Source organism: Typopeltis vanoorti, chromosome 1, assembly GCF_054136105.1.
Source record: "Typopeltis vanoorti isolate ZY-2024b chromosome 1, IOZ_Tvanoo_1.0, whole genome shotgun sequence".
Taxonomy (NCBI): domain Eukaryota; kingdom Metazoa; phylum Arthropoda; class Arachnida; order Uropygi; family Thelyphonidae; genus Typopeltis; species Typopeltis vanoorti.
In genome coordinates this window covers 22,234,124-22,522,481 of record NC_143549.1, presented here as the reverse complement: position 1 = coordinate 22,522,481, position 288,358 = coordinate 22,234,124, and the positions used below count along the sequence as shown (strand labels likewise).

Below are 288,358 nucleotides of genomic sequence, written 5' to 3'. Positions count from 1 at the left end.
GACGAAGCCTTAGAACTATTTAAGATACTCCTTCAAAAGTTCGAAACCGAATGGCCAGTCTACCTTAAACTGTATACACAGGCAGAGGAACCCGAAGAGGAAGAGGACGATATCACAGAACAAAACATCACCCTCCCGACACCCGAGGACAACAGACAGACAGAACCAACAGCAGATGAACACACAAACAAAAGGCGAAGGACCGCGGACGAACCCACGGAAGAAAACGCGCCCACACAAGCAGTATCGGGAAATAAAGAAAAGGTACCCCCGGTAATCCTTCGAGACAAACATAAGTGGACCTCAGTCTCGATATCGCTCAGAGAACAGAACATCAACTATTCCTGGGCCAGAAACACAGATGAAGGGGTAAAGATACAACCTGAATCAGTCGCAGACTACCGCATGATTACAAAAATGCTGGACAACTCCATGCTGCCTTTTCACACATTTGCACTGGCTAGTGAAAAGAACCTAAAAGTGGTGCTCAGGGGGGTTGCCGAGGGAATCACGACCGACGAGGTCAATGCCGATCTCATCAACCAAGGCCTGACCCCAGTTAAAGTGAGCAGAATGCCAAGATCGGATAAAAAACCTATGCCACTAGTTCTGGTAGAGATATCAAACACCCAAAAAAGAATATACAAATTAAAAAATATATGTGGGCTCAAAATCACAACTCAGCTACTAAGAAAGAAGGCATCGGCAGGACAATGCCACAGATGCCAAACGTTTGGGCATGCCCAAAAGCTCTGCAAAGCACCCTACAGATGCCTAAAATGCGGCAAAGAACATCTGACTAGCACCTGCACCAAGCCAAAAACAACACCGGCATGCTGTGCTAACTGTGGAGGACCTCACCCTGCCAATTACAAGGGGTGCATGTCCCACCCAAGAAATCGTGGGATAGCAAAAACTAGCCTCAGACCCCCTACCGGTAACAACTCCACTACCAAACAGGCAACTCACCCCTCGTCTCAGTTCACACCAACAACACAGCCAACCAACATGACAAAAACGTATGCTGAGGCTGCACGACATAAGAACCTCACATCCTACGAACAGCGAGGCTCCAACTTAGAAAAAATCTTAACTGCCTCGCTTGCCACCATGCTGCAAGAATTTAGCATGACAAGCCCCTCACCTTCCTCCAGAAAGATATTCCTACAAGGAACACAAACCATCCTAACAGCCCTCTGTCATGAATAGAAAACACAAACCAAACTCACTAAAGATTGTAGCTTGGAATGCAAATGGAATAACAAATAAAATCCTGGAACTCCAAGAATTTGCATCCAGATACAAACCTGACATCACTCTAGTCAACGAAACACACCTCAGACCATCAATTAACCCAAGACTCCGAGGCTTTATCATGTACAGAAAGGATCGACTTGGTGCAAGAGGAGGAGGCACTGCTGTCTACATTAAAAGCTACTTAAACCATAACACAGTAACTGACCTCCCAACTATGAACCTAGAGTTGACTGGAGTGGAGGTACACACCAGCAACGCAGGCAGTCTGAAGATTTACGCAGCCTACAACCCACCTGGAATTCCACTACTGATATCTGACTTAGACTCTATCCTCGGATCCAAAGACTCAATCTTAGCAGGAGATCTCAACTCCAAGCATACAGCTTGGTTTAGCTCATCCATTAACACCAAAGGACACATTTTATACAACTATGCAATGCACAACTCTGCCATTGTGGTTGGACCTACTGAGCCCACTCACCACAGCCCAACAGGAAGATCAGATGTTTTGGACATCGTAATACTTAAAAACATCCCATACCAATACAAACTAGGAACAATAGAAGAACTTTCATCAGACCACAACCCCATTCAGCTCAGGCTAGGCAAACAAGAACAGTTCTCACCCCAGCACTCCTTTATAGCTTGGAACAAACTCGCAAAAACTCTACCAGAATACATTGGTCCACCACCCATCATACAGAAAAAAAGAAGAGATAGATATAGCCATAATCAATCTAACAAGCCAAATGCAGAAAGCAATAGCCTCAGTAAAGCAAACCACTCTCCACCACACCACCAGCAGGATCCCAGAAGAAATCATGGACCTGATTAGAACCAAGAACAAAGCAAGAAAGAGATATCACAACACTAGAGCACCACAGGACAAAACAATACTAAACAAACTCAACAGAAAAGTCAGAGAAGCTCTACAAAACCACCGAAATCAAGAATGGGAAACCAAATTAACCACACTCAACCCAGAAGATCACTCCATATGGAAATTCTTAAAAATCCTACGCACCAAAAAGCAGCCCTTACCTCCTATACAAACCAAACTAGGAATAGTACACACAGACAAAGAAAAGGCAGAAGCCCTCATAGACAACCTGGAGGAGCAGTGCAGCCCATCGTACAAAAGTCTTAACATTAATCTCATCTATAAAGTTCATCGCCATGTCAGGAAAGCATTAAATCTCACTGATACCTCAGAACCCATCTCCCCCACTACCCCAGGGGAAATAACCAAAATCATAGCACAACTGAGCAACAAAAAGGCTCCAGGCCCTGATGGCATCACCAACAGAACACTAAAGTTGCTTCCAAGAAAAGCAATAATACATATTGTTAATATAACAAACGCGATCATCAGATTTCAGCACTTCTCGACAACCTGGAAAACAGCAGATATCATACCTATAAAAAAAGGCAGGTAAGAATCCTCAACTTCCAGAAAACTACAGACCCATTAGCCTCTTATCAAGTCTTGGAAAAGTCACTGAAAAGGTTATACTCAAAAGGCTACAAGCAATCACTGACAGCTCGGAATCATCCCAAACGAGCAATTCGGATTCCGCAGAGAACACTCCACAGCACAACAAATACACCGTCTGGTAGAATACATAGCAGGAGGCTTTAACTGGAATCTCCAGACGGCTGCAGTCTTCATCGACATAGCGAAGGACTTTCATAAGGTATGGCATCAGGGACTTCTCTACAAACTTATACAATTTAACTTCCCAATAAAACTAGTCAAACTAATTAAAGCATACCTAAGTGACAGACACATGCAAATCCAACTAAATGGGACAGTGTCATCCAAACGCAAGATCCGTGCAGGGGTGCCACAGGGTTCCCTCTTAGCACCTCTACTGTACTCGATCTATACAGCTGATATCCCCCAAACCCGAGAAATATCATTACAGCATTATATGCGGATGACACCGCGATACTTTCAAGATCTCGCAGCCTTCAGCTAGCAATTAGAAGGCTGCAAGGCAGCATCAACACTAGTAACTTGGCTAACAGATTGGAGGATCCAGGTAAACCCCCCGAAAAGTTCTGTTGTACTGTTCTCCAGAAGAAAAGCCACCAGCTCCATGGACTCAAGATCCCATGGGTAACAGAAGCAACGTATCTTGGTGTGAAACTGGATAGCAAACTGCTATTTAGTAATCACATCAAACTAACAGGAGTGAAGACATCCAGAGCAATTGCACAACTCTACCCCCTGATCAACCGCAAAAGCAAACTAGATGTAAGAAACAAGCTAATGCTGTACAAAACTGTAATTCGCCCAGTTATCACCTACGCCTCTCCAGCATGGAGTCATACCTCAGAAACCAACATACAAAAACTACAAAGAATCCAGAACAAGTGCCTAAGAATGATCCTAGATGCCCCATGGTACATAAGAAACTCCCAGATCCACCGAGAAGTAAACATCCCTTACATCCGCTCGCATCTCCACGACTTAGCTGAGAAATTCTTTTCCAAGGCAACCCTGCACTCAAATCCACTGATCAAACAAGCCAACAACTACAGTGAAGCAATACACTGCAAATACAGAAGACCAAAATCTATTCTACTACACAGCGAACATCACTAACTTCAGGCCCCAATAAGGCGAGCAGGTAGCTCAATAATACCTCATTCACAGTATCACTTACAGAGATAAAGGGGAAAAAGAAAAGCATTTTTGCTTCACCCATCCAGCCAGTAACGTTATGCGTTATGTGTTCTCAAGGCTTTTTTTCGCTTGTTTTGCTGTATGATGATTTGACTTCTCTCGTGGACCGGTGGTTCCTGATGGTGTTTCTTGGCGATAGTTCGATATCGGAGGGTGCGCATTTCCCTTCGATGTCTGAATTTCTGCCGGTAGTGAAGCGGGAGATGTCGGCACATGCTGCCTTCGCTGAAAGTTCCGACGGAATACTATCCCGGATGTATATTATGAACCGGCAGCTAGAAACAAGGATGGCCCGAAACAGATCGAGAATAGACGAGGCAGCAATGGCACAGGAGTGTATTTCAGGGTCACTAATTGTGTGCATGGTTATATTCAGTTGGGTGTCACAATGTTTGTGTGAGTACTTCTTTCCAGACTGGTGCACAGTACTCTGCAATAGAGTAAACAAGGGCCAGGCCCGAGATCCAAAGTACCTCGGCTCCACAACTCCAGCTAGTTCCACCTAGTTTTGAGATGATGTTGTCTATCGTTTTTAGTATGTTTTCTAATTTACAAAAATAATTTTTATAGATCAGGCTTTTATCTGGATTCACTCTGAAGTATTTCAGATGACAGTCATGCTTGACTGGGCTGCCACAGAAAATTCGTGGAGTTGACGATTTGCTTCCGTGTTGTTAAGATGGAAAAGTGTGAATGCTCTTTGGGTGGGGATTGACTTTAGGTTCCCCCACTTAAAATATTTCTTGAGGGCCTCCTAATCTGGGTTCAAGGTAACCTCCAAGGAATCGAAAGAAGGCGATTGGTGGAGTGTCGCCGTATCACCTACTTGAACATATATGTTTGATCTCGTTGAGAGAATGTCCAAGGTGTAGATATTAAAAGAGTTAAAACCAAAAGAGAGCCCTAGGGCAGGCCATTCTGAAGGAATCTAGATTTGCTTTTTCCTTCCTCCAATATGGATCAGAATTTCTCTGTTTGTCCGCATGAATTCTAGGAAGTGTAAGGTTGTTTTACATTTTATGATGAAACTAAGCTTTGAGAATAAGCCTCTGATCCAGACTGTATCCTAGACCAATGTCAAGTCAATGAAAACAGCTCCCGATCTCATTTTATTTTAGACGCCAAGCACAATTTGAGTAGTTAAAGCCAAGACTTGATCACAGCAGTTTTTTCCAGGCCTAAAACCAACTTGCTGTATATATAGAGAGAGATGTCTCAATTAGTAGGAGATCTTTTTCAGTATGACTGTTTCCAGGAACCTGTAAGTTGAGAATAGAAGGGCAATTGGACGAAGGTTTCGAACGGAGGTTGTCTTTCACTGGCATTAGAACCACAATTATCTTAAATTCTCACAAGAAGGCCGGCAGTTCTACAATAGAGATGATGGTGGAGAACAGAACTCACAACCATGCAGAATCTATTTAGGACAGTGTCAAGCACATGGATCTCTTGAACTAAGTAGCAGAACATCGATGTTCTTCTTTTGAGATATATTTTCATATGACTTCGGCTTTTGATATTGAGAGGCCTTCAATGCTCAGGGAGCAAATGGCTCTGCAGGCAATGTGACCCTTATTGTTCCGGGAAGCAGTCGAGCCGGCATGAGGCTGAGTAGTCTAACAATACACAGCTGAGTAAAAAAGAAATCCTGAAGAGATGATATCCTGTGGATGCCAGGTTGGAGACATTAGTTAGCTTCATGTGCACCCCAAGATCAGAAGCACGCTACTGAGATAGGGAGAAGGGAATTGTTAATAATATTCATAAGTTAACACAAACATTTGAAAACAGGTCACCAGTTCTGTACTCTGCTAACAATATCAACATATCTAATAGCTTTTAGATGTGCATTTACAAAATTTACTTTATGTGCTGAGGGTATATGTTGCATTTTTTCCAAATGATCACAAATAAGTACAACAGGATATTGCTCTGATAAAGATAAAGTTTTTCTCTTCACATTACTTTTAGACATAATGAGATATTTCCAAAGAAATCAAAATTTTCTGCCAACTGCTTAACATCATTGAAGTAGGCCTCTTCTAGATTATCATTTGTGTCATTCGTTTCTTCCAAGTTAGCAACAGGTGTGCTGTCTTCATACAGCCTTGCCTTCTTGCGCCTAACTCCATTACATCTATGGAAGAGTTTAATTCTATATTTAGTTTTCATGCAACCAATTTGGCTTTATGCCATGTGCATTTCCAGTTGTTTCGAAATTTTTTCATCTTTGTGAGGAGAGTTCTGTTTCAACATCCGGCATCTTTAGCTTGCTGAAAATATCTATGCCAGCTAATAGTTTGTACCACATGGCTGACATTACCACATAGACAAAACATGTCACAACTCTATGGACTTCATTTGGTCTTCAAATTTAGTTCTTAGAGATCTTCCAGTGCTAATTTAATCCAGGCAAGTGAGATGCAAAAGGCTTTTCACATTGAGTATACGATCTGACCATCTTGTTTTAGACGTACTATGAAGAGAACAACCCATACGGATTTAAAGTAATTCCCACCACTTAGAACTGGAATTGAATAGGTGATGCACAACTTTGAATTATTGAAAAGTGTTTGGTTCAGGTATGCGTTCAGCAGCATCATTTTCACATAAATTGAGTGTGTGACAATTGCAAGGTGAAAAAATTGGTGTCCAGCATTGTTCTTTTATTTTTGCTTTTGTACCGTTGTATTTTCGGGATACATTTTCCCCGTTATCATAGGCTGAGCTCTACTATAACTGAGAAGAATAGCATGTTCGTTCTTTCTATGCATCCATTATCAAGTGAGTAATTTATTCCCCTCTTTTGTTGCTACAATCTGTAAAATTGAGAAATCTTTCTTGAATCTCATTTTGCGTTTCTTTTAAAATTATATATCTCAAAAGAAATGTTATTTGTTCAATATGGGAAGAATCTGGTGTGGAATCCATTTTTATTGCAAAGTACTTTGCAGATCGCCGCTCAAGCAAAATGTGTTGTTTCATAAGATTTGAGCATTCCACAGTAAATCCATTTTGTCAGTCAGGAGACAGATAATTAAGTTGAAACCGCTCACTCATTTTCTTTGACTCCTCGACACATAGCACATGTTCTTGACGTATTGGGTACCACTCGTCAACGAATCCCAAACTATTTCCATTGTTTGAATCACCAATTTGATGCGATGAACCAGTAAATGCCAGATCACGTTCTCCCAAGAAGAGTACGACATCGATGACGTGCTTTATATGGTTGTACTATTTCACAGCTTCAGTTTTGATCGACACTTCTAAGATGATGTAACCTCCTGTCTAGACAGCTGGCGCCCTTCTACACTATCTAATCAGAAGTTTCCAGATACCCCGCTCTGTAATTTGTAAACTGAACATCTAGATATCAACCTCATTTACTGGCACGGAGTTATATGTTGTTCAGTGATAAGAAGTACGAGCAGAATGTGTAGGTCAAGGGAGCTCAGTGACTTTGAACGTGGACTAGTTATTGGTTGTCATATCAGTAAGAAATCTGTCAGAGTCATTTCAACCCTCCTCAAGTTGTCCATGTCAACAGTTTGTGACGTGATTATAAAGCGGAAACGTCGAGGCATAACCACAACAAAACCACTGTTGGATAGGCCGCATTTAATGACAGACAGGGACCGTTGTGCTTTGAAGAAAGTGGTTCGAGGAAATCGCTTTGACATCGAGTGAAACAATCACCCGAAGTTCCGCAGTGCAACTAACTTTCCAGCCGGCACCATGACTGTGCGTCGAGAGTTAAGGGGAATAGAGATCCATGGTCGAACAGCTACCCATAAACAAAACATTTCTCCTGTGAACGCTAAGCGTCGTCTGCAGTGGTGTAAAGAACGATGCCACAGGATAGTGGACAACTGAAAACGTGTGATTTGGCGTGATAAATCACACTTTACAATATGGCAGTCCGATGGGAGGGTCTGGCTTTGGCGAATGCCTCGAGAACGATTCCTGCAAGCGTGTGTAGAGCTAAGAGTGAAATTTAGAGGTGGTGGCGTTAGAGTGTAGGGGGGTTTTTGATGGAATGAACTTGACAATCTCGTAACACTATACAGAAATCTAAATGCGGAAGGGTACAAGGACATTTTGACCCGCTGCATACTGTCTACAGTAGAAGATCAATTCCGTGATGATTATTGTCCGCAGCAACATGACAATTCTACCATATGCAGCCATAAAACAAGGTATGTGAGGGAATAGTTTGTGGGCAATAACGTTCCAGAAATGGACTGACCAGCTCAGAGCCATGACTTGAATCCCATTGAACAATTTTGGATGAATCAGAACGCTGACTTCGCTCCACACCCCCAACGACCGACATCACGAACTGCTCTGGCCACAGCTTTTCAGGAAAAATGGGCTGCCATTCCTCCAGAGACTTTCCAACACCTGGTAGAAAATCTCCCCGGCAGAGTTAGAGCTGTCATAGAAGCAAAGGATGGACCCACCGGTGGGCCCACCCAGTATTAATGTCCACTACTTGAAAGTGTGTCACAGGGAAATTCTGATTACAGTTTCGAGTATGTGTCTGGATACGTTTGATCAGATAGTGTAGTTCTCACCTTTGGTGAGAACTACACTGACTACTCTGAACTACTCTGACTGTTGCCTTTTTTTTTTCATGTTTTGAGATCCAGTTGAAAGGTTTCAGCCACTATGCATTAGGTACCAGTGCAGACTTAGATGCAGAAGTGCTAGTGTTGACTGTCTTTTGTCAAAATAATCGATATGGAAAGCAATATAACGCTTGTTTCTGTTAACTCCAGACAAGTCAGTGTCTTATATGTAGTTCTCCATTATCGCTTTGAAATTTCAGCATGCTTTCTGGGAACACCTCATTGATGCAGGTGTCGTGGTAATGTTTTAGGCATCATATTTTACATATTTTTCTATTTCCCTTTGAGATGGAAATTCTGTTTTGATACATCCAATCACAATGCCTACATTATGATAACTCCTTTCATCTGCTCCTTCATCAAAATACTGTGAATGATTACCTGCATCAACTTCTCCTTGTTTGGGGATGAGGTTTCCGTCAGTTTCTTCTTGCTTAAATTCTGAGAATACCGATTTCAGAGAATACATTTTGGAAAGGTGATTTATTTCTGAAAAAACAAAATAAAACAAAACAAAAAACAAAAAAAAAATATATATATATATATATATATATATATATATATATATTGAAGAAAATTTGAAGATTGAAGAAAATAGTTCCATCTGTTTCCTAGATGTTAAACTCACCAAGACGCCTGAATCAATTAAAGTCTCTATATTTAGAAAGCCAACTCATACAGACAGATATTTGCATGCATCATCCCATCACCATCTAGCGAAAAAGTTGGGTATTATATCAACTCTAGCGAATCGTGCAAGATCTGTACTGTCGGATGAAGAAGAACTGAAAAAGGAACTACAACATCTTAAATGGACCTTTAAAAACAATGGCTACTCTCTAAAAATATTAACAACCAATTATCCCACCGTCAACGTAGCAACGTAGAGACACAGGACAATTCCAAAGGTCATATCGTCTTGCCATATATCAGCACACTATCCAAAAAGCTGAGTAGAATTCTAAAGAAGTTTAACATAAAAACGTGCTTCTCGACTATGCCAAAAATAAGATCACGCTTCAGCAACTACAAACAATCTCACGACCTTTTACAATTCCCAGGTGTATACAAAGTCACATGTGAGTGCGGAAAGCCTTACTATGGGCAGACGGAGAAATTTATCCTCCTACATCTCGAGGAACACCAGAAATGAGAGAAATTTCCCTAGATTCAACAATCTTTCTTTCGAGTTCATCGTAGCACACATGGATGTTAGCAGTTTGAGTCCAGTTTACAATGTGCTGGCGGCCTTCGTCTGAGTTCGCTGAAAAGAGAACGTGGCTAGAGAGAGCGCTACCTCTAGTCCTGTTATAGGAGATATCTCTACGGTGTTCATCCAAACGTAGAAGGATGGATTTAGCAGTCTGTCCATAGTATGGCTTTCCGTAATCACACAAAATCTTGTATACTCCCGGAAACTGAGTAGGAAGATGTTTCTGTTTATGTTTGCAAAGTAATGAACGAAGTTTTGGAAGAATAGTGAAGCACGTTTTGAAGTTGAATTTCTTGAGAATCTTTGCCAGTTTTGGTGAAAGAGAGCTGATGTAAGGCATGGAGATGAAGGCTCTTGGGGAAGAAGGATCTTCAGAAGTAGTTAAGAGCCTGGGGGAAAGAAATTTGTTAATTTTCTTTGGAGAGAAACCATTGTTAATAAACGTTTTTTTAAGAAAACGGAGTTCATTTTCAATTTCTGTTTCTTCTGTAAGTAATGATTTGGCTCGGTGGGCTAAAGTGGAAATAATGCCACATTTTTGTGAGGGATAATGATGGGAGGAAGCATGAAGGTATCTGTCAGTATGAGTAGGCTTTCTAAAAATTGAGATTTTAATGCTCTCAGCACATCTGGTAAGTTTGAGGTCTAAAAAGGGAAGGCAGTCATCTGATTCCAGTTCGAGGGTGAAAGAGATTTTTTCATGGCACTTGTTTAGGTGGTCTAAAAATAAATATAGGTTATTGACGCCGTCTTCCCAGATGAGAAAAATATCATCAATATAGCGGTACCAGACTTTTGGTTTAAAGTGAAAGGAGTTAATAGCTTTTCCTTCAAATTCGTTGAGAAACGTGACAGAGTCGGAGTGGACTTATTGTTCTTACTCATTATCCCGTATGCGTGTTTGTTGTAAACGCATAATGTGGTTACTAGCTAGCTGTAGATTAGATGGATTTAGAGAGAGGATGAGGTTTTTCCATGAACTGTTAAGAAGAGTACCCTGGTTTCTGTTGAGGTTTCCGCCAGTTTTTAACACTACTGCGGCTTCCTTGAATAAACGATGTCTATAATCGTCATCTAAATATGTTATGGAGCTATTTTGCCACTCTATCGTGGGTTAGACGTACAGAAATGATGCGCTAAGCCGGAAGAAATACTTCTGTTGTGGTTTACATCACCAACGTGCTCTCTATCTGATCTCCAAACTCCGTGAAGTTTGTCCGATGTAGGCGAGACTACAGGAGCAAGGAATGTAATATACTCCCGGATATTTGTAGAATAACACCTTGTCTTTTGGTGATCCTAAAAAATGTTTGATGCTGGTGGTTGGTTTGAAGATTACGCTGATGTTGTGTGCTTTTAGTATTCTGGCTATTTGATGAGAAATTGGTTTGATGAAGGGAATCACTACAGTAGAAATGTGCTGGGAGTTTGGTTCTTCTTGTTTGGGGTTGTCATCATATAGATATTTTTTGATGATGTTCGGAGGGTATCCATTTTGTGATAATGTTTTGGCTATTAGTGAGATTTCAGTCTGTGTATCCTCCTCTTCTGATATAAACTTACTTGCTCTATTTTTCAACATATGGATAATGCTTAGATTGTGTGTCTTGTAATGGTTAGAAGTATAATGAAGGTATCTTCCAATGTCCGTCGGCTTTCTGTAATTAGACAAATTGACACTATTTGATTGTCTTTTTGTCAAGATGTCTATAAAATGCAGATCGTTGTTGTTTTCAACTTACAGAGTGAATTTTATCTGGTTATGAATGGAAATGATTTTATTCACAAACGATTTTAGGTTTTTCTAAGCTATCTTGCCATATAATGAAAATATCGTCAACATATCTCACCATATAGTCTAGGGGAGATTGTTGAGAGAATTTCTTTTTCAAGTTTTTCCATGAAAAGGTCTGCACAAGGTGGTAATAGCAGACTTCCCATTGCTAGGCCTTCTAATTGTTGGTATATGGTGTTATTAACCTTGAAGAAATTGGCAGTGTTTAAACATCTGTGTGATGTCTAGAGGAAAGAGGTCTTGAATGATATTTGTTACATCTTCTACTGCTACACTGGTGAAGAAGGACACAATATCCAGACTGGCTAATATGTCTGTTGGTTCAATCTTAATGGCTTGGAGTTTATTTGCAAAATGCTGACTATTCTTGATATAGGATTCTGTTGATCTTATTTTGTTATTTAATAAGTTTACAAGATGTTAGCCAAAAGGTAATTGGGGATAGTCTCCTATCAACGATTGGACGGAGAGGTATATCCCTTTTATGTATTTTAGGTATCGCATATAGTCTGGGAGTAATGAGATGTGAGGATTTTATTCTTCTCTTCACCTCTTCTGGACAAATGTTGCAATTACGGATTAGTTACACGACTACTCCAAAAGTTATATCTCTTTGTCATATATCAGCACACTGTCCAAAACCTGAGTAGAATCTTAAAGAAAATTAACATACAAACGTCCTTGGGGATAATCTCCAACCTTAGCTACTAGAGTGCTTACAACGTTTTTATGGTCCTTTCAATTTTGCATTTACTATTATTTTTGATATTTTCCCGTCTACGCCGTCCTTGAAAAAGCTAGACAGTTTGCTAGCGAAACTGGTAGGCAAAGAATGTTAACAATTTTGTATATGGTCAATATTAAACAATAAGTTTTTTATGCTTATCTTTCAAACGACCAAATGTGTTTAATTTTAACAGGTTTATATCTAAAAAATGAAAAACATTTAAGTAAAACTCACCTATATATGACAAATGTGCAATGCACATTGATGAGTAAACCGTTAGATCAGCATTGCCACGATGTTTTTTTTTTTTAATGTACCAACTAAAAGGGCGTATAATGAAAAATATTATTTTTCATTATACGTCTACATTTACCAATACCACATAATATTATGGATCAGAAATCTACTAATTACAATACATAAAGCTATGCAGGCTTACACAAAAGGTGAATGCTAGTCTTCACACAATATATGCAAACATTTTATGAGATCTCAAGAAATTTCTGACCCCTGCTTTGTTTCTGGGCCCCATTTTTGATCTTGGTCCTGGCAGTATGTACTCCCTGCGTTCCCATGAGATGGGGGTGCAGGGGGTTCACAGTGGGGGACTGTTCACAGTGCATGGGAGATAGTCAAGAAATATCTGGAGGAAGACTGTCACATTGCATACTGAGGATAAGCAGTATAAATCGAATACGAGTGAGATGGATGAGTGGTATCATTAAACATGAGCAGTAAAAATAGAAAATGTTGCGAAATAAGTCATGAACAATACAATGATCAGGATAAGAAAGTTGACCAGCATTGTTAGGAAGGTAAAAAACAGATTATGAGAAGAAATCATCCAAAAGACGAAAGGAAATCACAAAGATTTTTTTTTTTTTTTGTTATATGGCAGCTATGAGGAAGAATGACTCTGGCAGTATATCTTTAATGAGTAGAGATGGTAAAGTAGTAACGGAGGCGAACGAAATTGTTGAGCAATTTTCCATCGAAGTAAAGATATTGTCATGAGAGAGGTAATAGGGATTGATGTGAAAACAGAGAGGGCGAAGAATTAGAGGTATTTAATGAATGCAAACACAGCTGTGTGATTTTTGGAATATCGGCCTCGCATTTTACGAGAATGCAAGGGAACTAGCGATGCTCATGACTAGGCTGCTTCATTCAAGTCTTAACTGTGGTAAAATCCCAAAAGTGTGAAAGGAAAGAAGGCAGAATAATTCCTTTACATAAAAGAGTATCTAAACCCTAGTAGGAAATTATAGACTAATTAGTGGTGATTAAAATATTTGAAAAGTTTGTCAATAAGATAATTCAGAATGGGTGGAAAAGAATACGATACTCTGTGAGGGTCAGCCTGATTTTATGATGGGTCTATCATGCATCAGTATTATACTAAATTTTTTATAATAGAGTGACAACTGATTTGGATAAAGGGATTGGCTACATGATGATACTGCTGGATTTTGCAGACTCGTTTGCAGGATATCAAATCGAACTCTGTTTCATAAACTCCAAAAGATAGAGACGGATAGAAAAAGGGTAGCCAATGGACAAATAATTAAAAGTAGTATGTGGAGGAGCAGAATACAGGAGATGTAGGTGATTAGTGGCATGTCATGTGATTCTGTGATTGGACCACTGCTGTTTATTTTGTACATAAATGATATCGGAAATAATTTGAAGAAAGATATTCAGTTGTTTGCTGATAATGCAAAATTGGATAGAATGATAGTTAACCAGTGTGATCTAGAGAGGTTGTAGGATGACATAAATAGGCTGAAAGTATGGGCAAATCAAAACGAATGTCAATTTAATATGGAAAATGTAGAGTAAAGCATTTTGGGATAAAACAAGTTTTATGCTGTATATCACATTGAGGGAACTGTACTCCAGGAAATTGATGAAACTATCGAGTTAGAGGTTGTAGTAGGTAGAGAACTGGAAGGAATATGCTTAAGTAGCCATGGTACCTCACAAGATTAGATTACTGAATAACACAGCAACAAGGAGATATAAGGATGTTTCGATTTCTTTTTATAAAGCCATGATTTGATCTCATCTGAATAACTGTCAGGTCTGGTAACCTGAGTTTTTTGGAGATGAGGAAGTGGTGAAAGGGATCCAGAGGCGAGTGAATGAGATGATCAGTAGTCTGTAGAATGTTCGCTATGAGGAATAGATTGAGGATTTTGGGGTTGCAAAAGTTGGGTTAGGTGAAAAGGGGGGGTTATTTATGATGGAAAAATTTACCTTACTTAAAAGCTTTTATAGGATTGATGCAGTTAAATGTTTCAGCACTTGAATTGAAGGGATAATAACAAGAGGTCATTTTTAGAAATTGGTTAAGCAAGTGGTTAGAAAGTTCGTGAGGACGACTAGAATTTTTGCTTGCAGAGTGGTGAATAAATGAATTGGGTTGCCTGAGTTGTCTGTTAATGGTATGAACGAAAGTATGACAGATCTTGTGTTGATATTTTAGTCCTAGCATGATGAGTCTTTTTACTTTAGACTGCCCCAAATTTGCGATCTGGTAATCGCAAATTCGGAGAAGTTTCTTCTCACACATAAATAGTCTTCCTTTCAACCATTCCCAAACTTTTGTCTTTTGGCACTATAAAACTACTAAGTAAGGGTGATCAGTAGAATATTTCCTTTCCTTTCCATGATCTGACTATTGATTCTGCTCTTTTCACACAAACAGAGACTATCATAACTGAAATTATTCCCTATTTTACCCAAAATTATCATCTTAATTCCGGTCCTGGCACAGGAGATGATGTATCAAAGATGAAAGATAAACCCCAATTACTGCAGTGGCTTGCAACAAGATCTCTTGTATCCTACTCAACCTATGCTAGAGCTTACAATAAACGCAAAATACTATCAACAAATGCAAATATGACTTCATAGAGGTTAATAGCAGAATATACCTCTGTTCAAATGGAAACCATGCCTTTTGGTCCCTTGCAAAAATCATCTAATTTAGTAAAGGGTTACTATTGCTTTCATCTCTCTCTCTCTCATCCTGATGGCACCACTTTTATAGCACATAAAAATATAGCTAATAACCTGGCGTCATCCATTGTCCCTAACATTTTGCAATAGATGATGAAGGCAAATTCTTCCTACCATACCAGAAACTGAGCATCTTATGTCTGCTGTTTTTGCTTGTTTGTTTCTCCATTTGTTTCAGAGATGTATTATCTCTTCTCCAGCACTTCCATTCTTACTTCTCTTTTGAACTGTGAACAATCATTCATCTACTTTCTGTTGAGGCTCTTAAAACAAGAGCTGCTCAACATATCCCCCCCCCCCTCCCAAATGTTGGGCAAATACATCGAACTTGTTTCTTCTTCTTCTCTTTCTCTTCATTGTTTCTACCTCTCTTTGCCCTTTGGAACAGCCTTTTTCTTAAAGTGTTTTCCAACAATTACAACTTGGAACCTTCACGAAAAATGTCAATAAATATTTCTTTTTTCTCAGTATTTTTTTTTAACTAAAATATGTTACATAAAGTAATAACTGTAGATTATTTAGATATTTTTTTTAAGTCTGTAATTAAAACGATTTTTCAACTGCCTGTTCGAAAGGTTTAATTTAATTCAAAAATTTATTCAGAAGTTTTCGAATGGAATGCACGAAATGCGTTTTTTTTTTTTTTTTTTTCATTCTTATTTTCGAAACTTTTCAATTTTCAGAATAGTTGTAAGTGAGGTGATGTTTTATGCGGTTGGTAAGTTGGTGGTTTTTCAGTATAGAGTGTTTGGTCTATTTTAAATGGCTTATTAGTTAGTGCATCTTCCACAACCAGCGGTTCACGGCTGGTGTTTGTAAATGGTCTCTTAATAAGGTTATCAAAGAAAGAAAAAAAAAATTAAACAGTATATTTTGGAAATTATTATTGTTTTGATTCCGTATATTTCTGAAACCTTAATTATTCAACCTTCCATTATACCATAACTTTCTCTATATACTCGCTTGACAACGCTGGTTATGATACACAAATTCTTGCTGGAGCCATTTTCCTTAAAAACAGTTATTTCCGCTTTTTTTTTTTTTTTTAATTTAAATTGCGTGTAGTGCATGTTAAAATGAAAATGGACTACATTCCAGAGTTAGCAATTTTTTGCTCATTCAAATTAATTCATAATCCATGATATTTTTTGCACAACTTTAAACAATTTTATTGTAAATTCTGTACATACATTCAGCTGAATAATACAAAAACGTAAGGAAACAATGCGTTTAAATTATTATTATTATTATTATTATTATTCGTGATACCTCCAAGGAGTCCGAAGACTCATCGATTGAGATTTCATGTAATGTCTTAAAAATATGTTATAATATAATAATTAATATGCCGTATGAAATTTTTATAATATTAAGTATGTTATATTGGCATAATGTTTTAAAATCTCTTGCTGGTTGTTTTGATAATTGCAAAAGAAATTACATGCAAAACAATAAATGATTTAAGGGAATTTTGCAGTAGTTTGATATATCTGATTTTTGAATCTTAGAAATGAATTTGTAGCAAAAGAGCATGGTGGAATTAAGTAAATTATTCACAAAGTTTATTTATTAAAATTATAAAATGTATGGAATAAATATGGATGGAATACTACTATGATACTGCATAATAAAGTTTGTTATTGCTAACATCTAAAATTAATGTTTTTATTATTATTATGTGACATCTCCAACGAGTCTCCAAAGACTCATCGAGGGAGTGCACCTCCTCTACAACTCTCCTCACTCAATCCCCCAACTACAATGAATTGTAACTACCATCATCATAATCATCTATACCAATGCCACCTACCACCACTAGTATTTTCATAAACATCCATGCCCACGGCAGGATTCAAACCCACAGCCTTTTGTTGGCTGGAGAGCAGATATGCTAACCACTTGGCTAACCAGGCTGGTGACTTTTCTGTCGTGTCTCCAATATTACATAGACAGATGTTGGTTTCTTGAGCCACTGTCATGCAGTACACTTAAATTGCAACCCTTCTCTGAGGCCCTCCCCCTACCATTTCATCATCATCAAACGCCTGTTCTGCTTGCCAAAAGCCAAACAGCCGATTAGGTGGTACATCAGTGTGTGACCACATGTGACCATACAACTTTAAATTAACATTTTTGAGTATTAATGATGCCTTATTCCTGTCTTATATTTTCCTTTTCCAATGTGATTCTGCTGGTGTTCAGTCACTTTAATTTTTGTGAGAACTCTCATAACTAGTCAAATTTAATTTGTTGCCCTCACTAATAATTGTGCTTTAGCTGAAATATATTACCTGCTGTATAGATTCTCCATTTAGAATGCAGCTGATGTTTTACATTTTCATGTTTTTTTTGTTCCACATTTGTTGTAATAATTATTTACTTTAGTTGAAGAGTCCTGAAAACTTTTAAGCTTTATAAGGGAGCATCATCTGCATAAAGGTGAGATTAATTCCCACAACTCTGATATCATTTTTAATCCTGCTTTCCTTCATAATGCAATTTATTATTATTATTCAGGCCTCCATGAAGTCAAAAGACTCATCGTGAGAGGTCCTTTTTAATAAACACAAGTCTATCAAGACTCATCTAGGGAGGTCCCTCCTAGGAAACACAAAGTCTATCATACCACTCCTTAAATACATTGACTGTTCTTGCTCTCACCACTCCATCAGGCAATGCATTCCATGGTTCAACCACTCTCCATGCAAAGAAACCACTCCTCACCCTCTTTTCTTTCTCACAGTTTCCTTTCATAACTTCCAGGGATGTAGATGATGCATCACAATTGAGGTTGTTTACTCTTGTTTGCTGTTCACCTGTATGAATCCTATTTTACATCTGATTAAACAATCTCCCTGTACATAGAAAGTTTTTTAACCTTGGGTATAATATATGTTAAAGATACCAAGCTATTTTACACCTGGTTTTTACTCCATTTCCCAAGTAAGCAAACAGATTAGTCAAGTTTCGCCTGCACGTAATGCAAGTCTAAGTGACCCGTCAAGTAGTACAAGTCGAGGCAATGCGTGGTAAATTGGAATAAGCTCTGATCACTATTCTTAATATTTACCCTTAATGCAAAACCCATCCTTGAGGAGATGTATGATGCTATGCATTAAAGGCAAGGGGCCCCTACCCAGACCGGTTTCGACCTTTATTGAGGTCTCATCAGTGGGAGCCAGGCTTAGAAATACCAAGGTTAAGTAATACAGAGCATATGAGTATTTTACCAAAACAAGTTACCAAAAGGTGCTTTGACCTTATTAAATAAAAATCTCAGATAGATGTAGAATGTTTTTTACCTTGGGTATAATATATGTTAAAGATACCAAGCTATTTTAAACCTGGTTTTTACTCCATTTCCCAAGTAAGCAAACAGACAAATAAGTCTCCCTGTACGTCATTAAATCCTGAGAGTTGAATTGAAAACACGTAGGCTGTATATTGTATTACACTATATGTCTAGTGTTTTGAACAGCATTTCTCTTGGCACCTGATTTTTGTATTATCATTTCCTTGGAGTGCAAAGACTTATGATGTAAGACCCATAATATTTGTTCCTTTCACACTTGATGCATATCATACACTTCTGTAAACTTGTTCATTGAAAAGCACTACAGCTACCTGTGATAACATATTTTGCATTCTTCACTCTCCAGACAAAAAAATCTAGTCCTGTTGTTTTCTTACACATCTTCTAGGGCTATGTTTTGTTTTTTATTCTTTTATTACATTAAAAGATTTTTTTCACATATATAAAGCACCTTCCTTCCTTAGTAGCTTGTGTTTTTCCATTATTCTCACTTTTCTGCCTATCAGCACAGTTGGTAATGAGTCCATAAATTTTTTTTAGGTGGGTGATTCACTACGAGTAGATTTATATCGACTCTAATAATTAACCAGGTTTGACTTGTAGACTTTATTTATTTATTTATTTTTTATGAAAGATTAATAATTCTTCAACATGTTTTGCATCTATGTGACTGATAGCATTTTCAGGAAGATATTGAACACAAACAAAAAAACAAAACGCTCATTTTCCAACAGCCACTATTTCTTTAAAGGGAAACAATTTACTAGATTGATAGTTTTATCATGTGTATCATTAGGCACATTATGCATGGTCTATACATTATTATGTAAACTCTCTGTAAACATTGTGTAAACTCTGTGAAACTAATAACTGCTACTTCATGACGTCTGGAAGTCGTTAATCAGTATATGTAATGTTCACAAACTCTCCTATGTCAGCAATCACATACAGAGAGTTTACACAATAATGTATAGACTGCACATGGTGTGCTCAAGATATGCTTGATTAAACTATCAATCCAGTATTTTTTCAGTTTAAAGAAATTACAGCTGTTGGGAAACAGCTGTAATTTCTGTTTGAGTTACACATGTTCAGAGACGTTGTGATGAATTTTGGCGCCTATGGCCATGAAAGGAAATTGCGCCGTTCTAAAAAAAAAAAAAACTTTAAAAATCTCAATTTTTGTGCCTATGTAAAATTAGTGTCAATGGCTGGGGACACATTGGCCATAGCTTCACTATGCCTCTGCACATGTTACTCAGTTTTTTTTGTTCTGTTTTGTTTGTGTTAAATATCTTATTGAAGATGCTGTCAGTCACATAGAAGCAAAACATGTCAGAGAAACATTAATCTTTAATTTAAAAAAAAAAAATGCCTTACAGTCAAACCTGGTTATTTATTAAAATTGCTATCATGTAATATATTTTTATAGGAAGCATTCTACCTTTGTCATTGTGTCTGTCAGTCACCTAGATTTTCTCCATGACGATGGTACATGTCATCTGGTTATGCAATGCCCTACTGTTTATGAAAGAATTAGTGCTAATAGTGAGTAGTCTACTTATGGAACAAAAACAAACTTAGCATGTGCAGAATTCAAGATAGGCACCACAAGCATAAAAAGAAAAAAAAAAAACTCGCCAATAAAGAAGCAGAACTGACAGAAGAATTAGAGAAGTTCTGTTTGACATAATAGGTGTTGCCAGGAAAAAAACAAAACAAAAACAAACAAACAAACAGCGAAAAAAAACAAAAAAAACATGTTACACTCAAGTAACAGTGATCAGGAAAAGAGTGCCTATAGAATTCAGCACTAAATACTTGAATAAAGTTGGATGGTAGAATAATTTTTTTGTAGATCTAGATGTCAGAGTAGGAAATGGATACAGACATGCAAAAATATTTTTGTAAATAGAGAAAAGAGCATAGTTTGTTGATAATCATAACAGCACCATGATCCAACTTAAAGATGTGTACGAATTTACATGGCACAAAGACCCAAGAAAAAAAAATCATGTTGACCATAAATTATGGAGACAAACACTCATGCTGATTTTGATAAAATAACCCTCTAATTTTATCTTAGTTTTTAGTAATCTCCAGCACTTGTGTTTATCTTCATAATTTCTCCATTGAAGACTTATTGATCATTGCATTGTAGAAAGTTTTCCACTTGATTATACATTAAATTAAATTTGCCAAGAAATCATATTCTTGTTTAATCCTTTCTTGAAGAGTAAGCAAATAAAGTTTGTGCATTAAGTATCTTTATGACTAGATTACTTGTATAACAGGCTGATGACTTTACATCAATTACTTTAGTATACATCTTAATAGAGGATGAAGCAGATCTGGCTAGTGGCCTACCATAATGCATAGCATTATGCACATCCAAAAGGAAGTGTGTTTTGCATTATGGGATACTAAAGTTGTTGATGTGAAGTCATCAGCCTCTCTATGCATGTAGTCTAGTTGGGAAGATACTTAATGGACAAACTCTGTTTGCTTTTACTTGGATAAAGGATTAAACAACAATATGATTTCTTGGCAAGTTTAATTTAACTTGTCAATATTGATAATGATATTTTCACACTGATTCAGTATACAAGAATACATGGATGATGTGAAACAGAAAATAATCATGCTTAACTCTGAGCAGGTTAAAAATGAATATCATATTGAAAAGTGACCATAGAGTCTTGTTCTAGGAGGTTGCTAAACATGCGGAATTTTCTGTCAGGAAAGGTTTTATGTTGAACTGCAAAATTGGTAATTACGACAGACTTGCAGGCAGCATAGAGCAGTGCTATGGCTTAAGAAGCCACAAAGATAATATCAGTAGTGCATGGGAAGTGGTCAGGAATTGTTTGAAAGAAGTGGCATCAGATTGCATATCCAAGTTCTAAAGGATTAGCCATAGTAGAGACATAAAGCAAGAGACAACAAACATTGTGGTGGATAAGAAAAATTAAGTAAAAAGTAATCAGCATTTTCATTAAGAATACAGAGTGCAACAAAGATGGTGACTAGTATGGTAAGAAAGGCCAAATCAGTTTATGAGAGAAAAGTAGCTAAGCAAGTCAAAGGAAATTAAGATTTTTTTTTTTTTTTTTTGCTGTGGCAAGTAAGAAGAAGAGTGATTATAGAAATATGACTTGAATCAATGTTGACGGCTGGAAAGTGACAGAAGTAGAAGAAATGGTTAGTTACTAAAATGATCAATTTTCAAAGGTGTATCATCCAGGTAGAGAGTTTGCAGTTGCTGATTTGAAAATATCACTGAATATAACAGTGGGACTGGATAATATTATTATTGTTAATGGGTATCTCCACGAAGTCCAAAGACTCCTTATGGAATGCCCAGAAACATCGTTCACAATATACCTATAATATACACCTCCCCCAATGTAACCAAAGTCACCATGAGAATAAGAAACTAACCAAAAAGAAATGCCGAAATGAAGCCTATTGGCTCTTTATATTTAAGTAAGATACTAACCATTATTAACACAGTGCCTATCATACTGATTCACTGATGAATAACTCACAACCACATCAGGCAACCCATTCCACTCATTCACCACCCTTGCAGGAAAAAACTCTAGATCTCACATTCTTGTTAACTGAAACTTGACTTCTTCTTCTTCTTCTGTAGCTTTTCCCACTTAAGTAGGGTCGCTGTTTGTGGTGAGTCTCCTCCACAACCTCCTGTCTTGGACTGTAGCCACATCCAAGTTCTTCATCCTCAAGTCCTCCTCCACCATCTCCCTCCATCTCTTCTTTGGCCATCTGCACTTCTTCTTCCCTTGCACATCCATCTGCATGACCTTTCTTCCCACATACTCTTCCTCCCTACTCATCACATGACCAAACCATCTCAACCTTGCCTCCTATATCTTTGCTCCTAAGTTCGTAACTTTCACCATTCCCCTTACGTAATCATTTTTCAGACAATCCTTTCTGGTCACACTGCACATCCACCTAAGCATTTTCATCTCTGCTACCTCCATCCTGCTGATGTTATTTTTCCTCAGGGCCACAGTTTCCATAACATACGTCATAACTGGTCTCACTACTGGCCTGTAGATTTTGCCTTTAAGATTGATTGGTACCCTCTTATCACATAGTACTCCAGCATAATACTGCCATCCACTTTGCAACACATACTCTTGTCTTACCTCTGCTCAGTCTCATACCTCTCTCTTCTGGTACTTTCCTCCAACTTTCCAGTTTAGCTGCCACTTCTTCTCTTGATTCTGCATACAGCACGATGTCATCTGCATACAACATAGTCCAAGGCACGTCTTCTCTCACCTCCTCCATCACCACCTCCATCACAATATTAAACAGGAATGGACTTAATGCTGACCCTTGATGCAGAGCGAACTGCCACTGGAAAACTTTGTCTCTCCCAGGCAGGTTCGAACTCTTGTCTTCACATTTCTGTACATCTCCTGCACCAACCTGACATATTTCTCTGGTACCTTCTCCCTTAAACACCTCCAGATTTCTTGCCATGGTACTCTATCATAAGCTTTCTCCAGATCAATAAAAACCAGATGTAGCTCCCGTTGCTTCTCTCAAAACTTTTCCATCATCTGTCGTCGATTGGCCAGACATGAAGCTAAATTGCTCCTTTGCAATCTCCACCTGCTTCCTCAGTCTTCCACCAAGAACCCTCTCTAGGATCTTCATTGTGTGGGACATCAACTTTATTCCTCTGTAATTCTTACAATCTTGGGCATCCCCTTTACTCTTGTAGATGGGGACAAGAGTACTTTCCCTCCATTCTTCAGGTATATTTTCCTGTTGACAAACTTTTATTAACAGGTCCTGCAGCAGGTCAATTTCCTCTTCCCCTAGTTCTTTCCATGCCTCCACTGGGATCCTGTCAGGGCCTACCAATTTTCCATTCTTCATCCTCTTTATGGCTTCCTTCACTTCCACTCTACTAATGTTCTGCACCATCCCCTCATTAGGCTCCCCATCTTCTCTGTGAGTCCTTGCATTTTCTTCATTCAAAAGCCCTTCAAAGTATATTCTCAATCTATTTCTTATATCTGCATCCTTCCTTAATACCCTTCCTCCAGAGTCTTTGATCTGCCTCACATGTATGATGTCCTTTGATGCCTTATTTCTACATTTTGCCAATCGATAAATCTTTCTCGCTCCTTCCTTTGTTTCTAATTGATCATAAAGGTCTTGATATGCTATGTCCTTCGCCTGTGCTATAACTCTTTTGGCTTCTCGCTTTTTCTCTCTGTACTTCTCTCTGTCCTCTTCCACTCTTGACTTGTCCCACTTCTGCTTTGCCTTCCTCTTAGCCGTCACTGCATCTTGTACATTATTATTCCACTACCAACCCTCCTGCTCTCTAATCTTTCCAGATGTTTCACCAAGCACCTCAATTGCACAGCTTAGAATTACTTTGGAATTATGTCTCCACCAGTCTTGTACACTTTCTAGTCCATCCAAAATCCTCTCTAACACATTCTCCCTAAAACGATTCCTCACACCCTCTTCTTTTAAGCAAAACCACTTAATTTTCTTCCTCTCATGTCTTCCAAAGGTTCCTATCTTTGACTTTATTTTAAAGTCTGCGCACAGCAGCCGGTGTTGCTGCGCCACCTGATCTGTTGGGATTACTTTACAATTTGTTACTGCCTTAATATGTTTTCTTCTAGTCAAAATGTAGTCAATCTGTGAACTATTGTTGCCACTTCTGAATGTTATCAAATGCTCTTCCTTCTTACAGAAAAAGGAGTTCACAATTGCCAGATCAAACGCTACTGCAAAGTCGAAAATCCTCTCTTCTTCCTGGTTCATCATTTCCCCTCCATGGCCACCATGCACCCTTTCACAGTCTTTATTCCGTCTCCCTATGTATCCGTTCAAGTCTCCTCCAACAATCGCTATCTCGTTTTCTTCCAGTTCCCTCATTTCTTCATCTAGCACGTTCCAGAATTCATCCTTCTCTTCTGCTGTACAGCCAACTTGTGGGGCATATACACATAAGACGACCAGTTGCTCTTCTCCATGACCCAGTTTCATTCGCATGATCCTGTCGTTCCTCCTACCCACTTCCAGTACTTCGCCCTTCATTCTACTGCACACTACAATTCCGATACCATTTCTTCCCTCTTTATTCACTCCAGAGTAGAACAATTTATACCCGTCTCTAGTTCCTTCACCTTTTCCCCTCTTCCACCTTGTCTCCTGAACGCATAAAATGTCCAACTTCCTCATCATGTCTGCCCCCTCTCTTCCACTTCCAGTCATGCTTCCAACATTAAACGTTCCCACTCACAACATTCTCTCCACCAGCTGGGCTCGCTTCTTTAACCGCACTCACCCTTGATGCAGTAGCCCTCATTCACTTCTCGCAGCTGTAGGGTGATGTGGCTGCGCGTGACTTAAGGGTAGCCCTTGTATCACTTTCTTTTCAACTGATTTGATCATAGCTAGATCTGAAAGTGAAGTTTTATGACCAGATGCCCTTCCTGACGTCAACTCTTGCCATTTATCCGAGCTTGGGACCGGCACTTTTTGGGGCTAGCTTGCCACATTCAGTGGCTGCAATAGGCGAAATGACTAGCAAGATAGGAAAGATTCACCCCTAGCCCTCAAATACTCTAATAGCATTGGGGATAAGGAGCAAGAACAGAAGAAAGAAGCAAAGAAAGAAGAGGAGAGGACCAGTTTAGAGATAATATAACAGATGTATATTACATGAAATAAGGCATGGTCCAGCTTCAGGTATTTCGGGTTTGCCATGCCCATACTCACTAAAGTGAGCCCATGAGGATTTAACTGAAACTTACTCATCTTCCATAATGATGACCTCTTTTTCTGTCACCACCTGTCATATGCTGAAAAAGTTCCCCCACTTCCATTCTATAAAAATTCAAGCTGTTACCTATAGCAGCTTGAATGTTTCTATCATGCCACCTCTCTTGCTTCTGTCTGCCAATTTTTGTAATTCACAAATCATCAATCTGTCCTTGAATCCTATCATACCTCTCATTGAATCCATTCACCATTAGGGAACTCACAACCAATTCTGGCAATCCATTCCACTCACTCACCACTCTTCATGCAAAAAATCTAGTCTGCACCCCTCCCTACTAACCACACTCTTACATAGCCTCCATGGATGGCCCTAATTCTCTATTTGTCATATAATGAAATATTTCACTTGCATCAATTCTATAAAAACCTCTTTAGTATCTTAAAAGTTTCTATCAAGTTCTCTCTTTTCCACCTATCAACTAAACTTTGTAACTCATGAACCTTCAATCTATTCTCATAGGGAGTATTCCACAGACCTGCAGTTCCCAATTTTCAAAAGAAGTTAGGAGGGGAAGTAACCCAATCACTCATAAAGATCCTTTGGTGACTCCAGATCAAATTGCCTCTCGAATAACCTCGCTATCTAGAGCCCCTTGAGATCATCAGCACACATGGGAAGTTAAACGAATATTCAGAAACTTACAGCAAAGTGCAGATGGCAGTTCCCAATTTTCAGGAGAATTTATCACAGACGAAATAACTGAGGCTTTAAAGGAAGTGAAAACTGGCAAAGCATCAAGCTTTGATGGTGTTCACTCTGAATCTTGATAAACTGGAAAAAATGCTTGTGAATGGCTGACAAGATTCTTTTCTCACATTTTAAGGACGGGAAACCTTCCAGCAGTCTTCCAGTTGCTGTTATACGCTCCTAGAGAGCTCCTCCTTAAAGGAAGAGTTGGGCCAAAAAATCTGAAGTTATCCCTGTTGAGCAAGCAGACTTTAGGACTCAATGTAGTTGTATGGACCAAGAACTAAGCCTTACTATCCATATCAAAGCAGGCTTCCAGAGATGTTTGAAAACCTCTGCTGTGTTTGTTGACCTTACTGCTGCATATGACACAGTATGGAAAGAGGAGATGCTATACAAGCTGATACAGTGTAATAGCAGAAGAACCCCATGTAGAACCACACAGTTTTTGTATGATGTTATTATGGGTTCTGATCTTCATACCATGCCAATCCATCATAAGACTTATTGGTAACATGCTTTCTGACAGGTTCCATGTAGTACTGGGAAACAAAATGAGCAAACTGAGAAAGCTGAACAATGGGCTCCCACAGGGCTCAGCTAATACTGAGCCCTGTGGGATCCCATATGCTGATGACACAGCCCTCGCCATCCAGCACAAGAGCATTGAAGTAACAGAAGATATTCTCACAAATGACCTTAGAACCATTTGGGAATACTTTCATAAATGGAGATTAACACCAAACCTCAATAAGACCGAGGTTAGCTCTTTTCACCTAAACACCAAATTGGCAAATAGGAAACGTCAGGTCAGCTTTAACAACACAGTGCTGCAACACCAAGATTTCCCTAAATATCTGGGTGTTACCCTGGATAGAACGCTATCATTCAAAAGACACCTGGAATTCAAAAGACGCTTTAAAGATCAGAACCCATAATAATATCATACAAAAACTATGTGGTTCTACATGGAGTTCTTCTGCTATTACACTGCAATACTCCAGGTTGGCCTTAATCTACTCTGCGGCAGAATATTGTTCACCAGTATGGTTAAACGGTCCTCATATCAAGAAAATCGACACGCAAATAAATGCAGCGATGAGGACAGTAACAGGTTGTGTCAAATCCACTCCCCTCTACTGGCTTCCAACTTTGAGCAATATTGCACCACTGAACCTGTACAGACAAAATGTAAAAGAATACAAAAAAATAAACAGTAATCCTCTGTTGCCAATACACGAAGACCTCCCATATATAAATCGCCTTAAATCCTGATGGTCTCCACTAATACTAACTGAAGAACTAGTAAATAGCAATTTCAACGTTAATTCAAACTGGCTAGAAACTTGGAAAGAAAAATCGCCACCAGACTTAAATAAGTACAGGTAACCCTTGTATAACACAGATGTTAGGTTCCATAGAAATGCTGCATTATATAAATCACATTATATGAGACTTAGATCACATAGAAAAAGTTAGGTTCTGAAATGGTTTTTTTTTTTTTTTAAATTATATAAACAACAATGACATATCCAACAAAAACAATATTTTTATTTAATTCAGGTAATTCATGTTAGTTAAGAAAACATAAACTATGAGACAAATACATAGTATAAAATTATAAAAATTACAAATTGTACATAAATTTCATTGCACATAATGCATAAATGTTTTAGACACAATAAAATAAAGTGCATATTTTAATCGTCATCACTGTCTTCAGAAATAACATTTCGTAGATGTTCTTTAAGTGGCCAGAGGTCATCACCACTTGAAATCTGTGGCGCTAAACGAATATCCAATTGTCTCGTGAATTTTCCCGAGCGCTCCACATGAGGGATCATTATCCATAAAATAACTTCCTAACTTTCTTGCCAAGTCCAATCCTTCTGCTAATTTCTTTAAACTGAATTCTTTAACTGATTCATCACAGTCAGAATCTTCCGCAGAACTTTCCCTGCCATTTGGTTTGATGCCATCTATTAATTGTACCAGTTCCTCCTCATTTAAATCTGTTTCTCCATCAATTAATTCACTAATTTTGTTTTCAACCATATCGCAAAAGCCCTCTCCACGAAAAATGTGTGCGACATTTATTATACGACATAGCTTGGCATCCACTGGAGGTACGAAATTTTGTTCCAGAATGACTTCAGGCCATGTTTTTTTTAGCAAGCATTCAATGTAGAGGGATGTAATTCCTTAATGGACAGAGAAATAATTTTTACACAATTCAATATTGAAAACCCTTTCCACGCTCGAGGCAGTGTCATGTTTGGATTAGATTCCATTTTTTCCAAAATTAATTAAATGTTCACTGAATATAATATGACTTAAATGTTGATATTATTCCTTGGTCAAGTGAGTGAATAAGTGAAGTAGTATTAGGCGGCAAAAAAGTTATTTTAATATTCAGATGGCTTAAGTTTGTTGGGTGGCCTGGTGCGTTATTTAAAATTAGTAGAATTTTGAAGTCCATATTCTTTTTCTTTGTGTAACTTTCTACATTGGGTACAAAACACTTGAAAAACCAATTTTCTAACATGCTAGCTGTAACCCATGCCTTTTTGTTGGCCCGCCAATAAACAGTTAGGGTGGACTTGTCGAGCCCTTTCATTGCACGAGGATTTGCGGATCGGTTAATAAACATTGGTTTTGTCATGTAATCACCTGATGCATTACTACAAAATAGTAGAGTAATTCCATCTTTGGGAACTTTGAATCCAAGAGCTGATCTTTCATTTTTCAAAACATAGGTGCATTTTGGCATTTTTTTCGAATATAACCCAGATTCATCTGCATTGAACACCTGGTCTGCACTGTAACCACCTTCTTTAATGATTTTTAAAATTTCTGCTGGGTATTTCTGGGCAGCTTCAACGTCTGCTGATGCTGATTCTCCCTGGATTTTAAGATTATACAAAGAAAACTGCTTTTTAAAGTTTTCGAACCAACTCTTACTGGCACAAAATCCATGCTGAGAGATTTCTTCTGAAGAATCTTGATCGAGTTCTTTTAAATGTTTATAAACTTTGAGAGCTTTTTGCTTAATAAGGTGTCCATCCAAAGGAATTTTCTTTTGACTACAATCTTCTATCCAAATCATTAGAGATTTCTCAATTTTTTTTATTAGAATAACATGAGCAACCGCGCTTTGCACTTACCGTTGACCCAGTAATAACACTTTCTCGGATTTTATGTTCGTTTTGTTTGATTGTTTGAATTGTTGATTCATTTACATTCAGAGCCCTTGCAACAACTCCTGGTTTTTCTTCAATTTTCAACTGATCCAAGATTTTAATTTTTTCTTCGAGAGAAATGAATTTCCTCTTCAATTACAATTTGCCATTACAATAAAAATAAACTTTTACATAAAAAAAGCATTACATATGTATGTAACTCACCAGAAAATAAACTGCTCAGCTTGAGAATAACACACTTATGATTTTTAATGTGCTTTCCTGGCAGAAAACGAAGACAATTTTCAACAATAAACACTTTATATACAGTAAACCCTAGATGGTGAACTTATGGCACTCGTGCCAGAGGTGGCACATCTGAGAATTTTGCTAGCACATCAACGATATACAGGTGATATCCTTTTATACGCTTATAAATTATTCAAATTTGTGATCCTTAATTATTACAATACGTACAAGCTGAATTTTGTTTTACACAAGAGAGCAGCTATAAAGACTTGCATATGATTGGTGCAGTATTAACAAAGGATCGCGCGATCCAAGGACAAAAGCAACTGACAAGTGTTGACTTGAAATGCTAATTTTCTTCAATCAAATTCCATAACATCTGAAACTGTTAGAACAACATTCACTATTAGTTTTAACACATTCACAACAGGGTGCCATTTATCGTTTCAATGGAACCTCTAATTACTGATTGGTTTAACTCACATAAACGTTTCAACCTTTGGTTGATTTTTATGGCTTCTTGGCTGGTGAACTCACACATTCATTATATGGCATGTTTCAATTCTTCGTAGTCTAATTTAAGTTAGCCTTTGTGATCTGTCATAATGACATCGAGAATTTCAAATGCAATAAAACAAACACTTATTTCATAATTGAAAAATTGGACAATAGTTTTTAGTTAGATACTGTGTTTCGGTGCAACATATGGTTTTGCTTAAGTCTATACAGCATAGTTTCTGTGAGAGGGGACGTGATATATTAGTTAGCACCGTTTTTATTCCATCTGTCTCTAATTGCACTATTTGTTGAGAATGACATAGACTGCAAAAACCTCTGTACAGTACCTTATTCAGTGATACAATAAAACTAAATTCGATATGTAACTACTTGCATGATACGGGCAGACACAAATTTAACGAAGATAAAATTTGATTTTTAAGTCCCGCGGTGAAAAATATGAAAAAAAAAAAAAAAAAAAAAAGGTTACCAGAAATTGTAGATCGCATTATATCAAAACCACGTTGAACAAGGGTTCATTGTTATTAAGGGTTCGTTGATACTGCAATTTGTAGACCGCGTTGTATAAGTACCGTGTTATACGAGGGTTGCCTATATATCCTTCCCAACCAAAATCCGAAAGGGATTGAGTTTCCACATCATCTATGGAAAAGCCTAAATAGGATACACCCAGGACATGGTATCTGTGCAGACAGCTTACATAAGTGGGGAAGATCACTTACACTCCAATGCGACTGTGGGGCCATAAACCAATCCATCTAGCACATTGTGGAGGACTGCAGTCTACCCTGGTGACCTGAGAGACTTTTTGAGGCAGATCCTTCAGCTCTTGATTGGCTATCTGAACTAGACTTAAAATTTTAGACTTTTTTACCTGATATTTGTATATGTGCATTACTTGTCTCATTTTTATTGTCTGCACAAATACGGAGGGCAAAAGAATTGATAGTTGTGGCGGGTACGAATGAATTGAAAGGAGATAAATTTTTTATGAGACGACTTGAAAGTATTGTTAAAGGTAGAAAAGAGTGACAGAGTTAGGATGGTGAGTCTGTTGCCGCAGTACGACAGAGAGGAGTTTAGGAGGAGGGCCATAATTGCAAATGATTTTGTGCGTAAGGTTATGCAGACGGTGTGAGGTGGAATTCATGGACGTGTGGAATGAGTTTGATGGGCAAAAGGATTTATCCAAGATGGATGGCCTGCATTTGAATGGATTTGGTGTGCGGACACTGGAAAAAATGTTGCTGAATGAAGTGAAAATGGATGTGCAGAACCAGGGAAACTAGAACTACCAAGGAGGGAGGGGGAAGTGGATATGCAGACATCAGTGAGACAGTTGACTGTAAGAATGTATATAATGTACCCGAGCTAGTACTAAGGACAAGTAATCGGAATGGGATAGTTAGAATAATGCATCAAGATAGGGGTGGGACAAAGGGACCTCTGCATTTCATGTATACTAATGCCAGGAGTATTAGGAACAAGAAGGAAGAATTTTTGACCTTGGTTGGCTCTTCCTGGCCACAGGTTATTGGCATTAGTGAAACATGGCTGACGGAAGATGATATAGTTAGTGGGATAGAATGTGTAAGTTATATGTGTTTAGGAGGGACAGAGATAATAAAATGGGGGGGGGGGAGGAATGTTATTGATGATAGCTGATGAACTGCAACCAAGGAGAATGGAAGTTGTATTGCAGAATAGTGAAAAGAGCTCATTTGAGGCTATTTGGTGTAAGATTGAGACGGGCAGAACAAAATATACAGTTGGGTGCTGCTATAGATCAGGTGATGGAATAGATGGTGGTGATAGTATGCATAAACAAATTGATGAAATGAGTGGAAGGAGGGTAATTATTTTGGGGGATTTCAACTATGGTGACATTGATTGGAAGGAGGAGAGGATACATGTGAGGAAGGAAATGGATTTTATTCAATTATTAAGAGATAACTATCTGAGACAGCATGTAATTGAAAATACTAGGGGTGTGAGAGCGCTTGACCTGGTAATAGCATCTGAGAATTTGACTGTAATGAATATGACCATGTTGCCACCTATTGGTGAGAGAGTGATCATAAGGTCTTGACCTGGGAAGTGGCTAATGGTGTGGAATTTTCGATTAAGACAATGTATATGTGGAATTACCGTGCTGGCAAGTATGACAAGCTTAGGAGATTGCTTGGTTCAGTGCCATGGCATGTAACACTGCGAGGGCTGGATGTCGATAGAGCATGGGAAGTGGTCAAGGAGCATTTACAGGACCTCCTTGACCACTATATGGCTGATTGTATACCTAAGGTTCGAATAGTAAAACAAGCAGGGGTTAAATGGATGAATAACACCATTAAGCTTGAGCTGCAAAAAAAGAAACAACTGTGGAGGGAATTTAAAGAACGGGGTGACCTGCAGGCACATGAACGGTATAAAGTGCAGGCCAGAAGGGTAACGAGTGTGGTTAAAAAAAAGCAAAAGCCGATTATAAAAGGAAACTAGCTATGCAAGCAAAAGAGAATCCCAAACAGTTCTTTCAATATGCTGCAAGCAAAAAAAAAAACTGTACACAGCAGAATGATTTTAAGGAATACTGATGGTAAGGAGGTCACTGAATCAGTCGATATAGTGGAATTACTGAGCGAGCACTATGCAAGAGTATATCATCCAAGTAGTGACATTGAAAAAATGAAGGAACCATTAGTTTATTCGGGAATTGTGATGAATGAAGTGGAGGTGAATAGTCTATTACAGAACATTAATGTGAATACATCTGTGGGATTGGATGGTATACTGGCACAGGTCTTACGTGAAGCGGTTAAAGAATTATCAGTGCCCTTGACCATGTTGTTTAATCTGAGTCTCGGGTCTGGTTTAGTCCCGAAGGTGTGGAAAGAGGGGAAAATAGTTCCACTGCATAAAGAAGGATCTAAGACTACTGTTGCAAATTACCAACCAATCAGTATATCAGGAGGGCGTTGTCAAGGTCTTGGGGAAAGTAATCAAGGGAAAAATACAGGAATGGATTGAGGAAAATGAGATACTGTATGAGGGACAGAATGGCTTTGTGAGGGGTAGATCATGCCTCAGTAACTTGCTCAAGTTTTATAACACAGTGACGGCTGAACTGGATAAGATTAATTGGATTTACAGTGATACTGCTGGACCTGGCCAAGGCATTTGATAGGATAGCACATAGAATTCTAATCCGTAAACTGCAACACATGGGAATGGTTATAGGGTTGATATGGATAGGTGGGTGGTTGATGGAGAGATATCAAAGAGTAATTTATTCAGGAATAGAGTCCAAAAGACGGCCTGTGACTAGTGGTGTGCCGCAGGGTTCTGTTCTTGGGCCACTGCTGTTTAATTTGTTCATTAATGATATAGGGAAGGATCTAAGAGAAACAGTTCATTTGTTCGCTGATGATGCAAGGTTGGGTAGGGCAATAGTGAATGCAGAATATGTCAAAATCTTGCAGGCCGATTTGGATAGATTGGACTCCTTGACTAAGGAGAATGGAAAATTACATTTTGTTAATTTAATGTGACAAAATGTAAGGTTATGCATTTTGGGGTGAAAAGACTAGCAGCAGTATACCACATTGGTGGACCTGTACTCCAGGAGATTGATGAAGTCAGGGACTTGGGAGTGTTGGTGGATAGGGAGATGAAGTTTAGGGGGCACATTGCAAAAGTGGCTAAATCAGCTCATCAACTTACTTGGTTGTTGAAAAATACTTTGATGAGCAGAGACAAGCAAGTTATTGTTCTTCTGTACTGAGCTTTGATAAGACCTCATCTCGACTACTGTGCCCAGATTTGGTCACCCAGGTTTCTTCTTGATGGGGAGGAGGTGGAGAGGATCCAGAGGCAAGTGACCAAGATGATAGCAGGTCTGTGGAATGAATCTTATGAGAACAGGTTGAAGATTTGTGGGATGCAGAAATTGGTTGATAGGCAAAAAAGGGGAGATATGATTGAGACATTCAAATTGTTAAAGGGTTTCTATAGGATTAATTCAGAGGATATTTTTGAGATCAGGACTGGTGGTGGGAGAACTAGGGGACATCTATAGAAGCTGGGCAAGAGTGTGGTTAGCAAGGGTGTTAGAGCTGGGTTCTTTACTTTTAGAGTGGTAAATGAGTGGAATAAGCTGTCAAAGTCTGTTGTGGGTGCTATGACAGTGAGTGAGTTCAGGCAAGGTATGATAGAGACTGTGAGAATGTCGTATAGTTGTGTGGATATGATGTTTAGGGCCTCCCCTCGATGAGTCTAAGGACTCCCTTCAGTTGCCCATAATAATAATAATATTCTGATGTCATGTGTCTTTATTATGTCATACGCTAAATAAATAAATAACCATCTCCTTTCACACTTCTAGGGATGGCCTCTTGTCCTTCTTTCCTCTTGTTTTGCTCTAAAAAATGTCTGCAGTTTATCTCTCAACACTTTAATTGTCTCAATCATATTACCTTCAGTGTAACAGGCAAACTTAGTCTATTTGGTGTTGAACATTATGGCTTATTTTATCTTTATTAACACCAAGTGAACTATTTTATCTTTTTAAAAAATTATTAACTGGTTTATATTTTGCTAGATTTCAAACCAGCATTTCAGGGCAGCACAAAATATGTTATAGAGTACATGGGACAGTGAGTAAGGAAGCAATTCAAACTGTAATGGACAAAAGATCTAAAGTCTTTATTTGCTTTCTAATATTGTGAAAAAAGAAGTATTACAGCTATGTAGGAGTTGATCTTAAGATAACAGGTCTCCCAAATTCTTGTCATTAGTGCAACCATACTTGTTCAGCTTGGGAGAATTCTTCATAGCCATGGCTGACTCGAAAAATAACGTTTCTGATCTGCAGCACCTTCTAAATAGCACATTGGTTTTCTTCCATCTAATTCTGTGTGAAGGAGTGTTCAAAGTATGGTCTTCTAGTCCTGATTTGCCATAATAATGGTAGCGAATATATTTTTATGTTCATAACTTAATGGTATTAACAACACCAAACAAATTATTATTATTATTATTATTACGTGACACTCAGAGAGTCCAAGAACTCATCATGGGAGGGCACACACTACTCTACTTTGCTAAATACATCTCATCCTCTCCATTACTACTTAATTCTCCAACTATGATACTACTACCATCTACTGCCCATCATCAGCAACAACAGTATTTTTTGTATGTAAATTGTTTGTGTTCTGAAGGCTGATTTGTCTGTACACGGGATGAAACCCGAGTTTCGAGGAGAAAAAGCCCTGCTACCACCGTATGAGATCAGCTAACTCACCTTCAACTAAAAAAGCCCATATAAAGATTCCCTTTGTCACAACGAGAATTGAACCCAGGTCTTTTTCAATTGAAAGGTGCAGTGTTCTGCTGTTCTTCCAATTGTGCTATGATGGCTACAAACAAACTATTTTATGAAAAAAAGATGTTTATTCACTGGCTTATATTTTGCTGGATTTACTATAGCATGGTGCTTTTTATTCTGAAGATGCTGTTTTAAATCTTCACAACTAGACTTAAACAATTTGAAACAATTCAAATTGTAAGGGATAAATGATCATGAAAGTGTAATTTGCATGCTCTGACTCTTTCCTAATAACTAACATTGTAGAGTCCTGATATCATTCTAGTTATTCAGCTCTGTACCTTTTCCAAGGGTAATTTATTTTTAACTCTCGATGACTAGATCTAGGCACAGTAATCCAGATCTGGTCTGACCAGAGCCTTACCTATTGTAATCACCACTATTATCTCTGCTGGTCAAAGTTTAGCATTGCAGCACTTTTCTGTGTTACCTCTACCACCTTTGCAACATGTGCCCTAAACTTCAAATTTTGATCAACTATTAGCCCAGGATCCCTTGCCTTATCCACTTCCTTTAGTATAGATCTCCACCTATGCAGCCCTCTGTCGATGGATCCACTAATCCACTGATACTACATCTAATAAGTGGTGTCAGTGGAAGTTGTTATAGAAACAGAAATGAACTTTTGTTTGTATATAAATATTATAAAAAAAAATGGAAGCAAAATTGTTGCATTGATTGAGTTTTTTCATCCAAAATCTACTGGAATAAATAAAACATGATTGGATGAGGATCATCCTAAGTGGAATAGAGATGGAAGGAGGTGATGTTTTTCATGAAGCTAAAAGAGAGAGAGAGAGAGGTGGGTGTTGTTGATGATAGAAAAGGAGTTATGCCCATGCATGGTAGAGAAGCAAAAGAGAAATAGTGACAGTAATTTTCAGGCAGTATAGTAACGTGAGATGGATGTGAATAGAATGAAATACTTAGTTGGATATTGCTGCAGACATGGTAATGTATAAGCAAATTAGCTAAGCAAATAGGAAAAGGGTGTGATCATTATGGATTATTAATCTCCTGTGAATTTCTTGAGGGAACAATAACCCTTTAGGCAGTATGTAACAGAGAGCACACAAGGATCATGGTCTTGGATTTGATCATCTCGTCAGAGATGTCGTTATAAATGAGGTCAAATCTCTCTCAAGTTAGCAAGTGACCATGAAATAATTACCTGGGTACTTGCCAACTATCTGAGAACTTTGGGGAGGAAAGGACATGGAACTACAAGGTTGATGATTATAAAAAGTTTAGGAGACAACTTGGAGCTATAGCATGGAATTAAAAATTAAGTGGGATGGAGGTGAATGCTGATTGGGTGCTCTTCAAGAACTAACTAGCAGAAGCAATGTTTAAATACATTCCAATGGTTAGAAGGTTAAATAGGATACGTATGAAATGTATGAGGTCTTCATGGAGATATGGAATAATAATAACAAAAATAATTATAAATTCACATAGAGAGAGAGAAAAAAACTTAAGTGTTATATGATATAAAAGAAGTTGTTATGAATGTCATAAGCATGGCTACAAAAATAATATATAAAGGACAAAATGAAATTGGAAAGGGAGATCCTGTATTGGAGGTCAGATAATAATAATAATAAATTTGATATCTTCAATTTTGTAATAAGTTTATTCTCAAGACATGTGCAGGATACCATGACAGTACAATATGGTTAAATTTACATTATTACTAATCTCCTGTCAACAATTTTCCTCAAAATTAGGCTATCACTTCAGCACTTCAATATTGTCACATGTCATATCTGTCTTCTAGACTAAAGCACTTCTCACCAAATCAATTCGTTAAATCTAGTCTTCCTCTGAGTCTTTTATCTTTGCTAGCTTGGCATCAAACAGTTGTTTTCTTAACCTTTTCTCTTCCATTTTGTGACCATAACAACTTAGATGAGCTTCCCTCACACATTTCTGAATGCTAACACTGTCAAGTTCCTTCCTGATATCTTCATTTTTAATATGATTCTGTCACTGATTCCATCTGCTCATTCTCCAAATTTTACTCAAAACTTTCATATCTGTGGTCTACAATCTTTGACAGAATACTTTATTTCTGACCCAACTCTCAAATCCAGAAGTTAAAATTGATTTGAAAAAATTTAGTATTTTGGATACTTTTTCTCTTATTCCTGGAAATGTATTCATTTAGTTTCCCACCTTATCAACTCTGTTTGTTCTGCTGTCTATTTCCATAATTTGCCATCACTAAAAATGGTGACTAAGTAGGTGAACTATTTTACTTGTTCTATAGGTTCTCCACTGTGAATGCACTTGAAGTTTTCTAAGTTCATGTCCATTTTCACAGTTTTGGCCATTTTATTGCTAATTTTTATTGCAGATGACCAAGGCATCCAGCTGTTATTCAATTCAAGTAAAGAATCTTGGAGACTCACATTGGGTTTGTTTAGAAATGCACATCATCATCTGCATAAAGCAAAATGTTATTAAAATTGTTATTATTATTATCCCAAAAACTGCCCTCTTATTCTCCAAAAGTTAGATAGGGCTAAAACATCCTCGCCTACTCCTATATGGGAATAAAAGGCCTTAACGGGAATTGGACATGTGGCTTGTGAAAAAGAGCGGAGAGTGTATGCGCGCAAAATGCAGGCAGTTGGAGGAAATAAGTGCATTAGAAATATCGATATCCAACCTTGTTGCTCCAGGAACGGGGAATGAATGTAGGAAGACAAGTAGTGTGATAGGAAAGAATGAAAAAAATATATATATAAATGAGAAAATAATAGTTGATAGTGTGGAACGTGTGAGTGACTGTGAAAGTTTAGGAGATGGTTTTGTTTGGGAGAGTGAATTTAGATTAAGAGTGACTGACCTGCAGAGGGAGATAGATGAGCTGAAAGAGGATGTGGAATGTCTTGTGAATGAGAGCAGAAGTATGAAAGATAAGATTAGGAGAATGGAAGAGATAAATGCAAGGCGAATCAGAGTAGGGGCGAGAGAGAGTTTTGGGAGTGTTAGAAGAGGTGAGAAAGGAAACAGAAGAAGAGAGGGAAGGAGAGAGAGGTATGGGAATGCTAGCAGACGAGAGGATGGAAACAGTAGGAGAGACGGAATGAGAGAGGGATATGGAAGTGCTAGAAGTGGAGAAAATGGAAACAGTAGTAGGAGAGAGAGGTATGAGAATGCTAGAATAGAGGAGAGGGAATGAGAGAGACCTATGAGAATGAAAGAAGTGGAGAGAATGGAAACAATGGGAAGACGGAATGGTAAGAGGTATAATGTATGGCGACTCAATGATCCGTGGTGTTCAAGATAGGATGCGTGAGGAGTGTTTGCCAGGAGGAACAATAGAAAGGATGGCTATGGCAATTAAGAGAGGTGAAAGGGTGGATGAGATAATTGTGATGGTAGGAACAAATGACTTGAGTGGTAATGTAAGTCGGGCAGTGAGAGATATGAGATTTTTGCTTGAGGCTGTATGGAAGAAGACAGAGAGAGAGGAAAAATAGTGTGCATGTTGCCTAGGTATGATAATGACGAACTGAGCAGAAGAGCGAATGACAGCGAATAATATTGAATGACATAATAGCTAGAATGTGTGACAAGAGAAGACTGGTATATGTGGATGCTTGGAGTGTGTTTGAGGAAAGAGAGGAATTGTATGCGAGAGACCTCTTACATTTGAATGAGGAAGGACATAGACATCTGGAGAGATTACTGTTCTGAATGAGTCAGTGTGTCCCTGGGAGGATGATAGCAGGGGTGGCCTCTTGTGGGAATGGATACTTGGGAGAAGGGAGACGACATCAGGTAACACTGAGCCCAGTGGAGTCTAGAGGGGATAATGCTGGGTATAGAAACAATGGCATTTATATGCTTTATACTAATGCCAGGAGTATCCGGAATAAGGGAGAGGAATTGGTGGTGCAGATAGCATCAGCCTGGCCAAACATTATTGGGATCACTGAGACGTGGTTGACAGAAGAGGATATAATAACAGGAATAGAAGCCGCTGGGTACAGCATTTTTCGGCAGGATAGGAGGGGAAAGCATGCCGGTGGTGGGGTACTGCTTATGATAAATGATGACCTATGTCCTCTAAAAGTGGAGGCTTTAGAAGGCAGTGAGACAAATGATTTTGAAAGCATATGGTGCGAGGTAGAGGTGGGCTAGACAGGATTAGTGGGGTGTTGCTACAGGCCCAGGAGCACAGAGGATGGGGACCAGGAGATGTTTAGACAGTTAAGTTTGGCAAGTACAAGAAGAATGATTGTTATGGGAGATTTTAACTATAGTAGTATAAATTGGAGAGAGGAGGATGCATGTAGCAAAAAAAGGAATGCAATTTCTAGAATTTTTGAGGGACAAATGTCTTAGGCAACATGTAACAGAGGGAACAAGAGGTCCAAGAGTTTTGGATTTGGTTATAGCATCAGAAGAGTTGATAATAACTGAGATGACATCTCTTCCACCAGTTGGAGAGAGTGACCATATGGTTTTGACTTGGAAAATGAGTAGACATGCAGGAGTATCAAAGAGAAGGGAACTTAAGTGGAATTATAAAGCAGGTGATTATAATAGTCTGAGACGTCAACTTCGGGAAGTTTCATGGAGGAAAAATTGGACGGCCGGGATATCATTAGTGCGTGGGAAATTGTGAAAGAATATTTGTTAGCAGCAATGGTAAATTGTACACCACGAGTGAAAAAGAGGACACAATTTGGAGTAAAGTGGATGACAAACAATATTAAACAGGAATTGCATACGAAAAAGAGGCTTTGGAAGAGATATAAGGAGACAGGTGAAGAGAAGATGCATGAAGAATATAAGACACAGGCCAGAAGAATGACTAGTGTGGTAACGAAAGCGAAACTGGAATATGAGAGGAGATTGGCCCTAAGATCCAAAGAAAATCCTAGGGAATTTTTGTGGGATAAAAATGGGAATAGAGTGACTGATGCAGAGGACATAGTGGAATTGTTCAATGAACATTTTATTGGAGTATTTCATCCTAGAGGTGTCAGTTTTAATGCTAGTGGGATAGGGTAGGTTCGAGGTTTAGAGGTACAGGAGGAGAGTGTGTTTCAGATACTGAGTACTTAGATGTCAGTAAAGCTTTGGGACTGGATGGTATTTCACTACGAGTTTTGAGAGAATGTGCTAGGGAACTGACAGTGCCTTTAACCTGGCTTTTCAATGAAAGTCTGGCGGCGGGAAAGGTGCCCAGGAAATGGAAGGAAGGTAAGATAGTGCCACTGCATAAGGGTGGTAACAGACTGGAAGTGTCTAATTATAGGCCAGTTTGTGTGTCATCAGTAGTTGTTAAGATCTTGGAGAAAGTAGTGAGGGACCGTATACAGCATTGGGCAGATGAGGGTAATGTTATCTGTGAGAGTCAAAATGGATTTGTTAAAGGGCACTCTTGTTTTAGCAATATGCTAGCCTTTTATAATAAAGTTACAAGAACATTAGATGAGGGAAAGGCATAAGCTGCAATTTTCTTGGACTTGGCGAAGGCATTTGACAGGGTGCCACATGATAAGCTGATATTTAAGTTTCAGCACATGGGGTCTGGATGTCAGATTGGTCAACTGGATTCAGGATTGGCTGTCTGATAGGTATGTGTATGGTGGAGCAGTTTCAAGGAAGCAGAGGGTTACAAGTGGGGTACCACAGAGCTCAGTACTAGGACCTATATTATTTAACCTTTATATCAATGACATTGCCAGTGAATTGCAAGGGGATATTCAGTTGTTTGTGGATGATGCGAAGCTGGGAAGGATTATTAATAATAGTGCAGATGTGGTAGCCCTGCAAGAGGATTTGAATAAGTTAGATAGATGGGCAAATGAATGAGGGTGTCAGTTTAATGCAGCAAAATGTAAGGTCTTGAGGTTTGGGAAACATCGATGGGATGCTGCATACCCTATAGGAGGAGTTACACTCCTCCTATAGAGTAGGAGGAGTAGGGGAGACAAGAGATCTGGGGGTTGATGATTGATAGAAACCTGAAATTTAGGGGACATATTGCAAAGGTGGTGAAGGTAACACAGAGGATTGCTGCAATTATGAGAAGGACACTGACCTGCAGAGATAAAAGGGTTATCATTCCGTTGTATAAGTCTCTGATCAGACTGCACTTAGACCATTGTTCTCAGATTTTGTCCCCAGGATTTGAAGGGGATAAATTAACTGTGGAAAGGGTACAAAGATGGATGACAAAGATTGTTTCAGGACTGTACGATTTTGATTATGAGGATCGGCTGAGGGAATGTGGACTGCAGCGTTTGGTGGATAGAAGAAGGAGAGGTGATATGATCGAGACTTTTAAACCGTTGAGAGGTGGTTACAGGGTTGACTCTGGGGAGTTCTTTCGCTTGGTTGAACAGCTGGAAGGGGTGATGACAAGAGGCCATCCCTGGAAGTTATGAAAGGAAACTGTGAGCAAGAGGGTGAGGAGTGGTTTCTTTGCATGGAGGGCGGTTGATGGAGTGGTGAGAGCGAGAACGGTCGATGAGTTTAAGGATTGGTATGATAGACTTTGTGTTTCTTAGGGGGGACCTCCCTTCAATGAGTCTTGACAGACTTTATGTTCTTAGGAAGGACTTCTTGACTCATGGAGTCCTGAATAATAATAAAAATGATAACTGATTTTTTTAATTTTTTTTTATTTCTGATTACCATGGAGTCAGACTTTGTCATATACACACAGCTCATTACACCATGCCTTAAATACATTCATATTCTCTGGCAGTGCATTTCAATCATGCACAACTCTCCATGCAAAAAGCCTGTTTCTCACTCCCCTTGCTCACATCCTCCTTATATAGTGTCCAGGGATGACCTCTAGTTCTCCCCCCATCTTCTACCATTTTACGAAAAACCTTTTCAAAGTTAATCATATAACAACCCCTTACCAACTTGTATGCCTCTATCATAAGGTGATCAATATAAATGATGAATAACAATTGAGTTATTGTACATCCTTATCTTACAGATGATTTCACATCAAGACATCCTCCTGTATTTCAATTATAACTGCTGGTTTACAGTTTAAATATAAATGTCTTACTATAATGTTTCATTTATCCCATATAATTGTAGCATTTTAAAAATCTTTTCTCTTCGCACCCTGTCAAATGCTTTTTCGAGATCTAGCAAATACAGGTTCTTGTTATACTTTTACAAGTTCCCTATATTTATTGTTAAGCAAAAATCGGATCCTCATGGCCTCTGTTTGCTTCTTTCTTTAATTGTCTACTCACACATTCACTACTTCAAGCATCACCTCTGTCATGCTGTGTCCTCCTGACCCCCCTCCTTGCCTCTCTGTCTGTCATGCATACCGGTTCTTTTGTTTTCCACACTCATGCTAACTCCTTCAATCTCTCCTTATTCTACTGCTCTTCTACGTTACCTTGTACTTACTCAGATCCATTCTCTGTACTTCTTACTCTACTTCAAGCAGCAGCCTCTCCAGATGACTCACACCAAAACTATTCAATTGCAGTTCATCACTTTTATACAGTTCCATTCATCCCACATTTGTGAATGCTAACTAACATTCACAAACTGTACTGCTTTTCTTCTCTTCCCACATTTTTGCTGACTTATCATTTATACTCTTTGCTCTCTGCTTCAGCTCATCGCTATCATAGTTGGGTAACATAGTAATTACCTTCTTACAACACAATTATCTTTTATTCTTCTGAAGAGCCTCCTGATATTCATTATTCTCTTTGTTTCCAACCAAATCATTCCTTCTTACTATCATCATATTCATTCTACCTCTAGGAAAACAAACCTTGTGTGTCCTCTCATTCACCACACCTCTAATAATAATCAATTCCCCATGCCACTCAAGTCATCCACTACTTCTTTCATACTGTCATCATTCATTTCACTCTTCTGTACATATCTACAGTTTCCTTATTTCACTCCCACATATGTTTTATCTGTTGTCTCATTTTCACTAGCTCTTCAATATCATTAATTCTTACTATCTTACCATCATTTGCACATGGTTTTTTGCCATTGCCTGGTTCACTGTCTTGACATTGATTGCACTCTGTTTTTCACCATTATTCTCACATGCTTTCTTGTTGTCAGTCATACTCTTTTCTTTGCCATCATTTTCGCATGCTTTTTTAACAGGTGCTCTCTCTTTCTTTGCATGTGTTTAGTTTCACTTACTATGCCACGTTTCCTACTATGATTCAAACAAACCTTGTGGTCCATCAGCAGGTTGTTGAGAAGAACAAAAGATAATCATGGAAAAGATAATTATAGGAAAGGTAGTTAATGTGTTCCTACATACTCACACTTGCTCAAACCTACTTATTCCTCTTTCTTACATATTTTCTTAAAATACTTTCAAGATATCTATCTATCTGTCATATCTGTCTAACGTGCTGTTTAGGTCTCCAAAAAAAAACAACAAAAAAACGTTATCTACCCTATCTCATAACTCAGAAAATTTCACTGTGTCTTCCTTGTGGAAACTGCTATTGAATCATGAATAGAAATAAGCTTCACTCTCCGCTTTCCTAATTTGAAATTTCACTTTTGAAATTATCTCCAGTTTACTTATTTATAGCTTGAATGTTAAATTCTAGCTATTATTTTCTTTCCTGATTCCTTTTGCCTAAATGATTAATGTTTTACTAATTATTTATAAAAGATCTCCCCATTTTAGTTTCATTTGTTAACAGCAATTTTGTTGACATGATATTACTGTAATTTCTCTGCTGGCTCTATCTCTTTTTACATTATTATCATTATCATCATAAACCCCCATGAAGTTATTATTATTCGTGACATCTCTAAGGAGTTCGAAGACTCATCATGGGAGGACACCTACTGTACAACTCTCCGTCTCCACCACTACCGAACCTCTACTACCAATCAGCTACATCAGCGCCATCTACCACCACCACCACAAGTATTTTTTGTCTGTAAATTGCGTGTTGTTACGTCATTGCTTTCTCTATATTTTACTGATTTATATCTTCCTATTCTATCTTTCAATCGCTAATTTACTTCTTCAGATATCAGGCCTAATATACTTACATCTAGGATTGTTTCCTCTATGGATACTGGCAAATTTATATTATGCTGCACCAGCCAGTATCCTATAGCAGAAAAGATCCTTACTCAGGGAGATAATACCAGATTCTGAGGCGTTCTTACACAATATCTTACTTTAATTCAGCTGTATAGATTCAGACTGCAGTCGTGACCTAAATCTATAATTATATACACATTGTAATTCCTTCCCGCCAAAATAGGTTCTATTTTTATAAGTGCTAAATTGGAATCGTAGTCAGGCATGACTCAGGTTTAGGTAAATAAAACATGTTTATTGGAATATCAAAGCAAAATACACTAAAGAAATTCATACATTCAAATATTGTTTCAATGCTAAATAAGGAAACTCGAGTTAAGAGATTAACATACTCTAAATTAAATCAAAGGTTATAAAGCATGTAATACACAGTAACTGGAAAATGGGATAGATTCCAAAAGGGGTTTTAACTATCTAATTTTTAATTTTTTATAATTTTCTCTCTTCTAAGGAATTCTAAACACAAAATAGAGTAATTCTACTTTACTGAACTTTTTCCCAACGTCTTTCAGCACCATGTGTACGTCTGGTTACCTCTTGTTTATTGGCTGTTCTTATGCCAGCACGGGGGCTACGTTATCTTCATAATTACTGGTGATCACAGACTCGATTTTCGCGTCTCAGGAAACATCTCTATTCCTTTCGATAGGACTTCTCTGTGAGGGCTCGATTCTGCTAGGCTGGAAATTTCACCTTCAGCTCTGTGTGGAATCCTACAGCATTCTCAGGAAAACTCGTCATCCGACATCATAGCACTGACGCTTCATCCCCCCCCCCTCACTCGAACCACCGGCTAACTTCCGAACCACAAACCAGGAAAACGATAAGACAAGCAAGAGCTGATACAGTGCTCATTCCCTTATATTCTTCATTTGAGCACCCCCTTTTTTCAGAGTCCCCTTTTGCACACGACCTATATCTTTTCTTCCCTTGGGTTCATCCCTTGCTCTCCCCTTTTGCTGTTATACTCTTGTATTCATGGAATTCACGTCGACGTACCTTCCGCGTAACTATTGCCGCCAGCGTTACACTGGACATGTGTAGTTGTATACCTTCTATGAATTGTTACTTATGGTGACTCACAGTCGTTCTATACAGCTTAAGTGAGGCTTAAAATAAATTAAATTATTCCTCTTTTAAGACATTCTCTAATTTGATCTTAATATGATCACAATAGATTAAATACATGGTACATAAAATTAATGCAATTTTATACATATGTGAAGAAGTATCACTTTAATTTTAGCTGATGTGCAGGTATTTCTCTTTGTCTGTGTAGTTTAGTATGTTAGATTCTGAATGAATGATTTCTTTGCAAGATTCCTTCATTCAGGATCTGACAGTGTGTTCTGATGGGCCGATTTGTCTGTATGCGGGATGAAAAACCCAAGTTTCTGTGAGAAAACCCCCCGCTACCTCCGTATGAGATCAGCTAACTCACCTTCAATTGAAAAAGTCCATATAAAGATTCCTCCCATCACAACAAGAATTGAACTCGGGCCTTTTCCAATTGAAGGGCTCAGTGTACCATCATTTTTCCAATTGTGCTACGGAGGCACTTGTTAACACTTGTTAAAGTTAACAGACATTGTGGGATATCTCACCTAGTGAGCAACACATTCATCATATTCCAGCAATGCATTCCACTCAACCACTGCTCTCCATGTAAAAGTACATATTCCTCATTTCACTTCTTTATCTCACCTTTGTACAAGTTCATTTCCAGGGATAGCCCTATTTTCACCATATGCTCTGAATATAATTCCTTTTGTATTAATGGTATTAATGTTAAAGAGATTTTTCACTGAATGGTGGGAGATGGGAAGAGAACAAGAGGTCATCCCTTGAAGCTGTATAAGGAAGGTATGAGCAAAGAAGCGAGAAGCAGATTTTTTGCATGGAGAGTGGTAAATGATTAGAATGCATTGCCTGAGTCTGTGTGGTATCTGCAGAGAATATAAATGTATTTAAGGCATAATGAGCTGTATGTATGATGGGGCCCCTCCCACAATGACTCCATAGAGGTCTGGGGTCAATACCTAGACTGGTTTCAAACTTTATTAGAGATCTCAATAAAGTTTGAAACTGGTCTGGGTAGTCACCCTTCCCATAATGCCTAGCATTATACATGTCCACAAGGATATGTGCTTTGCATTATGGGATACTAAGGCAAGTGATATGAAGTCATTAGCTTCTATATATGAGTTGCCCAATCCTGAAATACTTCAGGTGCAAACTTTGTTTGCACATTCTACTTCTGGGAAAACAAATTTTATGCATCTTCTCATTCACCATACTTCTGATAATTGAATCTCCATATAGAACTACTCTGGATTCATTCATTACCACTTTCAGATGACTATTTTTCCTTTACATTCTTCATTCTTTCATGCATATCTGCAATTCTCTTCATTTCAATATGTATGTTTCATCTCTCGCCTCATCTTCACCAGATCCATAGAAAGACTATCCCTAGAAGATAGCAATTTTTGACCAAGTGATAACAGCTATATCTTCATACATCATGCAACTGGTATTATTATTATTATCATGATGCAGAGGACTACCAAAAGTATTATGGTTAATCTGAGTAGATGTAGAAAACTCAAGGAGTATAGAGCAGTGAACTAAAGCTTGACTCTCTTTGTTTAACTGTGATACTTTGAGATGAGATAAGATGGAATCTCAGCTAATTCAACAGTGGTAAGACTAGGCTGTTTTGTAATATTGTCATCACTTGTGATAATAGAGGTAACTTTATATCAATTACTGTATCTTCTCTGGATCATTATTCCAATATTACAGAACAACGCTGAACATTAGAAGATGATTTCTGCATCACACCAATTTTTACAGATGAATTAGGAAGGGATACTTGAGTTAATAGAGAAGTAGAGCTTTGATCTTCTTTCTCTTGGTATTGGCACTGCTTCCTCATTAATATCTTGAAGTATTCTGTGTTGTGACTAGGTTTGTGGATCTTGTCTTCAGCTCTTCCTTTATACATTTACCTTTTGAGTAAGAAGAGAATCTTTTCCTAGTCCTTCCTCTTTTTCTGTTTTCTTAATGGGGCATCTCTTCTCTATGTTGATTTTGTTTTTTTCCAGGAAAAGGCAAGGCCTATGCACCAAGTCTAAGATCACATTCTTCCTGAAGATGAGAGCATGTGTCACCTGATCTTTTTCTGTCTTCTTAATGGGGCATTTCTTCTCTATGTTGATTTTGTTTTTTTCCAGGAAAAGGCAAGACCTATGCACCAAGTCTAAGATCACATTCTTCCTGAAGATGAGAGTATGTGTCACCTGATCTAGCATTGGTAAGACTGAGCATTTTATGTATATTTTTATGAAGAACAAGCAACAGGTGATATGGGAAAGTTCTTCAAGTGATACCAGGACACCTGATTTGATAACTTATACTGAATCCTATGGGTTGTAGTGGGCATAGATGGTATAGAACAAGGAACTAATGCTTCAATATCTCCACATGGTTCTGATGCTATATGGTGAGACTGAGCATTGAATAACCTAACAGAAGTGGATGGCTGATATGCAACTGGAATAAACATATGACATTGAGATGGATCATCAGAATACATCAGCACATTTTTTGTTGTCATCACCTGTTCCATTAACTTAGATGACACCAATTGAGATTCCGTATTCACACCTAATTACAGTTCTTCTGCAGACACCATCTCTGGTGCTAATAGCCTTTGTTGATGTACTCCACCATGAGACAGTGCCGGAACACTTAGTCTGCTGAATTACTCCATGTTACATGATATCTGAATCACCACATCATTTATCTGTGACATCTAATCCTTTCACTTTCAGAGACTTAACTGCCTTTATGAGTGCAGGAAGCTGGTATTTTGAAATGTATCTTCTCTGGGTCATTATTCCAATATTACAGAACAACACTGAACATTAGAAGATGATTTCTGCATCTTCTAATGATATGAGCCCACTTCAAAAGACTCATTGTTAATCTTGTAAACATCCCACTGTTATTATCAGTGATATGAAATTCACTGATCTAAAAGCAATGTAGACTTCATGTACAGTTAATTTCATGTCATTGATGATAACAGTGGGATGTTTACAAAATTAACAATGAGTAACTGTGAAAGAAAGAACTATATGCAGATAGCATAATTTTATGAGCCTTTAATCTTGATTCCTCTCATGATAATGTCACATTCACTAGGACTTCATTTGCAAATAACTAACAGAATGCGTCTAACATATGGGTATAATAACTGTCCCATTTAAAACAAATTTGCTGATTTTCCATCTTTTAGATTATTATTAAATGCCACATTCATTTAAATGTATGCTGAGCAGCTTTGCTCTTCTCAAATACCAATCATAAATTATAGAATCATGGAAATTCTTTTGGTAGAAATTCTAAAACGGTTAATATACTAATACAGTAATTATTCCTTTTAAAAACATTTGCCAAGCTTCTGTCTTTATAATTAAATGATGTTTCTTTTTAAGTTTACCAGCAGCAACTTGAAAAATACAACTACTTAGTTATAGACTTCATATCTTTGTTGGCAATGCCATGCTAACTGTGAAGCACATGTAAATTAGATCTAACTCGGAACATGTACGAAACTCATTCTATGAAAGAATCACATCACGTTACTGACTTAACTCACCATATTAATGACTTCATTTATCCTAAGACACTTCTGATCACACATATGCATAAATATAAATCATCTTCTCAACAAACTAATAATATGAACACGAGAATTGAAAATATATGAAATTGACTAATATGTCCTCTAATATTATGTATTTATACATGAACATATATATATATATGAAAAAAATGTATTATTATTTATATGGACATTCCATGGAGTCAAAAGACTTATCATGGGAGTTCAACACTATCCATTAACACAGTATCTATCATACATCTTAAATTTATTTACTGTTGGGGGTGCCACAACCACAGCAATCCATTCTACTCATTCCACACCTCGTGGTCCCCCCCGTACCCTTGAGGCTTTTGACTCCCCTGTACCCTTGAGATCGGACCAAATTTCTTATGGTCTGATCTCAAGGTGACTAATGTGTCGATGGCACACAATTTTCCCTATGAAGAGTCACAGGAAGAAACCAACCAGTGCTACAGTGTCTGGTGCAGTTGATGCCTCTGTGGTTACATTCTGGGCTCCTGATGAAAATATTTTATGAGGACTCATCTCATCTTCTTTTTATTTTGCAGTGTTGAAGGTTTTTATTAATCAACGGACCTCAACCCTTCACAGGATAAGGTGGTCAGTCCTATGCCTCGGTGTATTCTATGTCCTGTAGTGTCGAGTTCTCAAGGCCGGTTTTGTCTGCTTTGTGGGATAAAAAACTCCAGGATAAACTGGGGAAAAAGCCCTACTGTCTATGCCCAAAACCGGCTAACTTGGCTATTGCTGTTGAAGATCCTTCAGTTCCTCACATCACCAACGGGAATCGAACCTAGGACACTCCTTCCCCAGGCATATGGTTGCAAAGAGCATAGCCACTAGGCTAACCACGAGGACTCAATTAACATTTTTCAACTCAAAATCAGTGGTTCTCAGAAAAAAATCGATGAACTTATACATACTTTACGAAAACAATATCTGTATTGCTTTCCTACAAGAAATAAAACTAAACAAAATCTGGAATTCAGCATTAAAGGATACACAATTTTTAGGAAAGAACTGGTGGAGGGCTTGCTATCCTTTTGATGATCCCAGAAATCAAATTCAAAGAAATCACTCTGAATCAATATTCCACCTTAGTATCACCACCTCTGGGTCTGGCTCTCACTGATGAGACCTCAATAAAGATCGAAACTGGTCTGGGTAGTGGCCCTTCCCTTAATGCATAGCATTATACATGTCTGCAAGGAGATGTGCTTGCAGACATGTATAATGTCTGCAAGCACCTTTACCATGAGTTGCCTAAGTCCTGAAGATACTTCAGGTGCAAACTTTATTTGCTTACACTTGGATAAAGGATTAAACTAAATTTATTATATTCTAACCAAGTGGGAAAAAACTTTCAATATCAAAGAAGAGAACTGACAGAAAACAAACTTCATCATAAATGCTGGGGAAAAAAAATCTATAACAGATCAAGAAATTGTAAACACACTGGCAAAAAATTATTCAAACAACTCCAAGCTTCAGTATTACAGAGAGGACAAGATGCTCAAAAAACTCACAAGTGAGATACCAATCTAATGATATCTTCTCTGAAGAATTTACCCTAAGTGAACTAAATTCATCAATTGAGAAAACTGCACCTAATAAATCTCCTGTGATGATCTTATCTTTGGTCATATGGTCAAACACCTTGACAAAGATGCCAAAGAACTTCTAGATATTCTTAATATTTCTTGGCAAACTACAAAAGAATGGAAAAAATCAATTATTGTACCTATCCTAAAACCTGACAAAAATGCTGCAGAATGTCAAAGCTATAGACCTATTGCATTAACCAGTATACACTGTAAAATTACTGAAAGAATAATATACTCCAGACTCATGCACTGGCTCATAAAAAATAAGAAAATTAACTCCTACCAAACTGACTATAGAATCCATCATTTGACACCAAATTAATTATTCTACTTCTGCTAAACAATAATAGACTCATTTCAGGAAAAATCAACAACAACAAATAAAAACAACTGCCATATTCCTTGATATGACCACTTCTTTTGATTGTGTTTGGATCAAAAAATTAATACAAATAGTACATGATATTGGAATTGGAGGAAATGCTTTAATCTGGATCACTGATTTTATGAGAGGAAGAAAGATCAAGGTCAGAATCAGTGCAGCAATATCCAGAGAGTGGAGAACCTGGGCTGGTGTTCCCCAGGGTTCAGTACTCAGTTCCTTACTATTCCTTTTATATGTCAATAACATTCATCCTTACCTTATAGAAGACACAAAAGTAGCTTGCTATGCAAACAATATAGCCATCTGTCACACTAGTGATAAAATTAAAGAATCAGAAGAGATTCTAAACAAATCCATGAGAGGATTAGAAAAATTATCAGATGAACTTAAACTCAAAATCAACCCAGATAAAACAAAACTAAGCACCTTTAGTATAGACAGGAAAATATAGACATTCCTGCAATCTCAAAGTCATAATCAACAACAGGCTAATTGGAAAAGTTGCAAATCTGAAATCATAATAGCATAATACTTTGGTATTATGCTTGATGAGAAATTACGTTTTGCTCAACACATCTCTGATACTTCCAACAGGACTCTCAAAAAACTAAATATATTGAAAAGGCTTTGTGGAACAAATTAGGGTGCAAAGCCAAAAATTCTCAAACTACTTAAACTACACTAACAAGGGCAATAATGGAATATGCAGCTCCTATCTGGCCATCTTCGGCTTCATTGGTAAAGGAAAAATTAGAAGTAGTAGTACAAGCAGAAGCATCCAAGATTATCATTGGTGCAATCTCATCCACTAACAACATCAGAGCCCAATAGGAATGTGGGCTTGACCTGTTGGAGGACAGACAGAAATTTGCCACCATAAAATTCATTAATAATATCAGATGCTACCAAAGCGATCATATCTCATTAAGAACTTATGAACATTAGAATGAAAAATGCAGACTTCACATATCATCAACTTTAAAATATTATGACAATATCAGGAAGGAAATAGGTCTTTATCATCTAAATGCTGACATAAGCAAAGACCTCTGACCTTGACTTTCAAATACTTCCATAAATCTAAACCTTACCAAAACTTGTACAAAAAAAGAATCAATAGAAATGGTCAAAGAAAAAGGCCTAAATGCTATCAATCTTCTTTCATCCTCCAAAAAAGTTATTTGTTATACCAATGGATTATCAGACACTAGTATGATTAATGGAGACACTGGTGCTCTCCTTCTACTCCCGAAAGGTGAAAAACTTTCGATAAAAAGTGAATAGAATTGCTTCCAATTTTACCAGCAAACTCTACACAATCAGTAGTGCACTTGAAGCCTACTTAAAATCATCATAATTTCAACAATCAGAGAGAATTATAATTTACAGTGACTCAAGATCAGCTATGGAGGCAATCAAAAATGGCAATACCAAGCTCACCCAAGACATCCATAAACTCTTAAACCAACTAAAGTGTTTGGGAAAAAGTTGCATTTTGCAATGGATTTCTGCTCATTTAGACATTGATTACACTGAAGCAGTTGATAAATTAGCAAAAGAAGCCAGAGAATTCAACCAAGAAACTGACATTGATAACTCTTGCTGATGCTAACGCACTAGCAAAATTAAACTAATTCCACTAAAATCAGGGAAACAACACCAAATTCCCAAAGTTAATGTTGACAGAAAGACCTCCACCATGATAGCAAAACTCTGAACAGGATATCTTAGAGGATCAATACAGATGGTATACGAGAACATATAGAAACTGCAGTAACTGCCCTAATACTGAACTGACACCCACTCACATTTTTATCTGTCCAGCAATTACATCTGCCTTGTAGGCAATGGACTCAAATCTTGAACAACAACTCTATACAAACAAAATCATCGGCATAGCCAAAGCAGTTCAAAGAGCACATGGAAATATATAAGACTCTTCAAAGGACAAGACAATGACAACAACCTCTCCAAGTAAAGAAACTAGTCTGCACACCCTTACTAACCACACTCTTAGGCAATTTCCAGGTGCGACTCCTTGTTTTCCTCCTGTGCATTGAAAAATTTCTTTTGTATCACTCTTATAGAATCCCTTTAGTAACTTATAAGTTTATCATATCCCCTCTCCTCTGTCTCTCAGCTGAACTCTACAACTCATACATTTCAATCTCTCCAAAATATAGGAAACATTCCACAGACTCATCACCAGCTTGGTTACTCGTTTCTGAATTCCCTATCCCCAAGAAATGTAAGTTACCAAATCTCTGCACAGTAGTCAACATGTGGCCGAATCATGCCTTATAAAGAGGGCTAATACTGCCCAACCCTAATCTTTACTTGTTAATGTGTTCTTCAACATTCAAGTAGTCCTCTGAGCTATTTTGAACTTTTTTTTTTTTGGTTAGAGTGTGTAGGAGCAAGTTTATGTACTCATACAGACAACTACTACAAATGCTCAGTTTAACCTTTTTGAAGGGGGGAGGGACTAAACAGGGTATGTTTGTGTCCTTATGTTGGTATTTGAGAGAACTTCATTATATATATAAATCTTCTTCTTTGAGTGCCATCTCCTATCGGAGGTCGGCGACCACCTTAGCAAATTTTGAGCGATTCTCAGCTATTCTGAGCAGTCTCTTAGAGTTCATACCAGTCCATTGTCTGATAGCTACCAGCCAAGATTTTCTTCGTCTTCCTTGTCCTCTTCTTCCATTTATCTTCCCTTTTATAATCAATTGAAGTATCTTATATTTTTCATTACGAAGTAGGTGACCATGGTATGCAGTTTTCCTTCTTTTTATGGTATCTAAAAGTTCATGTGATTTCCCCATTTGTTCCAGTACTTCCTGATTGGATGTTTTTGCTGTCCATGGGATTTTTAACATTCTTCTGTATAACCACATCTCAAAGGCTTCAAATCTTTTTATTGATGTTGTCTTCAAGGTCCAAGTTTCTGCACCGTACAGCAGTACAGACCATACATAGCATTTAACCATGCGTACTCTAAGCTCTAAGTTTAAACTGCGGTTACACAGTGTTGATTTCATCAAGAGAAAATTTTTTCTTGCCATTTCAATTCTAATTTTTATTTCCATTTCTGGATTGCAATCTTCATTTAACCAGCATCCGAGATATTTAAACTTTGCCACTCTTTCTATTTGTTTCCTATTTAAAGAAAGTGCTAAATTAAGAATTGGTTTCTTACTTATGACCATGAATTTAGTTTTGGTGATATTTATTTTTAATCCCATTTTTTCACTCTCTTCATTTATTAGTTCCAAAAGATTTTGAAGATCCTGAATATTGTCAGCCAGAAGAGCTGTATCATCGGCATATAGGATGTTACTGATGATTTCACCATTTACACTAATCCCTTCCTTTCTTCCTTCCAAGACTTTTTTGAAATATGGCTTCTGAGTAGATGTTAAAAAGAAGAGGTGACAGCACACATCCTTGCCTTACTCCTCGTTTGATGTTAATGGAGTCTGTAATAATGTCATCAACTTGAACAGATGCCTTTTGGTTCCAATATAAGTTTTCAGTGATCCTGATGTCTTTACCATCTAATCCAATTCTTTTTAATAGTACAATCATTTTAGCATGTTGGACTTTGTCAAATGCTTTCTCGAAGTCGATGAAGCAAATGAATATTACCTTGTTTTGGTCAATACATATATATAAACAGCCATAAAAATAATATTTACTTAGAGGAGTAACATGGGAATTTTCCCAGAAATAATACCTATAAGAACTTCATTATGCTTTTTTCTCTTTTTTTTTTTTTTTTGAGTAATTACTTTCTAATTTTCTGTTTCACTATCATGTCTATATAGCACCCACTTCAGTTATTTGTATGTCCCTAGGTTTCTCCTTTAGATGGCAGTTTGTTGATCATCTTAGGTATTTAAAAGTTCCAGGTGGTATTTCTGTAGTGATTATTATACTTATATAGTTATATAGTATGTTTGTGGTCATGTTATATGATATGTTCTGGTTATTCTATAGCATAGAATGAAGTAGTGTATTAGCATGACTGTATAGTGGCATAAGTCTTAAATATTTTGTATTCTGTCTTTGTGGTCTATATGAGTGTGTGATCTTCTATTTTTTTATGGAATATGTTTTACCATTTTATGTTAAAACAGTTAATCTGTTAAGTTTGTAGTCTGAGTAGAATGTGTATGGTATAAAATGTTTTTGCCTTATAGATTAATATTTTATGTATGTGGGAGCAGTGTCTTTTGTTATTAGTATTATTATTACTAATAACAGAGACTCATCTTGAGAGGTGTACACTATCACACACAATACTCATCCAACTGTGCCTTAAACTGATTCAACGTGTCTGCATTCACAACACATTGGCAAGTCATCCCAGTTCAAAAACCACTTTCCATGCAAAGAACCTGCTCCTCACATCTCTGCTCAGATTCCCCTTATACAGTTTCCAAGGGCATCTTGTTCTACCTCCCCACTTCCTCTCCAATTCTATGAAAAATCTCTTCCATGTCAACCTGATAACAACCCCTGACTAGCTTATATGTTGCAATCATATTCCTGCTCCTTCTTTTCCTATTTACGAGGCTTTGTGATTTACATTCTCTTAATCTGTCCTTGTACTCCACATTCAAAAGACCACTGACCATCTTTGTGAATCTTCTCTGGACCCTTTCCAACATATCCTCATTACCATGAAAACCCAGTGACCATATCTGTGCACAATAATCCACATGAAGCCTGATCAAGGCCTTATACAATGGCATCATAGCCTCTTTATCTCTGCATGCAGGGTCCTCCTCATCATTGCCATTATCTGATGTGACATTCTTACAACTTGTGCAATGTGGAGTCTAAATTTCATGTACTTATCCACCACCAACTCTCAGATCTCTCATCTCCTCTCTACCTCCTTTATAGTTTCCCCACCAAGTGTATACTTTGTATTCCATCATTGTTTACCAGATTTCAAAAATTTCAAAACCTTACACTTTGAAACATTGAACTGTTAGTTCCACTCACCTGCCCATTCATGCAATCTGTTCAAGTCCTCCTGTAAGGCCATAGCATCTACTTGACTCTGCATTGCCCTCCCCAATTTTGCATCATTTACAAACAGCTGCAATCACTAGTTAAACACATCTTAATATCATTAATATACAAATTGAACAACAATGGTCCCAAAACCCCTGCAGCACACCACTAGTGACCTTCCTCTTTTGGGATACTGCACCCTCATTTACAACTTTCTGATACCTATTTCAACACCTATCTGAAAGCCAGTCACTGATCCAACTCAGAAGTCTGTTATCCGATTCCATCTGTTTTAATTTATTTAACAGCTTGTCATGTGGCAATCTATCAAAAGCTTTTGCAGAATCCAAGTACACCACTGTCTATGCATCTCCCCTGTCCAAGGTATTTATCACCTTGTTATAGTACATAATTTAGTTAGTGAAACATGAACTCTCTTTAAAAAATCCATACTGATAACTACAAAGAACACTGCTGTCAACCCATTTCTGTATCCAACTTCTCACCAATCTCTCTGGTTCCTTCATCACAACTCCAAATATACAGAGTGGCCTATAATTTGAATCCATTGCCTTATCACCACTATATGCAATAGAACAATTTTACCTTCTTTTCACTCCCTTGGAACCTGTGCTATGCTTCATCAGAAAACCATCTTCCTCACAAACTCCTCATCTACCATGTGTTGAAACCACTCACAATACTGCATTCTTCGATCAGGATCGTCTTCATTCATTGCATGTAATAATCTTGGAATGCAAACTTTCCGAATTTCATGCAGTTGAAAAGTGCATGTATAGTGCAGTTGTCAGGCGTGTTGGAGGCATGGTAATACTCTGCCAATTCTCTGGAACATTCCCTTAAGATGCATGGTGATATGTCATCAAATCGTATTGTCCTATTGACATCAAGGTCATTTATTTCCTCAAATACTCCTGCTCGCTCACAATTAAGCTATCCTCTTCTATGTCTTCTACACTTAAGTTTCTTATGATTCCACTTTAATGAAATCGAAACATCTGTATAAATTGATCACTGAATAACTCAACATTGTTTTCTGCAATAGGTTACCATTCTACCATTTTTATCCATTAACATCTTTCCATAATAATTCTTCTTTATACTTGCCACATATCTAAAAAAACTCTAGGATTTCTTCTCCTGATTTGCTAGTTTCTGCTCATATTCCACTTTTACTTTGTTTTACTTATTGAGTCACTCTCCTGGCTTGTTCTTTATATAACTGATTATTACCATTATTCATCTTGTACTGCTTCCAAAGTACCTTCTTCTTCCAGATTTTATGCTTAAGCCCCTCATTCATCCATTTTACACCTACCTTATTCAGACTTTTGACCTTCAAAATACATTCTCACACCGATGCTGTTATATATTTCTTTGTCAGTTCCCAAGCAGCATTTATTTCCTTACTGATCAACTTCTTGTTCCATGCTATAGATCCAAGCTGTCATTGCATCTAAGCTTGTCATAATCACCAGCTGTGCTTCTACATACAGAGTCCGTCAAAAAAATGTATACACACTTCAACAAAAGAAAAACCTGTATAATAGTTGTAATACTAAATTTATGCAGACATCAAGGGATGAATACAAGTTACCTTTGACTTCTACAATCACATGAGGTGCTCAACATGGTTACCATTAGCATCCAGACATTTATTATTATGGCAAACTACTGCTTGGGCAATGTTGGCCAAAGTGTCCATTGGGATTGCTGTGCATGCCGTTTCAATTTCTTTCCAAAGGGCCATTATCTGTGTAGCTGGTTTTCTATGATACACCACATACTGTAGAGTTCCCTGTTAAATCAAGAGAACATGGGGGGGGGGCTCAACTGCACTTCTTCGTCCTATCCATTGTCCCTGCAAACTCTCATCGAGATAAGCTCGCTCATCTTGGTGGTAGTATGGCAGTGCACCATCTTGTTGGAAGAGAAATTTATCATTCCCATAAAGTGCATGAATGACAAGTAAAATGGATGTGTGTAACATGTTTAGGTACACTTGACCAGTAACAGTACCTTCAAAAAGAACGGCCTATTAAACCCCTAGATGAACAATCCACACCAGACATTGAGCCCCATTAAATTGACTGCCTTGTCCACACGAATGCCCAGATTTTCTGGAACCCAGTAAACACAATTATGTCGATTCACTGTTCCATTCAGCTTAAATTGTGCTTCATCAGACCAAACCATCTTCCTCACAAACTCCTCATTCTCATCTACCATGTGTTGAAACGACTCACAATACTGCATTCTTCGATCAGGATCGTCTTCATTCATTGCATGTAATAATCTTGGGATGTAAACTTTCTGAATTTCATGCAGTTGGAAAGTGCATGTATATGTGTAGTTGTCAGGCATATTGGAGGTTGTGTTGCAAACTCATGCCTCCTCTTCACTAACATTCTGAAATTTGAAACACCACTTTAAAACGGTTTTGCATTCCTCAAACGACAGTCGTGCCTCTGCTATTTTGTTTGACTGTCCTACCGGTCACGTGTTGATGCTCGTATTCATGTAACGACATCTTTTGAGAGAATGTCATACTACACATTGCTACCGTAATTCGATCCAACTTTGAAAAAAGTCCATAGATGACATCTGTTAAAGTGTATATACATTTTTTTTCATGGACTCTGTATATCTTTTCATCACAGAGGTCTGGATATGGATAGCCATAACCCAGGTGATCACTTCATGATCACTCTCACCAACTGGAGGAAAGTGCAAAACCTCACTCACAATTACATCTTCATGAAACAATCAGATCTAAAACTCTCGATCCTCATGTGCCCTCCTAAACATGCTGTCTGAGATAGCTCTCTCAAGAACTTCAGAAATTCATTTTCTTCATTCGCAGATGCTATCTCTTCATTCCAGTCTATACTGCTATAATTAAAATTGTCCATAATAATTATCCTTCCTTTGTTTACTAATCCAAGTTGTTTATACATTTTTTCATCACTATCCTCCACAACTGTAAAGATGCCAGCAAGTAGAAGAAAAAAAAAAGGCCCTCAGTCCTGCGTGGCTCTTTGCAATCCCACCAAGGTGGTGGTGAGAAATCTGCAAGAGCAGGGGGTGCTAAGAATCTCACAGAGGAAGGTAGACCACCATCTGGAAATCCGACCCTATTTATTGGTTCCTTCAACACTTGAACTCTGTCTTCCGACTTCCATATTGATTTCCTACTTCAAGAACTGCAAAATGTAAAGTTTGATGTCCTTGCTATTTGTGAAACCCGAAGAAGCTTTGAATTAACAGCAAAATGGAACAATGGCAACAAAATTTTCCTGGGAGCTTCAGATAATGCTACAAGGGCTGGAGGAGTTGGCTTCATTATAAATGAAAAGCTAACTAAAAATATTATTTCTTGCACAATCCATTCTGAACGATAATCTAGGAACACTAAAATTAAAACTTGGAGAATCCATAACAATAAAAATAATAATAGCCTACGCACCCACCTCAACAGCTGACAAAGAAGAAATAGAAAATTTCTATGAACACCTACGAGAAACATGACTGAAAAAAAAAAACAACTGACTGAAACTGCAAGAGCAGGGGGTGCTAAGAATCTCACAGAGGAAGGTAGACCACCATCTGGAAATCCGACCCTATTTATTGGTTCCTTCAACACTTGAACTCTGTCTTCTGACTCCCATATTGATTTCCTGCTTCAAGAACTGCAAAATGTAAAGTTTGATGTCCTTGCTATTTGTGAAACCCGAAGAAGCTTTGACATGCCACGGCATGTCTCCCTGCCCAACCAGGGAGACATGACGTGGCATGACACTGCACTTCCATCTAGCAACACTGTATAATTCCATTCTTCCCTCGAACACATGCCATACAATCACTTACTGTATTCCCTTTTCCTCACACAGCTCTGCTAGTGTACTATTTTTGTTTCTGGCTCTTCATCTCAATTCATTGTCATATCTCAGTAACACACTGACACCCTTTCCCACTATACTGCAATCTTTCACTCTTCTCAATAACCTCCTGATATTTGCCCTTATATGTTCCTTATGTTCACTTAAATCATTTTTCCTCAAAACCACTACTAATTCTCTTGTTCGTTTCCTCCTCGTGTCCAAAGCATGAGTTATCTTGCTCATTCTCCCTCCTGGATTGCAGACCTTATTGACTCTGATTAACTAATTAACTAATCAGATTAACTAACCCTCTAACAATGGAATCTTTATACACTGCTATTCTCAAATCACTTGTTACCTTTTTTTTACTCTTTTTTCTTTCATTCTATTCTCTTGCACACTTCCATTAGTTTCTAGTAAACATCTAATATCACTCTGCATCTTCTTCATTTCATTTTTCATTTTGAATAACTTTCATCAAATCTTGCATTCTGACTGTTTTACTTTCTGTCACTCCTGTAGTCTTGCTACCTATCGTTCTACCATACCTTACTATCTTTTCCTCATTTATACTTCCTTTCACTTCCTCAGTCTCACTAGCTTTCATTCCATTTCAGTTTCTTTCATTTATGCTATCGTTCATTTCTTCAGTGTGGTTTGCATTTGTTAACTCATAGTCTAATAAAATATCATGCTTCCTAGAAGTCCATACTTTTTCTTGTCTCCTGTTCAGTCTCTCCACAAACACATCTCAGACATTTGGTCATGCATACATATTACAGTCATGACACATCAAACCATTTTTAAAAAGTCTGTCATTAATGGCATTTGATTTTTGCCATGCCTGCCTAGTTGCACCAGTTGATACCCACCTAGTTGACTTTGTGAGTACTGCCATTATGTCCTGTTTAAAGAAGGCAAGATTCAAAATTTCAGTTAATAAAGTCAGTAACAATTCTCCAAGGCCAAGAATCATGTAGACACACTAAGTTATCAAAAATATACATGTTTGATAAACTTGAGAAACCTTTGAGAAACTTCATGTTTGAAAAACTTAGTATTCTATTTTGGTCTCCATTTGGACATATTGGCTTTCCATCCAACAGGCTATCGGTTTGGATTCCTCCATGGGCATGGATGTTTAGGAATGCATTTAGACAATTGAGAGATTTCATTATCCTACTTATTTGAAGGCTTTGTTTGAAAAACTTAATGTTCTGTTTTGGTCTCTAGAGGCAAAGTTTCCTGATTATTATTATGTGACACCTCCAAGGATTCCAAAGACTCATTGAGGGAGGGCACCTACTCTACAACTCTCTGTCTCCACCAACTCCTTCTCTGCTCATTCCACTAACTGCATCATCTACACCAATGCCACCTACTGTCCACCACTAATATTTTCACAGACAATCACAAACATCCATGTCCATGGGAGGATTTGAACCTGCAGCCTTTTGGTTGGAGAGCAGATATGCTAACCACTTGGCCAACCAGTCCTAATCCATGACCCCCACAGTACTTAATGTACAATAGGTTTATAGAATTTTGTGGGATTTCCATTAAAAAAAATAGTTTAAGATCGTTATATGGTAATGTTCTTCTGATCATTCTTTAATATTGTGATTTATTTCTGCCCTCCTGATTCTGTCCCATTCTGCCATTCTCCCATTAAGGTACATACACGTTTAGTTCATGCAAGTTTATTGGCACATATGAGAGACTTATCAACAGCGTAATTTAATTTCTCATGATAATTTGATCTCCATATAGTAATTAATGACTTCATAGAGATCATATTAGAATTATACAGCTCTGATTTAGAATATAATTGTGCTTTGGATTTGATTATAATCATACTTTGCATTAGAATTATACAGATGAGCTAATTGCTCTTTTTATTTATTAGTTATTTTTTGATTGTTTTCACCTACCAAACATTTAAAAGAATCCTTTGTATGCTGCCTATCGAGCAATTTTAATGCTATTTATGGTATCTTTATTTCAAGTTGTTTAACTTCTTTATGGTATCTTAAGTTGTTTATTTGAAGATTTCCTAATTTTTAATTTTCAATTTGTTCTTATATTAGTTAGCATTGTATTAAATTAGAATGTCTTTTAATTTACAGATTTTAATGAGCTATGTTAAGCATATTAAATAAAGCAGCATCTTATTTCCAAAGAAGAAATAAAAAAGAGAATGATAATCCTTATCCAGATTTGCCAAGCTTTGATAGCAAATGCGATGCTGAAAAAACCTTTGAAAGTGAAAATTTCTTGGAAATAGAACAGGAGGAGGAAGAGGAAATTAGGTAAATTTTTCTTCTTAACAAATTTCTTATGTTCGAATATTAGATGTATTAAAATTTAAAAGTTGAAATGTTTTCTTCCTTACTTGATCTAATGGTTGTATAGATCTGATCGTGTTTGGAGAAATAAAAACAATTTCTATGAGAATCTTAACATCTGTTTTGTGGGATGTGCTTATCTAGTTGGAGGCATACCATATGTTTTTTCTGAGAAATTTCTTTGTTGAATTTTGTAAGCTGTCCTTTGTATATCGATCAGTCATCTGGATGCTGCTACCAGTTGGACATTTATCTCCTTGTTATTGACTGCAGTCCATGGAATGCACACTGGGTTGGTTGATTTATTGATGATCAACAGGTTTCTTATCTGTTCCTGTTCATTTATACATAATGGGAGTTGCAATTCTTTGGCTCCAGAAGGTTTTCATTTGAGAACACAATCACTGTGTGTGTGAATGTGAGTGAGTGAGGAAGGCATGGTTACTTGATTTCTGTTACATCACAATTATACATGTCCTCTGTTATGTAGCGCTGGATATCAGGCTAAATGTAGTGCTTCAGTGATCTGTTTGTTGCCTTATTGTTTTTCAAGGAGGCATTTAACAGTTTTCATGGGCTTTTAAAAAATAAATAAATAAATAAACATTTATTTTTTTATTTAATTATGTAGCACTGATACCATTGATGAATCTGTTAGATAAAAAGTGTCTGCAAATCAGTTGCTTAGTTAAAGCTTCTGTTTTTTGGGGATGATTGACTCAGAAATTGGAGTGCCAAGAGCATGAGCTAAGAATATTAAAACTAGGACTTCATTGGCTTCTTCTCTTGTTGAATCTGCTTGGATTAGCATTTCCAGTAAACTGCTCAATGATTGCTTCTTGATTTGTGAGACTTCCTGTAATTGTTCTATTCTGTACTTTTTTTTTTTTTTTTTTTGCTATTTTATTTTGTGACAGCTTAATGAAGTCCTAGATGGCAGTGACTTGTTCTCTAAGAGATAAGTGCTTTTTTTTTTTTTTTAACATTTTTCAGTTTTTTAAAACATGTTTTAACTTATGCATAACATACATTGAGTTCGCTGTGCATTAGGGCCTCTCCCCCACCCACAAATTCTTCTGTATGTAATCAGTAAATGTTTGCCAGTAATGAGGAAATGTGGTGACATAAGCCAATTTGACCATGGGCAGATAGTTGGTGCCCTGGAGAGCAAGTGCCAGTATTTTGGAAACAGCCAAACTTGTTGGTTGCTCCTGCACTAATGTATCAAGGGTGTAAAAGGACTGGATTAACCATTACCAGACATCCAGCAGAAGAGCTTACATTCATCAGCCTCATGTGGTTGATCCTAGAAATGAGCACCAGGTATCACATCTGGTATCTTAGCAAGATGTGCAACAGTCACGCAGCTCACCCATTAGTACAACAGCTGGGCAGTTTGACACATTTCCACACATGCACCACATGCCATATTCTTCTGCACCTGGGATTCCACAGCCAGTGATGTGGTGATGTGGAATGCCTCACCATTCATCAATGCCTCATATGGACCAAGGAACATTGGGAGTGAACCCTTGACAGATGGAAGGTTGTCTGGAGTGAAGAGTCCCATTTCTTGTTGCACCATGTTGATGGCTGGATTTGCATTTGGCATAAACAGCATGAAGCCCTATCCCCTGGTTGCACAGCTGGAATTCAACAGACTGGTGAAGGTGGTGTTATGGTCTGGGGAGCTTTTTCCTGGTACACTTAGGTCTGTTGGTTACCATCCCAAAAACAGTGAATGGTGACCCTACAGGGGCCTGTTAGCTGACCATCTCCATCTCCATCCATATCTGCAGAAGGTTATCTTTTGAGAGGACGATGCACCTTGTCATCGGACTTGTACAACTATTGAGTGGTTGGCATGACAACGAATTTTCCACATTGCCTTGGTCCCCAAACTCCCCTTATTGTAGTCTAACTGAACATATGTGAGATAAGCTAGAATAGGATTTGGGAACTGTTGATGACACTGACCTGCATATCATTCTGTTGTATAAGACCCTGATCAGACCACACTTGGACTATTATTCTCAGATTTGGTCCCCAGGATTTGAAGGGGATAAATTAACTGCGGAAAGGGTACAAAGGCAGAAAACAAAGATGGTTTCAGGACTGTACAATGATAGTTATGAGGATCGGCTGAGGGAATGTGGACTGCAGCATTTGGTGGATAGAAGAAGGAGAGGTGATATGATTGAGACTTTTAAACTGTTGAGAGGTGGTTACAGGATTGACACTGGGGAGTTCTTTCCCTTGGTTGAATAGCGGGAAGGAGTGATGACAAGAGGCCATCCCTGGAAATTACGAAAGGAAACTGTGAGCAAGAGGGTGAGGAGTGGTTTCTTTGCATGGAGGGTAAACCATGGAATGCATTGTCTGATGGAGTGGTATGATAGACTCTTTGTTTCTTAGAGGGGACCTCCCCTCGATGAGTCTTGATAGACTTTGTGTTTCTTAGGAAGGACCCCCCCCCACGATGAGTCTTTTGACTCCACAGAGGCCTGAATAATAATAATAATGTTGCAGTTGAGTTGTTGCAGTGGACATGGCTCAAATTATGCATGGAGGATGTTCAACACTTTGTGGAATCTTTTCCTAAGCATCTGTGAGTTAAACAGAGAGGTGGGCCGACCAACCTATTATTAGGTGGGTGTTCCTAATGCTAAGCTAACTCATTGTAGATATATTGGTATATGTCTGTGAATTGAAGAACTAGCAAGTTTAGAAACTAGTGGAAGCTTGAGTATTTGGCTGGAATATGTATCATGAATGTTATGTTGAATATGATTGTTGTGTAACAGTCACATTGAAGATAACAGAATTAATTTTTAGAAAGACCAACTATACAACCATCATAGGATGTGTTTTCATATAATATGTGAAATTTAGTTTCATTTGGTTGTGCTAAAAAGCATTATATGTGAATTTATGCATTTAACTCAACAAATTTTAATAGAAAAAGAAACAGTTTGTGAATTAAGCTAAGCATTATGTGCAAATAAGTTCTTTGCAGAGTCCTTTTAAATGTCGTGTTCTGTATATGAAGGAGTAATGGGTTGAATCTTTAAAAAAAAAAATTAATATAAATAAAAAGAGAATTTTGTACTATCATTTTATTATAGTGGCATTATTTATTGTTACAATAGCTGAACACAGACCTGCTGCTGCTGCTAAGAATGGCAAAATTAGATATCATAAATACATATATATATATATATATATATATATATATATATATATATATATATATATATTTATTTATTTATTTTTTTTTTTTTTTTGAGAACAGGAATCAAACCTTGGAGATTCAGTGGCAAACTCTGAAGAAAACATTGATTGATTCTGCCAGAGAGGCATGTGGTGAGGTTGTCTGCAAGGATAAAAAAATCAGAACTCCCTGGTGGACACAGGAAGTTAAAGAGGCAGTGAAGGAAAAGAAGAAAGCATACCAAAAGTTCCTGTCAAATAAGTCAGCTTGTGCTCTTAGAGAATATAGAGACAAATGCAAGAATGCTAAACACTGTGTAAAACTAGCTAAACAAAAGTCATGGGAGGACTTTGGCAAGAATATAGAAAATAAATATCAAGAAAGTGGCAAAATATTCTGGAGGTTGTTGAAGAAGCTTAAGAATGGAGGAAAGAATGCTGTAAAAGGAGTTAGAGATGATAAAGGTGACATGAAAACGGGAGAAAAAGATATCCTTGAAGTATGGAGTAATTACTTTGAAAAACTGCTAAACGAAACAAGCAGTGATGACAGCACAGTGATAAAAAAAACACTGACCAGGCATGCAGTCAGGAATACATATCCATACTGGAAGTAGAAAAAGCCATCAAAGGCTTGAAATGTGGAAAGGCAGCAGGAGTAGATGATATTCGACCAGAAATGCTGAAGTATGGTGGTATAAGAGTCTTACAGTGGCTGCACTGCATAGTTCAGAAAGCCTGGACAGAGGGACGAATTCCCGATGATTGGAGTAGAGCTCTCATAGTACCCATATATAAAAAGGGAAATAAAACTGAATGTGAGAATTACAGAGGTATTTCCCTACTCAGTGTTCCTGGCAAGATCTATGCAAGTATACTTGAGAAACGGTTGAGAAGAATTGTGGAAGAAAAGCTTGGTGAAGAACAAGCTGGATTCAGGCCAAATAGAGGCTGTCAGGATCAGATCTTCACTTTACGACAAATAGTTGAGAAAGCATGGGAATATAACAAAGCTCTGTATTTAAGTTTTGTTGATTTGGAAAAGGCATATGACAAGGTGCCAAGAGAGAAGCTATTCAATACGCTGCAGTTATATGGTGTCAATGGGGCATTGTATCAAGCACTACTTAGTCTTTATTTGAGTTGTAAATCAGCAGTTAGAATTGAAGGAAGTACAGGAAGATGGTTTAATGTTAAATCTGGTGTGAGACAAGGATGTACATTATCCCCTCTGTTATTCATTATCTATATGGATCACATTATGAAGAAAAGTGGTCTTAAACATGATATCAAAATTGGAGATGTTAATGTCAGCTCTTTGCTTTATGCAGATGATGTTATACTTCTAAATAAATCCGCTACAAGTCTGCAAGATTCTCTGACTAAAATGAATAGTTGTTGTAATAGATATGGTATGAAGGTCAGCAATAAAAAGACAAAGACAATGAAAATAGGTAGAATCATTGAAAATGTCAACTGTGTTGTGAATGGAGAACCTGTGGAACAAGTAAAACATTTCAGCTACTTAGGCACGATTTTTACTGAAGATGGTAAATTAAATATAGAAATTGACAACAGAATCAGCAAAGCTGGTATGGTGGGAAGTCAATTGAATAAATTCATATGGAATATGAGAGAAATTAGTCAGAACACTAAATTAGCTGTATACAAGACAGTGTTCAAACCAGTTTTAACTTATGGATCTGAGAGCTGGGTCAGAGGTAAAACACTTGACCAAAGACTAGAGACCGCAGATATGAGAGTCCTGAGAAAGATTAGAGGCATGAACAGATGGCATCAATGGCAATATCATATTAAAAACGAGGATATTAGGAAAGAACTTGACATTGTCAGCATCCAGGAATGCGTTAGCAGAGCTAATCTCAGGTGGTATGGTCACTTAAACAGAATGGGCAAGGAAAGATTAGCAAAGCAAATGTTCTCTGCCAGGTTGGTAGCAAAACGACCCAGAGGAAGACCAAGATATAGGTGAATTGATACGGTACAAAGTGCCTTAGACGATAGAAATATAAGATCTGATAATATTGAAGTCTTGACAAGTAACAGACTGATTTGGAGGAAAATTGTAGATAGGAAGTTAGTAATGATGTAATTTTTTTCATGTAGTACTATCATATCTTGTACACCCCTTGAAGGTACATGGCAGGAATTTGATGATGATGATATATTTTTTTTTTTTTTTGACAAATTTTAATTGAGATCCATAATGCCAAATTTTATTTTGTCATATTGGAGTTATGCTTTGTATAGTCTTGCAACCTTTTTGTCATAATTTTACACATGCCAATTTAAAAAAAAAAACTGTTGAAATATCTTGACAAATTTTTGTAAGGATTCAAAGCATTGAATTTTACTAAAATCAATCTCTCTGCACTAGAATCAAGAAAATACTTATGCACAGGTGTGTTAGATAAAATGAATATATAATGAGTGCTCACATGTTTTGGAATTGCACCTGTTCATAGATTTCTTCTATAAGATAGAATGAAAATAAAACACTGACACACAGAGCCAGATAGTCCTAAGTCTTTCATTACCATTTTTTGTTTATAAGAAATCCAAAACAGTCTCGAAAATACTCTCTCTCTCTTACACACACACACACACACACACACACACACACACACACACACACACACACACACACACACACACACACACACACACACACACACACACACAGCTAGGCTGTCTCTTCCAGTGATACTGCTCTCACCACTAAACTTGCTTACATTCACCACATATTTATTGCCAATAGATAAAATATTAAATGTGCCACTCTCTTAATATACAAAACTGCTAATATCCCATATATTCATGATATATATAAAAAGATATTTAGAGTGCTTAATAAATATAACTTATTCCACAGCACATCTCAATCCTATATCAAAACTAGCATCTCTCATCCATTCACTGAAGCTCAAACTACATCCTTTATCACATTCTTGAGTATATGAAGCACCCTATTTATGACAGGGCTGTTCTATAGACAGACAGGATGATGTGACATTTGCCTCAGAGAATATAAGAAATACATTTACCACCATTGTTATAGCAAGTTAGGACTGGCAGACCATGCTTTAGACATCCTTTCATATAGGATCAGATGGTACAAAGTTCTACATAGAAGTCAATACAAGTTAAACACATTGTTTTTGGAATAAGCACTAGCTATAAGACACTCCCCAAACTTCAAGACATATTTTTAAGAAGGATAAGAAAGGAGGGATGTGATACTAATGATATTGGATGATATGAATTCTCTCAATGTAAATAGCTGTGATTGCAATATTAGTAATGCTTTCCCATGTAGCAGGGATTTAAGGGCTGTTAGGTGGAGTCGAATATGTGGTGGGGGTGGGGCTACCTAGTTGGTCAGCTGAATAGCTGAATATGAATTTTGCAGTACGGAATTTATGGGGGAAATTAGCATGTGATGCTAAAAGAGTGTTCTGTTGAACTAGCTGTTCATTTACCTGGCTGCATAATTTGGGTCTCAGCACAAGGATTCCATAGGAGTGGAAAGTGTCTCTCAGTATCTCTGAAGTCGTGGTGAAGATTTTGGAGAAGTTGGTATGATATCACATATGGATATACATTGACAGGGAATGTATAATTTTCAATGAACAGCATAGGTTTACTGAGAGAAGGTCATATTTGAGTAACTTGCTTATAATAATATCATAAATGACTTAAACAAGAGGAATGGATGTACCATGATACTTTGAAATTTTATTATTATTACCTGAGACCTCTAGGGAGTCAAGGACTCATTGAGGGATGGAAGCCATTCATCTTGCACCAGCTGTTGTACCTTCTGTGAAACTCACTCACACTAGATGTGCTCACCATTTAAATAAACAAACTGTTCCACTCATTTCTCTGTTAGAGAAAAGTTTAGCTCTTACCATTTTCTTACCCATGTACAAACTGAACTTCTGCAGATGTCCTTGGGCTCTTTCCTCATTTTCCATGTAATGAGAAATTTCATCACACAATATGCTATAATATCACTCCTCTTTCTTGTGTGTACCAGGATCTGCACTCCACATATTTTCAATCTATTCTCATAATCTATATTCCATAATCCCACTATAATCTCTGTAACTCTTCTTTGTACCCTTTTCCCAGTTTCTTCATCCCCTCTAAACCCAGAAGACCAAATCTGCACAAGTAGTCTAAGTACATTATTATCAATGCTTTATAAAGAGGCAAAATGACTTCCTTATCCTTACATGTCAGTACTCTTTTCAACATTGCAATTATCCTCTGAGTTATATTTGAAACTTTTGCTGTGTAACCCTTCAACTTCAAATTTTTATCCACAAATAACTCAAAGATCCCTGGCTTCATCACTTTCTTGTCTCATAACCCCACCAATATCATATGCTATTGGAAATCTCATCAGACTAGAGTGCATAACTTTTTTCAGTTACTAACGTTGTGAATTGACAGCTATCGTTATTATTATATGGATATCTCCATGGAGTCAGAAGAATCATTGCAGGAGACCTACACTATCCTTTATGTACATAACATCATCATCATACCTCTCCTCAAACTCATTATTCATTGCACTCATCACCACTCTCTAAGCAAAAAAAATTCTACTCTGCTAACCCTTGTGGACCACACTCTTACACAACTTTGAGAGTGATCACTAGTTTTTTCTCTCTGTCATATATTGAAATATTTCTCTTGTGTCAGAACCATTATAGAATCCTTTTAATATGTTATAAGTTTCTTTCATGTCCCCTTTTTTTTGCCTATCAACTAAATTTTGCAGCCTACACACCTTCAATGTATTCTCATAGGAGCATTCCACTGAACTGTCAGCAGCTTGGTCACTCATCACTATATCCTCTCCCAAATCCTGATCCCCTAGAAACTAGATGGTCAAATCTGTGCACAGTAGTTAAGATGCAGTTGACATAGCATTACAAAGAAGGATAATAACCTCACTTGTGTGTTGTTCGACATCTAAGTAATCCCTTAAGCTAAGATGATAGGATTTTTTCCAAGCTTTGCAATATGCCCTTTTAACTTCATTTCCCAAGCCTCAGAAATTTCCTGTAATTCAGTCCCATACATGATACACAGTGTGTAACCTTTTCAACCAGAAATGAATAACCTTATATTTTGCATTATTCAATTGACAACCTTTGCCTGTGTAAAATATTCTTTATTGTGTTAATTCAAGATGTTAAATATTTAAGAGGTCGTCGATTGTGCCATTTGTAATATCCTAATATTCTATTACTAACTTTATATTACTGTCAACTGTGCCTTTGTTATTCTCTTACATGTTCACTTTACGCCTAACTTATTTCTTCTAACTTACTCAAATAAAATCATAATCTGCTTAATATAGACGTCTCTTTTAATCCCCTATAATCTTTATGTTCCCACTGTTAGTAGATGACCTTTGTTATTAGTCTATCCACATTATACAGGGTACCAACTCTCAAACTTATGCAGTTTAGAAAAATTTATTTGTTTAATGACTACACCATTCTAAATTATATATATATATATATAGCTTGAGAATTTAAGTATGGAACACATGCAAGATCAAGTCTACCATACACAGTCTCTTATAGTTAGTATTGGCGATTCTTAATCAAACAGGCTCACAGGTTTGCTATTATTTTTTGGAGACAGTTCATTGGCAGAAGATCAGGCAAGATAGTTATGCAAACAAAACATTTTATTTTAACTTAGTAAAATAGTACAATGCACAAAAAAATAGAAGGCATTATCACTCTAAGCCCTTTTACATGCACAATATGCAAATATGCAACTAAACATTTTACACTCAACACTTAGTTAACCCTGTTACAGTGCTTAGTTATCTAAATCAGACATGTAACTGATTCTTATGCTACACTTAGCTAAACTTCGTTCACTACAGATATAGGTTAACATTTGTTAATATCCCTTTCATTACCATAACCTATTATCTAACTAAGTACTAACAATTTCCTATAAGTACACATACAAATCTTAGTTGTAAGCTTTTAAGACATTAATAAAATTGTGCTTACTTACATTAACTCTTACAAACACAGTTCAGTCAACTTGAACAAACCTCAGCTAGTTTAGCTTGATATTGCATTTTCTTCCTGGGTACTGGCTGTTGCCTGGACAATCCTGGCTGTTCTACTGTAGAAGTTTTCCGGGAAAGCCTATGATGGTACAACATGACAAAACTTCATGCCGGCTGGGGCGTCGCCCAGTTAAACAAGGCCCCCGTTGTTTTTGCCAGGGAACCAGGGCGAACAGCGAAAAGTCAGCTACTGGAACAAATCTGAAAACAAACCCCAACTCAACATCACCAGAGTTAAAGATTGGTACTATCAACGTAAGAAGCCTGAATGGCAAAGAAATGGAGCTAGCTGAGGAATTAGATAAGTACCAGATCGACATAATAGGGGTGACTGAAACAAAAAAGACCAAAACTGGTGAGATCTTTCTGAGCAATAAATACAAAATGTTATATTCAGGCAATGACAATCAAGGAAAAGGAGTAGCCATAGTATTCAACACAAAATACGAGGCTAATCTTCTTGAATGGCAGTCAGTCTCAAGTAGAGTAATGTGGGCAAATATGAGAATGGGGAACTGGACAATTAGACTTATTTGTGCCTATAATCCCACAGAAGGTTCTACTAAGGTAGAAGTGGAGGAATTTTTTGATGCTTTAGAAAAAGCTGACACAATGAAAAAGCAAAAGTTGGTCCTTGTTGGGGATCTAAATAGCAGAGTAGGAAATGATTGTGAGACATACAAAAATATTTTGGGAAAATTTGGAGAAAAGAGCAAAGCTAATAATAATGGCAAATATCTGTTGGATTTCTGCTCAGGATATGGACTGGTTATTACTAACACCATGTTCCAACATAAAAATGTGCACAAATTCACATGGAGGAAAGAGGCAAGGAATAAGAAAAGTCTCATTGACTATGTTATTATTGATAGTGATGTCTTCTCCCTGGTGCAGGACACCAGAGTGTACAGAGGCTTTGAAATTGGAAGTGATCACTATTTAGACTTGAGCAGGATAAAACTGAATTTCATATTGAAAAGAATAACATGTAAGAAAGTTTTAAAGCAAATAAAAGTTGAACAGCTCTCAGATGTAAACTGTAGACTAAAATACAGAAAGATTATTGAAAAGAAAATGAAAGAGTTTGAGAACAGGAATCAAACCTTGGAGATTCAGTGGCAAACTCTGAAGAAAACATTGATTGATTCAGCCAGAGAGGCATGTGGTGAGGTTGTGTGCAAGGATAAAAAAATCAGAACTCCCTGGTGGACACAGGAAGTTAAAGAGGCAGTGAAGGAAAAGATGAAAGCATATCAAAAGTTCCTGGCAAATAAGTCAGCTTTTACTCTTACAGAATACAGAGACAAATGTAAGAAAGCTAAACACTGTGTAAAACTAGCTGAACAAAAGTCATGGGAGGACTTTGGCAAGAATATAGAAAATAAATATCAAGACAGTGGCAAAATATTCTGGAGGTTGTTGAAGAAGCTTAGGAATGGAGGAAAGAGTGCTGTAAAAGGAGTTAGAGATGATAAAGGTGACATGAAAATAGGAGAAAAAGATACCCTTGAAGTATGGAGTAATTACTTTGAAAAACTGCTAAATGAAACAAGCAATGATGACAGCACAGTGATAAAAAAAACACTGACCAGGCATGCAGTCAGGAATACATATCCATACTTGAAGTAGAAAAAGCCATCAAAGGCTTGAAATGTGGAAAGGCAACAGGAGTAGATGATATTCGACCAGAAATGCTGAAGTATGGTGGTATAAGAGTCTTACAGTGGCTACACTGCATAGTTCAGAATGCCTGGACAGAGGGACTAATTCCCAATGATTGGAGTACAGCTCTCATAGTACCCATGTATAAAAAGGGAGATAAAACTGAATGTGAGAATTACAGAGGTATGTCATTACTGAGTGTTTCTGGCAAGATCTATGCAAGTATACTTGAGAAACGGTTGAGAAGAATTGTGTAAGAAAGGCTTGGTGAAGAACAAGCTGGATTCAGGCCAAATAGAGGCTGTCAGGATCAGATCTTCACTTTACGACAAATAGTCGAGAAAGCATGGGAATATAACAAAGATATGTATTTAAGTTTTGTTGATTTGGAAAAGGCATATGACAAGGTACCACGAGAGAAGCTATTGAATACGCTACAGTTATATGGTGTCAATGGGGCATTATATCAAGCAATACTTAGTCTTTATTTGAGTTGTAAGTTAGCAGTTAGAATTGAAAGAAGTACAGGAAGATGGTTTAATGTTAAATCTGGTGTGAGACAAGGATGTACATTATCTGCTCTGTTATTCATTATCTATATGGATCACATTATGAAGGAAAGTGGTATTAAACATGATATCAAAATTGCAGATGTTAATGTCAGCTCTTTGCTTTATACAGATGATGTTATACTTCTAAATAAATCCAATTTAGATTCTAAATTGGATTTATTTAGAAATATTTAGAAGTATTTCTAAATTATACTTCTAAATAAATCAAGATTCTCTGACTAAATTGAATAGCTGTTGTAATAGATATGGTATGAAGGTCAGCAATAAAAAGGCAAAGACAATGAAAATAGGCAGAATCATTGAAAATGTCAACTGTGTTGTGAATGGAGAACCTGTGGAACAAGTAAAACATTTCAGCTACTTAGGCACGATTTTTACTGAAGATGGTAAATTAAATATAGAAATAGACAACAGAATCAGCAAAGCTGGTATGGTGGGAAGTCAATTGAATAAATTCATATGGAATAAAAGAGAAATTAGTAGGAACACTAAATTAGCTGTATACAAGACAGTGTTCAAACCAGTTTTAACTTATGGATCTGAGAGCTGAGTCAGAAGTAAAACACTTGACCAAAGACTAGAGACCGCAGATATGAGAGTCCTCAGAAAGATTAGAGGCATGAACAGATGGCATCAATGGCAATATCATATTAAAAATGAGGATATTAGGAAAGAACTTGACGTTGTCAGCATCCAGGAATGTGTTAGCAGAGCTAATCTCAGGTGGTTTGGTCACTTAAATAGAATGGGAGAGGAAAGATTAGCAAAGCAAGTGTTCTCTGGCAGGTTGGCAGGAAATCGACCCAGAGGAAGACCAGTATATAGGTGGATTGATACGGTACAAAGTGCCTTAGACGATAGAAATATAAGATCTGATAATGTTGAAGTCTTGACAAGTAACAGACTGATTTGGAGGAAAATTGTAGATAGGAAGTTAGTAATGATGTAATTTTTTCATGTAGTACTGTCATATCCTGTACACCCCTTGAGGGTACATGGCAGGAATTTGATGATGATGATGATGATGAGCCTCGGTTGATTTTCCGTCGGGAACTTGAATGGAACTGCCGAAGTTATCGCGATTTCTAACGGGTAACCACACTTTCATAGCATGTCCTTATGTCCACAGAAAATTCATCGAAAATGATGCTCCCCCCACACACCTGGGGTCATGTACCTGGAACCAAAATCTGGAGACGACAAAAACCGAGAACCTAGAGCCCTTTTATATCATCTCTAATCCTTTGTTCTTCTGATGTAGTTTCCAGGATTACACGCCAGTACGATAATGTCACTTCGGCTCCCTTCGTTCTTGGGGACATATTTCTATATTCACATTACCTTGCAAACTTTTGCTCTTACTTCGTCGTTGCTATAATCCGAGTTAATCTCTTACTTTCTGTTTTACATATACTTCAGTATGCATTAAATTTTGCATTTTAACAGTAGAGGAATAACATTCATTTTAATACATTATAATTTATAATTTCTATATATTCAGAAATCTCTGTAAAATGATCTCGGAAATTTAATTAAAAAATTTATCACGAGAGATTTTACACCTGCAATGTCAATTTATATAAATTATATTGCAAATTATCCATGTTGTTTTATCAACTAGTACTATCCCCAGTTTTTGATTATTTGCAACCAGCCATTAACATACAAATTAATAAAAGTAATCCTAGTATTGAGTCTTTAGGCACTCTACTGATCACCCTCATTCTCCTAAAGTCCACTCCACCATATGCTGCTCTCTGGTATCTGTTTGTTACCCCCCCCCCTACCCCCTCTCTCTCTCTCACTATCAGTGCCATGAGCTTCACATTCAATCCAACTAGTTTTCCATATGGTATTCGATCTTTGCAAAGCATAGCCTTTGCAAAGTCCAGCAGTATCATGGTGAAGTCATTTCCCTCATCTAATTCCACTGTCACTCTGTTATAAAATGTGAGTAAATTACAAAGTCAAGACTTTCCTTTTACAGATCCACGTTGCCTACAATAGAGTATTATATTGTATTCCTATCACCCATTGTTGTATTTTGCCTTTATAAACTTTTCCAGTACTTTAACCATGACTCCTATGATTTTAATTGGGTTGTAATTTGTTACTTCTGTCACAAAACCCATTGTGTAATATCCTTTATGAAGTATCTTATCCTCTTTCTACAACTTTATCAGAGGCATGACGATTCTCTTGCACATTAACATAGAACACAAGCTGACATGTCAGCCAGTCATAATGCTGTATTCATGTTGATATTTTTTACTACTGAGTACTTTCTATTTGTTTACCTCAATTTTCACATCAGTATTTGTCACATCAGTAACTGCAAAATATCCATCTGGATGATATAAAGCCTTAGGATCTCAACTTCTGTTTCTGTCACCTTCCTACCAGCATTGATAAAAGTTGTCCTTACATAATCATTTTTGCTCTTGCTTGCTACATAGTAAAAAAAAACTTCTTGAATTTAATTTTGATCTGCTTAGATATTTTTCTATTGAAAGTTTTTTCATTTGGTTATACTATAAATTAAAGATGCCAAGAAATTATATTCTTAGTTTCATCCTTTATCCAAGTGTAAACAAACAAAGTTTTGCATGTGAAGTAACTTCACAACTGAGTATATGAGAAATATGTGACCTCTGCATTACTTCAGCCTTGGTATAAATGATCATTACTTGGCCTGCACTCATTGTGCTAGACTGCTGATGCATGGCATCACTTCTTCCTGCAGACTCCCTGATGTCTAGTAGAAACTAACAATATATTTTATCCTATTGACCTCTAACTCACACACCACAGATAGCTTCAATTGAACCATTTCTCCCATAACTAATGTCCCTATTTTCTAATTTTGCTGGATAAAGTTCTTCGATTATCAACATTGCTCAAATTTCAAGCCTATTCAAATCATTCTATAAATACTGGATACCAGTAACCCCTGATTGTTCTTTCTGTATTTGCATCATCAACATTTTTTTTTTTTTAGTTTATATGTTGGGTCCATATACAAGAGGTTGGCTGATCAACCTATAGTACTTTAGTACTATATATATGGGTACTGGGTTGAGAAACTTGCTGACCTTGGGAAATACATCAGGGGATGACCTTCCACAGTACAGGGAGTAGCAGGGATGAAGGAGAAGGAAAAGAAACTTGTTCTATGGGTTTCAAGGTGTACTGTGAAAAGATGTGGGGCAGCAGCTGTACATGTTCAAATGGGCTTAGTACAGAGTGGGGGAATTATTGATGCTGTATCAGATAAACATTTTCCATGGAAATATTTATAGAATACGCAAATTGCAGAGACTAAACATCTATGTGAACGTGAGGGGAGTGAGTTGGTAAGAGATGGGTCATTTATCAGTCTAATTTCTCTCCTCTGTATTGAGGGAGCTTTTAGGAGCCCCCACTCCAAATGTGAGAACTGTATTCAATAGCTGGGCAGATTTGTGATTTGTATAAGGTTAACAGCTGTTTAGAGGTAAAGTAATATCTTGAGCAAAAGAGAAATCCTAGTTTTTTGGAAGCTGAGGATGCAATGGTTGTGATGTGTTTATGCCAGAGAGGCCTGATATGTCAAAGTAATTCTAAGAAGAGAAATCTCATCTTGTCTGGGAATTTGTGTCTTATCAAAAATAATACTGGGGGAAAATCATTCTTTTTTGTGGGAAATAAGAGAGAACTGGGTTTTACTAGTGTTGAAGTTGACGAGGTTATCTGAGCCCAATTGGAGGATGGCTTGGAGGTCAGAATTAAGGGAAGTTGCGGTTGATGTTCTGTGAGTTCAAGTGAGTTGTGTAGGATAAGGTTAATCAAATGAAAGGGAGGAGTGCAATGTGCTGTCATTTGCAAAAACTGTGTATTGGGTTGGAGGTCAACTGAAGTAGGTCATTGATATACAGAAGGAAGAGGGTTGGTGAGAGAACTGAACCATGTGGAACTCCAGCATTAGTTGTATGGTGTGAGGATAGGGAGCAGTCTACCATCACACACAGTGTGCATCTAGACAGAAAGCTGGCAATCCATCTGCAGAAGTCCTGAGACAGTCTAAATGATGAGAGTTTGTTTAGTAAGCCTCTGTGCCAGACCCGGTCAAAGGCTTTACACTTGAGATTTGCCATATTTTTCCATGGCATTTGTCCAGAGATGGGTGATATATATGAGACCAGATCACCTGTTGATCCGCATCCATGGAATCCATACTGGTGGTTGCTTAATAGCTTAATAACTCACCCTTTTTTAGGAATGAGTTAAATATAGGTCTGTTACAAGGCTTTGATATGACATATCTGGACTATTGTGCTTAAACTTAGTCTCGTGACTTATGGGGTGATGCAATGCAGATACAGTGCATAGAATGCAAAGGAGAGTGTTAAAGATGATATTGGGACTATGCCATGTGTAGATTATGAGGAGAGGAGAATTTATGGACTGCAGATGTTAGCAAACAGTAGGGGGGGGTATAGATACCTAAAAACTTTCGAAAAGTTATACAGGACACCAGTAGATGAAGTCTTAGGAAGATGGGCGATAGTGAGAAAGATCATATTCTTTTAGATTGAATGCAGTCAAGAAAATAGCGAGAGCTAGATTTTTCTCAGTGCATGACTGTATGACTTGTCTTTGGAGGTTGTGAGTGCAGATAGTGTAAATGAATTCAAGAGACGTTATGGCATGATATGAGTGATATGTGTTTTCCCTTGATTAGTTCTTATCTCTATAGAAATATGGTAGCATCAGTTGCCCCATTTGCCCTCCTCTGCAGACGCCCATGTTTGATAAGAATTTATATTGTTTTAATCCTTTACTCAATCATAGGTAAACAGGGTTTTCATGAGAAATGTTTAGACAACTTTTGGACATGTATATTACTATGCGTTATTAGAAGTCATCATTATCCACATTAGTTTTGACTTTTTTGAGATGTCATCAGTAGGAGCTAGACCCAAGGAGTTACTGAGGCTAAATCAGTACAGAGTGCATATATTTTCTATATATGTGAAACACCTGTCGAAATTTAGATCTGCTATTTTTCAAATTCATGGAATAAGTCCTTCAAGAACTTGCAGTAGAAGACCATTTGATATGCTGAAATGACCAAGCTATATAAGTTGTTTCCTTCAAATCTTAGTTAGGATATTATGTAATGTGATCAGTGTATGGTATCTTTAGGGGTCATCTACAGCAATGCTTCCCAAACTGTTGGCCCCCTTGGGGGCCATGAGTTTTGTTGAGAGGGCCACGAAATAATGAAAACAAATTTAAACTGTTTTAAGACGAAGTCTGCGAAGTGAAATGTGTATGTAAGATGTTAAAAATGTAATTTTTGCATTTGATTTTTGCAATATTCGCTGTGTATGTTTTGTATTGAGTATAAATACAATAAATATTATAATATATGTCTATATTACAATTTTTTTTTTCCAATGGTGGCTGTGAAATATTTTCATTTTTCCAAAGGGGCCTTTACATCCATAAGTTTGGGAAGCACTGATCTATAGTACCTCATTTCAAATGCTAGCAACCTCTTTTCATCTTCTTTTAGGTGGGGAGGGGGGGTCCAAGTTTCACTTCCATATAGAAGTACTGAATTAACTAGTGTATCAATAAGGCTTAATCTGTTTGTAATTGTAAGCTTGTTATCTGTCCATGGTGGTTTTAGTTTTTAGAGTGCTGATGTTACTTTTGCAGTATTTGCTCTAATATCCTATCTTGATCTTCCATCTTTATTAAAGATATTGCATAGGTATTTAAACTGATAAACTTATTCTTCTATGGATATATCCTCAAGTAGGATTTTTTTTTCAGTTTCTGCCATAGCACTTCCTTCTTGGTCAGAAGCACAGACATTCAGCATTGTTTTTGATTTTTGGATACTTATGGCTAAGCCATATTTGTTAAGACTATAAGCTAACATTGTGGTGATTTCCTGATGATATGGTTTGTTTTCTGCTAGGAGATCAGTATCATCAGCAAATTTTAGATGGTTTATTCTTTTTCTTCTTATTTACTCCAAAATCACAGTTTGCAGAAGCAGTTAAATAACATTGATGATAATTTGCACCTCTGTTTTGCTCCATGCCATGGAAAGGGAGTGCTATAATTCCCCTTGATTTCAACCTTTTCAGAAGATGAATACAGGGATTCAAGCAATCATATTTTGTTTTCTATTCTGCAGTGTTGCAGAATTTTCTAAAGAGCATCATGCCAAATAGAATCACAAGCTTTCTGTAGTTTAGTAAAATTATAGCACATTACATTATTAAGTTCTACATATTTTTCTCCAATGATATGGAGCATAAATATATGGTCAATCATACTCTTGTTTTTTTTTAAATCCAGTCAAAATGTCTAAAAAATTGGATTCCATTTTTACTTTAATGCATGAATTCCCAAAAACATTATCATGGAATGGTATTTTTAAATCAAATCATTGCACTTTTTTGCTGTTTCCTTTTTTTTCCCCTTTGTTTCTTTCAGACTGGTTAGTTATCTTTATTGCCATTCTCATTGTCATTCTCATGTTATTCTTATTGCCATGCTAGATCTCAGTGTTCCACACCCACTTGCTGGCAAATTTTGTGAAGTGCACTGACAGTAGATTCTTTCTGTCTTTAAGTAGTTCTTGTGGGATATTGTCAATTCTTGCTGTTTATTCTGATTTTGATCTCTTCCTACTTCTCTGAGTATATCACCGGGAAAATTCCTTCTAAATTTTGTTGATCCAAGCTATCATCAATATTGAATAGTTTGCTCGAATAATCATACCATTTTTCAATATTTTTCATAATCAGTAATATTTGTTTCATCTTCATCCTCAATTATCCAGCTCTTATGAACAAAAAGTTTTGTTAATTTCTTAATTATTCAATATGCTGTTATCTGGTTATTCTTATGAAGGTTATCCTTAATTTCTTTATATTCTTCAGATAACAGTTTTTTTTTTGCAAACTTTACCTCCTTTTTAATCTGTTTTTCAGATAATTATACTGTTCATTGTTGTTCCCAATGTGTCGCATTGATTATTGTCTTCTTTGCTGATCACACACCTCTGATATTTCTTACATAATTTAAGGTTCAGAGTTTGTTATATTTTTCACATACAAGTAGTAAAATGGTGTAGTGCCATATTATTAAAATTCTTTCGATCAGGGATGGTTGTAAATGTTTTTTTTTTTTTTCTTGCTTACCAAGTAAATTATACAAATTATATTCTTGTTTTCTTACAAGTAGCCTAATTGTGGGAATGCATATATTTATTATATACTAATAATTCAATTTTTTGGATAGCAATAGATATAGAAAGTGTTTCTGCTTGGTTACAAAGTAAATTATACTAGACAAATTATATTCTTGAAGTGAACAACGACAAAATGGTAGTATGGATGAAAACAGTGCATTGTGAAAAACAAATGTAATTAACAGTTTGGACTTTTTGAGAATGGTTTGTTGTCACAAATGCAACAAACGAGGGTAGTCTGAAAAGTTCTCGACCTCGACTATAGATGGCAACACTATCGGCAAGATTTTTTATTTCCTAAGTTGGTACATCTGTCATAAGCATCCATGTGAAATTGCAAGTTATTCTATCAAGTAGTTTGTTTTATACAGCTGTCTGAAGCAAAAGTGTTTTCTGTATCTCTTGAAATGGATAAAACTGAGTATCGTGCTGTTATAAAATTTATGGACAATCTTCCTCCTTCGTTTTCGACAATTAAGAAATGGGCTGCCTAGTTTAAACATGGCTGTACCAGCCTTGAAGATGATCCACATGAAGGATATCCAAAAAGTGTAACAACATTAGAAATCATTGATCAAGTGCACAATATGGTATTGAATGACCAGTAGGTCAAAGTGCATTGCTGAGACTATAGACATTTCAAAGGAATGTGTAGGATATGTTTTGCATGAAGAATTGCAAATGAAAAAGCTTTCACCAAGATGGGTGTTGCACTTGCTCACAGCAGATCAAAAACACACTCTCATGAAAATCTCTGAACAGTGCTTGGAGCATTTTAACAAGAATAAAATTGATTTTGTGAGTCAATTTATTGCTATGGATGAGATTTGGATTCACTATTACACACCAGAATCCAAACAGCAGTCAAAACAATGGACAGAAGCCGGTTGTTCAGTGCCAATGAAGACAAAGTTGGTTCCATCAGCAGGAAAGGTCATGACATCAGTGTTTTTGGATGCTAAAGGCATTTTGTTTATTAATTATCTTGAAAAGAGTAAAACAATAACCAGGGAATATTATTTCGATCTTTTAACCAGACTAGATGAAAAAATTCATGAGAAAAGATCAGGTTTGCAGAAGAAAAAAATCGCCTTTCATCAGGTGTTTTGGCAATGAGAAAATTAAGGGATCTGTACTATGAATTGTTGGAACATTCATCCTATTCTCCACATTTGGCTACCTTTGACTTCTTTCTCTTCCCAAAACTAAAACTTTTCCTTGCTGGTCAGCGTTTTTCTTCGAATCAAGAGGCAATTACAGCTGTAGAGGAGTATTTTGCAGATCTTACTGAGAACCACTACAGGATGGGATAATGGTGCTGGAGCATTGCTGGAATAAATATATTAGTTTTAAGGGAGATTATGTTGAAAAATAAAAATAATTTTGAAATTATAAATTCATTTTTTCATTGTTAGGCTGAGAACTTTTCAGACCTCTGTTGTATGTGGTGGAATATGAAGAATGTTTGTAGAGAGACTGAACAGGAGACAAGAGAAGGATACTGATATGTCAAAAGTTGTTGGAAGTTTTTCTACTTGGTTATGCTATAAATTAAAGATACGAAGAAAGTATATTCTTGGTTTAATCCTTTTTCCATGTGTAAGCAAACAAAGTTTGCACCTGAAGTATTTTCAGGACAGGACAACTCATACATAGAGGCTAATGATTTTACATCACTTGCCTTAGTATCCCATAATGCAAAGAACATATCCTTTCAGACATATATAATGCTCTGCATTATGGGAAGGGTCACTACCCAGACTGGTCTCGACCTTTATTGAGTTAGTGGGAGCCAGATCCAGAGGTGATACCAAAGTTGAAAAGGATTAAACTAAGAATATAATTTCTTGGCATCTTTAATTTATGTCTAAAGTGTGATGTTCTGTGGTCTACAAGTTAATGGTAAACATGAAACTGGCTGATGGAACGAAAGATTGTGTAAATGTTGGAGCAAACAACTATATGAATCACAGGATGGAAGCAAATGCAGAAGCAAATGATTGTATAAATCATGGAACTGAAGTAAGTAGGACTACAGAACAGAAGCAAAAGACAGTATAGCTGAAGAAATGAAAGCAAGTGCATCTGTAGAAGTTAACGAAAGGTGAAATGAGGAAATGAAGGAAACCGATGATAGACTGACAGATAGTGTAATTGCCAGGATGCAAGACTTGAAAAATGAGTTGCTCAGAATGAGAAGTGAAATGAAAAATATGCATAGTGAGATGAGAAGTTTGGTCGATAAGTATTGGTGGTGGCTGGAATCGAAAGCAGAGGAAAAGAGGTGATGAATGACCCAAGAATAGTGATGTATGGAGATTCCATTATTGGTGGTGGTTTTCCCTTTCAGTCATTTTCAACCCTAGGTGATTTTGTAGGCATTGCCTACAAAGTGTTCTTGGTGAGATTTTTTTACAGGGTAGTTCACCATTGTTTTCCCCACCCTCCCCCAATTTTATCCAGGATCAGAACTGGCTCATGGCTGGGTCATATTCATGACTGTAAGCCATGTGTGTTCATGGGGCTGGTTTTCCTGTTCGGGGGGGGGGAGACCGAATTTTCAGATCATCATCAAATCTCATTTACCACACCTCTAATAAAACCTGAAAATTTTCAGGTTTTATTAGAGGTGTGGTAAATGAGATTCCATAAGTTGTATTTTCCAGGAAGGAGAATTAGCAGGATAAGTGATGCATTTAATAAGAGAAACAGACAAGCAAGCAAGTTGGTGGTGGCTGGAACAAATGACTTGGTTGGGCATAAAGAGCATGTGAGGATGAATATCAAGAAATTTGTTGAGAACAGTGAAAGTTGTGTGTGGTTGGAAAGGTAGTCAGTGTGCTGCCTAGGTATGATAATGATGAGTTGAGATGGAGAGTAGAGGTCATGAATGGCATGTTGGCAGATTAGTGTGAGGAGAAGTGGAGTTTGTAAATGCATGGGATGCATTTGAAGGAAGAATGGAAATGTACCAAAGTGTCAGATTGTATTTAAATAGATTTGGTGTAAGTCAGTTAGAGAGAGAGAGAGAGAGAGAAAGAGACTGTTGCTGCAAGAAGGAACAATGAGCAATGTGAGCAAAACAACAGAGGAAGTAAGAGGTGAGGCAAAAGATCAGGAGAGGAAAAACTGGTGAGACTGAAGTGATTGTAAATTAGAATAGTAGTACTATTAATGATAATGATAGAACAAGAGTGCAAGATGGACAGGAAAATGGAGGGGAGTCAGGGTGGACAGGGAGACATAATATAAAGAGAATGGATGTTGGAAATAGTAGCCACTATGCTTATGAGGACTGTCAGTATGGGAATGGGATAGCCTGGGATGTATGGCATATAGTTGAGTCTGAAGAGATAGATAGGATGAGTGGTGATAAAGGCAATTATGAATGGTTAGATATGGAGAAATTACAATGTATAAGTTTATTTTAATTATAAGTGGCTGGGGCAGGACTGGTTATTGACCTAAAAGTGAATTGCTGAGTTTATTTACAAATGCTAGAAGCATCAGAAATAAGGGATATTTATACGCGTGGATAGGCTTATGTGTTTGTCAGACATGTTGTAATAGGTTTCACGGTATAATAAGAACACAGATGGTTAAGAAAATAACTATTTATTAACTTAAAAGCTAATATTTCACTGGTATTATATCCAGCATCTTCAGATGGCACCATATTAGGACTTTAGTCTTGTGTTGCATGCTGCAATCACTTATACTAGCCCCACTGTTACACCGGATTGTGGTTGTCTTGCCTTTGTAACAAACTTTGTGTTGTGTGCTCTGAAGATGCTGGATATAATACCAGCAAAATATTAGCTTTTAAGTTAATAAATAGTTATTTTCTTAACCATCTGTGTTCTTATTATACCTGAAACCTATTACAACAGAAATAAGGGAGATGAAATGGTTTTGTTGATTGAGTTTATATGCACAAAAATCAGGATATATCATCCTTATACATGGTTGTATAAGGATGATATATCCTGATGGAAATAGAAATGGAAGGATATGATATTTTTTGTGAGGATAAAAAGGACAAGAAGGGAAGGCAGGTGCTATTAAAGATAGCAAGCAAATTATGCCTACACAGAGTGGAGATGCAAAATGTAAATAGTGCAGTGGTTTGAGTCATGGTGGTTGACAGGAAGAGATATTTAGTTGTTGAAGAAGAGATGTTGCTATAGGCCAGGGAACGTGAAAGGTAGTGATGAAGAAATGTATAAGCAACTTGGGTTAGTAAACAAGGTAAGGGTAATTATTATAATGATTTTAATTATTGCAATATAGATTGTCTGTGAAAATACGAAAAATGAATTTCTCAGTTCTTGAGCGACAAATATCTTAGGCAATATGTAAAGGAGGGCATGTGAGCATTGAGAGTTTAGATCCAATCATTTCATCAGAGGATTTATGATGAAATGTGGAAGTACAAGGCTGGTGATTATAATAAGCTTAGGAGATAGCCTGGAGCTATAGCATGGAATGAGGAGTTGAGCAGAAAAGAAATAAATATTGAGAACTGACAAAGAATCACTTAATGTGATTAATGTATAAATGTATTCTAAAAGTCAGAAGACTGAATAAGGTAGGCATCAAATGAACAAATGAGGGGATTAAGCATGAAATCTGGAAGACGGAAACACTTTGGAGGGAGCACAACATGAATAATGGTAATAATCAGTTGCACGAAGAGTATAAAGAGCAGGCCAGAAGAGCTCAGTTGCTATGAGCAGAAATTAGCACATCAGCCAAGAAAAATCCTCATGAGTTTTCGACATGCAGAAAGTAGAATGTGGCAAGTAAACTGGAATGAAGAGATTGCTTTTGGGAATAAGGAAAATGAATTTCTTGTGTCCTTGAGAGACAACTATCTTAAGTAGTATGTAAAGGAAGGCACACACAAGGATCAAGAGTTTTAGATTTGATTATTTATCAGAGGATGCCATTGCAAGTGGGGTTTCAGACTTCCTTCCAGTTGGTGAAAGTGATCAATAAGTGATCACCTGGGTTACAGCTATCCATATGAGGACTTCTGTGAGGAAAGGATATATGCAGTAGTACAGGGCTCTGTGATTACGAAAAGCTTAGGAGACAACTTGGAGCTATAGCATGGAATGAGGTGGTAAGCAGATGGGAGATAAATGCTGCTTGAGAACTGATGAAAAGATATTTAACATGTATGTTGTTATGTATTCTATGTGTGAATCAGTGGCGGCCGGTAAAAATTTTAAGTGGGAGTGCTGCATATACAAAATAAAAAAAAAAAAAAATTATTTTTTTTCCTAATCAGTAAGTTAATTTATTAATATATAAATTTACATATTAAAAATATTTCACCCTCACCAGGAACACACACCAGTAATAAAAGTTTCGTATCTCACAGAAATAACGCGTCCAAGCATACAATTTATCTGTAGCGACACTGTTCAGAGAGCAATGTTGGATTCACTTGTTATGTGCAGTGACAAGTGCAAATGAACATCGGTGAGTCTAGCCGCAATTGGCCGAACGTGATAATTCCGACACTGTGTTAGATCGCAGCATTTTGTTACGGTGCGATCTAAAGCGTTAATCGAACAAATCCAATTATTAACTTTTCAGTCAACGTCAAAACATAAGCTGTAACCTTTAACATGTTATATTGCATTTATATAATGTTGTAAGCATTGTTATTCTTTATAAACACAAACAAAATTTAATTTTTTTCATTTTTTTCCTTGGGGGTGCTGCACTGTTGCAGTGCTTATGTACAAGCCGCCACTGGTGTGAATGTATATCTGGAAAGATTAAAAGACTGAATAAAGCAGGTGTCAAATTGGTAAATAAAGGGATTAAGCATGGAACTTAGAAGAGGATATTGCAGAGGTAGCAGAAGATGAATAAGAGTACCAATCAGTTGCATGAGGAGTATAAAGAGCAGCACAGGAAGGTAACTCACTTGGTGAGAACAGCAATATGTTCAAAACCACAGTATGAGCAGAAATTAGCAAATCAGGCCAAGAAAAATCCTAGAGAGTTCTTCAGGTATATATATATGACAAGTAGAAGGAAGAATGATTATGGTTAGACGGTATAGATGGTAGAACAGTAACTGCTGCAGAAGACATCATTGAGGTATTCAGTGAACAATTGATAAGGGTGTTTCATCTCATAAGGGTGAAATCATAAGAAAATCAAGTATAGAGGACATAGGAGAGACTGGCTTAATTGTGAGTGAGCAGGAGGTATATGAGGAAATAAATAAGCTTGATGTCAATAAATTGATAGGAATTTGATGACACATCACCACTTGTCTTAGGGAATGTTCCTGGAAATTGGCAGTAGCATTGGTATGCCTGTTTAATAAGAATCTTACAACAGCACATTTTCCAAGAGAGTGGAAAGAAAGTAAAATTGTTTCACATGGTAAAGGTGGTGATAAGGCTGTGGCTAAAATTATAGGACAATCTCTATATCTGGAGTTGTGGTATTGGAGAGAACTAGGAAACAGAAATGGGTTGCCAACAACAGTATTCCCTGTGGTTGTCAGCATGGGTTGTTAAAGGAAAGGAGAGATCATGTTTTATCAACTTATGTACTATATCAGGGTGACAAATGTCTTGGATAAGGGAGATGAATATGCAGTGATAGACTTCGATTTTGCAAACACTTTTGATAGACTGCCACAAAGCAAGCTGTTAAATAAACTGAAACAGATGTGATTATAATTTAAATGTAAATTATAAGAAAACAATGACAAGCAACTTATCGAAATATGAATTAACAGCGGTGAAATCACTAAAATCAAATCTAGACATTGTAATTACTAGAGCTGATATAGGCATTGCCACAGTTATTCTAAATTGAACAACATTCTTAGAAAAAATGAATTTGATGGTCTCAGACAACAGTACCTAAACAGAGAAGCTACTTAAATCATTCACTACATTGCCCGAAGTTATAGTCAAAAAATTACTTCTGCACTGTGCTTGTTCTCTGAGAATTTACGATCTACCAAAGATTCACAAACAAAACACATCACTCTGGCCGATAATTGAAGGTATAGAACAGCCCTAATTATCACCTAGCCAAGAAATTAACGTCGACACTCAAGGAGTTGGTATGTCATCCCCCCTCCTATATCAGAAACACACAACACTTTATAAACATAATCAAAGACATTACAGCAGAAAAATATCATTTATTAGTCAGTTTTGACGTCTCTGTCCTCTTCACGAATGTCCCAATCAGTGACGCAATCCTTCTTTTACAGCACAAATTCCCTCCCGATATCATGGTGCTCTTCGCGAATGTATTACATTCTGGTTATTTTGTGTGGCAAAATGCTTTCTGTGTACAAAAAGAAGGCACAGCCATGGGCTCGCCATTATCCACCCTATTGCTAACTTTTATGTGGAATATTTTGAGCAACGTGCTCTAGATTCCTCTTCTTTAAAACCCAAAGTCTGGCTTAGATACGTTGACAATGTTTTCGCTATCTGGCCCCATGGCCGCCAGACACTAGACACTTTCCTCAGCCACCTAAACAAACAACACAAACGCATACAGTTCACAATTGAGATTGAAAAGCAGAACACACTTCTGTTTCTAGATACACTTGTCACACGTCTTGTCAACAAAATTCTCTACAAGACGTCACTAAAAAACAAAGATAAACTAGACCACAGTAATACTATAACCATTCTGTACATTAAAAGGACATCAGATAAAATAAACAGAATACTACAGAAATACAACCTTAAAGCCACCTTTAAACCTCCTGCAAAATTAATGAGTTTACTCAACTCATCTAAAGACCCACTCCCTCCGCTGACCCACCCTGGATTATACCGTATTTATTTCACCTGTAATCCACCCTATATAGGGGGAAACAGGACACACAATTCCTATTGAACAAAAGGAGCATAAACGACACATTAAATATAATAACTATGGTGAAGCTCGCCTTTCTGATCATGCCCTGAATTTTCCAGTCAATTCTTTACATAGAATTGACTGGAAAAGCACCATGTTGTTTATTTTTTTATGGTATATATTAGAACACAGAAACTAAGTAAATAATTAATTTATTAACTTATTGCTGATATTTCGCTAGTGTTTATAACTAGCATCTTCAGAGCACAAAAACACAGTTTGTTATAATACGCGAGACTATGACAACATGGTGTAATCAGCAGACTGGTTAAACAAAATTGTAGCAGCAAAACAAAGACTAGCGTCTTGATGTTTTGGCGCCCTCTTTCTGAAAAAAAAAAAAAAAAACATACTAGTTTTTTCTTAGGATGACTATCTCCCAGATCTTAGGCAAGTTAATACAGCCATATTTGTTGAGATTTGGAGTGTGTTTCAGGGCTTCTGTCACCTCTAAGAACAATCTCTCCGACTTATAAGAGTTTCTGTGTAGTACTTTTGTGTTTTTCCAGTTGATCCTGTGTGCAGGGGTATCCAGAGCATGGTCTGCTAGGCCTGACTTGCCATAATGATAATTCCGGAAGTATCTTTTGTGTTCGTTGATGCGGATGTTCACAGTTCTTCCTGTTTGACTGTAGTAGGCTTGATTACATGAGCAGGGTACTTGGTAGACTCCTGGATGTGATAAAGGGGGGAATGCTGTCCTTGGGTGAGCGGATAAGGGTAGCTAATTTGCTACATGGTCTGAATGTAGTGTGTAGTTTATGTTTATTGAGAATTCTTGAAATCTTTTTGGATGTGCCTTTGATGTATGGGATGGTGATTGTTTTGTTGTAGTTCTCTGTGGTGGATGGTGGGAGGGGTTTCTTAGGAGCGTTTAGTATTTTGTTTATCTTGTGTTGATTATAGCCATTGGCCAAGAAGGTGTGGCGTAAGTGAGCCAGTTCAGCAGCAAGAGCATTGTCATTGGAACAGATTGCTCTCGCTCTATGGGTGAGTGTTTTTAAAATGCCATATTGTTGAGAAGGATGATGGTGTGATTGTTTGTGTATCTCCCTGTATGTGTGGGTTTTCTAAAAACTGAAAATGATAAGGAACCATCTGGAAGACGTGTGATAAGTGTATCCAGGAAGGACAGACAGTTATTAGCTTCCAGTTCCATAGTAAAGTGGATTTTTGGATGTTGGCTATTTAAATGCACTAAAAATGTTTCCAATGTCTCTGGGCCATGTGGCCAAATAGCCAGTACATCGTCAACATAGCATAGCCAAAGTGTTGGTTTGAGAGTGGCTGTATTGATTGCTAGTTTTTCCAGGTGTTCTATGTAAAAGTTGGCTAAGGGGGGGGAAAGGGGGGGAGCCCATGGCTGTCCCATCTATTTGTTTGTATATTTTCCCTTTCCATGTGAAATATCCTGCATGTATTGTGAATTTGAATAGTTCAAATATATCAGGGGGGAAGTGGGACTTCAGTAGATTGAGGGTTTCTGTAAGTGGTACATTTGTGTATAGTGAGGTGATATCAAAGCTTACTATTAAGTCTGAGTTTTTTAGGGTCAGGTGTTGTAAGATGCTTTTTAGGTGGGCCGAATTTTTGACAAAGGAGGGAGAATTGTTTGTGAGAGTGGCTAGTAGCTTCGCTAAATGTCTAGCCAATTTGTATGTGGGACTATTTATACTGTCCACAATTGGGCGTAAGGGTGTGCCTTGTTTGTGAATTTTTGGTGCTCCATAGATCCTAGATCATAGATCCTTTGTGTTGCTGCTACAATTTTGTTTAACCACTCTGCTGATTACACCATGTTGTCATAGTCTCATGTATTGTAACAAACTGTGTTTTTGTGCTCTGAAGATGCTGGTTATAACACCAGCGAAATATCAACAATAAGTTAATAAATTAATTATTTACTTAGTTTCTGTGTTCTAATATATACCGTAAAAAAATAAACAACATGTTCGATGAACACATAAGTCTGTCCACATAGAAAAGCACCAGCACCAGTTGTTTACATCACACCAAAACATGGTATGAACATAAATTTAAGGAAGCTTGTGAGATTCTTATTAACCACCCTAATCTTAACAATAATGGTGGTCTAAAAATCCCAAGTGTATGGAAGGCACATATTCTACCCACTTAAACTTTCTCCCTAAGAGTTAACTATAAGTACGACCTTAAGTAATGCAGAATTTTAAACCTAATATAACAATTGTCATATTAAATTAGGACATCATTGTTACTCTAAGAAAACTATCTATATGAAAGAATGTTTATCTGATGTTATTTTTATGTTAAATGTAGCTTTGATGTGGTTTTTAATTAATTAATTGTAATTTTTATTTGTATTTTTTTATTTAATTTTTTTTTTTAATATTCTATTTTCACTAGAGGTCATGCCAGTAGAATAATCGTTGATCAAATCATTGTCTCTTTAGCATGCTGTGTGAAATGTAATTCAGCTTGTCTCTGTATATATGTATATACTCCAGATGATGATCTTAATATGTTTAAGTTTTAACTTAAACATATTAAGATGGGAAACTAAAATAGTTATTTATAATACGGTTGTAAAGTCCATAATTTATCTAAAATGAATGCTGATCACCGTGTAACACTAAAGGAAAGGATATTTCATTGCCCTTCCATTGTTGTAAAGTAAAAAGATTCCACTTATCTGGCCTTTTTCCTATTTGTATATAGTAATTATCTGCCTTCATCAGAAAGGTTACAAGAAATTGGAAAATATTAATTAAATTATTATAATAAGCATGAAGAAATACTTAGTAATAACTGGCAATATGGGTAATAGTTTTTTTTTTTTTTTTTAGGAAAAAACATTATTTTATGTGTTATGAGCTTATTTTCATCTTTGCATTTCATATATCATGCATTTGTTCTGTTACTTAAAAGGCAAATCATATTGAGTACTGTATCATATCAGGCCGAAATGTTATTTCTTTTCAAAGAAGTGGCAAAAATAGTTTCTCACTAGCACTACTTCTTTAAACAGATATTCATGATATTCAGCAGTACAATATGAACTGAGTTCTAGGTCACTTCCTGTAAATTTCAGCATCACCAGAAGTGTCATGTAGAGGCGGTTCTGTTTAATCTTTGTACAATTGCAACATCCACCTGTCTTTCTCACTTCAAAAGTCCATACTGTTTAGCCAAATATGGAATGTGGCACTGACACAGACATCCTGATGTTTGCATGAAGGGTTTGAAAGTTTAGGCGATTGAAGGAGTGTTTTAATTTGGTTTATAGGTTTGATATTATAGCTCTTATGATTTTGAAAATCTTTATGAATGCCTTCCCTACAGAAGGAAGATGATTCCTCCCTGAAATGTTGTAGTGTTAGCTATATTGCAAGGTGAAGGATAGCATAATATTTTTCAATGTAACAATTCTTTTGCTATTGGAGTTCTTATTTCATTGTTATAGGCTCCTTTACTATTGATTTGGTATGAAGTTTTGATGTTTTATGAATTATTCTCCAGGGATGGTTTGACTGCACATAAGTCTTGTAAACTTCTAATTTTTTCTATTATATGCATATAATAGAAAATAGAATAGAATATAATAGAATAGAATAGAAAATAAAATAGAATATAACAAATACATGCACTATGTATTTGTAAAGTTGTGTAGAACTAAAGTTTTTATCTTTATATCTTTATTCACTTGCACTATATTAATGTTCCCCTTCATCTACTTCCTGCCTTGCCTTAATCTCTATTGCACGCATAATTGGCTTTATGTCTGATTGCTGCCAGCTACGAGGGTGGTCTGAAAAGTTCTCAGCCTAACTATGAAAAAACGAATTTATAATTTCAAAATTATTTTTATTTTTCAACATAATCTTCCTTAAGACTAATACATTTATTCCAGTGATGCTCCAGTGCCATTATCCCATCCATGTAGTGGTTCTCAGTAAGATCTGCAAAATATCCCTCTACAGCTGTAATTGCCTCTTGATTCGAAGAAAAACGCTGACCAGCGAGGAAGAGTTTTAGTTTTGGGAAGAGAGAAAAGTCAGTAGGGCAGATGTTCCAACAATTCATAGTGCAGATCCCTTAATTTTCACATTGCCAAAAACACCCTTTGTGAGCAGGTGCATTGTCCTGATGAAAGATGATTTTTTTCTTCTGCAAACCAGGTCTTTTCTCACGAATTTTTTCATCTTGTCTGGTTAAAAGATTGGAATAATATTCCCTGGTTATTGTTTTATCCTTTTCAAGATAATTAATAAACAAAATGCCTTTTACATCCCAAATGCTAAAGGCATTTTGCAATGCCATGACCTTTCCTGCTGATGGAACTGACTTTGTCTTCTTTGGTGCTGAACAACCAGCTTTTGTCCACTGTTTTGACCGCCATTTGGATTCTGGTCCGTAATGGTGAATCCAAGTCTTATCCATAATAATAAATTGATGCACAAAATCAGTTTTATTCTTGTTAAAACTCTCCAAGCACTGTTCAGAGATTTTCATGTGAGTGCATTTTTGATCTGCTGTGAGCAAGCATGGCACTCATGTTGTGCAAAGCTTTTTCATTTACAATTCTTCATGCATGCAAAATATATCCTACACGTTCTTTTGAAATGCCTATAGTCTCAGCAATTTCATGCACTTTGACTTGCTGGTCATCCAATACCATATCGTTCACTTGATCAATAATTTCTGGTGGTGTTACACTTTTTGGACGTATTTCACATGGATCATCTTCAAGGCTGGTACGGCCACGTTTAAACTCTGGAGGCCATTTATTAATAGTCGTTAATGAAGGAGAAGAGTGCCCATAAACTTTTATGAACTTCGAATGAATTTCTTTTGGCGTTAAACCTTTTCTTATAAAGAATTTTATAACTACATGATACTCACTTTTATCCAAGATACAGACAACACTTTTGCTTCAGGCAGCTGTATAAAACAAACTACTTGATAGTATGACTTGCAATTTCACATGGATGCTTATGACAGATGTACCAGTTTAGAAAAAAGAAAGAGTCTTGCCGATAGTGTTGCCATCTATAGTCGAGGCCGAAATGTTTTCATATATAAGGCATCAAGGTAGCGTTGGGGCTAATGGGGGTCTTAAATTCGTGTACACTAATACTAGGAGTATTAGGAACAAGAAGGAAGAGTTTTTGGCCATGGTTGGCACTTCCAGACCACAGGTTATTGGTATTAGTGAAACATGGCTGACTGTAGATGATATAGCTAGTGGGATTGAATGTGATGGGTATAGTGTGTTCAGGAATGACAGAGAGAATAAAATGGGGGGAGGAGTATTGTTGATGATAGCTGATGAGCTACAGCCAAGGAGAATAGAAGTTGAATTGCAGGATAGAGAAAAGAGCACATTTGAGGCCATTTGGTGTGAGATTGTGGCTAGCAGAACTAAATATACAATTGGGTGCTGCTATAGACCAGGTGATGGAAAAGATGGTGGTGACAGTATGCACAAGCAAATAGAAGAAATGAGTGGAAGGAGGGTTATTATTATGGGAGATTTCAACTATGGTCACATTGATTGGAGTGAGGAGAGAACACACGGGAGAAAGGAATTGGATTTTATGCGGTTATTAAGGGATAACTATCTGTGACAGCATGTAATGGAAAATACTAGGGGTCAGAGAGTGCTTGACCTAGTAATTACATCTGAGGATTTGGCTGTAACAAATATGACCACATTGCCACCAATCGGTGAGAGTGATCATAGGGTCTTGACTTGGGAGGTGGCTAAAGGTGTAGAATTTTCAATTAAGACAGGGTACATGTGGAATTATCGGGCTGGAAAGTATGACAAGCTTAGAAGTTTGATTGGTTCAGTGCCATGGCATGTACAACTGCAAGGACTAGAAGTTGATAGTGCATGGGAAGTAGTTAAGAAGTGCTTACATGAAGCAATGGCTGACTGTATACCTAGAGTCCAAATAATAAATCAAGTAGGGGTTAAATGGATGAATAACACCATTAAGCTTGAGCTGCAAAAAAAGAAACAACTATGGAGGGAATTTAAGGAGAAAGGTGACCGGCAGGCACATGAAAGGTATAAAGCGCAGGCCAGAAGGGTGACGAGCGTGGTAAGAAAAGCAAAAAAGGATTACGAAAGAACATTGGCCATGCAGGCTAAAGAGAATCCTAAACAGTTTTTTATATGTAGCAAGTAAAAGGAAAAATGTACATGGCAGAATGATTTTAAAGAATGCCGATGGTAGGGAGGTAACTGAATCAGTTGAGATAGTTGAGTTACTGAGTGAGCACTTTGCAAGAATATATCATCCAGGTGGTGACATTGCAGAAACGAATAAACCAGCAGATTATACGGGAATTGTGGTGAATGAAGTGGAGGTGAGTAGTCTATTGCATAACCTCAATGTCAATACATCTGTGGGATTGGATGGTATACCAGCTCGTGTTGTACAAGAAGCAGCTAAAGAATTGTCAGTACCCTTGACCATTTTGTTTAATTTGAGTCTCGGGTCTGGGCGAGCGGGTGAAAAGAGGGGAAAATAGTTCCACTGCATAAAGGTGGTTCCAAGACTGCTGTTGTAAATTACTGACCGATTAACATATCAGGAATCATTGTCAAGGTCTTAGAGAAATTAGTCAAGCAAAGAATACAGGATTGGATAGATGAAAATGGGATATTGTATGGGGGCAACATGGTTTTGTGAAGGGTAGATCATGCCTCAGTAACTTGCTCACATTTTATAACACAGTGACGGCTGAACTGGATAGGGGTAATGGGTTTACGGTGATACTATCGGACCTTGCCAACGCCTTTGATAGGATACCACATGGAACCCTAATCAGTAAACTGGAGCAGATAGGGATAGATATAGGGTTGGTAAGATGGATAGGAGGGTGGTTGAAGGAGAGATATCAAAGAGTGGTTTATTCAGGAGTAGAGTCTAAATGACGTCTAGTGACTAGTGGAGTGCCGCAGGGCTCTGTTCTTGGACCACTGCTTTTCAATTTTTTCATCAATGATATTGGAAAGGATTTGAGAGGAAGTGTTCACTTGTTTGCTGATGATGCAAAGTTGGGTAGAGCAATTGTGAGTGCACAAGATGTCAAAATTTTACAGGATGATTTGGATAGTTTGGAGGACTGGGCTACGAAAAATGGATGTCAATTTAATGTGGCAAAGTGTAAGGTTATGCACTTTGGGGTGAAAAGAATAGCAGCAGTATATTGCACTGGTGGAACCGTACTCCAGGAGATTGATGAGGCCAGGGATTTGGGAGTGTTGGTGGATAGGGAGTTGAAGTTTAGGGGGCACATTGCAAAAGTAACTAAAACAGCTCACCAAATCAGTTGGCTTCTGAAAAATACTTTAACATGCAGAGACAAACAAGTTGTTGTTCCTCTGTATCGAGCCTTGATAAGACCCCATCTGGACTTCTGTGCCCAGTTATGGGCACCAGGGTTTCTTCGTGATGGGGAGGAAGTGGAGAGGGTCCAGAGACAAGTGACCAAGATGATAGCAGGTCTGTGGAATGAACCTTATGAGAATAGGTTGAAGATTTGTGGGTTGTAGAAATTGGACAATAGGCGAAGGAGGGGTGATATGATTGAGACATTCAAATTACTGAAGGGTTTTTATAAGATTGATCCAGAAGATATTTTTGAAAATATGACTGGTGGTGGGAGGACTAGGGGCCATGCATGGAAGCTGGGCAAGAGCGTGGTTGACAAGGGTGTTAGAGCTAGGTTTTTTACTTGGAGAGTGGTGAATGAGTGGAATAAGCTTCCAGAGTCTGTTGTGGGTGCTACGACCGTGAATGAGTTCAAGGCAAGGTATGATAGATACTGTGTGAATGTTGAATAGTTGTTCTTGACATGATGTTAGGGCCTCCCTCAATTAGTCTGTCGACTCCTTGGAGTTTCCCCGGAGCAATAATAATAATAATAATATTACCACCCTCGTATATGTTCATGATCTATCTAATCTCCCAAACTCTACAGTCTAGCAAAAAAAAAATTTTTTTTTTCAACTGCACCATCCAGACTGCATTTACGAGGGTGAGGGATTGGAGTGTAGATTAATGAAAATGCAGGGACTTGAATCCTTAATTGGAGTTTTCTCTTTATCTTATTGCATCATTAGGTCAGTTGTGATAAATTACTACTAGCACACAGGCTTGCAAATTTTTTTTTTTGAAGATAATGCATTGACAGATATCTGATCAGCATGTTGTTCACAAGTTATTATAATTGAGAAATGCATATACAGTCTAAACATCAAATAGATATAGCTACACCTTCTAGTTTTTCTGAACCTTGATTCTAGGCTCTTATAGGACTTAAACATTGCATTAATGTAAATTGAAGAACTCTCTCGGACAGTTCGAGACTAACCTTCTGATATATTCTGCACTACTAAAATAATAGCTTATTACATGCATTCACACAGCTACTTATTCCAAGCCACAAGAGTACTAACTTATCAAGTTACTTTCCCAAAGTTAAAGTTCCGTTAGGATGTCCCATTCTTCTTTCTTGTTTATAGCATTGCTCCTCTTCTTCAGGATGTCGTGTCAATGAACTTCATCCTTTGTGATGGTTTGATGTGGACTGCAGGTGATAATCTCCTTTCTTTTCCTTGGTTATTGGTGACTGGAAGTCTTCAATTGGGATGATGGCTGAAGAGTTCTGGGACTACATCGGCGAGGCCTCTCTTTTGGTTCCTCGCTACAGATGCCGATGGTTACAGGGAATAGTAAGCACTGAGAAATTGGAAACCACTTTCCTATTCATGAGGTTGCTTAAATATCTTTTGATTTCCTTTGTCTTTCACTTTTGCATGTTGTGTGCTTACCCTTGGGTGTGTCGACATCACTTTCATGTGCCTTTACTGAAGTCTTTGTTCTTGGTGCTCTCTGACCTTCGCAAGTCACTTTTCCCTTCAGGAACTTCCTTTTGTTCATCATTAATCCAGACAACCTTTTTTATGACTCATTATTTAAAAAAGAAAGTTTTCTTTCTTTTCTGCTGAGCACAATCGTTTACAAGCATTATAGCCTTTAAAGGAATGCAGAGAACCAATCAGGGCTTCTGACCTAATGTCCAATCCTCACCTTCTCATGGTGCACCCTGTTAGGTATCTACCTGGATACTGAACAAACGAGGACGGGCTGACAATTTGGGATTTAGCCAAACAAATTGTATTCTTATTGGCTTAAACCAAAAGATAGAAATGATGGTATAGTTTGCCCACAGTTTGTAGATCTCTCCTTGGCATTTTGCCAAGAATAGTCGATTCATGCTGAAGGGGAGAAAGAAATGAAGGATGTACAAATTGGTCGCCAACATGCGAAATCACGTGCTTTCTTGTCTGTCGCTGTACTAGTACTAGCTTGATTTTTGTTGTCGCTTTTTTGCATTTTTTTTTATTATTAATTTGTATGATGGATCCAGTACAGTCAATAAGTTCTGTTGTTAAACGTTTCAGTAGCTCTTGCAAAAGAATATTGAATAATGTGCTGACATTCTGCAAAAAAGAATCATCTCCTTGTTCCCCTTTCTCAAGTCATAAAACATGCAAGTGCAATTGTGGGCATATCGGGGTCGACTGTTTAAAGAATTCGTAGGGAATCAAAAGGTGAAGGTAAGCCAAAATTTAAATCTCCTAAAAAAAGTGCCAGAGTAAAGAAAACCATGGAAACCATAGCTTTGAATGATTTTGATGTAGATGTTATAAGAACTATTCACGAATTTTACGTAGTCGAGAAAAAAGTACCAACTGTTCCGAAATTGATTCCTGTGCTTAAAGAAAAAATTAATTTTCCTTGGAAAAGAGAAACTTTAAGGAAAATACTTCATGAAATCAGATTTTGTTTTAAAAAGTCCCAGAATGAAAGGAAACTTATCATGGAGTGAAGTCACATTGCTTTATCTAGAACTCCGTATTTGAGAGCAGTAAGACGTTTCAGGGAGGAGAAAAAACCGATTGTGTATCTAGATGAAACTTGGATTGATAGTAATTTAACTTATGGAAAATGTTGGCAGTCTAAAGAAGAATCTGGAGTGCTACAAACCGGAAATGCCTCGCGGTGCATAATAATTTTGTGTGCGGGTGAGAAATGGGTTTTTTACCAAATTCAAACTTACTATTCAAAGCCAATTACCATAGGCAAATGAATTCTACGATCTTCGAAAAGTGGGCAGAAGAAAAACTGATTCCAAATCTTCCTAAAAATGCTGTTATAATTGATAACGCTTCATATCACTCTATTCGATCAAACAAAGTTCCAAATTGGTCTAATAAGAAGCAAGTTCTTATGGATTGGCTCTCTGCAAATAACATTTCTCATTCCCCAGATATGCAAAAAATTTAATTGCTTAATTTGGTCAAAAGAAACTTGCCCACAACTAAACTATTTAAATTTGACACAATGCTCAAAGAGCAGCATGGATTTCTAGCTTTGAGGCTACCACCATATCATTGCGATATTAATACTATTGAGTATGTTTGGGCAGAAGTGAAAAGTTTCATTCGCGATGGCAACGTAACTGGAGATATTGACATGTCGAAACTTTTTAAGCTTTCAGAACAGACGATTGAAAGTATTACAGTTCAAAACTGGGAATAATATTGCTTTCATGTCACCTCATTGGAAAATATGTATTGGGACAGAGACGGAATTATCGAAGAATTATGTGAATTTAAGTGAAAGTGATGGTGATTCGGACACTGATTGAGATGACTATGAAGATTAAAAGGATTTGATAATGGTATTTTTTTCCAACCTTTTTTTGCATGGTTTTCTTAAAAGAGTCATAACAAGTCATAAATAATTAATCGGTTTAGGACATTGAAGTATCTCAGTTCTCTCAACTGTAAGTTCAGAATATTTAAGTTCATTTGAAAAAATTTCTGTTTTTCTGTATAATTATTTTTATTTTATGGAAAACTTTCTTAAAAATAAACTTAGTTAAATTTTTGTTTTATGCTATACCTTTTTTATTTTTGTTAATACTCTATGTACATTTTTCCAACTGTTATACAAGCAAAATAGTTACACTTTAAAAACTGCAATGTTCGTAAAAGAAAAGCTAAATTTTCCGAAAAATAAACAAACACATCCCAGAAGACAAATTGATTACCCTATTATCGAAATGGATTCTCCTTTTTCTGACATGCACAGAAGTGTCGAGGGACCTCTAATTGGTGGGCGAACTATACATTTCATCATGCCGGCTGGGGTGTCGCCCCAGATACCCCCCCCACATTGTTTTCACCAAGGAACCAGGGCAAACAGCGAAAAGTCAGCTAATGGAACAAATCTGAAAACACATCCCAACTCAGCATCACAGAGTTAAAGATCTGTACTATTAACATAAGAAGCCTGAATGGCAAAGAAATGGAGTTAGCTGAAGAATTAGATAAGTACCAAATCAACATAATAAGAGTGACAAAAAAGACAAAAACAGGTGAGATCTTTCTGAGCAATAAATACAAAATGTTATTTTCAGGCAATGACAATCAAGGAAAAGAAGGAGTATCCATAGTATTCAACACTAAATACGAGGCTAATCTTCTTGAATGGCAGGCAGTCTCAAGTAGGGTGATAATGGGTAAATATCAGAATGGGGAACAGGACAATGAGACTTATTTGTGCTTATGATCACACAGAAGGTTCTACTAAGGTAGAAGTGGAGGAATTTTTTCAGGCTTTAGAGAAAGCAACTAACACAATGAAAAATGAAAAGTTGGGGATCTAAATAGCAGAGTAAGAAATGATTGTCAGACATACAAAAATATTTTAGAAAATTTGCAGGAAAGAGCATAGCTAATAATGGAGGAAAGAGCAAAGCTCAGGACATGGACTGGTTATTACTAACACCATGTTCCAACATATAAATGTGCGCAATTTCACATGGAGAGAAGAGGCAAGGAATAAGAAAAGTCTCATCGACTGTGTTATTGTCGATAGTAATGTTTTCTCCCTGGTGCAGGACACCAAAGTGTACAGAGGATTTGAAATTGGAAGTGATCACTGTTTAGTCTTGAACAGGATAAAATTGAATTTCATATTGAAAAGAAAAACGTCAGAAAGTTTTAAAGCGAATAAACGTTGAGTAGCTCTCAGATGTGAACTGAAGATTATTGAAAACAGAAACCAAACTTCGGAGATTCAGTGGCAAGCCTTGATGACAACCCTGATTGATTCAGCCAGAGAGGCATCTGGTGAGGTTGTCTGCAATAATAGTAAAATCAGAACTCCATGGTGGACACAAGAAGTTAAAGAGGTAGTGAAGAAAAGAAAAAAGCATACCAAAAGCTCTTGGCAAATAAGTCAGCTTGTGCTCTTAGAGAATATAGAGACAAATGTAAGAAAGCTAAGCACTGTGTAAAACTAGCTAAACAAAAGTCATGGATGGCAAGATAATCTGGAGATTGTTGAAAAAGTTCAGAAATAGAGTAAAGAGTGTTGTAAAAGGAAATAGAAATGATAAAGGTGACATTAAAATAGGACAAAAAGATATTCTTTGTGGAAGAACAATTGTGGAAGAAAAGATTGGTGAAGAACAAGCTGGATTCAGGCCAAATAGAGGCAGTCAGGATCAGATCTTCACTTTACGATTAATAGTTGAGAAATCATGGGAATATAACAAAGATCTATTTTTAAGTTTTGTAGATCTGGAAAGGCATATGATAAGGTGCCAAGAGAGAAGCTATTCAATATGCTGCAATTATATGGTCTCAATGGGGCATTATATCAAGCAATACTTAGTCTTTCTTTGAGTTGTTGTAATAGATATGGTATAAAAATCAGCAATAAGAAGACAGTGACAATGAAAATCGGCAGAAACAGTGAAAATATCACCTGCATTGTGAATGGATACCTATAGAACAGGTAAAAGCTACTTAGGTACAATTTTTAGTGAAGATGGTAAATTAAATATGGAAATAGACAACTGAACCAACAAAGCTGGTATGTGTTGGAAGTCAGCTGAATAAATTTATAAGGAATTAGAGAGAAATTAATCAAAATACTCAATTAGCTGTGTACAAGATAGTGTTCATGCCAATTTTAACTTATGGATATGAGAGCTGGGTCAGAAGTAAAATACTTGATGGTGAGCTTTGATATAGAATCTTTATATACAAATGTACCTCTCAAGGAGACTTTAAAATTACTTGCTGACATCTTTCTAGAAGACATTATAAAACTATTCGATTTCGTAATACACTCTGGATATTTCTTATGTCAAAACAAATTTTGCAGCCAAATAGAAGGAACGGCCATGGGAAGTCCTCTCTCTCCTGCTTTAGCCAACTTTTATTTAGAACATCTAGAAAAAGTCCTCTTCTCATCTATTTTCCCTCAACCATCCTTTTGGGTAAGATATATATAGATGACATCTTTACTGTATGGCTGCACAACAAAGATAACTTACCTTCTATTTTAAACAGTATCAATTCCTTATATAATCATATAAAGTTTACTATGGAAATGGAAGAAAACAATGAGTTATCTTTTTTACACGTTCTCCTCATCCGGTCACCTTCAAATACTCTTACAACTACAGTTTACAGGAAACCAACGTTCACAGGTCATTATATTCTTAAAGAATCAGCCCATCATCCTTGTCAAAAAACAGGAATCATAAAATGTCTAATCAGAAGAGCCAAAACTAATTGTTCTACTTCTAATTTTCTACAGAAAGAACTTTCTACTATCCAACAACACATGAAACTCGATGGCTTTTTCGAAAAGAGTACTGAACATCTTCTCGATTCTTATAATCCACCACAAAACAACGAAGATTCAATACGTCGAGTTCCAATTCCTTACATCTCCGGGATTTCAGAACCTATCACAAGAATTCTGAAGAAATATGAGTTAACAGCTACGTATTCACTTATTAACAAATTATCTTCCCATTTTCCTTCTCCTAAAGACAAATGCTCGACTATATCTCTTCCTGGAGTTTATCAAATTCTCTGCAACTGTGATCTCTCCTATTTCGGACAAACTGGACGGTCTCTTGAAAAAAGAATCCAAGAACATGAATCCTCCATTCATCACAACAAACCTGAAAAATCTGGATTGGCTCAGCACGGGATTGAAACTAACCACAACATCCTTTGGTCAAAAACTCGCCTCTTACATAGATCCCGTTATAAATTTGAATGTTTATTCAAAGAAAGCGTAGAGCCCTTATTTCATTGTCCTAACCTGAATCGGAATGATTGTATATCTATATCAAAAATCTGGGAAAGTCTAATGAGGATAACTCATTAATTCATATTAATTTTATGTTATTTATTAATTTCAATCATGTCTCTGCTTAAAAACATTCCCTTTAATACTTAGTGATATAATATCATGTGGCTTGTTCTATTTTTAAATGATCTATTGTTAGTATTCCACCTTGTATTTTTTTTTTAAAACCGTTCTTGTAGTGCCACTGAAGATGGTATGCTATTTCCAGACTGAAATATTTGGTTAATTAAATATCTTTCTTGTGTTTACTTGCATATATTATTCGATTTACATCATTACTAACTCCCTATCTACAATTTTTCTCCAGATCAGTCTGTTACTTGTCAAGACTCCAATATTATCAGATCTTATATTTCTGTCATCTAAGACGCTTTGTACCGTATCAATCCACCTATATCTTGGTGTTCCTCTGGGTCGTTTTCCTGCCAACCTGGCAGAGAACACTTGTTTTGCCAATCTTTCCTTGCCCATTCTGTTTAAATGACCATACCACCTGAGATTAGCTCTGCTAATGCATTCCTGGATACTGACAATGTCAAGTTCTTTCCTAATATCCTCGTTTTTAATATGATATTGCGATTGATGCCATCTGTTCACGCCTCTAATCTTTCTCAGTATTCTCATATCTGTGGTCTCTAGTCTTTGGTTAAGTGTTTTACTTCTGATTCAGCTCTCAGATCCATAAGTTAAGACTGGTTTGAACACTGTCTTGTATACAGCTAATTTAGTGTTCCGACTAATTTCTCTCTTATTCCATATGAATTTATTCAATTGACTTCCTACTATACCAGCTTTATTCATTCTGTTGTCTATTTCCATATTTAATTTACCATCTTCACTAAATATCGTGCCTATCTAGGTGAAATGTTTTACTTGTTCCACAGGTTCTCCGTTCACAATGCAGTTGACATTTTCAACGATTCTGCCTATTTTCAATGTCTTTTTATTGCTGACCTTTATACCATATCTATAACAACAGTTATTCAATTTAGTCAAGGAATCTTGCAGACTTGTATCGGATTTATAGATAAGTATAGCATCGTCCGCATAAAGCAAAGAGCTGACAGTAACATCTCTAATTTTGATATCATGTTTAATACCACTTTCCTTCATAATATGATCCATATAGATAATGAATAACAGAGGGGATAATGTACATCCTTGTCTCACATCAAATTTAACATTAAACCATCTTCCTGTACTTCCTTCACTTCTAACTGCTGATTTACAACTCAAAGACTAAGTATTGCTTGATATATTGCCCCATTGACACCATATAACTGTAGCATATTGAGTAGCTTATCATATGCCTTTTCCAGATCTACAAAACTCAAATGAGGTCTTTGTTATATTCCCATGATTTCTCCACTACTTGGCGTAAAGTGAAGATCTGATCCTTATAGCCTATATTTGGCACGAATCCTTCTTGTTCTTCACCAAGCTTTTCTTCTAATTCTCAACCGTTTCTCAAATATACTTGCATATATCTTACAGGAACACTCGGTAGGGAAATACCTCTGTAATTCTCACATTCAGTGTTATTTCCCTTTTTATATATGGGTACTATGAGAGCTCTGCTCCAATCAGCAGGAATTCGTCCCTCTTTCCAGGCCTTCTGAACTATGCAGTGCAGCCACTGCAAGACTTTTATACCACCATACTTCAGCATTTCTGGTCAAATATCATCTACTCCTGCTGTCTTTCCACATTTTAAGCCTTTGATGGTTTTTTTTCTACTTCAAGTATGGATGTGTATTCCTGACTGTATGCCTGTTGAGTGTTTTTTACCACTGTGCTGTCACTGCTTGTTTCATTTAGCAATTTCTCGAAGTAATTACTCCATACTTCAAGGATATCTTTTTCTCCCGTATCATGTCACATTTATCATCTCTAACTCCTTTTACAGTAAGTACACTTTCCTCCATTTCTAAGCTTCTTCAACAACCTCCAAAATATTTTGCCACCTTCTTGATATTTATTTTCTATGTTCTTGCCAAAGTCCTCCCATGACTTTTATTTAGCTAGTTTTACACAGTGTTTAGCTTTCTTACATTTCTCTCTGTATTCGCTAAGAGCACTCGCTGACTTATTTGCCAGGAACGTTTGATATGCTTTCTTCTTTTCCTTCTTTTTTCTTTCCTGCCTTTTTAACTTCTTGTGTCCACCATGGAGTTCTGATTTTTCTATCCTTGCAGACAACCACACACATGCCTCTGGCTGAATCAATCAAGGTTTTCTTCAAGGCTTGCCACTGAATATCTAAAGTTTGGTTCCTGTTCTCAAACTCTTTCATTTTTTCTTCAATAATATTTGTGTTTTTTAGTCTACAGTTCAATCAGAGAGCTTCTCAACTTTTATTCACTTTAAAACTTTCTTACACGTTATTCTTTTCAATATAGAAAATAGTGATTTTCTATGTTGAAATTTTCAAGACTAAATAGTGATCACTTCCAATTTCAAATCCTTTGTACACTCTGGTGTCCTGCACAAGGGAGAAAACATTGCTATCAACAATAAAATAATCAATGAGATTTTTTCTTATTTCTTGCCTCTTCTCTCCATGTGAATTTGTGCACATTTTTATGTTGGAACATGGCGTTAGTAATAACCAGTCCATGTGCTCAGCAGAAATCCAACAAATATTTGCCATTATTATTAGCTTTGCTCTTTTCTCCAAATTTTCCCAATATATTTTTTTATGTCTGACAGTCATTTCCTACTCTGCTATTTAGATTCCCAACAAGGACCAACTTTTCCTTTTTCATCGTGTCAGATGCTTTCTCTAAATCCTCAAAACATTCCTCCACTTTTACCGTAGTAGAACCTTCTGTGGGAACATAGGCACAAATAAGTCTAATTGTCCAGTTCCCCATTCTGATATTTGCCCACATCACTCTATTTGAGACTGCCTGCCATTCAAGAAGATTAGCATGATATTTTGTGCTGAATACTATGGCTACTCCTTCTTTTCTTTATTTTGATTGCCTGAATATAATATTTTGTATTTATTGCTCAGAAAGATCTCACCAGTTTTGGTCTTTTTTGTTTCAGTCACCCCTATTATGTCAATCAGCTACTTATCTAATTCCTCAGCTAGTTCCATTTCTTTGCCATTCAGGCTTCTTACGTTGATAGTACCGATCTTTAACTCTGGTGATGTTGAGTTGGGGTGTTTTTTCAGATTTGTTCCAGTAGCTGACTTTTCGCTGTTCACCCTGGTTCCCTGGTGAAAACAACTGGGTCCTTGTTTAACCAGGCGACGCTCCAGCCGGCATGAAATTTTGTCGTGTTTTATCATCATACGATAGAAATAGATTTTGTACCATAGAAATATAAAATCTGATAATGTTGGAATCTTCACAAGTAACAGACTGATTTGTAGGAAAATTGTAGATATGAAGTTAGTAATGATGTAAATTTTTTTCATGAAGTACTATCGTATCCTGTACACTCCTTGATGGTACTGGGCGATGCCCCAGCCGGCATGAAATTTTGTCATGTTTTACCATCATATGATAGAAATAGATTTCGTATGATAGAAATATAAGATCTGATAATGTTGGCATCTTCACAAGTAACAGACTGATTTGGTGGAAAATTGTAGATATGAAGTTAGTGATGATGTAAATTTTTTTCATGAAGTACTATCGTATCCTGTACACTCCTTGAGTGTACATGATAGGAATTTGATGATGATGATAAACTATTATCACATATACATTTTATATCAATTTTAAATTACATTTTATATATTTTCCTGACTTAAGACTCTTTTAAAACTGAGCATGTAAGTTATAGAATTACTTATGATGCAAGATTTTGCAGTCTCATCATTCTTTCTAGTTCAGATGTCAAAGAAAGCAAGTGTGTACTCTTGTTCAAAAATGTTATTGTCATATCATATGATATGTCATGTCATATAATTGTCATATGGTAATAATAATAATAATAATATCACATTAGCTTATGTTTGGATGTAAAAGGATTGAAAGATGGGAAATAACATATTTTTAATTAATTAAGAAGGATAACAAATATTAGAAAATAACATGACTATGTTTTCACCTTTAAAAATATCTGTGTTTATTCTCCTATTACATCAACTATTATCCTACATGAACATATTTCTACAGTGCTAAACATATATCTCAGCAAGTACTGTTTATTATAACCATTTAATATATAAATCTGTTGAAAGCTTTTTTTGATATTAAAGTTTTGTTACTTTAATTAATGAAATTTAAATTTTATCATTTTTTTTCATCCTTTTCAGTAACAAGAAAGAAATTTTGACTGTACTTGGACATATAACTAGTCTCAATACTAGTGAACGATATGGAATGATTGACAAGGAAATATTTTTTAGTTTTGATAATATTTCTGGAAATCACATTCTTTGTGTGGGCGATTTTATTCAGGTTTCTGCTTCAAGGGTTAGGAAAGAAGATGGATGGCGTGCAGATTCAGTTGTATTATTAAATGAGTCTTGGGAACATACTAGTATCTCTGCTGAAGAAGATGAATTGTTTTTAAGTAGCACGCCAAAAGAGAGGAATTTATTAGATGAGACTGAAAATAAGTATCCATTAATAGCTGTGATATCAGAAATTAATGTTAATGGCGGAAAATTGAATAACACAGTTTCTTTCAACTTCAAGGTAAGTGTTGACTTATATTCTAATAAGTATTATACTATGCTATCGGTTTATCATGCAACTCATCATATGTAGTGCTTTAAAAATCGGCATTCTTATGTTCTTATATTCCAGCATTCTTATATCCCAAATCTGAGTTTCCCAACATGGGAAAACTTACCCAGCCCAAACACTGAAAGAATTCACAGATTAAGAGCTCTTTCTTGATTCAATGGGTGGTGGTGCATGGCCATTCTTATTTGGGGAGCAATTTGCCTGGTTTTAAAGTTTTTATTGTGATTATTACAGCAACTCCATGGAATCTAAAGACTCATCACAGAGTTACTATCATTCTTAATGAAGTTGTTCACTTACAGAGCACCTGCACAACAAACGGATTGACTGATTCTGGCAATCCATTTCACTCATCTATCACTTACCAAGGAGTCATCCCTTAAAAATTTCATCATCATGCCCCTTGCTAACCATATTCTTACACAATTTCCAGGGATTGCTTCTTGTCATGCTTCGAAAAATTGCTTTTGCAATCACTTTTATAAAACCCTTAACCAGAGTAGGAGTCAGTTGGGCAGATGGTCAGTTCCTTTGAGTCAGTCTGCTGTGAAATTGAGGCCAATTGGACAAAATATAAAATTAGTCGCTGTTATAGACCAGGGATTGCCCGAAATGATGTGGAAGACACGTTAGCAGATTAGTACAATGAGTGTAAGTCGAATAATTGTTTTGGGGGGGGTCTTCAATTAAGGAGACAGATTAGAAGGAGGAAAATGACATGGCAGGAAAGAAATGGAATTTATACACTTACTGAGAGATAATTACTTGAAACAGAGTATGGTGGATGGGATTTGGAGTATGAGAATGTTAGATCTGGTTATAGGATGAGAAGACCTGTCCATAACTAAGGTGACATTGCCTCAAATTGGGAAGATTGAATATGTGGTCTTGACTTGGGAGGTATCAAAACATGGAAATTCCATTTAAGAAGAGATATACGTGGAAACTATAAGGCAGGTACACATGATACACTTCGGAGCCAGCTTGAAGCAGCCATGGCATAAAAATCTGCAAAGGAAGGATGTTCACAGTGCATGGGGGATGGTCAAGGGAGCACTGTCACAGTGTATACCCAAGGTCAGAGGATAAATTAGCTATGCGTGAGATGGATGAATGGTATCATTAAGCATGAGCTACAAAAATATCAAAAGTTATTCATTGTGGCACATGTGTTATTCTATAGTTAGGGATACCACACAGGTTTCACTATTAAAAAAAAAAAAAAAAAAAAGAAAGAAAATGTTGAAGGATATATAATGAGAAAGGTAACCAGTTAACTTATGAACAGGGGATCAGGCAAGAAAGGTGATTAGCATGGTAAGGAAGGCAAAATCAGATTATGAGAATAAATTAATCAAGCATGGAAAAGGAAATTCCAAAGAGGTTTTTCATTATGTGACAAGTAGGAGAAAGAATGACTATTATTATTATTATTATTCAGGCCTCCATGGAGTCAAAAGACTCATCGTTGGAGGTCCTTTCTAAGAAACACAAGTCTATCAAGACTCATCGTGAGAGGTCCCTCCTAGGAAACACAAAGTCTATCATACTACTCGTTAAATGCATTGACCATTCTCGCTCTCACCACTCCATCAGGCAGTGCATTCCATGGTTCAACCACCCTCCATGCAAAGAAACCACTCCTCACCCTCTCACAGTTTCCTTTTGTAACTTCCAGGGATGGCCCCTTATCGTGACTCCTTCCCACTGTTCAACCAAGCGAAAGAACATCAGTGTCAACCCTGTAACCACCTCTCAACAGTTCTCAGGTCTCAATCATATCACCCCTCCTTCTATCCACCAAACTCTGCAGTCCACACTCCCTCAGCTGATCCTCATAACTAACATTGTACAGTCCTGAAACCATCTTTGTTATCTGCCTTTGTACCCTTTCCACAGTTAATTTGTCCCCTTCAAATCCTAGGGACCATATCTGAGAACAATAATATAAGTGTGGTCTGATCAGAGTTATAAAACGGAATGATAACCATTTTATCTCTGCAGGTCAGTGTCCTTCTCATTATCGCAACAATCCTCTGCGTTACCTTCACTACCTTTGCAATATGTCCCCTAAATTTCAGGTTTCTATCAATCATCAACCCCAGATCTCTTGTCTCTCCTACTTCCTCCAGTTTAACTCCTCCCATAGAGTATGCAGCATCCTATCGATGTGTTCCAAACCTCAAGACCTTACATTTTGCTGCATTAAACTGACACCCCCATTCATTTGCCCATCTATCTAGTTTATTCCAATCCTCTTGCAGGGGTACCACATCTGCACTATTACTAATAACCCTTCCCAGCTTCGCATCATCCGCAAACAACTGAATATCCCCTTGCAATCCATGGACAATGTCATTGATATAAAGGTTAAACAATATAGCTCCCAGTACTGAGCCCTGTGGAACCCACTTGTAACCTTCTGCCTCTCTGATATTGCTCTACCATACACAACTCTCTGATACCTATTGGATAGCCAATTCTGAATCCTGTTGACCAACCTGACATCCAGACCCATGTGCTGCAACTTGAATATCAGCTTATCATGTGGCAACCTGTCAAATGCCTTTGCTAAGTCTAGGAAAATGGCAGCATATTCCTTTCCCTCATCTAATGCTCTTGTAACGTTATATCATTAAAGGGTAGAATATTGCTAAAACAAGAGTGCCCCTACACAAATCCATGTTGACTCTCACTGATAACATTGCCCTCATCTGCCCAGTGCTGTATATGATCCCTCACTACTTTCTCTAAGATCTTACTAACTACTGATGACACACAAACTAGCCCATAATTAGACACTTCCAGTCTGCTACCACCCTTATGCAATGGCACTATCTTACCTTCCTTCCATTCCATGGGTTCCTTTCCCGCAGCCAGACTTTCATTGAAAAGCCAGTTCAAGGGCACTGGCCACATAGCTAAAAAATTCCCTAGGATTTTCCTTGGATATAAGGGCCAATCTTTTCTCATATTCCAGTTTCACCTTCCTTACCATACTAGTCACTCTTCTGGCCTATTCATGCATCTTCTCTTCACCTGTCTCCTTATATCTATTCCATATCCTCTTTTTCACATGCAGTTCCTGTTTAATATTGTTTGTCATCCACGTTACTCCAAATTGTGTCTTCTTCTTCACTTGTGGAATACAGCTTACCATTGCTGCTAACAAATATTCCTTCACAATTTCCCAAGCACTAATGATATCATGGCCTTCCAATTCCTCTATCCACGAAACTTCCCCAAGTTGACGTCTAAGACTTTTATAATCACCTGCTTTATAATTCCACATACATTCCTGTATCTTTGATACTCCTGCATGTCTATTCATTTCCCAAGTCAAAACCATATGGTCACTCTCTCTCTCCAACTGGTGAGAGAGATGTCATCTCATTTATTATCAGCTCTTCTGATGCTATAACCAAATCCAAAACTCTTGAACCTCCTGTTCCCTCTGTTACATGTTGCCTAAGACATTTGTCCCTCAAGAATTCTAGAAATTCCATTCCCTTATTGCTACATGCATCTTCCTTTCCCCAATCTATACTGCTGTAGCTAAAATCTCCTATAACAATCTTCTTGCACTTGCCACGCTCAACTGTCTCAACATCTCCTGGTCCCCCGCCCTCTGTGCTCCTTGGCCTGTAGCAACACCCCACTAAATATGTCTTGCCCACCTCCACCTCACACCATATGCTTTCAAAATCATTAGTGTCACAGCTTCCAAAGCCTCCACTCTTAGAGGACATAGGTCGTCACTTATCATAAGCAGTACTCCACCACCACGCTTTCCCTTCATATCCTGCTGAAAAATGCTGTACCAAGCAACTTCTATTCCTGTTATTATATCCTCTTCTGTCAACCACGTCTCTGTGATCCCAATAATCTTTGGCCAAGCTGATGCTATCAGTGCCACCAATTCCTCTCCCTTATTCCAAATACTCCTGGCATTGGTATAAAGCATAAAAATGCCATTGTTTCTATACCCAGCATTATCCCTTCTAGACTCCACTGGACTCAGCGTTACCTGATGTCGTCCCCCCCATTCTCCCAAGTACCCATTCCCACAAGAGGTCACCCCTGCTACCATCCACAGTGGGACACACTGACTCGTTCAGAATAGCAATCTCTCCAGATGCCTACGTCCTTCCTCATTCAAATGGAGGCGGTCTCTCGCATACAATTTCTCTCTGCTCTCAAACCACTCCAAGCATCCACATATTCGAATCCTCTCTTCTGACATGTTCTCGCTATTATGTCATTCAATATCAGTCTAGGAAAATGGCAGCATATTCCTTTCCCTCATCTAATGCTCTTGTAACGTTATATCATTCCTTCTGCTCAGCTCGACATTATCATACCTAGGCAACACACACCCTATCTTTCCCCTCTGTATCTTCTTTCATACAGCCTCAAGCAAGAATCTCATATCTCTCGCTGCCCTATTTACACCACCACTCAAGTCATTTGTTCCCACCATCACAATCATCTCATCCACTCTTTCAACTCTCTTAATTGCCAGAGCCACACTTTCTACCGTTCTTTCTGGCAAATACTCCTCACGCAGCCTATTTTGAACACCACGGATCATTGAGTCCCCATACATTACACCTCTTACCACCATATTCCTCGATTGCTCACATGCATCCCTCACTCTCCCTCTCTCTCTCTTGTAACAGTTTTCTCTCTGCTCCCCTACTTACCTCATTCCCTCTCTTCCACTTATCCTATTCTCACCTCTTCTATCATTCATACAACTCTCTCTCATCCCCTCTCTTCTACTGTTCCCATTCTCTCTTCTATCACTCCCATAACTCTCTCTCATTCCCCCCTCTTATACTGTTCCTATTCTCTCTTCTTCTGCCATTCCTATAACTCTCTCTCAATCCCTCTCCTCTACTATTGTTCCTATTCTCTCCTCTTCTCTCATTCCCATAACTCTCTCTCACTCCTCCTCTGATTCGCCTTGCATTCATCTCTTCCATTCGCTTAATTTCATCTTTCATACTTCTCATCTCATTCCCCAGACATTCCACCTGCTCTTTCAGCTCATCTATCTCTCTCTGAAAGAGCAGGTGGAATGCTAACCAAAGTACAATTAATAAGCACTTTGGTCAACAATTCTTGTTTGCCATTCATTCTCCCAATTGAATCTATCTCCTAAAACTTCAACCTTTCCATACTCTCCCCACTCTTATTATTTTATTTATACTTCTCTCGTCCTCTATCATACCCGTCATCTCTCTGCGTGGAGAATCTCCCGTCTCTGAGTCAACAAGGTCAGTTATAGTCTCAATGAGGTCAGTTATGGTCATTTCTAAATCACCACGTTCCTCCCATTGCCTGCATTTTGCGCATATACGTTTCCCCCCCTTCTTTCTCCTGCCACATATACAATTGGCGGGATGAATACATTCTGCAAGTCCTGCATGCTACAAAATCCTGTATGATATTGCGCAAAATGGAGTCCTTAAATGGGGGGGGGGAACTTGGTGATATGCCATTTGTATTTTTAGCTGCTGCTGCCGCCACCATTATTTAAAATAGTGTCACTAATTAGTGTCAAAAATAAACACTAAATAAGTACAAACAATTTCAAACAGAACATTTAAGTACACTAGATATAAATACAATGAAATAACTAAATAATGAAAACTTATCCGTCATCTTTTCTTCCACCGTTATGCATTCGATTCCGACCCCGTCTTCTTGGTAACCAAAATACACAATATTGTGACAACTAACTTCAAAAAAACAACCACTGACGGACACTCATATTCCAGAAAACAACTTAGCACTACAAAAACGTAGAAAAAACAGACTATTCACCAATTAATAAGCACTTTCACAAATTTCCCCACTATGTAAGAATAACTTGAATGGGTACAGATGGTAGAGTTTTAATAGAGGCAAATGAAATTGTTGAGATACTGAGTGATCATTTTGCAAAGATATATCATGTTATTGTGATATTGTTATGACATGTGATCATGATATTGTTATGACAGGGACTGATATGAGAAAAGGTTGAAGACGTTCAGGTATTTAGCATACTGGAATCTGAATAGAAATACAGCTGTGTGATTGGATGGTGTATTTGCTTTCGTTTTTTGAGAATGTGCATGGGAACTGGTGATGCCTTTGACTGAGTAGTTTAATTTAACTTTCATCTCTGGCAAAGTTCCAAGAGAATGGAAGAAGGGCAGAATAATTCCTTTGCATGAAGGAAGGTCTAAATCTGTGGTAGCAAATTATAGACCAGGAGTAGTGGTAAAAGTACTAGGAAGTTGTCAAAAAGAGAATTCAGAAATGGGTGGATAAGGATATGATACTTTGAGGGACAGCATGGCTTTGTGATGGGACAGTCATGCTTTAGTAATCTACTAACTTTTTATAATAGACTGACAACTGAGTTAGATAAAGGGAATGGCTACATGATGATATTGCTGGATTTTGCAAAGGTATTTGACAGGATTCTACATGGAATTCTGTTATGCAAATTGCAACAAATGGAGATGTATAGGAAATTGGTGATATGGATAAAAGAGTGGCTGATAAACAGATACCAAAAAATTGTAAAATGGAGGAGCAGTATCCAAGAGAAAGAAGGTGATTAGTGGTGTGCCGCAGGACTCTGTGCTTGGACCACTGCTGTGTAATTTTTACATAAATGATATAGAAAATAATTTGAAGGGAGATATTCATTTGTTTACTGATGATTCAAAGTAGGGTAATAGTTAATCACAGTGATGTAGAGAGATCAGTAGGATTATTGAAAGAGGCCGACAGTATGGTAAAACATAATGGATGTTAATTTAATGTCTAATCTAATCTAATCCTGTGGCCTCCTCTTTTGAGAGAGTTGCAGCTGATGAACAGTCCTCTATTCCGCTCTCTCTTGCTTCTGTAAGACTCTTGCTCATCCAGTCTTTGATGTTGTCTTTCCATTGCAGTCGGGGTCATCCTCTTCCTCTCCTTCCCTCCACCTTCCCCTGCAATACTATTCTGGGGAGCTCTCCAGAAGAACCCCTCATCAAATGTCCTGCAAATGCTATTTTTCTTCTTTGAATACTATCCTTATAGTCTCTTTTCACCTTGAATCTTTTAACCTCTTCATTACCCACTCTTTCCGTCCAGCTGATGAGATCAATTTTTCTCAAACACCACATTTCAAATATATTCAATCGGTCAGTTATCTCCTTGTTGATCATCCAGGACTCGTATCCATATGTCCCCACACTCCAGATTATTGTCTTGAGGATTCTTACTTTTTATTTTATGTTCAGATTTCTGTTTCCTAATATTTGGTATATATGAAATATTCTTAATTTCATAGTTAGATCTATTGTCATCTGTTATCCAGCTCCCAAAGTATTCAAAACTTTTTACATTCTCTATTCTTTGTCCGTTCAAAGTGATTTCCATCCCATCATTTCCTTTCTTTGAAATCTTCATCACTTTTATCTTTTGAATGTTTATTTTCCTTTTAAATCTCTCATTTCCAATCTTGTTCAGTCTATTCAGATTTTTTGCAAACCTTCCTCTGTTTCACTCATGAGTATGATATCATCTGCATATCTTATATTATTTATCAAATGTCCATTTATCTTTATTCTATCCTATAGGTCTTCCAAGGCCTCTCTCCATCCATTCACTATAGACATTGAAAAGAAGTGGGGACATCCCACACCCTTGCTTCACACTCTTCCTTATGGGGATCTATTCAGTATCCTCTCCTTCAAATTTAACTGTAGCTCTTGAGTTTTATATATTCTGAACAGCAGTCTGATAATTTTTCCGTCTATTCCTGTTTTCTGCATAATATCGAATAAAACAGAGTGATTAACATTATCAAAAGCTTTCCACAAATTGTAATCCACAAAGCATATGTATAATTTAATATGGAAAAGTGTAAAGTTGTTTGAGTTGTAAAGAGGGTTTGTGGTTGCAAAAGTTGATTGATATTTGAAGAAAAAGGGGGGAGGATATGATAGAAACATTTAAGTTGTGTAAAGGATTTTATAAGATTAATGCAGTGGAAATGTTTTAGCACTTGGCCTAGAGGGGGGCAAAACAATGGCATGAGGACTAGATTTATTGCTTGGAGAGTTGTTGTTGTGAATGAATGGAATGGGTTGTCTGAGTCAGTTTTGAGTGCATTATCTGTTAATAGTTTCAAGGAAAGGTATGATAGATATTGTGTGGATAGCTTGGGTCTTCTGTGAAGAGTCTTCAGACTCCATGGAGATATGCAATAATAATATGTTTTTATTTTCCACACAAATCTTCTGTCATTTCTAATAGAGAGCATTCTACAGACCTGAATTCTAGTTTTGAGGGAAACTTGTACTATAGTATTATAAATTATCTACACGTAAACACAAGGAAAAGTATTATTTATTAAATATGCTGTCAGATATTTCGGTTTGAAATTAACAAACTATCATCAGTGGTTTGAACAACATTTTTTACAAGGTAGAATGCAAACAATTGATTTATTCAAAATAGTATGAGCAGTGTGATGTTAAGTCGTTAATAATTATACTTTCACCGAAGAAAAGGTTAATCATAAAAGTGTAAAATAAATTGTATAAATAATTACATAATTTATATTATCATACAAAAACTTAATTTATAATATCATATTAAACAGATTGTTAGATAGATGTAGTATCCAGATGATTTGTTTGGACCCATCTTTGTAAATATCGTTATTGGCTTTAATTAAAAAAAAAAAAATTAATGTGTTATTTGGATCAAACTTTCCCTTGTTTTTGACAAGATAGGCAATCATTCCGATTCGAGTTAGGGCGGTGAAGTAATGTCTCAGCACTCTCTTTAAATTGGTGTTCGAATTTATATCAACATCTGTGTAGAAGAAGAGTTTTAGACCAGAGAATGTTTTGATCTGCTTCTATTCCATGTTGAGCCAATCCAGACTTATTGGATTTGTTGTAAAGAATATAAGATTGATGTTCTTATGTTCTTTTTTCTATTGAATGTCCAGTTTGTCCAAAGTAGGAAAGCTGGTTGTCACATGGAACTTTGGTATACACAAGGAAGAGACATAGTTATGCTTTTATCTTTAGATGATGGGAAATACGTGGATAGGTTATAGGTTATTAATGGGAATATAAGTAGCTGCTAAATCATATTTCTTCAGAATTCTATTTCAAGAAAACTGCCAGCTTTCCTACTTTGGACAAACCAGACATTCAATAGAAAAAATAATACAAAAACATCAATCTTATAGTCTTCACAAGAAATCTGATAAGTCTGGATTGGCATAACACGGAATAAAGGCAGAGCACAACATTCTCTAGTCCAAACCTTCCTTCTACACAGATGTCAGTATAAATTTGAGTGCCTATTTAAAGAGAGTGCTGAGGCCTTACTTCACTGCTGTAACTTGAATCAGAATGACTGCCTACCTATCCTTGTCAAAAATATGGAAAAGTTTGATCCGAATAACATTATTATTATTATTATTATTATTTTTAAATTAAGGTTAATGATATTTACAAAGATAGAAGGTCCTAAGAAACCATCTGGATACTGCATCTATGTGATGATGTATTTAGTACGATGTTATAAATTAAGTTTTTGTATGATAATATGAATTATATAATTACTTATGCAATTTATTTTACACTTTTATGATTAATATTTTCTTCAGTGAAAGTATAATGCTATTAGCGATTTAACATCACTCGGCTCATACTATTTTGAATAAATTAATTGTTTGCATTCTACCTTGAAAAATGTCATTCAAGCCACTGATGATAGTTTGTTAATTTCAAACTGAAATGTTTGGCAGTATATTTAATAAATAATACTTTTTACATGTAGATAATTTATAACAGACCCCTCATATCAAAACTTTATATGTAAGGATATCGTTAATGATATTGTTAACTCTTCTTGTTAGTATTCTTGAAGCATCCAAGTGATCCTTTGTTAAAAAAAAAAAAAAACTTAGTTGACTGAAATTGAGTTTTGGTCAACTAAGTAAGTCTTTCTAACTTATGTATTTTAAACATACTAAACATTAAATTATAATACTTATTTTGGGTGCAGTAAACAAGCAAGTCTTCTACTACATTTACTTCATAAAATGTTGCTACTGCATGCAAATATAATATGTAAATAGTGCAGTACTGCATATATATATATATATATATATATATATATCAGGGTTACCAAGTAATTTTATAAACTTGGTTATTTACTCCTAATCCCAAGTAAGCAAACAGTTAAGTTTGCGCCTGAAATGTAGTTCAAGTCTAAAGGTGGTGCAACACCAGGGCAACTCATTGTAATATATGTAAAAAAAAATTATTTACATATATATATAAACAAGCAATCAATCCTGCATTTCAATATAAGTGCACTAACAATTGAAAATGGTAATTTGAAACAGAAAATATAAATTTACACTAATTTACACAAAATATTCTGTAGAACATAGATATAATGATGGTCTACATCTTGGTCAAAGTTTCCATTTCTCATCAGTTTCTGTGACAGCTTCTTCTTGTTGTGCTATGGCCCTAATCAAACCTTGGCCTGCTGGATTTTTTTTTTTTTTTCCCTCGAGCCCTGTTTGTCCAAAACCTTGTTTACCAGTTTGGACATTGCAATGTGATGTTGCTATCTTGACTAATGGTTTTTGGTTTTCCTCATGTTATTTTACCAAGAAATTTGCTATTTATAGCTTTTGTAAGCATACTGTCGTTTTGTATATGAAAAGCATGTCCTACCCACAACTAGATATAACATCAGCAACTGCACAATCACCACCTGGATGATACATGCTTTCAGAGTGATCACTTAATAACAACTATTTCTTCTACTTCTCTCACCTTCCTACATGCTTTCAACCGCACTGATTACAGTTATCTGTCCATAATTATTACATTATGGAGACAACTACCGTGTTAGAGCAAAACTTTAGTTTAATATAAACCAAAACGAACACTCCCTTTCTCTTACTAACTACACTTGCTACTTCATAGTACTACATGAATAAATTTGTCTCATCTTCCTATTAACATTTTCTTCAAAATGAATCTGTTGTCTGTTAGGTCTCCAAATATAGTTATATTTTTTTTATGGAAAGATATGGAATTTATACTGTGATTTATGGGATTTCTACAAATAAGAGAATTCTACAGGCAAGAAGTAGTGTCTTGAGTAGAAGAAAGCACCAATTTTTTTTGGTATAGAGCAGGCTACGGATGTAATATGCTTATGCTAGGAGAGATGCGATCTATAAGTCAATCCAAGGAGAGATATCTGATCTCATGTCAAGTGTAACGGTGAGAGAAGGTGAATGCACAAGATGAAAGAGAGCTATGTTTTGATAGTATTGAAATAGACAAGGTTATCTTTACTGCAAGGTTATCTTTACTTTTCTGAAATGTTGCGAGGAGATCTGTGTTTAAGGCAATAGTTATGGAAGATCTTATAGTAGTTTGGAATATTTGCTCACTGTTAAGGACCTGCTGATTACTGTTATTGGCAAAACTATACATAGGATTTATGAACAGGAGAAAGAGTGTGGGGAAAAAAGTACACAGTTATGAGTTACTTCAATATTGATGGAGAAATATGAAGATGAAGCTATTCACCATAATAGTTAACTTGAGAGGAAATTGGCATTTCAGTCGTAAAAGATAAGATGACAGACTGTACGATGGTAATTTGGTAGGTAGGTCTTTATACCAAACAAAATCAAATGCTACAGAATGTTTGTAGCATCACACGAGTTTTGCCAAACCTAGCTTGTGTTCATAGATGAGTGATGTTGGCAAGGAGATCTACTGAGCATTGAGTGGTGGCAGAATGCTTTTGGTGGTCAAGGAGTTGATTGTTGATGAATTTCTCCAGCATTTTCTGTAAACCAGAGATGAGTGTAGTGGGACATAGTTTGATGGCTAATTTAGATTTTATCTCCATTATTTTTGGGATGGATCATCAATAACATTCGATATGCTGATGACACAGCTCTCCTGGCTGACAGTATTTAGGATCTTCAAAATCTTCTAGAACTAGTGAACAAAGAGAGTGAAAAAATGAGAGTAAGAATAAATATCACTAAAACTAAATTTGTGGTTGTAAGCAAGAAATCAATTCAGCAATTTCTTTAAATAGGAAACAAATAGAAAGAGTGACAAAATTTAAATCTCAGATGCTGGTTAAATGTAGAATGCAATCCAGAAATGGAAATAAAAGTTAGAATTGAAATGGCAAGAAAAAATTTTCTCCTGATGAAATCAACACTGTGTAACTCAATTTAAATGGTTAAACACTATGTATGGTCTCTACTGCTGTACGGTGCAGAAACTTGGATGGTGAAGACAACATTGATATATATATATACGAGGTGGTATCAAAAAGTTTTGCGACTAGCTCTATTTACAAGGAATTACTTTATTTATCTATGTTTACACACTATCGTTTTCAAAATAGTCCCCTTGCATATCAATACAGCACTCCCAGCGTTCTTGCCACTTCTGGAATGTGTCCTGGAAGGCTTCTTTTCGAAGCATGTCAAGCACCTTCTGTGATTCGCGCTGGATCTCTGCAGTGGTGTCAAAACGATCCAGCTCAAAGTGGTGTCAAAACTTTGAGCTGGATCTTCATCTTCGGGCAGAGGGTGAAGTCTGCAGGAGCCAAATCTGGTGAGTAGGGTGGGTGCAGAAGTGAGATCATGTTGTTTCTGGCGAGAAACTCACATGTTAGGAGAGCTCGGTGACAGGGTGTATTGCCGTCGTGGAGCATCCAGTTTTTTGCACGCCACAGATCTGGTTGCGTTCGCTGAATGTACTCCCTCAGATGCCTTACAACCTGGCAGTAGAACTCGCTATTGATGGTCTGGCCCCTGAGGATGAATTCTCGATGCACAATGCTGTGAATGTCGAAAAAGACGATGAGCATGCACTTGGTTGAGCTGCAGACCTGCCTTGCATTTTTCAGTCTTGGAGATGATGGGCTCTTCCACTGTGAAGACTGTTGCTTCGTCTCAGGGTTGTACCCATACACCCAAGTTTTGTCACCAGTAATGATCTTCGACATGAAGGATGGGTCATCCACAGCACGCTGACAAAGTTCTTGGCAGACTTCGACGCAGTGTTCCTTCTGCTCCTGGTCAGCAGCCTGGGGACGAACTTGGCAGAAACACGGCGCATGTTCAAATCACACGTGAGGATTGCCTGGGCTGTTCCGTATGACACACCGACAATGGCAGCAATGTCGTGGAGTGTTCTCTGATGATCCTCATGCACAAGTTGCCGAATGGTTTCGACATTTTTGGGGGTTGAGCTCATTGAAGGTCTTCCTGATCTCTCATCATCTTCCAATGATGTTCTTCTGCTCTTGAAGCACGTGTGCCACTCATAACACCTCGAACAACTCATTGCAGCATCGCCGTAAACTTGCTGAATCATGTCAAACGTCTTTGTGGCAGATTTGCCCAGTTTTAGGCAGAATTTTACATTTGCTCTTTGTTCTAACTTGCTTTCCATGATGAAATCGCAGATGTGGTAATGCAGGTGGTCAGAATAGCATCAGTTGCACAGGTCCCGATTTACACAGGAAGTAGGTGCTCCCTGTAACTGTGCGTGAAGTTGTTCGCGTGCTACAAACCTAGTCTCGAAACTTTTTGATAACACCTCATATGTAAAAAAAAAAAAAAAAAAAAATTTGAAGCCTTTGAGATGTGATTATAGAGACAAATGTTAAAAATTCCATGGACAGCAAAAATGTCCAATCAAGAAGTACTGGAACAAATGGGGAAATCATGTGACCTTTTAGATACCATAAAAAGAAGAAAACAGCATATCTTGGTCACCTGCTTTGCAACGAAAACTATAAGATCCTTCAATTGATTATAAAAGGGAAGATAAATGGAAGAAGAGTACAAGGAATGCAAAGAAAATCTTGGTTGGCAGACATCAGACGGTGGACTGGCATGAGCTCTGAGGGACTGTTCAGAGTGGCTGAGGATTCTTCAAAATTTGCCAAGGTGGTCAACGACCTCCAATAGGAGATGGCACTCGAAGAAGAAGATGATGTCAAGTGATTTTAAAGGCAATTTAGGATAGGAATTAATATTGGAATGCATGTTTTTTAATCACAGTTGGAGAAGAAAATGCTATCAAGATTAGAAGTTTTGTTGATATCCAAGCAATTAATTATTCTTATATCTTTCTTTTGAAAGATTGGGAAAGTATGCAGTGCACATTCATTGGTAAAGTTGGTGCGCATGTGGGTGGGTTAGGGAAATATTTTGTCATGATCATCATTGCAATAGTTGAGGAGAAGAATGGTTCTTGTAGATTAACCTTATCTTTGGGTAATGTTATGATGGTATCTATCATCTGGATGTGAGAGAGGTGGAAACATGAAATCAGACCAGAAGGAATCAATACACATAGAAAGGCTTAGGTGTCGTTCGTGATTCATGATAATGTGTTATGGTATAAACAACACTAAGAGAGGAAAAAATATGTTTATTAAGCTCACTAAGATTTAGCTGTACCAGCATCATCAGTGCACAGTTATAATTGCAATAGGCACACAGCATTAAAATACCATAGTTCCCCCTCATCCTTATCTGCAGCTTCACTATCTGTGGTTTCAGTTATCCATGGTCAATCCCAGTATTAAAATATTAAATGGAAAATTCCAGAAGTAAACAATTTTTAATTGTGTCAGCAAAATGTATATTAGATCCAACATTATTTCATTATTTCAGCAAGCTGAATGTTTGCAGAAACTATGAAAGTTTCGTAAGTTGACCTGAGAGCTTATGAGAATATAATCCTTGGTATTACCGAGTTGCCTTAGCTACTTAAGTCAAGTAGTGCAAGCTACTTGAATTAAGTAGCTAAGGCAATCCTCAGGGATGCTGAGGATTGTATTCTCCTAAGCTCTTGGGTCAACTTACGAACTTTCATAGTTTCTACAAACATTCAACTTTGAAATAATGTTGGAAGTTTTTTCCCCACTTGGTTAGACTATAATAAATTTAGTTTAATCCTTTATCCAAGTGTAAGCAAACAAAATTTGTACCTGAAGTATCTTCAAGACTGAGGCAACTTGTGGTAAAGGTGGACCAAGCTCTCAATATTGGATCTAATATCCACTTTGCCTGTGCAATTTTATATTGCTGAAATGAAGTCATATGGCTCTTTCTTTTAGTAATAGACAATTCATAAGTTTTAAATGCACACCATACTGAGTATTTCTCAGTTATCAGATCGACTGTTGCTGTATCGCAGTGCTTGTGTTCAATTAACCCTTATTTTACTTAATAATAGTCCCAAAGTCAACAGTAATGATGCTGGCATGGATATGCCGAAGAGAAGCCATAAAGTGCTTCCTTTTAAGTGAAAAAGGTAAAAGTTCTCAACTTCATAAAATAATAAATAAATAATTAAATAATAATAATAAAAAATATATGCTGAGGTTTCTAAGATTCCATTCACATTAAGATAACTTTTATTACAGTATGTTATAATTGTTCTATTTTATTATTAGTTATTGTTGTTAATCTCTTATATTGCCTATAAATTAAACTTTGTGTGTGTGTGTGTGTGTGTGTGTGTGTGTGTGTGTGTGTGTGTGTGTGTGTGTGTGTGTGTGTGTGTGCATAGTATAGAGTATGGTATTATCTGCAGCTTCAGGTCTGCAGGGTGTCTTGGAACATATCCCCTGTAGATAAAGAGGGGGGGGGAGGACTACTGAACTTATGTGAAGAAAACAGTCTAAATTGTAACTGACAATAGAACTATGTCCTTACATGGCACTCTGTGGATTGGATAACCATAAAGTTAATTTAGTGAAATCAGGCTAACACGTCTTAAAATGATAGTCTCCCAGATCTTTGGTAAATTAATGCAATCATTCTTGTTGGGGTTGGAAGAGTGCTTCATAGTTGATGCTGATTCTAAAAATAGTCTCTCGGGTCTTTATAGACTTCATGTAATAGATATTTTCCTCCATTTGATACTATGTAAAGGAGTATGCAGAGCATGTCTACCAATCCCAACTTACCATACAGATCTATACTTCAACATTGCCACAATTCTCTGAGATGTATTCGCTACCTTTGTAATATGTCCCTAGAACTTTAAATCTCTATCCACAATCACTCCAAGATCCATTGCTTCCTCCATTTCTTTCAGTATACTCCATCAAGTGAATATGAAGCATCCCTTTGGATCCCAAATTTTAAAACCTTGCATTTAGTTGCATTAAACTGACATCTCCATGCTTTTGCCCAGCCTTCCAGCTTATTCAGATGAAGAGCGAAAACATCAGCACTATTACTAATAACTCTCCTAAGCTTCACATAATCTGCAAACAACTGACTTTCTGTCTCTTGGTAGTCCTGTGACAATATCATTTGACATAAAGATTGAACAGCAATAGTCCCAGGCCCGAACCCTGTGGAACTCCACTTGTAATTTTTCTACTCCCTCGTACTGCTTTCCCCGTACAACTCTTGATATCTACCATGGAGCCAATAACCTGATATCCAAATCCATATATTGCAAGTTAACAAACAACTTGTCATGTGGCACCCTGTCAAATGCCTTTGAAAAAATACAAAAAAAAAAAAAAAAGAAATGTATGCTTTGCCATCATCCACTGCTTTTGTTACTCTGTTGTAAAAGGTAACCAGATTACTAAAACAAGAACACCTTTTATCAAATCCGTGCTAGCCTGCATAAATAATATTACCTTCATCTCCTCAATTTTTTATGAGTTCTTACCAATTTCTTCAAAATCTTAACAACTACAGAAGAAATACAAACAGGCCTACAGTTTGATACCTCCATTTTACCACCACTCTTGTGCACCAGTACTATCTTATCCTCCTTCCACTCCCTAGGAACTGCCCATTACAAGACTCAGTAAACAGCCAAGTTAATGGCACAGTCAATTTTTTCATAGCACCTTTCCTTAAAACACAGTGAAATTCCATCGGGTCCCCTACCTTATCGACATTTAGTGTACTGAGTTCAGAATATATCCTCTTCGTTTACTTCTAACATTTTCACTACTCATTATCTTCTAAGAATAAAGCTTGTGGTACCAGGAAATAGCTCATCTATATCATCATCCTTGGTCACCTGATTCCCTTCTCAATCTTAGAAGATAATCTGTCCACTATAATTTTTCCTCATATTCGCTACATATGCAAAAAAACTCCTTGGGAGATTCTCCTTGGATTGCAGTGCCAGTCTCTTCTCATATTCTAATTTTTCTTTTGTTACAATACTAGTCACTTTCCTATCCTGAGCTTTATATTCCTCATGCAGCTGTCCTCCATCTCTCCCTTTATATACCTTCCATAATCTATTTTTCTTCTGCAATTCCTCTTTTATTCCTTTTGTCATCCATTTGACTCCAAATTGCTTTAATTTCTTTACTCAAAGTATACAATCTGTCGTTGCTGTCATCAATTTTTATTAAGTATCTCTCATGCACTAATGACCCCTCTTGCTTTAAATTCTTTCATCCATTGCACTGCTACAAGCTGGTTTCCAAGTCTATGATAGTCATCTGTCTTATAATTCTACATAACTTCCTTCTGTTTTGATATCTTCCCATGCCTATTCATCCTACCATGTCAGGATTACATGGTCACTCTCACAAGGGGACAAATATGCCATCTCTGTCACGGTCAGATCCTCTGATGCTATGACCAAATCCAGAACTCTTGATGTTTGTATTCCCCCCACTACATGCTACCTAAGGCAGTTGTCCCTCAAGAAATCCAAAAATTCTGTTCTCTTATTACTGCATGCTGTCTCCTCTGCCCAGTTGTTTATATCACTGTAGTTTAAGTCCTCAAAAATGATTACTCGCTTTGCATTGCCAAACTAATTTGCCTGAACATTTCTTTCTTATCACCATCTATATTCCCATGTAGCAACGTCCCACTAAATACGAGGGTGGCTCCATAAGTTTCCGGCCTGACTAACTTTTAGAAGTGATAGAAAGAATACAACTGTGTCACTTTTCAACATAATCTCTCTTTACTTCAACACACTTTTCACATTTTTAAATTAACATTTCCATGCCCTTGAAAACATAGTCTGTATTTTTGTCTTTAAAATAGCTTAAAACTGCATCTTTCACCTCATTGCCATCTGCAAATTTTCTTCCTCGAAGGTCTTTCTTTAGTTTTGAGAAGAGGTAGTAGTCACTGGGTGCTAGATCTGAGATGTAGGGTGGGTATTCAATCTCTGGGAAGCCATAATGCTTCACTTCTGTAGCCTTTGCAACAATAGCTGTGTGAACTGGAGCATTGTCATAATGCAAGCGAATATCATGACTTGCCATTCCTCATCTCCTCTCCTTTATGACATCATGAGGTTGGGCAGGAATGAAGCATAATATTCTGCATTTGCTGTGGTATTCCTTTCCTTGAAGTCAATCAAGAAAATTCCCTGGCAATCCCAAAAGATTGTTGCCATGATCTTCTTGTATGTCTGTGCATACATTGGCTCTGACATACCTTGCCAGAAAGCACCCAACCTAGAATTGCCCAACTTTGACCTGCTTTGGTTGAAAATATCCCTTCCCCACTCAGTCAAATTCATTTGCTGTCTCTATTGTTCCCTAATGCAACCAACCACTCTGAGCTCTTTAATTGCCTCTCCTTAAAAATTGATTTTCTCCAGTCCCACTTTCCCAACAGCGAAATCATCCTCCTAGGAGATTTTAATATCCACATCACCATTCTAGCTTTCCTCCTCTAGCTGTACAGATCTTGCAGGCAGAGATGCAGAAACATTTGCTGTCACTTACACAACATATTCAGATGCCAACCCGATTACCTGATAATCCAAACTACTCCCCAAACACCCTAGATCTCTTCCTCACCAACGATCCTTCAAAATACACAGTGAATGTAGTGCTCCCCCCCCCCTTCCTCCAGGTAATTCTGACCACAATCCAGTGCTCCTATCCTCCCCCATGCATCAGCGCTTACACAGCCACTCCCATACGAGTAGTTTGTCATTATAACAGTGCCAAGTGGGACAGCCTCTGTGACTTCTGTGCCTCATTCCCATGGTTGGACTACTGCTTCCAGCTTTCCAAACACTGAAATTATCACCAAAATAAACCTCACTGGCTTGGAAACATACATTCCCACACACTACTCTGAACTGTCATTCCCTAATCAAATCCTAGTTTTCCAAAAGATGCACCAAGGATGTACAAATGAAAAACCAAGCATACTGTAACTGGCTCAAATCAAGAACTCGATCCTCCTTTAGAGCTTATACTTGAGCCCAAAATAGATGTGAAAAAACCTTTTGGTCTCTCGCCAAAGCAATTGGTTGTAACTTCTGCCCAACAATATTCCCACCCTTTCATACCCAGGTGGCGCTATTGCATCTGCACCCACAGAAAAAGCCAATCTCCTGATCTCACTCTTTGCTTGCAATGCATGCATAACAATATTCCCACCCCCCATCATACCCAGGTGGCTCTGTTGCATCTTCACCCACAGTAAAAGCCAATCTCCAGGCCTTACACTTTGCTTCTAATGCATGCATAACTGACAATAGTAAGTGCTCCCCAACCACTCCAGATGCCCAACATAAAATGCCCCTTATATCCTTTTGCCAGAAAGAGATCAGAAAAATAGTGTCCAAATTAGACACAAAAAGAAAGTCTCCTGGCCCTGATGGCATTCCTCCAATTGTCCTGAAAGTTTGTTCACCCAAACTGACTCCTCTCCTATGTCACCTGTATATACTCTCTTACTCCACTGGTATCTATCTCACAGCCTGGAAATTGCCCTATATTGAACCCATCCCCAAGAAGGGAGACAAGTCACTGCCATCCAGCTACTGACCTACTCTTGCTCACCTACTGTCTTATCTAAAGTAGTGGAAAAAATCATCAATTCCCAACTCTTGCACTATCCTGAAGGCACCTACCTAATAAATGACTGCCAATATGGATTCTGTCACTGCCAATCAACAGATCTGCTTACGTATGTCAGCTATCTCTAGACAAATGCCATAGAGAAGTTTTGCGAATCTCAAGTGGTTGTACTTGATATCTCCAAAGTATTTGACCTGGTCTGGGACAAAGGCTTACTAAGCAAACTACCATCGTTTGTTCTGTCTCAGGACTTCTGTAATTGGATTGCGCTTTCTAACTGGATGCACACTATGTGTGGTGGTGGAGTTCCTTATCCTCTCACCATTCAACTAATGCTGGAGTTCCACAAGGTTCTGTCACCTCATCAACCCCCTTTCTGCTATATATCAGTGACCTACTTCAGTTGACCTTCAACCCAATGCACATTTTTGCCGATGACAGCAAATTGCACTCCTCCCTTTCATTTGATAAACCTTACTTTACGCACCTCACCTCAACCTATAGAACATCAACCAACACTGCCCTCAATTCTGATCTCCAAACCATTCTCCAATGGGGTTCAGATAACCTCGTCAATTTCAATGCTAATAAAACCAGTTCTGTCTTATTTCTCATAAATTCTCATTCTTATTTCTTATTTCTCATAAACAGCCTCTCCTGCATAAACACATCACAACCATTGCATCCTCAGCTTCTAAAAAATTAGGATTTCTGTTTTGCTCGAGATGTTATTTCAGCTCTGAATAGTTGGTAACAAATCACAAGTCTGCCCAGCTATTGAATACTGCTCTCATATGTGGGGGTGGGGTCCCTGAAAGTTCCTTCAAAATGCTTGACTCAATACAAAGAAGAGCAATTAGACTTATTAATGACCCATCTCTTACTAACTCACTCTCCCCACTTTTGCACAGACATTTGGTTTCAACAATATGTGTATTCTACAAATATTTCCATGGGAAGTGTTCATCTGAAATAGCATCAGTAATTCCCCCACTTAGTACTAAGCTTATTGGAACATGTGAAGCTGCTGCTCAACATTCCTTCACAGTGTACCTTGAAAATCACAGAACAAGTTTCTTTTCTTCCTCTTTCATCCCTGCAACTGCTGTATTATGGAACAGTCTTTCCCAAAGGAATACAATTTATTCATTTAAATCAAATGTAAACAAGCCTCCTTTCCTAACCCACTAGTAGTACATTATTATTACAACCTATAGTACCTATACATGGTACTAATGTACTATAGGTTGATCAACAAATCTCTCATGTATGGGTTCAACATAAAATTCCAGCCTTCTCATAGCCATTATTACTCCCATTTATATACTTCACCTGGCTCTTTAATATAGTGTACATTTCTCAAGCCACTATCCCCATGAGGCCATCTCTGCAATATTCCACCTGTGCAATTCTAGTTTCTCTGTTCCGACTCTGTTGCCCAGAAAAACAACAGTCTCTCCAAATGCCTGCACTCTTCTGCATTCAGATGCAATCTGTCTCTTGCATACTGCTCCCTTCCATTCTCAAACTTACTCCATGCATCCACCTATTCCAAACCCCTTATTCTACATATTCTCACTGTCATCTCATTCATCATCACTGCTTTTCTCCTTCATTCTGCATTATCATACTGGGGAAACACTCACTATTTTTCCTCAGTCACACATTTCTGCTGTACTATGTCTAACATCAACCTCAAATCTTGTGCCACACAATTCATGCTACATCTCAGGTCATTTGTCTGACCATTGCTATCATCTCCTCCACACTTTCACCCATCTTCACTGCCATTGCCACACTTTCTAATTCCACCAGATAAATACTCTGCTGCACACTCAGAATCATTGCATCTCCATACACGTCACTCCAAATAGATTCATTCATTCTCACCCCTGACTCTTACAGCTTACAATCTTTCCTTTCTCTCCCTCTCACCTCTCTGTCCCTTGTTTCTACATTCTCTTGTCTTTGTGCAATTTCCTTCCTTCCACAGTCTCTTCCATTCTCTCACCTTCCTCTCTGATGCTGTTCTCTTACACTTACTCTCATTCTTCTCACACTAGCCAATTTCTCTATCCTTCCAAGATGTTTATTCACTTTCCTGAACTTAATCTTCATTCCTTCCATCTCTTTTCTGAGCAGTTCTGTTTCTCTCTCCACATATTCTGCTTTCAATTGCCATTCATACATAATCATGGCCATCAAACAAACAATCTCTGTCTGCTAAACTAACCAAGGCTAAAAATATACGTAGATCTTTAACATTCTCTCCATCTTCCAACACGCTACTGACATTCACAAACCAAAAAACACCCAATTCCAAAGCACTATCTCCCCTGCTGCTAAATCCTGAGATCATGATACTCATGTCTCTCTGCACCTTCCACTGCATGCATTTCATGCACACACACAATTCCATCTCGCACCTGCTACATTCTTAAATAATGGATGCTTACTTACCATCTGCATAGCTAGCTATAAAACCTTCATCTAGATTACAAATAACGTACTCTTTAAATGAGGAAGGATTAGGGCTATTCCTGAAACTGGCTGCTGCCAAGTTGAACATTATTATGAATCAGAAGGAAGCAAGTTTTCTGCACTTGTCTGTTTCAGTCTGATTTGGATTTGTTAATTTATTATTATCATTTTATTTATTTTGTTTACATCTGTACCATGTTGTAGAGTAAGTTGGATATTCTGATTTTGCTGAAGTCTTTTTATTTTGAACCACTTGCAGATTGTTGAATTCTTTTCTTGGATGGGCTTTGCATACTTCTTAGAAAATTAAGAATTGGATAGTGGCCTGGAGTTTTGAGTAGCATGGGAAAAATGTTTTCATTCTAGTGATGATTATATCAGTTATTTCGTTAGAGCAGTGCATGGATCAGTTGAGCCAAAGAATAAGCAATCCAAGGAAAAGATGAGTAGAAATCATGAAGGCCATTCATTTTGCATTATTATAATGCCAGAGAACATGAGGATGGTTTGATGAAGGATATTCTGTGAAGATCTGCACATTAGTGATCACCAGTATGAGTTCCATCACCCTTGATCCATAGCCTGCAACCTGATTATTAGTACCTTAGGACACAAACTACAATTGTAAGGCATTTTAACATGTCTCTCACAGAAGCGTGCTCTCAGGAACTACCATTTTGTGGAGATTTTCCTTTGCAATTAGTTTTTCATCTTTCTTTCTGACTCTTCACTATTTATCATGGCAGGTGCCTTCCTATTTCATATTTCCCCACCAGTCCTAGAATGCTCTGTGTTCTGCCATACTCTGTAGTTTTGCTTATTCTTTTCAAATGATCCTCTCCTATCTGATCTCAAATCCTCTGCATGTCTTACTGATGGCAGTATATGCCATTCTTTTTCCTTCATATTTGACTAATCTTGTAGTGTATAACCATAAAAGACTTCTCTTTCTTCCATAACTAGTGCCTAAACTCATCTTCATGTATTTTTCAGGGGCAAGAATTACTTCAACACAGTTGCATTTCTTGCCCTAAATATCTCATAACTACCATCTATGCTTAATATCAAGGTCTTCAAACATGACAGGATTTCTCTTTTCAGGCTATCTCTAATCTTTTTTTTTTTTTTTTTTCTCCCACAAACACATCTCAGCTATATCTTCTTCGGCCTCAAGAAACCAGAAATATGCTTCTGGAAAAGACATTTCTGATCTGTGCAGTTACTAACAGCATATAAATCCCATATTTACCCATTCTTGGGATACTCCTCCAGTGCTTGAGTAGTGCACCTTGATCTTGGATGGAAGATTTATTAGTTATTTACAGAGGCACAAAAATAAAATTTATTTAACTGCTATATTTGGCTGGTTTTTTTAACTAGTTTATCATACTATCAATAATTTATTTGTGAGAACAATTTAAAGTTCTAATGGACATATTTCTAATTTTGCACTTGGATAAACAAAAGCTTACAAGTGTTGCGGGCAGTTGTAAAATCACTGTCTCTTCGATTTTTAATAAATTAATACAGATATAATTCTTAAAATTTGGAAATTGTTTTGCTGCTTATGACTCCAAAAATAGTCTCCCAATTTTGTGCTCTTTCATCTAATCCTTTGTAAAGGAGAGTATCTAAAGCATGGTGGCTGCCAGTCATGACTTGCCATAACAATTTTAGTGAATGGAGGGCAAAGTCTGACCATCACCTCTCCATGGATAATCTCTGGATAATCTAACGACAGCAGCATTTCTATTTTCCCCATCACGGAGACAAATTTCAGTAATTATAACTATTCTACTGCATGCGGGGCAGCCGATGCGACTCTTGATTTGGAAATGATGTCAGAATTGAGAAATGAGCAAATTATTCTACCCATTGCAAGAAATATTAATATCACCAGTGTAATTGAAATGGTATTGTTACTCCAGCAAAAAAAGAAAAACTAAATGAACTATTACTGCTAGCTGACAAACATGATGCTGATATATGGTTTCCTGGATGATAATATCATCCAGGAAACCAAACTCCGATAAACCAGCAAACTAAACATTAAAAACTATGATATCATACGACAAGATAGGGCTTACTGACCAAAATGGAGGAGAGCGCTGACACTAATCCGAAATTTATCATATAAAGTTGTTGAACTAGACTATATGCTACTATAGCAGAAGGAAGTGAAATACAAGGAATCCAAATACTGGAACCAAGTAAAAGGCCATTAAACATATTTTATTGTTATCATTCTCCTAACAAACCTGAACCAAATCTTTTCAGCCTATCCCATCTAATTGAAGAAAACTCCATTATCTTAGGAGACATGAATAGCAAACACCTGTTATGGGGGTTCTGAGGAAATAAATTCAAGAGGAGAAAACCTCAGTAATTTCTTAGATGAAACAGGACTGACTAATAACTCAATAGTGGAGAACCCATTTATCTGTCTCATTCTTATGGTACAAAAGATGCCCTAGATATTACTGCGGTGTCTCCAGATCTTCATGACAAAGCTATTTGGTCTGTTTTGGAACCAGTAGGAAGCAACCATAACCCAATATTAACTAACCTGAACCCAAAAATGATTAGATCTGCCCAAAAAAGAAAATATCACCGGAACTTTCAAAAGGCAAATTGGGAGAAATACAAATATGAAGTAAACAAAATGCTGAAAGATCACACATATGATGACCTAGACAAAGACTACATAACTTGGAAGAATATTATCCTAAATGCGGCAAGAAAAGTATTCGAAAGGACTACAGGAGAAAGGTTATTTTAAACTACACAAAGGTTCACCAGGAATTTGCCAGTAAAATAACTTAAAGAAATGAATTATTTAACAATTTTAAAAATTGGAAGCATTCCAGAAACCAGGATCGTGTACATCAAGACAAATGCTGAAATTAAACAAAAATATAATATATTACAAAGAACTAGGTAGCAAGAATTTTGCCACAGCTTAAATCCAAACACTTCAGATACCAAAGTTTGGAAACTGACTGCTAATTTACAAAGAGACCTACCAAAGGCAAGTGAGACTAATATGCTAAAAGACCTGGATGGAAATATCAAAATTGGAGACAGGGAGAGGAGATTGCAAATACCTTGGCCTTTCATTTTCAAAATATAAGCAAACTAGAGATGAATACTAGCAAAGACCATCAAATATCAAAACAGGCTTGACAACAGAAAAATTCTGCAAATTCCCCAAAATGTAAAAAACAAATTATTCTGGGATCCATTTACAGTCTCTGAATTGAGAGATGCTTTGGAGAGACTAGATATAAATAAATCATGTTGACCAGATAACATTCAAGGAATTATGATCAAGCATCTTCCTTCCCTAGCCTTGAATTGACTACTTCACCTATACAACAATAGCCTAAAACAAAGGAAAAGCTCCAAAAGACTGGAAGACAGCTATAATCATACCAATTTTAAAGCCTTACAAACCTCAAGACCAACTAGGAAATTATAGACCAATTTTACTGACTGCAATTCCAGGCAAATTGATAGAAAAACATGATATCCCTCCGTTTGTCTAAACAAAAATAGTATACTACCACATTTTCAGGCGGCCTTTAGAAGAAATCACTCAAAAACTGATCAACTTTTCTACTTAACCCAGTCATTTCAAGATAACTTTCAGATCAAACCTACCAAATCCACCATTGCAACTTTTATAGATTTTAGCAATGCCTTTGACATGGTGTGGAGGCAGAATCTCTTTTCCAAACTTTGTCATACTGAAATTGAAGGGAATGTTCTAAACTGGATTTATGACTGTCTAAGAAATAGAACAATTCAAGTTAGAATAAATAATACCTTTTCCAAGAAAGTAGAAATAAGACAGGGACTCTGTTACATCGTGGTTTTTTCTTTAAATCTCTGTTACTATTATCCCCTCTTGTGCCAACTAAGAATGAGATCTCCAGTCTATCTCTCTGGGGCCGTCTTCTTTTTGAATTCTGACAAATTTGTTTGTTCCAGTTGTGCCAGTCAGAATCCTAGGACAGAAGAATTCTTGCTCAGAGAAACTTTCCCTCAGTTCTAACAGCTACCTAAATTCGTAAATATACATAGCGTCTGTGCAGATCTCAGTTTGCCGTCATGGCCCTATCCTTTCTAATTATTCTATACTTCCCCTTATGCATAGGTTCAAACTTTTATGAGTGGTAAATTGGAGTGGTAAACAAAACTCAGGCTTACATAGTAAAACATATTTATTAAAAATCTAATGAGTTTACAATTTGGTTTAAACATATCAAAAGCTTATCACAATACCTATACTAAATCAAACTGACAATCATAAATGAACACTCTAATTAATGAACATTATTTTTTATTTTTTATTTTGGTTTAACCAATAAGAATACAATTTGGTTGGCTAAATCCCAAATTGCCAGCCCATCCTCATTCGTTCAGTATCCAAGTAGATACCCAACAGGGTGCACCACGAGAAGGTGAGGATTGGACATAGGTCAGAAACCCTGGTCGGTTCTCCACATTCTTTTAAAGGCTATGTGGAGGTCTCCTCTCAGTTATACAGCTTTGACCGAAAAAATTTCATGTCGGCTGGGGTGTCGCCTGGTTAAACAAGGCCCCCATTGTTTTCACCAGAGAACCAGGGCGAACAGCGAAAAGTCAGCTACTGGAACAAATCTGAAAACAAACCCCAACTCAACATCACCAGAGTTAAAGATCTGTACTATCAACATAAGAAGCCTGAATGGCAAAGAAATTGAGCTAGCTGAGGAATTAGATAAGTACCAGATCGACATAATAGGGTGACTGAAACAAAAAAGACAAAAACTGGTGAGATCTTTCTGAGCAATAAATACAAAATGTTATATTCAGGCAATGACAATCAAGGAAAAGAAGGAGTAGCCATAGTATTCAACACAAAATATGAGGCTAATCTTCTTGAATGGCAGTCAGTCTCAAGTAGAGTAATGTGGGCAAATATGAGAATGGGGAACTGAACAATGAGACTTATTTGTGCCTATGGTCCCACAGAAGGTTCTACTAAGGTAGAAGTGGAGGAATTTTTTGAGGCTTTAGAAAAAGCAACTGACACAATGAAAAAGCAAAAAGCTGGTCCTGGTTGGGGATCTCAATAGCAGAGTAGGAAATGATTGTGAGATATACAAAAATATTTTGGGAAAATTTGGAGAAAAGAGCAAAGCTAATAATAATGGCAAATGGATTTCTGCTCAGGACATGGACTGGTTATTACTAACACCATGTTCCAACATAAAAATGTGCACAAATTCACATGGAGAGAAGAGGCAAGGAATAAGAAAAGTCTCATTGACTATGTTATTGTTGATAGTGATGTTTTCTCCCTGGTGAAGGACACCAGAGTGTACAGAGGATTTGAAATTGGAAGTGATCACTATTTGGTCTTGAGCAAGATAAAATTGAATTTCATATTGAAAAGAATAACATGTAAGAAAGTTTTAAAGTGAATAAAAGTTGAGCAGCTCTCAGATATGAACTGTAGACTAAAATACACAAAGATTATTGAAGAAAAAATGAAAGAGTTTGAGAACAGGAATCAAACCTTGGAGATTCAGTGGCAAACTCTGAAGAAAACATTGATTGATTCTGCCAGAGAGGCATGTGGTGAGGTTGTCTGCAAGGATAAAAAAATCAGAACTCCATGGTGGACACAGGAAGTTAAAGAGGCAGTGAAGGAAAAGAAGAAAGCATATCAAAAGTTCCTGTCAAATAAGTCAGCTTGTGCTCTTAGAGAATACAGAGACAAATGCAAGAATGCTAAACACTGTGTAAAACTAGCTAAACAAAAGTCATGGGAGGACTTTGGCAAGAATATAGAAAATAAATATCAAGAAGGTGGCAAAATATTCTGGAGGTTGTTGAAGAAGTTTAGGAATGGAGGAAAGAGTGCTGTAAAAGGAGTTAGAGATGATAAAGGTGAAAACGGGAGGAAAAGATATGCTTGAAGTGTGGAGTAATTACTTTGAAAAACTGCAAAATGAAACAAGCAGTGAAGACAGCACAGTGGTAAAAAACACTGACCAGGCATGCAGTCAGGAATACATATCCATACTTGAAGTAGAAAAAGCCATCAAAGGCTTGAAATGTGGAAAGGCAGCAGGAGTAGATGATATGCTGAAATATGCTAGTATAAGAGTCTTACAGTGGCTTTACTGTATAGTTCAGAAAGCCTGGACAGAGGGACGAATTCCCAATGATTGGAGTAGAGCTCTCATAGTACCCATATATAAAAAGGGAAAATAAAACTGAAAGTGAGAATTACAGAGGTATATCCCTATTGAGTGTTCCTGGTACGATATATGCAAGTATACTTGAGAAACGGTTGAGAAGAATTGTGGGAGAAAAGCTTGGCGAAGAACAAGCTGGATTCAGGTCAAATAGAGGCTGTCAGGATCTGATCTTCACTTTACGACAAATAGTGGAGAAATCATGGGACTATAACAAAGATCTGTATTTAAGTTTTGTCGATTTGGAAAAGCCATATGACAAGGTGCCAAGAGAGAAGCTATTCAATACGCTACAGTTATATGGTGTCAATGGGGCATTATATCAAGTAATAATTAGTCTTTATTTGAGTTGTAAGTCAGCAGTTAGAATTGAAGGAAGTACAGGAAGATGGTTTAATGTTAAATCTGGTGTCAGACAAGGATGTACATTATCCCCTCTGTTATTCATTATCTATATCGATCACATTATGAAGGAAAGTGGTATTAAACATGATATCAAAATTGGAGAGGTTAATGTCAGCTCTTTGCTTTATGCAGATGATGTTATACTTCTAAATAAATTCGCTACAAGTCTGCAAAATTCTCTGACTGAATTGAATAGCTGCTGTAATAGATATGGTATGAAGGTCAGCAATAAAAAGACAAAGACAATGAAAATAGGCAGAATCATCGAAAATATGAACTGTGTTGTGAATGGAGAACCTGTGGAACAAGTGAAACATTTCAGCTACTTAGGCACGATTTTTACTGAAGATGGTAAATTAAATATAGAAATAGACAACAGATTCAGCAAAGCTGGTATGGTAGGAAGTCAATTGAATAAATTCATGTGGAATAAGAGAGAAATTAGTTGGAACACTAAATTAGCTGTATACAAGACAGTGTTCAAACCAGTTTTAACTTATGGATCTGAGAGCTTCGTCAGAAGTAAAACACTTGACCAAAGAATAGAGACCGCAGATATGAGAGTCCTGAGAAAGATTATAGGTGTGAACAGATGGCATCAATGGCAATATCATATTAAAAACGAGGATATTACGAAAGAACTTGACATTGTCAACATCCAGGAATGCGTTAGCAGAGCTAATCTCAGGTGGTATGGTAATTTAAACAGAATGGGTGAGGAAAGATTAGCAAAACAAGTGTTCTCTGCCAGGTTGACAGCAAAACGACCCAGAGGAAGACCAAGATATAGGTGGATTGATATGGTACAAAGGGCCTTAGACGATAGAAATATAAGATCTGATAATGTTGGAGTCTTGACAAGTAACAGACTGATTTGGCGGAAAATTGTAGATAGGAAGTTAGTAATGATGTAATTTTTTTCATGTAGTACTATCATATCCTGTACACCCCTTGAGGGTACACGGCGGGAATTTGATGATGATTAGTGAATGAACATATAACTCATATCCTCTGGCCAATTAAAACATACTTAGCATGGGAAAATACAAGTTTACAATTTTAACTTCAAATGCTAACACAGACCCCCACCACATTAATTAAGTCTCACACAAGAACTTAAATCCTCCGATTACCAGTCCAATGGAGCTTACAAGTTACAATGCATGTAAGTCATTCAAAAAAAAAATTCTCTAAGCAATTATCCATTTTCTTCCAACTAGAAATTGATTCACCTTTTTCCTCTAATGCTAATTGTTAATAAAATAAGAGAATTCTGTACATTACCACTGCTGCATGAGGTTACCATGTCCCCTTTATCCGTCCTTTTCTGTTAGATACTTTACTGCTTCAGTGGGTTGCGTCCACGTGGAGGTCACTTCGCTCATCCCGTACAATCATTTTCTGCACTCTGCTGGGCAAGTGCTCGTCTCGCTGGTCACTATCGTCAGACTGCCTGTCTCCCTGGAGGAACTTTCCATCGTCTCATTCCGGTAGCACTTCTACCAATGGCTGAAGTCGGTGGACGCCGTCATCTCGTGTGCAGCTTGCCTGATTCTCACCAGTCAGCAATGGGGAGAAACCTGCTATCCGAAGTCGTAGAATTCCCTTCCTCTGGTCAGCATCGTGGGTCCGAATGAAAACAGGAACAGAAAAAACGGGGCTTGAAACCTACGCGAACGCGAATTTTATTATCCCTTGTTGTGCCCTCTTTTTCGTTGCAGAAGTTTTCTCACTGCGCCTTCCTATTGGTCCTTAAGTTGTTTAGTCACAACTCTTCTCCTCAAGAGTGCTCTTTTCAGGGAACGTGAGTTCAATTCGCTTTCCACGAATGCCTTCGCTTCGGGTGTTACGCTTATCGTGGGTAACTCACATGCAACCTTTGGACCTTTGTTTGCATTGTCATACATTTTGCATAGAGTATTTTCTCTTACTAGTGCTTTCAAACAGCAATATTTCTATCTAGACAGACAAATTCCTCCTTTTTTTTTTTACTTCATTTTAAGGTAATTCAATTATGTTCTCTATTAACAATTTGTTTCTTTACTAACAGTACAAGTATTTCTTGGTTATTATTGTATTCTTGTTAAATCTTGAATGAGTGATCCTTTTAACGAAAAGGTCCATATTCAAGATCTAACAACTCCCTCAAGGCAGCATTTTGAGCCCACTCCTTTTTTCCATCTACAGGGTGACCATAAATTAACTTTCCCTCTTTGGAGGTATCTGTAGCTAAAACTAATACACGGAATGAGACCACATTTTATATTGAGACTTTCGAAGGAGATGAATTCTGCAAAAAAAAAGATTTAGTTCCAAAAGTCGTCGATCAGGGAAATTTTGGCACTGGCGGAGCCGAAAGCAGTCAAATATTTGCAGTAAACACAGGTAAAAAGGATTATGCAAAATAGGAGCACAGCCACACATTGAACGTTCAGTACAGTGCCTTTTATGCCAGCATTTCAGTAATGAGAGGGTTATCAGTCGGTTCTTTCCGACGGCATGGCTGCCTCGATCCCTGGACATCACTCCATGTGACTTTTGGCTGTGGGGGATATTTGAAATCCATTGTGTATGTTGGTGGCTTTCCCAATTTGCATGTCTTGAAAGAGAACATAAAGCAGTGTATTATGATTATCCAATCCCACTCCTTACGCTCAGCTGTAGAGAATGTCACACACCAGATGCCATTTGTTGTACACAAGAAAGATCAACACATTGTAAATCGTGTATGTGGTCCAGGGGACCTCGATTCTGATGAATAAAACATTATTTCCTGTGAGTTCAATCACTACATTAATTTCTGTGGCTTCACAAGTTGTTGTTTTAGTTTAATTATTATTATTGTAACGTGCCACCAGCTGGAATGAGTGACGCAGATGTCGAAATGGTATTATTCCATTTTATCTGCCTTTAATGTAATTATCCACTTGTTTTCAGCTCCACCAGCACCAAAATTTCCCCTAGTGGCGACTTTTGGTACTAAATCTTTTTTTCGCAGAAATCATCTCCCATGCCTTCAAAAGTCTCAATATAAAATTTGGTCTCATTCCGTTTATTGGTTTTAGCTACAGATGCCTCCAAAGAGGGAGAGTTATTTTATTGCCACCCTGTACTTACACGACTTAGACAAAAATATAAATAAAGAAACAAAGATAGCTGTGTTTGATGATGATTTGGTTCTATTCTCAGCTCACAACAACTTAGAAACAGCAGAAGGTCACTTAAACAAAGCCATTGAAAGTTTATCTACATACTGGGAAAACAAAAAAATCAAAATTAACCCTACTGAATCAGAAATTTGTATATTTACCATTAATAACCACCTCAGAAAGTGGAGATCAAAGATTTAGCTAAACAATCAATTAATTAAATTTAATGAAAACCCCAAATACCTTGCAGTTACTCTGGGATCCATCATTAAGCTTCAATAAACATATCAACAATGTTGCAGTCAGAGCAAAAAGAAGACTAAATATGATGAAAAGTATCTCTAGTAGAGAGTGGGGGAGACGATGCTAAAACCTTAAAAGTCGCATACACCTCTATTATCTGATCCATAATGGAATATTCTTCACCCATCTGGATGCAGACATCATAAACAAGCTTATAAAAATTCAGAAAAATGTAGCTTGAATCATATGTGGACTATGGATTACAACTCCTGGAAAAATAGCAGAATTTGAATCCAACCTTGTTACTTTAAAAATTAGGTAGCAAGAAAATCTTACTAAATTTGTAGAAAAAAGAGCCAACCTTGCATCATAGAACAAGTGAACTTTTTAAAAAATGGCAACCAACAGACAGAATGAAGAAAAAATCAACAATGCATGAAATCATGGAAAATAAAATTCCTTGGATTGTCCTAATAAAATAGCCAACTACCCAGCATTTCCTTCAAATCAAGACAGGAAAAATATAGTTATTAATTTTGAAATAGGGAAACATGAAGAAAATGCCTAAAAAAACCCTGAAATCTTGAGATCATTAGCTCTTTCAAAAATAATGAAATATGGACTTGACTCAATAAAGATCTACAAAATGGCTCTAAAAATCCAAATGGCAATTCTTGGAATGGTGTACTCATCTGTGGCTCTCGAAATATAGAACTATAAGCAACCAACAATATAGGATGCAACTCATACCATGCAGAATTAATAGCCATTAACACAGCACTGCAATATTTGGATAAACAAAACCCAAAGGAATTTCTATTTTTCACAGATTCTTTAGCAGCCTTCATGCTATAAAGAACTACTACACTAGCAAGAAATACTTAGAGACATTGCAAAAAACATAAACTAAATGGATCCCAAAATAATTATCCAGTGGAATTCCATCCCATGTGGGATTAAAGTGAAATGTACTGCAGATGAAGTAGCAAAAATGGCTGCAACATCAAGTGATATCACAGATTTTGATCTCTTTAAAACTACTCAAAAAGAAAACAAAACAATGATTCTCCAGGACATGACTCACACTGGTATTCAAAAGAAAAACCAGGAGTTACCATCAACTCCAGGTTTAATTGCTGGGCCACTACCATGATCACTTGCCTCAAGACTGGCCACACAAAGACCAATCAAGTTTAACAATGGCATAAAAGTCTACCCCATCTGCAAAGTCTGTGACATTGAGGAAGCATCACCACTGCATTTACTAACTTGTATGAATATTTCTAAATGTGAACTTTATAGCAATCCTGAAAAGGTGCTGTATAAAATACATGAATTTGACCTCTATGATCTAGTGTAATAATACCATGGAATTAAAAAATAAAAATTAGTGAATGTATTTTTGTCCTCCAAGGCATATTTTCCTTTCTATCATAGGCAATATATTTTGTTTTCTATCCATAGTAAGCTGATTCATAGTTATAAGGTATTCACACATTCCTTGATGTCACGGAGTTAATCTTTGGGTAAACAGATATGTGGTTTGCATTGTGGTGTGGAGCTTATACATCTTCTGTCCAAAAAGAAACCAAACTTTTGATAGAAAATAAAACACAGGCCAATTATAATTATTCAAATCATTTATTTCAATCAATATACTTTCCCTCAGCTTCGATACAGCGTTTGGCACGGTCAATTAATTCGTTAAATGAGTTTTTATATTGGTTTTTGGAATTACTGTTGAGGGTCTTGGTTACTGCTGCTTGAACATTTTCAATGGTGTCATGATAGAAAATAAAACACAGGCCAATTATAATTATTTAAATCATTTATTTCAATCAATATACTCTCCCTCAGCTTTGCCACAGCGTTTAGCATGGTCAATTAATTCGTTGAATGAGTTTTTTATATCGGTTTTTGGGATACTGTTGAGGGTTGTGTTTACTGCCACTTGAACGTTTTCAGTGGTGTCGTATCGCTTTCCTTTTATCGGCAAATGAAGTCAGGAGAAGAGAAAGAAATCACAAGGGGCTAAATCAGGTGAATATGGCAAGTGATCCAACACACAAACTTTGTTTTTGCTCAAAAACTGTCTCACAATGTTCGAACGATGAGATGGTGCATTATCGTGCAAAACTAATCAGCTGCCTGCATCACAATATTCATGCCGTACGTGACAAATTCGCGCTATCAATCACTTCAAAACTTTGAGATGAAACTAACCATTGACCGTTTGGCCAGGCGGAACGAATTCATTGTGAATAATGCCCTTGGAATCATAGAAACAAATCAGCATTGTCTTTACTTTTGACTTCTCCAAGTGACTTTTTTTTTTTGGATGCCTCTCTTCTGGTGGACTCCACTCAGCACTCTGGTGCTTTATAAATTGAATACACGATTTGTTCCCCACAAGTTTAAGTCCTTACGAGCAGTTTTAATGAGGTCCTTGCAGTGTTCAATTCTATACATTTTTTTTAGTCGTCGGTCAACTTGTGGGGAACAAATCGTGTATTCAATTTACAAAGGCCCAAACTTTCGGTCAAATGTTGTGCACAGTTGATTTTGGAATTCCCAATTCATCTTCAATCAATCTCACGGATGATTTCGGGTTTTCTTTGATGAAATCACGCACTTTTTTGATGTTAACTTTGCTCAGTCCAGTTTTTGGATGGCCTGGCTTTTCGTCGTCCTTTTTGGCACTACTAGTTTCTTCTATTTTCGAAAAGTTCGGTTTCTTTTTGGACAGAGGGTGTATTTTTCAAGCAATCTGTCTTTATTTGGATGTGACCTGAATATATGGGATAATGCTAGTTATATTGTGGTCTTGTATATTTTGGAAGAAGTTGAATTGAGAAGGTTATTGGTATATTATATATTTTAGGTGCTAGTGTAACTCAGTGGAAGTGATTGCTTGCATCGTCAGTTCTAGGCTGCCTGAAGATAGATTTAAGTCCAAGTCTAGTTACCAACTGGAGGAACTTTTTCTAAGCCTTACTTTGACCCGGGTTCCTGAGTTAGTGATCTCTGGCATTGGCAAGCAGGTTTTTTTTCTGAAACTTTTTTTTTTTTTAGAACCTACATTATTTTCAGACAGTAACATATCTTGTTTGGGTTATGGCAATCGATGGCAGCTCTTGTTTGTCCATCTCTTCATTGTTTGCCACTTATAGAAAGTGGCAGCCAATGGAGTTCCTTTATAACTTATTCTTTATAACTTTTTGAAACAGCCTCACTCACTCACTCTTTATATTTGAAGGACTTCCGTTTTCAAGATTTTGCAACCTTCTGATTTCAAGAAACACATTAAATTTCTTCTTTCTGTAGAGTTTTTTCCACTTGGTTAGAAAGTAAATTATATTTGCACAGAAATTTTTTCAATCCTTTACATAAGTTTAGGCAAACAAAGTTTGCATCTGAAGTATCTTCACAACTTCTTTCTTCTTCCTTCTTTCTTATCTTCTTATCCATATATGGAACTGATGTAGTATAGGTTTTGTAGCCTTTCATATGTGGATTTGATATTAAAACCAATCATTCCACATCCATGGTTACCTGAATATCACACTCCTGCTGTGTGAATGCAGCTTGTAATCTTTCCCCCACAAAGTGCCTAACACCTTTTGTTCTCCTATTGCACTGGTTGTTTGTAACTAGTTGCTGCTATTGAAAATGCATAATAATTATTAACTGTTTCCCTCTCCAGTCAGCAAACTGCTGAATATACTCCACTTTCACCAAAGATTATTCTGATGAACATTATTATTTTTGCCTTCTAAACTATGCTGTTACCTCTTTCGTATACTGCAACATTCTGCATATTCATATTCTGTCATGTTCACCCCCATTCTCCATCTCCTACTTAATAATGCTTGTCATCTGTTTAACTCCACTGGATTTAGATTTATCCTACCTGTTCCTTGGTATGCAGTCTAATACTGCTTTCCTCAAGCATCCTTTTCTCACAACATAAGAAACTTTGCAGTTTTTTATATTGTGACATCGGTCCAAGCTGTCTCTCAAGTTGTTGCAGTCACAGGCTCTTTATTGCAACATGCACGCATGCACATTCTTCATAACTGAAATTTCTACATGCTTAGCTATACTTAGATGAAGATTGCCTGATCACTTTCTGAATTGATGACAGAATTGCTACTAGGATATGGGACAAAACTGTTAGTTAATTTTCTCTCAGTTGCTGTAAATTGTATATTCTTTTCCCCATGTGCTCTTTGTTTTTTTTACATAAGAAATAAAATTTAGTATACTTAATTGGTTATTTTTAGAAACCTCAAAGAAAAAGATGATCTGTATATCGTGGATATTATTTCTGGGAAAAATCCCATGTTACTCCTCTTTTATATTTATATTTTTAACAAACTATTATATTTACAGCTATTTGCTTGCTTCTGTTTAGGAGTGCCCCAGTTTAAAATGCCATTGGTTCTTTTCTCACGGATTCTTAGGGCATTGTAGATGTATATTTATCAATAAATATATGTTGCATAGAGGACAGGAAATTTGCACATACCTTTTTCTGGGTGTTGTGGCTCTTCTTCTTTCGCATTGTCCAAACTACTGTGTGTGTGTGTGTGGGGGGGTCTCCCACTTGCCAAAATCCCCCCCCCCCCACACACACACAGTAGTTTGGACAACATGAAAGAAGAAGAGCCACAACATCCAGAAAAAGGTATGTGTAAATTTCCTGTCCTCTATGCAACATATATTTATTGATAAATATACATCTGCAATGCCCTAAGAATCCGTGAGAAAAGAGCCAATGGCATTTTAAACTGGGGCACTCCTAAACAGAAGCAGGCAAATAGCCGTAAATATAATGATTTGTATATTGCTATCAATTTTACTTTATTTTCAGGATTGTGTAATTGATTTTTCACCTATTGCTGGTGACTGGGTTATAGCTGATATTGTCTTAAATACAGCTGGAAAGCATATAAGCTTGAAACCTCATAGAGAATGGAATTTTGATGGAAAAATTACCTCACTATATCATAATGGAGGAATTATAGACAATAAGGTAACATTCTTATCTATTTTGAAGTTTTATACTTTTTTTAAAGTTTTCTTGATGGCGAGATGTTAAGCAGTTAGTTTCCAGCTTGTGGGTAATTACCTCATTGTGGTAGTTATCACAAATGGAACTCATCTACTTACAAATTCAGATAATTCTTATTTTAAATAAAATATAATTTTAATATAAAAAAATAGTTTCTTCCCACTCCCTTCTTAGAATGCTACTCTAGAATTTGTTTTCAACTGTACAATTTGGGTATTTAAATTTGAACCTCATATCTGATGCAGTCAAATATTCATTGAATGCTTGGTTGTCTTATGGTAGCAAATACTAACATTGCTTCCTTTAAATGTACTCCAGATCACCTTAATATGAAAGTAGAAATGTTGGAAAACTAAAGTAATTATTCCTAACACAGTTGTGGTCTACATAATTTACCAAGATAAAATAAATTACTATAAGAACAATTTCTAGTATCTTCAAAAAGAAAAGATAAGCTCTACTTCATTCTTTATTATTTGATTGCAGGAGTACTGTTTGTACAATAATCATTCAAGTAAGTGAATGAATATATGACATTTTAGTTAGATTGATTTCTAGTGCTTGAATTGTTGAAATTGTTAATTAGAAACAGCCATATGAGTGGATTTTTTTTTTTTAAATATCTAATCCACATATGAATGGCCACATGACCTATAGCATATTAGTGCTATATGTGTGTGTGTGTGGGCAAGACAAATAGAAGAAAGGAAGAATCTGTTCACAATTTGTTTGAAGAGCTGGGGGTTGTAATCTTTGGAGAAGGCAGAGTAGGGGAGATGGAATGAAAGAGGAGGCAGTGAAGTTGGTTCAGTGAGGCTCAAGTGATGGCCAGTATGTAAAAGAGTATTGGTTTGCAGTGGCTCTTGTTTTAATGATTTTGGAAGAGAGTGGGGGATGGGAATAATCGTTGCCAATTCAGCAGAGCACTGTCCATGGTATCTGTAGAAGAGGCACAAGGCAGAAACTGAATATATGTGAGAGAGAGATTGAGAGAGATTGAATGTGTGTGAGAGAGAGATAGAGAGAGAGAGGGGGGGGGGAAATCATTAATTAGCCAGATTGTCCTCTTCTGGACAGAATCGAGCAATTTTAGAGAGGATTTTGGTGCACCACTCCAAATGTGGAAACAATATTCCATGAATGTTGCAGATTTGGGCTTTGTATAGAGTTAGCAGCTGTGAAGGTGTGAAGTAATGGCTTGTGTGAAAGAGTACACCAATTTTTTTGGCAGCTGCAGAAGCTACAGTCAAAATGTGGTTGTGCCAGGAAAGATCGGAATTGCAGGTCGATCCAAGAAGAGAAATCTCATTGCGCTTGGATATCTCAGTATTACTGAAGGTAAGGAGGGAGGCATGCAAGCTCTTTCTTGTGAGAGATCAGACAGGATTGAGTTTTGGTGGCATTTAAGTTTAAAATGTCCTTGCTCCACTGGGAAATAGCTCGGAGAACAGTTCAAGTCACTGATCATGGTAGATCTTGAGGATTCTAACATCTGAGAGAAGGTTTATTGAATGAAAAGAAGGAATGGGGTGTACTGTCATCAGCAAAGCTATGGATTCGAAGTCTGAGTGAGCAGGTCATTTATATACAAGATGAAGAGAGTGGGTGAAAGAACAGAACCCTGGGGTACTCCTGCATTGGCGGGGAAATCTGACGAGAGTAAACTGTCCACCATGACATGTAATGAGTGATCAGTGAGAAAGTTGGTGATCCAGTCGCAGAGTGAGGAAGGCAGACCATGGGATGGCAGTTAAGTTCTCCACTGTGCCAAACCTGATTGAATGTCCTTAAAATGTCGAGGACAACCATGTGAGTTTCTCCAAATTTCTCCATGGCCTGAGTCCAGAGGTGAGTGGTGTAAATCAGCAGATCAGTGTAGATCACAAGTGGCAGAATCCATACTGCTGGTCACTGTTTAGTTGGTATGACTCTAGGCGGTTCAAGAGTTGGTTGTTGATGTCCTTCTCCATAGCTTTAGACAGAACAGAAGTGAGAGCAATTGGATGGTAGTTCATTGGTTGACTTTTATCACCTTTCTTTGGAATGGGTTGGATGTGTACCTCTTTCTATGTTGTAGGGTAGATGCCAGTTGAATAGGATAGATTGAAGAGGCGATACAGGATAGGTATTAGTTCTGGGGCACAGTTTTTTAACACAGTAGGTGGGCTACCATCAATACCAGATGCCTTGTTCATGTCCAGGTTATTTAGGATTCTTTGGATTTCTTTTTTGTTGGAAGACTGTGTGCGACATGAAGGGAGCCATTCTTGGTAGAGTGGATGCAACTTTGCTCCAGTCTTCAGTGCAGGAATTGGAAGAGAAAAGTGATGCCAGTAAGTTTGTCTTTAAGCGAGGTAACTACAGTACCATCTGGGTATGAGAGTGGGGGAAACCAGGGTGGGCATAAGTTGGGCCTAATGGTCTTGGCAAGAGATCAAAAAGAGCAACTGCCATTTGGACAGGAGGTGAGTTTTCAGCATTTGGCTCTTTCAAAGTCTGACTTGGACTTGGTGATGATTTTTTTTACAACTGTTGTAAACTGCAGTATAAGCAAAGTGGGCAGCTGGAGTTTTGGTCTTGAGCCATTCATGGTAAGCAAAGGTTTTTCTTTTACAACATTAGCACACTTTTTTTTGAGAACCAAGGCTTGGATAGTGGCTGAGTATTTTGAGTGTAATAAGGGATGAAAGCCTTCATTTCTGTGAGAATGATTTCTGTTATTCAGTCTGAGCAGGCGTTTGGATCAGAAGAACTGAAGCTGTAGTTGAACCATGGGGAGGAGGAATAGATGTCATGGAGGTTCTTCCAGCAGGCACTCTTGCAGAGCCAACAGACATGGGCCTGTAAACTGGTGGGTGAAGGTTGTTCTGTGGCAAAAGAGACTTTTATGACATTGTGATCTGAGTTACCAAGAGGAGAGCCGACAACCACTGTATACCTGGAAGGGGAACTTGTTAGATAGAGGTCAAGTGTGTTGGCAAATTGGAGGGAGTAGTCAGGTATTATGGTAGGAAGACTGATTGATCAGAGATAGGACAATATTGATGGCAAACATCTCAGCTGTCTGCTTGATTGGTGAAACTGGAGAAGCAGAGCCAATCGGAATTGTGGTCATTGAAGTCCTCAAGAAGAATGACCTTACTATTGGGGTATTTCAACTGCATAAAGTTGAGGTATAGAGAGAGAGAGTTGAAGAGGTCAGAGTGGTTGATGGAGTTTGGAAAGTGATAGAGGGAGCATATGAAAAGGGCAAATTGGTTTGGTAGAGAAATTTTGAGCCAAATTAGATTAAACAGGGAGATTCAAGGATTTGCAGTCTCTGGCATCGTGTCGGTTCTGGTGAATGCTCAAGTGCTGTCCTTATGGAAGAAAGAGCTGTGTAATGTGTAGTTTGAGAAGTTAAGATGGCCAGTATATAACTTATATATAAGTTATATATATGTTATATATATAACATATGTATATATAAGAATAGTACTTTTGGATTAGATGACTGTAGATAGTGGTGTACATCGTTCATATTGCTGTTAAGGCTATGAATGTAGGTGATGTAGATATGGAAACTTTTTTTTTTTTTTTGGTAAGAATTAATGTTGGTGGATTGATTGATTGGATTTCTGTTTTTTTATTTTTTATGATTCTTTTCATTGAATTTTTGATGTTTTTTATGGTTAGATTTTTTTTTTGTTTTTTATGAATTTTTTAAAACTATTTTTTGTGGGAGAATTTTTGTGATCTGCAGTTAAATCACATTTCTTTGGGTTGTGGTTCATAATATTTGATTAAGAAGAGATGAAGAGAAAGCGAGACATGCAGTGAGAGGTGACAGACTTGCAAACATACTGCTCATACAGAGAGAACTCAGTCTCCTCTCCATACATGGCCTTGACAGTCCCCCCTGCAGCCACAGTATATGGTCTTCCTCTAATCACAAACTGGCAAATTGCGTGGCTTCAGGATTTGACACTGGCCGATTGGACAACCTCCAGATTCATTACTAACTGGTTCGGTCTGGTGTAACATCCAGTGGCTGGCTTGCAGAACTGTTTGTTTAGTTTGAATAGTGTAGCAAACTACACTATTGTTGTAGTCGCGATTCATTGGTGTGATGGATTGAGTGGTGGAGACAGAGAGACATTGAGTAGGTGCACTCCCTCGATGAGTCTTTAGACTCCCTGAAGGTGTCAGTTAATAATATTAACTGAAACAAAAAAATTCCGAAAGATCTCGCCAGTTTTTTTTGTTTCAGTTACTCTATTATGTCGAGCTGGTACTTATCCAATTCCTCTGCTAGCTCTATTTCTTTGCCATTCAGTCTTCTTATGTTGATAGCACTGATCTTGTACTCTGGTGATGTTAAGTTGGGGTGTGTTTTAGGATTTGTTCCAGTAGCTGACTTTTTGCTGTTCACCCTGGTTCCCAAGTGAAAACAATTTTTTCCTTGATTAACTGCATGAAGCCCTGACCGGCATGAAATTCTGTCATGTTGTCCCATCATTTTATTTGTGGTTTAAGCCAATAAGAATACAATTTGGGCGGCTAAATCCTGAATTGAGCCATCCTCGTTCGTTCAGTATCCAGGTAGATACCTAACAGCATTCACTGTGAGAAGGTGAGGATTGGACATTAGGTCAGAAGCTCTGGTCGGTTCTCCACATTCCTTCAAAGGCTATGTGGAGCTCTCTTCTCAGTTACACAAAGTTTATTTGTAACATTCCATATAAAATTGATAAAAATGTGAAAAAAAAAAACCTTAGTACACACGTGGTACAAATATATTGTAGGTTTGCTAATAACCTTTCATTGGTGGAAGAGTAAGAGGAACGAAAATGTAATATCCTAATGGATTGAGTAGTATGGACCACATTTTTATTACATTTTTATTAGGCAAGTTACATATTTAGTCTTAATAAAAGACTTGGAAATATATAGGGTTAATTAAAAGCAATGTTTTTTCTTCTCCCCCCCCCCCTCCCGCCTTTTATTTACAGTAATGTAATATTTCCTTTTAATACTCTGTTGCAAAAATTTAATTTAGTGTTATCATTAATGTCACTTGTCTTTGTCTAACAAAGAGAAAGAATTAATGTTATGTAATTCATTTTGTAAAATGTCATTGCTGCTAAAATGGTTTGTAACTTTAGTTACAAATCATTTCAGACAAAGGTCTGAAAAGTTCTCAGCCTCGACCATAGATGGCAACACTATCGGCAAGATTTTTTTTTTTCTAAGTTGGTACATCTGTCATAAGCTTCCATGTGAAATTGCAACTCATTCAATCAAGTAGTTTGTTTCATACAGCTGTCTGGACCAAAAGTGTTACCTGTATCCCTTGAAATTGATAAAATTGAGTATCGTGTGGTTATAAAATTCTTTGTAAAAGAAGGTTTAACTCCAAAAGAAATTCATTCAATGTTCATAAAAGTTTATGGGCACTGTTCTCCTTCGATTTTGTCAATTAAGAAATGGGTTGCCGAGTTTAAATGTGGCCGTACCAGCCTTGAAGATGATCCAAGTGAAGGGTGCCCAAAAAGTGTAACAACACCAGAAATCATTGATCAAGTGCACGATATGGTATTGGATGACCGGCGAGTCAAAGCACATGAAATTGCTGAGACTATAGGCATTTCAAAAGAACATGTGGGATATATTTTGCATGAAGAATTGCAAATGTAAACGCTTTGCGCAAGATGGGTGCTGCGCTTGCTCACAGTAGATCAAAAACGCACTTGCATGAAAATCTCTGAACAGTGCTTGAAGCATTTTAACAAGATCAAAATTGAGTGCACTGATTTATTACTATGGATGAGACTTGGATTCACCATTACACACCAGAATCCAAACAGCAGTGAAAACAGTGGACAGAAGCCAGTTGTTCGGTGCCAAAGAAGACAAGAGTTGGTTCCATCAACAGGAGAGATCATGGCATCGGTGTTTTGGGATGCTAAAGGCATTTTGTTTATTAATTATCTTGAAAAGGATAAAACAATTACTGGAGAATATTATTTCAATCTTTTAACCAGACTAGACAAAAAAATTCATGAGAAAAGACCCAGTTTGCAGAAGAAAAAAATCATCTTTCATCAGGACAATGCACTTGCCCACAATAGTGTTTTGGCAATTGGAAAATTAAGGAATCTGCACCATGAGTTGTTGAAACATCCATCCTATTCCCCAGATTTAGCTCCCTCTGACTTCTATCTCTTCCCCAAACTAAAACTCTTCCTCGCTGGTCAGTGTTTTTCTTCGAATCAAGAGGTGATTGCAGCTTTAGAGGGGTATTTTGCAGAATTCTTACTGAGATCCACTACAGGATTGGGATAATTTCACTGGAGCATTGTTGAAATAAATGTATTAGTCTTAAGGGAGATTATGTTGAAAAATAAAAGTAATTCTGAAATTATAAATTTCTTTTTTCATTGTTAGGCCAAGAACTTTTCAGACCACCCTCATATGCTATCAAGTATTATTAACTTTGGCAATGTTTTGTTAATGGCAGTGAAGACAGACAAGTGGACTTGAAAATATACATAGCTCAAGTGTTGTATATTTTGCCCAATACCAGAGTAGTGAAGCTGGTGCATGAATGTGCACACTGTAGGAGAAGATGTGGACATTAAAGAAAACATGGATGGGTATTGTGATTATGGGTAGCTATAAATTGAAAGGTGAACGAGTTATAATAACTTATTCAGAGACTTATTTTATCTTGAAGTAGTTGTTTCTTTCAAATGGTATTCGACCACCAGAAGATAATCTCAAACAAGGCCTTGAATATTGTTTTGTTGTAAGAAACAGTTGGATAGAGATCTTGGCCATAATTGTTTGTCCTGTGGTGAGAAACTCGTAGTGCACAATATTGGCTTCCATCCACTACACACAAAGCATAGTCTTCTGGGGATGAAGCAGTGTCTTTGAAGTGTATAGTACTGGATTATTTGGTGACAAGCAAATGATAAAATCAGTTCCTGTTAGAGTAAAAGATCCATTTCTCATCACAAGTCAGCAAGTAATCCAAAAATGGCTTGTTTTTATGATGTGAAATAAGTGAAGGAACAAATTGATAACTTTTGAAGTTTATTGTCATTAGGTAATGCATGTGGGATCCATTTGCTTAGTTTCCATGATTTTCCCAGTTGATGCGAGTGTAAATGAAGTGTTTCACCACTCATGATAAACATTTGTGAAAGTTCTTGACATGCTAATCTTGAATTAATTTCAACAGCGACATGTAATTCTTCATTGTCAATAATGGCAGATCTTCCTGAATGTGGTTCATCAGCAGAAACTTCAAGTGATTCATCAGTAGAAACAAATTTTTTAAACCATTTTTGTGTAGTACGTCCTGCTACCACATGTTTTCCAAATGCCACACATATTCTTACGAGACACTTCTGAAGCCTTCGAACTGAGATGAAATTTGTAAAGCAAATAAGCTCGAATTACACCAGGTTTAACTGACATTTTATAAGGTTTCCAAGTCGCAGGTAAAGAGTACACACCAAGTTAGAGCACACCAATTGATAGATGTGTATCTGTGCCTTATGATACTCATAAAAATTGCACTCTGCAAATCACTGCAAAATAAAACAAGTAATTGCAGTGAACTCTACCTAAAACTGCACAAATGTTTTTGGTTATCTGATATAATGACATTCACTGAACAGATGATTAAATCTAAAATCTTTCAGTCCTTGTGTAACTCATTTTCTATTGTCTCTAAATTGCCATAATTAAAATCACCTATAATGTCCAATATTTGCCCATTTGCTTACCTAATTTGCTTATCATTTCATGGTCATTATCATTCACATTACTAGGTCTATATCAACATCCTGAGTAATGTATTCATCTCTGTCTCGCACCATACTCTTCAAAATCACTGTCACTTATGCCCTTTTGTATGGGTACATCTTCTTTTCTATCAAGGAAAACACTTCACCTCCATTTTTACCTTTTCTACCTTCATGTAAAATATCATACCTTTTCATCTCTATTCCTGCCAAGATGTCATCCTCGTCCAATGATGTCTCACTTATTCCAACAATTTTTGGGTGAATGAACTCAATCAGGGCAACAGTTTCATTCCTCCTGGTTTTAATGCTTCTAGCATTTGTATTCAAACATAATAGTTAATTTCTCTCTTTCTTACTTGTTCTCCACACTCATGTTACTCACTTCTCCATTCATCAGCACCACTTTAATCCTTGCACTTTTGCTCTTCCAAATCACTACTTACTTCCTCACTTCTCTACACTCATACATTCATTACTTTCCCTTTTGGCAGCAGCCTTTCTGGATGACTTACATATTTATATATAAATATGTGAGTATGACTCGCATATAAAACCATTCAAATGCAGTTCATTGCATTTATACAATTCCACTCATCCGACATATTCACAAACCCTTTCTCTTCACGCATTTCCATGAACATATCATTCATAATTCTTCCTCTCTGCCTCATCTCATCACTGTCATAACTGAGCAACACATTGGCTATCTTTCCTATCACATTGTTATCTTTTATTCCTCTCAAGATATCTCCTGATATCTAGTTTTATGTGGTCTTTCTTTCTAATGAAGTCATTTCAGTGCCATTTTGTTTTGTTTTTCAAAGATTATTATTATTACTTGACACCTCCAGGGAGTCCAAAGACTCATCAAGGGAGGACACCTACTCTGAACACTCAATCTCCACCACTCAATCCATCAACTTATAAAAATATTTTTTGTGAGTAACATCAACAAGCAAACTTGTGACAGTGTTAATGGTTTGATTTTATGTAAAATCTGAATCAAATCAGATTTTTCATTTTATTCAAAATCTGAAGATAATATTGATTGATTCACCATAGGATGTAAAGTTCTTTTCAATAATAGAGAAATCAGAACTTTGGTTGACATAAGAAGTTCTGGTGTTAAAAAGGGCAGTTTTAGACAAGAACAAAATCATATTAAAGTTCCTGATAAGTAACTGAACAGATTCCTAACAGAATACAGAGAAAATTGTTAGAATACTTAGCTATGTAAATACAAGTCATGAGCAGACCTTTATAAGCATATAGAAGATGTATATCATGAAATTAACAAAATGCTGTTGTGAGCTATTGAAAGAGAGGAAAGGGTATTGTATGGAGATGACAGAGGTGATTTGTGTATGCTAATAGATGTGCAGAACATCTGTAGTTAATGCTTTCCAAGATTGTTCTTAAACGGTAAGAAATGATAGAAGAAAGGTGAAAATATATAAGAGGAATGTAATCAGGAATATATTTCATTACTGGAAGTTGTAAAACCATCAAAATGAAATGCAGAAAGGTAGCTGGAATTGGTAATTATATGACCATATTCTTAAGGGTCAAACCTGTATAACTGAGAGGAGACCTCCAAATAGACTTTAAAGGAATGCAGAGAATCTACCAGGGCTTCTGACTTAATGTCCAATCCTCACCTTCTCGTGGCGTGCACCCTGTTAGCTATCTACCTGGATATTATGGAACTATTATTTTGGAATACTGAATGAACGAGGATGAGCTGGTAATTTGGGATTTAGCTGACCAATTGTATTCTTATTGGCTTAAACCAAAATATAAATTGATGGCACAGCATAACAGAATTTCATGCCGGCTGGGGCGTTGCCAGTTAAACAAGGCCTCCGTTGTTTTCGCTAGGAAACCAGGGTAAACAGTGAAAAGTCAGTTACCTGAACAAATCCTAAAACACACCCTAACTTAACATCACCAGAATTCAAGATCCGTACTATCCACATAAGAAGCCTGAATGGCAAAGAAATAGAGCTAGTTGAGGAATTGGATAAGTACCAGATCAACATAATAGGGTGACTGAAACAAACAAATAAAAAAAAAAACTGGTGAAATTTTTCTGAGCAATAAATACAAAATTTTATATTCAGGCAATGACAATCAAGGAAAATAGGCATAGTATTCAACACTAAATTCGAGGCTAATCTTCTTGAATAGCAGGCAGTCTCAAGTAGAGTGATGTGGACAAATATCAAAATGGGGAACTGGACAATGAGACTTATTTGTGCCTATGGGCTCACAGAAGGTTCTACTAAGATAGAAGTGGAGGAATTTTTTGAGGCTTTAGAGAAAGCAACTGACACAATAAAAAAATGAAAAGTTGGCCTTGTTGGGGATCTAAATAGCAGAGTAGGAAATGATTGTCAGACATACAAAAATATTTTGGGAAAATTTGGAGAAAAGAGCAAAACTAACAATAATGGCAGATACCTGCTGGATTTCTGCTCAGGACATGGATTGGTTATTACTAACACAATGTTTCAACATAAAAATGTACTGAAATTCACATGGAGAGAAGAGGCAAGGAATAAGAAAAGTCTCATTAACTATGTTATTGTTGATAGTGATGTTTTCTCCTTGGTGCAGGATGCTAGAGTGTACAGAGGATTTGAAATTGAAAGTGATCACCATTTAGTCTATCTGTGACAAGGATAGAAAAATCAGAACTCCATGGTAGACACAGTAAGTTAAAGAGGCAGTGAAGGAAAAGAAAAAAGCATATCAAATATTCCTGGCAAATAAGTCAGCTTGTGCACTTACAGAATACATGCACAGTGTTTAACTTTCTCACATTTGTCTAAAAACTAGCTAAACAAAAGTCATTGGGAGACCTTTGGTAAGAACATAGAAAATAAATATCAAGAAAATGGCAAGATATTCTGGAGGTTATTGAAGAAGCTCAGAAGCTCAGGAGGTTATTGAAAGAGTGCTGTAAAATGAATTAGAGATGATAAAGGTGACATGAAAACTGGAGAATAAGATATCCTTGAGGTATGGAGTAATTACTTCGAAAAATTGCTAAATGAAACAGTTAGTGACAGTACAGTGGTAAAAAACAATAAACAGCATGCAATCATGAATACATATCTATACTTGAAGTAGAAAAAGCCATCAAAAGCCTTAAATGTGGAAAGGCAGCTGGAGTAGATGATATTTGACAGAAATGGTCACGTATGGAGGTTTAAAAGTCTTATAGTGGCTGCACTGCATAGTTCAGAAGGCCTCCACAGAGGTACGCATTTCAGATGATTGGAGTAGAGCTCTCATAGTTCCCATGTATAAAACGGGAAATAAAACCGAATGTGAGAATTATAGAGTTATTTCTCTACTGAGTGTTCTGGGTAAGATTTATGCAAGTATACTTGAGAAACGGTTGAGAAGGATTGTGGAAGAGAAGCTTTTTGAAGAACAAGCTGGATTGAGGCCAAATAGAGGCTGTCAGGATCAGATTTTCACTTTACGACAAATTGTTGAGAAATCATGGGAATATAACAAAGAACCGTATTTAAGTTTTGGAGATCTGGAAAAGGCATATGACAAGGTGCCAAGAGAAACGCTATTCAAAATGCTACAGTTGTATGGTGTTTGAAGGGCATTATATTAAGCTGTAATATTTTATGGTCGTCTGCTGCGCCATTGTAATATTTTACTTTCTTATATCTTAAATTCAGTTGCGCCTTTGTTAACCTTATACGAGTTGTGCTCCCAGCACTTTATGTCTTAACTCTTTGCTGCTTTACTCTTAAATTAACTTTAACCTGCTTAGCATATATAAGACTTTAAGTTGTCAGCCTATCTATGATATACAGGTTACCAATACTTGGATTAATCAATTAGAAAAATTTATTTGATTAACAACTGTACCATTCTAATTAAAATTTATGTAGTTTGAGAATTAAGGTAAGAAACACAGGTAAGATCATAGTTAATACACATAAATTCCTATAGCAAGTCGTGGCGATTCTCAATCTATAGTGCACCAGGTCCGCTAGTTTTGAGATAGTGCATTGGCAGTTGATCATGCAAGGTAGTTAAACAAACAAAACATTTTTATTTTAAAATATTAAGAAAGTACAATATATACATCTAAGGGGAAAGGGAGTCTCTCTTTCAACCCTATTCAAATACACAGTAGCTATAGCTACAACATACAGTTTAGAGCTTTGCACATAACTATTACTTAATTCCATCACAATGCTAACCTATCTATGATAAGCATGTAGCTATTCCTAAGTTACATCTTATTTTAATTCCTTCCATTATATTTACAAATTTGCAATCAATTTTTATCCTTTTGTAACCATAAATCATTATTTAACATTTCACTAACAATTACCTGTAAGCACCCTCATTACACATACAAATTCCATTGTACTTTCCAAAACATTAACAAAATGACTGGTGTAACCTTTTAGGTATGCCAGTCAGTCAATTGTACAAAACTTCAGATATGTCTTCATCATGGGTTACAATCGTTGCTTGGATGTTGTAGCAGTTCTCGCTCTGGGAATTGCCAGGCAAGGTCAGAGTGATTCTTACGTTGGTACTGCCGCTGCAATTTCCCATCTGTAACTGGAAAGGAACTGCCGGCTCTTCATTATGACTGCAGATGGTAGCACTCTCCTAGCATGTCCATACATTCAAACAGGAGTTCCATCGAAAATGGCCTCACCTCCATTTTACAGAGGCGATTTTTGAGGTGGTCATAAACCCTTTCCAGAAACTCAGAATCAACAAAAATATCATTTTCCACTAAAAAGGATTCCAATATTGGAAAAAGTGCAAATTGTGTGTCTTTTACATAATTAATCCATAAAACCAGTTTTTTCTTGAATGCCTTTATTTTGTTGTAGGCATCAAGAACAGTTAAAGAATTTCCCTGAAAGGAGAGATTTAGTTCATTTAATTTCCAAAAAATGTCTGAAAGATAGGATAGTGTTGACAACCATGCTTCGTCAACAAGGAATGATGCAAAATCAGAATTACGTTCATTTACAAATAATAAAATTTCGTACCTTAATTGAAATAACCTTGTTAGTACTTTGCCCCTGGAAAGCCAGCGAATTTCAGAATGAAGCAAAAGTTGTATATATTTACTGCCCATTTCATCACAGAGGACTGAAAAAAATCTGTTATTTAATGGTTGAGCTTTAATAAAATTAACTAGCTTTATAGCGTTATATAGCACAGTTTTAGATTCTGGTGGCATTCCTTTGGAGGCTAACGCTTCCCTATGTATGAACAATGTATCCAATTCATATCCAGATCTACTTTATTGATCATAGAAACAACCCCACTATGCCTGCCTGTAAGGGCGTGATCTCCATCCAAACAGAAGCCTATACATTTTTCCCATTGGATCCCTTTGTGTATTATGTAATTATTGAGAGTGTGAAATATTTCTTCTCCAGTTGTTCGGGATGGCAAAGTTCTACAAAACAGAATATCATCATGAATGTCGTTATCATGTGCATATCTTACGTAGCATATTAACTGCGCATCACTTGTAATATCAGTAGTCTCATCTATTTGTAATGCATAATAAGGGCTCTTCTTAACTCTTTCAATTAACTGATATTCTATGTCACCTGTCATATCATTAATTCTGTGACCAACAGTGTCATTTGAAAGAGGAATCAAATCAACATCTTTTAGTAACTTGTTGCCAAACATGTTTTTACCACATCTTTTATAGCTGGAATAGCAAGTTTCCCCAATAGAATGAGGGTTCCCTGTTTTTGCTATGTGTGCAAACTTAAGAGATAGGATGCTTCCAGTGCCTTGCTATTAATGGAACCCATAGCCGAAACTATATCTTTCCCATGATTTAATGTCCTTAAGCGTCGCTGAAAAATTCAGTTGGCTTATTTTTCATATCACAGTGTTTAGTTTCTAAACGTCATCGGAGTTTCGGAGGTTTCATGCACTCATTCGACAACACTTCATAACACAAAACTCATTGAGGTTTCTGTTCACTTTCATCCCCACACCAAGTAAACCCGAATTCCAAATATGAACTGTTATATTTCCTACTGTATTTTTTCTTTGAACTGTTTGTTTCTTCTTCTTTAATAGTATCAGATTTACTCGCCGTTACAACACTTGTATCACAATTAGAGTTTGCATCACCTGTTTCATTTGCCCTTCTTTTCAAAGTCCCAATTCTAAGCCACTCTTTCATTATTAAAAAACGTTTCTGAAAAATATAGGAATATATAATACTGGGGTTAACTCAGGACATACTTTGTCCAAGTATCACTTAGCACTTCTCAAGATATACTGAGCCTTGGTTGAAGGAGGGAAACCTTCAGTAATAAAAATCAATAAACAACAAGCCATTGGTTGAAATGTGGATGACACATGTTCACTTCAAATGTGACAAAACAGCAAGGAAAGGCGGAAGCAATAAAGCTATATTATTGTTCACTTCGCCCCTCTTTTATTATTGTCATTCTGCTGCTACAAATTTAGTAGCAGGATGACCAATAATAAAAAGGGCGAAGTGAACAACAGTATAGTTTTATTGCTTCTGTCTTTGAACATTCTGACGATATATTTTTTTTTAAGTCTCCATTTGATTTCAATAATTTTTACTTATTCAATTTTAATTTGTTTAGATAATTAAAAAATATATATTTAATTAATTTAAGTCTGCCTCCATACCACAAGTTGAGAAACACTGCCGTAGAACAGCAGTTTTCAACCGGTGTGCCGCGAGAGGTCTTCAGGTCTGCTGCGAGATTTGTAAAAACAAATTAATTGAAAGAAATAACGTCATAATTTGCGCATTTATTTCTTTGAAGCTCCTAAAAAAGATAAGTAATTACTATTATTAATATCTTCTATATGTAAATCAATCAAAATTATGCCTATTTTTTGCCAGGTCATCAAAAAAATTAAAAGAATATATTTTTAGTGTGCTGCAGAATTTTAATAATTAGTCTAGGTGTGCCATATTATGAAAAAGGTTGAAAATCACTGCCTTAGAAGATAGAAATATAAGATCTGATAATGTTGGGGACTTGAACAGGTAACAGATTGATTTGTAGGAAAACTGTAGATAGGAAGTTAGTAATGATGTAAAGTTTTCATGTAGTACTATGATATCCTATAAACCCCTTGAGAGTACATGTCAGGAATTTGATGATGATGAAGTCAGTACTTTATAGAATTTTCTAGGATTTTGCTTTGCTGCTTCAGCCAAACTCTTTTCATATTCTAATTTCTCTTTCCACTTGTCACCATCCTAGCTCACACCTTATATTACTCCTGAATCTTTTGAGAGGTATTCTGTTCTTTATGTCTTCTCCATGATTCCTTTTTGTAGTTTGTGGTTGATTTGTGTCAGTCTAATGATTTGTGGACTGACTAACTGCATCAGGGCCAAAAATTTTGCACACTTATTCCTAGTACTTCTTAAATTTGTTTATAAGCAAAATAACTTGTCTCTTGCTTTCATTTTCTTCTCACAATTATTACCACATTATTTGATTCATTTTATTTTGTTGTTGATGCTATCTTTGCATCATTTGTCTATTATTATGTCACACTGATCCCAGTAGCTTATGTCTCACTGTCTAATTTCCTTGACTGTCTTAATGCTCTCCTCCTCCTCCTCATCATCAATAGGCTATCCAGTTTTTACTGCAACTCTCACTCAAATGAAGACCATCTACAGAAACCATCTCTCCTGTCTTCAAATTTATCCTATACATCTACATACTCAAATCCACTCTTCTTCCCCATCCTAGCTTTAACAGCATTCGTAATCATTGCTTTTCTCCACAGTTCCTTACTATCATATCTTGTCAACACTCTCCTCCCCCCATCTCACTTTCTGTAGTGACACTAACAAATTCCATGCCATCTCTCACACTTTATATGTATAAGATGTACAAAGATACATTTCCAAGATAGGGAGAGGGTGCATTCTGCATTTGGAGTTCATTTCGAATTAACAATAATCATAGTTGTAAAATCATATCTCTCCTTAAGATCATTAACTATCAAGACAGTCACAGCTATCTCTGGCAGTCTATTCTTCATTTTTCACTCTCCAAGGGGGTGGGGGAGGGAATCTAGTCTTCATATACTTTCTAACCACTTTTACGTAACTTCCAAGAGTGATCTGTTGTTCTCTTGTACTTGTCATGTACTGAAAAATTTCCTATGTGTCATTCTTATAGAAACCCTTTATTAAGTTTTTATCATATTACCTCTATTCTGTCTGTTAACTAAATTCTGTAACCCACATGTCTTCAGTCTATCTACATTGGTATTATTACACAGACCTTGCATCAGCTTGGTCACACGTGCACTATTATATCCTAGGCCTTATATATATAGACTTAGCTATAATAGATTTTTCCTTTGGTAGCAATAGCATAGTGGTTTATCTGTATATTCTCATTATATTTTTGGTTTAATCCTTTATCCAAGTGTAAGCAAGCAATTTTTGCACATGAAGTATCTTTATGACTGAGTTACTTGTATATAGAGGCCAATAACTTCACATTCATTGGCTTTATATCCCATAATGCAAAGCACACATCCTTTTGGGTGTGTATATAATGCTAAGCATCATGGGAAGGGCCACTACCCAGACTAGTTTCAATCTTTATTGAGATATGAATGTTTAAGTGCAGAGATACCTTTGCAAAAACTCTATTGGAGTGATCTACAAGAAACTAGGATCACTCTAAATCTCACTGAGTGACCCTAAAGGATCACTACTAAACTCATTACTCCTGAGTTGAATCACTCTAGGATAGAGATCTCAGAAGTGGTTCCACCCAGTGATAGGCAAAAACCTGCCACCAAGTAGAACCTCTCTACTCACCAGGAGGTAAGCAAACCCAATAACAATCATTAATAAATGTCTTCAGTGAGAGCCAAACCCAGAAGAGATACCAAGATTGAAGTAATGCAGAATTCATATATTTCTCATGTACATCTAGTCAAAAGGCATCACACATTATTATTAAAATACTCTGGATTAGAGATAGATGTTGAAAGTTTTTTCCACTTGGTTATATTATAAATTAAAGATACCAAGAACTTATATTCTTGGTTTAATTCTTTATCCAAGTGTAAGCAAACAATGTTTGCATGTGAAGTATCTTCACAGCTAAGTTACTTTTATATAGAGGCTAATTGACCACATTAACTTCCTTAATATCCCATTATGCAAATCACATCCTTTTGGGTGTGTATAGTGCTAAGCATTGGGGCCACTAGCCAGAACAGTTTTGACCTTTATTGATATGTTTAAGTGCAAGGATATCCCTCCAAAATCTCTGAGTGATCTACAAGGTCGCTCTAAATCTTACTGAGTGACCTTAAGGATCACCACTAAACTCATTAGTCCTGATCTGAATCACTCCAGGACAGCAAACTCAGTGGTCTTCCACCTAATGACAAGTAAAAACTCACCAAGTGAAACCTCTAGAAATAAGCAAATCCAGTGAAGAGCATTAATAAATGTCACCAGTAGGAGCCAGATCCACAAGAGGTACCAAGGTTGAAGTAATACAGAAGTCATATATTTCTCATATACAAGTAGTCAAAAGCTGTCACTTTATTATTAAAATACTCTGGATTAGAGATAGATGATGAAAGATTTTTCACTTGGTATACTATAAATTAAAGATGCCAAAAAATTATATTCTTGGTTTATTAATTTTTCCTGAATAAAAGTTGAAGCTGGTCTGTGCCCTTCCTATAAGCGTTATACACACCCAACAGGATTTGTGCTTTGCATTATGGTTACTAAGACAATTAATGGAAGTCATTAGCCTCTGTATACAAATAACTCAATCATGAAGATACTTCACATGCAAACTTTGTTTTCTTACACTTAGATAAAGGATCATCATCAAATTCCTGACATGTACCTTCAAGGGGTGTATAGGATATGATAGTACTACATGAAAAATTTACATCATTACTAACTTCCTATCTACAATTTTCTTCCAAATCAATCCGTCAGATCTTCAGATCTTATATTTCTATCTTCTAAAGCACTTTTTATCTTATCAATCCACCTATGTCTTGGTCTTCCTCTCGGTCTTTTTCCTACCAACCTGGAAGAGAACACTTGTTTTGCTAATCTTTCCTCTCCTATTCTGTTTGCGTAACCATCCCACCTAAGATTAGCTCTGCTAACACATTCCTGAATGCTAACAAAGTTCTTTCCTAATATCTTCATTTTTAATATGATATTGCCATCGATGCCAGCTGTTCATGTCCCTAATCTTCCTGACTCTCATATCTGTGGTCTCTAGTCTTTGGTCAAGTGTTTTAGATAAAGGATTAAATCAAGAATATACTTTCTTGCTTTCTTTAATTTATAGTATAACCAAGTGAAAAAACTTTAAACATCTGTATCTAATCCAGATTATTTTAATAATAAAGTGTGACACCTTTTGACTACTTGCACATGAGAAATAAGTGATTCTGCATTACTTCAGTCTTGGTATCTCTTTTAGGTCTGATTCCCACTGATGTGATCCAACATTAACTTATATACAAAAACATTGAAATCTTAGAACTGGAAAATTGCACCACTTTTTTTTCTTCTAAAGTCATAGTATTTAAAACTATAATCTTCTCTGCTCATTTGTGCATAATAAATATCATAGACATTATAGAAACTGAAGAAAAGCAGTTATATAGTAAACCTGTGCAATTTTTTTTTGGTCCAGCCAATACCAAGAAGTTAAAAAGGAATTTTTTTTTTTCTTTAAAAACCATTTATGAAAGGTTAGGAAGAAACATGGATTTGATAACGCAGTATGACATATAAATGCTTTACAATATTGTATTGTGGAAATTTTATTGGTCAGTCAGATGATTTTTGTATTTAAAAAGAACCATTCTAGAAGATATAAAATTTTTGGCTAGGTAGTGTAGACCATTCACATTATGCAATATTCACTAGGGAGAGATAAAATTCTGTCTATTTTTTACTATGAGAGATTTTTTAAATGGTTCCATTTTCTTAGTTCAGTGAAGTCAATTGGAGGGATGACTGGAGAGCAATCCCAGGCAGAGAAGGTCAACTCAAGGCAGTTAACTTAGATAAGGCTAACCACCTGGGTATCAGTCATCTTTGCACTTTAGTTTCAGTTGGTCTTTTGGTTGTTGTTCATCTGATAACCTTTGGCTATATGATGATATAAAAAAGCTGAGACCTTTTCTCTATCTCTCATACTATCTGTCTTTTCTATCTCCTATACTATCAGGCTCTCTTGCATTCCTATACTAACTGCTGTAGGCCTATCATGAAACACTCCTTTGCTTTTTCACCTCAATAAAGGTTGAAACAGGTCTGGCTAGTGGCTCTTCCCATAATGCTTAGCATTATACACATCCAAAAGATGTATGCTTTTCATTATGGAATACTACAGCACTTAATGTGAAGTCATTAATTGCTGTAGTATTCCATACTACAGCAATTAATGTACTATTCCATATGTACTAGCCTCTGTACACAAGTAATCACACGTGCATCATTGTTTGCTTGCACTTGAATAAAGGATTGAATCAAGAATATAATTTCTTGGCATCTTTAATTTATAGTATAATCAAGTGAAAAAACTTTCAACATATGTCTGTATCGTACTTACCATACATAGCAACATTTACCAAAAAGCATATGAAGATGTCACAAATACATGCATGCATGATTTAAATTTTGGCTTTTCTTTATTTTCTGTTGCTTTTAATTTTCTCATTTATAACTGAGTCACATTCATCACAAGACTGAAGCCCTTTATAGAAACCCACACATTTTACTATCTTTTATAGAATTATGTAATATAGAAAAGGTAATGAACAATTTTAGTTCATAACTGGAAAAGTATAGCACATATTTATGCCACCACCACCGTCATCATCATAATTTTTTTTTTTAATGTATACCATGTTACTCTCATGGGATATACAGGATACTATGAAAGTACTACATAATTAGGCCCATAGGTCTAGGGGTATGATTTTTGCTTTTTGTTTGTGAGAAATAGTTCAAATCCTGGACAGGCCTGTTGTATCTCTTTTTTAAGAGCCTCTGTAGCACAATTGGATGAATGATGGTACGTTGCTCCCTTTGATTGGAAAAGGCCTGAGTTCAATTCTCATTGTGATGAGAGGATTCTTTATATGGGTTTTTTTCAACCAAAGGTGAGTTAGCTGATTTCATACAGAGGTAGCAGGGTGACCCCTCTGAGAAACTCGGGTTTTTCATCCTGCATACAGACAGTTTTTTTACTCGATTTCCCAAGTAAGCAAACAGTAAGTCAGTCAAATTTGCACCTGCAAGTGTTGCAAGTCTAGCAGCTGACCCTGCACATAGTGCAAGTCAAAGCAACTCGTGGTAAAATATTCAAAGGTAGAATAAGCTCTGATCACTATTCTTAATATTTACCCTTAATGCAAAGCACATCTCCTGGAGGAGATGTATGATGCTATGTATTAAAGGCAAGGGGCCACTCCCCGGACTGGTTACGACCTTTATTGAGGTCTTGTCAGTGGGAGCCAGGCTTTGACTGACTTGTCTGTTTCTTACTTGGGAAATGGAGTAAAAAACCAGGTTTATATTTAAAACAGCTTGGTATCTTTAACATATATTATACCCAAGGTAAAAAACTTTCTACATCTATCTCTCATCCTGAGATTTTTATTTAATAAGGTCAAAAGCACTTTATGGTAATTTGTTTTGTTAAAATATTTATAAACTCTGTATTACTTAAAACTTAGTATTTCTTAGCCTGGCTCCCACTGATGAGACCTCAATAAAGGTCGAAACCGGTCTGGGTAGTGGCCCCTTGCATTTAATACATATCATCATACATCTCCTCCAGGAGATGTGCTTTGCATTAAGGGTAAATATTAAGAATAGTGATCAGAGCTTATTCTACCTTTACCACGAATTGCCTTGACTTGCACTACATGCAAGGTCAGCTAGACTTGCAAGACTTGCATGTGCAAATTTGACTGACTTGTTTGTTTGCTTACTTGGGAAATGGAGTAAAAAACCAGGTTTATATTTAAAATAGCTTGGTATCTCTAACATGTATATATATCATCATCATCATGTGTATCAAGGATTTAGGCCTAGCATGGTCTGTTCCAGCCTTAGAAGTCATCGTTGAATCGTTTAAGAGGGCATCCTGGTTTTCTTTTTCCTAATGGCTTGTTTTGGTAATCTGTCTGTTTTCATTCTTTGAACGTGTTCCATCTATTTATGTTTATATTTTTTAATTTTTTCCTATTACTGGTTCTTGGTTTAATTCTTTCATAATATCTTCGTTTCTTTTGTGATCAAATAGGATATACTTTGCAGTTTTTCTCATAAACTTCATTTCTGCTGTTGTTAATCTTTGTTTGTCTTTTTGTTTTATTGTCCAGATTTCGCTTCCATACATTAAGACTGGTAGGGCTAATGTATTGTATACTTTTAGCCTGGTTTGTTTTTGAACTAGGTTTGGTTTAAATATAGAGTTAATTACACCTGTTATTTTTAAATATTTTGCTATTTTTACGTTTATATCTTTTTCATTTTCATATGTCATCATACATCCTAGGTAGTTAAATGAATTCACCTGTTCTAAGATCTTGTTATCTATTACTATTTTAGTTTTTGCTGGATCTTGTCCTTTAAAGGCTATAGCTTTTTGATTTTTCCATTGATATTATCATACCATAATCTTTGCATATCTCATTTAGATCTAAAATAGCTTTCTGTAAGTTATCTTCAGAATTTGTCATTATTATTTGGTCATCGGCAAAGAGGAGAGTGTTTAAGTAAACTGTAGGAGAAAGTTTAATTCCTTGATGTAAATTTTTATTCCATTTAATTATTATTTCATTTAAGTAGATATTAAAAAGAATTGCTGAGAGGGGACATCCGTGTCGGATTGCTTGGTTTATCTCTCTCATATATGATAGCTTGTGATTTAATCTTATTTGTATTTGATTATTTTCATATATACTTGTGATAGTGTTTAGGATATTATTTGGTATTTGTCTTTCTTTTAATATGTTAAATAATATGTTTCTTTTAACTTTGTCAAATGCTTTTTCAAAGTCAATAAATGCAATATGTGTTTCTAAATTGTATTCTCTTCTTTTCTCTATTATTAATTTTAGGCAAAAGGCCAGGTCTATACATGATCATCCTTTTCTAAATCCATTCTGTACTTCTAAAATAAAGTTTTCGGAATATTTCATTAGTTTGCTATTTAAGATTCTGCTATATATTTTGTAACAGGAATTTAGTATACTGATACCTCTATATTTTTTAGGGTCATCTGTATTACCTTTCTTAAAGATAGGAATCACAATTGCTTTTTTCCATTCTGTTGGGGGCATACCAGTTGAGTAAATTTTATTTAAAAATAATAAGAGTCTTTCTTTGAATCTTCTTCCTGCGTATTTATATAGTTCTGAACCAAGCTTATCTTCCCCAGGTGATTTTCCATTTCTTGTTTCTTTCAGGCTGATTTCTAATTCTTCTTCAGTTATTTCCTTTTCATTTTCGTTAATTGTTTGCCAGTTGTCTTTTTTAAAATATTTGTCTCTCCACAGTTCTGTGTAGTAATTTAGAAATTCTAATTTCAATTCAGTGTTTAATTTTATGTTTTCTTTGGTATCTGCATTTAAGTGTTTCAAAATCTTATATACATTTGGTCTTATTTTATATAAATCATGTTCTAAATTAGAAACAAATTTATTCCATGATTCTCTATGTCTTTTTCTGACTTCTCTTTTAGCTATGGCTCTTATTCTTTTATATTCTATTTTATCTTCTAATCTTTTATTGCTTAACCATTTGTGATAGGCTTCTTTTTTCTTTTTGATTATTTCTTTCATTGTATCATCCCAGATCTTCAGTTTTTTTCTTTCATTGAATTTTTTGGTCTTTCCTAAGCTTTCATATGCTGCTGCATTTAGTATCGTTTTTATATTAAGCCATTCTATTTCTATTTCTTCATTTTGTTTTATTTTATTGGCTAATTGATTTTGGCTAATTCTTTGTTCATATAGCCATTGTACATTTCTGTCATTCAATAGTCTAGTTTTATAAACAAATGTTTCAATTTTTCTTTCTGTTCTTGTTACTTGTAGCCATTTAGGTGGTAATCTTAATTTTATTTTAACAAGGAAGTGGTCACTGCTTATTTCATATCCTCTGTGAATTCTAACATCTAGTGAAAATTTTGATGTCTTTTCATTTAATATGAAGTAATCTAATATTGATTTCCATCCTCTTGCTGCCCAAGTATATTTATGTATGTTTTTATGTTTATAGAAGGAATTCATTATTTTTAGGTTATTATAAACTACAAAGTCAATCAATTTTTACCATTTCTGTTTAGAGTGTGTTCTCCATGTATTCCTATATTATTATTGATTTTTATGTTTCCAATTCTTGCATTTAAATCTCCTGCTAAAATTATGTAATCATTTTTATTTATTTAATTATATATGTTTTGTAGCTGATTATAAAAATCAATATTATCCTGTTCTCTTCCTTCTTCTGGGGCATATAAACCAATTATTGTTAAATAGCCTCTATCTATTTTTATTCTAGCTTCTATTATTCTTTCATTCCATAATTTATAATGTTTTAACTGTTTTGAAAGGGAGTTATGAATCCAAATCACGACTTCTGCTTGTGCTCTTTGGTCTCTGTCGACTCCAATGTATATCACATTAAAATTTTCAGTTCTCATAGTTCCTTTTAATTTCTTTTTTGTTTCAGTGATTACTGCTATTTTAAAATTTCTTTCATTTAATAACTGATTTAATTCTATTTCTTTATATACTATTCCTCTTACATTCCAGTTTGCTATGTGTATTATATTTTGTTGTTTCCATTTTTGTTTTACCTTTTCCATTCCAGGGTCGTTTTCCATAGATTCAATCCAATTATCTTTTTCTGTCAGCTTACAAGTAGGATTATGTTCTCCATGTCAGGGGACTAGCCTGACGATGGAATAGTTCATTGGTAGGGCTTCTGAAACTTAAGGCTTCTGAACTAGCCTTCTTCTGAATTTAAATCCATAGGAGGAATAGGATATATTGAAGGGGAAAGAGTAGATTATAGAAGAATTATAGTAAGTTTTATATATATAGAGAGAGAGCATAGTTGTAAGGCCAGAAATGAAAAGACCCCATGGCCCTAGAGCAGTGCTTCCCAAACTTCTGGCTGTCAGGGCCCCCCTTGCAAAAATTAAAATATTTCACGGCCCCCCTCGAAAAAAAAATCGTAATAGAGAGATGTATTATTATAATATTTATTGTATTTATATTCAATATGAAACATACACAGCGAATATTGCAAAAATCAAATGCATATATTACATTTTTTGCCTCTTACCGTTTGGTTCTGAAGACGATGCGGGCTGTTCTGGTAAAATATGAAATCCTGTCCTTTTTTTTTTTTTTTTTTTTTTTTTTTTTTTTTTTTTTTTTGAGTCTGTTTCTGCTTTTTCTCATTGTTCGCGGGATTTTTTTAAATTTTTTTATCAGCGACGTCTCAGGATTAAATTTTTTAACGTAGAATAGATCAAATAATATCACTACTTACCAATACTGGCACACCACAGACTGATAACATGAAATTAGTGAATATTACCTGAATAAGGGAATCCCCAGACCAGGAACATTTTTCTCTTTTGTGACTTTTCTAACTTTATGGTAATTAAGCCTAACGCGAAACAGACAGCAAAGGCAGGTTATTAAAACGTGCATATGATTGGTGCGGTATTAACAAAAGATCGCGCATCCGAAAGATAAAAGCATAGCGGACAATTGAGTTGAAATGCTAACTCTCTTCAACCGAATTCCATATGTGAAACTGCCATAACATTCATTATATATATATATATATATAACTTAGTTTTAACACTTTTACGAATTTTACCACGTTCGGTTGAATTTTATTGCTGCCTTGGGAAATTGAACTCACACACATCTAATTAATAACAATAGTTTTCAGTTAGATAGTGTTTGCCCATGCAACATATGGTTTTGTTTTTCAGTCTATATAGCATAGTTTCTGTATGAGGGGACATGTGATTCATTAATTAGTGTGTTTTTGTCCCAGTTGTCTCTAATTGCACTATTTATTGAGAAATATATTACACAGACTCCTCATACCTTATTCACTGGCATAATAAAAGTACTTGTTTTTATTGCCTCTGCAGTATAGTGGCTGTTAGGGAGGGCGTGTTGTTTATCACTGCAAGCGAGTTACTATCTCCCCACATGAACTTGTTTAAGTTTTTTTTCATGTGTGAATTATATGAGAAACTTTTATTGGTAACAGAAAACTAGCTCAGATGCCAGTGATAATATAAAACAAGTTTTAATCAGTCCCTGATTGATGAAAGGGACAGGAAGATTTGGAGCTTCCCTGGAGAGCATTCGAAGTAAATACAATTAACCACTGCTTTGAAATGAAACATATGAATAAGCAATATTTACTAATATTCATTAAACACCGAAATATGCAGGAAGCAAAGTTTGTGAACCAACACCAATGTGTGAATTTTTCCATTAAAATATAAAAAATAATAAAAGTTAAATACGTTTCTTTTAAAATAAAAAAAATCTACTTAGTCTTAAAACATTTTAAATTTGTTTTCATTATTTCGCGGCCCCCCTCAACGAAAAACTACGGCCCCCAAGGGGGCCGCGGCCCACAGTTTGGGAAGCGCTGCCCTAGAGTACTCTAATAGCATAAGGATCATAAAATAAGAAGAGTAGGCTGATAAAGCCTTATAGAAAAGATTAAAGTAAGTGGATCTTCCTCAAAGTAGAAGAAGGAGAGGATAGATCCAGCTAGGGGTCCATGGGAGTGCCGCTTCCCTTACATTCAAGGTGATTGCCCCTTATGGCCCCGTTGGTCCATGAGTCCTTATTCAGTATATTCGGACCACCCCACCATATATATGCGCACACACACACACACACACACACATGGTGGGATCCCCTATCCGCCACCCAGGGGACGCGCTCTCTAGGGGTTACAGGGCCCCCCAAGATATATATATATATTTGTAGAATCCAGTATTTTAGCTCTTAGGCATGACTTATTTTTAATGGTATTAACAACACCAAATGAACTATTTTCTAAAAAAGATGTTTTATTAACTTGCTTATATTTTGCTGAATTTCAAATCAGCATCATCAGAGTACAACACAACATGTATATGCGACAGTAAGTGAAATAATACAGTTGTAATGGACAAAAGATCTAAGTCCGATTTTGGTACTCTCTAATGTTGGGAAAAAAAAAAATTACAGCTATGTGGAAGTTGCTCTTAAGATAATCGTCTTCCACATTTTTGGCAAATTAATTCAACTACATTTGTTCATAGAAAGTGGGATGGTAAATCCCTTTGTTTTTATAGCCAGGTACGAAATTCGGATCAAAATCCATCGAAATGTATGGAGACTCGTTAGTACGAGGTGTGTTATTAGAGGATTTGACAAAATTGTACCAACCTGGTGCGACCATAAAGGATGTAACTGAGTCTATTAGAGAGCAAAAGGAAAGGATGAAAGAAATGATTGTTGTGGCAGGTACGAATGATTTGAAAGGAGATAAAATGGAAATGATAGAAGACCTGAATGAATTGTTTGAGGTAGCAAAAGAAAAGAGTGAGAGAGTTAGAATGATTAGTCTTTTGCCACGGTATGACAGTGAAATGTTTAAAAGGAGGGCCATAATTGCGAATGACTTTATGCGTGGGTTATGTATGACGAGTGGTGTGGAATTTGTGGACGTGTGGAGTGAGTTTGATGGGCGAAAGGATCTATATAAGATGGATGGCTTGCATTTGAATGGTTATGGTGTAATTTATAATAAATATATTATAAATATATTATAATAAATAAATAATTTATAATAAAAGTTAAATACGTTTCTTTTAAAATAAAAAAAATCTACTTAGTCTTAAAACATTTTAAATTTGTTTTCATTATTTCGCGGCCCCCCTCAACGAAAAACGCGGCCCCCCTCAACGTAAGAAGACTTGAGAAATTGTTGCTGAATGTAGTGGATGTGCAAATTCAGGGAAACTAGATTTGTTAAGGGGGGGAGTAGATATACAGTCCTTAGGGAGGCAGTTGAATGTAAGAATGAATATAATATGCTAGAGAAAATAAGGACAACAAACCAGAGTGGGATAGTTAATATATGGCATCAAGGTAGGGTTGGGGCTAATGGGGGTCTTAAATTCATGTACACTAATACTAGGAGTATTAGGAACAAGAAGGAAGAGTTTTTGGCCATGGTTGGCACTTCCAGACCACAGGTTATAGGTATTAGTGAAACATGGCTGACTGTAGATGATATAGCTAGTGGGATTGAATGTGATGGGTATAGTGTGTTCAGGAATGACAGAGAGAATAAAATGGGGGGAGGAGTATTGTTGATGATAGCTGATGAGCTACAGCCAAGGAGAATAGAAGTTGAATTGCAGGATAGAGAAAAGAGCACATTTTGAGGCCATTTGGTGTGAGATTGTGGCTAGCAGAACTAAATATACAATTGGGTGCTGCTATCGACCAGGTGATGGAAAAGATGGTGGTGACAGTATGCACAAGCAAATAGAAGAAATGAGTGGAAGGAGGATGATTATTATGGGAGGTTTCCACTATGGTCGCATTGATTGGAGTGAGGAGAGGACACACGGGAGGAAGGAATTGGATTTTATGCAGTTATTAAGGGATAACTATCTGCGACAGCATGTAATGGAAAATACTAGGGGTCAGAGAGTGCTTGACCTAGTAATTACATCTGAGGATTTGGCTGTAACAAATATGACCACATTGCCACCAATCGGTGAGAGTGATCATAGGGTCTTGACTTGGGAGGTGGCTAAAGGTGTAGAATTTTCAATTAAGACTGGTTACATGTGGAATTATCGGGCTGAAAAGTATGACAAGCTTAGGAGTTTGATTGGCTCAGTGTCATGGCATGTACAACTGCAAGGACTAGAAGTTGATAGTGCATGGGAGGTAGTTAAGAAGTGCTTGCATGAAGCAATGGCTGACTGTATACCTAGAGTCCGAATAATAAATCAAGTAGGGGTTAAATGGATGAATAACACCATTAAGCTTGAGCTGCAAAAAAAGAAACAACTATGGAGGGAATTTAAGGAGAAAGGTGACCGGCAGGCACATGAACGGTATAAAGCGCAGGCTAGAAGGGTGACGAGTGTGGTAAGAAAAGCAAAAAAGGATTACGAAAGAACATTGGCCATGCAGGCTAAGTAAAAGGAAATATGTAGCAAGTAAAAGGAAAAATGTACATGGCAGAATGATTTTAAAGAATGCCGATGGTAGGGAGGTAACTGAATCAGTTGAGATAGCTGAGTTACTGAGTGAGCACTTTGCAAGAATATATCATCCAGGTGGTGACATTACAGAAACGAATAAACCAGTAGATTATACGGGAATTGTGGTGTATGAAGTGGAGGTGAGGAGTCTATTGCATAACCTCAATGTCAATACATCTGTGGGATTGGATGGTATACCAGCTCGTGTAGTAAGAGAAGCAGCTAAAGAATTGTCAGTACCCTTGACCATTTTGTTTAATTTGAGTCTCAGGTCTGGGTTAGTCCCGAGCAGGTGGAAGGAGGGAAAAATAGTTCCACTGCATAAAGGTGGTTCCAAGACTGCTGTTGTAAATTACCGACCGATTAGCATATCAGGAATCATTGTCAAGGTCTTAGAGAAAATAGTCAGCAGGAAAATACAAGATTGGATAGAAGAAAATGGGATACTGTATCGGGGACAGCATGGTTTTGTGAAGGGTAGGTCATGCCTCAGTAACTTGCTCACGTATTATAACACAGTGACGGCTGAACTGGATAAGGGTAATGGGTTTACGGTGATTCTACTGGACCTTGCCAAGGCCTTTGACAGGATTCCACATGGAATTCTAATCAGTAAATTGCAGCATATGGGAATGGACATAGGGTTGGTGAGATGGATAGGAGGGTGGTGGAAGGAGAGATACCAGAGAGTGGTTTATTCAGGAGTGGAGTCAAAAAGACGGCTTGTGACTAGTGGAGTGCTGCAGGGCTCTGTTCTTGGACCACTGCTTTTCAATTTGTTCATCAATGATATTGGAAAGGATTTGAGAGGAAGTGTTCACTTGTTTGCTGATGATGCAAAGTTGGGTAGAGCAATTGTGAGTGCCCAGGATGTCAAAATTTTACAGGATGATTTGGATAGTTTGGAGGACTGGGCTAGGAAAAATGGATGTCAGTTTAATGTGGCAAAGTGTAAGGTTATGCACTTTGGGGTGAAAAGAACAGCAACAGTATATCGCATTGGTGGAACCATACTCCAGGAGATTGATGAGGCCAGGGATTTGGGAGTGCTGGTGGATAGGGAGTTGAAGTTTAGGGGGCACATTGCAAAAGTGACTAAAACAGCTCACCAAATCACTTGGCTTATGAAAAATACTTTAACATGCAGAGACAAACAAGTTATTGTTCCTCTGTATCGAGCCTTGATAAGACCCCATCTGGACTTCTGTGCCCAGTTATGGGCACCAGGGTTTCTTCGTGATGGGGAAGAAGTGGAGAGGGTCCAGAGACGAGTGACCAAGATGATAGCAGGTCTGTGGAATGAACCTTATGAGAATAGGTTGAGGATTTGTGGGTTGCAGAAATTGGACGATAGGCGAAGGAGGGGTGATATGATTGAGACATTCAAATTGCTGAAGGGTTTTTATAAGATTGATCTAGAAGATATTTTTGAAAATATGACTGGTGGTGGGAGGACTAGGGGTCATGCATGGAAGCTGGGCAAGAGCGTGGTTGACAAGGGTGTTAGAGCTAGGTTTTTTACTTGGAGAGTGGTGAATGAGTGGGATAAGCTTCCAGAGTCTGTTGTGGGTACTACGACCGTGAATGAGTTCAAGGCAAGATATGATAGATACTGTGTGAATGCTGAATAGTTGTTCCAGACATGATGTTAGGGCCTCCCTCGATGAGTCTGTCGACTCCTTGGAGTTTCCCGGAACAATAATAATAATAATAATAATAATAATAAAATCCATTGAATTTCATGCCGAAAAAACTATCGGCGAGCCCAAGTGTAAATGATCACTTGGGTAGTACAACACCAGGGCAAGTCCATGCAAAGGTGGAGCAAGCTTCGTCACTAACTTTAATATTCTCTCATAATGTAAAACCTAGCTCCTAAGAGATGTATATATATTGTTTTACATTATGAGAAGAGGTCACTACCCAGGCTGGTTTCAACCTTTTTTGAGGTCTCATCAGTGAGTAGGTAGACCTGGAATATCAAGGTTTTAAGTGAACACGAACTTACATACCTTTGCTATCGAATTGCCGAAGTAGTGTACTCCTATATTTATTGTTAATTACTAATTTATTAATCCTAAAGGCTATTTTACTGGCGAATATGTTAATAGAAATGGGGATGGTAAATCCCTTTATATTTTTTTAGCCGGGTACGAAACTCGGATCGAAATCCATAGAGTTTCATGCCGAAAAAACTATCGGTGAGACCAAGTGTAAGTGATCACTTGGGTAGTACAACATCAGGGCAACTCCATGCAAAGGTGGAGCAAGCTCCGTCACTAACTTTAATATTCTCTCATAATGTAAAACCCAGCTCCTAAGAGATGCATATATATATTGTTTTACATTATGAGAAGAGGTCACTACCCAGACCGGTTTCAATTTTTTTGAGGTCTCATCATAATGTAAAACAATATATACACATCTCTTAGGGGCTGGGTATTACATTACGAGAGAATATTAAAGTTAGTGATGGAGCTTGCTCCACCTTTGCATGGAGTTGCCCTGGTGTTGTACTATCCAAGTGATCATTTACACTTGGGCTCGCCGATAGTATTTTCGGCATGAAACTCGATGGATTTCGATCCGAGTTTCGTACCCGGCTATAAAAACATAAAGGGATTTACCATCCCCCTTTCTATTAATATATTCGCCGTTAAAATAGCCTTTCAGCTTATTAAATTAGTATATTTTTTCATGTTAGGAGAATTCTTCATAGCCATGGCTGACTCAGAAAATAATCTTTCAGATCTGTAATGACTTCTAAGTAGCACATTAGTTTTCTTCCATCTAATCCTATGTGAAGGGGTGTCCAAATAATGGTCTGTCTGTCCTGACTTGCCGTAATAATGGTAGCAAATGTATTTTTTATGTTCTTCCAGGCAGATGTTAACACATCTTTTTGTCTACCCATAATAGGCTAAGTCACCAGAACTTCATACACTTCAGGGTTTGCTCGAGGATGAAGGACTCCTGTCTTATTCCAGTGAACTGTATGTCTAGTGTTGATAGCGTGTTTTGCAAGTCCAGACTGTTCAGGTTCAAGGTATTGAATATAAAACTTGTCTTTTTCTAGCCAAATAAAAGCAAATCTTCCTGTTTGTCCAAAATAAGATAACCCACAAGAGCAAGAAATCTGGTAGACACCTTGATAATTGAGATGTGGAAGCTTGTCCTTTGGATCTCTAATTTTCTAAGTTTTCTTATTAATAATTTTCTTAGTAATTTTCTAAGGAACTCATTGGAACAAGATGAGTCCTTCACAAAAGTTGGTTCCTAATAGAATGGCTTTATTAAGAAACATGTGAAACTTTACTTCACTAGATCCAAAGGTCTATGTGTATCCTCTTTGTGGGAGATAGCACTTTTTAAATCATCTAATCTTTCCTTCCTTTTTTTTTTTTTTTTGAATTGTGTGTGCATGCGCATGTGTGTAATTAATTTATTTTTATTTTTATTTACTTATTTATTTTTAATAAGTTAGGAAATTTAATGACCTTTTTTAATTATCTTACATTAGTTACTTAGGGCGACTTTTGGAATTGTCAGTTAGATTAGCTTTATACTGAAGATGCCTTTGATACTTGGTGAAAATTATACTAATAAAATAATATTTTACGTGAGTTAATTCTGATATTATAATTTATTTAAATATGCCTACTCACGGTATTTCCTTATTGAAACACATAAGTTAGGACTGGCAGACCATGCTTTGGACATCCCTTCACACAAGATTAGATGGAAGAAAACTAATTTGCTATTTAGAAGTTGTCACAGATCCGAAAGATTATTTTTTGAGTTAGCCATGGCTATGAAGAATTCTCATAACCTGAACAAATATGGTTGAATTAATTTGCCAAAAATTTGGAAGAACATTATAAGAGCAACTCCTACATAGCTGTATTTTTTTTTTCTTCCAACGTTAGAGGGCATCATAGTAGGACTTTAAATCTTTTGTCCATTTCAATTGTATTGTTTACTGTCTGTTGTGTATACATGCTGTGTTGTGCTCTGATGATGCTGATTTGAAATTCAGTGAAATATAAGCAAGTTAATAAAACATCTTTTTATAAAATAGTTGGTTTGGTGTTATTAATACTGTTAAAAATAAGTCATGAATAACCATTAGCACCAAATTTTATCTGCTAGATTAGCTCTTAGGGAGCTAAGATTTTCAATGTGAGAGCAGTATTTATCAGTTGAATGGAGTTGTGAGTTGTACAAGGTTAAAAACTGTTTGAAGTTAAAGTATTCTTTCAAGTGAAAGAGAACCTAATTTTTGGATACAGAGGAGCCAATATATGTGTGTAGCTGATATTTAAAAAAAAATTAAAAGAGTACAAGTTTTTATTATTTATTTATATTTGCAGGGGGTGCTTTCTGTAAACTACTAAAACTGTTATTTTATTAAATTATATTTATTTTTTAATTTAGGTCTTATTCTTAAATGCATCGCATTTCGGAAGTTGTAATCCTAAAGTTGATGACTTTGTTACAGTAAAGGCTATCGAAAGCAACCAGAGACACCTACAGTGGAGAGCTGTGTCTGTGATTCCTAATCAGGACATTCAAATTCCTCCATGGTATGTATATGTGAATTAGTTATTTTCATTTCAGTAGTTTCCAGAATTACATTCTGGCAATTGTAATTCAGAACGCAAAAAACAGTACTGAATAACTACAGTGATATATGTTATGGATTAAATGGGTTTATTAACAAAGAAATATATGTTTACGCAATGATATGTACATCCACATCTATCTGTGGAATCTTGATTGAATAAAGCATTAACGATGGTAAATTACATGCTGCTCGAAATGAGCACCCTGTCTTTCAAGGTTGAAGGTGGATCATGGTGGAATACCCATTCCTTCAAGGGCGTCAAGCGATGCGAGATCAGGAAAACATGAAGGGGTACAGGAATTCTGTGAACATCGAAGTTGAGCCTCCTGGGAAAGTGTTCTGATAAATAGGTTGTAGAACCACCTGATGTGTGATAGGTTGTTCCGTCCTGTTGGAATATCTGTGCTCGAAATGGAATGTTTTTTGCATGACACATCCTATGCAAACCCTGGGTGGATGGAACCTACATATTCCAGATGCATTGTTTGCTGTTCAAGGTTACTATTGCATCATCCTCTTCAATGAAGTGGTTACTGCATACCATGCAGTAACCTCACTGTGAAGAGGTTTCTCTTGGACAAATTCAGGTCTCGAGAAACCAAGAAACTCGTAGGTTCATCTATTTACATGACCACTTTTTTATGTTGAACCATACACGAGAGGTTGGTTGATCAACTTATAGTACATTAGTACCGTATATGGGTAGTGGGTTGTGAAAGGAGGAACTTGTTTACATTTGATTTGAATGACTGTATATTGTATTCGTTGGGAAACACAACAGGACGAAGATAGTTCCACAATACAGCAGTTGCAAGGATGTAGGAAGAGAGAAAAAAACTTGTTCTGTTTGTTTTCAAGGTGCACTAAGAAGAGATGTTGAGCAGTAGCTGCACATGTTTCAACAGGCTTAGTACCAAGTGGAGGAATTATTGATGTTATTTCAGATGAGCATTTCCCATGGAAATGTTTGTAGAAATACATATTGCAGAAATTTCACACTGATCAAACATCAGTGTGAAAGTGGAGGGAGTGAGTTGGTAAGCGATGGGTCATTAATAAGTCTAATTGCTCTCCTCTGTATTGTCAATCATTTTGAAGGAACTTTTAGGGGCTGCACCCCATATGTGAGAGCAGTATTCAATAGCTGGGTGGATTTGTGATTTGTATAATGTTAACAGCTGTTCAGGGGTGAAGTGATATCTTGAGTGAAAGAAATCCTAGAAATCCTAGTTTTTTTGAAGCTGAGGTTGCAATGGTTGTGATGTGTTTATGCCAGGAGAGGTTTGATGAAGAGAGATCTCAAATTGTCTGAAAATTTGGGTATCGTCAAAAGAGAATACTGGAAAAAATGGTTCTTTGTTATGAGAAATAGGACAGAACTGGGTTTTATCGATGCTTAGATGGAGATGTGCTTCATCCGAGAACCAGACATTATGGAGAAAGGATGGATCTTCATATACATTGACTAGCACACAACTGCACAGTGTTGTAAAATTCTCCCACAGTAAGTCACATAAATTAACCTATCAAATTTCGAATTTTACAGAGGTTTTCAGACATTTTTATAATAGAATTATGTAGTAATTAAATAAATGTTTTATTATTATAAAGTGCATTAATTAAGTCCCATTGAAAGTTGTGTGTAAACTAAAAGGAGGGGATCAACCTAGATTAGTATGATTAATCAGCAATAACAAACGTTTGCAAAGTCTTGCGAATAATAAATAAGTGCCCAAGATAGAGATACTCGAACGGGGGGAGGGCTGAAGTGACATCATCCTGTTTACAGGTAATCCCAGACATTGTAGCATTGGAACAAAGGATTAGACAAGCTATTTAAGATGAATGAGACGGGACAGTTCCAAAATAGGGAAAAACTAAGGCCCATTTTTTTTGGCCTTAGTTTTTCCCTATTTTGGAGGACCCAGTTCCAGGTGTGTGGAGGTGAGGCTGTAATCAGGGAAGCTCCTGCTAGGATGCATGGACTTGCCAGGAGAATGCGACTACCAGCAAACATAACGGAGACATCAACAGATCCTTCCCAGTAACCGGAATTGCAGCAGCAAGTCACCCCGACTATACTGGACAGTTTGCATAGCAAGAACCACCACATCGTCCAATTAACAATGGTAACTAAGAATGAAGATGCAGAGTCAAGCTATCCATATTGAAGCTTTGTTCAATTGACCGGAATGACAATGTAAAAGAGTACTATAGGTGAGCACATTTTGTTAATGTTTAAGATAAATATAATCGGAATTTGCATGTGTAACGAAAGTGCTTATGGAAAATTGTTAGTGAAATTTTAGACATTGTGTTATGGTTAGGCCGAGAGAAATATTTTCTCCCTTTGAGTATATGTATTGTAGTCTCCTACTAGAAAAAATAAAATGTTCTGTTTAACTAATAACCTTGCCTGATCAATTGCCAATGCACTATCTCTAAAAAAATTAGCAAACCTGTGTGCCAATTAGATACAGATCCACCACGATTATCTGCATGAATATATGTAACCTATTTATGTACTTCATAAATAGGTTACATATTACATATTACATATACTTCATAACCTATAAAGTACTTCAGCCCAAAGGCCAAGAACCACCAATATAGCCCACCAGGGGGCACCATCAGGACTTTAGGAAAACGTTAGCTTCCTAGCTTCAGTTCTTATTTGCTGTTATGTAGTACTTGTGGGCATGTGTCTTTGTATTAAGTTCCCAAGAAGATGGCAATGTGACGTTTGCCGAAATATTGGAAAGTATATATTAAAGTTTATTTAATTTATATTTCTAGTATACGCTGTCAATTCCTTAAATATTAGTTATCATGTTTAACCAGCGTATAAGCCTCTCAACAATTTTAACTTATGGATCTGAGAGCTGGGTCAGAAGTAACACTTGACCAGAGACCGCAGATATGAGAGTCCTGAGAAAGATTATAGGCATGAACAGATGTCATCAATGGCAATATCATATTAAAAACGAGGATATTAGGAAAGAACTTGACATTGTCAGCATCCAGGAATGCGTTACCAGAGCTAATGTCAGGTGGTATGGTCACTTAAACAGAATGGGCAAGGAAAGATTAGCAAAACAAGTGTTCTTTGCCAGGTTGGCAGCAAAACGACCCAGAGGAAGACCAAGATATAGGTGGATTGATATGGTACAAAGGGCCTTAGACGATAGAAATATAAGATCTGATAATGTTGGAGTCTTGACAAGTAACAGACTGATTTGGAGGAAAATTGTAGATAGGAAGTTAGTAATGATGTAATTTTTGTCATGTAGTATATCATATCCTGTACACCCCTTGAGGGTACATGGCAGGAATTTGATGATGATGATGATGATATATTTTCATTTAACAGAAATTTTGCTCTTCTATCAAGGGTATCCTCAGACTTTCAAATTAAAAAAGTAGAAGAGAAGCTGGAAAACTCAACATTGAAAACATGTGAGCTACAGTACATCATGTATAGTGGCAAGGTCTGGTCACCTTCAGTGCCGTTAAATTACTGTCAAATTGGCATTCTTTTACTCTGAGGATTCTAATTTTCACCCATCCAGCTACTGACTGTATACAAATCCCAAATTTTCCTATCGTTTGAATGCTATTCATGTTTCTGGTGGTTACCTTAAACCCTACTGAAATATTCCATGCTGTTATGAAATTCAGCTCATAGATGATCTCACCCTCAAATGTACTTGAATCCTCTATCTCATGGATGCACTGTTTTAGCTTTGTCCTTTCTACAGTTACTTCCATGGTCACTGCTCCACGCAATGGCCATGCAATATTCATCCATATTTATATGACTTGCACATGAAGAAAAAATACAGAATTTTATTCAAAAGCTCTCATATAATATATTTCATCCAGTATAACATGGACATTGTCAGGGAGAAAGATTGGTCACTACATTCAGAACATTATTACTATTATTAAGAGAGACCTCCAGGGAGTCAGAGACTCATCGAGGGAGGTCACATACTACAAGCACCAGCTATCATACTTATTCTTGAATTCACTCACATTGCTTGCACTCACAACATTCAATGGCAATGTATTCCAATCACACACCACCCTCTGAGAGAAAAACTAGCATTCACCCCCTTCTTAGGAGCATTCATTTTCAGCTTCCAAGGATGTTCTCTGGTTCTTTTCCCCATCTTCCATAAATCGAAAAATTCCATCAACTGGAATCCTCTATGACTCTTTCAAAAGTGTGTCTGTAATATAAAAATTCTCAATCTGTCTTCATAATCAGTATTCCATAATCCTGATATAATTTTTAACACTCTCCTTTGTACTCTCTACAATATATCAGAATCACAGCAGAAACCAAGAAACCAGACCTGCGCACAATAGTTCAAGTTAGGTCTTATCAATGCCTTGTAAAGTGGCAAAATGACAACCTTATCTTTACATGTGAATGTTCGTTTCAGCATTTTAATTATCTTTTGAGTTGTATTTGCAATCTTTGCTACATGGCCCCCCTGAACTTCAACTTCTTATCTACTAACAACTCCAAGATCCCAAGCCTCATCAGTTTCTTCAAGCATAATCCCACCAATATAATATGATATTGGATATCTAATCACACACTGACGTGCATGACATGACATTTACTGAAATTGAACTGACATCCATTTTCCCATGCCCACAATTCCAGCCTATTCAAATCATTTGCAAGTACTGCATATCAGCAGCATTCCTGATTACCCTACCTATCTTTGCATCATCAGTAAATAGCTGTATGTCACTTGTCAAAACCTTCTCAATATCATTAATGTATAGATTGAATAACAGTGGACCAAGCACTGAACCTTGTGGTATGCCACTGGTTACCTTAAAATATTGCAGACCACATCCCCATATACCACTTTTTGATATCTCTCTCAGTCAGCCATCCTCTTATCCATTCTAATATTCTATAATCCAAACCCATATTCTTCAATTTATGCAACAGTCTACCATGTTGTATTCTGTCAAAAGCCTTAGCAAAATCCAAAAGTTTCATGGTATCCATTCCCCTTGTCTAGTTCAATGCCAGCATTGTTATAGAATGTGAGCAAGTTGCTAAAACATGACCTTCCCTTAGTAAACCCATGTTGCTTGTTTCAAAGTAGAAATTCACTATTAACTCATTTCTTAATACGAGCCCTAACCAATTTTTCCAAAATCTTCACCACCACTCCCGAGATACTAATTGGTCGATAGTTGGATACATTGGTCTTTGCACCACCCTTGTGCAATGGAATTACCATACATTCTTTTCATTCCTGTAGAAACTTCCCTGTTCTTAGACTCGTATTAAATAACCTGGTCAAAGGAATAGCCAGTTCAGCTGAACACTCTTTCAGCACATGTGCTGATATTCCATCAGTCCCTATTGCTGAATTCTGATTCAGTTTGTGCAGCAGCTCTAATCCTCATACACCTGAATTTCTTTATCAAGTGAAGGGTAGCAGTGTGCTCAATGTCACGTACATTAGGTTGATATCTTTTAACAAAATGGGCACTCATTAGTTGAACAACCTCTTCTGCATCTGTAGCCCTCACGGCATCTGCATTTTGAAGAGTTATTCTTTCATATTCATTCTTGCAGCATATCAATAGAATTCTTGTGGTTTGTCTTTAGCATGCAAAGCCATTTCTTTTCATACTCAGACTTTGCTTTCTGTACAACACGTGACTATTCTAGCCTGCTTTTTATAATTTTCGTAATGTACATCATCCTTATGCACATGGTATTCCTTCCACACCATCCTTTTCTTACGAATCTCTTGCTTAATAAGATTACACATCCATTTGACTCCTACCCTATTTATTCTTTGAACTCTCGGGATACACTCTGATATTGCATCATTATACTTTAATGATGCAATATCAGTATAATGTTTAAATGCCTCCCATTCACTGTCGATATTCTTTCTATCCATCAACTGATCCCATTCCATTTAATTCACTATACTCCTCAGTTGTTATAATTTCCTGCTTTGTAGTTCAGCATGTATTAATCACATCGCATGATTATTGTCATCAACCGGAGACAGAATAGATCTTTAACTGAAATGCGCTCTGACACTGTAATCAAATCTAACACTCTTTGACTTTGAGTTCCTTTTGTCACATGCTGCTTGGGAAAGTTGTTTTGCAAAAGCTCAATAAATTCAGTTTCATTCTTCTCATGAGATTCTACTGCTATTTGGATAATTAAATTCTCCCATTATGATTACTCTTTTCGTGCTCACCGTGTCTCTTTGGTGATGCATTTCTTCATCACTAGCAACCAATCCACCAGGTCTGTAACAACGTCCCTCTATGTAATTGATCTTGTTAGTTTCCACCTCATACCAGATGGCTTCAAACTCACTGCTACATGAAATACTGTTAGTAGTAGTAGTAGTACTACAATCATAGGTCACAACTCTGACTGGATTCAAGTCATCCGATGTCATTAGCAGTACGTCTCCTTCTCTCCTATCCTCTCTTCCTTCCCAAAAATAGTGTATCTTTTACACTCACTACCATCAAAACATGAATCATAAGAATTATTCATATAGTGTGTGATTACTAGCTCATATCTCAGTTGTAGCTGAGTTGACAGATTGCACTATTTGATTTCAAAGGAACAATTATAAAAGTTTCATTGAACTTCTTCAAGAAAAATGTGTGGCTTTCTGTTTTCTCGACCCTCACCTGCGTATCACACATGACACTAATGACTGTAGTTTCTTCTATTTCTTTGTTGATATATCAATATAATATAATATATATATATATATATATATATATATATATACAGGGTGTTCGGGATAAATTTGACAGTTTCGTAAGGAAAAAGAAAATCTTCTTTGTATCTATTAAATTTAATGAATTGACAAAAAAACATTACAGGCAGAGTTAATTACAATACTATCAACAAGATTTACTCAAAATAACCACCATTAGCATCGATCACAGCTTCAATTCTGCTTCGGAACCTCGAACAAGCTGATGCTACATTCTCCCTGGGAAGGGCCGCAAAAACTGTTTTAATTTTATCCATTAACTGGGCTTTTGTATTACTGGAAGTGCGATTGGTGTCTTTTTCAACTGCGCCCCATACAAAATAATCCATGGGGTTAAGGTCTGGGGAGTTTGGAGGCCAAACATTTGGACTGGTGAAGTCGTAGAAATTTTCAGACAACCATTTTTGACTTTTCCCAGAGGTGTGGCAAGGGGCCGAATCCTGCTGCCATACATACGGCCTACCATTGGCTACCCTTGTTATCCAGGGCTTGACTACAGTTAGCAACTCCACGAACAAAGCCCGAATTCCAATGCCAGGGTTCTTCAACACCTGTTCCTGCAGATTTGCGAGGAATTCTGCTGTACGAACGCAATCAGATCGTCTGCTAGGGATCTTTCTTCTTGCTGCATCCTCGTAGTCACCATTGCAAGTCTCTAGTTCATGCCTGATTGTTTTTACTGTATTCAGGGAGCATTGGGCAGCAGTCGTAATATCCTTATTTTGATGGCGGGCATGAATCATCATGATACAAGTTATTCTCTTCCATGATTCAGGTGGGTTCCAGCTATCCATCCTTTCTGACATCTTGTATATGAATGAAGAAGGGTCCAAACTTTTAAATGAAGAGAAGTGTGTGTTAATACATGTAACTTACGGAAAAATATAATTAATTATAAATATGTCAAATTTATCCCGAACACCCTGTATATATATATATATATATATATATATATATATATATATATATATATATATATATATATATATATATATGAAAAAGCTTTAATGACTGATACTGAGAGATAAAAAGATGACATGATATATTTGAAAAGATACTACTAGTACACTAATTTCGCTGAATTGATCAACATCTTCAGGTATCATAATCAAAGAAGTATATAAAGAATTACAGAGAAAATTGTAATAACTTAAAATTGTAATAACAGAACAAGTACAAAAAGATAGTAGCGTGTTTGAAAACAAAATGCGAGCTTGAGTTCCAAACAAACATATACTACGCGCTATCGCGCGTGCGCGAGTACTGAACAGAGGAACGTGTGCATCAGAGAGATTGAAACTCAGGCTGTTGTTGATATGAGAGGAATCTAGAGAAATTTCCCTAGATTCAACAATCTTTCTCTCGAATTCATCATAGCGCACACATGGATGTTAGAAGTTTGAGTCCAGTTCACAATGTGTTGGCGGCCTTCGTCTGAGTTAGCTGAAAAGAGAACATGGCTAGAGAGAGCGCTAGCTCTAATCCTGTTATAGGAGTTATCTCTACGATGGAAGGAGTTAATAGCTTTTTCTTCAAGTGCCATGAAAAAATCTCTTTTACCTTCGAACTATAATCAGATGACTGCCTCCCCTTTTTAGACCTGAAACTTACCAGATGTGCTGAGAGTATTAAAATCTAAATTTTATTAAAATCTCCTTCCATCTTAAACCAAAATTCCGGTATCGCTATATTGATGATATTTTCCTGATCAGGGAAGATGGTGTCAACAACCTCAATTTATTTTTAGACCACCTTAACAAGTGCCATGAAAAAATCTCTTTTACCTTCGAACTGGAATCAGATGACTGCCTCCCCTTTTTAGACCTGAAATTTACCAGATGTGCTGAGAGTATTAAAATCTCAATTTTTAGAAAGCCTATTCATACTGATAGATGCCTTCATGCTTCCTCCCATCACTATTCCCCACAAAAATTTGGTATTATTTCTACCTTAGTTCACCGAGCTAAATCATTATTTACAGAAGAAACAGAAATTGAAAATGAACTCCTTTTTCTTAAAAAAAACTTTTATTAATAATGGTTTCTCTTCTAAGAAAATTGACAAATTCCTTTCCCCCAGTTACTCAACTACTTCTGAAGATCCCTCTTCCCCAAGAGCCTTCATCTCTTTGCCTTACATCAGCTCTCTTTCATCAAAATTGGCAAAAGATTCTCAAGAAGTTTAATTTTAAAACTTGCTTCACAACGCTTCCAAAACTTCGTTCAATACTTAGCAAATCTAAAGAGAAACATCTTCCAACTCAGTTTCCAGGAGTGTACAAGATTTTATGTGATTGTGGAAAGCCATACTATGGCCAGACTGCTAAATCCATCCTTCTGCGTTTGGAAGAACATAGCTATATAGCCACGTTCTCTTTTCAGCTAACTCAGACGAAGGCCACCAACACATTTTGAATTGGACTCAAACTTCTAACATCCATGTGTGCTATGATGAACTCGAGAGAAAGATTGTCGAATCTAGGGAAATTTCTCTAGATTCCTCTCATATAAACAACAGCCTGAGTTTCAATCTCTCTCTGATGCACACGTTGCCTCTATTCAGTACTGGCACACGTGCAACAGCATGTAGTATATGTTTGTTTGGAACTCAAGCTCACATTTTGTTTTCAAACACGCTACCGTCTTTTTGTACTTGTTCTGTTATTACAATTTTAAGTCTCTGTAATTCTTTATATACTTCTTCGATTGTGATATCTGAAGATGTTGATCAATTCAACGAAACTAGTGTACTAGTAGTATCTTTTCAAATATATCATGTCATCTTTTTATCTCTCGGTATCAGTCATTAAACCTTTTTCATAATATTCCAACCAAGTAAAAATGAATTCTGAAAAAATATATATATACTCATGGCAATCTCTTAAGGATCAAAGGGTTACTGGGAGGAGAACTCCACATCACCTTTTAAGAAATGTATACTGCTGACAAGGACTTCTTAACCTAATATCTGGAAGCATATTCTTGTGGAGCATCCCTTTAGTAGATATTCTACTGAATACTAAATAATGAGGATGAGCTGACAATTTGGGATTTAGCAAACTAAATTTATTCTTATTGGCTTCAACCAAAAGTAAAAGGATGATGAAATGTAATAGAATTTCATGGAAGCATTGTCTGGTAAAACAAATTTAATCAGAAAAGTGTGTCAGAAAGTTTTAATAAGAACTAAAATTGAAAGAATTGATAGAATTAAATTTAAACTATAAACACCTAGAACAATTAGCATACCTTTCCTTAAACTCATTCACAACAAATGCATTCACTAATTCAATTGTATTCACTGTTCTCTGATAAAAAAAATCTAGCTCTTCCCCCTTTCTTAACTGTGAACAATCTTGATTTCTGTGGATGCCTTGTGTTCTCTCTTTTTCCATATAATGAAAATTTTCATCAGACGATATCCTATAACACCCATTCAGAAGTGTATAGACCTCTGTCATATCATATCTCTCTCTTTCTCGTGTTAACCCAAGTCTGTAGTCCACATACTCATAATCTTTCCTCATAATCTTCATTCCATAATCCTGATATAATCTTTGTAAGTCTTCTGCATCCTTTCCACAGCTTCTTTACCCTGAACACAGAAGGCCAAATGTACACACAGTAGTCAAGGTGTATTCTTATCAAGCCTGTATAAAGAGGCAAAATGACTTTCATATACTTACATCTTATGGTTTGCTTCAAAATTGCAATTACTTTGAATTTCAAATTCCTATCCACTATTATGAAAGATCCCTAGCTTCATCAGTTTCTTGTAGCATGAATATGCCGTTGGAATCTCATCATGCCAGAGTGCAAAAGTGCATGCTATCATCATAACTTTACACTTATTAACATAGAACTGATATCCATTTTCATTTGCCCAAATTTCCAGCCTATTCAAATCATTCTGTAAATACTCAATATCACTAGCGTCCCTGATTGTCCTGTCTATCTTTGCATCATCATAAAAAGAAATGAACATCTGCTGTAAGAGCCTCCTTAATGTTTAAATTGATCATCAGTGGTTTAGGAACTGAATCACTGGGTACACTACTCTCACCTTAAATCTAGCAGATTCACACCCCCACCATGTACTACTTTTAGATGTTTCTCAGTCATTCACTTATGCAGCAAAATCCAAAAGTATCATAGTATTGACATTGCCTTTGTCCAACTCAGCCATAATGATACAAAAATGAGCAAATTGCTAAACACATGATCTTCCTATAGTAAACCCATGCCATTCTTTGCAGAGTACAGCTTATCTGTCTGCTTTCCCATTTCTGTATGTGAGTTCTTACTAACTTCTCTCAAATCTTCATTACCACACCAGAAATACTGATAGATCAGTAATTAGATATATCGGTTTTTGCACCACCATTGTGCAGGGTGTTTCAAAAGGAGTGTAGTATGCAACTTTGCAGGAGAGCAGAGAATAACTCAAAAGACATGCAAAAGCTGTATGAATGTCATAATGTAGTGAAACACATCCATTTTTTTTTTGTGTGTGTGTGTTTTTGGAGTTTTTGTGTATATATTGGCCAATATGTGTTGGTTTCTGATAAACAGTGAAGGAAAGACTGCAGAAGGAAAATGTCTGACAAATGTATCTAGAAATGGAAGTGTGTTCTGTTTTTCAATCTCAACCAGACACTTTCCTCAGCCAAATAAACAAACAACACAAATACATACAATTGAGATTGAAAAGCAGAACACACTTCCATTTCTAGATATGCTTGTCACATGTCTTCCTTCTGGCAGTCTTTCCTTCACTGTTTTTGAAACCGACACATACTAGTCAATATATACACAAAAACTCCTACCACCACCCAACACAAAAACTAGGGATCATTAATACACTAAAAAACAGGGCTTTGAAGATTTGCTCCAGTGAACAAGAACTTAAAGATGAATTAAAATTTATCAGCAATACCTTTCTAAAAAACGGTTACTGCCAAAATACTATCAAGTTACATATCAAGAGAATGTGCTAAGGAACTGACAGCTCCTTTGACCTGGCTTTTCAATGAAAGTCTGGCTATGGGAAAGGTGTCCAGGGAATGGAAGGAAGGTAAGATAGTGCCATTGCATAAGGGCAGTAGCAGACTGGAGGTGTCTAATTATAGGCCAGTTTGTGTGTCATCAGTAGTTGTTAAGATTGTGGAGAAATTAATTAGGGACCATATGCAACATTGGACAGATGAGGGTAATGTTATCTATGAGAGTCAACATGGATTTGTCAGGGGGTGCTCTTGTTTTAGTAATATGCTAGCCTTTTATAATAAAGTTACGAGAGCAGCAGATGAGGGAAAGGCATATACTGCAATTTTCTTGGATTTAGTGAAGGCATTTGACAGGGTGCTACATGATAAGCTGATATTTAAGTTGCAGCACATGGGTTTGGATGTCAGGTTGGTCAACAGGATTCAGGATCGGCTATCCGATTGGTATCAGAGAGTTGTGTATGGTGGGGCAGTTTCAAGGAAGCAGAGGGTTATAAGTGGGGTCCCACAGGACTCAGTACTGAGACCTATATTGTTCAACCTTTATATCAATGACATTGTCAGTGGACTGCAGGGGGATATTCAGTTGTTTGCAGATGATGTGAAGCTGGGAAAGGTTATTAGTAATAGTGCAGATGTGTTAGCATGCAAGAGGATTTGAATAAGCTAGACAGAGGGACAAATGAATGGGGGTGTCAGTTTACTGCAGCAAAATGTAAGGTCTTGAGGTTTGGGAAACATCGATGGGATGCTGCATATTCTATACTGGAGGAGTTATACTGGAGGAAGTAGGGGAGACAAGAGATCTGGAGTTTAGGGGACATATTGCAAAGGTGGTGAAGGTAACACAGAGGATTGCTGCAATTATGAGAAGGACACTGACCTGCAGAGATAAAAGGGTTATCATTCTGTTATATAAGTCTCTGATCAGACCACACTTAGATTATTGTTCTCAGATTTGGTCCCCAGGATTTGAAGGGGATAAATTAACTGTGGAAAGGATACAAAGACGGATGACAAAGATGGTTTCAGGACTGTACAAGGATAGTTATGAGGATCGGCTGAGAGAATGTGGACTGCAGAGTTTGGTGGATAGAAGAAGGAGAGGTGATATGATTGAGACTTTTAAACCGTTGAGAGGTGGTTACAGGGTTGACACTGGGGAGTTCTTTCGCTTGGTTGAACAGTGGGAAGGAGTGATGACAAGGGGCCATTCCTGGAAGTTACGAAAGTAAACTGTGAGCAAGAGGGTGAGGAGTGGTTTCTTTGCATGGAGGATGGTTGAACAGTGGAATGCATTGCCTGATAGAGTGGTGAGAATGAGAACAGTCGATGAGTTTAATGAGTGGTATGATAGACTTTGTGTTTCCTAGGAGGGACCTCTCACGATGAGTCTTGATAGACTTGTGTTTCCTATGAAGGACCTGCGATGAATCTTTTGACTTCTTGGAGGCCTAAATAATAATAATAATTAAAGGGATATCAGATAAAATAAACAGAATACTACAAAAATGCAACCTTAAAGCCAGCTTTAAACCGCCTTCAAAATTAAAGAACTTACTCAACTCGTCAAAGGATCCACTCCCTTCACAGGCCCACCCTGGAATATGCTGTATTCATTGCACCTATAATTTGCTCTATATAGTGGAAACAGGATGCACAATTCCCATCAGAAAAAAGAACATAAATGCACATTAAATATAATAACTGTGGTCAAGCTGGTCTTTCTGATCATGCCCTAAACATTCTACATAGAATTGACTGGAAACGCAGCACCTGTTGTTTACATCACATCAAAACAGGGTATGAACATAAACTTAAGGAGGCCTATGAGATTCTTATCAATCACCCTAATCTTAATAACGATGGTCTAAAAATTCCAAACATATGGAAGGCACATATTCTACCCACTTAACCTTTCTCCCTAAGAGTTAATTTTAAATAGGACATTATGTAATCCAGGATCCTAAATCTAATATAACAATTGTCATGTTAAATTAGGACATCATTTTTACTGTAACAAGACTATGTGTATGAAAGAATGTTTCTCTGATGTTGTCTTAAATAGAATATAGCTTTAATGTAGTTAATTTATTTCATTTCATTTATTTATTGTAATTTTATTTTATTTTTGCTAGAGGTCAGGCCAGTAGTGATATGTTATAGTAGAATAACCGTTGATCAAATCATTGTCTCTTCAGCATACTATGTGAAATGTAATTTAGCTTGTCTCTCTGTGTATATATAATATATATATATATATATATATATATATGTATGTATGTATGTATATATGTATGTATACTTCAGATGATGACCTTAATATGAGGTCGAAATGTTGAGAAATTAAAATAGTTATTTATAACACGGTTGTAGAGGCCATAATTTGTGTAAAATGAATGCACTGTTCAACACTAAAGGAAAGGATAGTGAAACACATCAATTTTGGTCTTCATTACCAAATGAGAATACTAAATGGCATGATACACCACACATTTGAATATGGCAACTTTTGATGGTGCAGAGAAAGCCTGTTATGTATTTTGGTTTGAAAAAACAAGCTCACACGCAATACAGCAAAGAACCTGTTAGTATGAATATGATCTACACATGGCACAATAATTGTGGAAACAGGCTGTTCTGTCATCATCATCAAATGTTAACGGAAAGATTGCATTCTGCTGATGCTGTTGTGGAAGAAGCTAGGGAAAGTTTCCAGAGATGTAAGGAAAGTCAGTCAGATGGGAATCTCATCAAATTGGAATTCCACATGTGTGGTGTTATTTTACAATAGCATTTACATTTCTTCTTCTTTTCAGCCATTTTCTGTCCACTGCTGGATGAAGGCCTCCTCCAGTTCTTTCCACCTTTCTCTGTTCTTGACAATGGTTGACCAATTTTCCCCAACAAACATTTAAGGCCCAACAAATTTACCCTCATACATTTGAAGAAAGATGAAAGAAGATATGCCAGGATTTCTGTATGGAAATGATCAGTAGGATGGAACAAAATGAGGACTTTATTGGACACGATTGTTTTCAGTGATGATGATGAGTGCACTTTTCATGTAAGTCAGCAAGTAACTACTCACAACTCCAGTATTTGGGGAAGCAAAAATCCACATGGCATCGTAGAACATGTTCGTGACTCATCTGGCTTATGGCATAACATATGTTATGCCATAAGCCAGAAGAAAGTGTATGTACCCTTCTTTTTTTCAGAGTCTACCTTATTGGTGGTGTATATCTGGACATGCTGCTTGGGTACTCAATACCACAATTTGACAATGTTGACCATGACAGATGCTTACATTTCCATTGATGCCATTATCTAACAGATGCAATGTCATACCTCACCACCCATTTTCCAGGCAGATTGATAGAAGGGTGCTGTAGCATGGTCGCCACATTTCCCCAGCTTCACACTGTTAGATATTTTCTTCTGAGACTTTGTGAAAGATCAAGTGTTTGTACCACTGCTACCAGCCAATTTGTTCAGCTGCATTCCAAATTACTGGCACCATTGCTGAAGTTATGCCAGATATGCTCTGCTACATGTGATAGGAAATTGATTACAGATAGAACATATGCAGAATTACTGGTGGTAGTCATATCGAACTTTAACTGTCTGTGTTTAAACTTCAAGTGTTATGCTACATTTGCACAATAATAGAAATTGTTCATCTATCACTATTTACTATCACTATCAATGTTTTCTTCAGAGTTTGCCACTGAATCTCCAAGGTTTGATTCCTGTTCTCAAACTCTTTCATTTTTTCTTCAATAATCTTTGTGTATTTTAGTCTACAGTTCACATCTGAGAGCTGCTCAACTTTTATTCGCTTTAAAACTTTCTTATATGTTATTCTTTTCAATATGAAATTCAATTTTATCCTGCTCAAGACTAAATAGTGATCACTTCCAATTTCAAATCCTCTGTACACTCTGGATAGAAGGTGTTGGATTGACTGACTGGCTTCAAGTTGGAAAAGGAGTTAGGCAAGGATGTTTACTTTCTCCTCACTTGTTTAGTATATATGCAGAGGACATCATGCGTGAAGCATTGGATGAGCTCAAGACAGGAATTATGATAGGAGGTAGATTGATCAGTAATCTGAAGTACGCTGATGATACAGTACTCCTTTGTAATGACATGGAAGAACTAGGACTAATTCTTGACAAAGTTAACAAGATCAGTAATAATAGAGGACTTCAACTCAATTCTAGCAAGACAAAGATCATGGTTCTCAAAGGAAAAACAAACAGAGAAGCTCTTGAGAAACAAATGTATCTTAATGGAGAAAGAATTGAGGAAGTCAGCAAGTTTGAGTACCTGGGATCCATTATTAATATGAAGAATTGCTGTTCAGAAGATGTCAGAAAAAGGTTAGGAATGGCTAAAACAACAGTCAGAGACCTGTCTAAAATCTGGAAGGATGGATCTATCTCCATGGGAACAAAGTTGAGGATTTTGGATGCAGTTGTTTTTCCAACAGCAACTTATGGATGCGAGACTTGGAACCTAAAGAAGTCAGATAAGAAATGGATATCTGCTTTTGAGATGTGGTGTTACAGAAGGCTGTTGAGGATATCATACACTGAAAGGTGTACAAATGAATGGGTGTTAGAAAAGATTAGTAGAACTTTAAGGCTCCTTAAGGATATTGACAGAAGAAAATTAAAATATTTTGGACACATAGAAAGGATGAAAGGAGGACTTCTCAGAACAGTAATAGAAGGTAAAGTTCCTGGAAAAAGAGGCAGGGGTAGACCATCAATGAGATGGATGGATGGCGTGTGTGGAGCGACTGATCTTCAGAGAGTTGAGGCTGCCAGAAGGGCAAACAACAGGACTACATGGCGAGGCCTAGTGCGGAACATCATCGAGCATTGGAGTGACCATACAGCATCTGTAGATGCCCAGTGAACACAGAGAGAGAGAGAGTACACTCTAGTGTCCTGTACCAGGGAGAAAACATCACTATCAACAATAACATAGTCAATGAGACTTTTCTTATTCCTTGCCTCTTCTCTCCATGTGAATTTGTGCACATTTTTATGTTGGAACATGGTGTTAGTAATAACCAGTCCATGTCCTGAGCAGAAATCCAACAGATATTTGCCAATTTTATTAGCTTTGCTCTTTTCTCCAAATTTTCCCAAAATATTTTTGTATATCTCACAATCATTTCCTACTCTGCTATTTAGATCCCTAACCAGGACCAGCTTTTGCTTTTTCATTGTGTCAGTTGCTTTTTCTAAAGCCTCAAAAAATTGCTCCACTTCTACCTTAGTAGAACCTTCTGTGGGACCATAGGCACAAATAAGTCTCATTGTCCAGTTCCCCATTCTCATATTTGCCCACATTACTCTACTTGAGACTGACTGCCATTCAAGAAGATTAGCATGATATTTTGTGCTGAATACTATGGCTACTCCTTCTTTTCCTTGATTGTCATTGCCCGAATATAACATTTTGTATTTATTGCTCAGAAATATATCACCAGTTTTTGTCTTTTTTGTTTCAGTCACCCCTATTATGTCGATCTGGTACTTATCTAATTCCTCAGCTAGCTCCATTTCTTTGCCATTTAGGCTTCTTACGTTGATAGTACCGATCTTTAACTCTGGTGATGTTGAGTTGGGGTTTGTTTTCAGATTTGTTCCAGTAGCTGACTTTTTGCTGTTTGCCCTGGTTCCCTGGCGAAAACAATGGGGGCCTTGTTTAACCGGGTGATGCCCCAGCCAACATGAAATTTTGTCGTGTTGTACCATCATTTTTTATTTTGGTTTAACCAATAAGAATACAATTTGTATGGCTAAATCTCAAATTGGCAGCCCATCCTGGTTCGTTCAGTATCCAAGTAGATACCCGACAGGGTGTACCACGAGAAGGTGAGGATTGGACATTAGGTCAGAAGCCTTGGTTGGTTGTCCGCATTCCTTTAAAGGCTATGTGGAGATCTCCTCTCAGTTATACAGCTTTGACCCTTACTCAACAAGCTACTAAAATTAGACAATATTATGTTATGATTTAAACCTATATTCTAATTTTCACTCAAAATTATACTTAGCTTTTGGGAGCTCTCTGAAAACACTACAGACCGTGTAGCCCTCTAAGTTTCATTAAACATTTGTCTGCTTTTTTTTTTTTTTCTAGATTTCTGATAGATTTTCTTAATTTCTTTGAATTGGGATATTTTCAATGTCAGATTTTCCTCAGTTATGTTATCATCGTCACTTCTGCAATCTTTTTGCTCTCTGTAACTGAGTACTAACTATTTTAGCTTGTGCTTATGACACTCTCCTGCCAATGTGAGTTTTCATTTGCCATTCTTGAGACTATTAAAAAACTCACAATATTTCTACAGTTATGTCAAAATGCACTAAAATAAATACACTAAAAAGCTACAATAATATACTAAAGATATTCCAATTCATCTAAGAAAATAAAACAAAAAAATTGCCATTCTTATAGGAACTTCATAACAGCACATCTGCACACCAGATAGCTTGAAACCAATCAATCTTGTTTGAAAACAAGAACAAAACGGAGAATTAGTGGCAAATCCTGGAGGCCACTAAAAACGGAGATTTGCCACTAAATCTCCGTTTTTCTATCATGACTGCCTAATAGAAATCCCGTTTAATATAATATAAATATAATATAGAATAAATCTCCATTTTTCTATCATGATAGAAAAAGAAGAACTCCATGACTGCCTCAGGTTTAAAGAGATAGCTAAGGAAAAGATAAAGCATGTGGAAAGTTTCTGGAAGTAGATCAGCTTGTGCTTTGAGAATAAAAAAAAAATGTAGCAAAGTACTAGATTAATAAAGGTTATTAAAGACTTTGGTTTTAGAAAATAAATATCAGGAAGGCAGCCAAATATTCTGAGGAATTGAAAAAACTTAGTAATTGAGTAAAGAGTACTGTGGGGGAGAAAGAAGAAAAAAAAAAGAAATCAGAGGTGATAAGTGACATGAAAACTGATGATTATTATTATTATTATGGGTATCTCCATGGAGTCAGTAGACTCATCGCGGGAGACCCAAACTAGCAAAACAATATCTGTCATATCTCTTCTTGAATTCATTTACAGACGAAGAGCTCACAACTAATTCAGGCAATGAATTCCACTCATTCACCACCCTCCAGGCAAAAAACCTTGTTCTGACACCTTTGTTAACCACACTCTTCTTTAATTTCCACAGATGACCTCTTGTTCTTCCATCACTATCACACAGCTGAAACATTTCCCCTGCATCAATCCTATAAAAACCTTTTAGTAATTTGAATGTTTCTATCATATCCCCTCTTCTTCGCCTATCAACCAATCTCTGCAATCCACAAGCTCTCAATCTATCAATGTAGGGAGCATTTTTTATATCACTCACCAACTTGGTCACTCTTCTCTGAACCCTCTCCACAGCCTCCTCATCTCCAAGGAATCCAGGTGACCAGACCTGAGCACAGTAATCCAAAGGATTACTGTGGGATAATATTTTGAAAGATTTCTAAACGAAACAACACTGATAGCATGTATGTTGGGAGAAATCAGTCAAGAGTAATTGCACTAGTCACTAGGCAATTGTCACTAGTATGTATCAATACTTGTGGCAATGGCATTGATATGTACTAGTGACTGCAATCATCTTGAATTAGAAAGCCATTCAAAACCTGAAATGTGGAAAGTTGGCTGGAGTAGAAGATGATATTTGACCAGAACTGCTCAGATATAGTGGTATAAAAGTTTACAGTGCCACACTGTATAATCGAGACATCTGTTTTACTCAGAGTACTGAATTCCAGTTGATTGGAATAGATCTCTGTACCATCTATAAAAAACGGAAATAAACTTGAAAGTGAGACTGTACAGGAATTGCCTTGTTGAGTATTTTTGGTAAATTTATACAGGCATACTTGAGAAAAGTCTAATAAAAAAAATTGTGTAAGTGAAACTGAAGAATATTGTTTTCAGGCGAAATAGAGATTATTAGGATTAGATTTTCTCTTTAAGACAAATAGTTGAAAAGGCATCCTTCATTCCTGATTTAGGTATTTGAACCAAATAGGTTAGTTAATTCTTATTCCTGAAGTGTTGTATGTTGTGTGTGTGTTCTTCTGGCTGGTTTGTCTGTTTTGAGGGACAAAAAAACCTGAGTTTCCAACAGAAAAAACCCTCCATCTTCATATGACATTGGCTAATTCACAATTTGATTAAAAACACCTGATAATGGTTTATCATGTCATAGATGGGATTCAAACCGCATCTTTCCAACTAAAGAGCTTGTCTAAGCCAACTGAGCTACACAGGTGTAGTGTATGGAAAAGGCATACAAGGTCCTAAAGAAAAGTTGTTCAAAATTCAAAACACTACAGTTACATGGTGTAAATGGGATCTTGCACAAAACAATACAGTAAGTCAGTGGTTCGAGTTGAGTTATAGGAATGTTTTCTGATGTAAAATCAAGTGTGAAACTGGAATGTCCATTATCTCCACTGTTATCTATCATCTAATACAGTGCTTCCCAAACTTCTGGATGTCAGGGCCTCCCCCTTTGGAAAAATTAAAATATTTCATGATATATGAAATATTTTAAAAAATTGAATTATTTAATTTAATTTTTTAAAATATTTAAAAATTTAGAAACAGAAACCCCCTCGAAAAAAAATCGTAATATAGACGTAAATTATTATAGTTTTATTGTATTTATATTCAATACAAAACATACACAGTGAATATTGCAAAAATAAAATGCAAATATTACATTTTTAGCATCTTACATACACATTTGACATGACACATTATCTTGTATTTTTATATAGATAGATATATTGTTATTGTACATTTGCAGTACAAGCACATGAAACGTAAAATGATTAGTAATAAAACAAGAATTAAAAACATAAAAGAAGTTTAATAACAATTTAATGTGATGGATGTGTTTCAATACTGCTACACAAAAAGTCAATATCAGGTGAAATATTTGAAACTGCAATTCTTAGATTTCTGCTTTGAAATTAAACTTATATGAATAAGCATATATTTACTAATATTCATTAAGCGCCGAAATACGCAGGGAGCAAAATTTGTGAACCCACACCAATGTGTGATTTTTTTCCATTAAAATATAAAAAATAACCAAAAAGAAATAATAAATAATAAAAATTAAATACGTTTATTTTAAGATAAAAAAATCTACTTAGTCTTAAAACATTTTAAATTTGTTTTCGTTATTTCACGCCCTCCCCCCCTCAACAAAACCTATGGCCCTTAAGGGGGGCGCGGCCCACATGAAGAAAAGTGGTATTAAACCTGTTATAAGAATTGGAGATCTTAGCTTTCTACTTTATGCAGATGATGTTACACTCCTAAATAAATCTGGTATGAGTCTGCACAATTCTCTAACTAAATGGAATAACTACTGTATTAAATTTGATATGAAAATCAGGAATAAAAAGACAGGCTATGAAAATAGGCAGGAACATTGAGTTTTTACTGTTGCAAGCTATGAATTTATAAATTGTTTTTAATTATACATCGTTATTTAACTGATTAATTTACTGAACAACTTATCAGTTTTATTGTTAATGATTATTGTTAATATTTATTTATTTTATTTTTTTAATTCTAGGATTAGTACTTTTTCATTACCAACTTCAAAAAGTTTCCTAAAAGATCTTATGTCAGATAAAGAGGACATCACTATTACTGATCCACTGGATTTCAAAGTTCTTTATGTGGGGGATGAAAAATATATCACAGTGTGGTTGAAGTAATGTTTACCACTTTTGATATTCTTGTATATTAGTTAACACTAGAAATTTTGCGGTTAACATAATTTCTTTGCTTTATAACAATCAATTTTAAACAGCAGAACTTCACATGTTCATGGTGCACTGATACATACAGTAGATGTGCTGTATAGCTTTTACTGTAATAAAATGATACACTATAATGAATTATGAAAGGAAAGGTTCTAAGGCCCATAGAAACATTTTAAGCTAACAATTGCAAATAGTGAAAGCAAACCTTTTCAATAGTAAACATTATTTTACTCACAGTTGATGTTGCACTCCACATAACAAAATACAGCTCTTGTGAATACTGTATAAAATTATTTGTATATTGTATTAAAAAAATAAAAGAACGAAACTGGATTTTATTTATTAAAAAAAAAAAATCAGCTAATGCCTTTTTGTTCCCGTATAGGGAGTAGGCGAGGACGTTTTTAAGCTATATCTAACTTTTGGAGACTGAGTGGGCAGTTCAATCTCCACTGGTAGCCAATCAGAGATAGCTGGCTCAAGGCTATCACTAATTAATCAGCATGCAGTGAAGAAGGTGGCTAGTAAGTGCCACCATCTGGAGGTCCCTAACACAATTTATTTAATGTTTGAAAATAGTGTGGGTTCGACAGCCGATTTTCTTGAGTTTATGGGACGAAAAACCAGAGTTTTCGGGAGGAAAAACCCGCTAGCCCATGCCAGAGATCGACTTACTCTGGAACCGGTGGAGAAAGGCTTAGAAAAAGTTCCTCTAGTCGGCGACTAGATTTGAATGCCTTTCATCGTGCAGTCAAGCGCCATAGAGTGCAAACGCCACTTCTACTGAGCTCCATTTGAGCTATCGACGTATGCATTTAGATTTAACTTAAATAAAATTTATGTTGATGACTCAACTGTAAAGACATAGTACAACAACAAAGTTTTGTTAGTAACAGCAAAATGAAGGGAAAAAAAATTGAGTGGGGAAGAGATAGGTAAACCAGCATGCAAGAGTATGCAGAATTTTGACTACTACACGTTTAATGTACATTGCTACTTGAGGGGAGGGGAGGGGAGGGAGGAAGAATGATTAATAAATATCCAATATTTTTATAGCTAAGACAGCAAGGTCTTATATTGAAGAGTGATAAATTTGGGGACAAAATTCTAACACTGGGAAATAGGAAGGGAATGGCAGGAAATTATACGTTGATTGATGATAGAGAACAAAGAATTTGCAGGAATTATATAGATTTCACATACCATAGATCAGTAATTCTTAACCAGTGGGCCACAGCCCCCTAGGGGGATGCTGAAAATTTATAGAACTTTTCTAATTTTTAAAATTTTGAAATCTCTTAAAATAATTTTTTTTGCTCATTATTTTACTTTGTTTCAAACTTGTATTTTTGTATTAGTAATCTGAATTATGTAGTTTAATGCAGTAGTTTGTTTTGTGGTGGTGCTAAAAGGTAACTTTTTGCTGCTGGCAACACTACAAGTTGTGACATCTGCTCCACTTGATGTGTGATAGAAGTGATTCTCTGAAGTTTTAAACAATACTAGTGTGAATGCATACAACTTAACATTGTTAAGTGCAACTTGAGTGCAATTACTTTTCAAAACTTTCAGTGCTGTAATACTGATTTGTTATTTCTTAAAATTTACCCTCCTTATAAAATGAGCAAACAAAGAACATTATTTGATGTCCTAAATATAAGTACAGTAGAGTTTTTACGTAATATTTAAGTAACGTTGATTTCTGTTGTCTGATTTTTTTTTGTCATTATAATCAGAAAGTAAAACCACTATTTTTTTTTAATAATTATAATTATTATTACTGTTATAAAATTGATAATATTATTATATTATTACTGTTCTATTATTATTATTATAAAATAATTATTATTATTGCTATTATTATAATGTTACTACAAACTAGGATATTTTAGGATACTTAGGGGACCGTGACTACTAAAAGGTTAAGAACCACTGCCATAGATAACAAAATAACAACTAATCAGCTAATGCCTTTTATTCCCTAATAGGGAGTAGGAAAGGCCTTTTAACCTTATCTAGCTTTTGGAGACTGAGTGGGCAGTTCAGTCTCCACCATTAGAATTTCATTACCTCAATCAGATAGCTGGCCCACGACTATCGCTAATTATAAGTGGCCACCAGTGAAGAGACAGGCAAATAAGTGCTGTCATCTTTCACTCTCTTGGTACCTAACCCTAACAGGATGTGCTGCTGTCTGAAATAATATGGGTTCTACGGTTGATTTTCTTAAGTTTCTGGGACGAAAAACTTGCTTTCCCATGCCAGAAATTGAGTAACTTGGGAACCAGTAGAAGAAAGGATTAGAAAAAGTTTCTCCAGTTGAGACTAGACTTGAACTTAAGTCTATCTTTGGGTGGCTCAGTGCAGAGGATGCAACCAGCATTCCACTGACCTACATGGGCCTCTCAAAATAACAACATGGGCCATTTTTGACTGTTGATGCAATATATAACTTTCTAATATTAAGTAAACCCCACCTTCTTGAGGCCTCTGTTTCCACCAGAGGAGTTCTGGTATCAGCAAGCATTTTTGCTGTAAAAGGATATCTGTCTAGTTGGAGAAAATACCAACTGGACCTACAAGGTCTAGGTGAAGGTCCAAGGACCTTCATTATCTAGTGAAGAACCACCACTACCACTTTGCTTATTGAAGGTCTGAAATGCTTGTTCCCATGTTTTGGTACAGAATGGGAGAGTGGGGGGGTTCAGTTTCTTCACACTTTCCCCAAATCTTTCGACATGCAGAGTGAGTGATATCTGTCAAGGGTATGGCAAACATACTACAGAGATCCAGAATCCCCCCCCCCCTCCACCCCTCAATCTTTGGGGATACAGCAATAAAGCAGTTTAGCATGTTGGTCTCCAGATAGTGTATGGAATTGAATAGTACAACATGTTTAGCAGGCATCCTGATCAGTGAGTATATAATCTTGCTATCAAACCATGCTTGGAGCAAGACTATGTAATGGTCGGCAAAGAAAACGATATTAAGGCTATGTTGCAGCATGGAGACTGGATGTTTTTTGTGTGGACAACATCTCTGTGAGCCTATCTCCTCTCACTATATGTTCCTCTGCTCTCCTTTTCTTTGCCTTTAAGAGTAAACCTGAATAAATGAATGTTGCTGTAAATAAATTAAATAACAAATCTCAAAAAAATTTCCAAAAAAATTTTAAAACTCAAAAATGTTTACCAAAAAAAAAAAAAATCTTCCACATTTAATTCAACACCATCCATGGTAGAAACAACCTAAATAATGTATATCTTCACCTGGAGATATCCAAACCCTATCTGTTTATGACCAGAGGTCACAAATCTTTGCCACAACAACTACAGCCCATGTTAGCCATCCATAGCCAGTATGATTCCTTCCTACACAAGGGTGGTATGTGTACTTTTGTGTGATCTGATATTCTTTGTGTAATTTGAATTTCTCCTTTTTTGATCTTCTGTGGCATCAGATTTCCTTACCTCATTATCTCATTCATCTGCTGTTTCGCAAATTATGAAAATCATTTTGACCTCTTTAACTTCTTATCCTTGAAGCTTGACTTCATAAAATCCGAATTCCCTAACAGTGACGTCATCTACTCTGATGTCCCCAATTCTAATACCCTTTTTCAAGTTTCACTGGCTAACCTGGAGGAGAAGCAGAGATATTTGTAGCAAGTAATTTATTTATTTATTCTTATGGCAAAAGGAATACAGAACAGCTACAGGTCAATGTCCAGTCTGGAAAGCTAATCCAAGGCCTCATCTGCCACCTTGTGGATGTCCTGTAGACCACCACCACCGTGAAATTGGTGCAGTTGTTCTCAATATGAGTAATCGTCTGAGCCATAGGAGAACAATCACAATAAGGGTTGTCTAACAGCCCCCATTTATGTACTAGGTAGCCACAAAAACCGTGGTCAGTTCTGATCCTGTTGATTGATGACATATCTTCCTAGGAAGAGCAAAACCAGGCTGCAGAGCACAGGGATCTTCTACCAGGAAGTTGTTTGTTGGGAGATTGTTAGACCAGTATCCTCTCTACATGTCAGGTGTTGATAGCAGAGCAGCTGAAGAGAGTTTGTCCATGGACCAGAAAGGCTTTCTAGATTTTAGGCGAAGACTAGGTGGATTTATGAGAGTCTGGTGAGTGGGTTGCTCATTGCTTTATTAAATTCTTTAATTGAGGCTTGTCTTCTTTGTATGTTTGGTGGAGCAATGTTAGATAGGACAGGCAACCAGGAGAGAGGGGTGCTTCTCACTGTCCCACTAATTGTGTGCATGGTAGAGTTTAGCTGGGTGTCTATAATGTTAGTGTGTGCACTTCTTTCCCAGACAGGAGGCACAATATTCTGCAGAGAATGTGAGGGCTAGTGCAGACGACCTTAAGACTTGCACCACAACCCCAGGTTGTTCCAGTAAGCTTTGAAATGATATTGTTTCACGTTTTAATTTTGTTGGACAGGTTGGTGATATGCCTTTTGTAGGTTATTCTTCTGTCCAGGCTCATTCCAAGGTATTTCAGGTGAGGTTCGTGTTCTACCATTTTTCCACAGAAAGAAAGGTTGAGGTGTTGTGCCTCTGCATTGTTCAGGTGAAATACTGTGGATGCAGTTTTTGTTGGATTTGGCTTCAAGTACCACTGCTTGAAGTACTCTTCCAGGGTGTTCAAGGTTGATTCCAGGTTGGCAAAGGAGGTAGATTGATGTAGGATCGCTAGGTCATCAGCATATATATACTTGCTTGAACTGGTATGTGGTAAGTCGTATACATAGATGTTAAAAAGTAAAGGGGATAACACAGAGTCCTGAGGGAGACCATTGTGAAGGAATCTGGGCCTGCTCTTTTTTCTGTCAATATGTACCTGGATCTTTCTGTTGAGAGAATGGATTCAAAAAGCTGGAAGGTTTTTTTTGCACTGTATGATATTTCCTAGCTTTAGGTGGATGTGCCTGATCCAGACTGTGTCATAAGCTGATGTTAGGTCAGTGAAAGTATCTCCAGATTTAAGTTTCTTTTGGAAGCCTGCTTCAGTCTGTGTTATCAGGGCCAGGACCTGGTCACAGCAACTTCTTCCTGGGCTGAAGCCAGCTTGTTCAATTGGGAGTGCTCTTTCGATAAGTGGTGAAATTCTTTTAAGGAGAATAATGTTAATGATTTAAAACATTTATTAAAAATGATTTAAGTAATGATTTAAAACAAATCATCCTTCAACCATAATGCTTAATAATCCACTCACGCAGCTTATGACTTTTTTTTTTTTTTTTTTTAACTAGGTCTTCCATGTATTCTGTTGAGGTGACTGCTCCTCTAATTCAGGTCACAATCTCATCCGAGTTTCATCTCTAGTGGATTGTTCTAACCTCGGCCATTCAAAACCTCATTTCCTTTGGCACTACAACAATGCCAAGTGAGACAGTCCTCAAGAGTTTTACTTTTTGTCATCATCTTCAGATCCAGATGCTTATATTGAGCTTGTTGGAGAAATTATCCATGGCAGAATGGAGATTTTAATTTCTCACTCTATTCAAAATTTCAACATTGTATCCAGGTCATGATTTTTCAAAAGTGTCCCAGGGCCATCCAAGAAAATAACTTATCATAAGTGACTTGAGACAAAAACTCCAGCTTCATTTACAGCCTACACTGAAGCCTGCAGTACTTGCAAAACTAAACTCTCATTAAAATGGTCTAAGTCTGGCTTTGATAGAGCTAAATATAATAAACTTGTCGTATGCACTGTTGGCTGTCTTGTCCCTTACAAAAGCTGTTGGATGCAGCTTTTATTCATCTGAGCATTCCACTTTGTTCTCACCCAGATGGTAGCTCATCACTTAAAGATAAGATCTACTGGCATCATTCTTTTCCTCCATCTCCTACATTAATGATGAAGGCAAGTCACTTCTTTCTTTACCTGGAACATTCCATTTCATGTCTCCTGTAGTTTTCCATCAGAGACATCTTGAACAACCTGAATGCCAGCTGGTTCTGATGGAATTGCATTGATTGGAATCTCATAGCCAATTCCAAAAAAAAAATAAAATAAAATAAAGTAAAGGGAGGGATAATTTTCTGCCATCAAACTGTCAACCTATTGATATCACTGAAATGTTGTCCAGAGTAATGGGGAAGGTCTTCAATAGTCAACTTCGATATATAAAGAACTGTCAGCTAATTGGCTACTGCCAATATGGATTTTGCTAATCAAGGTTCACAGCAGATTTCCTGGCTTATATCATCCATCTCTGGACATGTGAGAGACATTTGCACTTGACATTTCCAAGGCATTTGATAGTGTCTGGTATCGAGGCCTTCTCAGCAAATTGCCATCTTATGGTCTACATTCAATTGGATTTGCTAATTTTCTCTCAGATTTTTTGTTGTGTGTAATGGGAGAAGGAGTTCTCTCACTCTTCAGATTTTTTTTTAATAAGGTGTTCCTCAGGACTTTTATTTCACCTATCATCTTCCTCATATGTATAAATGACCTGCTTTGACTGACCAAAACTCTGTTTAGAATTTGTTGATGATAGCATATACGATGATAGCCATATAAGCCTTTTTATATTGCTTATATGACAAACCTCGTGAGTGCCACCCGGTAACTGTCTTAAACATTGATCTTCACTCAATCCCTCAATGTTAGATAATGTAGTCACCTTCAGTACTTCCAAAACAGTTTTGTCTCTTTTCTCACAAGAAAAAAGATCTTTTTCCTTTTCCCCTGACATTTGACAATGTTCAAGACCAAATATCTCTTCTTGGACTGATTTCTATTCTGAGCTTGTCCTGACATAATTACGTTACTTCTGTAGCATTCTTACCTTCCAAAAAAAAAAAGAAAAGATAACTGTTTAACTGTATACAAATTCTGGATCTGCCCAAACTTGGAATATTGCTTTTACATTTGGTGTAATGTAACTAAAATCTCTTTAAAAATTCTTTTTCTATTCCAAAGAGATTGGTATTCATATGAATGAATGTTGCAGTGCTTAAACATCTCAAGCTTCAAGATCATCTATGAAATAAGTGCTTTCACCCATAATTTTCACACCAGCCTTCACTGGAGTGACAACAACTTGGTTGGCACTTCTTCCAGCTGATCACCTTCGGTTCTTCCAAAACATTCTTTTTTCTGTTTTTTTGGAAGAAAAAAATTTAGTTCTTCTCCACTTACCTTTGATAGTCTCAGTTTAACAGTCAAGACCAATCTCTTTCCTTGCAGTGCTGAGTCTTACTTCTTGCCTTTTCTTATATAATCTCATCACTGTAGCACCTTCAGTTTCCAAAAAACTTTGCATCCTTTTTCACTCAAGACATACTTCTCTTCTGTCTAGTTGTTTACTCTGCGAATTTCCAATTTTCCCACCCTTTATACTGATTATACATTTAGGGTAGTGTAGAATGATGCACTTGAAACCTTTAAAAAATTCTTGATGTAGTTCAGAAGACTGCAGTATGGTTGAATAATGATCCCTGTCTCACAGACTCTCTTTACCTGCTTTCTTACAGATAGTCAATTTTTGCATTATTTCTCTTTTTCAGATATCTCTGTGGATGATTAGTTCACTCACGGAACATTAGTTCAGCAGAACTAATGTTCATTATGCCTCCCATTTTTGCTAAACCTACAGCAATGTCAGCAACAGCTGCCTAGTGTCCTTTTATAGTTAGACTACTGATTCTAACTGAACTTGCTACTGCTAGTTATTTTTATTCTATCTCACTGAGTTCTGTATTCATAATGACCTTTCCCTGGAATGCTCCTCAGAGACTACACTTTCTGACTGTTTAAGAAGAATATCTGTAGGTCTGTGACCTCTTGTGTATTTATATGTTGTGTGTGTGTATGTGTGTGTCAGTATCGTGAGTGATTTTTTAAAATAGTCAGCCATAAAAATGTATAGATAGAAAAGTATCCTCAGCAAGGGTTTAAATTTTATTCCTTCTCCAAAATCTATTCCAAGAGAATCACTCCTCACCAAGATAGAAAAGGCTGCTTCCTTCCACCCTTCACAAGATGCAAAACTTCTCCATATTGAATCCATCTTTATCATTAACAATGCTAAACCACCAACAGATAACATCTCTTCGTCGGAATGACTGGCTCTTAAGAGTTTAAAAAATAACAGAAATATACTTATCTTTCCCGCAGATAAGGGCAATGCCACAGTTGTGCTTAACTTTGAAGATTATAAATATAAGATGCTTGAATTACCACAGAGTGACACTTACTCAATTCTTGAGAGAGATCCCACACGTGAACTTCAAAATCGTACCAACAATTTATTAAAAACAACTTCTAAACTGTCTAGAAACATTTGCCTTTCTCTTCGCTCTCTCCATCCACTCATGCCACGCATATATGGAGTTCCCAAGATTCACAAGGAAAATACCCCACTTCGTCCCATTGTTGAGGGCATTGATTCACCAACATACAACCTTTCAAAATATCTCACAAAATACCTTGAATATTTTTCTGGCAAGTCTTCGTCTTTTATTAACAACTCTGTGGATTTTGTATCATACATTAAAGATATTACTGTTCAAAAAAATTACATCATGGCTAGCTTTGACATAATATCCTTGTTTACAAATGTGCATACAGACAAAGTCCTGACACTACTCAAAGATAAGTTATCTAAAAAATGTTAGCCTTACTTACTCATTGCATCAAGTCTGGATACTTTAGATTTCAGGACACCATCTACAAGCAAAATCATGGTCTGGCAATGGGTAATCCTTTATCTCCTGTACTTACCAACATTTATCTGGAAGATTTCGAAGTTAAAGCTATCTCTTCCTATTCCTTAGCATCTAGAATTTGGAAACGATATGTGGACTACATTTTCCTCATTTGAGCCATGGACATGATTCTCTCCTGGATTTCCTTGATCATCTCAGTAGTCAACACCCGAATATCCAATTCATGGATGAATTTGAAACTAATGGTTCCCTGCCTTTCCTGGACATGAAACTGACCCATTTTTCTGAAAAACTTAATATTTCGATGTACAGAAAATCTACACACACCAATAGATATCTCCATAGTCAGTCCCATCATTTCCCTCCTCAGAAACTTGGAATTATTTCTACTTTGGGACATAGAGCTCGCTCTCTTCTTGACGACCCAGATGAACTTCATAAAGAAATCAATTTTCTTAGATCTACTTTCAGACTGTATGGTTATTCTCAAAAAATTACTAAAAAATACCTTTTTAATCCTTTTAGTTTCCATTCTGAAGAAATGAATAACGTTAAAGACAATATATCTATACCATACATAAGCTCAGTCTCTCAAAAATTAGCCAAGGTTCTCAAAAAATATAACATTAGAACTTTATTCACTCTGCTTCCTAAGATCCGCTCTCTAGTGAGCCATCCAAAGCCTAGCCATCACAACCTAAAATATCTCGGTGTATACAAGATATGATGTGACTGCGACATTCCTTACTTTGGCCAGACAGATAAGTCTATTGAATTGCGTATGGAGGAGCACAGGAGGGATATCACTTACAAGAGAACATGTGCCAGTGCTTTATCCAGCCATATCCTTTTTTCTGCCGATTTTGATGATCAAAACCATAGTCATAGAATCCTTTCGAATAGAGCTAACAATATTTTCAGTTGCCATGATGAATTGGAGAGAAAAATTATAGAATCTAGAGAAATCATCCTCAACCCTGTACATTTAAATAATAATTTAAGCTACAACCTCCCAGACTGTCATTTTGCTGTGATCATATACTGGCACTCACGAGATGCTATACACACGCACTCACCCAACAATGTGGCCAATGAAGAAACAGCTTTGAATACGTTAACTACAACATTTTCACGTTAAATATGTACAGTGACTTTCCTGTGCTGTTCACAATTTTTATCTTCAATGTTTAATGTTTTTTCTTTTCTTTTATGAAAAACACCTGAAGAAGGCTGTGAAAAGCCGAAACTAGTCGTGTGATACCATTAAACCCTTTTCCTTTACTCTCAGTTTATGTCATTCAATTCTTTTAAAAAATATGTTTAACAACCGAGTAAATCGACCTCATTACACACACACACACGCGCACACACACACACACACACTAATTGGAAAGAATTTAGCAGACATCCCATGGGCAAGGGGCATCATGCCATATAATGATACACATGTCATATTTTATAAATTAGAGGAACATGATGTTCCCAAGTTAATTCAAATGTGTCCTGGTGAAATGGCTGCAAGAAGGGAACTGCCAGAGTTTGAAAGAAGCATTTTCGTGGGCAGGGCTGTTGACAAATTGGGCCAAATTGAGATGTAAGCACTTGGAGTCAACTGCAAGTGCTATCCTCAGTGGATGACCGATGACACTCACTGAACATGACTGTAGGATGCTACAAAGGATAATATCTAAAATCTGCTATTTGTCGGCTAACACATTGAATGGCCATTGACTAGAACATGAATCTGCACAAAAACATTCAGAACTGATGCTCACAACATGTTTCCATGGAAGGTCTGCAATATGCAATCCCCACAATACCTAAACCAACATGTGGCATCATCTTCAGTGGTGAAAAGAGCATGCACAGTGGAACGTGGAAGCTTGGAAAGCTTTTTATGGAGCGAAAAATCACGATCAATGGAGCAGATTCCCAGTGAATTGCCTCTTATCAGACTGTGTAACTCTCACTATGAAATTTGGAGATGATGGGGTTTTTCCTGGTTTGGCTTTGGACTTTTTTGTGGTGCCATGAATATTGAATTCTGAGAGGTATCTGAACATTTAGGACAATGCAGTGGTTCCTACTTTGTGGCATTGCTATGGAACTGACCATTGTCTCTTTCAGCAAGACAATACACCATGTCATAAGGCTGTTGCTGTAACTGCATGGTTTGTGGGCATGAACATCACCACACTGGATTGACTGGCTTCCACAGTGCCTTGACCTCACCCCCTATTGAGCATCTGTGGGATGAAGTGGAGCATCAGATGAGGTCAGGGGACCTCTGACACACACAACAGTCCAAGATTTCATTACATGCCTACAGGAAGAATGGTCCCAAATTCATATTGATTGCTATCAAATGTTTGTGGAAAGTATGCCCCATATGATTGCTACAGTCATCACAGTGAAAGGAGGTCCTACATCTTATTAAGGTGGGTGCCATGGTTGTTTGTTCCTCATACTGTGTTGTCTGTTGACTTCTTTCCAAGCAGTGTGTGTAAAGAACGAAAGCATGAAAAATTCTAAATACAGACAGTATTAAGGAGACATAAAGATAGAGACCTATGCATTTCATGGTCTAAATCACTCTTCATGCAAAGATGCCACTTCTCACCCTCATGTGTTCTTCTATTCATAGCTTCCAGGAATGGCTCCTTGTTCTTGCTCCTTCCTCTTGATGTATCATATGAAAGAACTCCCCAGTGTCAGTCTCCTGTAACTAGCTCTTAACACTTCAAATTTCTCAGTCTTCTTCTTCTATCAACCAAGCTTGGTAGTCTGCATGTACTCAGTCTACATTGTACAGTCCTGATATCATTTTTGTTATCCACCTTTATACCTTCTCCAAGGTTAATTTATCCCCTTCAAATCCTACCAACCAAATCTGAGCACAGTAATCCAGATGTATTCTGATCAGGGCTTTATAATGCAACCACAACTCTTCTATCTCTGCTTGTCAGCATCCTGCTCAGTGCAGCAACTCTCTGGGCTATCTTCACCACCTTTGCTTTATATCTCCTAAACTTCAAGTTTCTATCAATCATTCCGAAGGTCCCTTGCCTTTTCCACTTGTTCTAGTGGGGTTTCTCCAACAGATTACAAAGCTTCTCATTGAAGGATCCCAAACTTCAAGACCTTACACTTAGTAACATAAACAGGCATTGCAATTCATTTGTCCAGCACATCTGTCCAGCTTATTCAAAACCTCTTGAAGGGCTACTGTATTATTATTATGCAGGCTGTTCGACGTAGTCTAAAGACTGTCATGTTGGCGAGTCTAGCTGCAATTGACCAAATGTGATAATTCCGACACTGCGTTAGATTACAATGCATTTATTTCATATTACACTCTACTGAATGGTTGGAGGAACATGACAACGAATTCACCACATTTCCTTCCTCTCCCCCCCCCAAAAAAAAAAAAAAAAAAAAAAAAACTCCCCTGACGGTAACTAATCCAATTGAACATATGTGGGATATGCTAGAATGGTGTGAGAAATGCTGATCCTCTTCCATGAAATGAATGTGAACTGACAGGGTTGCTGCAGCAGACATAGGTAGAGTTATGCATGGAAGATGTTTGATACTTTATGTAATCTGTTCCTTTGCATCTGCGAGCTGCAATTGCATAGAGAAGTTGACCAACATGTTATTAAGTGGGTGTTCCTAATGCAAAGCTCAGTGTATTTAGGCTTAGTCAATAGACAATATTGAAATAGAGTAGAAATAAGTTGGGAGTCAGCTGAAGAAATTTGCATGGAATAAGAGAGAAAGTAGCCAAAACACTAAAGTAGTTGTGTACAGGATGGTATTCAAACCAATTTTAACTTATGATCTGAGAGCTGGATTACAAGTAATATTTGATGAAGGGTCATTGATTATGAATATGAGAGTTCTGAGAAAAATTGGGAAGTGAAAAGTCATCAATGACCTTTGCAAAACAGGTATTTGATGAAAAAAGACCAAGATCTAGGCAGACTGAAGCAGTTAGAAGTACCTTAGGGACTGAAATATGAGATTAATAATATTTGAGTCCTCAAAAACAACAAATTAATTTGTAGGTAAACTGTAATTGGGAAGCTTACCACTAGCTTCCTAGTGGTAAGCTTTCCAATAACATTTGAGTGGCAATTTAAAATTTGTTTAGGTATTCTGCTTCTATTCATTCTCAGTACGTGTTCTTTCCATTTTTTTTTTTCTATACAAATAACTGTTTCATTTAGGGAGTTTGTAATTTCAAGTTTATTTCTGATTTCGCTGCTTTCCATTTTATCCATTATTGTGACTCCTTTAGTTCTGCGCAGAAATTTCATTTCGGATGATTCAATTCTTTCTTCCTTCTTTTTTTTATTGTCCATATCTTACTGCCATAAAGTAAGGTAGGCTTAGCAAAAATTTAAAAAATTTGATGTCTTTAATTCTATATCTGCTTAATTTTCATATAAATATTTGAATGTATTTTACTTGCTCTATTATTTTGTTATTTATTACTATTTTGCTTCTTGTTGGGATTAGCACCTTCGAAGGCCACGACTTTTATTTATCTGTTGATATTTCCATACCATATGTTTTTATCTGGTTACAAATTATATATTTGGTTTAATCCTTTATCCAAGTGTAAGCAAATTTGCACCTGAAGTAATTTCAGGACTGGGGCAACTCGTGGCAAAAATGGTATGACTTCACATCACTTTCCTTAGTATCCCATAATGCAAAGCACATCTCCTTGCAAACATGTATAATACTATGCATTAAGGTAGTATTATACATTCCTTGCGAACATGTATAATACTACCCAGACCGGTTTCGATCTTTATTGAGGTCTCATCAGTGGGAGCCAGACCCAGAGTTGGTGATCGCAAGGTGGAAGTAATGCAGAAGTCATATTTCCATATACTAAGGCAAGTGATGTGAAGTCATACCACCTTTGTCATGAGTTGCCCCAGTCCTGAAATTACTTCAGGTGCAAACTTTTGTTTGCTTACGCTTGGATAAAGGATTAAACCAAATATGTAATTCATAGCATAACCAAGTGGAAAACAACTTCTATCAACTATCTCTAATGCAGAGAATTTTAATAATGAGGTGACACCTTTTGACAACTCATATAGGGAATAGGACTTCTGCATTACTTCCACCTTGGAATCACCACCTCTGGGTCTGGCTCCCACTGATGAGACCTCAATAAAGGTCGAAACCAGTCTGGGTAGTGACCCTTCCCTTAATGCATAGCATTATACATGTCTGCAAGGAATTGTGCTTTGCATTATGGGATACTAAGGCAAGTAATGTGAAGTCATACCACCTTTGCCATTAGTTTCCCCAGTTCTGAAATTACTTCAGGCGCAAAATTTGTTTGCTTACACTTGGATAAAGGATTAAACCAAATATATAATTTGTACCATAACTAAGTGGAAAACAATTTTTATCAGGTTATTTAGACTGCATAATATTTTTGTAGTTTATCTTCATTGTTTCCAAGGATTATCTGGTCATCAGCAAAAAGTAGAGTAGCTAATCTGTTGTTATGGCTTATCTTGAATCCTCCTTCATTGGTTGTCTTTTATTATTTTATTTATGTGTATATCAAATGAAACCAGTGAGAGAAGGCAACCCTGATGTACTCCTCTATTTATTGGTTTTCAGCTTGATGTTAAATTTTTGTACTTCACCGATATTTTATTATCTTGATATATATTAAATAAGGCTCTAAAGAGTTGGTTTAGTATTTCATATTCTTCGAAGATTTCCAATAATTTTTCTCTGATAATTTTATCAAATGCATTTTTGTAATTTATAAAAGCTGTGTGTTTCTGTGTTTATTTCTCTTTGTTTTTCGATTAGTAATTTTAACGTAAATGCAGAGTCTGTAAGACCTGCCTTTTCTGAATCCATTTTATTCTATTAATCTTGAGTCTACTATATGTTTATGTTTATATGCTAAGAATTTTCATATTCTTTATAACAGGTACTAAGTAATCTGATGCCACAATAATTATTACAATCAGATTTGTGTTCGTTTTTGTAGATTGGGATAACTATTGCTTTTGTCCAATCCTGTGGGCATTTTCCTTCTTTCCAAATCATATTATAAAAGTTAAGTAACCTGAGCAAGAATTCAGGTCTTGCATATTTGATAAGTTCCAAGTTTATATTGTCTTCCCCTGGAGCTTTTTCTGTTTTGCTTTGAGTTAATTATTATTATTATTCCTGACACCTCCAAGGAGTCCGAAGACTCATCGCGGGAGGATACCTACAACTGTCTCAACCACTACACCAAACCTCTACTACGAATCAACGCCATCTACCACCCACCTCCACCACAACTGGTATTCTATGTCTGCAAATTGCGTGTGTTCTGAAGGGCCGATTTGCCTGTATGTGGGATGAAAAACCCGAGTTTCCGGGAGAAAAAACCCTGCCACCTCCGTCTGAGATCGGCTAACTTACCTTCGATTGAAAATCGTCTAGATAAAGATTCCTCCCGTCGCGACGAGAATCGAACTTAGGCCTGTTCCAATTGAAGGGCGTAATGTACCGTCGTTCTTCCAATTGTGCTACGGAGGCAATTCCGTATGCTTCTGTTAATTCTTTTAACACCTAACCAGCCATTATGGATCAAATACGCATCCTCATATCCATCATATATTTCAATGTAATATCAATGGTATTACAATTTTAATACGCACTTGACATCCATGATAACCATGACGTCTATAGACGTCTTGGCTGGTAGCGTGGTTAAAGTGATGTTTTCCAAGTTGTCCGAGTTGTTTACTAAGGGTGACTTTTTTTTTGTTTTGAATGTTTTCATCATACTACAGATCTTGGTAGTAATTTTGCCATGTTTCTATTTTATTATTATTTGACACTTCCAGGGAGTCCAAGGACTCATTGAGGGAGGGCACCAGGTCTACAACTCCGTCTCCACCATTCGATCACAACTGACCACAACTACACCAATGCCATCTATGCCTACCACCACTGGTATTTCCACAGACAATCACATTTTAATGTTATTATCAATTTTAATGGTATTAATATCTGCTTTTTTCTCTAGTTTCATTAGTTAGATCTTTAGATCTTTAAGGATTTTATGTGTTAGGTCTTTTGAGCATACTGTCTCTCTCTAATTTTTTACAGAATTGTCCCATCTATTTCTGTTTATTCTCCTGCATGCTGCTTTTGCTATTGCTCTTTTTCTGCTGTATTCGATTTTTGATTCTATTGTCTTCAGGTTGATTGAGCCAGTTTTTTATATGCCTGTTTTTCATTTCCACTTTTTCTTTGTTCCTAAACTTTCTTTTGCATTTTGTCATTATGATTTTTAGGTTTGACCATTCTTCTTCTTCTTCTTGTATGTTCTGATTTTCTTTTATATTTATCATCCAGTTCTTTATTTTTTTTGGTACTTTAATGCTATTGTTGTCTAGAAGACTAACTTTGAAGGATTCAAAATTTCTATTTTCCTTATTATTATTATTATTCGTGACACCTCCAAGGAGTCCGAAGACTCATTGCGGGAGGACACCTATCGTACAGCTCTCCATCTCCACCACTACACCGAACCTCTACTACCAATCATCTACATCAATGTCATCTACTGTCCACCACCACAGCAGTATTTTTTGTCTGTAAATTGCGTGTTCTGAAGGGCTGATTTGTCTGTATGAGGGATGAAAAACCTGACTTTCCAGGAGGAAAAACCCTGCTACCTCCGTATGAGATAGGCTAACTCACCTTCGATTGAAAAAGTCCATATAAAGATCATTCCCATCATGATGAGACTCGAGCTTAGGCCTTTTCCAATTGAAGGGCGCAATGTACTGTCGTTCTTCCAATTGCACTACAGAGGCACTATACTTTGTTTTCCATCTTGGTTCCCATTTTATTTTTCCAATTAAGAAGTAATGATCTGATTCTATTTCAGATCCTCTATATACTCTTGTATCTATTATCATTTCTGACATTTTGATATTGCTGATTATGTAATCAATAATGCATCTTGTCTCTTGCTTCCCAGGCGTATCTCTGAATGTCTTTATGTTTGAAGAAGGTGTTCACTGTTTTAAGGTTATTGCTTATAGTAAAATCTCTTAATCTATTTCCATTCCTATTATAGTTAAGTTCTCTAGGTCCTATGTTTGGTTTATATGGTTTATTGCAATTCTTGCATTATTACCAAGATCACTTCTTGGTGATAGGCAATCTTTTGCTTATTACCAAGATGTGATCCTTAGGATTTGTCTTATTTAAAATGTTCTTCAGTTTTGTGTAAAAGTTTCTGAGTCCTCCTCTTTTCCTTCTTCAGGTGCATAAGTTCCAGTTACTGTCATATAGCCTCTGTCTATGTTAATTCTCATTTCTATTATTCTATCACTCCATTGTAATGGATTATATTGTTTCTAAGAGATTTATGGAAAAAAGATCATTACACCAGATTTAGCTCTCTTTGCTTTTACCCCGCTGTGTATCTCTGAATGTCTGTCCAAAAAGAAACCGAACTTTGTGAAAATAGAAGAAACTATTGGTGCCACCTGTTGTATATTTTTGTTGTCGAAAGCAGCAACCTTTATTAGTGTTGTATCAACTGTTTATGACATTGGCTTCATTAGAAGCCGAGTTATAGTGTCAAGAGTGACTATGTTTTGATGAACGGTTGGAAAATGAGTTTCAAACAGAGAGCTGCAATTGACTTTGTGTTAAAGTTGGTAAAAGTTTTACTGAAACACATGAAATGCTTCAAAAAGCATGTGGTGATGAATACTTATCCTGTACTCAGTTTATGAGTGGTTTAAGTGATTTCAAAGTGGTCGTGAGACGCTTGAGGATGACGAAAAGCTGAGCTGTCTAAAAACTGGACTGAGCGAAGTAAACATCCAAAAAGTACATGATTTCATCAAAGAAAACCCGAAATCATCCGTGAGATTGATTGAAGATGAATTGTGGATTCCAAAATCAGTTGTGCACAACATTTTGACCGAGAGTTTGGGCCTTTGTAAATTGAATTCACGATTTGTTCCCCACAAGTTGACCGACGACCAAAACATGTATCGAATTAAACATTGCAAGGACCTCATTAAAACCGCTCATAAGGACTCAAACTTCCTTGAAATGATTGTTACTGGTGACGAAATGTGATGTTTTGAGTATGAGCCTGAAACAAAGTGCTGAGTGGAGACCACCAGAAGAGGAACATCTGAAAAAATGGCGCTTGGAGAAGTCAAAAGTAATGACAATGCTGATTTGTTTCTATGATTCGAAAGGCATTATCCCCAAAGAATTTGTTCCACCTGGTCAAATAGTCAATGGGGAATTTTATCTTGAAGTTTTGAAGTGATTGATAGCTAGAATTTGTCGCATGCAGCATGAATATCGTGATGCAAGCAGCTGGTCACTTTTGCACGATAATGCACCATCTCATTGTTTGAACATTGTGAGACAGTCTTTGAGCAAAAACCAAGTTTGTGTGTTGGAATCACTCTCCGTATTCACCTGATTTAGCACCGTGTGACTTCTTTCTCTTTCCCTGACTTAATTTGCTGATGAAAGGAAAGTGATACGACACCATTGAAAATGTTCAAGCAGCAGTAACCACGACCCTCAACACTATTCCAAAAAACGATATAAAAAAAATTCATTTAACTAATTAATTGACCTTGCCAAATGCTGTATCGAAGCTGAAGGAGAGGATATTGATTCTAATAAATGATTTGAATAATTATAATTGGCCTGTGCTTTATTTTCTATCAAAAGTTCGGTTTCTTTTTGGACAAAGGGTGTGTGTGTGTGTGTGTGTGTGTGTGTGTGTGTGTGTGTGTGTGTGTGTGTGTGTGTGTGTGTGTGTACACATATATGTATGTATATATATATAAATTTCATTTTTGTCTGTTCCTCTGCTTTTTTTAGATTCTGTAATTACTGCTATTTTCACATTTCTTTCTTCTGATGCTTGGTCCAGTTCTATGATTTTGTGGCGGATACTTCTCACATTCCAGGTAGCTATATTCCAATAGGTGTGTTTCTGCTTTTTTTTTTTTTTTTTTCATTAGTTTTCTTCTCAAATTCTTGTTCCAAGCCAGTTCGTTACCAAACAAGTCTGTCCATTTGCTATCTTCATGAGTCTTTTTAGTGAGTTAAAATTTCGACTGAGAAGGTTATTGGCCATTTGCAGTCTAGTTTGGTGATGTGGCTATCATCTTGAGGCTTTCAAGCCTGCCTTAAAGTGGTAGGAAGAAATTCAAGAGAATAATTTAAAGACATAGAGATAGATTAGAGATAGAAATAGATGCTTAAAATTTAAAAATGAAATTACTGGTTACATTTACCAAAGTCATATTTGGACTGTCATAACAGGTATGGTGGAACATTCTATGAAAATAATGATGAGAAACCTGTTTTTATAAGGCGGTGTCAGATAGCTCTCAGATATTCTGAAAGGCTTTATTAGAACCTTGCTTCAGCAATATTTATAGACTGGCATTGTTTCATTGTATTCATTTACTGGAGAAACCCAATGAAGGGCTTATTTGTGCTTGACATGTGAGCAGTAAGCAAAGTAGCTGTGCCACTTTGTTTACTGCTCATATGTCAAAAAGAAGAGGCATAGAGTAAAAATCTGATTTATTTCTGTGAATAAAAATTAATCCATCTATAAAACCTGTTTTATAAGAATCCTTCTGTGTTTTATAAGAAAAGGATGCCATGATATTATCTAACAAAATTTTAGCATAGACATAATGTAGACCATTGGTATATGTATACAGATATTCTGTGGTATGTTTATTTGAGTATAAACTTAAATTTTCTTTAATTACCAGTATTCTTGTTAGTGCAAAATATATTGTGAGAAAAGTATATATTAACACGTTGACTGCCATGGCAATTTTCAGGATTCGGGTCTCAGAGTCCAATTTGATTTAATCGTATATTATTCAAAACCATAATTATAATGCATAGTAATCACCAAAAAAAATATATAGAATGTTTTTTTTTTTTTTTTTTTTTTTTTGGTGTCTCACAAGTTATCTTGTAGTTGGCATGTGTAACCGAAAGTTCTTCGCAGTAGCCAACTGAATTAATTCATACTCAGACCAGCTTAGACTTGTCGTTGTTTTGCTAAAGCAGAGTTAGTGATATGTGTGTAAATTAGTCAGTAGTGAATCAAACTTAGTCAAGTACATTACATTTACTTCTTTCTTGAATATTTTGCTTTATAATTATTATTATAATATATATTGTTGTCTAGACCCCCACAATGTGGATAAGAAAAGACCATTAACCCAAGAAGAACTTGAGTACTACGCTTATCTAAGTGAGTCAGAATTTGACGAGATTTTTGCTGAGGATGGTTATGACAGTAGCGATTATTAACCTTCTGAGGATTTGAAAGATATTCCTGATACTTCCCAAGCAACAACATCAAATACAAACAATAATTTTGTGTTTGTATTTGATGTATATGATGTATCTGAAAAACAGTAATTTGTGTTTGTATTTGATGTATCTGAAATATAACAAAATCCTGAACAATTTATTTTCCAAGAGAACGTTGGTTTGAAATTGGACACAACAGATTTTACAGTACAAACATTGGTGGACTTATTTTTTTTCAGAATAGTTTCTTGCATTACTGGTCGAACAAACTAATTTATATGCTGAGCAAGAAATTGCCAAACTTACATGAGCAAGAAAATCTCACAGGGCATCACAATGGAAGAACATCAGCTTCACAGAAATCAAAGTTTTTATTGGACTTTTATACAAATGGGCCCTAGTTCTTTTCCAACAATAGAGCATTACTGGAGTAGAAATCCTTTATAATATATGTTTTGGCTATTACATGTGAGTCGAAATAGATTCCAGTTGTTATTGTGTTATTTTCACTTTGCTGATAACTCAATACCATCTTCTGGCAGACTATACACGGTAAGACCGATATTGAATCATTTTAATAATATTATGCACCAAAACTACGTACCAGATAAAAATATCTGTATCGACGAATCAATGATGCTGTGGCATGGAAGATTAAGTTTCCATGTGTGAGTCTGATGGTCTTGTTATGAAAATAAAAATTTACTCCAGTAAATCTGAAGAAACTGACCATAATTTGGGTCACACTACTGAAATTGTTTTGCACTTACTGGAGGAATATCTCAGTAAGGGGTACATATTATATATGGATAATTTTTATAATTCTGTTACTCTTACGAAATTATTGACTGCATGAAAAACTTGTGTGTGGAACACTACGTAATAACAGAAAGGGAAATCCCATAGAAGTGGTAAATTGAAAATTGAAAAAAGGGAAATTTTTTGGCAGCAAAATGGTCCTGCTATAGTATGTAAATGGAAAGACAAATGAGAAGTGCTTTGTATTTCTAACATGCATGTTGTTGAAATGGTAGAGGTGTCCAACCACAATAGAAAATTTTTGATGAAACCAAACATAATTCGAGATTATAATAAGGGAATATCTGGCATTGACTGATCAGATCAAATGCTGTCGTACTACTCAGCTCTAAGAAAGCCATCAGATGGCCGAAAAAAATTGCATTACATATTATAGAAATATATATACACAATGCATTCAAATTGTTTCATAAAGCAACTAATTCTAACATAAAACTTATAAAATTTAGAGAAGCATTTGTCGAAGCGTTGATTGGAAAAGAGATTCTACCAGTTTCAAAGAAAGTTAGATCAGAAGAAGTTCATTATTTAGAGAGTATTGCACCTACCGAAAAAAAAAACTGCATCCAACAAAGCCATGTTGAATTTGTACCCAAGCTAAAAAAACGACGAAACACGTTATTATTGTTCAGCTTGCAAAGAGAAGCCAGCACTTTGTGTGGAAGATTGTTTTAAAAAATATCACAAAAAATAAAATTGTTCTATTACCTTGTATTTAATTTTCACTGTATGAATAAATTTTCTGTTCATGTATGCCAGCCTTGATTTTTTGTTCTCTTCCCAGAAGCCAACTATCCTTAGTTACGCTTATATACTATGAATGTACTCGCACGAAAAAGGTAAGTCCAGGAACTACGAGATAACTCGTAGTTGGCCCTCTCGGCCAGATCACTTGCTACACATTATCTCGTAGTTGGCAGGCAACGTGTTAATTGTGATTTTTCTTTTATGTAGTTGCGGTTTGTTTAAATATAATATATGTAGTGTTAATTTTTAACCAAGTGAATGCAGTAGGAGATATTGTAAGTTGTTCTGTCAGGAATAAGTATTGTAATGTAATGTTTGGATATGTTACCATTTAAGTTAAAAAGACTTGCTTATTTCATTGAAAGTATGAGATTTTACTGCATGACTGAAGTGGAAACTGGAAAGCTGTATTAGATATTAAGTCTAACACTCAAGTCCAGTCTATCACTTCAACTGCATGCTGCATAAGATAATTGTCCCTTAGCTCAAGAAATTCAGTCTCCGTACGCATGATATTTTCTCCTCTAGTCAGTTCTTCCATAGTTAAAATCACCCTCCTGTTATCCACCCATCTTTTCTGTCTGTACACTTCAAAATCATCTCTCTTTGCATTTCCTGGCCTGTAGCAACATCTCACTAAATATCTAAAATTTGTGCTAAACAGCTCTCCTCTCATTTAGCTTCATTTTACCTCTCTCACTTAGATGCAGACCATCTGTAGCAAATAGCTCTCTCCTATCTTCAAATTTATCCCATACATAAACAAACTTAGTCCTCTCTTCCTACACATTCTACTTATCATGGCATTCATGATTGTTGCTCTTCTCCTCGGCTTGCTACTATCACATGTTGGTATGATAGTAGCACAGTTAGTAACACACTAACACACTCACAATTCTACCTCTCATGCTATTTTGCTTCATTGTCTCTAGCAACACCTGCAAACTAAACACTACGTCATTCACGTGTCCTTGCAAGTCATTTGTTCCAACCAGCACAGTCAACTTTTCTGCATTTCCTTTCCTCACCACAGTCTCATTCATTCTTCCTGTCAGACATACTTTTGACATCTGCTCCATTTTCAAATCCTTCTCTATAGTCTCCCTACAATGCTACTTTCCACTGCAATCATTCATCTGACTCATTTCCTGGCTTCCTTCCTTCTTACACCTCTAACTACCAACACATTCTGCTTAATTAATTAAACATTCACACATGTGCCACAGTAAAATATAATATTTATTTTACAAATCTTTTTTCTGGCTTAAGAAGTGCTGTCGTGTTCATATTCCCAGGAAACAGTTTATAAAGGTTGCACTTGGACGATAAAAAAAAAATGTATACATACTTATATATATATATATATATATATTCAAATTTATCCCACACATAAACAAACTTAGTTCTCTCTTCCTAAACATTCTAGTTATCATGGCATTCATGATCATTGCTCTTCTCCTCAGCTTGCTACTATCACATGTTGGTATGTAGTAGCACAGTTAGTAACACACTCACAATTCTCTCTCTCATGTTCAGTGTTTAGTGTTTTTTCTTTTCTTTTATAATGCCACCTGATGTAGTCTGTTATATGCTGAAACTAGTCGTGTTTTACTATTAAACCCCCTTTTTTACCTAACACTTGGTTTAAGTCATTCAACTCTATTTTACAGTATATATATATATATTTATGTATATATTGAACCTTCAGCAATATAAAGACTTACATGGATTCTTATAATGAAAAAAATACTGATTTTGAATCCATTTTCTTTCCATCAAAGACCTATGTGAATTTCATCTGATTTAAAAGTTCATGGCAAATCAGCTGATTTGTTCTCTCATTCACATCCCTTAGTCAACATATGTGACATTAGTTTAGATAAAGATTGTCATTCATTCATGTATTGATAGAAACTCATCTTCTTTGCGAGACATTGATTATAATGGTCATGAAGAAGTTACTCCACTTACTATATGCAGTCCTTCTTTTAGTAAATTATCCTTTAGGACCATCATCCAACCATAAGAGAACTCGTAAATGTTGTCAGTAATTATAATGCAATATAATTACTGAAGGTGTGATATAATAATAATAAAGATATAAGCAAAGTTTTTATTATAAAACTTTGCTTATTTCTTTATTTCTAAGATTATAAAAGGAGCTACATGAACCACAGGTTCAGAGATATTATTATTATTATTATTATTACACGACACCTCCAGGTAGTCCAAAGACTCATTGAGGGAGGGCACCTGCTCTAAAACTTTGTCTCCACCACTCATCCATCAACTGACCGCAGCTACATCAATACCCCCGACCATTACCACTAGTATTTCCACAGATAATCGCAAACATCCATGCCTACGGCAGGATTTGAACCTGCAGCCTTTTGGCTGGAGAGCAGATAATCTAACCACTTGGCCAACCAGGCTGGCAATTTTTTTATTATCACATGACACCTCCAGGGAGTCCATAGACTTATTGAAGGAGGGCACCTACTCCACAATTCTCTGTCTCCACCACTCAATCCAACTACAACGAACAGCTCTACTTTCATCATCTACTCCAATGCCATCTACTGCCAGCCACTACCACTAGTATTTTCATAGACAATCACAAACATTCATGCTCACAGTGGGACTCAAACCAGTCTTTTGGCTGGAGAGTGGATCTGCTAACCACTCGGTTCGCATATAATAACTGCATAATAAATATGAAGTCCTCATATTTATTATGCCGTTATATCCTTTCATTCTTAGGGTAAACTGTTATAGACTATCCATATATATATATATATATACATATATATACACACACACACTCTCAGATGAGTATATATATATATATATATATATATATATATATATATATATATATAAGCTGCGATATAAACAGAGCAATCTGGCGAATAAGCAGCCGTGGACCAACAGCGACTGAGCTATCAGGGTGTGGGGGAGCAGAAGTGGCAACTCTGTTTCACTTAAAACCTCACAAAGCCCAATGACAACTCGATGACATGGCGAGTAGTGCCGCCATTAAATAAGCACCTGCTGGGGTCACTGCCCCTGACATTGGGAAGCAGCATTGTCAGTACTGACACAAAGTTGAAGCCAAATGATGACGGAAAAGCTTGCGATCAGAGATTTGCAGATGGCAATATGATTATATTGTGTACGTCTGTAATACTGCCGAGCAGAAAGCAAACGGAGAAAATACTGCTCTACCTTATCTCCAGAACAACCACCATGGCGAGCAAACCCTTACAATTGGCCCCAAGTTCCCGGCGTCACTTAAATGGGACAGGGGTGCAAAGAATCTCCGGGCTCAAAATGGTGTCCACTTTTAAAATTGCAACTTGGAATGTCAGAACTCTGTATGAAGCTGGCAAATTAAGAAATGCCACAAGAGAAATGAAGAGGCTGGGCATCTTGGGAATTTGCGAGACAAGATGGCCAGGATCTGGAAAGTGTCAACAAGATAATACGACAATGTATTACTCTGGGAATGATGAGAACAAACATCGACATGGTGTAGCTGTAATAGTAGATGAAGAAATCAATAAATCAGTAATAAATTGGATTCCATTTTCTGAAAGGATAATGCTGTTACAACTTAAGGGAAACCCCATTAACATAAATATCATCCAAGCTTATGCACCCACAGCTGACAAAAGTGAAGAAGATGTTGAAGAGTTTTATGAACACCTGAAAGAGATTAAAAACCTAACAAAGAAACATGATATAAACATAGTGATGGGTGACTTCAATGCAAAAGTGGGAAGAGGGGGGTGATGGAGAAATTGTTGGCGAACATGACTTAGGCACCAGAAACGACAGAGGAGATCGCCTAGTCCAGTTCTGTCAGGAAGAAGATCTAACAATAGCAAATACCTGGTTTAAACTTCCACCCAGAAGACTGTACACTTGGAAATCGCCTCAAGATAACCAACATAACATTGTCAGAAATCAAATTGATTATATACTGATAAATAAAAGATTCCACAGTAGTATAAAGAGTGCAAAGACTTATCCTGGAGCAGATATCTCATCAGACCACAATTCCATAGTTGCAGAACTACGTCTTAGATTAAAATCAGCTAAAAAATCACAAAAGAAGAAAAAGAAAATTGATGTAGAAAAACTGAAAGATCTGAACATAAATAAAAGTGCCAAGACACACAGCTTAACCTGCGATTACAACAGATTACCATAGAAGAAAATAAAAGTGTGGAATCTCTTTGGAATAGCTTAAAGAATGCCATTGTAACAACAAGTATTGAAGAAGTAGGTTATGTGAATAATATAAAACAACAGGAATGGATGACAGATGAGGTTCTTTCTCTTATTGATACAAGAAGAATGTACAAAAACAAAGACCTAGCCAGGTATACAGAAACACATAACATCATCAAGAAAAAAATAAAAGAAGCCAAGGAAAATTGGATGAAAAATTTATGTACTGAAATTGAACTGCTTCAGAAGAAACATGATAATTTCAATCTGTATAAGAAAATCAACGAAATTTCTGGAAAACTGAGGAAAAAGCAAATAGTGTCTCTAAGAGACGAAAATGGAAAAATAGTTCTAGAAGAAGAGAATAAAGCACAGATTTGGATAAAATATGTAACAGAACTTTTCAATGATACTAGACAGAAGCCTGTAAATATAAAAGATAACATTCAAGGACCAGCAATCATGAAATGCGAAATAGAGAATGCTATACAAACAAGTAAAACAGGAAAAGCCAGTGGACCAGATGGTGTGCAAACAGAATTTTTAAAATTAATAGAACCAGATAACATCAAACTTCTTGAAAAACTATTTAATAAAATATATGAAAGTGATGAATTTCCATCAGATTGGCTCAAATCTACATTTATCACTGTCCCAAAGAAACCCAAAGCGAATTCCTGTGGTGGCTTCCGATTTATTAGTCTAATGAGCCAAACACTAAAAATATTTTTGAAAGTAATTCAGAATCGTATTTATAGAAAAAGTGAAGAAACTCTAAGTGAAACACAATTCGGCTTTCGAAATGGTTTTGGTACTAGAGAGGCCCTTTTCTGTACCCAAATATTGATACAAAAATGCATAGAAAAACAGAAATCTGTCTTTATGTGTTTCATAGATTTTGAAAAAGCATTCGTCAAAGTCAAACACACTAACTTAATAGAAGTCCTTCAACAAATAAGGCTAGACGAACAAGACGTAAGACTAATAACAAATCTGTATTGGAATCAGTCAGCTACCGTTCAATTAGACAACATTACCACCAGTGATATTAACATCAAAAGAGGAGTGAGACAAGGATGTGTGCTCTCACCACTCCTGTTCAACATATATGCAGAAGTAATCTTTAAAAAAGCATTGGAAGAATGTTCAGAGGGAATCACAATAAATGGAAAGATTGTTAACAACCTTCGATATGCAGATGACACTGTGCTAATTGCAGATAATATTATGGATCTCCAAAAACTCATTGACAGAGTATACATAGAAAGCCAAAGAATGAGAATAAATATAAACATCAACAAGACAAAATACATGATCATCAGCAAACATCCAGCCTCATCAATGAAACTGACACTCAATGGGAAAAATATTGATCAAGTGTCAAGATATAAATATCTTGGATGCTGGCTTAATGAACGATGGGATCCAGAAATAGATATAAAGACAAGGATTGAAGTTGCACGGCAGTTCTTCATGAAAATGAGAACACTATTCTGCAATAAAGACCTAAACATGGAAGTCAGATGTCGAATGCTGAAATGCTACGTGTGGTCTATTCTGCTCTATGGAGTTCAAACATGGACATTGAAGGCGACAACCATCAAGAAAATCAAAGCTTTTGAGATGTGGCTAGAAGAATGCTAAAGATATCATGGACAGAAAAAATTACCAATGAAGATGTCTTAAAATCCATTGGCAAAGCTAAACATCTTGTACAAATAATCAAGAAACGAAAAACATCATATCTTGGCCACATCATGAGAAACAGCAAATACCAACTTCTACAAACTATTTTGATAGGAAGAATTGGTGGCAAAGGAACTAGAGGAAGAAAAAGATTATCATGGTTTGACAACATCAAGATGTGGACAGGAAAGAGCAGTGCACAACTGCTCAGATTAGCACAAGAGTGCAGTTTGTTCGCCAAGATGGTCGCTGACCTTCGATAGAAGATAGCACAATAAGAAGAAGATATATATATATACTCATCTGAGAGACATTTTTTTTTTAACAAACATTAAACACTGAAAGCCGAGAGATAAAAGTACTATTTATTTAAGTAGATGGCATGACTAGTTTTGTCTTCATAGAAGACCTGTCCGGATGCATAACAAGAAGGAACAACCAATAAAAAATTGCGAAAGAACAAAAAAATCTATAAATTAAAGCATTGGCATATTAACATTTGAAGCTGTTCTGTGTATCTCCTCATTGTTGGGCGTGCACTTGCTTTCAGCATCTGGTGAACGCCAAAGTTGTATGGCAGCGCAGTGGCACAATGAAGGAAAACATCATTCATCCAGTCTTATGGGACAAATCTGAAAATATTTTTCAATGCTATGATGAATTGGAAAGAGGAATTGGGGAATCCAAAGAAATCATCCTCAATCAAATACATCTCAACACCAACCTCAGCTATAATCTCTCAGACTACCGTTGTGCTGCCATTCAACTTTGCTGTTCACGAGATGTTGAATGCATGTGTATGCCCAACAATGAGGAACTACACAGAACAGCTTCAAATATTAATATACCAAAGCTTTAATGTATAGATTTTTTGTTATTTCACAAATTTTTTATTTGTTGTTCCCTCTTGTTATGCACCCAAAGAAGTCTTCTATGAAGATGAAACTAGTCATGCAGTCTACTTAAATAATTAGTATTTTTACTTTTTCTCTCGGATTTCAGTCATTTAATACTTTTTTTTTAATATATATATATATATATATATATATATATATCCTGCAAGTAAAGAAAAAAATCTACTTCAGAGTTTATGCACTTATTGTCCTCTTCTTCAGCTGCTCTGCTTTCTGTATGGGATCGCTGTTTCTGATGAGTCTTCTCCACTGGTTTCTATTGTCGTCTGCATCTTTGTTCAGGTTTTTCTCCTTATTATAATATACAGATAACCCTCATATAACGCGGATGTTAGGTTCCATAGAAATGCCGCATTATATAAATCGCATTATACGAGACTTAGATCACATAGAAAAAGTAGGGTTAGGTTCTGAAATCGTTTTTTTTTTTTTTTAATTATATAAACAATAATGACATATCCAACATAAACAATATTTTTATTTAATTCATGTAAGTTAAGAAAACATAAACTATGAGACAAATATGTAGCATAAAATTATAAAAATTACAAATTGTACATAAATTTCATTGTACATAATGCATAAATGTTTTAGGCACAATAAAATAAAGTGCATATTTTAATCGTCATCATGTCTTCAGAAATAACATTTCGTAGATGTTCTTTAAGTGGCTGGAGGTCATCACCTTGAAATTTCTTGGACATCATTTGTATAATTCTCATTGCATACTTCGGCTGGTTTAGTCATCAAGAAGTAGTCAGTAATAAGACTTTGCTTTTCCACTATGCTGCAATTTTTTTATTAAGTTCATAATATGGCGCTAAACAAATATCCAATTGTCTCGTGAATTTTCCCGAGCGCTCCAATGAGGGATCATTATCTGTAAAATAACTTCCTAACTTTCTTGCCAAGTCCAATCCTTCTGCTAATTTCTTTAAACTGAATTCTTTAACGGATTCATCACAATCAGAATCTTCATCAGAACTTTCAACACTATTTGGTTCGACGCCATCCATTAATTGTACCAGTACCTCCTCATTTAAATTTGTTTCTCCATCAATTAATTCACTAATTTCGTTTACAACCACATCGCAAAAGTCCTCTCCATGAAAAATATGTGCGACATTTAATATACGACATAGCTTGGCATCCACTGGAGATACGAAATTTTGTTCCAGAATGGCTTCAGGCCATATTTTTTTCCAGCAAACATTCAACTACACTGAATGTTTGCTGAATTAATTCATTAATTCCTTAATTCATTAAGGAATTAATCGACAGAGAAATAATTTTTACACAATTCAATATTGAAAACTCTTTCCATCCTTGAGGCAGTGTCATGTTTGGATTAGATTCCATTTTTTTCCAAAATTAATTGAAATGTTCACCGAATATAAAATGACTAAAATGTTGATATTATTCCATGGTTGAGTGGTTGAATAAGTGAAGTAGTATTAGGTGGCAAAAAAGTTATTTTAATATTCGGATAGCTTAAATTTTTTGGGTGGCCTGGTGCGTTATCTAAAATTAGTAGAATTTGATGTCCATATTCTTTTTCTTTGTGTAACTTTCTACATCGGGTACAAAACACTTGAAAAACCAATTTTCAAACATGCTAGCTTAACCCATGCCTTTTTGTTGGCCTGCCAATAAACAGGTAGGATTGACTTGTCAAGCCCTTTCATCGCACGAGGATTTACAGATTGGTTAATAAACATTAGTTTTGTCATGTAATCACATTATGCATTACTACAAAACAGTAGAGTAATTCTATCTTTGGAAACTTTGAATCCAGGAGCTGATCTTTCATTTTTCAAAATATAGGTGCGTTTTGGCATTTTTTTCCAATGTAACCCAGATTCATCCGCATTGAACCACCTGGTCTGCACTGTAACCACCTTCTTTAATGATTTTTAAAAGTTCTACTGCATTTTCCGGGCAGCTTCAATGTTTGCTGATGCTGATTCTCCCTGGATTTTAAGATTATACAAAGAAAACCTTTTTAAAGTTTTTGAACCAACCTTATTGGCACAAAATCCATGCTGAGAGATTTCTTCTGAAGAATCTTGATTGAGTTCTTTTAAACGTTTATAAACTTTGAGAGCTTTTTGCTTAATAAGGTATCCATCCAAAGGAATTTTCTTTTGACTGCAATCTTCTATCCAAATCATTAGAGATTTCTCCATTTTTTTCTATTAGAATATCTTACTGTTGACCCAGTAATAACACTTTCTCGGATTTTATGTTCATTTTGTTTGATTGTTCAAATTATTGATTCCCTTAAATTCAGAGTACTTGCGACAACTCCTGGTTTTTCTCCAATTTGCAACCGATCCAAGATTTTAATTTTTTCTTCGAGAGAAATGAATTTCCTCTTCAATGTTGGTTTTTCCCCTTTCGTTGCAGTTTTATTATTATTATTATTATTATTATTATTACACCTCCAGGGAGTCCAAAGACTCATTAAGGGAGTGTGTCCCTTCCAACTACTAACCACGCTCAAACTTGCTTAACTTTTTGCGAGGCCATTAGTAGCAGAGGCTCTACCAATCGACCAACCTTTGCTGGCAAGTTTTAGTGGCCCTTACAATAAAAATAAACTTTTACATAAAAAAATGCATTACATATATATGTAACTCACCAGAAAATAAACTGCTCAGCTTGAGAATAACACACTTCTGATTTTAAATGCACTTTCCTGGCAGAAAATGAAGACAATTTTCAACAATAAACACTTTATGCAGTAAACCCTAGATGGCGAACCTATGGCATCTAGAGAATTTTGCTGGCATGTCAACGATTTACAGGTGATAATCCTTTTATACGCTTATAAATTATTCAAGTTTTTTTTTTAATTGTTACAATATGTACAAGCTCAATTTTACACAAGACAGCAGCTATAAAGACATATGATTGGTGCAGTATTAACAAAAGATCACGCGACCCAAAGACAAAAGCAACCGACAAGTGTTGAGTTGAAATGCTGATTCGCTTCAATCGAATTTCATAACATCTGAAACTGTCGTAAAAATGTTCATTATTAGTTTTAACACATTCACAACAAGGTGTCATTTATCGTTCCGATGGAACTTCTCATTACTGACTGGCTCAACTCACACAAACGTTTCAACCCTTGGTTGAATTTTATGACTTCTTGGCAGGTGAACTCACACATTCATTATGTGACATGTTTCAATTCTTGGTAGTCTTTTATTTTAAGTTAGCCTTTGTGATCTGTCATAATGACATCGAGAATTTCAAATGCAATAAAACAAACACTTATTTCATAATTGAAAATTTAAACAATTGTTTTTAGTTAGATACAGTGTTTTGGGGCAACATATAGTTTTGCTTAAGTCTATACAGCATAGTTTCTGTGAGAGGGGATATGTGATTTATTAGTTAGCGCCATTTTTATTCCATCTGTCTCTAATTGCACTATTTGTTGAGTGACAGACTGCAAAAGCCTCTGTACAGTACCTTATTCACTGATACAATAAAACTAAATTCAATACTTATAACTACTTGCACAATATGGGCAGACACAAATTTAACGAAGATAAAATTTGATTTTTAAGTCCCATGGTGAAAAATAAAATAAAGGGTTACTAGAAATTGTAGACCACGTTATATCGAAACCGCGTTGAACAAGGGATACTACAATTTGTAGACCGCATAATATCAAAAACTGCATTGTATAAGTCCCGCATTATATGAGGGTTACCTGTACTTTAATTTTATAAAGAGTTTATTTAAACATAAGTTTTTCATTTGTTTGCATTTTATTCCAGAAGCAAGATATTTTATGATTTCTTTAACTTATCTTTTCTTTTAAATTTAACTCCTAAAGTCTTGCTTATTTATACATTTCATTTATTAAAAAAAAAAAAAAAAGGAAGACTATATATAAATCACTTTATATTGTCTCTGAATTTATGGTTCATGTTGTTTCTATTGCAATCTTTGATACAGGGAGATAAGCATAGCTGTTATGCAATGGAGCACTCCTTAATCAAAAAATAGAGTTGACTTCCAACTCTTTTCTAATTAAAAATTAAAATAAAAATTTAATGAGGTGATCATTGTATATATTGCCTATCTTTGTTATACTTTTGGAAATAATGATCTTTGAAATTGTAGTTGGTAATGAACGAATATGTTATCAGTGATAGGTAGAATAGTAAGATAGTATCTTACTGTATATGGAAACTTTCACAATACTAAATGGTTGAATTTCTTATCTTTATTTATAATCATCTATTTAATGTTGCAGTTGTCAGTGGTTACTTATCCAACAGAAAATATTCACGATAATATTCTTGCCATGTATGAAACTTTCACATTAGTAAATGATTGACTCTCTTATATTTTTATTTCTTGTCATCTGTTTGATGGTGCAATTGTCAGTTATTATATATGGATGATGGAAGATATCATTGATTTTATGGAGGACTAGAAAAGATATAGGAGAGATCAGTAGGTGAAGATAGAGTAGGAACCATTAATGTGTTGGTAGTGGGAAAGAAGTTTTGTCATAAATTATTAGAGTATTTGTTTTAAAATTATAGGGATTCTTATCTCATTAGATTATATTGATTATGTATAGTTTAAATTTTGGGATTTTTGTTATTATTTAGCTTATTATTTTTAGTATATCTTGTCAGTGTCTTTTGTGCTGTGTATCAATAATGGTAGCCACCATAATTCATTTTGCCAATACATTATCGTCCAACCTGCCATTTAATGAATACATTTAACACAGTATACTGCAAGATTTTGAGGCATGCAGTGCTTGTACATGTTTGGCTTCCTACCAGTTAGGAATATGGCAGGTAAGAGACCAGGAAGTGCATTTGCATAAAATGTAGGAAATGGGAAGAGCTAAGATGACATGGATATTAGCATAACTGATTTTTGGGCTGTGTGTCAGAAACCGAATGTTGACAGAGACAATTAACATAATCAAGGATAAGGAAGATAAATGGCATGTGGAAAGGGAGATGGTGATGTGATGAGTGGATGGATGGATGGATGAATGAATGATGAGTGAGAGTAGTTTGCTTGCACAGAGAGAGAGAGAGAGACTGAAAGAAGAAGTGCGATGTATGATGAATGAGTAAAGAAACATGAGAGAGAAATGGGAATGATAGAAGGGGAGAGAGAGAGAATAGGAAAACCAGGGAAAGAGAAGAAATGAGGAGGAGGGGAGAAAATAGGAGAACCAAGGGAAAAGACGAAATGAGAGGCAGCTGACATAATGCAGGACCTAGGGATGGAGAGATGACAGAAAGGCAGGTGTGGACCATCAATATATCCATAGATATTCTACAGAATTTTGTTTGTGTAAATATTAGTGCATTTATATTGTGTAGAAAAGCAACTTTGATTTGTTGTTTATACATACATTAGTAGCTGTGCATAGCTAATATATCATGTTTGTGAGTAGTGCTAAATTTTAACGAAGTGAATGTTAGTAGATTCTCTTGTTAGTCTGACCTAAAATTAGTATTATAGCTTAATAATTGTATGTTTACCAAAACTTGTATGTTTTGTATGTTTACCAAAAAACTTGTTTACCAAAACAAGCCTTAAAGTACAAGCCATTAGGAAAAAGAAAACCAGGATGTCCTCTTAAACGATTCAACGATGACTTCTAAGGCCAGAACAGACCATGCTAGGCCTAAATCCTTGATACGTATGATGATGATGATAATTGTATGTTTAAAATATATAAGTTAGAAAGACTTACTTAGGTGGCTGAAAATTGAGTTTTTACCACTTTCAAGCAAAGAACCGTTAAGATAATAATGTGCAATGGCAGCAGTTTCCCTTACTTCATGACTGAAGCAGAACCAGAAATAACTTATTTAACTATAAATTCACATGTATGCCATGGTAATTAACTTTTTAATAATATTAATAATAATAATAATTTTTATTAAAGAATTAATTACTATGGCATTCATGAATTTATAGTTATGAAAGCTCCACAAGTTTCACTATATCAGAAGTACCTTGCGCACTGGAGCATGCACGAGTGAAAAGAACATGGTAACTAAGTAAACAGATGGAGAGACCGACAGTTAGTTATTCCAGTTACTTTATGGAACTTGATAAATGCAATTTCTCATATAGGAAGAGAAATGTTTATTGGATATTAACAGTTCCATTAGTTCAGTCATGATTTAATGGCTGTTTCAGAGGATACAGTGAGTTGATTTTAAGTGTTTGATCATTTTTCCTTGGTAATCCTATATACAGGAAGAGGAAAACATAATTATGATGGAAACATTTACCTTACTTAAAGGCTTTTATAGTATTGATACAGGTAAAATGTTTCACCTTGCTAAAGGACCAGAACAAGAGTTGATGTTATCTCCGGAAGTTGATGTGGTTTGCAGGGGTGTGATGACTAATTTTTTGCTTGGAGTGTTGTGAATAAGTGGAATGGGTTGCCAGAATGAGTTATGAGTACTTTGTCTGTTAATGAGATCAAGGAGAGCTATGATAGATTGTGTGGATAGTTTGGTTCTCCTGTGATAAGTTTTTGGCTCCATGGAGGTGCCCATACAATAATAATATCATGCTTTCAGTCAGTAATTGGATATACATAGCAAGATCACATCCCAATACTGTCATTCTTGAAGAAAGCCCCAGATTCTTCAAATAGAAAAAAGTCAGGGAAGGTAGTTGTGACATCAATTTGAACATCTGCTTGACTTGTGTTCAGTGATCTTTACTCTCTGCAGAACAATTAATAGAAAAGGAAGAGGAAGATCAAGAAAACAGATATTTAAACAGTTGGTACCTAATAGATTGTGATAAAGAAGTGGAAAGAGGGTAAGTTAGTCTCATTACATAAAGGTAGCTCCAAGACAGAAGTAGCAAATTACAGACAAATTAATATCTCAGGAGTAGTGATTCAAGTATTAGAAAAGTTGGTTAAAGGTAAAATCCAGCAGTGGGTGGATGAGGAAAGTAATACTCTATGATGGCATCATGGCTTTTTAAAAGGCTGGTCATCCATTAGTAATTTACTAATGTTTTGTAATAGAGTGACAGCAAAATTAGATAAGGGAAATGTCTATACCATGATAATGCTGAATTTTGCAAAGCAAAATCTTCCATGGTAGAATGCTGCATGGAAAACTATTACCAAAGTTGGAGCAAATAAGAATGAATATGAAGCTTGTGGCATGTATAATGGTTGAGTGGAATCTAGGAGAATGAGGTGACTAGTGGACTACTTCAGGTGTCAATACTACAGCCACTACTCTTTAATTTGTATAATTATATAGAGAAAACTTTAGGAGGGATATTCAATTATTTGCTGATGATGTAGAACTAGAGAGGTTAATAAAAGTGATGTCGATATCCTGCAGGGTGATTTAAATAAATTGGCATTGTAGGTATGGATTGTCAATTTCATGCTGTAAAATGTAAGGTTATATGTATATGTACTCCAATGGTTACATACTTTGTATCACATTGATAGTACTGGATTGCAGGAAATTGATGAGGCTAGGGACATGGCAATAATGGTGGACAAAGAGTTGAAGTTCAAAGAGTATATTACAAAAATTGGTAAAAAAAAAAAAAAAAAAACTCGAAGGATTACTTGGATATTGAAAAGCATGCTAACAAGTGAAGAGGAGGAGCCTAATCTTTAAAGGTACCTGTGGCATGATTGTAAAACAACAAAAATGCATGATAATCATAGTAATAAACTTTAATGGGAGTACAAATATTTTGTACTGAAAATAACAGTATATCATCAGACTAATCTTTACATCATGAGTTTTTATAGAAACAAAAATCTAATCAATGAACAGGAATACAAGGTACATACAACTATTGGCTTAATAATTAAAAACAGTTGCTGGGTACTAGAAATTAATATTAGAAATAAATATTAAATAAATATTTATTATTATAAATTATATTGAGATTAATTAATATTTAAATTATTCATATTGAATTTATTAATCATCAAATTAATCTAGTTTAATTTGGTGATTAATTATATTGAAAGTTTATTTTTCACTTTGTTAGAGTATAATAAAATTAGTTTAATCCTTTATCCAAGTGTGAGCAAACAAAGTTTGCACCTGAAAGTATCTTCAGGACTGGGGTAAGGTGGTACAACACCAGAGAAACTCGTTGCAAAGGTGTAGCAAGATACCAACACTCCTATCTCAGTATCTCCTATAATGCAAAACACATCTCCTTGTGAAATAAACTTTCAACATCTTTCTCTAAATCCAGAGTAATTTATTAAAAAAGGGTGGCACACCATTTGGCAACTCCTATAGGTAGAGAAGACCTGCTAATGCTTCTGCCTGATATCTCCACTTGGGCCTAGCTCCCACTGAAGAGACCTCAATAAAGGTCGAAACTAGTCTGGGTAGTGGCCCTTCCCTTAATGCATAACATTAGACATATCCGCAAGGAGATGTGTTTTGCATTATCCTTTGCAACGAGTTGCCTTGGTGTTGTACCACCTTACCCCAGTCCTGAAGATACTTTCAGGTGCAAACTTTGTTTGCTCACATTTGGATAAAGGATTAAACTAATTTGATTAATTATATTGTATTTTATATAATTATTATATGTAATTATTATAATATTAATATTTATTAATATTAATTTCTAGCATGCAGCAATCATCATCATCAAATTCCTGACAAGTACCCTCAAGGAGTGTACATAATATGATAGTGTGTGTTATGTTTCATCGAGTCACTTTCGACTCCTGGTGATCTCACGAACATATATTCTCCATTCAGATCTGTCCCTGACCATGTCTTTCAGAATTTCCAGGTGTGCTCCAGTTGCTTCTTTAACTCCATCCAACCATCTAATTCTTGGTCTTCCTCTTCTTCTGCTTCCATCAACTTTAGCAAGCATCATCATCTTCTCCAGACTATGATCTGCTTGCATAACATGCCCAAAGTATGACAATTTTTGCTTGATGATCATAGCTTCGAGGGAGCAATCTGGCTTTATTCTGTCTATCACTGATTTATTGGTTTGTTTTGTAGTCCATGGTATTCTTAGTAAGCATCTCCAGACCCATAATTTAAATGCATCTATCTTTCTTCTTTCACTCTTTCTCAGGGTCCAACTTTCACATCCATACAGTACCACAGGGAATACCATTGCTCTCACGATTCTGATTTTTGTTGCGAGGCTAATATCTTTATCTTTAAAGATCTTGCTTAAATTTGTCATTGCTTTCTTTCTGAGTAATAATTTTCTTCTAACTTCTTCAGTACAATAACTATCTTTATCAATTCGGGATTCTAGGAGCACAAAATTGTTAACTGCTTCCATTCTCTCCCAATCTACTTCAAAATCATTAAGTTCACATGTTGCCATAACTTTTGTCTTTTGTCTTATGGCTGGACTTGGTTCTGCCAGCCTGGTTGGCTGAGTGGTTAGCGTATCCGCTCTCCAACCAAAAGGCTGCAGGGCTCAAATCCTGCCTTGGGCATTGATTTTTATGATTGTCTGTGAATATACTAATGGTGGTGGGTGGTAGATGGCATTGGTGTAGATATGATGGTAGCTGTATTTCATTGTAGTTGTAAATGGAGTGGTTGTGGAGATGGATAGCACCGGAGTAGGTGCCCTCCCTTGATGAGTCTTTCGACTCCTTGGAGGTGTCAAGTAGTAATAATAATAATTCCTTTTACAGCACTCTTTTCTCCATTTCTGAGCTTCTTCAACAACCTCCAGAATATCTTGCCACCTTCTTGATATTTATTTTCTGTGTTCTTAACAAAGTCTTCCCATCACATAATAATAATAATGACTTTTGTTTAGTTAGTTTTACACAGTTCAGCTTTCTTACATTTGTCTCTGTATTCTCTAAGAGCAAAAGCTGACTTATTTGTCAGGAACTTTTGATATGTTTTCTTCTTCCCCTTCACTGTCTCTTTAACTTCCTGTGTCCACCATGCAGTTCTGATTTTTCTATCCTTGCAGTCAACCTCACCACATGCCTCTCTGGCTGAATCAATGAATGTTTTCAGGGCTTGCCACTGAATCCCCAAGGTTTGGTTAATGTTCTCAAACTCTTTCATTTTTTCTTGAATAATGTTTGTGTCTTTTAGGCTACAGTTCACATCTCAGATCTGCTCATCTTTTATTTACTTTAAAACTTTCTTCCATGTTCTTCTTTTCAATATGAAATTCAATTTTATCCTGCTCAAAACTAAATGATGATCACTTCCGATTTGAAATCTTCTGTATACTCTAGTGTCCTACACCAGGGAGAAAACATCACTATCAACAATAACATAGTCAATGAGACTTTTCTTATTCCTTACCTCTTCCCTGCATGTGAATTTGTGCACATTTTTATGTTGGAGCATAAAAATGTAATAACCAGTCCATGTCCTGAGCAGAAATCCAGCAGGTGTTTGCCATTATTATTAGCTTTGCTCTTTTCTCTAGATTTTCCCAAAATATTTTTGTATGTCTATCTGTCATTTTCTACTCTTCTATTTAGATCCCCATCAAGGACTAATTTTTCATTGAGTCAGTTGCTTTCTCTAAAGCCTCAAAAAATTCCTCCACTTCTACTTTAGTAGAACCTTCTGTGGGACCATAGGCACAAATAAGTCTCGTTGTCCAGTTCCCCATTCTGATATTTGCCCACATCACTCTACTTGAAATTGCCTGCCATTGAAGATTAGCCTCATATTTAGTGTCGAATTACTATGGCTACTCCATCTTTTCCTTGATTGACATTGCCTGAATATAAAATTTTGTATTTGTTGCTCAGAAAGATCTCACCAATTTTTTTTTTTTTCCAGTCACCCCTGTTATGTTGCTTCGGTACTTATCCAATTCCTCAGCTAGCTTCATTTCTTTGTCGTTCAGGCTTCTTTTGTTGATAGTACTGATCTTGAACTCTAGGGATGTTGAGTTGTTGTGTGTTTTAGGATTTGTTTCAGTAGCTGTCCTTTCGCTGTTCACCCTGGTTCCTTGGCATAAATAATAGGGGCCTTGTTGGCAATTGCCCCAATGGGGGCAATGCCTTGTTAACTAGGCAATTGAAATTCTGTCATGTTCTACCATCCTTTTATATTGTGGTTTAAGAGATTAATAATACTAATTGGTTGGCTAAATCCCAAATTGCCAGCCCATTCTCGTTTGTTCACTATCCAGGTTACCTATCCAGATACCTACAGGGTGCTCCACAAGAAGGTGAGTATTTAAATTAAGTCAGAAGCCTTTTTGGTTATCTGCATTCCTTTAAAGGCTATTAGGAGGTCTCCTCTCAGTTATTCAGCTTTGACCCTTAAGCACCCCAGCATGAAGCAACTGTTTTTATAATATTATTATACCATATTAATGAATTATTATATTTATGCTATTTAGCCTATTTTTGTTTAGGAGTGCTCCTTTTTATAATGTCATTGGCTTTTTATTTTTATTAAAATTTTAGTCATTACTGATGTTTTATGTAGACAGATGTATGTAATGTATATAGGAGAACAATTCGGACATGCTTTTGTAGGATGTTGCTGGCTGTCTTTTTATTCATTGGCATCCTGGCATGAGTCGATATACATTTATCTGCTGTTAAAGGAAAGAAGTATGATTAAATAGGAAAGGGGGGGGGGTAAAAATGTTTGGGTAGAGAGATGTGGGAGAATTATTGATCAGGCAAGGGAGTATGTGAACTTTTTGAAAACCCAGGTTTTTTATATTATTAAAGGTGGGCAGAGAATATTCTGGGAGGGGGATGAAAATAGAAATTTTTGAGGAAGAGGAAGGATATAACGGGATAAGATCAGGAGTGGGAGGAGTAATTTCTAGCATGGAACAACTGTTTTTAATGGTTGTATGTACCTTGTATTGATCTTTGATTTTCTTTTTGTTTCTATACACACTGATGATGTGCTGTTATTTTTATCATGAAATATCTATACTTTCATTGAAATTAATTACTATGGTTACATGTAATTTTTTTTGTTTGAAGATAGGGAGGTTATTATCTTTCTTTAAATTGGCTACGTCTTAACTGCTGTGCACAGATTTTGTCACTTGGGTTACTTGGGGAAATAGGAGATGGTGGAGACAAGTAATGGAGCCGGTGATAGTTCTGTGGAATGCTCACCATGAGGATGTGTTGAACATGTGTGAATTTCAAAGTAAAATTTGTAGGCTGGAAAGTCGGGATGTGATAGAAATTTATAACTTAATAAAGGTGTTGTATAAGATTGGCACAAAGGAAATTTTTCAATACATGATGAATAGAGAACTAAAGGTCATCTCTAGAAGTTGTGTAAGGGTGTGCGGAATAGATTTTTTTTTTTGCTTTGAGAGGGTGAGCAGGTGTAATGGATTGCCAGAAATAGTTGAGTGCCTTGACAGTGAATGAGTTAAAGGAGAATTTTTTTTTTTTAATGGAGAACCCATCCACAAGAAATTAGTCGACCTGTAGTATGATAGTAGTGTAGATGGACAATAAAGAACTTATTCAGGTTTGATTTGAAAAGCTGTGGGTTGTATTCCTTGGGAAACATGTGTGAGAGACTTCCAGAGGGCAACAGCAGGGGAAAGGGATAAACGAAGAGGAGAAATTTTTTCTATGGATTTGAAGTTGAATTGCAAGAGAGTGTTGGTTAGTTGCTGCATGTATATGGATGAATTTACAAGTGGGTAAGGGAATTATTGATGACAATTCTAATGAATAGTAGCTATAAAAGTATCTTGAGAAGATGCAGGCTACATAGACTTGAACATCTGTGCCAAAGCGAAAGAGGGATTGTCAGTTAATCTAACTGCTCTTTTCTGTATAGAATCCAGTATTTTCAGGGAGCTCTTAGGGGAAACACCCCAGATATATAAATTAGAAGCTGTTTAGAGTTAAAGTTATGCCTCAATTGAAAGAGAATCTAATTTTTTGGATGCAGGGAGGCAGTTTCGTAATATGTTTGTGCCAAGAGAGATTAAAGGTTAGAATTATTACAATTAGGTGAATATCGTCTTGAATAGAGATTTGAGTATTTTCAAGGGCAAGATTGGAAGAATCAGGGTTCTTTTTTTTTTGTAGGATGCAGAGCTGTGTTTTGCTAGCATTGAATTTGATAATGTTATTCAGATCTTAATGATGAATAATTTGAAGATCAGACTTTAAGGTTGTAGACGTTAGAGGTTCTGTAGGTTATGGTGATTTGTGCTTTGCAGAGTTTGTCAAATGTAAAAATGTAGTTGTCAAATGCTGGCCTAGTTGGCCGAGTGGTTAGTGTATCTGCTCTCCAGCTAAAACGTTGCGTGTTTGAATCCTGCTGTGGGCATGGATGTTTGTTTGTGAAAATACTAGTGGTGGTGGTCAGCGGTAGATGGAGTTGGTGTAGATGACGATGGTAGTTGTGGCTGGTGGAATGGTGGAGACGAAGAGTTGTAGAGTAAGTACTCCCTCGATGAGTCTTTGGACTCCTTGGAGGTGTTATGTAGTAATAATAATAAAGGAGAAGTGCAATATGCTGTCAACAGCAAAACTGTGTACTGGATTAGCAGTTGGTAGGAGTAGATCATTTATATTTAGAAGGAAGAGGATGGTCAAAAGAACAGAGCCTTCTGTGACCCCCAGCATTAGTTGTATAGATAGAAGATAAGGTGCCATCCACCATCGCTTGAAGTGACTGTCTGGCCAGAAATCTGGCTAGCCAATTGTAGAAGTCAGGAGTAGACAGAATGATGGTAGTTTTCTTAATAGACCTTTGTGACAAACTCGGTGAAAAGTCGTGGAGATATCAAGAGCAACCACTTGAGCTTCTCCAAACCCTTTCCATAGTGTTTATCCAGAAGAGATGGATGACATAGGTTAGTATATCCACTGTTGATTGACAGTGATGAAATCCATATTGTCAGTCATTTATTAGATGAGAGTCTTCAAGGTAGCATAGGATTTGGCTGCCGATAGTTCTTTCCATAACTTGAGAATGAATTCTGGTGAGGGAAATTGGATTGTAGTTTTGAAGGTAGAGATTTGTCTTGTCACTTAGGAATAATTTTATATAGGCTGTTTCAGACTGCAGGGTAGATAGCATAAAGTGGGGTTCAACTCTGGAGTATAGACCTTTAGAACAATTGGAGGCAGTGCCATCAGGACCAGGAGATTTTTGATATCCAGTTTGAGCAAAATTTTTCTGATCTCTTTCTGGCAAAAAGTCAAACGTGGCATTGAGTGTTTGAAATTGTGGGGAGACATTTACCATGATCAGCTATGCAAGAATTAGAGGAGAAGTAGAAAGCTAGGAGGTTGGCTTTTTCTGTGGGTGATGATGCAATAGTACATCTTGGGTGTAATAGTAGTAGTGTTTGGCAAAAATTATGGCTAATAGATATGACTAGAACCCAAAATAAATGGTTGCTGTTTGGGCTGGATGCAAGTTTCCTGATTTTAGCTGTTTCAAAATCATTTTTCAGTGTGGTAATAATTTGCTTATAGCTGTTTCATGCTTTAATGTAGGCTGTATAGGAAGAGATGGAGTTTTGCATGTAAGTCAGTTGCAATATGCTTGACTCTTCTTTTGTACAGCCTTGGCATACCTGTGGGACAACAGAGATTTAGATAGGAAACGAGACTTTAAGGTGGAACAGGGAATAAATGTTTCCATGCTGATTAGAATTATTTTGGTGATTCTTTCTGCCATAGGTTTGGATGAAGTGGCTGGAAACAGTTATCTGACTATGGAAATGAGGCATAGAAATTGTGCATTATCATCCCAGTTGGCTTTCTGGTAATGCCATACAGTGCGTGGATGTGAGTGATTGTATATGTGTTGCTCCATGGGAGAGAGAGATTTGAACTACATTGTAGTCTGAGCTTCCTAGAAGGAAGGCGGCATTCACAGCATACTTAGATGGGCCACTCATGAGGAAGAGATCCAAGGTGTTTAGAGCGTGGTTGGGATTGTTTGGTATGCTGGTGGAGTATGTGAACAATTTGAGTTAGATCATTTATGATTGCAAAAGTCTCAGATTCTCTACCTGCTTGATCTGTGCAATTGGAAGTTGGAAGCAGCCAACTGGGGTTTGTGGACAATGAAGTCTCCAAGAAAGATGACTTTGTTGCTGTTTGGAGAACTGGATTGATGAAAATCAGCATTTAAGGAAAAGTGATTGAAGAGCTCGGAGTTGTTGTTGTTGGTATTAGGAGAGTAGTAGAGACATTATATGAATTCGGTAGAATGAGGTAGGGAGATTTTTAGCCAAAGGAAGTCAAAATTGGGAAATTCCAGGTAGGATATTCTCTTGCATGGTATATCGGAGTAAACATATGTGCAGATCCCACTCCTGAGGCAAAAGGAGTTACATGGTGTGTAGTTGGGAAAGCAGAGTGTTCCTGTCAGAAAGAGTAGGTGAGGTTTTGCAGACTGGCAGTGGAAGCAATTTTTCTCCTTATTTCTGCTTATCAGCACATATTGTGTAAACCCACAATTCTTCAGTTTGTCCTCAGAGTTTAAAGAGATGGTATAATAGAGACTTTTAAGTTCGTGAGGGGATTCTGTTGGATTAATCCAGAGGGGATTATAAAAGGGGTAGAAGGTGAGAGGGGAAGAACCAGAGGCCATCCCTGGAAGTTATGTAAGAGTGTGGTGAAGAAGGATGTGAGGAGTAGATTTTTTACATGGAGAATTGTGAGTGAATGGAACATATTACTGGAATATGTTGTTAATGTAGAGAGTGTTAAGGATTTTAAGATTCAGGACAATAATGTCAGTTGAATGAACTTCCCATGATGAGTGTGCCAACTCCATGTAGGGTGTAATAATAATAATAACAATATTCTCTAATGTCTTTTTGTTCACACGTCATTTTATTAAATTGAATATACCAGTTTCAATCATACTGAAGATTCCCCCTGATACTAAAGCAAAAATTTTATACTAATAAAAATACAGACCTAAGTTAAATCTGTTTTATGTTATTTTCTAATGCCTTTTAAATATAAATAGATAAGCCAATAAATTATATTCTTGGTTTCATCCTTTATCTAATGCATGTGAAATCACTTCATGACTAGGCTACTTGTATACAGAGGCTAATGACTACCAGGGTAGTGGCCCTTCCCATAATGCATAGCATTACATATGTCCATAAGGATATGTGCTTTGCATTATGGGATACTAAGGCAATTGATGTGAAGTCATTAGCTTCTATATTCAAATAGCCCAGTCATGAAGTGACTTCATGTGCAAACTTTGTTTGCTTATACTTGGATAAGGATTTTAAGAATGAAATCAGGAATATAATTAGAATATAATTTCTTGACATCTTTAATTTATAGTATAACCTAGTGGAAAAACTTTCATCATCTAATGTCTTTTGTTCGTCATGTGGAGTTGGCAGAGTTCCTTTAGTCCTGACTAACTTTTTGAATATATATATACTGGGGGGGGGGGGCTACCAGTCCGGTTCTCCTTGAATTCTGATGACTCGAATTTTGAAGACTCGACACTCAGGGTAGCCCCTGGGTTTCAAAGAAGTGACATAAAAACATGACATAAAAAGCTTATCATTTTATATATATATAGGGTAGATTCAGGCCTGCCTGGTTGGCCAAGTGATTAGTGTATCCACTCTCCAGCCAAAAGGCTGCGGATTCGAATCCCACCGTGCATGTGGATGTTTGTGATTGTCTATGAAAATATTAGTGGTGGTTGGCAGTAGATAATGAAAGTAGTTGTAGTTGGTGGATTGATTGTTGGAGATGGAGAGTTGTAGAGCAGGTGTCCTCCCTTGATGAGTCTTTGAACTCCCTGGAGGTGTCATGTAATAATAATATATTTTTATTATTACTTAATTAAATTAATTTAATCAATTTTTTTAAAATTATTTTTTTAATAATTAAATTAAATTAATTTTTTAAAGTGAATCTATTGTGATAGGTTGTAAACATTTTTACATAGTTTCAGATAATACAATCTGATTGTTTTTTAATAAATAAGAAATCTTACCTAACTTCTGGTTGAAGAAAATAAAAGAAAACTAAAAGAAAAAAAATTAACGCATTTGTTACCTTTCAATAATGTTTGTTGTATTTTTTGATAACTGACTTGAATAAAAACAAATCATCATGTGAAACGATTGAACTTAAATAATATTAAAAATATTTTATTTTTAACTTCTAGGATATAAATCACTATTCTCACTGCAGGGTGGGGGGTGGGGGGTGGGGGGGCATGTTGTCTAAGAAATTCACACTCACACAATTTAAAAGCATTTGTGAACTTTGAAGTTCATATAATTACTATACTATACTCTTTTTCAGGTTATCTTGGAAGTAGCGTAATAAGCTACATTTCCAGCTTTACTTACCATTCGTACTACAGACTTACACTGCATAAAATAGTTGCGTAACTTTTTTACGTTATCACATCGTGTGGAAATTTTTATATAATTATTTTACTACTTCCTTACTTGCCAATGCTAGAATTATATGTTTCATACCATTAAATTGTTACAGGGAACATATTTTTGAAAAATGCAATTATCTATCACGTGGTTTCCGACGACCTGTTACCATAGTAACAGCAAACTAATATCCTGCTACCTTCGGAAGCAGTACGGCCTGTAGTATATTTCTTTACTTCCAAGGTAACCTGAAAAAGAGTGTAGTAAATTTCCTTAGTTTACTGTAATTGATCTTATTCAGTTATAATATCAGGTTAAGTGTGACAATATTTTGAATTATACTTGTTTAAGTGATATCCAAATATAATTTCAGAAATCATGGCAAGAAAGCATGCAGGTTTCTCAGATGTAGATTGCAGGCTTCAAGCAGTAACTGCCAGTTTTCTATTGGAAATGTAAAATCCTTCCCTCGGAATCAGATGCCTTGCACTTCTTCAGATCATGTTATGGAAAATGACAGAAGTGAAATAGATACCTCATTGGAAATTCCTGCTGGCACTGCAGCATATCTCAATATTGTATGTAAGGCAAAGTATGTGTGAACATCATTAAACTAAGTAATGAGTAACTTGTTTAGGAATGCTAAACTGATTACTATTAGCATCAATAATTATTATGTTGTATAAGAGTGTAGTCTATTCTTTCTCGCCATGTACTGAAAATTTTTTTCTGTATATTTTATAAAATTCCTTTAGTAACTTATAAGGCCTATATTTATATATAAGTCTTTGGGATGAGGGATGTGAGGACAAATTGAGGGATTACAGTTTGGAAAGCCTTGTGAATCCAGGTTAATCTGGAAGAAATTTTAAATAGAATAGGAGAAGAAGGTAGAACAAGGAACATCCCAGAAGTTGTACAAGAAGGGTGTGAGCAAGAGCATGTGGAAAGATTTTTTGCATTGGTTGGTGAGTTCACTGCATTGTCTTACATTGTGGTGAATGCAGACAGATTGAATGAGTTTGAAGCATGGCTTGATGTTTTTTTTTGTGTAACAGTGTTTACCTCCCGTGATGCATCTTTTGATTCTATGGAGGTCTGGTGTTAATAATGATAATATATTTTTATCATATTTTCTGACTTCTGCTTATCATCGAAATTGTGTAACCCACAAACCTTCAGTTCACCCTCATTCCATAGACCAGTCTCCATCTTGCTCTTATCTTACCACCCCAGATCCTCACTAGCATTTCATCATCCTCTAAGAAACCTAAGTAATCAGATCTGTGCACAATAGTCCTTATAAAAAAGCCTGATGTTCTCTGTGGCTACATTGTTCACTTTTGCAATATTATTTCTGAACTTCAGCTTTTTCTCTGTCAACCATCATCCACACATTTACAGTCTCTATAGTCTGTTGTAGTTCAGGCTCATCTTAATCTTTTCATTTTTAATAATTAATTAATAAGATATTAAGTAATTATTAATATCAATATTAATATTCATAGGGTTACAAGTGGGGTCCCACAGGGCTCAGTACTAGGACCTATATTGTTTAACCTTTATATCAATGACATTCAAGGGGATATTCAGTTGTTTGCGGATGATGCGAAGCTGGGAAGGATTATTAGTAATAGTGCAGATGTGGTAGCCCTGCAAGAGGATTTGAATAAGCTAGATAGATGGGCAAATGAATGGGGTGTCAGTTTAATGCAGCAAAATGTAAGGTCTTGAGGTTTGGGAAACATTGATGGGATGCTGCATACTCTATACTGGAGGAGTTATACAGGAAGTAGGGGAGACAAGAGATCTGGGGTTGATAATTGATAGAAACCTGAAATTTATAGGACATATTGCAAAGGTGGTGAAGGTAACACAGAGGACTGCTGCAATTATGAGAAGGACACTGACCTACAGAGATAAAAGGGTTATCATTCCATTGTATAAGTCTCTGATCAGACCACACTTAGACTATTGTTCTCAGATTTGGTCCCCAGGATTTGAAGGGGATAAATTAACTGTGGAAAGGGTACAAAGACAGATGACAAAGATGGTTTCAGGACTGTACAATTTTAGTTATGAGGATCGGCTGAAGGAATGTGGACTGTAGAGTTTGGTGGATAGAAGAAGGAGAGTTGATATGATTGAGACTTTTAAACTGTTGAGAGGTGGTTACAGGATTGACAATGGGGAGTTCTTTTGCTTGGTTGAACAGCGGGAAGGAGTGATGACAAGAGGCCATCCCTGTAAGTTATGAAAGGAAACTGTGAGGAAGAGGGTGAGGAGTGGTTTCTTTGCATGGAGGGTGGTTGAACCATGGAATGCATTGCCTGATGGAGTGGTGAGAGTGAGAACGGTCAATGAGTTTAAGAAGTGGTATGATAGACTTTGTGTGTCTTAGGAAGGACCTCCCACGAAGAGTCTTTTGACTCCATGGAGGCCTGAATAATAATAATAATAATATTTATTTACTTATTTATTACCTGAAAATACTGACAGGTTTAAAAGTTTTCCATGCTGTTTTTTTTTTTTAAACATATATGACTAGTTGGCTGAGTGATTAGCATACCCATCCTCCAACCAAAAGGTCCAAATTCTCCTGTGGCATGGATGTTTGTGATTGTCTTAAGGTGGAAAATAAATTTCATCAGCTACTGCCCAGCTAATTGGAGGCCTGAAGTGGCTTGAAAAAAATGTTCCATGTATGGTCTCTCTAGAGCAGAATTTCTGGAAGTGAATTTAAAAAGTGAATTAAAAAGAAAAAAAAAGAAAAAAGAAAAAAATATATATATTATATAATTGATAAAAACAGCATGTGCTGCAAATAACCTTTCATGGATGGGAGCAACATAAAAAAAATTGCCAATAGAACTGTCGTTTATAAGTGTACAAAGCAACACGCCTGTAAAAATTAAACTATTAAAAAAATTGACTTTTACAACTTATTCTTTGGAAATTGTCTTTCAAATGCTGCACTTCATATTCATAAATGTCAGTTTTTGTTTGAGAATCTTCACAAAATAATATGTGGATCTGGTTCATGAGAATATAATGCTGTACTTTGAAGCCTTAAAATGTTTCATCAAGCTAAATTTTTAATATGGAGTGGCAAGAAAACTTTTCAGGTCTTAAAAAGGGAGGACATGGAATGCTTTTCTTTAAATGGTTGCTAAATTCTGAACTGGTGTTTTATAATTTCTTTATAGTGATCTTTAACTCATTGACAGTTCTATGACTCACATTAAAAAAAAAGCAATAATTTATGAAGCCTAACTGTATACTTATTAAAAGTACTGTTACTTTGAGGTTACTGCCAGTATTCCACCTATGCTCATCATAGTTAATGTATTTAAGAACTACAAATCAATATTCTGTTAGGAGTCTTTAATGCGAATAGGACATGCCTAGTTGCATTAGAAGAATGTTTATTTCTGTTGTGTAGATTGGCTTTCAAATTAAGCTTTGATGTAAACAAATATCTTTCAGAGGGATTATTTTCTCTGCATAATTTTTAATTAAGCTGGTTAACACTGATGCAAAACATGTGAACCACTTATAGAAATAAATAATTAACAATTTTTCTGATGCTTACTTAGATTAGATTTTTTTTATCCTATAGATTGAAACCTCTTCAGTCTAGATTCAAAAATGTCAGTTTTTGTTTGAGAACCTTCACAAGATAATATGTGGATCTGGTTCATGAGAATATAATACTGCACTTTGAAGTCTTATGGGTAGAAGTTTCTTCATTTATAGTCCATGTTTTAGATAGTTTAGGAATTGGCAAAGACTATTATATGAGATAATGATTCCATGGCTGATGGCAAGTTGTGTATTTTTTAATGTGTTTCAACTTTGTAGAGAAGCCACCATTGTTTGTTAAACAGGAAAATAGCAATCACTTGCATGGTTTCTGAGATCCTTCCATACCAATGGGATATGTATTCATCATTTTCAAATGATGAATACATATTTACTGGCTAACTGCTCACTTAAATACCATTCATACCTGCTGCAGCATTATGCATAGCTCAGATTCAGTTCTGGTCTCCTGTTGCTTTACATGAAAACTGTGACATACGCTTTCTTGATCAGAGGAGTGTGTATACATTTTGCAGATTTTAATGTCACTTCACCCCCCCCCCCTCCCTCTCTCTCTGTAGCAAAATATATCTGAACTCTCCACATAGACAGTGTGCAACTACAACTTCAAACAGAGATCTGTATTATAGAGTTTGCTATTTGTACAACTCCATAGTAATGTATGAAGATTAAAAAAAATGCTAAATCACACTGATTCAAAACCAGGCACAGAGCTCAGTTATATCCATATATATATACCTGCTTTTGCTTTTCATGGTAGTGTAATCATAGCTTTTGTTCATATGCAGTCTTATTAGACAGTATTACCTGCATGCACTGGCATGTGACCTTGACATGACAATGCAACTCATTGTTACTGACTGATCAAATGAAAGATTGTTTTCTTAAGCTAAGGTTAGGGTAGCAAAAAAATAGGAACAACATACAGTGAATGCTCTGTTTACATTATATGTGCTTTCCTGAGACTACATGTAAAGTAAGGGAAAGAAATATATTCCACCACTGCAGAAAATCTATAAATGATGTTTAATATAGCAGTTATTAAGTAAACATTTTTCATTAATATGTATTTCCTTAAACTCGACACACTTTTTATCATGGGAGCCTATTAGGCACTTTTGTAACACTGTATTACATCTAGTTTTTTTTTTTTTTTCAATTATTATGGACTTTCAGGCATGTTTTACTGCAGTTCAAGCAGCAATGTCACTTTCTGTCATTAAATTCACTCTCTGGTGTGGGCACAAAGTCTGATTGTTCTTATGTTAAATTGATAACTACATCATGGCATGTGTTCTAATTATTTGTGAAAATGCATATTTTTCCCAGTATTAAATATTTTTATTTTCTTTTATTTGCTGCTCTTTTATGTTTTCAGGTTTAACAATGGCTGATCAGAGTAATTACAGTATCAAAGAATGTGTTATTATCAGTTGTTGGATCATGAGCAAAGAGGAACCGGGAAATAACTGTGAAAGGGCTGTAGCTGAATTCTGGGTTTCAGTGAGATGCAACACCAAAACAAATACTGGGTGGGAGTGGAGTGGCAGCAAGAGAAGAAACTCTTTAGCACTGAATAAACCAAGAAGTGGTAGACCTTCAACAAGAGAGAGAGAGAGGAGTGGTGCAGAAAAGCTTAGGAAACTGTCAGATCATTGATGAACTGATGCAGAAAAGAGTATCTGAATTTGAAATTGCTCAGAATATGCTGAAACATGAAAATTAGCCTAATATTGAATCCATATAAATTATCTGGACTAATTCAGAGTAAAATGATATGTTACAGATTCCTTTTAGCACAATTTCAAAATGCGACAGTAATTTTTATTGATGTGCCATGTATTGGAGTTGTGCTTATATGACTACTCATGGTAATTATGTAAGGAAATTAAGGAATTTAATATAAACTACTAATATTTTGTGATGATTATCTCATCATATTATCACAGTGAATACAAACCAAAAAATGGACAACTACATGAAGCTAGAAAAAAATGAACTGAGGTTACAGAGTACTTCTGTTGTCCCATGCTCTGGCTAATCATACTATTAGGAACCCATGGAACTGTGAATATAGTCATTAACATTATAAACAAATATGGCTGAAGATCAAAGGAATGTAAAGCTTATAAGATGTAAAAATTGTGGTGCAGAGCTTGTTTAATGAGAAATATTACTAAATTAGCAATAAAGCCAAAATTAAATTATATGATATTTGCATAAAGATTTTCACCTAGAGACATACAATCAAACAATTATTTGCATACAGTGAAAGCATAAGACATGCTGAATAAATATATCTAGGAATACTTTGTGTGTGTGTGTGTAAGGCATAAATATATATATATAACTACATACGTACAAATAAAATAAACCAACAAAAAGACAAGGAAAAAAGAATTATAAACTGTGTGTGTGTGTGTGTGTGCACACTTCATATTCATAGAAACTGCATCACCTGCTGTAATGATGATTTTTGGTAATTGAATTGGAATCTGAGAATGAGAATTGAATGTAAATCTGAGAATGAAGGCTGCCAAGAAGAGTGTGAGGGCTAGATTTTTCTCTCAGAGGGTAGTGCATGATTGGAATGGATTGCCTTTGAATGTTGTGAGTGCAAGCAGTGTAAATGAATTCAAGAATAAGTATGATAGATGGTGTGTGTAGTATGTGGCCTTCCTTGATGACTCTCTGATTCCCTGGAAGTCTCTCTCTTAATAATAATAATAATAATAATAATAAGGGATAAAGGGATAATAACACAATAATTGTCACAACAAATAATGAAGGCAATATAACATTTTCATTTTTGATTAATATTTGTCTCTTTTTAGTACAAAATGTGGCATAATTAGAAAATGACAACAAACTTGACAAATTTACAGATATTTCAAAATGGAGTGGACAGTGATATTTTCACTGGAAAAACAAATGCTGGTATGAAGATTTAGTTCAACACTACAGAGTTTTACTAAGATTGAAAGCTAACAATTCACTTTTTGATGTTCAGTATTTTGTGGGTTCTCCTTTTCCTTTACTACAGCTTGACATTGGTGGGGCATTGACAAAATCAATTTCTGGATGGATACGTCAGTTAATGGTTCCATACCCTATAATGACTTCTTGGAGCTCCTGAATGGTTTTGGCTTTTTCTTGTGTGTTTCAGTCTCCATTTGCTACCACAAATTCTTAATGGGGTTGACCTCTGCATTGTTTCCTATTCACAGTAGTTGCTGAATCGAGTGTTTGTTGAGCCACTTATTAACCTGCAACAAAAATTAAAGCTTTTTTAAGTGTTATTCAATTCATATGGTACATTTTAGGTTATAATAGCATTACTTATACTTTTTTTGTCGTTTGATAAGGGGCAGAATCATCCTAAAAGATGCAATTCGTAGTTACAGTAAAAGTGGTCTTTGATAGTAGGCAGCAATTCTTCTAAAATTTTCTGGTACACTTCTACATTCACTGAATCTTTTGTGAATTCAAGCAAACCAACACCACTGTTATGACATTATTCCCCAGATCATCTGATTAGCTGAAAATTTGACTGCAGGCATTAGACAATTAGGGTCATCCTCAAACTATCTGTCTGTCATTGGCACCATGCAAGTTAAAATTTTTCTTCTCAGAAAAAATTACTCTTTTACTGATCCAGGAGTCCATTTGGCATGCTTTTTGCACAAAGCAAATCTCATTTTTTTTACTATTCAGTATTCTTTTGATATTCTTTATTTTAATTATTATTATTTTAATATTTTTTTTAGGGTGCCTGGCTATCAGTCTCTGTCAAATGATTCTTCTCTTGGCAGTTACAGAGTATGGCACAACTCCTGTTTATTCTTCCGGGTTCCATTTCATTTCTCTAGTTGAAACGGTAATTTTTTGAGGCAGAGCTGTTTTATAATTCGATCTTGGGGTTGTGTAGAGAGACAGTGGCTTCTTTCTGTCCCCATCTTCCTTTCAGTAGATCTGGTTTTCTTCACTTTTGACAGCAGCTGTACCACAGTAGATTGACTGTAGGATGCCCTTTTAACTATTTCACGATAGGAATAGCCTTCTGTATTCAAATCTTGAATCACGCTCTTTCTGCAAAGTGTTAACTGCACTTTACTAGCCATAGCAATCTTAGTATGAAAATGTGAAAACGAGCTCTTGCTGTTTATTTATAGCATTAAAAATTCTGATGCAATAGTAGCAATATTACATTATACAGAAACCCATAGTAATGAAAGATGATGCAGTACAATGCAATATCTAATGATAAACCAATGAAAATGACCATGTAACTACTAATACTATATTTATGTATGGTGATGCAATTTCTATGAACATGAGCATGAGCGCACACACACACAAAGAAAACTTTGTGTAAACATTCTAAATGATAATATTATCATCTACACTGCAGATGATGATCATAATATTTTATAAAATAAAGTATCATCATCATCATCAAATTCCTGACATGTACCCTCAAGGGATGTACAGGATATGATAGTACTACATGAAAAATTTACATCATTACTAACTTCCTATCTATAATTTTCCTCCAAATCAGTCTGTTACTTGTTAAGACTCCAGCATTATCATACCTTATATTTCTATCATCTAAGGCACTTTTGTGCCGTATCAATCCAGCTATATCTTGGTCTTCCTCTGGGTCGTTTTCCTGCCAACCTGGCAGGGAACACTTGTTTTGCTAATCTTTCCTCGCCCATTCTGTTTAAGTGACCATACCACTTGACATTAGCTCTGCTAATGCATTCCTGGATGCTGACAATATCAAATTCTTTCCTGATATCCTCATTTTTGATATGACATTGCCATTGATGCCATCTGTTCACGCCTCTAATCATTCTCAGGACTCTCATATCTGCGGTCTCTAGTCTTTGGTCAAGTGTTTTACTTCTGACCCAGCTCTCAGATCCATAAGTTAAAACTGGTTTGAACACTGTCTTGTATACAGCTAATTTAGTGTTCCGACTAATTTCTCTCTTATTCTTATGAATTTATTCAATTGACTTCTTACCATACCAGCTTTGTTGATTCTGTTGTCTATTTCCATATTTAATCTACCATCTTCACTAAAAATCGTGCCTAAGCAGCTGAAATGTTTTACTTGTTCCACAGGTTCCCCATTCACAACACAGTTGACATTTTCAACAATTCTACCTATTTTCATTGTCTTCGTCTTTTTAATGCTGACCTTTATACCATATCTATTACAACAGTTATTCAATTTAGTCAGAAAATCTTGCAAACTTGTAGCAGATTTATTTAGAAGTATAACATCGTCTGCATAAAACAAAGAGCTGACATTAACATTTCCAATTCTGATATCATGTTTAATACCACTTTCCTTCATAATGTGATCCATATAGATAATGAATAACAGAGGGGATAATGTACATCCTTGTCTCACACCAGATTTAACCCTAAACCATCTTCCTGTACATTGTTTGATAGAATGCCCATTGACACCGTATAACTGTAGCGTATTGAATAGCTTCACTCTAACAGATAAGCTATAAGCTTAGGTGTTGATGGTTATTCATGACTTATTTTTCACGGTATTAAAACACCACACACTTTTATCACAAAAATGTTTTATTAATTCTGATTTTCAACTCAGCATCATCAGAGCACTACACACACTTGTACACACGACAGTGAGTGAGTGAAACAATATAATTGCAAAAGACAAAGGATCTAAAGTCCTAATTTTGGCGCCCCACTAACAAAAAAAAAAAAAAAAAAAAAAAAAACCAGCTATGCAGGAGTTTTTCTTAGGATAACCATCTCCCAAATTTCTGACAAATTAATGCAACTATATTTGTTAAGGTTGGGAGAATTCTTCAAAGCCATGAACATTGCTGACTCGAAAAATAGTCCTTCAGATCTATAACGACTCCTAAATAGCACATTCGTTTTCCTCCAATCCTGTGTGAAGGAGTGTCCAAATCCAAAGCATGATCTGCCAGTCTTTACTTGCCATAGTAATAGTAGCAAATGTATCTTTCATGTTCTTCCAGATGGATGTTCACTGATCTTCCTGTTTGCCCATAATAGGCCAAGTCACAAATAACTTCATACACTCCTGGGTGTGCTAAAAGGTGAAGTTTATCCTTAGGCGAGCGGATCAGAGTTGCTAGGTTGACATGATGTTTGAAAGTGGTGCAAAGGCCATGTTTCAACAATGCTTTGGCTATCTTTTCCGATGTACTACCTCTATACCTCATGATAAGTTGACAGTCAAACTAGAGCAGATGGGATTGGATATTAGATTAGTGTATTGGATTGGAGACTGGCTATGTGATAGGTATCAACAAGTTGTGTATGGGGGTGCGATATCCAGGAAAAGGAAAGTCACTAGCGGAGTGCCTCAGAGGTCTGTTTTAGGGCCATTACTATTTAACTTGTATATTAATGATATTGGCGAAGATTTGGATGGAGATATTCAGTTGTTTGCAAATGATGCAAAGTTGGGATGAACCATAAAGAATAGTGAAGATGTTGTGGCCTTGCAAGAAGACTTGAATAAATTGAGTGATTGGGCAAGCAAATGGGGATGTGAGTTCAATGTTGAAAAATGTAAGGTTTTAAAATTTGGAAAACAAAGATGGGATGCAGAATTTATGCTTGGTGAGAATATATTGTTGGAGGTAGAGGAAATAAGAGATCTGGGGGGTGATAGTGGGTAAGGATCTAAAATTTAGGGGACACATCACCAAAATTGTGAAGAGTACACAAAGGCTTCTGGGAATGATGTGGAGGACACTGACATGTAGAAGTAGGGAGATTCTTATTCCATTGTATAAGGCTTTGATTAGGCCACACATGGACTTGTGCCCAGATTTGGTTAGAAGGATGAAGGATTGGCTTTTGTAATAATAATATTTTTATTATTATGTAACTTTTTTAAGGCAATTATTTGCTTACGTGGCATATTAGTTTTTGGAGGCAGTTATTTGCCACGTAAGCAAATATCTGCCCTAAAAAAGTTATAGAATAATAAAAATATTATTATTACAAAAGCCGATAAAGGAAATGCAACAGTTATCATGAATCAAGAAGAGTATAACAGAAAAATGCAAGATCTCATATGTGACAGTTCCACATATCAAATTATACATCGAGACCCTACGATGTCGCAAAAGAAAAAAGTCCGAAAATTACTGAAAAAAGTGACATCATGGCCCAAAGAAATCATCAGGAAAATAAAACCAATTCATGTTAAAATACCCCGCATTTATAGATTACCAAAAATCCACAAAACTAATATTCCCCTACGCCCCATAGTTAATAGCATAGACAGTCCCACATATAAACTGGCCTGGCATTTAGCTAAGTCGCTTGCCCCTCTTACTGGCAACTCCTCTATTTTTGTAAAAAATTCAATCCATTTCAAAACACTGGTTAAAATTCTAATCCTAAAAAATTCAGACATAATGGTTAGTTTCGATGTCACCTCCTTATTTACCAATGTACCATTTATAGACATTCTTGATTTAATCAAGTCTAAATTTCCCCCTGATATTTTTCAATTATTTCAATTTGCCATGAATGCAGGTTATTTTACATGGGGAGAGAATTCTACAAACAGATTAATGTTACTGCTGTGGGTTCCCCCCCCCCCCTCTCTCTACCCCATTAGCAAATTTTTACATGGAACACTTTGAAAACAAAGTACTTACCACAGCTACATACAGGCCACAAGTGTGGTTATGCTATGTAGATGAAGTGTCTGGCCCCACAGACAAGACACTTTGGATGCTTTTGTAACCTACCTAAACACAGCCAGAACCCCAACATCCACTTCACAGTAGGAAAAGAATCAAATAACTGTTTACCATTTATTGACACATTAGTCACCCCACCTTTCAGATGGTGCACTATCTTTTTCTATTTACAGAAAGCCTACACACACAGGAAGATACCTACATAAACAATCACATCATCATCCAATCCAACAGTACGGCATTTTAAAAACACTTACACACAGAGCCAGAGCCGCCATTTGTTCTAACGATACAGCTCTGATCACAGAACTCCAATACCTGCGCCATACATTCTTAGCCAAACGGCTACAATTACTGCAAAATAGATAAAATACTACATAGGCTCGTTACTCTGCCCTCCTCAATACACAAGAATACAACATGACCATTTCTATTCCCTATATCAGAGGTACATCGGAAAAGATAGCCAAAGTATTGTTTGAAACATGGCCTTCGCACCACTTTCAAACCTCATGTCAAGCTAGCAACTCTGATCTGCTCGCCTAAGGATAAACTTCACCCTTTAGCACACACAGGAGTCTATGAAGTTCCTTGTGACTGTGACTTAGCCTATTATGGGCAAACAGGAAGATCAGTGAACATCTGCCTGGAAGAACACGAAAGATACATTCGCTACTATTACTATGGCAAGTCGGATTTGGCAGACCACGCTTTGGACACTCCTTCACACAGGATTAGATGGAGGAAAACGAATGTGCTATTTATTTATAGATCTAAAAGATAATTTTTTGAGTCAGCAATGGCTTTGAAGAATTCTCCCAACCTTAACAAATATGGTTGCATTAATTTGCCAAAAATTTGGGAGACGGTTATCCTAAGAAAAACTCCTGCATAGCTTTTTTTTTTTTTTTTTCCCCATTAGAGGGTGCCAAAAATAGGACTTTAGATCTTTTGTCTTTTGCAATTATATTGTTTCACTCACTCACTGTCGCATGTACAAATGTTGTGCTCTGATGATGCTGAGTTGAAAATCAGAAAAATATAAGCATCAGTAAAACATCTTTGTGATAAAAGTGTGAGGTGTTGTTAATACCGTGCAAAATAAGTCATGAATAGCTTCACTCTTGGCACCATGTCATATGTCTTTTCAAGATCGGCAAAACTTAAATACAGATCTTTGTTATATTCGCATGCTTTCTCAACTATTTGTCATAAAGTGAGGATCTGATCCTGACAGCCTCCATTTGAGCTGAATCCAACTGGTTCTTCACCAAGGTTTTCTTCTACAATTCTTCTCAACCGTTTCTCAAGTATACTTGCATAGATCTTTCCAGGAACATTCATTAGGGAAATACCTCCTTCACACAGGATTAGTGAAATAAAACTGAATGTAATTCTCACATTCAGTTTTATTTCTCTTTTTATATGTGGGTACTATGAGAATTGGCACCTTGTCATATGTCTTTTCAAGATCGGCAAAACTTAAATACAGATCTTTGTTATATTCCCATGCTTTCTCAACTATTTGTCATAAAGTGAAGATCTGATCCTGACAGCCTCCATTTGGGCTGAATCCAACTAGTTCTTCACCAAGGTTTTCTTCTACAATTCTTCTCAACCATTTCTCAAGTATACTTGCATAGATCTTTCCAGGAACATTCATTAGGGAAATACCTCTGTAATTCTCACATTCAGTTTTATTTCCCTTTTTATATGTGGTACTATGAGAGCTCTACTCCAATCATCGGGAATTCATCTCTCTGCCCAGGCTTTCTGTACTATGCAGTGCAGCCACTGTAAGACTTTTATACGACTATACTTCAGCATTTCTGGTCGAATATCATCTACTCCTGCTGCCTTTTAGCATTTCAAGCCTTTGATGGCTTTTTCTACTTCAATTATTATTATTATTATTATTATTACCACCGGCTACTCCAGGAGTCCTTAGACTCATCGAGGGAGGCCCTAAACATCATGTTCACACAGCTGTTCAACATTCTCACAGTATCTATCATACCTTGCCTTGAACTCGCTCACTGTCATAGCACCCACAACAGACTCTGGCAGCTTATTCCACTCATTTACCACTCTAAAAGTAAAGAACCCAGCTCTAACACCCCTGCTAACCACGCTCATGCCCAGCTTCCATGGGTGTCCCCTAGTTCTCCCACCGCCAGTCCTGATCTCAAAAATATCATCTGAATAAATCCTATAGAATCCTTTTAGCAATTTGAATGTCTCAATCATATCTCCCCTTTTTCGCCTATCAGTTAGTTTCTGCAACCCACAAATCTTCAACCTGTTCTCATATGGTTCATTCCATAGACCTGCTATCATCTTAGTCACTCGCTTCTGGATCCTCTCAACCTCCTCCCCATCAAGAAGGAACCGAGGTGACCAAATCTGGGCACAGTAGTCGAGATGAGGTCTTATCAGGACTCGGTACAGAGGTACAATAACTTGTTTTTCTCTGCTCGTCAAGGTATTTTTCAACAACCAAGTGAGTTGATGAGCTGATTTAGCTACTTTCGCAATGTGCCCCCTAAACTTCATCTCCCTATCCACCAACACTCCCAGGTCCCTGGCTTCATCAATCTCTTGGAGTACAGTTCCACCAATGTGGTATACTGCTGCTAATCTTTTCACTCCGAAATGCATAACCTTACATTTTTTCACATTAAATTGACATCCATTCTCCTTAGTCCAGAACTCCAATCTATCTAAGTCATCTTGCAAGACTTTGACATCTTCTGCATTCACTATCGCCCTACCCAACTTTGCATCATCAGCGAACAAATGAACTGTCCCACTTAGACCATTCCCTATATCGTTAATGAACAGATTAAACAGCAGTGGTCCAAGAACAGAACCCTGTGGCACACCACTAGTCACAGGCCGTCTTTTGGACTCTACTCCTGAATAAACTACTCTTTGATATCTCTCCATCAACCACCCAGCTATCCATCTCACCAACCCTATATCCATTCCCATATGTTGTAGTTTACGGATTAGAATTCCATGTGGTATCCTGTCAAACGCCTTTGCCAGGTCCAGCAGTATCACTGTAAACCCATTTCCCTTATCCAGTTCAGCCGTCACCTTGTTATAAAACTTGAGCAAGTTACTGAGGCATGATCTACCCTTCACAAAGCCATGCTGTCCTCTGTACAGTATCTCACTTTCATCAATCCATTCCTGTATTTTTCCCTTGACTACTTTCTCCAAGACCTTGACAACGACTCCTGATATGCTGATCGGTCGGTAATTTGCAACCATAGTCTTGGATCCTCCTTTATGCAGTGGAACTATTTTCCCCTCTTTCCATGCCTTCGGGACTAAGCCAGACCTGAGACTCAGATTAAACAACATGGTCAAGGGCACTGATAATTCATTAGCCGCTTCATGCAAGACCCGTGCCGGTATACCATCCAATCCCACAGATGTATTCACATTAAGGTTCTGCAATAGACTATTCACCTCTACTTCATTCATCACAATTCCCATATAAACTAATGGTTCCTTTATTTTTTCAACGTCACCACCTGGATGATATACTTTTGCAAAGTGCGCGCTCAGTAACTCCACTATATCGACTGGTTCAGTGAACTCTTTACCATCGTCATTCCTTAAAATCATTTTGCCATGTACAGTTTTTTTTCTTGCTTGCAGCATATTGAAAGAACTGTTTGGGATTCTCTTTTGCTTGCCTAGCTAGATTCCTTTCATAATCGGCTTTTGCTGTTTTTACCACACTCGTTACCCTTCTAGCCTGTACTTTATACTGTTCGTGTGCCTGCAGGTCACCCCTTTCTTTAAATTCCCTCCATAGTTGTTTCTTTTTTTGCAGCTCAAGCTTAATGGTGTTATTCATCCATTTAACCCCTCCTTGTTTCACTATTCGGACCTTAGGTATACAATCAGCCATAACCTCCTGTAAATGCTCTTTGATCACTTCCCATGCTCTATCGACGTCCAGCCCTCGCAGTTGAACATGCCATGGCACTGATCCAAGCAATCTCCTAAGCTTGTCATACTTGCCAGCACGGTAATTCCACATATACTCTGTCTTAATCACAAATTTCACACCTTTAGCCACCTCCCAGGTCAAGACCTTATGATCACTCTCACCAATAGGTGGCAACATGGTCATATTCATTACAGTCAAATTCTCAGATACTATTACCAGGTCAAGCACTCTCACACCCCTAGTATTTTCAATTACATGCTGTTTCAGATAGTTATCCCTTAATAATTGAATAAAATCCATTTCCTTCCTCACATGTGTCCTCTCCTCCTTCCAATCAATGTTACCATAGTTGAAATCCCCCATAATAATTACCCTCCTTCCACTCATTTCATCAATTTGTTTATGCATACCATCTCCACCATCTATTCCATCACCTGGTCTATAGCAGCACCCAACTGTATATTTTATTCTGCCAGTATCAATCTCACACCAAATAGCCTCAAATGAGCTCCTTTCACTATCCTGCAATACAACTTCAATTCTCCTTGGTTGCAGTTCATCAGCTATCATCAATAACACCCCTCCCCACATTTTATTCTCTCTGTCCCTCCTAAACACACTATAACCTACACATTCTATCCCACTAACTATATCATCTTTCGTTAGCCATGTTTCACTAATGCCAATAACTTGTGGCCAGGAAGGGCCAATCAAGGCCAAAAATTCTTCCTTCTTGTTCCTAATACTCCTGGCATTAGTATACATGAAATGCAGTGATCCCTTTGTTCCACCCCTATCTTGATGCATTATTCTAAATGTCCCATTCCCATTTTTTGTCCTTAGTGCTGGCTCAGGTTCATTATATACATTTTTACACTCAACTGTCTCACTGATGTCTGCATATCCACTCCCCCATCCTTGGTAGTTCTAGTTTCCCTGGTTCTGTACATCCATTTTCACTTCATTCAGCAACACTTTTTCCAGTCTCCGCACACCAAGTCCATTCAAATGCAGTCCATCCATCTTGTATAAGTCCTTTCGCCCATCAAACTCATTCCACACGTCCACAAATTCCACACCACACCGTCCGAATTATGGATATGTATTCCTGACTGTATGCCTGTTGAGTGTTTTTTTACCACTGTGCTGTAACTGCTTGTTTCATTTAGCAATTTTTTGAAATAATTACTCTATACTTGAAGGATATCTTTTTCTCCCATTTTCATGTTGCCTTTATCATCTCTAACTCCTTTTACAGCACTCTTTCCTCCATTTCTAAGCTACTTCAACAACCTCCAGAATATCTTACCACCTTCTTCATATTTATTTTCTATATTCTTGCCAAAGTCCTCCCATGACTTTTGTTTAGCTAGTTTTACACAGTGTTTCGCTTTCTTACATTTGTCTCTCTATTCTCAAAGAGCACAAACTGACTTATTTGCCAGCAACTTTTGATATGATTTCTTCTTTCCCTTCACTGCCTCTTTAACTTCATGTGTCCACCATGGAGTTCTGATTTTTCTATACTTGCAGACTACCTCACGACATGCCTTTCTGGCTAAATCAATCAGGGTTTTCTTCAAGGCTTGTCACTGAATCTCCAAGGTTTGGTTCCTGTTCTCAAACCCTTTCATTTTTTCTTCAGTAATCTTTGTGTATGTGTATTTTAGTCTACAGTTCACATCTGAGAGCTGCTCAACTTTTATATACTTTAAAACTATCTTACATGTTATTCTTTTTAATATGAAATTCAATTTTATCCTGCTCAAGACTAAATAGTGATCACTTCCAATTTCAAATCCTCTGTACACTCTGGTGTCCTGCACCAGGGAGAAAACATCACTATCAACAATAACATATTCAATGAGATTTTTCTTATTCCTTGCTTCTTCTTTCCATGTGAATTTGTGCACAGTTTTATAACCAGTCCATGTCCTGAGCAGAAATCCAACAGATATTTGCCAATTTTATTAGCTTTGCTCTTTTCTCCAAATTTTTCCAAAATATTTTTGTATGTCTGACAATCATTTCCTACTCTGCTATTTAGATCCCCAACAAGGACCAATTTTCCTTTTTCATTGTGTCAGTTGCTTTTTTCTAAAGCATCAAAAAATTCCTGCACTCCTTCCTTAGTAGAACCTTCTGTGTGACCATAGGCCCAAATAAGTCTCATTGTCCAATTCCCCATTCTGATGTTAGCCCACATCACTCTACTTGAGACTGCTTGCCATTCAAGAAGATTAGCCCCCTATTTTGTGTTGAATACTATGACTATGCTTTCTTTTCCTTGATTGTCATTTCTTGAATATAACATTTTGTATTTATTGCTCAGAAAAATCTCACCAGTTTTTGTTTCAGTCACCCCTAGTATGTCGATCTGGTACTTATCTAATTCCTCAGCTAGCTCCATTTCTTGCCATTCAGGCTTCTTATGTTGATAGTACCGATCTTTAGTGATGTTGAATTGGGGTGTGCTTTCAGATTTGTTCCAGTAGCTGACTTTTCGCTGTTCGCCCTGGTTCCCTGGCGAAAACAACCGGGGGGGGGGGGCCTGTTTAACCCGGGCGATGCTCCAGCCGGCATGAAATTTTGTCATGTACCATCATTTTGTATATTGGTTTAAGCCAATAAGAATACAATTTGGTCGGCTGAATCCCAAATTGCCAGCCCATCCTCGTTCGTTCAGTATCCAGGTAGATACCCAACAGGGTGCACCACGAGAAGGTGAGGATTGGACATTAGGTCAGAAGCCCTGGTTGGTTCTCCACATTCATTTAAAGGCATGTGGAGGTCTCTTCTCAGTTATACAGCTTTGACCCTTAAGTACCCCTAAATAAAGTATTATTATTTTAATAACAAGGTGATATATTTTTTTTGCTGCTTGTGTATGGAAAATATATGACTAATTAAATTTAGTGGAATAAATATAGCACAAAGATATAATTAAACAGCAGGTTTAATCATTCCAATATTTCATCTCTGTTTGAAAAGATATCTTTAGGAATATGATATTAAAATTGCCATACACTCACAAAAACACACATGACAATAAGTGGAATAAATTAGACTATTTGAAGATTTAAGTTCTATGAGAGGCACCCTCTGGGGGTGCTGTTGGTGTGTTAGCTATTGGGCACGAGGTCTTAGAATTAAAGTTTCTTAAATCTTACGAAGTTTATTAGAACCATATTTATTTAATTTAGGCTGATTTTTAAAATTTGCTGCTGATTCTTAAAAAGAGTCTTTCAAGTTTGTATTTGCTGTGAAGAGGGCTAGTAGTGCAGCATATCCAAAACATGCTCAGCTAGACCTGACTGACCATAGCTACATCAGATATATTTCTTGTGATCACCAGTCTGAAGTTGGCAGATCTCCCATGTGACCATAATATGATGAGTTGCAAGAACTGGGAACCTTTGTAAACATAGGAGATCTTTGGGTCAGAAGAGTGGAAGCAATTATCAGAAATTAGGAATTTATATTTTTAATATAGATGATTCTTACTTCTTTTAAGACTTTAGTTAAGAGAAGAGTCTCAGTTGCTTTTAACATTATGCGCTACCTTTTACAACTTCAGAGTATATATGATTTCACAATTATCACCATAATTTTTATAGGAACTTCAGCCAGATGTATGATAACCACAAACAGGAAATTAATTGGTTTTTATTATTATTTATTTATTTATAGATATTTGGGAAAAATTAAACATTTAGTTTTGTTTGATTTTGTGGGGTTTGTAATTGGCCGTTACTTGACTGCTGATATCCAGGATTTTGTTCAGGCATCATTGAATCCCACAGCTCCTTATGCAGGCAATCTTGTTAAAGGAATTAGTTGTAAGAAGATCATGAGTGAAAAATCATGGATCATTCCCGGAGAAAAACCAGGAAGGTAAGCTATAGTATTACTGCATAGTCATTTTTGAATAATATTTGTCTTGATGGTAAATGCAATCATGGGTGTATGAGTGGATAGCATCTTCACCCTCCAATCAGCAGGCTGTGAATTTGAGTTAAATCTCACTCTGATGTGGATGTCTTTAGATGATAAATGATTTTCTTCAACTTGTGGTAGATTACTATCCTGCTTATTGGAAGCCTGAAGGCACTTAAAATTCCTTTGTTTCTAGAACAGAGTTATTAGATTATGTAATGCTTTACACAACATTTTATGGGCAGAATGTATGTTTGCTTAACATGTACGTACATGAATGTGCTGATGTCTTATGTTCCAGAACATGAGGCATCAACGTGTGTGTGTGTGTGTATACAGTGAAAAAAACCTTATCGTTCTCATTCTTGGATACACTTATAACTCATTTTCTGTTAGGGTGTCTGTCATTTATCACAAACCAGCATATTCTGGCTAAAGATGGATTTATGCATAAGCTAGACAAGCGATAGCTTATGGGGACCTTTACCAGAGTGTAGATAACTTTACTCAGATAAAGTATTATATTTAAAAAAAACTCTTAACACATGTAAAGGAAATTAGAATTTAATACCAACTCATATGTTTTGCTCACTGCAGCATGAGCATCATTCAGGAAGAATGCAAAAAGTTGGTTAAAACATTCAAATTATGAAACATAAGAACGAATCACATATTAAGAGATTACTTCAGATGAGTATACTTCCTCAGCCAGATGGAACAGAACCTACACCCAGATCTGTGCATAGTCACTAAAGACTCCAAAGACCACCCTCTTCCATCAACCAGAACCATCCTTAACAGATTCCCTAATAGTCAACATCGTCAATAGAGATAGGAACATCAATCCCAGTCATCAGTGGAACACCAGTTGTTAGATGGAATCTCTGCAGGTCCAACTGGACTGCATTTCAGAAACAAATCGAGCAGACCATTAGAGCAATTCCACCCACTCCTAATTGCTATCCTAGATTTGTTAAACTACTTAAATCAGCAGCAAAAGCCTCTATCCCTAGAGGCTACAGAAAACAATATATCCCATGTTGGAGTAGAGAAAGTGAAGAACTCCTTGCCAAATATGAAGAAACTGAAGATCCAACTATTGCTAAGGGGCTCATATCAACCCTGGATAAAAACAGAAAGGAAAGATGGATCTCAACCATCAATGAACTCAATTTCATCACATCTAGTCAGAGAAGCTGGTCACTTATGAGAAAATTAGGTTGGCCTAATTTTCTCACTTATGAGAAAATTAGGCCAACGACACACAAAACAACAGAGATAACTCCTGATCAAATGGCTAACCATTTATTGAAAACCTCCAAGATTCATCACAGCTCTACCAGGAAAATTGCTGTACATGCTTCCTGAACTCGTACACCCAGTATCTCGGGAAGAGGTACAAATAGCCTTAAAATTTACCAAGAATGGCAAAGCTGCAGGAGTGGATGGTATACTCTCTGAATTCCTAAAACATCTTGGTCAACATGGTCAAAAATGGCTGGCTACCCTTTTCTCAGAAATCATCATGACTGATAAACTACCAAAGCTGTGGCGGGAAGCCAAAATAATTGCTGTGCCCAAACCAGGGAAAGAATCCAAATGATGTGAAAAACCTATGACTTATCTCCTGCTTTGCACCACCTTTAAGCTCTTTGAAAGAATTCTCCTTAAAAGAATTTCACCACTCATCGAAAGAGCACTCCTGACTGAACAAGCTGGCTTCAGGGCCAGGACCTGCTGTGACCAGGTCCTGGCCCTGACAACTCAAATTGAAGCAGGCTTTCAGAAGAAACTTAAATCTGGAGCCACTTTCATTGATCTAACATCTGCTTACGACACTGTCTGGATCAGGGTCCTCCTTCTAAAACTAGAATCAACTTTGAATACAGACCTGAACACCCTGGAAGAGTACTCCAAGCAGTGGTACTTGAAGCCAAATCCAGCGAAAACAGTGTCCTCAGTATTTCACCTGTATAATGCAGAGACGAATCGACAACTCAACCTTTCTTTCTGTGGAAAAATGGTAGAACACGAGCCTCACCCAAAATACTTTGGAGTGAGTCTGGATAGAAGCCTAACCTATAAAAGACACATCATTAACCTCTCCAATAAAATTAAAACCAGAAATAATATCATTTCAAGGCTTGCAGGAACAACCTGGGGTTGTGGTGCAGAAGTCCTATGGTTGCCTGCACTAACTCTTGCATTCTCTGCAGCCAAATATTGTGCCCCTGTCTGGGAAAGAAGTACACACACTAACATTATAGACACCCAGCTAAACTCCACCATGTGCACAATTAGTGGGACAGCAAGAAGCATCCCTCTTTCCTGGCTGCCTGTTCTATCTAACATTGCTCCACCACACATACTGAGAAGACAAGCCTCGATTAAGGAATTTAATAAAGCAATGAGCAACCCACTCCTGCCCCCTACATCTGACTCTCATATACCCACCTAGTCTTTGCCTCAAATCTAGAAAGCCTCTCTGACTCATGGATGAACTCTCTTCAGCTGTGCTGCCATCAATATCTGACATATGGAGAGAATACTGGTCCAGCGATCTCCCAACAAATGGCTTCCTGGTAGAAGATACCTGTGCTCTGCAGCCTGGTTTAGATCTTCCTAGGAAGATTTGGTCATCAATAAACAGGATCAGAACTAGTCAGGGCAGATGTGGCTACCTTCTACATAAATGGGGCTGTCAGATTACCCTTATTGTGATTGTTCTCCCATGGCTCAGACAATTACTCATGTTGTGTACGACTGCCCAAGGCACCAATTTCATGGTGGTGGCCTACTGGACATCTACAAGGTGACGGATGAGGCCTTGAATTGACTTTCCAGCCTGGACCTTGACCTGTAGTTGGTATGGTGTTGGTGGTGGTTATGGAGGAAACAGAAGATCACGGTCCCATCTCACCACAAAGATGCTATTCTTGTAGTCACTCTCGTAGTCCTCGCCATAGTATCAGCAGAACTCTTCCTCATGTTAGAAGATAATGATACAATGTGAAATGGGCATCCTCTAATGGATCAAGTTTTCTCACACAAGATGCAACTGCTCTTCAATTAAACCTCGGATACAGCTACATTTATGTTGTGAAGTGTTGTGAGAACATGCAGCCGGACGATAATTGTCCCTGCCTTGATTATGACAAGTTACTTTTGCTTTATTAAAAAAAAAAAAGGAAAGCAAGTTGTGCCTTTTGTATAATGAACTTTTATATGTTAAGATTTTCATCATTTGTTTCTGGAAATTTGTGATTGTACTTTTCACTTACCAGTTTCATGTAGCCATAAGCATAAATAAATAAATAATTTGAATGTTGTAACCACTCTTTTGCATTCTCCTTGGATGATGTTCATTTTACAGTGAGCAAAATATGAAAGAATTGATATTAAATTCTAATTTCTCTTACATGTGTTAACTGTTTTTTAAAATATAATATTATGTGTACCACACATGTTTCTATAAAACAGATCATACTAACAGATCTTTACTCAGATAAAATTTACTCAGGAGTAGGAATAGGCCTCTTAAATGTCATAGCTTAGGGCCACAACAACCTTAAATCTGGCCGTGATAATGCTCTATATGCACAGGCTCTTGTCAAGGCTCTTATCATCACCCAGCAGAATCTAGGATAAATAAACACTCTCATAATAGAGCAGAGACAAAATTTTCTCCATTCAAAAATAACTCAAAAACAAAATTACAGCAGATTATTCCATCCATTTAAAAAAAAAAAGGATATAATAAAAAGTGAATTGATAAAATTCTTAACAATAAAATAATGGATCAGAACAACAACAATGATTTCATTGAACCAATATCAATTGGCGGAGTAATTAGACTATCCACTCTCCAACCCAAAAGACTGCGGGGTTGAATCCTGAATGAGCATGGATGTTTGTGATTATTTGAGAAGTAAGAGATGAATTTCACTGATAGGTATGTGACTGCTTCTCTGCTTATTGGAAGTCTGAAGTGGCTTGAAAAATCTGTTTTTGGTCTCTAGAGTAGGGTTTCTAGACTATGTAAAAATAAATTTAAAAAAATACAATATATGTATGTATGTATATATATATGTAGAAAGTGATTTTGTGATTTGGATTCACTTTGTGGAGACAGGAAATGCTTGCCAAAAACAAAGTTGCCATCATTAACAACTCCAATATATGTAGAAAGTTTTTAACTTGGGTATATTATGTATTCATGCACTACCTGCAGGAGTTGCTTCAGTCTTGCACTATGTGCAGGCACAAACTTGACATACCTATCTGTTTGCTTACTTGGGAAATAGGATTAAAACCAAGTTTATATAAAATTACTCGGTATCTTGAACACATACACACACATATATATACATACATATACATATATAAAATTAGAAAAAAAATCCTTCCTTGGGAAGTTCTCAGTACTGAGACCTCATCATGATAAATGAAGAATTTAATAAAAATAAGCAATTTGACAACAAAAACCTATTAACAATTAATTACACATATTATACTGCTCAAAACAATTAGGGGATATTTTGATTTTCTTGTAAATTATAAAGTTATAAAAATAATTTACAAATGTAACACATTTATTTTAAAATATTCTTAATGTACAACAGTATAGAACACGCAACTGTGTACAAAATTATGTTAAGACTTTTCAAAACGTGTCTTAGCCGTATTAGCATGTGGGGGGATATAAAAGCATGGCTTGTTGTGCTCACTTCCACAGTGCATAATTACCACCCATTATTTTGTTAAAAATGTCAGAACAACATGATATCCCAGAATCCATGGCTTGGAGAGCCATTGGTCGATTAGAAGCTAGACAAACAGAGCAAGTTGTCGCTCAAGCATGTCATGTCTTTTGTATCTCAAAGCGTAATTTTGTGATTTGGATTCACTTTGTGGAGACAGGAAATGCTTGCCAAAAACAAAGTTGCCATCATTAACAACTCCAAGAGACAAATTTGTCATTACTTGCCAGAAAAACATGCCAATCCAATCAAACATGCTTGGAAGGACCGGCACATAGTATTTTTATTGTGTGTGCGATTAATGTTCGACGCCTTTCCAAAAAGGTTTTTTTTGAATGAAGTGTGAATAAAATGAATAGGAAATGAAAAACAAATCAAAACTGCTTTACAGTATAATGTTACCTACGGATTAGTTCTGCTTATACAAATTTTTTCAAGTTATATAAATTTTCAAAATAATATAAAATGGTAATATAAAGTTAAGAGATTTATTCAAATATTCTTTACATTAATTTTGCTAAAAGGGACTCGTCTGACTTTCATTTTAGCAAAATCCTGTTGCAGTACATCAATGTTGATAGACTGAGCAATATTATTTTCTATTGAAATTAGTGCCAAATCATTTAGTTTTTCTTGACTCATGCTTGATCGCAGGTAGTTCTTTATTAATTGTAATTTAGAAAATGTTCTCTCTTCCTCAGCAACTGAAATGGGCAAAGTCAATAGTATTCTCAATGTAATCAGTGAATTTGCAAAGAGTTCTTCAAGGTTGCCAATTATTTTGTGTCGCTGACACCCCCTAACAGCGTGCTAATATAACAGGCTTGAATGTTGAGAAGAATGAGTTATCAGTAGTAAGCCGACTTTTAGGGCTGGACCACATGCATCCGATCCGATTAAAATTAGGATACGGCCCTTATATGGAACTCAACAATTAATCATAAGCTGATTTATGATACATCAAAAAATAAAGAACTATTTTAGGTATATTTTCGTAAATTTTAATCAAAAATTACAGTGATATAATCTGGGCAAGGATACAATTTCAGAATTTATTTGTTCGTTTCCAGGAAGATCTGAAGATGCCCGAATGGAAGACGATGTACAACATTCATAATTATATGTACCATTCCTTGTTCATTTAAACTCTTATCTCATATTTTTTGACATCTTTTAGGTGCTTTTTCTTCTGCAGTGCCTGTGTATATTGCACACTTCGCACACGCCACCAGCCGGGTCTGATGCCTGGGATGCTTTATATAGGCACGTTTCTGCTCGACTGGTGCCACCATGATTACTTCAAGAGCTCGAAATTGTTCTCACAGAAGAGTGGGGAAATAATCCACAAGAACTGTTTGATCATCTTATCTGGTCCATGCAATCAAGATGTATCGCTGTTTTGGCTGTTAATGGGGACCATACACCCTATTAAAAATTAACAAAAGCGTTTTTGGCTATTCTTGTTGTTATTGTTCTGAAAATTATTATACGCTAAAATGTATAATTTGTTAAATTTGTAATAAATATCGATTATTTAAACAATATCTCATCAGTTACACCCTATCCATAAGTAAAAAATATTTATTCATGTATAAAATACCCAATAGTTATAATTATTTGTAGAAATTTATAATTATCTGACAAAAACTAAAATATCCCCTAATTGTTTTGAGCAGTGTAGTTGTTTTTGATAACTTCACAACTGTTACATATAATTAATAAAGCAGAATACAAACAGTAAATTCATTATTGTATGCATGTTGGAACATTGCTAGTTGTTGTCGTTCTGTAGTATCATGAGTTTTATATCCTAGGTCTGTGACAGTTAAATTTTTGATGGAAGCAGACCATACCTGATGTGAAACTAAGCCTTGATTTTTATTGCATTGTATAAGGATCCTAAGCATTTGCAAAGCTTCTTGAAATTTTCTTGTAAAACAGTCACGATCAATATATGACATATTTGTTCATTGCCAAAGTACATGATAGGCTGTAGTGGTTGTGGGGAATTCCAGGCCTGATTTATGTTCTCTTCTTTTTTTTTTTTTGGCATCTTTTATGTGTTTTCAGACATGCGGATCTCTCCTACCTTTCCTGTTTGACAAGTACATAACATAACATAACATAACAAATGCCACAAGAGAAATGAGTCTCATGAATGCCTGGTTTTTTCATGAGGTGATGTGTATGTTTTAGTGGATGTAGGAATCTTGATATTTTTTGTAAAGGTAAAAAAAGCCCCTTTTATGTTGTAATTGCAGAGCAGTGCAGCCACTTTGTCTCTGTTACATTCTAAAAATTAATCCTTAGCTGTGCCACAGCACTAATGTCATAGGTTTACAAAATATTTTTGCGAGTAAAAGCCACATAAAAACAATATTAAAGATATGTCTTTTAAAATAGCAATTTATAGTAGCGTAACATGAAAACCACCATTAAAATCCCCTATAAAATCAAAGCATTTATTCGCCATGTCCAAGTCCCCCCCCCCCACACACATCCAGGAGAATACAAAATTAAATGTAACCTTGTACATTTATTGTACTTGCAATTTTCCATGCATAGGTGAAACTGAATGCACAGTGGAAATCAGAGAACAACGCAGATGCCATATCTGTTTAATCAACAATGGGTAAATGGTCCTTTCTGATTATGCTGTGGAGACATTGATTTGAAAGGACCACAACTGACATCCAAATAGAAGATAGTGCCAAAGAAAATTTAAAGAAGCATGTGTGCCTTCAACAACCAAATCTAAACAATAGTGATGGACTTAAAGTTTTCAAGATTTGATCAACACCCGTCCATCCCTGACAAAAACTCATATAGAGTACCAAACTGCAGTAATTAATGCCAATTTTAGGTTCATTCAACTCTGTAAATCAGATATCGAATTTCACACCAGCTGTTAACTACTTTGCTTTTGACAGGTTTGCAACAGTTTTGAAATGTCAGCATGAGAGCCAAAGTGTTTTTCACTAATTCTGTACACATTTCCACTCCAGCTTGACTGTCCTAAATACAATTTATAAGACTTCAGGCAAAGGGATATTAACCTAAAAAGTGTTACCTGGTGGCATAGGAACTTTAAGCAAAATTCTTACAATGAAATAAAATTGGAACCCTTCATTATCAGTTTAATCTTTGGTATGAGAACAGTATGCAGATGTTCCAGTAGAACACTTAGAGGACTCTATAAAATCCAATTCTATATAATGAAATTATTCCAGAAGAATAATCACAAGAATACTTATGCAAAAATAAGAATTCTTCTTCTTCTTAAAACAATATGGAGTAAATTGCTGGATATAACATTCAAAATCAATAATTCATGCATCACAGCAAGAGAAAAATCAGGAAAGAATATACTACAGAGATACTCTCAGTAATAGGAAACTCGATTAAAAATACCCTTTAGATTTATGTGTGTCCAAAACCTGTAAGTCTTCTTGTAACTTATTTTTCAAGAGCAAAAAAGAACTGCTAAGTGACCACTGAAGCATGAGCCCAGTGTCTAACAGTATCTTACACAAAATTTCTGCATTAAGTAGATTTAGTGATTCCCTGTTAATTACATCTAGGGCATTCAGAGATCTTGTGCTTATAGATGAATGAGCTTTTTTTTATCAAATGACTTAGGGATATTAAGTAAATTTGTGGGACAATTCCTAGCAATATATCCCTGTTTGGAACATCTATAAAAATTGAATTGTTTTCTTTGACCTAAATTTTCTCTTTGAAAACAGTCCTTAAACTTGAAACTTCCATTAGATTTTATATATATATATACACAGAGTCCATCAAAAAAATGTATACACACTTCAGCAAAAGTAAAACTTGTATAAAAATTGTAATACTAAATTTATACAGACATCAAGAGATGAATGCAAGTTACTTTTGACTTCTACAACTATAAGAGGTGCTCAACATGGTTACCACTAGTGTCCGGACACTTATTATTACGGCAAACTACTGCTTGGGAAACTTTGGCCAAATTGTCCAGTGGGATTGCTGCGCATGCTGTTTCAGTTTCTTTCTGAAGGGCCACCAGTGTGGCTAGTTTTCTACGATACACTATGTCCTTTAGAGCCCCCCCCCCCCATAGGAAGTCCAAGGATGTTAAATCAAAAGAACGGGAGGGGAACTCAACTGCACCTCTTTGTCCTATCCGTTGTCCCTGCAAACTCTCATCGAAGTAAGCTCTCACGTCTCTGTGGTGCGCCATCTTGTTGGAATAGAAATTGATCATTCTCATAAAGTGCATGAATGGCAGGCAAAATGGATGTGCTTAGCATATCTAGGTACACTTGACCAGTAACAGTACCTTCAAAGAAGAATGGTCCTATTAAACCTCTAGATGACAATCTACATCAGACATTGAGCACCGGTAAATTGACTGTCTTGTCCACATGAGTGTCTAGATTTTCTGGAGTCCGTAATAAAATTAGTTTAATCCTTTATCCAAGTGTGAACAAACAAAGTTTGCGCCTGAAAGTATCTTCAGGACTGGGGTAAGGTGATACCACACCATAATGCAAAACACATCTCCTTGCAGATATGTCTAATGTTATGCATTAAGGGAAGGGCCACTACCCACACTAGTTTCGACCTTTATTGAGGTCTCTTCAGTGGGAGCCAGGCCCAAGTGGAGATACCAGGCAGAAGCATTAGCAGGTCATCTCTACCTATAGGAGTTGCCAAATGGTGTGTCACCCTTTTTTTAATAAATTACTCTGGATTTAGAGAAAGATGTTGAAAGTTTATTTTTCACTTGGTTAGAGTATAATAAAATTAGTTTAATCCTTTATCCAAGTGTGAGCAAACAAAGTTTGCATCTAAATTTTCTCTTTGAAAACAGTCCTTAAACTTGAAACTTCCATTAGATTTTATATATATATATACACAGAGTCCATCAAAAAAATGTATACACACTTCAGCAAAAGTAATTCAGGGCAATTACTTTTGCTGAAGCAAAATTAAAGCAAAACACATCTCCTTGCGGATATGTCTAATACGTGTCTACGAGGATATGTCTAATGTTATGCATTAAGGGAAGGGCCACTACCCAGACTAGTTTCGACCTTTATTGAGGTCTCTTCAGTGGGAGCCAGGCCCACGTGGAGATACCAGGCAAAAGCATTAGCAGGTCATCTCTACCTATAGGAGTTGCCAAATGGTGTGCCACCTTTTTTTTTAATAAATTACTATCCTATAGGTAGAGATGACCTGCTAATGCTTCTGCCTGGTATCTCCACTTGGGCCTGGCTCCTACTGAAGAGACCTCAATAAAGGTCGAAACTAGTCTGGGTAGTGGCCCTTCCCTTAATGCATAACATTAGACATATCCGCAAGGAGATGTGTTTTGCATTATAGGAGATACTGAGATAGGAATGTTGGTAGCTTGCTCCACCTTTGCAACGAGTTGCCCTGGTGTGGTACCACCTTACCCCAGTCCTGAAGATACTTTCAGGCGCAAACTTTGTTTGCTCACACTTGGATAAAGGATTAAACTAATTTTATTATACTCTAACCAAGTGAAAAATAAACTTTAAACTTTCAACTTCAATTTCTGGAGTCCAGTAAACACAATTATGCCGATTCACTGTTCCATTTAGCTTAATCCACAATTCCTATCAGACAAAAGGAACATAAATGACACATTAAATATAATAACTATAGTGAAGCTGGCCTTTCTGATCATGCCCTGAATGTACATAGAATTGACTGGAAAAGCACCAGTTGTTTACATCACACCAAAACATGGTATGAATGCAAATTTAAGGAAGTCTGTGAGATTCTTATCAACCACCCCAATCTGAACAATAATGATGGTCTAAAAATCCCAAGCATATGGAAGGCACATATTCTACCCACTTAACCTTTCTCCCTAAGAGTTAACTATAAACAGGACTGTACATAATCCAGAATCCTAAATCTAATATAACAATGGTCATGCTAAAAATAGGACATCATTGTTTCTGTAAGAAAACTATCTATATGAAAGAATGTTTCTCTTATGTTATCTTAAATAAAATTTAGCTTTGATGTAGTTTCTAAATAATTAATTTTTAATTCTATCTGTAATTTTTTTTTTTTTCCACTGGAGGTCATGGCAGTAGAATAACTGGGGATCAAAGCATTGTTTCTTTAGCTTACTGTGTGAAATGTAATTCAGCTTGTCCTTGTATATTTGTATATACTGCAGATGATGACCTCAATATGAAGGTCAAAACGTTGGGAAATTAAAATAGTTATTTATAACACTGTTGTAAATTCCATAATTTCTAAAATGAATGCTGATCACCATGCAACGCTAAAAGAAAGGACCATTAAGAAAGGACTATTGTGCTTCATCAGACCAAACCATCTTCCTCACAATACTGCATTCTTCGTTGAAACCACTCACAATCCTGCATTCTTTGATCAGGATCATCTTCATTCATTGCATGTACGTAATAAGCTTTGGATGTAAACTTTCCATTTAGCTGCCTTAAGAATGCGCAGCATATTCTTGCACTTCTAACTCCTGTCTCACGTGCACATTGTGTGATAGACTTCTATGGCAAGCGTGTAACTGTTTCTGTAACTGTAACTCTAAATGAGCTTTTTCGCACAGCATCTTGCTTCCTCGTCTATGGTGTTTCAACACCATAGACGAAGAAGCAAGATGCTGTGCGAGGCCTCTGGGATATTCCCTAATGCCCATGACACACATGTACCATGGGTCTCAAACTTATCACGAATACATGAAATTGTCAGGTGTGTTGGAGGTGGTTTTGCAAATTCACGTTTCCATTGTCTTTTGAACTTCACTAACATTCTAATCTTTAGAGGTACCTGTGGCATAATTAAAATTAATAACTTAACACGTATAAAACCAACATAATAATTTTAATGAATTAAAGGTATAAATATTTCGTACTGAAAGTAGTAGTACATCATCAGTGTAGAACAAACAGTTAAAGGAATGGAATACAAAGTACAGAACAGTCGGTGGATTACCAATGAAAATTGTTGCCGCGTGCCAGAAAAATTAATATTAATAAATTATTATTAAATAATTTTTAAAAACTTTTTCATTGATAGTTGCATAAGATAAGAATCTCCCAAACTTTTGGGAGAGAGAGACAGTCATTTCCATTCAAATTCGGCCAGTGTAAAAGGGTTTCACAACTTTCTTTGAAATGGCAATCATATTTAAATATGAATATGAATTGTTATACAGTAAGCAAAAAATTAACCCTGACAATACTCCTACAAATAAATGGGTTGTTAATATTTCTGGACGCTCTTTATCTGATACTGAAATGAGTGCATTAGCTAAAGGCTTTGATTTTGCATAGTACCTAAACGCATCCCTTATCTTGATTTTTTGCATAACATTGAACCTAATCTGTCAGGACTTTCTAGGCAAAGATGCTAATAAATTATGATTTGAAGTTGCTGCCTCTCTTTTTAAAAGCATATTACTGCCATGTAATTTATCGAGTGAAATCCCATGAGCTAACTTCATTAAGATAAAATAGTGAAATGTCTGTTTCAAAAGCTGATAAAGGAAAAGCTGTAGTGGTCATGGATAAGGCTGACTATGAGAGTAAAGTAACCTGCCTTTTACAAGATACCTCCACCTATCAAGAAATCAATTAATCGTACAAATTCACAAATTATACAAATAAGTTGCTTGTGATGAAGTTATCAGTTGGGACAACACCGTGGATAAACTGCACACTCATTTTGGAAGAACTCCTCGTTTATATGGCCTCCCAAAAATCCATAAAGAAGGTCATCCAGTAAGACCCATCGTGAATTATGTTGACTCTACCACATATTGAATTGCTAAATTTTTGTCACGTTCATTAGCTGCCCTTACTGGACATTCTAGATCGTTCATCAAAAATTCTACACATTTTCCTGAACAAATCAAGGATGTTCAAATCAAAGAGTGTGAATTGTTAGTCAGTTTTGATATTGTTTCCCTTTTTACCAATATTCCATTAGCTGACACTATCAACTTACTATATGATGATTACCCTCCCTCTGGATATTGCAAAGATTTTTGAATTTGTTATGCATTCAGGATATTTCAGCTGGAAAAATAAGATCTACAAACAAGTTGAAGGTACTGCCATGGGTAGCCCTCTGTCTCCACCTTTGGCAAACTATTTTTTTTAAACATCTGGAAGACACCTTGTTCTCATCCCTTCATCCCCAACCCTCCCTTTGGTTTCATTATGTCGATGATGTCTTTGCTATTTGGCCACATGCTGAAGAGGAACTTACCACATTCCTACAACAGATAAATGGCCTTCACCCATGCATTCAGTTCACCATGGAAAAAGAAAAGGCTGGTAGTGTACCATTCTTGGACATCCTCCTTACATGCACATCCTCTGGTACTTTGTCAACAAGTGTCTATCGCAAAACTTCCTTTACTGGCAGATACATTCATCAAAAGTCTGCTCATCACACCTCTCAAAAAATTGGTGTTATCAAATCTTTAATTAATAGAGCACATAAAGTGTGCTCCTCCCCCTTAAGCTTACAACAAGAACATTTCACTATAAAAAGTTAATAGAATCTAATGGTTACAATCCTGATCGAATCCAACAGATAATTGACTCCTATGTTCCAACATCTCAGGATTCTTCAACAGACTGCAGAGTTCCATTTCTTTATATTTCAGACATCTCAGAACCTATTAGCAGAATTTTGAAGAAGTATCATCTTATTCCCACATATTTTCCTATCAACAAAATTTCTCACTCGTTGCCATCTACAAAAGACAAATTGACAAATCTTTCATTAGCTGGTGTTTACCAGATACCGTGTGAATGTAATTTATCATACTTTGGACAAACAGGCCATTCTATGGAAAAAAGAATGAAGGAACATCAGTATTATATCAAATACATGAAACCTCATAAGTCTGGTCTAGCACAACATAGCATTGATAAGCATAATATCTAGTGGGATAAAGCTTGTCTTCTAAACAGATGCAAGTTTAAATATGAACGTCTTTTCAAAGAAAGTTGCGAAGCCTTTTTACATTGGCTGAATTTGAATTGAAATGACTGTCTCTCTCTCCCAAACGTTTGGGAGATCCTTATCTTATGCAACCATCAATGAAATAGTTTTTAAGAATTATTTAATAATAATTTATTAATATTAATTTTCTGGCACGTGGCAACAATTTTCATTGGTAATCCACTCACTGTTCTGTATTTGTATTCCATTCCCATAACTGTTTGTTCTACACTGATGTACTGTTACTTTCAGTAAGAAATATTTGTACCTTTAATTCATTAAAGTTATTACTGTTGGTTTTACACATGTTAAGTTATTAATTCACCAATATTCTCAAATTTAAAATACCACTTTAAAATGGTCTTGTGTTCCTCGAACGACAATCATACCCAGGCCATTTTGTTTGACTGTCCTACCGGTCACGTGTTCATACGAGTAATGACATCCTTTGAGAGCACATCATACTACTACACATTGCTACAGTAATTCTATCCAACTTCAAAAAACATCCATAGATGACATCTGTTAAAGTGTGACATTTTTTTGATGGACTCTGTATATAGGGTATAGTTAACTGAGATTCAATATTCTTTAATATTTCATCCTGGGTTTTAGTAACAGATAAAATTTTATCATATATTCTTTTTTCTAGAGTATTTCTAAGCTCTTCATTAAAATAATTTTTTTCTGAAACCTTATCATCCAAAGTAGTCTGAGAAAACTTTTCTAATTTAGGTAATTTTCTTCTATCACTTTTAGAGGTATTGATATCACCTTTGATGTGAATAGATTTTGGTAAATTAGGATTTAGACTCTGAATTAATGACCCTTCCATCTGAGCAACTTGCAGTTTTTTCTACACTAGTAACACCAGGTTTATAAACAGCTCTTCTTAATTCAGATTTCAAACCATTCCTAAATGGAAAGAAAAGTGTTCAGATTCATCAGTCCCAAAACTATAACAACAGGTTTGTCAGTTTATCATAAAACTGATGAATAGATTTTATATTGATCTGAATGCAGAAATGAATTTTCAATAGATTAGGACCTAATTCTTCCTTCTTAGAAAATTTATTAATCAAATTCTCTTTAAATTCTGTATAAGTAGTTGCTTTTCTGAGCATTATGGTTTTGAAGTCAAAACTTCAAGGAAAAGCTAAAAGTTTTGACTTCAAAACCATGAGTAACTCTTTCAGACCAACTACCAATAATGTTAACATTTTTGGGAGGCTCAAGAAATGCCTCTGGGTTCTCATTTGGATCATCAGCTGTAAAATTAGGTATGGTTTGAGTTAAATTTACATGCTGAGAAAATTCTTCATCTTCTAAATTTGAGACAGTCTCCAATAGCATTAGAAGCATTCAGATTCATTATGTTATTCTATGAACTAAATATGTCTGATGACTCACCTCCTTAATTTTTACTTAGAATTATCTTAGCAGGTTACACTAATTTTCCTGGCACCATTTGTGAATAGCTTTAAATCATTAAGTTGTTGGTAAAAATTTAATTTATTATTATTTATTAAATCCTCATTAAGAGTTGCTCCTTTTGTCAAAATAGGCTGCAGATAGTATCAGGTTTCTATACTGAAATTTAAGCACACAAGTAAGATCCTAGATATACATATTTTACTATGATAATTTGCTATTTATTTTCAAAATTCAATTTTAACTTCAAACAATAATTAAGTAAATTGAGTCTTCACATACCTCTATTTACAGAAATGAAAAACAGTTTAATAATATTAACATGGGAATTTTCCCAGAAATAATACATATAATAATACCAAGGTACATTTTAAAAATATGCAATATTCTGAACTTTACTTCAACAACAGAAACTTGTTTTAAAATCTAAAAAGATATACAAACAAATCATATCTTATCTAGTTTTTGGGCCCCAAAATATACCAACTAAAAAGAACATTGTCTCTTAATTGCATCTGGACCTCTCATGAAAGAAGCCATTTATTTAAATTGTACATGTTTTGGTCATAAAGTATTACAAAATAAAGATTTATTGTTATATAGACCATATATTTATAACGTACTTAAGCTCTTACAAATTGCCTACTGGTTTCGCTAGTAACTGACTAGCTTTCTCAAGGCTTGCATAGTACAAAAAAAGGTAAATGCAAAAAAGGTTTAAAAATACAAAGAACCGTTAGTACCTGTTAGGTAGCTAGAGTGACACGTTCGCGTGACATAACTACTCAGCATCATGAACACGCATTACATGCAAACGTAATATGATTATTTGCGTACTGTAGCTCTGTTGAACTGAGGGAGTTAATTAGATTTTTCCAGGTATCGTTCAGAATGGCCCCTTGATTTCTGTTTAGGTTACTTCCCGTACGTAGTACAACTGCCACTTCTTTAAATACTCGATGTCTGTAATCCTCGTCTACATAGGGCATGGAGCTGTTATTCCAGTCTATAGTGTGGTTCGAAGTTGAAAAGTGATGTGCCAATCCTGAGGTGATCGTTCTGTTGTGATTAACATCGCCTACATGTTCTTTCTGTCTTATTTCCAGGCTTCTTGAAGTCTGTCCAATGTAGGAAAGACCGCACATGCATGGAATATTATACACACCTGGATATTTATAAAATGGCACACTGTCTTTAGGAGATCTAACCATCATAGGTCACAGAAACACAGCATCATCCACATGCTAAGAAATCGAGCTAGAAAATTTATCTCTGACGAGGAAGAAGTTCAAACAGAACTGTCTCAAATAGCTACAACTCTATCACAAAATGGTTATCCTAGACACATCATCAACAAATTTCTATACAAAGATAACCAACAAGAAAGAACAGTCGCCCAGCAAATCTCAACAGCAGTCATCCCCTTTATAGGTTCAACTTCCACAAAAATTGCAAGATTGTTAAAGACATAACATCAGGGTTGTATTTAAACCAACAAATAGCATAAGACAGGTCCTAAGATCTCCTAAAGACAGTGTGCCATTTTATAAATATCCAGGTGTGTATAATATTTCATGCATGTGCGGTCTTTCCTACATTGGACAGACTTCGAGAAGCCTGGAAATAAGACAGAAAGAACATGTAGGCGATGTTAATCACAACAGAACGATCACCTCAGGATTGGCACATCACTTTTCAACTTCGAACCACACTATAGACTTTAATAACAGCTCCATGCCCTACGTAGACGAGGATTACAGACATCGAGTATTTAAAGAAGCGGCAGTTGTACTACGTACGGGAAGTAACCTAAACAGAAATTAAGGGGCCATTCTGAACGATACCTGGAAAAACTAATTAACTCCCTCAGTTCATCAGAGCCACGGTATGCAAATAATCATATTATGCGTTTGCATGTAACGCGTGTTCATGATGCTGAGTAGTTATGTCACGCGAACGGGTCACCCTAGCTACCTAACAGGTACTAACGGTTCTTTGTATTTTTAAACCTTTTTTGCATTTACCTTTTTTTGTACTATGCAAGCCTTGAGAAAGCTAGTCAGTTACTAGCGAAACCGGTAAGCAATTTGTAAGAGCTTAAGTACGTTATAAATATATGGTCTATGTAACAATAAATCTTTATTTTGTAAGCCATTTATTTCTTCAATAGAAATAGTTCTTCTTCTGAAAACCACTTTATTTTGGAAATAACTGAACATTTCATATTCTTAGTTGGAGATACAAAACGTTCATGCTTGACAGTAAAATCTTCAAATTCGAACACTGTCTAATGTTCCTCTTTAATAGTTTCTAGAAAAATCACACAGTAATGTTTCTTCTTCAAGATTAACAACTTTTTTCCTCTTCCTGTACTAAGGATTTCCAAGAAAAAGTTATCGAGCTGTTCATATTAGATAATTGCTGTATCTATTAATTACTAATAGTTAGTAATTGATACAGCAAGTTGATTTTTAGTTTACACTAAAAATCACCTTTCTGTATATATTCTCTGAAATGATCATTAAATCATTACTGTACTAATTGAACCTTCAATATCCAACAAACATTTTTCTTCCTATCTGAGAAACTTCATTTATCTAGTTCCAAACTTATAAATTTCTTCCACAACTATTATTTCATTACTTTTGTAACATAACAGCTAAATGACTTTCAAAATATCTTTCTGAAAGACTACTACTAATGGAACTTTTTCTCACTGGTTCCAAAAATTCTTCCATATCACTACATATCTGTGTGTCTCTCTCTCTATATACCCCCCTCCCCTCCACAATTCTATCTAGCTGTTTACTTTGTTAGCATGTTCTTTTCACTTGTGCATGATACTTCTGGTTCTGTTTCAGCGAAGAAGTGAGGGAAAATATCGCTATTTCATTATCTTAACAGTGCTTTGCTTGAAGGTAAAAATTCACATTTCCAGTCGACTAAGTCAATATTTTTTAACTTATGTATTTTAAACCTGGCTAAATATTAAACTATAATTCTTGTCTTGGTAGGCCAAGTGAATCTTCCACTACATTCACTTTGGTAAAATTTTCTGCTATACACAAACACAATTCCCAATTCTCAACTGTATTAGTTATAAACATTCAATCAGCTGTGCTTCTGCTCACAGTATAAATCCATTAACAAGAAACTGGTAATTTGAAAGTGTATACTAATTTACATAAACAAAATTTTGTAGAACATCTGTATTGATATACCGATGGTCTGCAATGATGGCCCACCCTAAGAATAAAATAACATAAAAAAATATTTATTAGTTACAAAACCTACAAGTTTTGTTATTAGTAATCTAATCTCAAATGTAATCTCAAAGAATGGCTACTCATTTTGGATCTGTATTGATGTTCGACATTTTCATCATTATATGTCAACGATATTAAATTCTTCTTCACCTAAAATTTGATCCAAGTCTACACAAGAATTAAATAATGATATGTGTGAAGTAGAGATGCATCAACATCTCCAAAATCTTGACTAAGAAGATTACATTACAGTAAGGACTTGAGCTATCTTCAGTATGTTCTGGTGCTATCTGATCACATGCTTTATTTAGTTATTCTCCAATGAAAAGTAACAAATTCAGAAGCATCTGAAAATTTTCATCATAACGAGAGTAATATTCAGTCTCTTTTTTTATGATTAACACGTACTATTTGGATTACAAGACCATAGGTTTCAATACAGATATATATAAAAACGTCTACTAGTTTCGCTAGCTGTAACTGATTAGCTTTGTCAAGACGAGAAGGTAAAACAATTAGTAAATGCAAAAAAACAAGCAAAGGAATGCAGTAGCAGTTAACAACATTTAGACAAAATCGGAAGGCTTGCGTGACATGTTACACATGAAGCATGAAGAGTTAGTCATTATTACAAAGTCGCGTTACATACTTTTTGGCGTAATGTAGCTCTGCTAAACTTAATGAGTTAATCATATTTTTCATATATCCTTTAATATAATCCCTTGGTTTCGATTAAGATTATAACCTGATCGTAGGACTACTGCAGCTTCTTTAAAAGTTCGACAACTGTAATCCTCTTCTACATATGGCATGGAGCTGTTATCCCAATCTATTGCATGGTTTGAAGTTGAGAAATGATGTGCCAAGCCTGAGGTGTCTGTTCTGTTGTGATTGATATCTTCAGCATGTTTTTTCTTTCTAATTTCTAGGCTTCTCAAAGTTTGGCCTATGTAGGATAGTCCACACGTGCATGGTATGCAATAAGCACCTGCATATTTGAAGAAAGCTACGTTATCTTTAGGGGATCGTAACAACTGTCTAGTGGTACTTGTCAGTTTAAAAACAACTCTGATGTTATAAGGCTTCACAATTCTAGCTATTTTTGTGGAGACTGAGTCAACATAGGGTATGACAATGGATGAAACATACTGAGTTGCTATACGTTGTTGTTGGGGGTTGTTACTGTAGAGAATTTTATTGATTATGTTTTGAGGATGACCATTCTGTGATAGAGATTTAGATATAAGGGAAAGTTTTGTATATACATTTTCTTCTTCTGTGACTATATTTCAGGCTCTGTTTCTTAGCATATGTATGATGCTGCATTTCTGTGTATGGTGATGATTAGAAGAATAATGGTGGTACCATCCAGTATCTGTGGGTTTTCTATATATCATAATTTTGATATGTTCATTTTCTTTTCTTGTAACTAGTACATCTAAAAAGGGTAGTTGACGATTGTTTTCCATTTCTAATGTAAATTTGATTTTATGATTTAAAGAGTTAATTTTATGGAAATGTAAGCTGTCTATTTTGTCCTTCCAGATAATGAACACATCGTCTACGGTTTGGGGTTAATTTTAGCTAGAATGTCATTTTCCAATTTCTCCATGAACAAGTCTGCACATGGTGATGACAGGGGGCTGCCCATGGCTAAGCCTTCTAATTGTTGATACGCTATATTGTTAACTTTGAAGAAATTGGACCTGAGACAATGATGGAATAAGTGTGAGATATCACTTGGAAAAAAAGATCTTTTATCATCTCCATGACTTCTTCCACTGGTATGTTAGTAAACAAAGAGGTAACATCAAGACTTGCCAAAATGTCTATGTTCGATAAAGTGACATTTTTAAGTTTCTCAACAAAGTGTTAAGAATTTTCAATATAAGAATCCGATTTTCTGATTTGTTCTTTTAATAGGTTTGCGAGATGTTTGGCTAGAAGATATATATGTTGGAGAGAATCTGCCATCAACGATCGGGCGGAGTGGAACTTCATCTTTATGTACTTTGGGTGCACCATAAAGGCAAGGTGTTATAGGATGTAAAGATTTTAGTTATCTTTTTAACTCCTGAGGCTATCCATCCATATTGCGAATCAGAAGATTGGTCTTATTGTAGTTCTTCATAGTTGGATCCTTATCTAAAATTTTATATGTGGATTGATCAGATAGTAAAGGATTTATCTTCCTAACACAATCTTTAGTGTTCATAATGACTGTGGAGTTCCCTTTGTCTGCTTTAGTTACTATTATGTCCTTGTTTCTTTTTAAGTTCCAAATTGCCTTCCAATCTGCAGGAGTGGTATTCTGTTTCGGTGGTTTAGCTTTAGAGGGGATGATAGTACTTTGGAATCTAATATCATTGGCTATTGTCTCAGAAGTGGATAAAGACCTTTCTCAATATTGCATACAAAGTCCATTTTTGGGATGTGGTTAGGAGCAATGGAAAAGTTAAAACCCTTTTTTAGAATTTCAGATTCTTGTTTAGAAAGGTTGTAATACAACAGGTTAAAAATAACTTTATCATCCGGGAGACTGGGTCTAAAAATGTATTTTTTCTTTTGGAGATCCTCAAATTTTTTTATTTGAGCTATTTTCGTGGAAAGGCTTAGACGTTGGTTATGCATTTTTTACTAAATAATTTAAGGAAATTACAATGTCAACTAAGATATATATTAAAATAAATTTTAATATACTTCAGTATTTCGGCAATGTCATGTTGCCATTTTCAAGAAACTTAAGAACAAGACATGTGCACGCAGGCACAACAAACAGTAAGTGAGGAAGAAGCAGGAAGCAATTATTTCTCCTAAAGTCCTGATGGTGCCCCCTAGCAGGCAATGTTGGTATTCTTGTGTGATTGGGCTGAAGGTCTTCTGATGTAGGTTTCCCAAATTTGAGGCAGTCTCATGCAGCCAAATTTGTTGAGGTTTGGATTGTTTCTTAGGGCTGAAGCTGATTCCAGGAAAAGTCTTTCATATTTGTATTTACTACGGTGTATTATTGTGGCTTTCTTCCGCCGTATTCTATGGCAGGTATCCAGCGCATGGTCAGCAAGACCAGAGTGGCTGTATTGGTGAAACCGGATGTAGTCCTTGTGTTCTGAAATTCTGATATTTGCTGTCCTGCCTGTTTGACCAAAGGACAGCTTACAGCTGCAAGGGACCTGGTATACACCAGGTAGGTCTGGGGGGGGGGTCTTTAGTAGAGTGGATAAGGGATACCAATTTTTTATGTGGTCTGTAACAAGAAGTTATGTTTTTTTAGGATTTTTGTAATTTTTTCCGAGATGCCTCGGATATAGGGTATGGTGATGGATTTAGAGCAGTCCTTGTTGTGAGGGGGGGGGGGGATTGTGGTTTACTCGATATTTTTTGGATTTTTTGGGGGGATAGCCATTGGTTGAGAAAGTGTTGAGAATGTGGTTTAGTTCTGTGGTTAGGCCATTGTCATTTGAACAGATAAGTTTAGCCCTGTTGTGTAGTGTCTTAATGACTCCATATTGTTGCATGGAGGGGTGGTGGGATTGTTGGTGAATGTATCTGCCTGTATGGGTGGGTTTTCTATAGACTGAGAAAACCAAAGTTCCATCAGGCTGGCGGATGACTAGTGTGTCTAAGAAAGGAAGGCAGTTGTTTTTTCCTTCTTCCAGGGTGAATTTGATTCTGGGGTGTTGGTTGTTTAAGTGTGTTAGGAAGGAGAGGAGTGCATTGGAGCCATGTGGCCAAATAGCGAACACATCATCAACAATGCAAAGCCAAATGGTTTTTGTGGGGCAGAGTTTAAGACTTTCTCTTCAAAAGTCTCCATGTAAAAGTTGGCCAAGGGTGGGGAGAGTGGAGAACCTATGGTTGTCCCCTCTATTTGTTTGTAGAATTTTCCTTGCCAAACAAAATAGCCTGAGTTCATTGTGAACTGAAATAGGGCTGCGATATCGGGAGGAAATTTAACTTGAATTAACTCTAAGGATTCTTTGAGTGGGACATTTATGAATAAGGAGGAGACATCAAAACTGACCATTATGTGAGTGTGTTTGTTTGAGTGTAAGGTTTTCTATACTGGCTTTGAAGTGGGCTTTGGCTAAATGTTTAGCTAGTTTGTATGTGGGGGAATCAATGCCATCCACTACGGGATGCAATGGCACATTTTCCTTATGTATTTTTGGGAGTCCATAAATATGGGGGGAGGAGGAGTATGTAATTAAATGGTTTTAATTTGTTAGTGATTTCCACAATCTGAGTTGGTGGGATTGTACTTGATAGGAAGATAAGTAGCCCGATCTAACAATAGAGAGCTTTCAGCTTACCTGTGTAATCCTTTTGGTTAAGCAATACTGTGGAGTTCCCTTTATCAGCTTTGGTGAACTGGGCATTTTAGCTTTGGTCAGAACACAAGCCACATCCAGTCTAATATCGTTGGCGACGTGGTTTGGAAGCTGTCGTATCCTGCGTTCAATTCGTATCATAATATCTTCAGCAGGTATTCTTCTGGGTGCAATGGTGAAGTTGTAGCGACGTGCGAGGGCGTCGAGTGCTTCAGGTTTCACACTA

At 36.5% G+C, this 288,358-nt stretch overlaps 1 protein-coding gene across 1 annotated transcript; it reads left to right on the top strand.

The window, feature by feature from the left end:
• Nucleotides 1-62,187: 62,187 nt before the first annotated feature.
• LOC150109827 (RNA helicase Mov10l1-like) lies at nucleotides 62,188-285,831 on the top strand. Its single transcript, XM_090396278.1, has 9 exons — nucleotides 62,188-62,540; nucleotides 107,836-108,220; nucleotides 145,585-145,746; nucleotides 178,397-178,545; nucleotides 200,027-200,167; nucleotides 246,449-246,667; nucleotides 265,078-265,281; nucleotides 271,261-271,436; nucleotides 285,728-285,831. Exons 1-9 carry the CDS (start codon nucleotides 62,371-62,373, stop codon nucleotides 285,829-285,831), a joined length of 1,710 nt encoding a protein of 569 aa, XP_090252404.1. The 5' UTR covers nucleotides 62,188-62,370.
• The last annotated feature ends 2,527 nt before the right edge of the window (nucleotides 285,832-288,358 follow it).

Bases quoted from the DNA above. Each gene is read 5' to 3' on its own strand.
- LOC150109827 (XM_090396278.1), top strand. From the start codon at position 62,371: ATGTTAAGCATATTAAATAAAGCAGCATCTTATTTCCAAAGAAGAAAT. The intron at 108,221-145,584 runs GTAAGTGTTGAC...CTTTATTTTCAG, and splicing joins CAGTTTCTTTCAACTTCAAG to GATTGTGTAATTGATTTTTC. The intron at 145,747-178,396 runs GTAACATTCTTA...TTTTTAATTTAG, and splicing joins GAGGAATTATAGACAATAAG to GTCTTATTCTTAAATGCATC.